This window comes from Macaca mulatta, chromosome 3, assembly GCF_049350105.2.
Source record: "Macaca mulatta isolate MMU2019108-1 chromosome 3, T2T-MMU8v2.0, whole genome shotgun sequence".
Lineage (NCBI taxonomy): Eukaryota > Metazoa > Chordata > Mammalia > Primates > Cercopithecidae > Macaca > Macaca mulatta.
Window position 1 is genome coordinate 7,862,718 of NC_133408.1, and position 214,847 is coordinate 8,077,564.

General features: G+C 43.1%; 3 protein-coding genes and 1 pseudogene across 14 annotated transcripts; 1 reads left to right on the top strand and 3 right to left on the bottom strand.

Moving 5' to 3' along the window:
- Positions 1 to 68,047: 68,047 nt before the first annotated feature.
- Positions 68,048 to 134,588, bottom strand: SH3BGR (SH3 domain binding glutamate rich protein). Of its 5 annotated transcripts, none has more exons than XM_077995753.1 (9): positions 126,460 to 126,612; positions 122,570 to 122,839; positions 116,009 to 116,194; positions 106,342 to 106,422; positions 84,080 to 84,154; positions 82,668 to 82,760; positions 73,419 to 73,448; positions 71,115 to 71,250; positions 68,048 to 68,461 (listed from the first exon to the last, which is right to left on the bottom strand). In XM_077995753.1, the coding sequence occupies exons 2-8, from the start codon at positions 122,618 to 122,620 to the stop codon at positions 71,149 to 71,151; spliced, it is 618 nt and encodes a 205-aa protein (XP_077851879.1). In that variant the 5' UTR covers positions 122,621 to 122,839; positions 126,460 to 126,612; the 3' UTR covers positions 68,048 to 68,461; positions 71,115 to 71,148. The 5 variants fall into 5 exon arrangements, with proteins under 5 accessions (XP_077851879.1, XP_077851880.1, XP_014988357.3 ...); XM_077995754.1 differs by lacking the exon at positions 126,460 to 126,612 and adding an exon at positions 125,791 to 126,227; XM_015132871.3 differs by lacking the exons at positions 122,570 to 122,839; positions 126,460 to 126,612 and adding an exon at positions 134,427 to 134,588.
- Positions 94,152 to 103,705, bottom strand: LOC106997236 (myosin light polypeptide 6 pseudogene; annotated as a pseudogene).
- LCA5L (lebercilin LCA5 like) lies at positions 134,522 to 178,664 on the top strand. 7 transcript variants are annotated; one of them, NM_001194409.2, is given in 10 exon segments: positions 134,586 to 134,869; positions 145,091 to 145,243; positions 152,739 to 152,818; positions 153,469 to 153,800; positions 159,856 to 160,370; positions 162,540 to 162,677; positions 171,606 to 171,690; positions 173,047 to 173,150; positions 173,323 to 173,440; positions 177,708 to 178,664. In NM_001194409.2, coding segments are annotated over 7 exon segments (2,013 nt in total). In that variant the 5' UTR covers positions 134,586 to 134,869; positions 145,091 to 145,243; positions 152,739 to 152,818; positions 153,469 to 153,478; the 3' UTR covers positions 178,439 to 178,664.
- A 7,958-nt stretch (positions 178,665 to 186,622) lies between these two features.
- Positions 186,623 to 203,899, bottom strand: GET1 (guided entry of tail-anchored proteins factor 1). Of its 2 annotated transcripts, none has more exons than XM_015132874.3 (5): positions 203,745 to 203,899; positions 193,991 to 194,156; positions 192,397 to 192,464; positions 190,950 to 191,064; positions 186,623 to 187,661 (listed from the first exon to the last, which is right to left on the bottom strand). In XM_015132874.3, exons 1-5 carry the CDS (start codon positions 203,844 to 203,846, stop codon positions 187,588 to 187,590), a joined length of 525 nt encoding a protein of 174 aa, XP_014988360.1. In that variant the 5' UTR covers positions 203,847 to 203,899; the 3' UTR covers positions 186,623 to 187,587. The 2 variants fall into 2 exon arrangements, with proteins under 2 accessions (XP_014988360.1, XP_077851881.1); XM_077995755.1 differs by having other exon boundaries at positions 190,950 to 191,076.
- Between the last annotated feature and the right edge of the window lie 10,948 nt (positions 203,900 to 214,847).

Below are 214,847 nucleotides of genomic sequence, written 5' to 3' on the forward strand. Positions count from 1 at the left end.
CAGAGTTTTTAAAGACAATTTGGCCGGTAGGGGCTTGGGAAGTGGGGAGTGCTGATTGGTCAGGCTGGAGATGGAATCATAGGGGGCTGAAGTTAGGTTTTCTGAATGTCTTCTGTTCCTGGGTGTGATGGCAGAACTGGTTGGGCCAGATTACTGGTCTGGGTGGTGTCAGCTGACCCATCAAGTGCAGGGTCTGCAAAATATCCTCAAGCACTGAGCTTAGGTTTCACAATAGTGATGAGATCCCCAGGAGCAATTTGGTGAGGTGCAAACTCTTGGAGCCAGAGGCTGAATAACCCTTAATTATAATTTCTAATCTTGTAGCTAATTTGTTAGTCCTGCAAAGGCAGACTGGTTCCCAGGCAAAAAGGGAAAGGGCTGTTATCAATTTTGTTTTAGAGTCAAACGACGAACTGAATTCCGTCCCAAAGTTAGTTCAGCCTATACCCAGGAATGAACAAGGACAGCTTAAGGGTTAGAAGCAAGGTAGAGTCAGTTAGGTCTGATCCCTTTCACTGTCATGATTTCCTCAGTTATAATTTTGCAAAGGCAGTTTCAAAACGCCCCCATGTTCCAGTCACCTCCCACCAGGACCCATCTCCAACGCTGGGGATTACAACTGAACATGAGATTGGGGTGGGGACACAAATCCAAGCCACATCAGATAGAGGATTTGTCATCTTTTAGGAAGGCAGCGGAAGTGGAGACATGCCCTTCTGACAGTGGAGTCACAGCCATGCAGAAAGCACCTCTTACGGTGCAAATGCACTGGGGTTTTTGTGGGTCTTGGGTGAAAAGCCAAGTTCAGGGATTCCCATGTATTTAGTAAGAAGACTGCTTGCTTTTTTCTTTTTCTTTACCTAAAAAAAGAGGTCCTGGATCCCTTCACATAATAACATCTGCTGCCTGAGAAGATAAACACTGACAAAAGGCCACCTAGATTTTAAATGCATTTGCACCTTCTATTTCACAAGGATCTTTCCACATCTTTGCACAGAGATTCTTTATCCAGGATACTCCCACGGTTGAAGGCACACTGGGATTCCAGAGCCCCTTTTCAGAGCTCTCTGCTCCTCAGGGGTTTGGAAATTCTAGTAAAGTGGAGAACTATCCTGGACTCTGAGTCAGACAGTTGACTTTGAAGTTATGTTCTGGCTCACAAAAGCTCTATGATTGTGAGCAGGTTATGTAAACTCTCTGAGCCTTAGTTTCTTTATCTGTAAACAGGGAATAATACTAATTCCCTTACAGGTTTACTGTGAAGATTGACTCCAGTAACATATGCAAAACACCAGGCACAGAGTAGGTGCTCAATGAAAGTTAGCGTCCTTCCTCTCAACATGAAGGTCACATGTAAATTCACACCCAAAAATAAAAACCCAGGAAAAGAAAATCAATACAACTCTGAAAACTTATATCAAAACAAGTATCAGATAAATCAACTTTCCTCTATTCCTACTTTTCCTTAGATTTGTTTGGAAATTATTTTCCCTTTCTATCTGTTGGGGCAACTAAGTTCCTCTTCAAAGACTCAACTTTCTGGTCGTAAGTTGTAGAAGTTGTAAATCAATCCTAGCCCCCTTCTTCTTCAAATGCAAATCGCGCGTTTCCCCTTTTTGGAAAAAGTTTAAGTCTTAGCCAATCGAGATTAGCTTAGATTGTGCGGTCCAACCCCAGCCAATAGGAGAAGGACACAGAAACAGGAACTGCATTAGGATTAAAAACTCCTTTCCTCCTTTGTTCAGTGTGCTTTTGCAATTGTAACAGGCGCAAGCAGCACCCTTCTGCAGAAGTAAAGTTACCTTGCTGAGAAATGTTCTAAGTGCGGGTTTCTTTTGCCTACACTGAGCACTCGTTTCCTACATATCCCTTTGCTAGTAACCTTTAAAATTAGACTAGGCATATGTGACTTACAAAGTCCAAAGTTAGTCCAATCTCTCTCATCCTCCTGCGCAATGCAAAAACATCACAATGTGGACTCCAGTCACCCTTCCCCAGGTTACATGGCATTGTCCTGCATTGCATCTTACCTCATTTATAGCCCAAAACTAGTCTTCATTATTTTTATTTTATATAATCTGTGCTTTTGTTTTTTAGTAGTCTTTTTCATTGAAAGTTTGCTACTTTCCATTTATGTTGCATTCACTCTTCAATGATTGCTACCTGGCTCTAGAATTCTAGATTGATAGTAATTTCTGTCAGATATTTGAAAATGCTCTTGTTTGGCATAATAGTTATTAAACACAGGCTCCATCCTCAGAATCCCTGGGATCCCATCCTGACTTTGCCAGTTAGGAACTATCTGACCTTAGCAAATGACTCAGTCTCTCTGCCTCAGTTTTCTCATTAGAAACATAAGAATAATATCAGCTCACATCTTACAGGGTTACTGCAAAAATTAAATGAGATAATAAATGTAAAACACTTAGAACACAACAATTCCCTAAATAAGGCTGGCTATTATTTTTATTATTATTTTATTGTCTTCTGACTTTTATTGCTTCTGTTGGGAAGTCTGATGGTGTCCAATGTCCTGTGTCTCTTGCATTTAACCTGACTTTGCTCCTGGTTACTTTTAGGTAGGACCTTTGTTTCCAGGGTTTTGTGGTTTCGTTGCTATGTGTCTAGATACTGATTTCTTATTTTTTTTTTAAATTTATGCTGCTTAGGTCTCATTGTGCTTCCTGAATCTAAGGTTTCATTTCCTTCATGGAAATTAGAAAATGCTCAGCCATTATTTCTTTGAATATTGCCTCTATTTCTTCTATTATCTCTCTCTGGAAATTCTATTACACAACTGTTGGGATCTCTCATTCTATCTTCCATTCTACTGACCTTGCCTTTATATTCTCTCCCTCTCTCTCATCTTCTAGATAATTTCTTCATGTCTGATTTTTATTTCATTTATTTGGCTCCTTGCCCCATTTAGGTTTTAATTTCAATAGCTTTCTTCATTTATAGAAGTTCTATTGATTCCTTTGCAATTCTTCTGGTCTTTTTGTGTCTTTTTTCTTTTTTCGTTCTTTCTAATGTCCTTAATTATTTTAAAATAAGTATTTCATAGTGTGTAACAAGTATTCTTTCACCTGAGGATCTTGAAGGTCCTGTCCTGTGCTGATGTGCCTACTGACATTCCTGCATGGCGAGTTGATTTTGTCATTTCTAATTGTGAGCTCATCTCAGTGGAGCTCTCTCTGTAATTATGGATAAAATAACTAGATTATGGTCTAATTTAAGAGTGTGGCCCCACAAGCTGTTTGTTTCTGCTAGACACCCAGGGAAATTATCAGCCTAGACCACCTTGGTTCGTTGCTCAGTTGGATGGGTTGGTGGCTGTCAGACTCTGTAGGTAGAGCAAATGCAAGCCCCACCCCTACCTGAGGGCAGGTGAACAGATTCCTTTGTTTCCACCCAAAGTCTGAGCCACAGCAGACATGCTTCCTTGTCACCTGCCCTGGTGAGGAGATGATTCTTCTAATCTGCCCTTTTATAGAAGATGCAACAGTCTGTAGGTCCTGACCTCATATAAATGTTCTCAGTTCCAGGTTTCTACCATAAGTTGGCCCAACATAATGCTCCTTTCCCAGCATGGGTATTAAAATCTAAACCCCTTGGTTAGGAAGATGAGCCAATCTCCCAAGGCAGTAGCAGCATCATTCCTCTCTGACTGCTCTGCTTCTTAGGTTCTGCTCTGTTGTGGCCTAAATGTGTCCCTCACTTTCTTACAAGTGGAACCTTGAATTTAGAAGAATCTTGGTTGTATTTTATCCATTATTTCTAGTTGTTTTGTTTTGTTTTCTATGACAAAACTATTGTTTTGCTATAAAAAACAACAGTTTTGGGGTATGTGGATTACATCATTGATAAAAATAGAAGTCCTAATCTGTGTATTTTTTAAGTTTTTAAAATGTAACGTTAAATTCAAAAAGAATACCAAAGAACTCTTTAGAACCCTAAGCTACTTTTTTAAACCATAGAGTTTGAATACCTTTAATACAATGACATTATTCTTATTATGACGTCTAAGCTAATCATGGAAGCAAGGGAATGTTCAGATTTAAATTTCCTCTTACTGAAGCTCAAGGAAAGCTCAAAAACCTTCCTGAGTCAGCATCCTTTTCTCAAAAGCTTAACTGCCTGCACCAACACCTTACCAAGGCCAGTGAGTAAGAGAGGAAATACGCCCATGTGTTTCCCTTCTAGGACTGCCAACCTGCCAAACTGTTACTCTCTTCCATTTGTGGGCTAATTAAGCAGCATGATTTCATTCTATTAAATATAACAATGCTAAATTTATAATATATATATGTGTGTGTGTGTATTCAGAATACTTGATAACACTTCATATACTGCCAATTTTCTAATGCCTATATTCACACTTAAAATCGATTTTTCCTATTTCTTTTTTTCCAGTTAACTCTTTGCTAGGAACATAGAAATACATTTATTTCTAAGTCAAATTTTTCCCTAATCAGGCCTTAGGATTCTCCTTCTTCTATTCTGACCCTCTTTAAATCTGGACTTCATTGAAATCATTCTATCAGAATGTGAGCTCCCAGAGGGCAGGGACTTGTCTTCTTCAGCCCTAGAACCTTTGCCATATAGTTTGTGCTCAGCAAATATATGTTGAATAAATGAAAGAACCTTTGAGCTTTTCTAAACTAACTTCCCTCCCAAAGCTGGAATTCTTTTTGATAGAATCCCCACAACCCAAACTTTGCCTAAATATTTCTAATGACACAGAGCTTTCCACAGCAGGAGGAAGCCTGTTCCACTCATGGCTATACCTGGTTATTTGCTTGGTTTGGGTTTTTTCACTTGAATCACTCTACACCTACACCTGTTCTATGTGGGTCCCAGTTTATTCTTCCCTGGTAATGTTCCACTATGGTGTGAATGTTTAGGTCCCTCCCCCAAAGTTCATGTGTTGAAATCCTAACTGCCAGTGTGATGGTATTAGGAGGTGGGACCATTGGGAGGTCATTAGGGTCATGGGGAGGGAGCTCTCATGAATGAGATTAGTGTCCTTATTAAAGAGGTCCCAGAAAGCTGCCTTGCTCCTTCCACAATGTGAGGACACAGGGGAGAAGGTGCCCTTTATGAACAGGAAGCAAGCCTACACCAGACACCAGGGCTGCTGGCGCCTTGATCTTGGATTTCTCAGCCTGTAGAACTGTGAGAAATAAATGTCTATTGTGTACAAGCCATCCCGGTTATGGTATTCTGTTCTTGTTATAGCAGCCCAAATGGACTATGACATGCTCCCCAGGATTATACCTGATTCTTCATGGTAGCCTGTAAAAACACAACTCCCTTATCTTATAATAGATTCTTAGAGCGGGGCACGATCTTAGGTTTCATCCTAGAAATTGGGATCTTTTAAGAATTTCCTCCACAGATTTGGATACAGTTGGTTCATGGGCCAGCACTAATGCATCACTATATTCTGGCAACAAGTTCACCCCAAATTTCTCTCCTCCTCAGTTAAATGTTTCTCATTCCTGTAACCAGTCCTGGGCTTGGTTTAATCTGGGCATCCCTTCAGAAAATACGTCACCCCCATAAATGGATACACACTCTAAGTGCTGTCAGCCCACCACAGGCAACGAAGGAAATGATGTGACACAGTTTTTTCTATGAATGTGGCCTGAGCATTTCCATTGCCTTATGTTTTGTCCCATTTTTAACTTATTGTCAGTTAAGTCTCCAGTTCTTTCTCAAAAGCGTGGCACACGCAGTCAGGGAAAGAAAACTCATTGCAGAAATTTGCATTTACTCTTTTTAAATTTTAAAACGATTTTTGGTCAATGTTTCAATATTTAGATCAATTGAAAGTAATACTACATTCCAAGCAATTGACAGAGATGAATGACCCAAAATAAACCTAGACCTTGACTCAATACCAAATATCTTAGCTGCTTGATTCAGGGCCTGGAAAAGAGAATTTGGAAGAAGCAACTGAATGGACATAAGAGAGATCTTCCAATCACATGCCAATGCCCCAGGGAGACAATTCACCATGAAAAGGGCACTAAACAAGCACGTGGGCAGAATGACCTGGCCAGTTACTGTAGCCAGCCTCTGTCACCAGCCACACTAGCAGGCTCCTGAACGAAGAAGCCGTAATGGCAAGGGTGAAGGTTACGCACGAGTCCAAAAGCATGGGCTCCTATTCACCAGCTGATCTCACTACTGCTACGACCCAATGTCCAATTTGCAAGCGACAGAGACTACCTCTGAGCCTCCAAGACACCATCATCCCTGGAGAAGACTAGCAAGACATGTCTTTGCAAGTTAATTACATCAGACCCCTTTCTGATGCAGCAGTGCCTCTCAATGGGAACCAACACATTTTCTGGGTATGGTTTTGCCTTTCTTTCCTAGAAAGCTCAGCCAGCAGCACAATCTGATAAAATTTTTAAAACTATATGTATATATACACGCACACATACTTTTTTATCCACCAACTAAACAGCCTATATAACATTGCACTGGGTCAAGAGACCCACTTTACAAGAAAAGAAGTGTAGCAGTGTATACCAGAGCATGCAATCCCTTAGTCCTATCATATAATACAACACATGGAAGCTGCTAATTTAGTGAAGGCTTGGAATCACCTTTTGAAGACGCAACTGAGGCAGCAGCTTGGAGGCGATAACCTGCAAAGATGAACCACCATCCTCCAGGAGGCAGCCTAAACACTTCAAGAAGGACCTCATATGGTGGTTTGTCTCCGATAAATGGTCACAAGAACAAAAGGGGGCGACGGAGTGGCCCTGCTCCCCATTACTCTCAGTGATCTGCTTGGGAAATTTGTGCTTCTCGTGCCCACACTCCAGGTGCTGTGGATATAAGGTCCTAGTTGACAGAGAGGGAATGCTTCTTCCAGGGCACACAGTAAGAGTCCTATTGTGGTTCTGGCCCACTCTCTTTAAGCTTCTTGTGCCAAGAGACCAACCAGACAGAAAAGTATTTCCCTCCCAGCAGGGGCCATTGACCCTGCTCATTGGGGTGGGTAAGGCTACTGTCATGAGTGGCGGTAGGAAAGATCACACTGGTACCCAGGTGATCCACTGCGTGTCTTTTATTACACCCCTGCCCAATCTTGACAACAAATGTCCAAGTGTAGTTCTATGTCAACATGGTAGCCAGGTGTTCAGACTCCTTAGGATGAGGGTGCAGGTCACCCCCATGAGGTCAGCCACTTAGACCAGAAGTGCTACTCAGCCAAGAGCAGGGGAATACATAATGTGTAAGGGTGGAAGGAGAAGATGAGTAACCGCTGTGGCTTTGAGATGAGCTTCAGCAATAAAGACTACAGGACTACAGGGCTCTCCTGAGTTTCCCCAGGAAAGGAGATCAGCCAGAATGCTGGTGCAGCTGTTTAATGAAGCATGATTATGCGCTGCTACATCATCTGTTAGAAAAAAGGGGAAAAAGACACTAACTTGCAGCATTTGCCAATTACCGTGGTGTAAAAATTTCCTCCATAACCTATTTCAAGCTACCGAAGGCTTAACAACTGTCCTGCAAAATTCCTGAAAAGTCTAACAATCTGCTGTCACAATCTGTTACAAGCTGGTTTCAGCACACCTTTGAAAGCACATTGCTCTGTGAAGGGAGTAGATCTGAGTTGATCTGGAGTAGATGCTCCAGGAATGTGAGATAGTAGATGCTGTCGCATACTTCCCAGGTCTGCCACCCTACCCTTTTCAGCACTGAGTCATCTAGGAATTGCCCTTGGCAAAGGAAGCTGCCTTTCCTAAGGTTTTGCTGGGACCACCTGCATCTGATGAGGGGGGCGGCGGGGGACAAAGGCTCAGCCCTCTTGCCTCAGTGGGACAGCTTTCAAGGGCCATCCTAACTCCAGGGCTCCCAGCAGGATCCACTGATGACCTGCGTTCAACCAAGGGCAACTCAATCACAGTTCACCGTCCCCCTCCACCCAATCATATTCCTCTCACCCCTCAAAAGAAAATATTCTTCAATATGTCCCCAGCATGCAAATCTCAGAGGCTCAGAATCTGGTTCCCAGACCTACAAAAATTCAGAAGACACATTTTTGGCAAGAATCATCAAAATAGTGAAGAAGAGAAAGACCAAGAGAGTGAGAGAGAAAATATATAAATAAATATAATATAAAATAAAAAGGGGACATAACTATAGGCAAAATGAGATTTGAAATAGTGTAAGAACACCCATATCGTAATAAATCTGGGGACCTAGGTTAGAAAGGATCTATTTCTAGGAAAATTGGCTGTTTACTCTGCTGATAGTTTATTTTGCTTTACAGAAGCTCCTTAGTATAATCAAGTCCCACATGTCTATTTTCAATTTGTTGCAATTGCTTTTGAAGACACTTGGGGTACAGTAGGGAGCTGTGCCTGCCCAGGATGGGGAAGGTTCACTTGGGGTGCAGTAGGGGAGAAAGATACTCAAATACCAAAACTGGTACCAGGAGAAAAAGACTAAAATAGAGAGTAAATGTTAAAGAAACTGAAGTAGTGGTCAAAGATCTCTGCTACCAAAAGACCTTCGTTCGCTGATAATTTCCTTTGTTAGGTCTCCCAAACATTCAAGAAACCATTAATTCCGAAGTTATCTTAATCTAAAATGTTCACAAAATATTAAAAAGAGCAAAATAAATCGGACACACTCACTTTAAGAGACCAATGTAATCTTAATTCTAAAACCAGAAAACGACAATGCAAATTACACACACACACGCGCACGCACACACACACACACACATACACATACACATACACATATCTATATTTGCAAACTCATTTTGTTCTTTATTTTACTAAGTCATTTGTTCAGCAAAAATTCTAAATAAAACATTAGCTAGCTAAATCTAACTGTATGTATTTTTTTAAAAATTCAGTGTGACCAAATAGAGTTTATTCTAGGAAAGCAAAGAAAAATCTACAACATTCATAGACAAAAAGTATGTACTATCCCATGACCATTTCGATCAGGAATGAAAAAGTATTTGACAGGTTTCAGTGTATATTTTATGATTAAAAAGGTCTCTGCAATAAAAATCAGTTTCTTAAACTTCATAAAGCTTATATACCAAAATCTTACAGCAAATGTCAAGGGAGAGATGCTAGAAGCACTTTAAACTTAGGATAAGACAAGCATGTCCGTGATACCACTTCTGCTCATTCTAATAAGGAAGGAAACAGCAACCAGAGATGTAAGAATTGGGAAGGAAGCGACAAATCTGTCATTTTCTGTACCTTCTAAGAAATACAAACAGAATCAGGGGACAAAGCTCTTGAACTAGTGAGTGGGTTCAGAAAGAGTGCCAGAAATGAGCTTACCCAGGCTGGACTCAGTGGCTCACATCTGCAATCCAAGCACTTGGGGAGGCCAAGGCAGGAGAATTGCTTATGCCCAGGGGTTTGAGACCAGCCTGGAAAACATGATGAAACCCTGTCTCTACTAAAAATACAAAGAGTTGGCCAGGTATGGTGGCGTGCATCTGTGATCCCAGCTACACAGGAGACTGAGGTAGGAGGGTCACCTAAGCCTGGGAGATCGAGGCTGCAGCGAGCCATGATCACGCCACTGCACTCCAGCCTGGACAACAAAGCGAGACCGTCTCAACAACAACAACAACAACAACAACAACAACAAAGAAATCAGTTTACCCTGCAAAAATGCAATGACATTGCAACTAGAACACGTTGTCGAAAATAAGATGCCGCTAAAGAAGAACTAAAACTCTAACTATCAAGATATTAATATAGCCAAGAATTTACAGACTCTCTGTGGAAAAAAAAAAAAAAAAGTTAAAACTCTGTACAGGACACATTCGCTCACGCAACAAAAATGGTTGCTTGGTGCTATGCGCTGTACTGGAGTCTAAAGGTAGAGCAAAATAACAAACCAATACCTGCTCTCATGAAGTTCAAATGCTAGTGGGAGAGAGAAAATAAAAAGTAAATATAAGAAATAAATTATATAAGGTAGTATAAGAATGTAGTATAAGGTCATAGCTTACTGCAGCCTCGACCTCCCAGGCTCAGGTGATCCTCCTACCTCAGTCTCCTGTATAGCTGGGACCACAGATGCATGCCACCATGCCCAGCTAATTTTTTGTATTTTTAGTAGAGACAGGGTTTCACCATGTTGTCCAGGCTGGTCTTGAACCCCTGGGCATAAGCAATTCTCCTGCCTTGGCCTCCCCAAGTGCTTGGACTACAGACATGAGCCACTGAGTCCGGCCTGGGTAAGCTCGTTTCTGGCACTCTTTCTGAACCCACTCACTAGTTCAAGAGTTTTGTCCCTTGATTCTGTCTGTATTTCTTAAAAGGTACAGAAAATGACAGATTTGTCATTTCCTTCCCAATTCCTACATCTCTGATTGCTTTTTCCTTCCTTATTAGAATAAGCAGAAGTTTAAATGCTAGTGGAAGGGAGAAAATAAAAAGTCAATATAAGAAATACATTCTGTAGGGTAGCATAAGAATGTAAGTTTCCTGGGTGCAATAGAATGGGTTTAGGGATGCTGGAGAGGGGATCTCAGATTGAAGGGGGTTGCCCAAGTAGGCCTTGTAGAGAGGTTGATAATTGAGCAAAGACTTGAATAAGAAACAGAGTGAGGCATGGCGATACATCGGGGAAGAGTGTTCTAGGCAGAGGAAGCAGCCAGTGCAAGAGGTCCGGGGTGCAAATGTGCCTGACATATTCAAGGACCAAAGTGAAGGCCTGTGTGGGTGGAGCAGGGTGAATGAGCAGGAGCTGTAGGAGACGTGTTCCAGGGCCACTGGAAAAAGGAATGACGCATTCTGACTGACATTTAAAAAAATCATTCCGGCCCAGGCACAGTGGCTCACACTTGTAATCCCAGCACTTTGGGAGGCCAAGGTGGGCAGATCACTTGAGGCCAGGAGTTCGAGACCAGTCTGGCCAACATGGTGAACCCCTATCTCTACTAAAAATACAAAAATTAGCTGGGCACAGTGGCACAAGCCTGTAATCCCACCTACTTGGGAGGCTGAGGCACGAGAATCGCTTGAACCAGGGAGGCAGAGGTTGCAGTGAGCCAAAATCGCACCATTGCACTCCAGCCTGGGCAAAAAAGGGATACTCCACCTAAAAAAAAAAAAAAAAAAAAAAAAATTCATTCCAGATAGAGTGTAAGGGAAGATGGGAAAGCAATGAGAAGATACTGAAAATATCTAGGAAAAGCAGAGAGGCTGGGACCACAGAAGCAGCAGGGAAGACAGGAAGAGGTAGTCAGATTCGGAAGTATTTTGGAGGGCCACTCAACAGCATTTCCTCATTGATTCGCTATGAGGTGTGAGAAAAAGAGAGGCGTCCGGGGGACTTTCAGTGTTTTTGGCCTGAGCAGTTACAGGAGTAGAGCCGCCACTGAAGTGGAGAGAGCAGGTTGGAGGGAGACCACAGGTTCCCTCCTGGACACGTTCGGTTTGTGTACCAGCCATCCCAGCAGAGAGGTCAGGCCGCAAGCTGGATCAAGGCGTCCAGAGTCCAGGCGGGAAAAGAAGTGGAGATGCAAATGTGTGAGTCATGTGCGTGTAATTTGTATCCACAGCCATGAGCTTGGAAGAGAGGGAGCAGGTGTAGACAGAGAAGAGAAGAGGTCCCAGGACAGGGACCCAGGCAGGAGAGCAAAGGAGAAAAAAAAAAAGCAGAAAGCAGCTGGAGAGGCAGGAGGGAAACCTGGAGCGGGAGACCACGGAAGGCCGGGAAGCAGGCGGAGGAAGGAGAGTGAGCCGCGCCAGGCGCTGCTGATGGCTCCGGGAAGCCGAAGGCTGAAGTTCCATGGCTGCCGCTTGGTGAAGGGGAGCTTATCGATGACAGTGACAAGAGCAGTTTGGGGAGAGGGGTGAGAAAACCCGACTACAATAATTTCAAACTAGAATATCACCTTTGCAACATTTCCATAAATCTAAGATTATTCTGAAACAAACATTTTCCTTAATAAAATAGAACAAGAGGAGAGGAACTAGGAACAGGAAGTAGGGACAATTCTCAGAGCTTTTCTGTAAAAGGGAGCAGAGAAATAGGCAATAGCTAAGGAGGAGAGTGGGATCAACAGAAGATTTTTTTTTAAGGTGGAAGAAATAAAAACATGTTTGTGCACTTATGAGCCAGGAAAGAGATAGAAATGATGATGTAGGAGAGGGAGGGGAGGCTTAGACAGCAGCACACCTTTCAACAGGCAATGGGGGACAGGTCCTAGACGCAAGCAGGAGAACTTCCCCACTCTAGGAGCTTGGGCAGTTCATCTCTATGGCAGCAGAAGGGAACGTGGAGGATATAAATGCAGACACAGGTGGGTGGATAGGTGCAGTGGGAGTTTGGAAACGTTCTCTTTCATGTCTTTAGTGAAGAAGGAAGCAAGATCACCAGCTGAGAGGGGAAGAAGGAGAGGATGGTGGGAAGCTGAGAAGAAGGGAACCTCTTGGCATCTTCACCTAGGAGAGTGGAAAAAGCCAGTGCGTCGGGAATACACAGCACTGCAGGCTTGCAGGGGAGTGCGGGTGCCCACTTGATGATGTCGGTCATTCGTGTAAGTGGGACCAGTGGGTGCGGTTGTGTTTTTCTCTAGCCCCATTCTGTTAAATCGGCATGAACGAGGAGTGCACATGGCAAATTGCAGTAGGCAAATTGCAGTGCATCAGCACCACGACCTGAGCAAGCAAGAGCAATAAAATAACATGTGCAATGAAGCGAGCAGCAACAGGGAGCTGGAAACGTGGCAGCAAGTGACTATCGTGTGTGACCAGGACATTCAACTAAGTGAGCAGGAATGAGGACAGGCTGCAGGGCCCACAGGGAAAGGACAGGGGAAAGGGGTCCATGAGTTGTGTGCAGGTTGCTGAAGGGTCCGTGGATTGGCAGAGTTCAGGCAGTAGACAGAGCAGAGTGGCAAGGCCAGGAGGTGGTGGACAGGGAGTGGAGATGTCCAGCTAGGATTACAGAGACATTATACTAACCGGTAATGACAAAGCCCAGGGCAATGCTAGAAAGTTCCAATAGAACTATCTGTGATGATGAAAGTGTCCAATATCTGCATTGGCCAACACGGCAGCTGCTAGCCACAGACACCTGAAATGTGGCTAATGCAACTAAGAAATCAAATGTTGGCCGGGCGCGGTGGCTCACGCCTGTAATCCCAGCACTTTGGGAGGCCGAGGCGGGCGGATCACAAGGTCAGGAGATCGAGACCACGGTGAAACCCCGTCTCTACTAAAAATACAAAAAGTTAGCCGGGCGCGGTTGTGGGCGCCTGTAGTCCCAGCTACTCGGGAGGCTGAGGCAGGAGAATGGCGTGAACCCGGGAGGCGGAGCTTGCAGTGAGCCGAGATCGCGCCACTGCACTCCAGCCTGGGCGACAGAGCGAGACTCCGTCTCAAAAAAAAAAAAAAATTGTGACTAATTTAAATGTATATAGCCACTAGTGGTTAGCGGCTACCATATTGGACAGCACAGGTCTAAGGTATAATAAACCGTAAGAGTGAGGCACTTGGGTTGCAGGCAGGAGAGGAGTGTGTATAGGACAAAATCATTGGGAGAGAGAGATTCAGGGAACTGGAAAGTTCCTTGTTGGAAGAATCAACCACATGGACTAAAATCATGCAGAACTAAGGCTGGATGGTGATGCAGAGAGTGACAGGGAACCAGGAGCCCCAATCACTGAGAAGTGAGCAGTCAGCAGATGGCTGCAGCCAGGGGGAGAGAGGGATGCGATCTGATGAGATGAGACAAAGCTGAGGCATTTAGAGAGGTCCAGAAGGGATGAGAAGAAGCAGGAGGGACCCCTGCCCCACCTCCAGGTCCAGCAGAGTGTATTCTAGAAGGAACAGTGGAAAGGCCCAAGGGTTTGGGCAGGAATGAGAAATGCAGTGAATATTGCGGATACTCAGACACTGTGGGGATCCGGAAGGAGCCGATGAGGAACCACCTAGAATTCCAGGGCATCCGTGGTGACTGACACGCATGTAAGTGAGAGGCACGCAGAGGCAAGCTGTGGTGGACACAGGGCTAGTGCGTGTGTTAACACTGGTTGCTGGGACCCGGGAGGGGATCTGGATTCCCTCAAACCCGTGCCAAGGGAGGCCTTCCCCACAGCTGCCACACCTCTCTCCAGAGCCTCACTAAAATCCTTCTTGGTGGAGGGTAGGAGACCGGGAGAGGTGCATTCCCTGCTAGGCATAGGAACACTTTACTTCAAGCACACAGGGTACATTCTAGATCCTTGTTAATAGGTGCAAAGATGTCATGAATCCACGAAAGATGCCACTGAGATGGGTGAAAACCAGAATAAAGATGTCATTCTCCCTGCATTAAGATATAAATGCAATCCAGTTGCAATAAAATTACAGGCGAGTGTTTTGAGAAATTCAGTAAACTTATTTTAATTTTACCATGGAAGAAGAAAGGTCTATGAAGAGCTAGGTTAGACCGAGTGTGGTGGCTCATGCCTGTAACCCCAGCACTTTGGGAGGCCGAGGCAGGCAGATCACCTGAGATCAGGAGTTCAAGGCCAACCTGGCCAACATGGTGAAACACCGTCTCGACTAAAAATATAAAAGTCAGCCCGATATGGTGGCGTGTGCCTATAATCCCAGCTACTCAGGAGGCTGAGCCAGGAGAATCACTTGAACTCAGGAGGTGGAGGCTGCAGTGAGCTGAGATCATACCACTGCACTCCAGCCTGGGCAACAGAGCAAGATCCTGTCTCAAAAAAAAAAAAAAAAAAAAAAAACTAGGTCAACTTTTAAAAAGCCAAGAGCCAAGTGAGACTGGGCACGGGTGGTTCACGTCTGTAATCCCAGCACTTTGGGAGGCCCAGCCTGATGGATGACTTGAGCCCAGGAGTTAGAGACCAGCCTGGACAACATGGCGAAACCCTGTCTCAAAAAAAAAAAAAAAAATATATATATACACACACACACACACACACACACACACACACGTATACAAAAATTGGCTGGGCGTGGTGGTGCACACCTGTGGTCCCAGCTACTTGGGAGGCTGAGGTGAGAAAGATCCCTTGAGCTCCGGAGATCGAAGCTGCAGTGAGCCGTGATCGCACCACTGTGCTCCAGTCTTGGACACAGAGCAAGGCCCTGTCTCAAAAAGAAAAAGAAAAAAAAAAAAAAAAAGCAAAGTAAAGTAAAGCAGGCTTGTTCTGCTAGGCATTAAAACACATCTCAAAGTGATGGTAATGAAAAGACAGCATGCAAGCTGCACAAAGTAGAAACTATATCCAGGAGACAGAATAGAGAGTACCGAGTGAAACCTGTGTCCGAAAAGGATTTAATGTATAGTAAAGGGAAACAAAACTCAATAAGGAAAAGAGGACAATGGTTAGTAGATAGTGCTGGAGACACCATGACTGTATCAATCAAAACATGACTGAATCTCTACCTAACACAGAAAAATCATCGTGCGCTGCAGATGAATGCAACACCTGCCTGAGGAAGGTAAAAGGGTGAGGATAACAGAAAGACATATAAGAGAATATCTTTATGATTTGCAGATAGGGTAGGACTTCTTAAAACTTCCAATGTACAGAAATATTAATAAATTTGATTGTACGAAAATGAAGGAGTTTTGTTCCAAATGGTCACCCCAGAGACAAAAATAAATACAGGACAGACAGGGAGAAGATTTTGCAACAAATAAAATCTACCAGACAAAAAACAGAAATGTAGAACCAAAAAATGCCACAAACCAACAAGAAAACCCCAGCAGCTCTAATAGTCAAATGAGTACCAGCAGTTTACTGAAATGCAGCCAAATGAAAGGCCGCCTGCACTGGGGGAGATGATGGCCGTCATCAATAGGTAGAGAAATGCAAATTAATACCCTGGAAAATCACTTTCCACTTATTAGCCTGGCACAAACTCAGCAGCTGATGCCAAGCGCTGGCAGAGATGGAAGGACACTGGAACTGTGCCCACTGGTGGGAGGGGAGGCTGGGCACAGTCGGGCCCAGCTCACCAATTAGGCCTCAGCACCCCAGGGCCTGGCATTTCTGATTCCAGGCATAGAAATGTCCACATGGCCCCTTGTGGAGACGTGTTTGAGAATACTTGTCACAGCTTTATTTGGAGGACAGAGAGCTGGAAGCACTCGGCATCCACCACTGGAAGAAACGAGGGCGAAATGATTTCCTCCGGCAGAACCGCCAAGTACCTGGCCGCTAAGAGAAGTGATGGCTTACAGAAAATAAGAGACAGAGAGATTTACAACAATAATTTTGTGAGTGTTTTTTAAATGACTACAAAACAATGATATCTGTTTTGTAGGAACACATAACAAAATGATATCCATTAAACCCAAGGGGAGGGGAAGGGGGACAGTGCAGAGCCCAGGTCAAAGAGACGGACTGCCCAGGCTTGGCCCTGACACCACACACAGCTCAGCAAGCTCCTCCAGCTGGAGGCCACGGTGGAATCCATCTCAACACTTGTAAGTGGGGAACAAACAGTGAGTGTGCATAAAGCCCTTAGAACAGCATCTGGTCTGAAAGCGACACTGGAAGGGTTGGGTCATTGTTGTTGCTGTTATAAAAGGAAATTAAAGAACCAAACAAGTGAGAGTCCTTGCATGAAGCCACACTGAAAATGTGCCAAGAAGCGAGCACTGTGAACAGCTCAGCCCTCTGAACCTGATGTCCAAGCAGGAATGAGAGAGAGCTGGAGAGGGAGGGAGGAGGGAGAGAGGGAGGAACGGAGGAGGAAGGAGGGAGAGGGGAAAGAGGGAGAAGAGAGAGAGAAGAAAGGAGGGAGAGGGAAGGAGAGAGGGAGGCAGAGAAAGAGGGAGAGAGAAGAAGGGAAGAGAAAAAGGAGGGAGGGAAAGGGGAAGGTAAAGAGGGAGAGGGAGGAAGTGGAGAGGGAGGAGGAGGTCTTAAATGGGGGTGGAGAAGAGGATACCACTCTGAAGGTCTCCTGCAGCTTCAGGAACTAATACTTTAGTCTTGATTGCTGCTCTCCAGGAAGCGTCACAATGGGTCACATGCCCTGGCAACAGGCAATTTTGATTATTCACCAGACAGTAGCCCAGCAGTTGTCTCTTATTGGAAGAGCTCAGGGCGATCTGTCTCGGGATGTGGCAGTGTCTGCAGACCTACCTAAAACTGCCACAGAGTATGGTATTTTCCACAACATCCTCTTATCCTTTGCCAAAGTTGGCAAATACCGTAAGTTCCTCAGTGGAAGCTTGGTGGGTATTGCTAGAAGCTGTGCCAATGTGCAGTCATGGCAGGTGGTGCTGAGCCACGGGTTCCTTGTCTTGCAAGAGCAGTGCCACCTACAGAAGAGAATGTTCCACAATCTGACACTCAAATGACAAAGAGCCGGAGGCAGTATCTTTCCAGGTTCCTCCCCAAGATTCCCCCAGCATCTGCACCTTGTTTTCCGCCCTAGGAAGCTTGCTTTCTTGGGGTCTGGGTTGGCCACACTCATATCCCTAGGGATCCAGAGGATCCCTTGCTCTATGATTTCAAAATTAACTCAGCAAAGGGGAGCCCCAGCAGGGGACTGGGAGGCAGAACAGTAAAATCTCTGCCTTATTCCCTTGACCATCTCCTGCAGGGTGGCTGTGGTCACTGCCCCACTGAGGCACCTTCTCTAGAGACTGTCTCCTTCCCTGTCTCTTTGCTCACTTCCTCCCTCCCCTCCCTTTGGTTTTAGGGATGGTAACAGCTGTTCCACCACCCTCCCTTTCCCTATTACCACACAACCCTGGTGGTTTCCCTACACCTTTGTACCTGGTGCCTTTATTAAGCCTTTCTTGGGTTTCCCTAATTTGAGTGTGCTTTTCCTGCCTGCTGGGACACTGATTCTGGTGCCCTGTCATTATTATAAGATCCAATTACATCTGCTTCTATTCCTGGGCCCTGATACAGGCTTATTTCATGCCATCTTTTTAAAGAGCCACTTATATCCCCAGTCATGTTCATTATATATGCTGTGCTGAAGTCTGTTCTCAGTTCTTAAGATTTTCAAAGTCATCCTTGACTTTCCAAGTACTGCACCCAACACTCCAAAGGCATTTCGTAATTTAATTCACACAACACCAATAATAGATGACGTTGCCACTATCATTTTATAGATGAAGACTTTGAGACTTTTGGCTAAAATCTCACAGCCAATTAAGGATCTGCTTATCTTTGGGAAGTTACCAAGAATCTTTGATCAAGATCTTTATTGATTTTGCATCATCATTTTGGGGGACGTTCTGTTGGTGGTAAGTTTCTTCTCAAAGTGGCTCAAAGAGTTTGTAGCACTATTTCAAATAGCACTAATTCTCAATGATGGGGACTCTGCACTGGCTGCTGGCCGCTCTCAGATTGTCAGAGTATTGAAAATGAGTCAACATCTACTTAAAGGTTTTTTTTCTTTCTTTCTTTCTTTTTTTTTTTTTTGAGACAGAGTCTCACTCTGTTACCCAGGCTGGAGTGCAGTGGTGCAATCTCCGCTCACTGCAAGCTCCGCCTCCCAGGTTCATGCCATTCTCCTGCCTCAGCCTCCAGAGTAGCTGAGACTACAGGCACCCACCACCATGCCCAGCTAATTTTTTGTATTTTTAGTAGAGACGGGATTTCACCATGTTACCCAGGATGATCTTGATCTCCTGACCTCGGGATCCGCCAGCCTTGGCCTCCCAAAGTGCTGGGATTGCAGGCATGAGCCATCACGCCCGGCCAACATCTACTTAAAGTTTTAAGATCATTTACCTTAGCCAAGAGGGGCAAGAAAAGAGAGCCGGAGACAGAGTGAACTTTGTAGTGATTGAGTAATGTCTCCCCAAAATTCAAGTCCACCTGGAATCAGAACGTGACCTTACTGGGGAAACAAGGTCGCTGCAGATGTAATTAAGTTAAAGATCTTGAGATGAGATGTCCAAGTTTTAGGGTGGGCTGGTGGACACCAACCCTATGGCTGGTGTCCTTGTAAGAGGAGATGAGGAGACACAAAGACCAGAGGAGAAGGCCGTGTGGGACTGGAGGCACAGGCTAGAGTGAGGCTGCCACAAGCTGAGGAGTAACTGGGGTCACAGAAGCTGGAAGAGGCCAGGGAGGATCCTCCCTAGAACCTTCAGTGAGTTGCAGCTCTGCCAATACCTCAGTGGCAGATTTCTGCCCTCCAGAATTGTGAGAGAACACATTTTCGCTGTTTTAAGTCACCAAGTTTATGGTAGTTTGTTACCTAGGAAACTAATACAGTTGGATTAAACAACCTGGCGACAGGAACCTTATTTGAACCATCATAGAAACACTTTATCACCTAAAGCAAACAATCAATCCAAAAGAATAATACAAGATAAAGAAAACATCGGCGATTATCTAGCAAATGCATACGGTGTGTTAAATTATTACTTCTAAAGACTGGGGAAAAAATGAGAGGAGAAAGGGGATTTTTATTGTTTCTGCCATTTAGATTTTTTTTTTTACCATGAACAAATACTACATTTATAACTTTTTAAAAAGATGATGCTGACATTAAAGGGGTTTGGGGTGGGGAGGCCTTATCTGGTAGGTCAGGGGGCATTTGATGCAAACATGCAGGTGTTGTTCCTTAAGTCCCTGTTGATTGATATCCCAATATAGTCCATGCCCCACTTTGGGGTCTTCACCCCTTCAACAAAGCTTTTAACCTTGTTTGGCTTGTTGTCACATGTGTCTCCAGTTAACTGGTGTTTTCTGAGTGTGGTGTGACTTGCTTCTGCCCTGTAGCTTTTGTTGCTGCATGACTGAGAGAGAGAGAGAGAGAGAGTCAGAGACAGAGAGAAGGGCAGGAAAAGAGAGACAGAGCAGAATGAATTGGCAGACGCCATTCTAGCCCCAGCCAGCTTTGTACAGGTACCACGGTCCTATCACTAGGACCTCTGAAGTCATCAGGAACCTAATGACCCTCAGTACAGCTGGTTGCTTTCCCCAAGCATGTTGCCCAGGGCGATTCTTCAATTGATGTGGCCTTTAGGATGGGGGACAGGATGCCTACAGCCTAGAATCTCACAGCTCTACCCATGCCAGCCCATAGGGAACTCATGTAATTCAGAGCTACAGGCAGGAGTGGGCGATGGAGGGGCAGCACTTGCCTTAAGGCAATTAGAGGCTCCCAAATCCCACTAGGAACCACTTATGCTCAGTTTGAACTGAAGACTTTCTAGGCACCATAAGCTGTGCAAGACACTTTGGGTGTCTCTTCGTAGAATCCTCATATCACCCCCTTGGGTTCAGTACTAATATTCTCCACAGCTCTCTTGATGACACCAAGTGTATTAGTCCATTTTCACACTGCTATAAAGAAACACCTAAGATTAGGGAAATGATAAAGGAGGTTTTATTGGCTCACTATTCTGCAGCATACAGGAAACACGGCTGCATCTGCTCAGCTTCTTGGGAGGCCTCAGAAAACTTACAATCATGGTGGAAGGCAAGGGGGAAGAAGGCACTTCTTATATGGCCTGAGCAGGAGGAAGAGAGAGCAAGGGGGCAGGTGCCACACACTTTAAAACAACCAGATCTCATAAGAACTGAATCCCGAAAACAGCACTACGGGGACGGTGCTAAACCATTCATGAGTGACTGCCCCTATGATCCAATCACCTCCCACCAGGCCCCACCTTCAACACTGGGGATTACAATTTGACATGAGATTTGGGCAGGGCCACAGACTCAAACCATACCACCAAGTCTTGCTCAAGGTAATGCAGCCATTAAGCAGAAGAGCTGGGAGGTGAACCCTGCCCTTTCTCCTGTGCACTGGAGCCTGAGGCATGAAACCACACAAGGCCCTGGCCAGTCTCACCCTTGTGACTTCAGGTAACAAAAGACAAGCCATCCACTAGAAGATGCAGTGAGACCTTCAACCGTTTTCATTCTTAACTTGGGGAACCTCAGGGTGCCCTGCTGGCAAAGAATCCCAGAGGCTTCAGGGCCCAGGTGGGGAAGAAATTCTTTGCCTGTGGCTGATTCACCTTGCCTATCCCTTTTCCCTTCCCAGACCCCCAGCAGGCAGCTGCTAAGGAACACTACTCACCTCCAGCAAGGACTGCCAGAGTACAGCACCTCCACATGCATTCCTAATCCTCAGCTGTAGGAAAAAGCATAAGTGTCCATCCCCAGAGTAGGAGATTCTATACGAAGCCGGATGGCTGGCCAATCCCACCCACAGTGAGTCCTATGGTGACCATTATGATAATAGGAGTTAAGAAGAAATCACTTAGGCAGATAGCAAGGGTATCTGCCTTGGTAAGGTTTTTCTTTTTAATGAAAAGCAGCCCTGAATTACTTTCCTTTCTAACGAAGAGCATCCTGTAAAATCAAGCTGCAGACATAGATACCTGCATTGTGCCAATCATGTTCAAGATGGCGGCTCCATCTTCCCTTCTCTTTGTCAGCCACATGTAATGTAAGGAGCAGACAAGATGGCACCAATCACCTGGAAAGCTCATTTGCATAACATGAGGGTGGGGCAACCAGCCATCCCCGCATGCTGTGTAAACATCGTACGTGATGGAACCAATCTCTGAGCCCTATATTAATCAGACACCGCCTCCTCAAACTGGACCATAAAACCTGGTGCATTCACCAACAGCCAGTCCTTTCTGCTTGGAGACCCCTTTTTCTATGGAGAGAGCTGTTTCTCTTTCTCTTCTCTTCTGTCTGTTAAACCTTGGCTCCTAAACTCCTCGTGTGTGTCTATGTCCTAAATTTTCCTGGCACACGACAACGAACCCCAGGGTATATACCCCAGACAACGTAGCCGCTTCAGCTACAGTCCAGAAGTTAAAACTAACATCTTGAGTAACTTCAAACCCAAGTCAAGAGTTAGGCTAACTCTCACTGTACACTTCCATAGACACATTCTATACTGTAGTAATACTTTCCAAAACATAGGCACACGGCCTGATTAGCTTAGCCATAGTTGAGCCATCAAGGGTAGACCTAGGAATATAAAACAGGGTTGAACCCTGACTGGTCACAGTGCTAAGTACACTGCATACATTTTCTCATCCAATTCTCACAACATTCTAAGGTACTATTTTTATCCCAATTTTAGAACTGAAGAGTCACCCAAAAAGAGGTTGAATCCTTCAACCAGAATTACTGTATTAGTCCATTTTCACGCTGCTGATTAACACATACCAAGACCGAGCAATTTACTAAAGAAAGAGGTTTAATGGACTCACAGTTCCACGTGGCTGGGGACGCCTCACAAACATGGTGGAAGGCAAAAGGCACATCTTACATGGCAGCAGCAAGAGAAAATGAGAGAGAAGCGAAAGCGGGAACCCCTTATAAAACCATCAGCTCTCATGAGACTTATTCACTACCACGAGAACATTATGGGGCAAACCACCCCCATGATTCAATTATCTCCCACCGGGTCCCTCCCACAACACGTGGGAATTATGGGAGCACAATTTAAAATGAGATTTGGGTGGGGACACACAGCCAAACCATATCAATTACATATCTGGAAAATAAGAAAACCAAGATCTAACTGAAAAGCCTAGAATTCTACCACTGTCACCTCCAATGCAGATGTTGTTGTAAATCAAAATGAACTGGAATTCAGGCACATTTTCACTGTCACTAAAATTTCCAAATCAAACACTCCTCTTTTTCTAGAATTCAAAATTATACCTTTTTTCAGGTTAAATACTTCTAGTCCCATTTTATTAATTTGGAGTATATTTTCTCTTGAATTTATAACACACTGATTATTTTTCAGTTGGCAATAAATACCCTTCCTGATATGACCACAGTAGACAACTTTAGAAATCATGCCTTACGAACGACAAGCCAGTTTAAATCCCACTTCATTCCTGAGTGGGAAATCCCACTAAGCCAGCAACTAATGGAAGTATAATATTCTAATAGTTGGGTTATTTTAAAACAAACTCTGTAGAAAGGATGGCTTTCATAATCCCTTTTAGATGCTCGAGACAGCTTTGGTACCGTCACAGAATGAGAAAAGTTTAAAGACCATGTTCAAATGATTTACACGACGAGCATTGAATGTGTTTCCGCAGGAGCATGTCAAATGAAGCAACGGTACGGTTTTGGAGAGCAGGCCTGAATTGCGTTCATCAGGTTTGCTAGCGCATTGCATTCATCTGTTCATAAAATAATTAACGCGTGAAGGGTAAGACTCACATTTTTCCCTCTCGGGTCTTCCGGCTGAAGGCTTGTCTTAGCCACCATCACAACCAGCAGCTTTCCTGTGCCCAGCCAAACACAGAAAAGGCTTTGTTGTAGGAATTAGCCTCCCAGCCTGAGGGCCTTGGGCTCTCAGAGCCCCTTCATTGATGGCAATGCTGTTGCCATAGTTACCAGGCTCACCCTCCACAGTTTGCCTCTTCACCTCACCACAAAAGCTTTGGAAGAAAATAAAACTTAAAGTTGAGCTGTAGGCTAATACATGAGCCAATACTGTTACTTGTTAATGTTAAATATTTAAAAAATCATTTTGGAGGAGAAAAAAATAGAAAACAGGTCTTTGGAAGGCCATCTGTAATTTCTCAACTATTTGGATTTTTAACAGCTCACCAGAGAAAATAGGTGCTTTCCAAGCTTACAGACATTGCTTTAAAATGGACTTTTTTCTTTGTTTAGAGCCACACTGTTTGTGTTGGTTTTATTCTTGGATTAAAACCATTGTGACAGTCAGACATCAGAGAATAATTCATCTCAGTCCCAGTATTTCAGAGCCTCCCAACCATCACGCATAGAGCATGGCTTCGGGAAATGGAATTTTTGCTTTTCCATAAATGTCTTTACAATGTGTCTATTTCATGTCTTGATGGGACTTCTCACCAGGAAATTTTATGACAAGTTACTTCAATAAGAAAAATTAAAATCTGGCCAGGTGTAGTGGCTCATGCCTGTAATCCCAACACTTCGGGAGGCTAAGGTGGGAGGATCATTTGAGCTCAGGAGTTTGAGACCAGCCTGGGCAAAAGGATGAAATTCTGTCTCTACAAAAAAAAAATATATATATATATATGTGTGTGTGTGTGTGTGTGTGTGTGTGTGTGTGTGTGTGTGTGTGTGTATAAAAGTTAGCCAGGCATGCTGACACACACCTGAGGTCTCAGCTACTCAGGAGGCTGGGATGGGAGGATCACTTGAGCCCAGAAGGTTGAGGCTGCAGTGTGCCATGACTGCATCATTGCACCCCAGCCTGGGCAACAGAGTGAGATCCTGCCTCAAAAAGAAAAGAAAAAGAAAGAGGCCAGGCGCGGTGGCTCATACCTGTAATCCCAGCACTTTGGGAGGCCGAGGCAGGTGGATCACGAGGTCAGGAGATCGAGACCATCCTGGCTAACATGGTGAAACCCCGTCTCTAATAAAAAATACAAAAAAAAAAAAAAATTAGCCAGGCGTGGTGACAGGTGCCAGTAGTCCCAGCTACTCGGTAGGCTGAGGCAGGAGAATGGCGTGAACCCAGGAGGAGGAGCTTGCAGTGAGCCAAGATCTCGCCACTGCACTCCAGCCTAGGTGACAGAGCAAGACTCCGTCTCAAAACAAAAAAAAAGAAAAATCCTTTTCAAGCAGGTTTTAGTGATATAATGAAGTAAAAATAATAGTTTCAAATTAAAAGCCTTAATTTATGTTTTATGGACATAAAACCTCAGGTGTGTGCCAGCATGCCTGGCTAACTTATACACACACACACACACACACACACACACATATATATAATGTGTGTGTGTGTATATATATAATTTTTTTTTTTTTTTTGTAGAGACAGAGTTTCACCCTTTTGCCCACGCTGGTCTCAATTCTTTTCCAGCAATCAGAATTACTCTAGATGAAGCACATCTTGGGCCCTCGGGGCAAGCAAAGGTCTTGGGCACTAGTGGCATCACTTAAGCAGCTTCATGAGAAGTGGCTTCCAAGAATCTGCAGAGCCTGGCCGCCTGCACCGGCAGTGCTGAGTACAACGCTGGCAGTAAGAATGACCAGCTCCGTGTGGGAACCAGAACGTTGCCTGCAATTTTAGAAGTAAGGCCGACTCAATCCACATACATATGAAGTGATACCAGAGCACTTATTATTGACCTTGGAATTTTGCAAAACCCACAAGGCCTGAGGACAGCTAACCCATGCCCGGGGAGAAAACCATGTGCTTTCTTCTGCATGATTCACTTACAGATAAGTAGACCTCAAGGAGTTAAGAGCACTGGCTTGAAGTCAGGAAACTCTGGGGTCAATGTCAGCCCTTTGCTAACTGTGAGTACTTAGGTGGGCCACAAGTGTTTCCAGGTGTTCATTTCCTCGTGGTAAAATGGGGATGATATTACTAATACCGATTGTATGACTTAATGAGCTATTGCAGGTCAAGTGCTTGGCACAACAGTGGGACAGAATAGACACGCCCTACATGGTGGTTATAATGATGATGAGAAGAGAGAAGGCGGTGGAGGAGAAGGAAGAAGGGACGGAGGAAGAGGAAGAGGAAGGAGGAAGAGAGGAGGAGGGGGCGAAGAATGACTAGGAGGAAGGAGGAGGAGGAGGAAATGGAGGGAGGAAGGCAGGAGGAGAAGAATCAGGAGCCCTGAGCAGAAGGAAGAGGAGGAGGGGAAGAGGAAGACCAGCAGCAGAGTATTCACAATATTTATAATTGCCTGCTGTGTACAGTGATAGAGAAAATGACTCCAGGGCTGTGGATATGGAGTGACCTGGGTTCTAATACTGACTCCAACATCCAGACATTCATGACCTCTGAAAGATCTCCATGAGTGCCAGAATTTACCACTTGGCCTTCTCTTCAGACCAAATTTACATTTTCTATTATAATTTCAATAAAGGAAAGAATCCACACCAACCACCTCCCACTTAAACAGGAATATTATGTAGGAGACCAAACTAAACTGTAGTTTGAGGTGGCTTTAGAAACTCTGTCTCACCTTCCCACCTTTTCTTCTTTTCTCTACAGAAAAAGTCATTCAGTCTAGAGTCCATTCTCCAGAGCATAGCTCAGAAGAGGGCCTCTGAGGCTGCATTGAGGTTCAGAATTTCTCAGGGCCACTTAACCATCCTCCTTATAATTGATGGCCCCTCCAAGTGTCACCAAGCAACAGAACGCAATAAAATCAAGCACTGGCTGCACTTCAAGCTGCAGGAAATATTTCAGGTCATCAGCTGCCATTCCCAACATTTGTTGACTGCAGCACTGGGCCTGGGAGACAGAGAGTAAAGATTACCAAAGAAACAAGGCTTAGGGAAACAATGCTGCCCTGGTATTTTTAATCTTTTGCTGAGACTATTCCCCAAAATATTTCCAACTAGGAACCAAGGTTATTTTCCTGACTGCATAAGCGGGTAGCTGTGCCATTTTAGGAATTTGAAAAGGCAGGTCCAAACGTGTGTGTGTGTGTGTGTGTCTGTGTGAGTGTGTAAGCTAAGCATTTGAAGTACAATTTACAGATTGCTAGAGACCAACTCTCACTATTCATGCAGATCATATAGTTTATTCAATAGATACCCCTTGACCCGAATAATAAAATATTTCATGCATTCACAGCCTCCAGCATGACAATCTGCAGAGATCTAAAGTTATAGAGGAATAACATCTGGGTGTTGGCCAAAATTGGCATATAGTAGAGATCTATAGTTTTGGAGTAATAACATCTGGGTGTTGGCAAGGCACTTGTAGTGTAGTTTAATCATTTTATAGTATGTTTTAAACAAATAACATTTAATTCCTTGCGACACTATTTTCACCATAGGCACAAGTCATATTAGTATCTTTAAGTTTCTATTCCATATCTTCATGGACCCAAGTTTCTTACAGACTTGGCTTGTCCTTTCTTGCTATATTCACTGCTTTTCAGATCCAACTCCTCAATGCTTAGACATTCCAAGAGTTTGGAACATCTTCATAAATGGTCTCCTGCCCATTCCAGGGTTACCCATTTCCTAGAGATAGTGAAACCATCCCAATAGTCCCATAGACTGTTCTTTTGGATAAACATAGAAATTGACCTTTCTGGATCTTAAAACTTGAAACTTGTATTTGTTTTATCTGAGTTCTTTTCTTATGAAAGGACTTTCAGCCCTCTCAAAAAAAGTATCAAAGAACTAAAACTCACCGGATCACCGCTCCAGATACCGGACCTCTCATTCATCATGATTACTTCCTTGCCCCTCCCTAGTTCACGTTTTCTTACACGTTATTACATTTCTTCCCTGCCACATAAACCCCTGGTTTTAGTCAGTCAGGGAGATGGAATTGAGACTAAGCTCCCATCTCCTGGCTGCAGCACCGTATTAAAGCCTTTTTCCTTGGAAACAATCATCTTCTTGGTCATCGCTTTCCGTGTGATGAGCAGCAGGACCCAGACCAAACCCCTGGTGTTTCGGTAACAGTAGCAAACAGCTTGCCTGAGAGCAAGCTTTTCAAACGTAAACTAACCAATTCATAACCCATTCCCACAACCGCCTCCTTTTCTGGACTCTCAGACTCCCCTCCTGCCCTGTATCATCCATTTATTCCCATAGATACCCCCTCCCTCTGCCAGATGACCAACTCTGGTGCTTCCCCAGGTGGTCCCCATGGTGTGACATGGTCCTTTCTGTTGGGACCTGCAAATAACAAACTATCTTTTCAATGGCAGTCACCATCTGATCTGTTGGCCTTAGTGGACCTCAAATTTTCTGTTAATATACTGCAGGAAAGCAAATTTTTCTTGAGGGAAGCAAAGAGTAAAGGGCCAAACATTTGTTTCTGGGCCTACACAATTGTGAGCAAAGTGATCCCAGAAAAGAGCCTTCAGTTATTCACTGACAGAGTCTTACATCTTACAAAGTCATAATCTGTGCTAAAATTTTCCATCCAAATCTAGTTTCACTGAGTTGTTTTTCCTATATTAATCTCATATGAAAGTGTCTCTGTTTTTATGTAAAACCCAAAACCATAAAAGCCCTAGAAGAAAACCGAGGCAACCCCATTCAGGACATAGGCATGGGCAGAGACTTCTCGACTAAAACACCAAAAACAATTGCAACGAAAGCCAAAATTGACAAATAGAATCTAATCAAACTAAAGAGCTTCTGCACAGCAAAAGAAACTATCATCAGAGTGAACAGGCAACCTAGAGAATGGGAGAAAAGTTTTGTAAGCTACACATCGGACAAAGGTCTAATATCTAGGATCTATAAGGAACTTAAACAAATTTACAAGAAAAAAAAAAACCTTATCAAAAAGTGGGCAAAGGATATGAACAGGCACTTCTCAAAAGAAGACATTTATGTGGCCAACAATCGTATGAAAAAAGGTCATCATCACTGGTCATTAGAGAAATGCAAATCAAAACCACAATGAGATACCATATCACACCAGTTAGAATAGCGATTATTAAAAAGTCAGCAAACAACACATGCTGGCAAGGCTGTGGAGAAACAGGAACACTTTTACACTATGGATGGGAGTGTAAATTAGTTCAACCATTGTGGAAGACACTGTGGCAATTCCTCAAGGATCTGGAACCAGAAATACCACTTGACTCAGCAATCTCATTACTGGGTATACACCTAAAGGATTATAAATCATTCTGCTATAAAGACACAGCCACACATATCTTTATTGCAACACTATTTACAAGAGCAAAGACTTGGAACCAACCCAAATGCTCATCAATGATAGACTGGATAAAGAAAATTTGACACATATACACCATGGAATACTATGCAGCCATAAAAAAGAATAAGTTCATGTCCTTTGCAGGGACATGTATGAAGCTGAAAGCCATCATTCTCAGCAAACTGACACAGGCACAGAAATCCAAACATCACATGTTCTCACTTGCAAGTGGGAGCTGAACAATGAAAACACATGGACACAGAGAGGGGAACATCACACACTGGGGCCTGTCAGGTGGTAGGGGGCAAGGGGAGGGAGAGCATTAGGACAAATACCTAATGCATGCGGGGCTTAAAACCCAGATGACATGTTGATGGGTGCAGCAAATCACCATGGCACGTGTATACCTAGGTAAAAACCTGCACTTTCTGCACATGTATCCCAGAACTTAAAATAAAATTTTAAAAAAAAGAAAGTGTCTCTGCTTTTCTTTTCTTTTCCTTACCTGAGCGATTATCTTTTTATCTTTTTCAAATGACATCCTTGCACTAGCTTCAGTGTATATATCATCATATTTATTCAGTCAGTTATTCAACAGAGATTTATTGATTTACTGTATGCACTGTTCTAGGGCAAAGGAACACAACAGTGAACAACACAGGGAAAAATGTCTGATCACACAGAGTTTGTGAGTACAGTGAGGCGCACAGCAAACTATATAATATTATGTTAGGTAGGAATAACAAGGAAATAAAGCAGGAATGAAGAATAATGAGCTCCAGAAGGACAGGGAGTTCAAATTTTTCCATAATAGCTTTGTTGAGATATATTTCAGATACCGTAAAATTTGTCCTTTTAAACTGTTCAAGCCAGTGTGTATAAATATACATATATATGTGTACATATACATATATACACATAATAATGTATATTATATACATTACACATATATGTAATGGGTGTGTATGGGTGTATATATACGTGTATATATACCCATTAGCAGTCACTCCTCATTGCCCCCTCTCCCCAGCCCCTGGCTACTAATAATTTCCTTTATATCTTTATTGATTTGCCTATTCTGGACATTTCATATAAATGGAATTATACAACATGTGGCCTTTTATGTCTGTCCTTTTTCAGTTAGCGTAATGTTTTCACGATCCATCCATGTTGTAGCATGTATTGGTACTTTGGTACTTTATTCTTTTTGTGGCTGAATCATATTCCATTTTATGTACGAACTTTTATTTATCCATTCATCTAATGAGCATTTATGCTGTTTATGCCTTTTGGCTGTTATGAATAAAGCTGCCATGAACATTCGGCATGAGCTTTTGTGAGGACAGGTTTGCATTTTTCTTGGGCATATGCGTACAAGGGTATTATTGAGTCACGGGGTAACTCCATGTGTTTTTTGTTTGTTTTCTTGTTTCATGGTTGTTTTTAGAGAAACGGTCTCCCTGTGTCACCTGGACCAGAGAACAGTGATGCAGTCACAGCTCACTGTGTCCATGTTTACCTTTTTGAGGAAGAGTTTCATTTTAAATCAAGCAGTCAGGGGAGGCCTTGTTGATCAGATGACATTGAGCAGACCCCTGAAGGAGATGATCTAAATAAAACCTATGTGTGGAGGGAGGGAGAGCATGCCAGGCAGAGAACAGCAAGATCCAGAGGCAAGAGTGTACCCAGGTTGTCTGAGGAACAGCAAAGTGGCTAGAGTAGCAGGAAAAAGGAAGACGCCACATGTCCGCCCACAATGCTAACCTAAATGTGATTTGGAAACACCACATTTAAATGGCAATCTGTTAGCATGTTTTTTGAGCAAATGGAGCTACATATTCCAGCCTCCTGAACTTAACTTTTTAACTCAATTTATTCATAACAATTTTAATAACTGATTGATTCTGATTTCATCCAGGATTTCAGTTGCATCCAGGATTCTGCCCTCTCCAGACATGTTTTATTAAGGAAGAAACATAATAGAAGTGCACAATGATTGTATAACAAAGACTAAATTGTAGAGGTGATTTTTGTGTTCAGGGTAGCACCGTACATTGCTGCCCCTGCCCGATAGAGGAAGGTAAACTGCTTCTGCTATTCTGTGCATGTATACTCAGATTAAGAAATGCCCATCATTAAGTTCTGTTACTGCCCATTTGTCAGCTCTAACAAAGTATTCAGAAAAAGCTACACAATCACAGGCACCAACAGGCCAAAACAGTGGTGTTTCCACAGTCTCTGGATCACCTAAAAGGGAGCAAACAGGCTTGGCTATTTGCATCTCCTGGAAGTCTTGATTGCTGTGGCTAACTCCTTCATTTTTCCAGTATGGCCTCAGGTTTACAGTTTAAGAAGGCAATGAGAATTATAAACAAACACAGTGTGTGAACTGCTAAGGGAAGCTAACTGGGTACAGAAGGGAGTTGGAAGAGGTCAGGGAAGGCTTCACCACAGAACTGATATCTCAGCTACAACATGAAGGATGGGGGATTTCTGGTTTTGAAGATGAGTAAGAGTATTCCAGGAGAGTGCACAGCAGGGACAACGGCTCAGAAGCAAGACAGAACATGGGACATTTTAAAACAAAAAAGCCATTACCTATGACAGCAGCATAGAGTATAGTACAGAAATGGAGAGAGATAAGCAGTGGTGGAAAGCAGGGTCTCAGCGGGTAGAGCCTTCTTGGCTGATGTGGTTTGGCTCTGTGTCCCCACCACAATGTCATGTTGAATTGTGATCCTGAGTGTTGGAGTGGGGCATGGAGGGAGGTGATTGGATCATGGGGTGGTTTGCAGTGGTTTAGTACCATCCCCTTAGTAGTGTCTCCTAACAGAATTCTCACGAGATCTGGTTGTTTACAAGTGTGTAGCACCTTCCCCGAACCTTGCTTTCTCCTGCTCCACTATGGGAAGACCGTGCTTGCTTCCCCTTCACCTCCCACCATGATTGTAAATTTCCTGAGGCTTCCCAGCATGCTTCCTGTACAGCCTGCAGAACTGTGAGTCAGTTAAACCTCTTTTCTTTATAAATTACCCAGTCTCGGGTACTTCTTTAGAACAGCGTGAGAATGAACTAATATATTAGCCATATAAAGGAGTCTGTGTTTTATGCTGGAAGCCCTAGGCAGGAGACAAAAGTATTTCAAGCAATGGAGTGGCATGATAAGGTTGATGTGTCTGATGGCAGTGGAGTGAACATGGGCAAGACTGGAGAAACAGCACCAGATAAAATTCCCAGTTCTCTCCACAACATGGGATGGAGCATTCAGCCTCACCTAAGTGTGACCATTGAGTGCCATAATATCCATATTGGAGTCCCAGCTCCGCCACCAACTCTATTTAATATGAAAAACACACATTCATCGAGACAACAAATATACTACAGTGAGCCAAACACGACACTCAAAGTCAGACCAGTCCAAATTTAGCCCTGTAATTATTTCAAAATGAATTCATATTTTTAAAATTTCTTAACATTTTCTTGGCCTCATTAAATCATTCCTTTTTTATTTAAAAACTATCTCAATCTAATGAATACAATTATGCCACTTGCCCCATGAGGAAAGCAACTATAACAAATACATGTATATGCATATGTTCTATGTCACTATCATCTGAATGCTTGTGTTTCAACCCCAAAATAGGCTGAAACCTATACTCAATGTAGGATATTTGGAGGTGAGGCCTTTGGGAGATAATTAGGTCATGAGGGTGAAGCCCTCATGAATGGGATTAGTGCCCTTATAAAAGACCCCAGAGAGCTCCCTCACCCCTCCCACCCCTAACATGAGGACACAGTTAGAAGACAGCCATCTATGAACTAAGAAAAGGGCTGTGGAACTGTTGCACAGCCTGGTTCAGTGGTGTTTCCTTTTTGCAGGAAGCTGGAATTCAATGTGAAACTAAGATCCTTAATTTTGGGGGATCTAGGTGTTCTGCCTTCCAGCGGCACCTGCTTTTCACATACGTAAGCATTATTCCCTGCAAATTACAAATGTTTTGTTGGCACTATTTGTTAGTGGGCTTCACCCTAAGCTCAGTGGTCTAGTTGGAAAATGGAGATTAAATTAGAAGCTACCTATCCAAGTGAAATTGGTCTCTTTATAAAATCCTAGAGCAAATTCCCATGATTTTGTGTTACATTGGCATCCATTTCTAATCTCCCTCTAAAACACCCAAACTCCTTTTTAAACGTTCAGATTCTTGCTCTGTGCTTTGAGGTGCAAATATGCAACCATTTTATCTAAAACTTGGTAAAGCCTTTGGCCATAACTTGTTCCATTTACAGAGGCACAATTTAATCCAACTGTCCTTCTAAACTAGTGTCCTTCTAAACTAGACTAGTAAAACTTTACTAGTAAAACCTTTATACTAAAGTTTTACTAGTTTAGTAAAACTTTACTTGTCTAGTAAAACTCACTAGTTTAGAAGGACAGTTGGATTAAATTGTGCCTCTGTAAATGGCAATAAATGTGCCTCTGTAAACGGCACTTTGTAAATAGACACTAAAATTTCATGGCTAAAATTTTAAAATCTAAGCTATAAAATCTTGATTTATGTTTCTCTGTATTTTTATGCATACATAAATTCATGTCATATTATCTACATGGTACCAAATGGATTTATAAATAAATGAGTAAAGATAATTTTTACATAAATTAAGTAAAGAAACCCAACTTTGGTATGTTAAAATCACACGAGAAACATTGGCAAATAAGAAATGATTTTCAGTTAACATTCTTTGAGTTGTATTTGTATGGATATGTTATTCAAATGTGTTCCAACATTGTATGAGATTCCTAAACTCTGACAGATCTTAGTGTATGCAGTAAATTGCTTTATTCTGATGCTAAAAGCTTTTTGCAAATCCTAAAGTGTTGTGTCTTCACGGAAATTTATGGAGAGGACCCAGGACGCTGACAAATACTCTTGAATCCAGGTTTCTGATAACTTTGTAGAGCACACCACTGGACTAGGTAAAAACCTTCAGAACTCTAATTTTAAAACTGATGAGTTCATGAAGATTGCTAACCCAACATCAAGCAGAACAAGAATTATTACATGGGACTGAACTGATAGAGGACTGAAATGATTTTTTATGACTTTCTGTTTGAAACTGTATTAGTTTGTTTTCACACTGCTGATAAAGACATACCCGAGACTGGGAAGAAAAAGAGGTTTAATTGGACTTAAATTCCACATGGCTGGGGAGACCTCAGAATCATGGCAGGAGATGAAAGGCAGTCTTACATGGCAGTGCAAGAGAAAATGAGGAAGAAGTAAAAGCGGAAACCCCTAATGAACCCATCAGATCTCATGAGACTTATTCACTATCAGGAGAATAGCACGAGAAAGACTAGCCCCCATGATTCAATTACCTCCCCCTGGGTCCCTCCCACAACAGGTGGGAATTCTGGGAGCTACAATTCAAGCTGAGATTTGAATGGGGACATAGCCAAGCCGTATCAGAAACATTGTTGATTCTTTTTATAGTTTGCTTTCCAGAGTCAAGAAAACTTTTTTGGAGCTATTTGTGGTTTACAGCAATTTGGTAAAGTATACTTTTGTAAGCAAAATTGAAATATTTTCTGTCTACTTGAATTCTCTGAAATTTCAAAACTATTCATTAGTATTCTCATTTTATGGCAATATGCTTTTTTGTATAAGTTTTATAAGAATCTCTTTTCTTTTTGTAACAGGAAACATTGGAAACACTGGTTATTTTATCAAGGCTTTGACAGAATGTCATATTTTCTTTTTTCTTTTTTTTTTTTGAGATGGAGTCTGGCTCTGTCGCCCAGGCTGGAGTGCAGTGGCACCATCTTGGCTCACTGCAAGCTCCGCCTCCCGAGTTCAGCCATTCTCCTGCCTCAGCCTCCCCAGTAGCTGGGACTACAGGTGCCCGCCACCACGCCTGGATAATTTTTTGTATTTTCAGTAGAGACGGGGTTTCACCGTGTTAGCCAGGATGGTCTCCATCTCCTGACCTCGTGATCCGCCTGCCTCAGCCTCCCAAAGTGCTGGGTTTATAGGCGTGAGCCACCGCATCTGGCCAGAATATCATATTTTCAAAGGTGACCAGATTGCTTTGAGGGATTGAGGTCGACTTTATAAGCCAATAACCTTGGAAAAAGACTGGCCTGGTACCTTGTCTACACAGTTCCCTTACAGTGTTTCTGACCTTGTGGTAAGTAAAGAATGTCACTTTCTGACAGGCCTAGGAGCCTCAAGATATTTGGAGGACCTTAAGAAGACAGCAATCACCCAATTCATACAGGTGTTACAGCACAATCAGAGGGTGAATCCTTGGTTTGGCTTCCTACCCTCAAAAGACTTTTGAAAGTCTAATCTGAGATTCCTCATGAAAATGGTCCAGCAAAGCAAATTTCCAAAGAGCTTATACGCCAATCACTCTTCTTACTGCACTTCATGCAAATAATTAGGCCAAGGATAATAAGACTAAAACTTATTTTGCAAATAAATTGGTCCTACTATGATTTATTTTTGGTGGAAATGGGGGATTAGAGAGAGAAAAATTATGCTTCAGAGAAAGCTATAGTATACCTGTTATTAGATTTTAGCCCTGACCATTGGGGTGGTTTTTTGTTTTGTTTTGTTTTTTGAGATGAAGATTCACTCTCTTACCTGGGCTGGAGTGCAGTGGTGCAGTCTCAACCCACTGCAACTTCCACCTCCTGGGTTCAAGCGATTCTCCTGTCTCAACCTCCTGAATAGCCGGGATTACAGGCTTCTGCAACCACGCCCAGCTAATTTTTGTATTTTTTGTAGAGACAGTTTCACCATGTTGCCCAGGCTGGTCTGGAACTCCTGACCTCAGGTGATTCACCCACCTCAGCCTCCAAAGTGCTGGGATTACAGGCATAAGCCACCATGCCTGGCCTATTTTCCTACAATTCGGACTGAATCCTGAATTCTTTCCTTACAACAAGTCTCCAAACTAACATTTCCTTCCAAGTTTTTCTCCCATTTTACTGACTTGGAATCACTAGAAATTAAAACTGCACTTTTTTTAAAGTCCTGCAAGCTGAAACTAGACAATTTGATGTAAATTTTGGGATAAAGCACTACAACAACTTAATAGACAAACAGCCTTCATGCCTGTTGATGGATAGATTACTCAGAAAGTTCACTGGAATGCCTGAAGCAAACTGCAAACCAGGAAAACTGTCAGATTCTCACTGTCTGTTCTTACTTTATCTGCAGGAGCTTTGAGCCCAGCATCTACAATTCTTTTCAACTGGCTGCTCTCTGGACTCGAAAAACTGAGTTTATAGTTTGCTCTAACCATTAATCTTTGTTTTTCTTTTCTTTTATTTCTATAAAAATGCCTCCAATTTTTTTTTTTTTTTTTGAGATGGAGTCTTGCTCTGTTGCCCAGGCTGGAGTGCAATGGCACTATCTCAGCTCACTGCAACCTCCACCTCCCCGGTTCAAGTGATTCTCCTGCCTCAGCCTCCCCAGTAGCTGGGATTACAGGGACGCACCACCATGCCTGGCTAATTTTGTATTCTTAGCAGAGACGGGGCTTCACCATGTTGGCCAGGCTGGTCTCAAACTCCTGACCTCAGGTGATCTGCCCGCCTCAGCCTCCCAAAGTGCTGGGATTACAGGCGTTAGCCACCGCGCCCAGCCAGAAATGCCTCTTATTAAATATGTGATTGCTCAAATCATATAGAGGCCTGACTTTAGTGGAAGCCTGAAATGAGATCCATTTTTGTGACTGAGATCCTAGCTCAATAACTTATAAGACAATCCACCAATCCAATTTCTGGACTGTGAAGCTCCTTGGGTAAGTTTCAGACCAGGGAATGTTGGGACACAGAAAATGATACTCAAAACAAAGACTTTGGAAGCAAAAGTTTTCCTCTGACCTTCTCCTGCCCTCGTGTTATCCATCTCATTTTTCCCTGAGGCTAGGCATAAAAACCAGAACCCGTTTTCCACAAAGCCAACCATAAACCAAAAAATATTGCTCTAACTTTTCCTCCACTTTTTTGTGTAAAAACTAGCCATAAAGAAATTATCAAGGCTGGGCATGGTGACTCATGCCTATAATCCCAACACTTTAGGAGGCTGAGGCAGACAGATCACTTGAACTTAGGAGTTTGAAACCAGACTGGGCAATATGGTGAAACCCCATCTCCATTTTTATTTAAAAAAAATTTTTAAAGAAATGACCAGACCTACCTTGTTTGATTGTATGTCATAAGGCTGCTGTTCCAGAGAGGGTCCTTCCCATACTCAGAAGGAAAAGATGTTGCTCAGAGAAGCCAAGAAGAATCTAGACAGACAGGCCTTGCTGGACATCCCCTCTCAGCCTATCAGCATTAGGTCTTACCCCTTTTGTCCAATCATATCTCTACACAGCTGTCCATACTTTGTTGAACCTAAGCACAAAAATGGACAGTTTCCCTCTTGGTTCTTCATTCTGAAGTCTCCTGTGTCACATAAAACTATGATCGAATGTATGTGTGTGCCTTTTCTATCAGTCAGTGTCTTGTCATGATTTTCAGGGAAACTTCAGAGGATGAAGAGGAAGTTATTTCTCTTGGCCTCGACAATCCACAAAGGAAGTACTTCTATATGAAAATAATCACAATCTTTTAGCAAACTATATCCACCCTCTCTAAACATTTTTCTTTGGATCAATGTGTGATTAAAGGAGGAACCAAGTGGCTCAACGAACTGCCATAGTGAGGAGTGTGCATTTAATCTGGGGATTCCTGAAGCTCCTTTTCCTGCTCAATGTTTCCATCTCCTTTGTATTATTATTTTCCTCACATACACATGCACAAATATCTGTTCACAGTATGTGCATATTTGCACACACTGCAAAGTCTATCTTTTCATCTTTACACCCTGGCAGTTTTAGAGTAAAGGTTGTTACTGCTTTTGTCCTTAAGCCGTGTATGTTCTTTCAATTAAAAAAATACGATCTTGGCCAGGCACAGTGGCTCACACCTGTAATCCCAGCACTTTGGGAGGCCAAGGTGGGCAAATCAGCTGAGGGCAGGTGTGTGAGACAGCCTGGCCAACATGATGAAACCCTGTCTCTACCAAAAAATAAAAATAAAAATTAGCCAGATGTGGTGGCAGGTGCCTGTAGTACCAGCTACTGGGGAGGTTGAGGTGGGAGGATCACTTGAACCCAAGAAGCAGAGGTTGCAGTGGACTGAGATGGCACCACTGCACTATAGCCTGGACAACAGAGCAAGACTCTGTCTCCAAAAAAAAAAAAAAAGATAAGAAAAGAAAAAGAAAAAATACAATCTTATGGAGAAAAAAAAAAGCTGTACAAATAAGAATCACTACACTTGTCATTAAAGATTTTAAATCAAGGGTTTAAGCCCTAATATGGTTTGGCTGTGTCCCCACCCAAATCTCAACTTGAATTGTATCTCCCAGAATTCCCATACATTGTGGGAGGGACCCAGAGGGAGGTAGTTGAATCGTTGGGGCTGGTCTTTCACATGCTATTTTCATGTTCGTGAGTAAGTCTCACGAGATCTGATAAGTTTATCAGGGGTTTCTGCTTTTGCTTCTTCCTCATTTTTCTTTTGCCACCACCATGTAAGAAGTGCCTTTCGTCTCCCACCATTATTCTGAGGCCTCCCCAGCCATGTGGAACTTTAAGTCCAATTAAACCTCTTTTTGTTCCCAGTTTCAGGTATGTCGTTATCAGCAGTGTTAAAATGAACTAATGCAGTAAATTGGTACCAGGAGTGGGGTGTTGCTGAACAGATACTTGAAATTGTGGAAGCAACTTTGGAACTGGGTAACAGTCAGAGATTGAAACAGTTTGGAGGGCTCAGAAGAAGACAGGAACATTTGGGAAAGTTTGGAACTTCCTAGAGACTTGTTGAATGGCTTTGCCCCAAATGCTGATAGTGATATGGACAATAAGGTGGTCTCCAGGCTGTGGTGGTCTTAGATGGAGATGAGGAACTTGTTGGGAACTGGAGTAACGGTGACTCTTATGTTTTAGCAAACAGACTGGCATGATTTTGCCCCTGCCCTAGAGATTTGTGGAACTTTAAACTTGAGAAAGATGATTGAGGGTATCTGGTGGAAGAAATTTCTAAGCAGCAAAGCATTCAAGAGGTGATTTGGGTACTGTTAAAGGCATTCAGTTTTATAAGGGAAGCAGAGCATAAAAGTTTAGAAAATTTGCAGTCTGATGATGCAATTGAAAAGAAAAATCCATTTTTTGAGGAAAAAGCTGGCTTCGGAAATTTGCATAAACAGCAAGGAGTCTAATATTAATCCCCAAGACCATGGGGAAAATGTCTCCAGGCCATGTCAGAGACCTTCACGACAGTCCCTCCCATCATAGGCCCAGAGGCCCAGGGGGAAAAAGCAGTTTTGTGGGCTGGGCCCAGGGTCCCCGTGCTGTGTGCAGCCTAGGGATTTGGTGCCCTGTGTCCCAGCTGCTCCAGCTGTGGCTGAAAGGGGCCAATGTACAGCTCAGGCTGTGGCTTCAGAGGGTGAAAGCCCCAAGCCTTGGTAACTTCCACATGATGTTGAGCCTGCAGGTGCACAGAAGTCAAGAATTGAGGTTTGGGAACCTCCACCTAGATTTCAGAAGATGCATGGAAACACCTGGATGCTCAGGCAAATTTTGCTGTGGGTGCAGGGCCCTCATGGAGAACGTCTGCTAGAGCAGTGCAGAAGAGAAATGTGGGATCAGAGCCTCCAGACAGAGTCCCTACTGAGGCACTGCCCAGTGGAGCTGTAAGAAGAGGGCCACTGTCCTCCAGACCCTAGAATGGTAGATCCACTGGCAGCTTGCAGCATTCACCTGGAAAAGCCACAGATACCCAATGGCAGCCCATGAAAGCAACCAGGAGTGAGGTTATACCCTGCAAAGCCACAGGGGCAGAGCTGCCCAAGACCATAGGAACACACCTTTTGCATCAGCGTGACCTGGATGTGAGACCTGGAGTCAAAGGAGGTCATTTTGGAGCTTTAAAATTTGACTGCCCAGCTGGATTTCAGACTTGCATGGGCCCTGTAACCCTGTTGTTTTGCTCAATTTCTCCCATTTGGAATTGCTGTATTTACCCAACGCCTGTATCCCCATCATATCTAGGAAGTAACTAGCTTGCTTTTGAATTTACAAGCTCATAGGCAGAAGGGACTTGTCTTGCCTCAGATGAAACTTTGGACTACAAACTTTCGGGTTAATGCTGAAATGAGTTAAGACTTTGGGGGACTGTTGGGAAGGCATGATTGGTTTTGAAATGTGAGAACATGAGATTTGGAGGGGCCATGGTCTTCCCGAATGATATGGTTTGGCTGTGTCCCCACCCAAATCTCACCTTCAATTGTATCTCCCAGAATTCCCACGTGTTGTGGGAGTAACCAAGGGGGAGGTAATTGAATCATGGGGGCTGGACTTTCTTGTGCTATTCTTGTGAAAGTGAATAAGTCTCACAAAATCTGATGAGTTTATCAGGGGTTTCCATTTTTGCTTCTTCCTCATTTTTCTCTTGCCACCGCCATGTAAGAAGTGTCTTTCACCTCCCACCATGATTCTGAGGCCTTATGGCCTCTACAGTCATGTGGAACTGTAAGTCCAATTAAACCTCTTTTGGTTCCCAGTTTGGGAACAAAGGTCTTGTCCCCAAGATGCTTGCTGTTTCTTCTGCCCAGAAAAGCTGCATTTCTTTCTGTTCAACTAATTTTATATGCAAGGTACATAGTAGCCATCTCCATCCTTCCTACTGTATAGGCAAAGGAAGTGGAGACCCTAGGTTCAAAACTCAAGCCTCGCCGGGCACAGTGGTTCGAGCCTGTAATCCCAGCACTTTGGGAGGCTGAGACGGGTGAATCACAAAGTCAGGAGATGGAGACCATCCTGGCTAACATGGTGAAACCCCGTCTCTACTAAAAAATACAAAAAACTAGCCGGGCGAGGTGGTGGGCGCCTGTAGTCCCAGCTACTCGAGAGGCTGAGGCAGGAGAATGGCATAAACCTGGGAGGTGAAGCTTGCAGTCAGCTGAGATCTGGCAACTGCACTCTAGCCTGGGCGACAGAGCGAGACTCCGTCTCAAAAAAAAAAACAAAAAAAAACCTCAAGCCTTAAGTTTGTTTCTTCACCTTTACAAGTTGTTTTTTCTGTTATTTAAAATAAACCACTCCTTTGGGAAAGAAGTTCTCATTCAAAAAAAGAAGACAGGCATGGAGCTGAAATCAACTCATGCAAAATAAAGTCACTTTAAAGCAAAAGAAGAAGCTCTTTTGGAATTAACAGCTACAGCTTCCAATATCTGAAGAAAGTAACACTCAGCATTGAATGCATCTATAAAAATCCCCCTGAAATGTGTAACACAGCCTGCATGCAGGGAGCACTTGGAGCAAGGTCTTCACTCCCATCGTCTCTGTGATCTTGTTGCAGTAGGTAGTCGGGCAGACATGAGCAGGGCAGGAGAGGGCCCTGCCACACCAGGAATGCCAGGCAACCATGAGTTTATGGCCAGGCTGTTGTTAAGCACTAAAATAATGATTGGTCACAGCTGGCTCTAGGGAAAGGCAGTCTCCCAATAGAAAGAAAAAACCTGAAACTGGTGATCAGCAGCTTCTGGAGAAGATCTCAGGAGTTGGATGAGTGGGCTCAAGCATGCACACTAGGAGGCAAAATGGCGGAGTTAAGTGGTACATGATCTTCCTCTAGGAACACTTGGCTGGTAAGGGAAGAATGCCTCAAGTGAGCATGCATACAACTCCAGTAAACACTGCACATGCAGCCCCTCCCAAATGCTGGCAGGTCACAGCATAGGCGGATAGCCCACCCCAAGAGAAGAACCAGGAAACAGGAGAAGCAAGACCCCAGAAGCAAGCCAGTGTGTGAAACCCCAAGTCAAAAGTCAAACAGTGCTCTTGTCTCTCCCACTTGGCCCTCTTCCAAGGATACCTCACTTCCTTTCATTCTTCCCCTAAAAATTTTTCATAAACTTTCACTCCTACTCTAAGACTTGCCTTGGTCTCTTCCCTCTGCCTTATGCCCTTCTGTCAAATTCTTTCTTCTAAGGAAGTAAGAATTGAGTTTGCTGCAGACCCGTAGGATTCACTGCTGCTAACAATCTCTAATAATTATGAAGTTGATATTATCATATCCATTTTACAGATGAGAAAACTGAGGCATTACGGAAGTTGTATGATTTGCCATCACTTGTCAAAGATCACCATGCTAGGAAGTAACAGAGCCAGAAATCAAAATTGAAGCTTGTCAGACCCTAAAATCCATGCTCATAATTGCTACACTATAATGTTTGCCAGTGCTTTGGCATGACCAATGTAGGAGACCACAATCTGTCCCCCCAAAATATGCCTTTTGGGCATAAGGATTATTTTGAGAAACTGCTGACACAGAAGAAGCTCTGAGAACACAGAGGCAGTTACCCTTTTGTAAAGGAAATTTATTTCTGTAAAGGAGCCCTGCATTTATGAGGGTTCCTCCCTCTCTGTACCAGAAAGATAAGGATGACTCAAATCTGCATAACAAACCTTACCCTTTTTGACTGCTTTTCCTGGTTACCTCCCCACACCTGCCAGCAACACCCTTCTTTCTTTGTGACAGCTGAAGACGGTATTAAATATTTAAGCCTGAATTCAAAGCCTCCTCTCTGAGACTGACTCATCTCTCTGGGTATCTATCACATACACCTGAGGCATGCATGTTAATAAACTTCCGTTTGTCTTTCTCTTTTTAATCTGTCTTGTTACAGGAGTCCATCCCAACTAATAACTGCAAAGACCAGAGAGAAACTAAAACTTTCCTCCTCTACACCACAGAAACTCGGAAATAGGCTTTAACCAAATTGTTTGTGCTTAAAGTATATGAAGGAATCAGAAAGATCAGAATCAAAACAAAAAAAAATAGTGTTTGTCATACAATGGTCTCCTTATACATGAGGGATATGTTCCAAAATACCCAGTGGATACTTGAAACCTTGGATAGTACTGAATCCTGTATATTCTGTTTTCTCCTATCCATACATACCTATGATAAAGCTTAATTTATAAGTTAGGCACAAGAGATTAGCAACAATTACTCATAATAAAATAAAGCAATTATAACAATATACCGCAATAAAAGTTATGTGAATGCACTCTCTCTCTCTCTCTCTCAAAATATCTTTTTTTTTTTTTTTAAGAGAGACAGGGTCTTGCTGTGTTGCCCAGGCTGGAGTGCAGTCCTGCAATCATAGTTCACTGAAGCTTTGACTTCCTGAGCTCCAGTGATCATCCCACCTCAGTTTTCCGAGTAGCTGGGAGTACAAGAATGCATCATCACAACCAGCTAATTTTTTTAAATTTCTTTTTTGTAGAGAAGTCTCACTATGTTGCCCTGCTGGTCTCAAACTTCTGTACTCAAGCAATCCTCCCACCTCAGCCTCCCAATGTGCTGGGATTGCAGGCATGAGCCATTGTGCCCGCCCTCAAAATATCTTACTGCGCTACACTCACCCATTTTCAAACCTCCATTTATTGCAGGTAACAGAAACCGTGGAAAGTGAAACCACAAATAAGGGGGAACTACTCTAATGAAGAGTGAGATAAGAATAATGAAAAGTGAGAGTGAAGCTGCCTTTGCAAAATGATGACTGAGACAGTGAACGAGATCTAACTTAACCGACTCCGTCTTGCTTCTAACCTCCAAGCTGTCCTTGTTCATTCCCGGGCATAGGCTGAACTAACTTTGGGAGAAACTTAGTTTACAGTTTACAGTTTAAACAAAGATGGTAACAGCCCTTTCCCAAAGCGGACCTCCTTCTTGCCTGGGGACTAGATCGCCTTTGTAGGACCAACATTAGCCACAAAATTAGAAATTACGGTTTAGGAGTCATGCAGCTGGAGGCTCCAAGATTCTGACCCTCCCTAAACTGCTCTAAGATCAGCGCTTGAGAGATTTTGCAGACCCTGCACTTGATGGATCAACTGGCTCCACCCAGATCAATAAACTGGCTCACCTCATCCTGTGGCTCCCACTCAGGAACTGACTCAGTGCAAGAAGACAGCTCCGACTCTCTATGACTTCATCCCTTACCAATCAGCATTCCTGGTTCACTGGCTTCCCCCCCACCACCAAGTTATCCTTAAAAATTCTGCTGCCCGAATGCTCGGGGAGACTGATTTGAGTAATAATAAAGCTCTGGTCTCCCGCGCAGCCGGCTCTGTGTGAATTATCCTTTCTCTATTGCAATTCCCCTGTCTTGATGAATCGGCTGTCTAGGCAGCGGGCAAGGTGAACCCCTTGGGTGGTTACAAATTAAGAATGTCATTGGCCTGATGCCTGTACGTTTCTGTTTTGAAAATAACTTTTAGACAAGAGGTCAATAGCCAACTATTTAATAATTTGGTGTCATGGGACCAAGCAGTGAGAATGGACGGTGGCCAGGGCATTGGCACAGGGTCCAGAGGCCCTCTGTAGAGATGGGTGCCAACCCTTTCATTGCTGGAGCATAAGATGTTGGAGAGGACAGAGCTCCAGGGGAGGAAACAGGGCAGCTTGCTGTTTACCTACAGACACAAAAGCATTTCAATATTGTGGGAATCACTGTGGACAAACCACAGCATCCCAGCTGTGCGTCGACCCCATTTCCAGTCCACCCTGCCATATCTATGGTGTTGGGTGCCACACAGCACTCTGTTCGCAACTCTCTTCTACAGGCCTCCCCACCTGGAGGAGATGAATTGATAGGAATTTGTAAAGAATGCTGAACCCCTCAAAAGTTCCTTTTCAACAAGAGTCCCACCGCTCAAGAAAAGGCCTCCAGAAAAGCCCATAGATTTTGTGGAAGTGTTGCTTATTGTGATCAACAACACATCAAAAGCTAGATAATTCGTCTCAATTTCCACAGGTGACAATTCATTAGTGGTTTACCAGCAAAAGGTTGATAACATGGAAAATTCAGGTGAATCTTTAAAAATTCAGCTGATAATGCTCTTTTTTTTTCTTTTTTTTTTTTTGAGACCCAGTCTCGCTCTGTTGCCCAGCCTGAAGTGCAGTGAGGTGATCTTGGCTCACTGCAACCTCTGTCTCTTGGATTCAAGCGATTGTCCCGCCTCAGCCTCCTGAGTAGCTGGGATTACAGGCGTCCACCACCATGCCCAGCTGAACGCTCTTACTTTTAATAGCAAACGATACGACAGAATGGACAGTGTCCCAGAGTTAAAGACTTGACTCCTGAACTTCCTTGTAGCAGGACCTGACCTACCTCCATGGCCAGAAAGGCTCTGCTGAGCCCACAGAGGCTCTCAGGAGAATTTAAGGACTCTCCCACGTGTTAAACCAACTTATCTGCTTGAACAGGCAGCCAAAAATACTACTAAGAAATAAACTTGGCCTTTGGAGTCCAACAGAGGGTTTAAATCCTAGCTCTATAACTTATTAGCTGTGTGCTCCTAGGCAGGCTACTCAACTTTTCCAAGCCTCTAACTCTCCAGTTAGAAATAAAATTCGGGGCTGGGCATGGTGACTCATGCCTGTAATTCCAGCACTTTGAGATGCTAAGGCAGGAAGATTGCTTGACTCCAGGAGTTTGAGAACAGCCTGGTCTCAAACACAGTAAGACCCCCATCTCTGTAAAAAAACATTAGCCAGGCATGGTGGTGCACACCTGTAGTCCCAGTTACTTGGGAGGCTGAGGTGGAAGGATTGCTTGAGCCCAAGAGGCTGACGCTGCTGTGAACCATGATCATGCCACTGCACTTCAGCCTGCCCAACACAGTGAGACGCTATCCCAAAGAAAAAACGGAGAGAAAGAAAGTTCTGTAAAAATAACACGTTGTATGGTTGTTGAAAAAACTAAATATGACAATATATGAAAAATCCTTTAAAAAGTAGCTGGCAATTAGTAAACATTTACTAAATATTCCTTCCCTTTCCTTACCAAGAAATTCATTTAGCACTTGGCTTAATGCAGTGCGCTCTGGATCACAAAAATGAAAGGGACGTGGATTCTATTTTCAGAAACCTATCATCTCAATTTCTACTTGGCATTTACTGAGGAGAAATAAAAACATTCATACTCAGAAAGACTTATCCACAAATGTCTGTGGCAGCTTTATTCAGAATACCCCAAAACTGCCAATGACTCAAATGTCTAGTGTGAGTAAACAAACTGGCAATGCCACACTCAGCAAGAAGGAACAAACTTATGTATATAAAAAATACAAATAAAAAACTAAAATTTAAATTTAAAAATTAAATAAATTCATTACATTCATTAAAAATAAATAAAATTAAAATAACAAAAAATTTAAAATGTAAAAAATTTTTTTTAAACTTAAAAATAAATAACATAAAAATAAATTTAAAAGAAGGAACAAACTACTGATATTAATGACAATACAGGTGAGTCTCAAACACATGTGGAGGGAGAGAACCCAGGCACAAAAAGAGGAAATAGCTGTTGTACTCATTTCTATGCAGTTCCAGGAAAGGAAAATCTAATCCATAATGTCAGAAAACAGCAGCGGTTGCCTGGGCTCATGTGGAAGGGAGGGATTAGCTGCACAGGAGAAGAGAGTTTTACAACGTGAGAGGAATGATCTGTGTCTTGACAGGGGCGTTGGTTATACACACTTCTCAGAACTCATCAAACCGTACACTCAAAAGGGGTGCATATCGCTGGATGAATTAAACCTCAATAAAATTTATTTCCTAAAAATCCTACAATCTAGCACAGGGCTTTCAACCTGAGCTCTGAATTTAGTCCCCTTGGGGTTCAAGGTCTCTGTAACTACAGTCAGAGCAGCTCTCTTTCCCTCTGATTTTTTATGCTAGGGACCCATTGGAACAGAATCCTACGGCTTTAAAAAATTAAAAACTAGACCGGGTGCGGTGGTTCATGCCTGTAATCCCAGCACTTTGGGAGGCTGAGGCGGGCAGATCACCTGAGGTCAGAAGTTCGAAACCAGCCTGGCCAACATGGTGAAACGCCATCTCTACTAAAAATAAAAAATTAGCCGGACGTGGTGTCACACGCCTGTAGTCCCAGCTACTTGGGAGACTGAGGCAGGAGAACTGCTTGAACCCGGGAGGTGAAGGTTGCAGTGAGCCAAGATCAGGCCACTGCACTCCAGCCTGGGCGACAGAGTGAGACTGTCTCATTAAAAAAAAAAAAAAAAAAAAAAAATTAAAAACTACTGGACTGAAGAAGAGCGCTGACTTACATGAAAATGATTTGTATCACGAGAAAGGTTAGTTAAAATGCTCTGAGAGGTCAAGTATGGAGTAGTAAATACTTTCGGATGGAAATAGTGAGTAAAGCTTAATGACAGACATGACCTCAAGCTGGGTCTTAACCTACAGGTAAGATTCAGGCATGTGGACATAGTTGGACGAATAAGCAAAGACTTGGATAGCATGGATAAGAACATGCTATGTGTACATGAAGTTCTGATGATTGTATAGAAAAATAATGGCAAAATACATTACAATGATATTAATGGCTATTTCTGGGCACAGAGATTATAAATGATTTTATGTTTATTTTTTACTTGTCTATATCTTCTTTTAAAAAATGTGAACGTATGTTGCTTTTGTAACAAGTAAAAAGTTTTTAAGACAGTGCCAAGGCACAATGGTTGAAAGGCTGAAAGATTGGATATTGGCATCAAGAGGAAAATCGTTTTGGAATCAAGATGAGTTACATCTTTGACTTTTTTTTTTTTTTTTTTTTTTTTGGAGACAGAGTCTTGCTCTGTCACCCAGGCTAGAGTGCAGTGGCGCAATCTCAGTTCACTGCAGCCTCTGCCTCCCGGGTTCAAGTGATTCCCCTGCCTCAACCCCCCAAGTAGCTAGGATTACAGGCACGCGCCACCACAACCAGCTAACTGTTGTATTTTAGTAGAGATGAGTACCTGCAGGACATCCACGTGGAGACATCCTACAGGTGCTTTGAATTCTGGGTGTAGTCAGTACATTTTGGGGTACTTTCTCAGCCTGTGCCCTGAAAACTACCCCCAGCACTCGCACACAAATGGGTCTTCTCAGCCTTGTTTGGTCTTTATGATCATATCTCCAGAACCCTCTTCGTCTTGCAAAACTAAAACTCTATACACATTAAACGATAATGACCACTTGCAACAACCATTCCACTCGCTGTCTCCATTTGATGACTCATACAACATACTGTATGATTCCACTTACCATACAGCACTCATCCTGTTGTAACTGGCTAATTTCATTGAGCATGTTCTCAAGGTTCATTCATATTGTAGCATGTGACAGCATTTCCCTTCTTTTGAATGCTTGAATAAGCGTCCGTTGTATGGGCATTCCACATTGTGTTCATCCATTCATCCGTAGACGGACATCTGCGTTGGTTTCACCTTTTGGCTATTGTGAATAACGTTGCTAAGAACACGGGCGTACAAAAACCTCTTCAGGACCCTGCTTTCCATTCTTTTGGGCATATACCCAGAAGTGGAATTGCTGGATCCTATGATAATTCTATTTTTATTTTTTTGAGGAATCTCCTCACCACTCCCCATAGCAGCTGCACCATTTAACATTCTCAGTACCAGTTCTCCACTTCCTCACCAACATTTGTTATGTTCTGGGATTTTTATAGTAGCCATTCTAAATGATGTGCAGAGGTAAGCATCCTTTTTGAAAGGTGGCTTGAGGGAGGCCCCAACCTTTGCAACCAATAACCTAGCTAACACAGGACTCGAGAATCATCCGGACTTATAGAAAACCATAAACATGAAAGAAATTGCCAAAGAAGAAAGAATCATTAAGAAGAATAAAGAGTTATGGACTGGTCCTGCAGAGATTTTCCTATTTCAATGGTGAAAAGTGAACGGAAAGGCAGAGATGGAGGGAGAGGTAGGAAAGGAAAGAATCACAGAAACCAAGCATGTCAGTGTCCCGGGACGTCCTAACAAAGCACCACAGATGGATGGCTGAAGACAAAAGAAATTTACTCTCTGACAGTTTTAGAGGCCAGAAGACTGAAACCAAAGGAGTCAGCAGGGCCACGCCCCCTCCGAGGCTCTGCTGAGAATCCTCCTTGCCTCTTTCTGGCTTCTGCTGGCGGCTGCCAATCCTTCCCGCCCCGTGTTTTGCAGCCTCATTCCTCTGATCTCAGACCGTATCGTCACAGGACGTTCTTCACATGGCGTTTCCTCTCATTAGAAGGTCACCAGTCGTTGGTGAGGGCCAACCCCACTCCAATGTCAGCTCATCTTTTTTTTTTTTTTTCTTTTTGAGACGGAGTCTCGTTCCGTCGTGCAGGGTGGGATGCAATGGCGCAACCTTGGCTCACTGCAACCTCCGACTCCCAGGTTCCAGCGATTCTCCTGCCTCAGCCTCCTGAGTAGCTGGGATTACAGGTGTGTACCACCAGACCCGGTTAATTTTTGTATTTTTAGTAGAAAATACGAACTTTCACCATGTTGGTCAGGCTGGTCTCAAACTCCTGACATCGTGATCTGCCCACCTCGGCCTTCCAAAGTGCTGGGATTAGAGGCGTGAGCCACAATGCCCGGCCCTGTCAGCTCATCTTAACTTGATTATGTCTGCAAAGACTGAGCATGGGCCACAATCCACGGAGACACGAAGGAGAATGTGTGGCACCTGCAGTCCTTTAAAATCGTTCATTAGATCTTCCATGTCTAAGTTTTCACACAGAACCACAGTAACACCAAACTATTCACCAGTTTGGCCAAATCCTTCATGAAGGAGGGTTTCTGTGAAAACTCTTTCCTAATTACAGGCATTAAATCCTCATGCTATAAAAACAGATGATTTCAGCCAGGCATGGTGGCTCACACCTATACTCCTAGCACTTCAGGAGGCGAGCAGATTACTAGAGCTCAGGAGTTCGAGACCACCCTGAGTAACATAGTGAGACCTCATCTCATTTATTTTTAAAATTTTTAAAAAGGGCTTGACACAGTGGCTCACATCTGTAATTCCAGCACTTTGGGAGGCTGAGGTGGGCAGATCACATGAGGCCAGGAGTTTGAGACCAGCCTGGCCAACATGGTGAAACCCTGTCTCTACTAAAAATACAAAAATTAGCTGGGCGTGGTGGCACATGCCTGTAATCCCAACTACTCAGGAGGCTGAGGCAGGAGAATCGCTTGAACCTGGGAGGCTGAGGTTGCAGTGAGCCAAAATCACACCACTGCACTCCAACCTGGGCAACAGAGCAAGACCCTGTCTCCAAAAAAAAATTAATTAAATTGAATTTTTTAAAACAAGATTATTTCAACGGACTATCGCTTTATCTCCACAAAGCAATTCTGTGTGGATGGCAAGTTTCCTAGTGACAGTGGTAAAGAATGTTATCAGTACACTAAAAACCAGCAGTTTCCAGATCCTACATAGACTGAATCAGAGAACGCTCTGCAGATGAACAGTGAAGGAAGAAAACAGGAAAAGAAAACAACAACAAATAAGAGAATACTCAATCAGCAAACGCATGCACGCGTCACTGGCATCTCATCACAGTCTCTCCTTTCCGCTAGGGTCATACAAATCCGGACGCCAGATGCTCATTTTCTCCCCATGAGATACCACCCTTGGAGAAAGACAGTGAGTGGCCAACTCTCTGGCCCTGTTGTCCCTGCCTCCCAGAGACACAGAGCCTCCTGGAAGCTGGAGCTGGCCCCTCTAAGCCTTCAGTCTCTCCACCTCCTCCAGGGAGTCAGCACTCCTGAAGCTCAGTAGACACTCAACACACTTCTTCCATTCTTATCAGGCGGTAGGGGCTGCTCTCCTGGCCAGGGGAAGCCAGTTTCTGTTGTGAACTTTCAATCACTTTGAAAGCACTTCTGAGCCTCTTTTCTGAGTCGGCCACACTTGGGGTCCTCTCTATGAAAAACAACAAAGTGAATATGAAGGGTAGTTTTGTCCCCGCTTCTTTTAAGGACTTGGACTCCAAGGGGTTGGCCTGAGACTCAAGACTGGAGGTTCCATTGGTGACAACCCTAAGTGAGGTCTGAGTGCTCAGAAGCCTGGAGAGCCCACCTGGCACTGTCCCCTTCCCCTACCAAGAGAGGGCTTTCAGTCCAGCCACACTTCCTCCTGCCATAAAGGCACCAGTGGACACCATGAGGCCATCAGCCAGTGCTGAGCTGGAGAGCGACTCTTGCCTGGGGGCCTCTGGGCTGCAGACACTCACCTCAGGGAGGCTGGTTCTGCCTCAGGGCACTGGCAGGAGAAATGCGACCACCATTCAATGCCCAGGATCCTCACAGCCCTCACCTGCGGAGGGGTTTCTATTGCATCCACTTCACCCAAAGACCCCTCTAGCTTGCTGGCACTCTGCTCTTGCCCTCTGGTGAACACCATAGCCCGTAAAGTCTGTGCCAAGAGCCCCCGGTTTTTGTTAGTCAGGGACAGTGGGAGCACTGTGTCCCTCTCTCCACCACTATCAACCTTCCAAGGGGCCACTTCACTCAGTTTCACAGAACTGAAAGTGCTGGTACGTTTCTGACTTTCCTGGGACACCTTGGCTCAGCCAGAGAGGATAGGGGCACTGGTTTTGTGTCACTTGATCTTGAAGGCATCATTCTCTTTGCAGGACATGGGCTCATTACCTCCATTGCCAACCTCCTGGTGTCTCTCCTCTGCTCTCAAGCTTCCATCTGCTGCCCGGAGGATGCATGGCTGCCGCCTCCACCTGAGAGGGGCCCGGGCACAGAGGCCAGGCACGCAGGCGGCCAGGCTCCAGCTCCTCACCTCAGCTCTCAGACTTATGTCCACCTCTTCCCAACTAAACCCAGGTCCTCCGGCACCCACATTCTTGGCTGTTGCTCAACCCTCATTTCCAGGCTGTTTGCACAGAAGGCTGAATTCTCCAGTCTGGGGTCAGCACAGTTTTCATGCTGCTGTTCCGCCTCACCTTCCTCATTGCCGCAGCTGCTGCTACTGCTGCTTTCTTTGTCTTCCTTGTCTTCTTGAAGCTCCTTGGTAAAACTTACTCATTAACTTAATAAGTCCAGGCACAATGGCTGACTAGTGTCAGCAGAAACCACCCAAATCGTTGTTTGCTGCTGCACAGATGTGCGGGTGCCTTCTTTACCACCTCCCACTTGGGCCCAGGGTGGACTCCATGCCCATAGACACCCACACAGGGCTGACTTCCGCCTGCTTTTGTCATCGGTGCCTGATTTATGGACAAGGAAGTCCTTGGAAAAGCACTGTTGCCAGCTGAGCTGAGGGACCTGTGACCTTTCAGGTTGCAGGCACTTCACCTCTGTTTGTGGTCACCAGAAGGGAATGCCGTGTGCACCGGAGCTTCGGAGGCAGCAGGGTCCGAACATTTTGGAGTCAGGAACACACTAGACCCTCCCAACTTTGCACCAGGAAGGAGCTGTGAGTTTTGGGGTTCTTTGGGGAAACTGGTTTGTGTTTGCTGATCTCTGTACTGGTGTCCTGGGCAAGAGCCAGAAGGGTGGAGTTCGCTGTGCTTTGTAAGGTAAACGAATCCAAGGTCATTGGTTTCTTTGTCTTCTTCTGATCCCCCCCCCCCCAGATCTTGTTTCCGGAGCTCCATTCTCCCACCCACGCTTCCAGTGAGAGCCTGCAGCCCCAGGGCGGTGGAGGACATGCTCGGCAGACTCTGTGGTTGCAGAGCTGTGCTCTTATCAGACCGACTCATGTTTAAGTCATTGCTATCCGTACCTATATCCGGCATCTGTGATTCTGATTTCACTGGGATAGAAACCAAACAAAATACAGTCTTGTTCATTTACTTCTTTGAACTTTTCTTGGTCCGAATCCCAGTTTCAAACTTTTTGAGTTTGGTTTGAGTTTCATGGGCACCCTCGCCCTGTGGGTTTGGGGAAGAAACTTGGCTTTCTGCGTGTCTGTGCGGGCTGCCCCTCACGTCAGGCTGCTGTCCTCTCATGACACAGCTGTCTCTTTGGTCAGGGAAGTCACCATTTTCTCTATTTCTGGGAAGCTGGCCCCATGGCCACCAGGGGCTAGGATCAGCCGAGGCTGGGCCTCTCTTGTTCCCTGACATGGTATCGGGCTCTGTGAATTCCAAATGGCACCATCAGCATGTTTCCATGAGCTGGCTTTTGGGCAGTGACAGGACTGTAGTTATAAGATTCATCACCAAACTTTGTGTCCTCACAGAAACCCTGGGGTCGAGCTGGTTTGATACGTCGCATCCTTGGGTCATCAAAGGGAATGTACTGAATGAAGCTGTTGTGGGCCGTGGCAGATTGGAGGTGTGGAGGGAGCCCTGGGGTAAGACGGCGTTTGCAGTGCCCAGTTCCAAAGGGACCACAAGGAAGCCGACCACCAGTCCGGCCTTCTCAGTTGGAGGCTGCTGCTGACCGTGAATGCCACATTCGAGTGAGCACTGTGTCTTCCAACACAGGGGTTTGGGGTGTGCTGGGGGGTGACCTGTATGATGGTGGAGGTACCTACTGGAGGCTCCAATCCAAAGTTGGACACGCAGAGCTCATGCCTGGGGACATATGGATCCACTGCTGGCTGTCCTGGTCGTCACCACTTTCTACTCCCTGTGGGATTGGTGGTGCAAGCCATCAGATGGGGGCTTGAGGGGTCTCCCAAACTTAGGCTGGGGAAAAGAGGCCAAGGAGCCACCCTGAGAAGGGTGTGAATTTCAACTTTGGTGCATAATTGGGAGAATATTGTGGCATTTTAGGTAAATGTCTGTCATTTAATGGAACGGAAATTTCTGTGCAACTCAGGCTCTGGTCGGAGGGCTACGGGGGGTGGGAGAGGGGCGAGTTCTAGGCAATAATTGGGATTTCTCTTTGTTTTGAGAATTCGACACATTCTCCTTGAATGAACAGTAACACATTTTGAAATAATTTCTCCCTATCACCATCAGACACCTGCCACCTGAATTTCCCTGGCGGGTTGCAAAAATCAAGGCAGATGTTCAGCCACTTGGCAGGACCCAACATTCTCAACTCTTCTTCCCAAGTTACCTTCTTATTTATCCATTTATTTGAGACCGAGTCTCTCTCTGTTGCCCAGGCTGGAGTGTAGTGGCATGATTTCAGCTCAAACCCCTGCCTTCTGAGTTCAAGCGAGCCTCCTGCCTCAGTCTCCCAAGTAGCTGGGATTACAGGCTCCGACCACCACACCCAACTAATTTTTGTATTTTTAGTAGAGATGGGGTTTCACCATGTTGGCCAGGCTGGTCTCGAACTCCTGACCTCAAGTGATCCACCCCCTCAGCCTCCCAAAATGCTGGGATTACAGGAGTGAGCCACTGCACCCGGCCCCAAGTTGTCTTCTTCATCACATCCTCTGTCCTTCCTCTGACTTCCTGCAGACCCTGCCTCATGTGGACAGGCGGACTGTTGGCTTGGGTCATTCCTCCAGGTCTTCTCGGACCCTCGGACCCAGCAGGCTGCTGACTTCCCACGCTCCTCTTCTCCAGTTGGCTTGGTCATTAACAGTCTGGAGTTGGTTGATTATGAAGCATTACCTTAGAGGTTCTAGAAGCAGAAGTGCTCTGGGGATCCCCATGGCCTCTCGCTGTGGTGCAGCAGCTTTCAGAGTCACTCCCACGTCCTTTCCTGGCAGATGTCTCATGATGTGCAAAGGCCGTGGGGCCATCCTCATACCTATTCAGCAGGCCACAGACCACTCGCATCCTTCTCTTTGCTGGCTGGCACCCCTCGGGGTTATCCCTGCATGGTGCTGGGAGGTCTCTCAACAGTTTGTACCCATGAGCGATGAGGAGGTCTTCGGCACTGTACATGGTGCCCAGCCTCACTGAAGCTCCACCACTGGAATATTGGCAGAGGCAGGACCCAGCTCCCCTGGGCTGCTGGTGTTAGCAAATGCATGGACTTCAGCATCCCTCAAGGCAGCAGGCTGGGGGAGCTTTGAAAAAGACCCTAGTTCATGGGGCCTACCCAGAATCTGACTGAAGAGCCACAAACTGACCGAAGAGCCCTTGAGCCTTAAGTGAACATTGGCGGAAGCCTGGCAGTCCTCCTCGTGGGCCTGTGGCAGTAGCGGCCATGGGACTGAGGCTCCTCTGCCTGTTGAAAGGGGAGGGAAGAATGGGAGAGACTGTGTCTAATGATTTGAGTGCCAGCTTGGCCACAGTACAATAGAATACCAGGTAGACTTCTAGTGCAATTGGCATACTGAAGAATTCATCAGAGTTTTTTAATAGCAGAACTGATCAAGCAGAAGAAGGAATTAGTGAGCTTGAAGACAGGCTATTTGCAAATACATAGTCAGGTTTTTTTCCAAGATGGCAGATCAGAGGCAGTATTAGTGTGTCTCTCATATTTGGAAGGAAAGAATAGTGTGTAGAGATTCACAATGAATTTTTTTTTCCAAGAACCAAAGCAGGAACTTAACAAGAAAACCGAAAGAATCCACAGATCCTTTGAAAGAAGTGGCAGGCGGCAGCCTACTCCATGAGACCAGTGAAAAACTGTTAAGTCCCCAGAGTGTGAGGAGGGGAGAGGCTGCCTCCAGAGCACACATACCCACCAGGGAATCTGAAAATCCAGGCCATGGGAGAAGGTCTTAACTCTATCCAGAGCTGGAACAGATTCAGGGAGTGACATGAAATATAAAAGTGGGAGCAGCAGCAGGAAGTGCCTTGCAGACATTCCCAGTCTCCAGCATGAACTGGGGGAAGCCATTCCTGATTATGTCTCACAGGGGCCCTCAGAGAAATCAGCCAACGAACTCAGGGAGGAGTCACAACTTAAAAGAAGCTTTCAACTGAATTAAGAAGTTTTCAACTGAATTTTATAATATAATCTCAAGTGGGGACAAACTCCCTTGACCAGAACCTAGGGAGGGGTGAATGGGAAGTGCTCTACAGACACTACCCTCAGGAGCTGCCCACAGCCTTGTGGGCAGATGGGGAACAGCATGACCCAAAAGCCAAGATTGCTATCTGCGCAGGGAAGCTGATGGCCTGGGGCAGTTCTAAGTTCTGTGCACAGACTGCCCGGATCTAAATCCAGCACTGTCAGCAGAGTACTGCAGGAGTGAGATCAGCCTTCCCAACTGCATGGGAGCTACGAGAGACTTACTGCTACCTACTTTTTTCCCCACTCCCTTTGCAAACTCTCCTGTGCAGCAGAGGTAGTTATACTCCCCTCCGGAACATTACCCAAGCAGCATGAAAAGAATTTCCCCAACCCTCGCAGGAGCTGCCACTAGCCCTGCTCAAGGAGAGTCAGAGTGCAGACCTGCCTAACCCTGCCCCAACCTGGTTGTACCCCTCCACCCACCCTAGTAGCTTTACACAAAGGACATAAATTCTGGGGAGCTTTATAGCCCCATCCATTGCCTGAGAAACCGGAATACTTCCCCGGGGCAACTTAGGGCAAGCTCAAACCCCACTGTTACTACCACAGCTAGTGCTCCTTTGCAATCACCACCTCCTGGACGGAGGCCAACCAACACAGTCCATTGTAGCACTGCTAAGTAGAATAACACTGTGCCCAGGAAGGAGAAAACAGTCATGTGACCTCAGCTATCACCACTGCATACAACACCCTGGCTAACCAGAAGTCCTGAGTCTATCCACATGACAAGTTCACTACAATTATAACCAGCATTCAAGAAAGCCAACACACTAAGCCTATTTACAACCAAGGAATCTCACAGAGCCCATGTTACTCCCCCACCACCTCCATCAGAGCTGGTGCTGGGATCTACAGATGGGAGACTTGAAGACAGGTCACATTACTGGATCCCTTGTAGACATTTCCTAACACCAGCCTGGAATCTGGTAGCCCCACTGGGTGGCTAGACCCAGGAGAGCAATGACAATCACTAGAGTATGGCTCTCAGGAATTCCCATTCTTAGGGAAGGGGAGGAATACAACATCAAGAGGAAGAACACCCGGTGGGACGAAAGAATCTAAACAGCAGGTCTTAAGTCCCAGATCTATCCAATAATGGGAAGTTTCTTACAGCAGAGATACCATTGCATTACTAGGGACAGTAGGAAAAGTCTGCCCCAGTAGGCAGGCAGCCTGTCTGTACATGAAGGGGTTTGGAAAAGGGGTTCTTGTTCTTCTCTGGTACACCATTGCAGACACAGCTGCGACCTCTCTCATGGGTATACAGCATGGATGCACCTATGGTCAGCCTTCTGGTACAATTCAGGGTGACTGCTCCCACAGGAGGAGCACTCCTCAGATTTAGGCTTGCACGGGAGGCAGCCCTCTCTACTTGGAACATCAACATTCCTACAGATGAAAAGAAGTGCTTGTCTGATCCGAAGAGCCAGAACACTGGGATAGGAATGAAACTGGGAGGTAAATAGTTTTCCTGCTGGCCTGGCAGGGGAGCTGAGGTAGCTCCCACGCTTTACCCTGATAAAACCTTAGCACATCTAATTGAGAGCTCCCCCAGACACCTTCATCAAGGCTGGAACCTGCGCCCACCATTGGGTATTACAGCTACCTACCTGTTTTAGCTACAACTGGTGCCTACCCAAGGATACCTGCCCTACTAGCCTGAAGCCTAAATCATCAGCTCAGTAAATAAAATGCTGGGGGAAAATCAAATAAATTTTAAAAATGTTCACAGTGGAAGAATGAGATAAGCTTCAAGAGATCCTTGCCATTCCAACCATGCAGGAGATACACACCAAGTACATAAATACTACAACCAACATCTGGGAAAGCCAGCACAAAAAGACTCTCTATAACTAAAGAACTCATACAGAGTCTTCCCCCCTAAAATCACCAAGAATCAAATTAGGCTATAATAAACTATAAACATTAAAGTCAGATCCTTAAGGGAAAAAAAAATAAAGAAAAAAATACAGTCAAATAAAAAATAAATTCAAGAACAATTTGAAAAAATAGTCTACCCAAATGAGAAGGAATCAGAGAATTAATTCTGATAATATGACAGAACAAGTTTCAATAACACCCCAAAAGATCACACCCCAGAAGATCACACTAACTCCCCAGCAATGGATTCAAACCAATCTAAAACATTTGAAATAGCAGACACAGAATTCAGAAGACTGATTATTAAGCTACCCAAGGAGATACCAGAGAAAGGTGAAAAACAAAATAAAGACTTTTTTAAAATTCAGGATATAAATGAAAAATTTTCCAGAGAGATGGGTATCATAAAGAAAAACCAATTAGAACGCCTGGAAATTAAAGACACACTTAGGGAAATACAAATTGCAGTGAAAAGTTTTAAGAATAGACTAGAACAAGTAGAAGAAAGAATTTCAGAGCTTGAAGACACGGCTTTTGAATTAACCCAATTAGAATCAAAATAAATGAACAAAATCTCCAAGAAATATAGGGTTATGTAAAATGGCCATACCTAAGTATAATTGGTGATTCTGAGGGAGAAGAAAAGTCTAAAAGTTTTGGAAACTTATTTGAGGGAATAATTAAGGAAAATTTCCCTGGCCTTGCTAGAGATCTAGAGATCCAAATAGAAAAAGCTCAAAGAACTCCTGGTAAATCCATTGCAAAAAGATCATCACCAAGGCACATGATCATCAGGCTATCTAAAGTCAGTATAAAGGAATGAATTCTAAGAGCTGTGAGATAAAAGCATCAGGTAACCTATAAAGAAAAACCTGTCAGACTAACAGCAGATATCTCAGCAGAAACCTTTCAAGCCAGAAGGGACTCAGGTCCTATCTTCCGCCTCCTTAAACGAAGTAATTTTCTGCCAATAATTTTGTATCCAGCAAAACTAAGCTCCATAAATGAAGGACAGATAGTCTTTTTCAGACAAATAATGAGGGCATCTGCCACTACCAAACCAGCACTACAAGAAATGTTAAAAGGAGTTCTAAATCTTGAAACAAAAGCTTGATACACACCAAAACAGAACCTTCTTAAAGCATAAATCTCACATGACCTACAAAATAATAATACAGTGAAATAAAACTAAGTATCTAGGTAACAACTAATATGATGAATAGAACAGGATCTCACATCTCAATATTAACATTGAATGTAAATGGCCTAACTGCTCCATTTAAAAGATACAGAATGGAAGAATGGATAAAAAAAAAGTAAACACCAATCAAATATCTGCTGTCTTCAAGAGACTCACCTAACACATAAGGACTCACATAACTCAAAGTAAAGGGGTGGAAAAAGATATTCCACACAAATGGAAACAAAAAGCAGGCAGGAGTACCTTTTCTTATACCAGACAAAATAGACTTTAAAGCAATAACAGGAAGAAGAAGAAGAAGAAAGAAGAAGAAGAAGAAGGAGGAGGAGGAGGAGAAGGAGAAGGAGAAGAAGGAGAAATTATAAAAGGATTAATCCAACAAGAAGATATTACAATCCTAATTTTACATGTACCTAACACTAAAGCTCCCAGATTTATAAAACAGTTACTACTAGGCCTGAAAAATAAGATAGACAGCTACATAATAACATCGGGGGACTTCAATACTCCACTGACAGCACTAGACAGATTATCAAGACAGAAAGGCAACAAAGAAACAATGGACTTAAACTATACCTTAGAATAAATTAAGCTAACAGGTATTCACAAAGCGTTCTTCCCAAAAACTGCAGAATATACATTTTCTCCTCAGCACACAGAACATTCTCCAACACAGACCATATGATAGGCCATAAAACTGTCTCAATAAAATTAAGAAAATCCAAATCATATCAAGTATCTTCTCAGACCACAGTAGAATAAAACTGGACATCAACTCCAAAAGGAATACTCAAAACTGTACAAATATGTGGAAATTAAATAATCTGCTCTTGAATACTTTGCAGGTTAGCAATGAAATCAAGATGGAAATGTAAAAATTCTTTGAAATGAATGATAATAGTGACACAATTGATCAAAACTTCTGGGATACAGCAAAATCAGTGCTATGAGGAAAGTTCATAGCATTAAATGCCTACATCAAAAAAGTCTGAAAGAGCACCAGCTGACAATCTAATGTCACACCTCTAGGAACTAGATAAACAAGAACAAACTAAACTTAAACCCACCAGAAGAAAATAAATAACAAAGATCAGAGTAGAACTAAATGAAAGTAAAACAAAAAAATACAAACAAATAAAACAAAAAGCTGGTTCTTTGAAAAGATAAAATTGATAGACCATTAGCAAGATCAACCTAGAAAAGAAAAGAGAAGGTCCAAATAAGCTCAATTAGAAATGAAACTGGGATATTACAACTGATGCCACAGAAATACAAAAGATCACTTAAGGTTACTATGAAAAACCTTTACAAGCATAAACTAGAAAATCTAGAGGAAATTGATAAATTCCTGGAAACAAATAACCCTCCTAGATTAGATCAGGAAGAAACAGAAATCCTGAACAGACCAATAACAAGCAGCGAGATTAAATCAGTAATTTTTAAAAACTGCCAACAACAACAAAGTCCAGGACCAGAAGGATTCACCGCTGAATTCTACCAGATATTCAAAGAAGAATTGGTACCAATCCTCCTGAAACTATTCCAAAAGATAGAAAAAAGGGAATCCTCCCTAAATCATTCTATGAACCCAGTATCACCCTAATGCCAAAATCAGGAAAGGATGTAACAAATAAAGAAAACTATAGACCAATATCCCTGATGAACATAGATACAAAAATCCTCAACAAAATACTAGCCAACAAAATCCAACAGTACAACAGAAACATAATACATCATGATCAACTAGGTTTCAGCCGAGGGATGCAGGGATGGTTTAACATACTTAAGTCAATAAATGTGATACACCAGATAAACAGAATTAAAAACAGAAACCACATGACCATCTCTACAGAGGAAGAAAAAGCATTTAATAAAATCCAGTATCCCTTTCTGATAAAAAAAAAAAAAAAAAAAAAAAAAAAACCCTCAATAAAATAGGAACAGAGGGACTTACCTCAAAGTAATACAAGCCATATATGACAAACCCACAGCCAACATTATACTGAATGAGGAAAAGCTGAAAACATTTTCTCTGAGTACTAGAATAAGACAAGGATGCCCATTTTCATCACTTCTATTTAACACAGTACTGGAAGTCTTAGAGCAATCAGACAAGAGAAAGAAATAAAGGGCATCCAAATAGGAAAGAGGAAGTCAAATTGTCACTGTTCACTGATGATATGATCATATACCTTGAAAACCCTAAAGACTCATCCAAAAGCTCCTAGATCTGATCAACAAATTCAGTAAAGTCTCAGGTTACAAAATTAATGTACATAAATCAGTAGCACTGCTAAACACCAATGACCAAGCTGATAATCAAATCAAGAACTCAATCCCCTTTACAACAGCTGCAAAAAAAAAAAAAAAAAAAAAGTCCTAGGAATATACTTAACCATGGAGATGAAATATCTCTACAAGGAAAACTGCAAAACACTGCTGAAAGCAAGCACAGATAACACAAACAAATGAAAATACATCCCATGCTCACTGATGGGAAAAAAATCAATATTGTGAAAATGACCATATTGCCCAAAGCAATCCATAGATTCAATGCAATTCCCAACAAAACACCATCATCATTCTTCAGAGAACTAGAAAAAGGCAATCCTAAAATGTATATGGAACCAAAAAGGAGACCACATAGCCAAAGCAATATTAAGCAAAAAGAACACAGCTGGAGGCATCACGTTACCTGACTTTAAATTATTCTACAAGGCTATAGTTAACAAAACACACGGTACTGGTATAAAAATAGGCACATAGATCAATAGAATAGAATAGGAAACCCAGAAATAAAGCCAAATACTTACAGCCAACTGATCTTTGACAAAACATACAAAAACATAAATCGGGGAAAGGATATGCTATTCAATAAATGGTGCTGGTATGCCAATGCAGAAGAATGAAACTGGATCCTCGTCTTTCACATGATACAAAAATCAACTCCAGGTGGATTAATGACTTAAATCTAAGACCTGACACCATGAAAATTCTAGAAGAAAAATTCTTGGCTTAAGCCAAGAATTCATGACTGAGATCACAAAAGTAAATGTAACAAAAATAAAAATAAATAAATGGGACTTAACTAAAAAGCTTCTACACCACAAAAGAAATAATCCACAGAGTAAACAGACAACCCACAGAGTGGGAGAAAATATTTGCAAACTAAGCATCTGACAAAGGACTAGTATCTAGAATCTATAAGGAACTCAAACAAATCAGCAAGAAAAAAATAATCCCAACAAAAAGTGGGAAAGGACATGAATAGACATTTCTCAAAAGAGGACAAACAGCCAACAAACAAACAAAAAAAAAGCTCAACATCATGAATGCAGGGAAATGCGAGTTAAAACCACAACGAGATAATACATTACTCCTGCCAGAATGGCCATAATTAAAAAGTCAAAAAACAATAGATGTTGGCATAGATACGGTGAAAAGGGAACACTTTTACACCGCTGGTAGGAATGTAAAATAGTGCAACCATTATGGAAAACTGAATGGAAATTCTTAAAAGAATCTCCAGACTACATACCTAGAACTGCCATTTGACCCAGCAATCCCACTACTGGGTATCTACCCAAAGGAAAAGAAGTCATTGTACGAAGTGGATACATGCCCATGCATGTTTAGAGCAGCACAATTCACAACTGCAAAGATATAGAACTAACCTAAGTGCCCATCAACCAACAAATGGATAAAGAAAATGTGCCATATCTACAACCATGAATACTACTTATCCATAAAAAGGAACGAAATAATGTCATTTGCAGCAAACTTGGATGGAGCTGGAGGCCATTATTCTAAGTGAAGTAATTCAGGCATCAAAAACCAAATATCATGTGTCCTCACTTATAAGTGAGAGCTAAGCTGTGGGGACACAAAGGCATAACAATGATACAATGAAATTTAAGGGATTGGGGGGATGTTTGGGAGGCGGTTGAGGGAAAAAAGCCTACATATTGGGTACAGTATACACTGCTTGGGTGACAGGTGCATTAGAATCTCAGAAATCACCACTAACCAATTTATCTATGTAACCAAAAACTACCTGTACCCCAAAAATTATTGAAACAAAAAGTGCATCAAAAATAAGAAAATACACAGAGAAGAAAAAAGAATAAAAAACAATGAAGCAATCTTATAGGATCTAGAAAGTAGCCTAAAGGGGTAAATCTAAGAGTTATTAGCCTTCAAGAGGAGGCAGAGAAAAAGGTAGGGATAGAAAGTTTATTCAAAGGGAAGATAACAGAGTTTGCCATACCTAGAGAAAGATACCAATATCCAAGTAGAAGACAGTCATAGAACACCAAACATTTAACCCAAAGAAGACTACCTCAAGGTATTTATAGTCAAATTCCCAAAGGTCAAGGATAAAGAAAAGATCCTAAAAGCAGCAAGATAAAAGAAAACAAATAATATACAATGGACCTCCAACAGACTTTTCAGTGGAAACCTTACAGGCCAGGAGAAAGTGGCATGGCATATTTAAAGTGCTGAAGGGAAAATCCTTACCCTAGAATAGTATATCCAGTGGAAATATCCTCAAACATGAAGGAGAAATAAAGACTTTCCCAAAGAAACAAAATGCATGCTTGTACCAAAATATCTCATATAACCCATAAACATATACACCTATGTACCCCAAAAAATTTTAATTTAAAATTAAAATTAACTTTTTAAAAAGCAGGGACTACAGAGAAACCTGACCTGCTACAAAACAAACTAAAATTCATGTCATGGGATTAAGATGCACTCATTAATAATATCATCCTCAACTAAGAGGCAGAAGGAGTTGTTCTCTCAGCTAAAAATACCACGTGGGGCTGGTTGCAATTCTGGCACATCACTGCGCGGCAGTTGATAGCTCAGAATTAAATGAGTTCTTGGTGTGTCCTTCAGCATTAGCGGACAAGATATACCCAAGGACAACCAGGCTGGAAAAGGCAGGTGGCAGTTTTAGCTTTTTCTCTCTGCAACCTGAAACTTCGGATCTGAGGCCAGTGACCAATTTCTAGAACCCTGTGGGTTGACAGTGACCCAGTTCCCTCTGTAACTGGCGCTGGTGGTGGCAGCCACACCTAGCCACCCAAAGAACTGGAAGATGAAGGTAATGGAATTGACTTCTGATGGTGCAACTAAGAAAACAAAACAGGTGGATCATAAGTGAGAAGTGCAAGGCACCTTGCTCCAGGGCCCGAACGGCATGGAATCTGAAGACAGAATGCGGGGACCAAAGCCGGGCACAGGAGATGCTCCAGGGCCAAGGCGCACACTGTCCACGGCCAGCCAGGCACCGTAGGGGAACCATACGGTGGTCCAGGATCGAGAGGAAAGGGCTTGTTGAGAAGGCTGTTCGTGGCTTTGGAGTGGGAGAAACATACATCTCAGCTCCGGCTCAGCCATTGCCAAAGTACTGAATTGAACGTCCCTGTGCCTCAGTTTCCTCCTTGCCAGATAAAGATGGTATCCACCTCATCGGGTTACTATAGCAACACATGAAGCCTTTAACACAGAACCCGGCTCATAGCAGGGACTCCGTCAGTGTTAGTGAATAAAAGTAATAGGAAAGCCCTCACCCTGATTGTAATCCTAGGCTGTGAGCTTGATTCATGGAAGTCGACCTGGGAGGAGGTTTCTCTCACCTCCCCTGACAAGATCCGGGTGCTAAATCTACAGAATGCTGGACTGGAACCAGGACCCCCACCAGTTAAGCCCCCACCCCATGCCCCCTCTATGCTACTCACACCTGCCCACCTGAGTCCCTCCCCAACTGGAATCTTCCACACCTGAGTACATTTCCGCATCTTTGAACAATCTCCTGACTTCTGGTTTGGAAAACAGCCAGATGCACTGATACATTTTAAGGATTTCCCAACTCTGTTTTTCTACTTCCAAGAAAGTCCTTCGAAAACAAAGCAGTGAAAAAGCCAAGTAACCTAGACAACTGTGAAAGGAATGCCTTTGTTAGGATCGTGAATATGTTTCCAAATATTTGGACATATGTTCTATACAGACTAAAAGTCTTGTGACAGAAAAGGATAATCAGCCCCTTCAATAATCAGGGTTCTGTTTTTACTTCTTTGATAAAATAAACCCCCCCAGAGGCTAAAAGAAGATCCCGTATCTTTATCAAAATTGTCAATATGCAATCAGTTGTTGACTAAATTTAGGCTCCTTTTGTATAATGCAAGGATGTGCATTCGAACAATAAATGCACATTTCGCCCAAAATAAAGTTACCTTGGATATAAGCTTTATAAATGATACACTAATTAATTTACCAATTAATTATAAGTAGGGTTTTTGTCTGTTTTCCTCCATCTGGTTGACAAATACCTCTTCCCACCTTCTGATGTCAACTAGCAGTACCCTGACTCCGGCTCACAGCCAGGGGACCTCGGGGGGCAGCGACGCCATAGCAAGAAGCTTGTCTTTCATCGCCACCTAATGGCCATTTTCTGTTATTACAAAGTACCAGACCACTTCACACCTACTTGCTGTGCTTGCACAGGTGTAACAGTTAAGTGAGGTGGGGGGAGGTTTTGTTTTGTTTTGTTGTTTCTTTTTGAGAAAGGGTCTTGCTCTGTCACTCAGGCTGGAGTGCAGTGGCGTGATCAATGGGCTGGGCTGGAGTGCTGGGCTCAAGCAATCCTCCCACTTTGGCCTCCCGAGTAGCTGGAACTACAGGCACATGCCACCATGCCTGGCTAATTTTTGTATTTTTTGTAGAGATGGGGTCTTGCTATGTTGCCCAGGTTGGTCTTGAACTCCTGGGCTCAAGCAATCCACCCACCTCGACCTTCCAAAGTGCTGCAATTACAGGCATGAGTCACCGCACCCGGCCCAGGTAAACACGTTTTGAAAGAAAACATTTCTAGGTTGGGCACGGTAGCTCATGCCTGTGATCCCAGTACTTTGGGAGGCTGCGGTGGACAGATCGCCTGAGGTCAGGATTTCAAGACCAGCCTGGCCAACACGGTGAAACCCCGTCTCTATTAAAAATACAAAAATTGGCCGGGAATGGTGGCAGGCGCCTGCAGTTCTAGCTACTCAGGAGGCCGAGGCAGGAGAATGGCATGAACCCGGGAGGCGGAGCTTGCAATGAGCCAAGATTGCACCATTGGATTCCAACCTGGGTGACAGAGCAAGACTCCGTCTCAAATAAATAAATAAATAATAAAAATTAGTCAAGCAAGGTAGTGCATGCCTATAGTCCCAGATACTCCGGCGGCTGAGGCAGGAAAATCACTTGAACCTGGGAGACGGAGGTTGCAGTGAGAGCACCACTGCACTCCATCCAGGCGACAGAGACACTGTCTCAAAAACAAACAAACAAAAATTGTAAATATTTCCAAAGAATCTTTGCAGGAAATACAGTTCATTCTCTTCCTATACCTTTCACATTTCATTGAGAAAACTAAGAACTCAAAAACAACCACAAACCAAAGGAAGATTTCCATCCAAAGAAACGAGAGGGAGCCCACAAGGGGAGAGTGAGGAAGGGAGAGTGTATTGTTCAGTGACTGGAAAAAATACTCAAATTTTTGTGTAGTTGCCTAATTTAAAAAAAAAGAAAAAAAGAAACAATTCCTTTGCATGTTCAGACCTCCTTTATACTATTAAACCAAGCCTTTGAACTTCAATTCACTTCAGATCAACATGCAATTATTCCATTTCTCTGGTCTCTTTTGGTTTTTTTCCAAAATGATTTTTCCTTATTCACTTGGGGTTTCCTTTTGAGTTACTCTTTTTTACAGATTCACAATACTGCTTAGTTTCTAGAAGCTTCCTATATTGAAAAGCATTCAGATTTTTTCATATTTTGATACCACACAGTCCATATTTGGAATTCTCCTCACTGTGCCACTGGATTGCTAACCATGGAAGGTTGAAGGGACAGCTGAAGCCAAAACTAGAAGAGGACTGATACCATCCATAGGGTACTATTGATCTAAGTGATTTTTGCATTTCAGTGATACTTTAAAGAAAATCAAACGGGAGCAAATACAAATACCCTTCTAAAATGTTAATGATTTTGACTACAGGAAAACAATATAAGAAAAAAATAATTCAATTTAAATAAGTGGTCTGGGTTTTTATCTTTGGTTATTGTCAGCATAGGTATTTATTTTCATTTTTTAAATATGAGAAATAGCAAGGTGGGCAGATCTCTTGAGGACAGGAGTTCCAGACCAGCCTGGTGAATATGGTGAAACCCTGTCTCTACTAAAAATACAAAAATTAGCTGGGCGTGGTAGCATGTGCCTATAATTACAGCTACTCAGGAGGCTGAGGCAGGAGAATTGCTTGAACCTGTGAGGCGGAGGTTGCAGTGAGCCGAGATCCTGCCACTGTACTCCAGACTGGGCAGCAAAACAGACTCCATTTCAAAAAAAACAAAAAAGAGAGAGGAGGAAAATTGGCACCTAGCTAAATCTATCTCCCTCCTACTCTGAAGTCAGCCCTGAGCAAGAAGGTGGTTAAGGTCTACTTGTATAGGGGGTTGTTGTAAAAATTATGCAAACTTTTTAGATAGGATAATTTAATGCAATGAAATTAAAAATAGAAATAAATTTTCAATTATATGAATTTCCATTTTACTGTGGTCTTTTACCTTAAGCAAAGGGAGAAATGTTTTTAACGCAGACTACTTCAATGATTGGAAACAAAATAACCTAATTCTATTCAAAATGCCTTTTGTTACTAGGGTAACAAGAAAAGAGCCGTTTCCCAGAGTTCATGAAAGCCAGGAGACTTCTGCAACTGCAGAATACACTCTGAAATAACACCAACAGACTCTGCTACAAAATTAGGAGGCAGACTCCAAAGGGGAAAGTTTATGGCCACTCCAAGTTGAACTGCCGTAATTAACATGAAATAGGAAAACAGTACAGCAAGGAGAGGAGCCCCTCTGACAATACGGGAGCAGTGTTTGCTACAAACACACAAGGAATCGCACATAGGCAGGGAGGTAGCAGGGTGAATATCAACAAAATCTTACAAGGAAGAAAAAATATCTACAGTAAACTAAGGCAGGGCAGGTGAGCAGAAATGCTATCAAACTTACCTGGTGTACAAGTCATTGGAGCTGGATCAGCTGTAGGTGAACACACACTCCTGGCCATCAGGAAGCAAAATTACAGGACCCGGCTCCACAGCCATGGCTACAAATCAATCAACAGCAGGAGACACAGAAGCAGCCACTCCCTTCAGCTCAGAAATGTGTAAAGGGTACTGGGTTGCAAATTTCTGTCCTTACCATTATCCCTCCTTACCATCATCCCCACACAAGTGGATGATAGAGTTACAGTTAGATAACGCTTCAAAGATGATGTGCACAGCGTGTAATAAAAAAAAAAAAATACGACATAATGAGACAATCAGTGCAATTTGAAAACACGGACCAAATAATCACTGCAATAAAAGACATCGATCCCAACGCAGACAGAAAAGTGCTGCTGAAGATTTAGACTTGGCAACACACAGACAGAGTTCAGGCATATGCAAGCAGGGACTATAAATAATGAAATGATGCTCCCTGGGACAAGATATTTTTCTATTAATCTTTATTTATATGATGGTTCTCTGGAAAGCATTTCATTTTCAAACCTATTTCTGAGATAAGTAGCATAAGGCGCATCTGAAGAAATACTATCGCTGTATCACAGAGAACTTCCATGCCTTGAAATTTTTTTCAGAGTATTATTAATAAGATGGTCTAGCTATGCAGAGCAAAAAAGAAAAAAAATCTTCAAAAGCTAAGACTGTTAGGCACATGAAGGTATGCATAAACTGTCTTCACATTTAATTTCGTATGATTCGGGAGATACATCCATGTACATCTAACCAGGACAGGCAGCACAAGTCCTCAGTGAACCCCGGGTGTGCCAGCTTCAAGCCAAAGTATTCCGTTGAGTTTGGTTTGTGGAGAGACATTTGAAATGTTGCTTCATAGCTTCCATTTTCTAAAAGAAAAGGCAAATATTAGGGAAAGACTGTTAGAGAAAGACACAGAATGTTTACCACAATCTTCATCACTTAACACACAATAAAGGAAAGTGTTGCCTTTTATTCTATAAACCACTAGTCATCATTTGCTCCCCACTGAAAGGAAATTCCTCTCACAGAAAACCAAGCTAGAGTTATATCCTTTCTCTGCACAAACATATATCAAACACCATAAGGAAGTCAACATCTCCAATTTTAATTTCCCACTGTGTTTTCACGGAAAATAGGTTGAACTGACAGGTTGGTCCTAGAGGGGGAGCTCTAAATGGTTCATGGCTACACCAGAGGAAGGTATTAAGTGGCCACCTTTTGGGAGGTAGAAACCAGTCTCATATTGGACATTATTTGCCCTGGGACTCAAACATCAATTTAGATTCTAGGTCAGATGTGGTGGCTCACGCCTGTAATTCCAACACTTTGGGAGGCCAAGGTGGGCAGATCACTTGAGCCTAAGAGTTCGAGACCAGCCTGGGCAACATGGCGAAATCCCATCTCTACAAAAAATACAAAAATTAGCCAGGCACAGTGGTGCGTGCCTGTAATCCTAGCTACTCAAGAGGCTGAGGTGGGAGGATCACCTGAGACCAGGGAGGTCAAAGCTGCAGTGAGCCATGATCTTACCACTGCACTCCAGCCTGAGTGACAGAGTGTGACCCTGTCCAAAAAAAAACCGATTGACTCCAACTCCAACTATGGGAAATGAGAATTCTTTCATAGTTCCATTCATTGCCTTGTTCTGTCTAAAATAGTCTTTTCAAATAAAATGCATGGATAATCTATGAGTTATGGATGGGTTTGTTTTTGGAAGCCAAATAGTTTGCAGAATACCTGACTGCATCATCATGTCGCATTTTAAAGGTTATTGACTCCCTTCGGGAGTCCGTGGCTGGGATTTAGGGTGCTGCCTGGTTTACTCCTTCACTGTCAGGCATTTTGACCTCACAACAGACTATTAGGGACTGGATTCCAAACTAGAACCCATCAGAGAAACAGGCAGAATGTGCTAGCCACAACTGTAACTTGCCTTTTTTCCTTTCTTTTTTGGAAATGGCCTATAAAGAAGCCATCTGTCTACATTAAAGATTCTCTCTCGGCTGTGCCATTTCACATCCAATATTTCTTTATAATTATCACATTAAAACTGCACAATTTTTAAAGAACTTTCCAAGTTGAGTGAACAGACATGGATTTAAACAGGACCAACGAGTCTGTTACTGTGAGTTTTGCTTTGTTTTGTTTTGTTTCTGGTATGATAATAAATATCATATTTTCATTTTCTACCATTCTTCAGGTAGAATATCTTAAGCTTGCCAGTTTTCTTTTTTTAAAAATGAGTCCCAACCCACTCCTTGGAAATGGAATTGCAACCAAGTGGCAAGCAGAGGGCCTTAAAGTAGAAGTCTGTGGGTCCAAAGCATGAAAGAAACTCCCTGGAGAGACATCAAATCGTGGGCTAGATTCACTTTCTCATTCAAGCAAATGAATGACAAAACCTTTATGGTCCAATAACAAACTGTGATGGCCACTCTCACTAGCTCCAAGATGCTCTAAAAATAGATTAAGTGTTTTTTATATTAGCTTTTTATTTATAAGTCTATTAAGCAGGGACATCCCTACTATTCAAATTGAACCCCCAGATTAACTAGACACAGAACACTGATTGGTGTGTTTACAAACCTTGAGCTAGGCACAGTGCTGATTGGTGCATTTACAATCCTCTAGCTGGACATAAAAGTTCTCCAAGTCTTCCCCAGATTAACTAGACACAGAGCTCTGATGGGTGTGTTCACAAACCTTGAGCTAGACATAGGGTGCTGAACGGTGTATTTACAATCCTTTAGCTAGACATAAAGGTTCTCCAAGTCCCCCACCCGACTCAGGAGCCCAGCTGACTTCACCTAGTGGATCCCACACCAGGGGCCAAAGGCGGAGCTGCCTGCCAGTCCCACGCTGTGCACTGCAGTCCTCAGCCCTTGGGCAGCTGATGGGACCCGGCGCCACGGAGTGGGGGGCAGCGCTCGTCCCGGAGGCTTGGGCTGCACAGGAGCCCATGGCGGGGGCGGGGGCGGGGGCGGGGGCGGGGGCGGGGGCGGGGGCGGGGGCGGGGGCGGGGGCAGCTCGGGCATGGCTGGCTGCAGGTCCCGAGCCCTGCCCTGTGGGGAGGAAGCTAAGGACCCGCGAGAATTCCAGCACAGTGCCGGCTGGCACGGGTGCTAAACCCCCCACTGCCCGGGGCAGCGGTGCCGGCTGGCCACTCCGAGTGCGGGGGCCCGCCAAGCCCACGCCCACCCGGAACTCGCGCTGGTCCGCGAGCGCCGCGTGCAGCCCAGGTTCCCACCCGCCCTTGCCTCTCCCTCCACACCTCCAGGCAAGCAAAAGGGAGCCGGCTCTGGCCTCGGCCAGCCCAGAGAGGGGCTCCCACAGTGCAGTGGCAGGCTGAAGGGCTCCTAAAGCGCTGCCAGAGTGTACTCCGAGGCCGAGGCCAAGGCAGCGCCGAGAGTGAGGGCTGCTAGCACGTTGTCACTTCTCACTATTACTAAGCAAAATGTGCTGCAGATAGCATACAATACAGTAACTAGCAGCTTTTCCACCCCAGAATCCTGTAGCTACCTGGAGAGGTGGAAGAAATGAAGCATGAAAAGGCCTAGGAATCTTCCTCTTCTCCAGGCTCCTCTTCTCCTTCTGCAGCTTCCTCCTCCTCCTCCTCGGCTTCCCCTTCCGCACCCTCCGTAGTTGTTAACTCCGTCTTATTTTCACAAAAATTACGTTAGTATTAAGGAGCGTAAGGGCCAAGGATACAGTGAGAAAAAAACTGTAAAAGGCTGGACTAGAGGTCAGAGCCTCCCACACCCCACCACACAACACACAAATACACATACCACACATGCCACACAAACACATGCCACACACATACCCCATACACATACCACCCAAACACACACCACAGAAACACACATGACACAGCACACACACCCCCACACACACCACCCACACATCCACACACACCACATACATACCACACACGCACACACCAGACCACACACACCACACACATCACATACCACACACAAATACACGTATATGTCACACATACACCACACATACATCCCCTCCACACCACACATATACACCAAACCACACACATCACACACATACCACACACCAAACACACCACACACCATATATACACCACACACAAATACACATATATCACACATACACCACACCACACATACATACACACACACAAAAAAAAATCCTTCTAAACACAGACTCCTCAATTTGGAATGGTGCTTTAGAATGATACGCTAATTCTAACAGGTTTTATAATCTCTCTTAAGCGTACAGTCTCCACTCATATTAACAAACCATTCTCAGCAAATAACCTTTACTAATTCAGAAGGTGTATATATATAGTTAGAAGAATAAAATACAAAAAGAATCAGCAAATCGAATTTTGTCAGAAAGGATAAGCTGTTAAATGCACAAGTTGGTTATATTTTCTTGTAACAAGCTAATTTCTTCAAGCAAAATTTATCAGCAACCTACATATATAATCTGGAATTTCTTCCAAATTAACAGCATGTTTTTTATCTTATTTTTAAAAATCTATTTTGAAGCTGGCCTAGCAAGAGAGAAACAAAAGAAATAATTATTGGAAAGATATAAATAATGAGAAATCATGGTGTAGAATATACTAGAAACAATCTTTGGGTCTAAGAAGAGGGGTTGGTTTGATATATTAACATTTAAAATAATGAAGCAGATTTATACTTAATACCTCCCCAAATACAGGCACATTCCATGAAAAAAAGGAGACTACAAGAGTATTCATCAAAAATTGATGGGGTGTGTGTGTGTGTGTGTGTGTGTGTAGCTAGAGTGGTTATGTGTGGGTAATGAGGGTTAAAAGCTATGTTCATTTTCCTCTTCTATCTGCATTTTTTAAATTTTCTATAAAGATCATGAATTTTGTCATTTCAAAAGTTAACAAAAGTTACTTTGGGGGCCTTTCTTTTGACATTTGGGACTCTCTTTAATGTTGATGACCTTGTGCTGAAATATCTAGACAATACATGTAACTTAGTAAATTATTCTCCCTACCCTTGTGTTCACAATTTTAAATTAATTCTCTAGCATTTTAAAGTGATTAATCCAGGCCCAGTGCGGTGACTCACGCCTGTAATTCCAGCACTTTGGGAGGCCGAGGCAGGTGGATCACTTGGGGTCAGGAGTTCAAGACCAGCCTGGCCAACATGGTGAAACCCCATCTCTACTAAAAATACAAAAATTAGCCAGGTGTGGTGGCACGTGCCTGTAATTCCACCTACTCAGAAGGCTGAGACAGGTGAATCACTTGAACCCAGGAGGCGGAGGTAGGAGTGAGCTGAGATCACACCACTGTACTCCAGCCTGGACGACAGAGTGAGACCCTGTCTCAAAAAAACAAAAACAAACAAAACACAACAACAAGAAAACAAAGTGATTAATGCAAAGATGTTCAAAAACATCAACATAAGTAGGAATCCCTCCCTCAATGAAAACACCACTAACCACCATGCAGGATTCCTAAACCCAGTGCATTCAACAGCGTGGAAAAGGACAAGGAGCAGGCATCTCCAGCCAGTGCCCTGGCCTGGCCTGACATCAGTGAGAAACCACAGAAGATACCTTCACCCAAGGGGGCTCAGAACAGGGTCAAGAGCCGAGCCCTGTTTCTCTCTCCACCTTCCTCAGACAAACTGATCTCCAACTTACTTTCCTTCTCAGCAGGTTAAAGGAGGATTTTCTGGGTGTGTGGGTTGCATCACTCTCTTATGTCATTAAGAACGTGCCTAAAGCTGCAATCCTCCCACCTAAAAGATGTTTTTATTAAGCAGATTAAGCACAGCTGTTGAAGATGGTCAACTGTACCTCTTCTGTGGCTGTCTCTCCTTCTTCTTCCTTATATCCATAAATCAAAATTAAAGAAAAAAACATAATTCAAGTAAGCTTAAAGTCAAATCTGAAAATCAAGCAAACTATAATAAAAAACAAGCTAATCAAAATGAACAACATATTAGTTTATCCATAAAATAAGTAAATAGCAAAGATATGATAGCTGGGTGATCCCTACTTCTTTCATACCTTATATTTCAAGCTCTTAAAATAATTGTGAGATTAAAGACAGTTTCCCATCACTTGAACTCTTGAGAAAATGTAATTAATTATTAATGCTGCTTAGTAATACATTTAATTCTATTTCTAAAGCATACCAAAGATTTATAGCGCTATCTAGCGAAATTCAGACCATATGCAAGTAATTTAAAAATTTGAACAAAAATGTCTTTTCTGACTTTATGCCCTTATAACTATGTCTTTATTTCAGTTTTGAACAAATTAATAAAAGTAGGTCAAAAACTTTTCCTCTATGAGAACAAAATGATAACATTTCCGAATCACATAGTATTTTAAATACTGATTTCTGGGTAAAGAAAGAAACTTGCAAGGTAAGAGTGGGTGGGGTCACCTAAGGCTCCAATAGTCTCTATTGTGCAAAGCAACAGCCCACTGGAATTTCTGTTTCCCCCAGACCAAAGCAAGAGAACCAGGTTACGGTTCCTAAAAATGCCTCTAAGAAGAAAACAAAAGCTTTTCCATCCCTTCCCAGAATGGTCCCATAAACCTCCCTGGAGCCAGAGTGCCACAATTGCTTTAATTAAAGAGAGAGATGAGGTTCTTAAGAGCAGTCCCTAAAAATTCCTAATGCCTTTCAACTCAGGCAGTGAGCTCAGGGAATCATCGACAGGGGGCACTGAAAGAGATCTTGCAGTCACATACATTCTCTACCCAGCACCATGTTTATACAGATGAGGACACTGAGGCCGCACAGGGAAGTCATTTGCCAAAGTCAAAGGTCACAGGACAAGGAGTCAACACAATCAGGACTCACTACAAGTCTACTGATTCCTAATGAAGTGTCCTTCTTACACTACCAGGCAGCTTCTCAAGATTAATAATGGAAAAATCAAAATCACAGAAGGTGGCAGAGTGCAATAGCTCATGCCTGTAATCCCAGCTCTTCGGAAGGCCGAGATGGGAGGATAACTTGAAGCCAGGAGTTCAAGACCAGCCTGGGCAACATAGCAAGACCCTCCTCACCCCATCTCTATAAAACATGTTAAAAATTAGCCAGGCATCCAGAGGCAGAGGCGGGAGGATCACTTGAGCCCAGGAGTTTGAGGCTGCTGTGAGCTATGATTGTGCCACTGCACTCCAGCCTGGGTGACAAAATAAGACCCTGTTCATAAAATAAAATTTTTAAAATCACAGAAGGTAGGCCAGGCACAGTGGCTCGTGCCTGTAATCCCAGCACTTTGGGAAGCCGAGGCAGGCGGATCACCTGAGATCTGGAGTTTGAGACCAGCCTGACCAACATGGAGAAACCCCATCTCTACTAAAAATACAAAATTAGCTGGGCATGGTGGCACATGCCTATAATCTCAGCTACTCGCGAGGCTGAGGCAGGAGAATCGCCTGAACCCAGGAGGCAGAGGTTGGGGTGAGTCAAGATTGCACCACTGCACTCTAGCCTGAGCAACAAGAGCAAAACTCTGTCTAAAATAAATAAATAAATATCACAGAAGGCAAGTTATAGAGGATCTAACACACTCCCACATCTCCTGGCCCAACCTCATGTTTTTAGCCATATCCAGAATAATACCTTCATAGTTCTGAGACGGGCACTGAACCTGAAAGCCTGACAGTGCCGGCCAGGTCTGTCAGTCCAAGAGGACTTTTTCAGCACTGGGAATCTTCAAACTAACCTTTACGTTAAACGCCACTGGTGACACCCCAAGTTTTGGTGCTCAAATAATGTGCAGAAGAGTCTGGCAGTTGCTGCAAAATCCAGGTGTTGCTTTCACAGTGGTGTGTTGATTGTGCCTCTTTAATCCTGCCTAATCCTGCCCATGTCCCGCCCCTCCTCTGCCATGACTGCCATCTTTGCTCAGTGGGTTGCTGAAGGAAGATCCTAAAGAGTGATTATCACCTCCTCTTTTCTTTCTCATCTCCAATCTGTGCTCCAGACTGCAGCCAGAGAGATCGTTCCAAAAAGCACCCAACCTTACTGTGCTACCCTCATCTTTAGAAACTTCCATCTCCTCAAGATACTCTACCCTCCTGATATGGTTTGGCTGTGTCTCCACCTAAATCTCACCTTGAATTGCAATAATCCCCACGTGTCAAGGGTGGGGCCAGGTAGAGGTAACTGAATCATGGCGGCGGTTCCCCCATACTGTTCTTGTGGTAGTAAGTCTCACAAGACCTGACGGTTTTGTAAATGGGAGTTCCCCTGCACAAGCCCTCTTGTTTGCCACCATGTAAGACATGGCTTTGTTTCTCCTTAGCCTTCTGCCATGATTGTGAGGCCTCCCCAGCCATGTGGAACTGTGAGTCCATTAAACCTCTTTCCTTTATAAATTACCCAGTCTTGGGTATTTCTTTATTAGCAGCATGAGAACAGACTAATACATCTCCTTAGAAGAGTGAAAAGGCTGTTTGGCTCTGCGTACCCCTCTGGCCTCATCCCTTACCACTCTACTTCAGCCATCCTGAGTCACATGCAATTTTCTCACATTGGCCACACCTTCCAGGATATGCTCAAAACATTTCCAAGGAGACTTTCCTAACCCACAAGGTTGAGTTAAGGACCTTCTCACTTGTTCCCATAATCATCATTTACTTACCTGTCTCCCTCACTAGTCTACGTGTTTGGGGGCATACCCTGTGTCTTATTCATTTTTGGATCTCTGGGAACTGTCTGGCCCCTCCAGGCCACTGTCTGGAACCAACAGGCAAGCTCAATAAATATATGTTAGGGATTGGATAGAGGAACACATGAAATCTATTAGTAACTCTTTAGATCTCAAAGAACTTTAATTTTCTTCTTCACATAGGATCAGAATAAAATTCATTATATGTACCATAGAAGTATTGATTACGTAGAGTTTTACATTCTTCTGAATCCAATTATTTTTATTAATTATATTCAGCTGAAACAAATGAATTAACCAGATACACACTATTAAAAATAAGGTCAACCCGAGTTAATGGGTGCAGCACACCAACATGGCACATGTATACAGATGTAACAGACCTGCACGTTGTACACATGTACCATAGAACTTAAAGTATAATAAAAAATATATAAATAAAATAAGGTCAACCATAGAGCTGGCCTGGAGGGCAGTAAGAAGTCTTACAGGAATGTAAGTCTCAACTTTTATAGTTAGCTAGCAACAACCATGGAGGAACCTAGCACTCTTTTTTTTTTTTTTTTTTTGAGATGAAGTTTTGCTCTCATTGACCAGAATGGAGTACAGTGGCACGATCTCAGCTCACTGCAACCTCTGCCTCCTGGGTTCAAGCGACTCTCCTGCCTCAGCCTCCCGAGTAGCTGGGATTACAGGTACCCGCCACCAAGCCTGGCTAATTTTTTGTATTTTTAGTAGAGACAGGGTTTCACCGTGTTGGCCACGCTGGTTTCAAACTCCTGACCTTCAGCTGATTCACCCGCTTCGGCCTCCAAAAGTGGTGAGAATACAGGTGTGAGATACCAGATCTGGCCCCTAGCATTCTTTATCAATATTTGAATTGACCTTAATATCTTAAAAGATATGTTAAGCAGGGAAAGTGACTGCTCAGAGAATGCATAAAAATACTTAGCCTCAAAAGGATAAGTAAGCTTGGAAGAACTTTGGATATTATCATCACAAGCTCCCCCAGAACATAAGCTCTGTGGGAGCGGTGACTCTGTCATTTTCATTGCTCCCTCCACAGTCCCTGGAATCCTGCCTGGCATGTGGCAGCACTCAATCTGTCCATAAGGTGTTGAATGGCTGCATTTATGTAATGCTACTCCAGCTCAGCTTCAAATCCCCCACAGAATGAGGTGGGATATATTAGTTTTAAAAATAATGGCTGGGTGTGGTGGCATATGCCTGTAAACCCAACACTTTAGGAGGCCAAGGAAGGAGGATCACTTGAGGCCAGGAGTTTGACACCAGCCTGGTCAACAGAGCAAGACCCCATCTCTACAAAAAATGTAAAAATTAGCTGGGTGGGGTGGCCTGTGCCTATAGTCCCAGCTACTCGGGAGGCTGACATGGAAGAATCACTCGAGCCCAGTATGATTATGCCACTGCACTCCAGCCTGGGTGACAGAATGAGACTTTGTCTCTAAAAAAATAAATAAATAAAAATAATAATAAGCTTCCAACCTTGGTTTACAGAATTATAAAATACTGGAATTAGGCAGATCCTTAAAAGTCATCTTTGTAAAACTGAATTGACTTTCATGGTTGGCAAGTAATTATATGCACAAAAGCATTTTTTAAGATAATTATAATCACCCAGTCAATTAAGCCAGGATCTCACATAATCATCATTTGAGGAAGCACACACCTTAAAGTAATTTCACCTTGTTTTTCAGAGAAAGCCAGAAGAGAGAAACCTCACAAGTGGGAAGTCTTAGAACCTTCCACAGCAGATATTTTTGTTGGAAACTTGGCCAGAAAAGCAGACTGCAGAGGTGGCGAGTGGCCAGAACTAAGGACAGGTGTCAGTGGTGGTGAGTGCCAGGCAACGTTCAGTGGGAACAGGTGGCAGGCGTGGGAGATAGTGAAGGGCTAGCCCAGCGTGTCCTACAAGGGAAGCCAGCCTCAGAGCGGCTGGAAATGAGAGGACAGAGGGAGAGTCCTCTCGAGCTTCAGGCACCCCAGGAACCCAGCCTGAGACCCGTGACTCCTCCCACAAACCTACATCAATGTTTGTCCCCTGAAACTTTTCTCAAGACTGCTATTGGAGGATGCCAAGAGGGGTGGTTACAGACCATAATCATATTGTCTGTCAAGCAAGGGCCTCATGACTTTCAGATCGGATGACGGGACTGACAAAGCACACCATTTTAAATAATTGTACGTTGATCAAAAAAAGAAACTAAACCTGCACAAGGTACAATGTTTCCAGCATTTTCTAAAGCTCTCGTGATGTCCCAGTCTGCAATTTGTTTCTTACAGAATGCCCAGAAGCTGAGCTGACCTTCTGTTTTCCTCCTTTACTCCTGAGGCGATGGTTCCTTAGCCCCTCACCCTCCCTGGGTCATCAGGCCAGGCCCCATGAGTTCCCCTATTTCTTCAAGTTACACTAAGATCTTCCTAGGCATGAAGTCATGGTCTTTTCAGTGTTCACCCTTCTGACCTCCCAAGTCCTCCTGCCTCAAGCCATTATCAAGGAGAGAATTTACATCTTGGCATCTTGCATTTAAGAACCCTGGAGGTTGAGGAGGTGGTCAGGGGAAGTCCACATTATTAAAGAAGATAATAGTTTTTGTTTACATTTCTGTTGTTTTTTTAAATCAATGTCAAACATTAGGTAAATATTCCTCTCCATTAAATGGAATTGTATGAGTGCCTACAAGTGTGTGTCGAGTGTGCATGTTTCATAGCAGAGATCAGATGAGCCTGTCCCTGACTTAGCCACTTGCCTCGTTTATCACTCAGCTGAACATTGCCAGGTTCCGGAGAAAGGTTTTTTGCTTGTTCTGTGTTTTTACTGCACACATTACAATTGTTTTCAACACATAAATGAAGGCAGGTTTTTAAAAAAAAAAAGGTAAAAACTTGATATGGTTTGTCATCTAGTTAACAGAAATGCACCAATGCATCGCATTTCTGGTTTCATTATTGTATTAAGGCTAGATAAGATGTCACCATTTGGGGAAGTTGGGTGAAGGGCACACAAGACTCTATTATTTTTGAAACTTCCTGTGAGTCTATAGTTTTATCAGAATAAAATGTTTAAAACTATTTCTATTCCTTCTCCTAATAAGCATGGCTGAAAGCCAGGATATGAATTGTGACTTGCTCTTTCTGCTCCACAAAGCTGAGGGGGTGGAGGGGTCAGAGTAAGAGTTATTTTCTCTTTCCACACACCACCTATTTGTTCTGGCTTTCCACCCCCAAGGAAGAAAGTACAGGCCCTGGTTTTCACAACCCTAGGCTAATGGGGTGATAAAGCTAGGCGGTACCTGAAGACAAAACAAAACAAAAAAGAGCTTGGAATTGGCAAGATGGAGGTGGCCAGACTGAGGAGGAAAAAAGGATTTTCCAGGAGGGGTACTGCCCAGGCCCTGCTCGCACACAGAAACAGAGCCGGGGACCACTGGCACATTTAAGTAACACAAGGCACTCTGCACAGGCAGCAGCGTCCGTGGTCAGAAGGCCAGCCACTGTGAAAAGCTAGTCTGTGTCCAGCCAGAGCAGAGGGTCTGGCCCGTGCCAAGGGACAGACAGCAGAAACACCACCATAGACAAATATCCAGCACCCAATCCCTGCCCGGTCACCATTAACGACCCCGGGATGGCTGTGAGACCCTCAGGAGGACAAAAACACCCCACCCAGCTGGAAGCTCCTGCCAGCCATGAGGTGGGCACACGGAGCTGACAGAGGACTGTAAGGAAATAAAGGAAGCTGATATTCCTTGCCCGGGAGTCTTAGGAACCAAGTGTGGGCCCACGAATATTCTAAACTTTATATCCACTGCAGCGTGTTGGTTAAGGAGGGAAGCCCAGGGAAGCGCCTCTGTTTTATCCACAGTGAGCCAAGAGGAGCAAAAAGAAATCGCCTCAAGATGGTTTCAACAGAGCTAGGCATTTTAAAGCCTTGGATTTACCAGAGGTGTCATACCTACATGAAACTACTAGGATATGTCTCATACTTTCAATGTTCAAAACACACACAGCTCTCCCTTGTCTTTCCGATTCCCTATCAGCCTGTCTATGACTGGGGTGCCCTGGGAGGAGAGATGCCCTTACAAAAAGACCGTGATGTCCTCCCATCTCAGCTTTTTTTTTTTTTTTTCTTTTTGAGACAGGGTCTGACTCTATTGCCCAGACTGGAGTACAGTGGCACGATCTCAGCTCACTACAACTGCTGCCTCCCGGGTTCAAGTGATCCTCCCATCACAGCTTCCCAAATAGCTAAGATTACAGGCATGCGCCATCACACCAGGCTAATTTTTGTATTTTTAGTAGAGACGGGGTTTTACCATGTTGGCCAGGCTGGTCTCAGACTCTTGACCTCAAGTGATCTGCCCACCTCTGCCTTCCAAAGTGCAGGGATTATAGGCGTGAGCCACGTGCCTGGCCCCATCGCAGCTTTTAACAACAAACCAAAGACCGTCAAAACAAGCCAGCAAGTTCTTGAAGCACAACATGCAAAGCATTCTAAATATCTAAGCGGTGTTTGTCTCCTTCTTAAATTTTAAAGTTCAGCCTATTTTCATATATACTCATAAGGGTTAATCATGTTTTTACAACATTTCTCATCTGTTTACTGACAATCACAGAGGGTTTTTCTAATTTAATTAAATTAAAGTAAATCAAAGAGCATGTGTTGGTTTTCAAACCGGAAAAAGTCAGAACCTGTCTTTCTGTAGGATAAATAGTATTAAAGAGTTGAAAAGCGAATTTGATAATATGATGTTAGCAATATATTCATCTAAAATAAAAATATTTTTCACTTGCGGTCATTTCTTCACCATGGCCCACACAAAAATAACAAAAAAAATGTTTTTTTTAATTCCTATCAGGATTCACAAGGTTATAACTGACTTTGTCAAAGGCTCACAATTTTAAAAAGTAGTAGCAAAGAGAACGTAAAAGCTGGGTGATTCATCACTTCATAGAACTAACCCAGCCCAGTGGCTGACAAGCTGAAGCAATGCCCACCCTGGCTGCAGGGGGCAGGATCTGATTATAAACATGCTACCTCCCTGCTGGTCTCACGGGAGAAAGGGGCTGGGGTGTAATGCTTTTCATCCTTGTCTCTATGTCTTAAAAGAAGCAAACTCAACTTCAAAGTATTCATCAATATGACTGTAAGGGTGCATTAGGCAACTCATGAAAAGTTCAAATTGTGAAACAGATTTTTTTTTTAATTACAAGATAATGAAATTGTCACTATATTTAATTTTTAAAGTATTGTTTCTGAATTACATAGGCTGACATGAAACACCATCTAACTTCTAGGTCAAGATTGAAGATTTTGTCTTTCTTTAAAACAAAAACTTCAGAGTTGTAATATCAACTTTTGAAATAGCAGTCTACTTCAAATATAAGTCTAAATATCGGGAATTTCCTTCCCTAGCCCCTCCGATTTTAAATTCTTTAAGGTAAAGACAAATCGATGCCCAGCCCCACACCCCTTTTTCCATAGTGTGGGTGTGGGTTTCAGCCCCTTTCTAGCCACATTTTATCTGGTGAATGAGGGTCTAGCTCTCATAAAAGCTCCCACACCTCTCCCAGAATAAATAAATTAGCAAACCATCAGGGTTTGAAAATAGTCTTTGCTACAACTGATCCAGTGGAGAAGGCCTCTGAGATTCTCCTCCAAAGAGGCCCAGACCAATGCCTGCACCCCATTCCCAGCCCCACCAGGCTCCTTCCTTGGCACCTGGCTTCCCAGCATGTTTTCAGAACTCCTTGAAGAAGTAGCCCTTCCCATCCCCCATTATCTCAGCTTGGCACTCACAGAAGCACAGTGTTCCCCAACATTGCCCACTCCTTATCCTGCTGCTCCTGCATGGGAACCCCTTTAGAATTAATCATGTGACTTCACCAGGATCTGCTATTTCCCTGATTGAACTTAACTGAGTGTCAGTTTCCCTCCCCAAGGAGTCCTTTTGATCCTCAAGTTCCTGTTGTCTTCCCCCAGATATACTGAACCCCCTTAGCTCTGTTTCCCCACTGGGCAGGGCTCCTGGGTGGGTGTAAGCTAGGAGTCTGTCATTAATCACGACTAAGCAGAAAGGGCCCTTGTTTATAAAGAGCATGCACCTAACCCAGCCATAACAACACCACAACAAATTCTCCAAGCCTTGTCTAACCAGCTCCCTCCAGGCCCAGGTTCAGGCTCCTTCGTCTTCCCTTTAGCCCTCTCTGCACCAGGACCCCAGTGCTTAACACATCAGTAGAAATTACCTGCTTCCTCCCCAGCTAAACTCACAGCTACTCACTCTCTTTCTGATTGCTTTGCCCAGAGTCAAGTTGTACAAGCCCTATAAAAGTCTCTATTGAACAGCAGAGAATCCAGTCAAACTGATGTGAAAAAGTGAACACTCACATTCTTCTCCTGGGCTTCAGGGAGGTTGCCCGCATCTTCATTGCCCTCTTTTTGTGCCTCAGTTTCTCCACCTTCTTCAGCCTTCTCTGATCCCTGGTCATAAAGGAAACCCAGGATATGAGCTCCAAAAAACAAACAACAACAACAAAAAAAAAAAACCAGGCCACATATGCTGTGGCTTTCTTATTTAGACACACAGTATATAAATGAAGCAAACATAGACTGCCCACTCATTAGGTCACTTAGCAACCAGAGCATAGGATCTCCAAACCCCAAAATGCCGACTGGGATAAGTCAAAGATACAACCTATGTGCGTTGCAGGGTAACAAACTGCCTAAGTGAGGAGTTTCAATTCACCCACTTCAGGCTGATGAGGAGAGATTCAAAGAATTCTATCTTCACACAGTGTTTTCTATTGCTTGTATGGAGGGAGGCTTATAATTTTATAGATTAAAAATTAAGAAGATAGATAAGGTAGAAAGATAAAGTAGACAGGTAAACATACATAGATGGATAAATGGATGGATGCATGGACAGATGGATGGATGGATGGATGGATGGATGGATGGATGGATGGATGGATGGATGGATAATGTACAGAGACAGATAGATAAACAGACAGACGGAGGAATGGATGTATGGACAAACATGGGTAGGTAGGCAGGCAGGCATACAGACACAGATAGATAGATAGATAGATAGATAGATAGATAGATAGATAGATAGATAGATAGATAGATATAAAAATAGATAGATAGATAGAAATAAAAATAGATAGATAGATAGATAGATAGATAGATAGATAGATAGATAGATAGATAGATAGATAGATGGATGGATGGATGGATGGATGGATGGATGGATGATAATATGGTTAGGCTTTGTATCCTCCCTCAAATCTCATCTTGAATTATAATCCCCATAATGGTAATAATCCCCACATGTCAAGAGAGAGACCAGATGGAAGTAATTGAATCATGGGGCGGTTTCCCCCATGCTGTCCTCGTGATCGTGAGTGAGTTCTCACGAGATCTGATGGTTTCATAAGGGGTTCTTCCCTCTTTGTTCAGCACTTCTCCTTCCTGCTGCCTTGTGAAGAAGGTGCCTTGCTTCCCCTTCACCTTCCTCCATGATGGTAAGTTTCCTGAGGCTTCCCCAGCCATGCTGATCTGTGAGTCAATTAAACCTCTTTCCTTTATAAACTACCCAGTCTTGGGCAGTTCTTTATGGCAGTATGAAAACAGACTAATATGGATGGATAGATACAGACAATAGATGATTGATTAGATAGATGGATAGATAATAGACTGATGGGTGGATGGATAGAGAGAGAGAGAGAGAGATATTAGGATGAAGTAGACATTCTGAGGAAGCTAGCATGGGGATGATGGCTCGAGACACCAGCGCTTACCTCTGTGGTGCTCGGTGCCTCTCCCACTACGTCGCCATTGGGAAGGGACGATGCATCCTCGGGTGATTTTGTCACCTGCATTATGTAAAGTGAGAGTGTTTGAGAATTTTCTTAAGGACAACAGCTTGCATTTCAATGTCTTAACTATTCAAACTATATTTGTCTTCATCCTTAATCTTATCTTCACTAAGTAGGTAGGGCAGTCATTACCACCCACACTTCAGAGACAGGAAAATAAAGGCAGAAAATGTCACACTGTGGGTTAGGGGAAGGACTAAGTCTACACCTCCTCCCTGATGCTCCTTCAACTTACAAAATGGGTTCCAGCCTTTTAAAATATCAGGTTGTTTTTATTACAGAGGCACTGCAAGTTCGTGGGTGCAAATTAAGCCACACACACACCCTCCAATCCCACCCTCCTGTGATAATCAGTATTAAAAATGTGATAGGGTACCACTGCATCCTAATACATAAGGCTATTTTAGGGGGGAATTGATTGTCATTTTTCTTTTATTTTTGTGATTTTGAAACAGAAATGGGAACACAGTTTGCATGACTTCATTTTTAGCTCAATGTACCATGGACATTTGTCCAACTTAATTCATATGATCGATCCTATTGAATCATTATTTTTAACATATGCTTCATATTAAATATATAATAATTTATGCATACATTCTCCAGTCAATGGGTGTTCTGAATGTTTGTATGTTTCTTCCACTACAAATAACACTATACTAAACTGAATAAAATGGTGAGGTTATTCTTACTAGTTTTCAAAAAGGTGGCAGCAATTCATATCCCCACAGTGATACATAAATGTCTCCTTCTCCTTTATCCTCATAACCAGCGAAGATGATTGTTATCTCTAATGTTTACCAATATGTTGAGGAGAAAATAGAATTTCATTTTTTGTTTCATTTATACATTTATCATTATTGGAAATAAGGGCATATTTTTAATAAATTTTTAGCTATTTCTATTTCCTCTTCAAATAATTATCTTTATATGTTTTGCCCATTTTATTTGATTTTTTCTTTCTGTAGACATTGCAGTGAATGCATTGCTCATTTTTACTTCAGTTGTTTGTTCTTTACTATCAATTTTTAGAGTATCTTTCTATATTAAAAATTTTAACCCTTTGTCATGTTACAAATGTTTTTCTCCAGTCTATAGTTTTTACAGATTTTGTTGTATTTTTTTTTAGTTTTTAGTCTTTTTATGGGCAAATTTATCTAACTTTTATTCTCTAAAATATCCTTCTATTACTTTATATTGTTATTAATATCTAGAGCTTTAATCCATCTGGAATTTAATTTAGTATATGATGTAAAGTCAATGTCTACATTTGTTTTCTGCCAGATAGATGGGAAATTTTGCCTATATTATATATAAACCATCATTTCCCATTAAATCCAGATTATATATTTGTCATTTATTATAATATATACATAAATTTATGTTTCTACACTATCCTACATATAAATACTGATACAATGAAAATAAAAATTAAAATATTTTATATACACGTATATAAATAAAAATATATTTCTCAGATATACATATAAATATATACTGCTTTTATCATTGTAGCTTATAGGACATATTTTAATATTTGGAAAGTCAAGTTGTTACACAAAGTCTGTTTCAAAATTTTCTTGGCTCCTCTCAGACAATTATTATTCCAAAGACATTTTAAGATAATGTTTCTTTAGTTCCAAAAATTAAAAAATAGGATTTTGCTTGAAATAGCACTAAACATTTATTAATTTGGAAAATGTTCATTCCTTGTTGTTAAGTCATTCTATCCAGGGACATTGAAGGTTTATTTCTTCAGTATTTGTTAGTGTCCTTCAGAATAAAATTAAATTATGTTCTTCACAGAGGACCTGTATGTCTCTTGATAAATTTGTTCCTAAACATTTTACAGATTTTTATCACTACCATGAATGGGATATTTTTCCTTCTTACATTTTAACTTACTACTTATAATTATTAATGTAAACAAAACCTACAAATTTTTGTATATTCTTCTTTCATCAAGAAACTTAATAAACCATCTTACCAATTCTAATACATTTCACTAGAGTTTTAAAGATTTTTAGGCATGTGACTATATCATATGCAAATAAATATAATTTTTTTTTTCTTTGAGACGGAGTCTCGCTCTGTCACCCAGGCTGGAGTGCAGTGGCCGGACCTCAGCTCACTGCAAGCTCCGCCTCCTGGGTTTACGCCATTCTCCTGCCTCAGCCTCCCGAGTAGCTGGGACTACAGGTGCCCGCCACCTCGCCCGGCTAGTTTTTTGTATTTTTTAGTAGAGACGGGGTTTCACCATGTTAGCCAGGATGGTCTCGATCTCCTGACCTCGTGATCTGCCCGTCTCGGCCTCCCAAAGTGCTGGGATTACAGGCTTGAGCCACCGCGCCTGGCCAAGATAATTTTTAAATTTTATCTATGTCTTGTATACATAAGACTTATTACATTATTACAATAACTACAGCTCCTAAAACAATGTTAAGTAATATGGTGATAACAGGTATGCCTATCTTGCTTCTCATTTTAATAGAAATGCTTCAGTATTGCATGGTTCATTATATTTATAATTACCTCTGATAAATGTATTTTATATTTTAAGTTGTTTCCTTCTACTTATATTTTAATCGATTCTTAACTAGAAATATCTGATAAATTATATCAAATATCTTCTTGGCACTTATAGGTGCAATCATATGGTTTTTCTCCATTAATCACTTCATGTAATGAATTATGGCAACTGAATACATTCTGTTTGATGATGAATTATCTTTAATTCACTTCCGAATATATTTTGCTAGTATTTTATTTAGACTTTTGAGAAGGGGCATGGTGGCTTACATCTGTAATCCCAACACTTTGGAGGCCTAGGTGGGAGGATCACTTGAGGCCAAGAGTTCAAGACCAACCAGGACAACATAGCAAGATCCTTTCTCTACAAAAAAAAATTTATTAGCAAGGCATGGTGATGTATGCCCATAGTACCAGCTACTTAGGAGGCTAAGACAAGAGGATTGCTTGAGCCCAGGAGTCTGAGGTTGCAGTGAGCCATGATTATGCCACTGCACTCCCAACTGGGTGACAGAGCAAGATCCTTACTCAAAAAAAAAAAAAAAAAACAACCAGAGACTTTTACCCTCTGATTCACAACTGAGATTGATCTTAGTACAACTGAAAGTATCCTAAGTAATAGGATAGCTGCTACTAGAAACATAGAGTTTGCTGTTTGGGTCCAACAAAGTAAATGCCTGCTGAAACAAACACAATAGACAATGTTTTTCAGGAAAATGTAAAAATACAGAATCTCCACAACACAAGACTCACTATGTTCAAGATACCATCCAAAATACTTAACATACAAGGAACCAGGAAAATGTTACTCATTCTCAGGAGAAAAAACAACCAGTGAAGACCAACACAGAAAAGACGTGGATGCTGGAATTTGCAGACAAGGCTTTTAAAGCAGCTATTAAAACTATGCTTAAAGATGTAAAGGCAAACATGCTTGTAATGAATGAAACAACTGACATTCTCAATAGAAAAATAGAAATTATAAAAATCAAACAAGTGTAACATTTCAGAATTGAAAAATACAATATATGAAATAAAGAATTTACTAGACTGGATGTAGAATGAAAATGACAAAGACAAAAATAAGTGAACTTAAATCAGTAGAAATTATCCAATATGAAGATCAAAGAAAAACAAGACTGAAAAATATTTTAAGCCTTAGGGAAATGTGGAATAACAACAAAAGATTTAACATATATGTAGAGTGCCAGAAGGGGAAATGAAAACAAATGGAGCAGAAATAATATTTGAAAATATAATGGTTGAAAATTTTCTATATTTGGTAAATGATACAGATTCAAGACTCTCAGAAAACCCCAATAATAATAAGTACACCAAAGAAATCATAGGTAGGCATATCATAATCAAATGGCTGAAGACCAAAGATAAAATGAAAATCTTAAAAGCACCCAGAGAAAAATGATACACTACCTATAGGAAACAAGATTTCAAATTATTTTCATGTCTCATCAGAAACTATGGAGATCAGAAGACAGAAGGGAAAAAAACAGATCCAAGGTGTTGAAAGGAAAAAAAAAAAAAACCTGTCAACTAAGAATTTTATATCCAGTGAAATATCATTCAAGAATGAAAGCAAAGTAAAGACACTTCGGACAAAAGAAAACTAAAGAACTTATTGCCAGCAGACCTGCACTACGAAACAATGCTAAATGACTAAAGGAAGTTCTTTGGGCTGAAAGAAAATGGCACCAGATGGAAACTTCACTCTTCAAAAGGCATCAGAAATTTAAAAGTCTGGGTAAGCACAAAAGATTACCCCCTACTAAAAAAAAAGAAGAAGAAGGAGACTGTTCAATGGGAACATTACATAGTAGAGTTAATAGTATATGGAAACGTGATACACAGGATAGTATAGCATAAAGTATGGGAAACAGTCAATGGATGCATATGATGGCAATATTTCTGCATATTACCTGAAAGTGTTATAACATTAAGTCTAAGTAGACTGTGAGATATTAAGAATATATATAAGCCGGGCGCGGTGGCTCAAGCCTGTAATCCCAGCACTTTGGGAAGCCGAGACGGGCGGATCACGAGGTCAGGAGATCGAGACCATCCTGGCTAACACGGTGAAACCCCGTCTCTACTAAAAAATACAAAAAACTAGCCGGGCGAGGTGGCGGGCGCCTGTAGTCCCAGCTACTTGGGAGGCTGAGGCAGGAGAATGGCGTAAACCCGGGAGGTGGAGCTTGCAGTGAGCAGAGATCCGGCCACTGCACTCCAGCCTGGGCGACAGAGCGAGACTCCGTCTCAAAAAAAAAAAAAAAAAAAAAAAAAGAATATATATTAAACACCTAGAAAACCCTAAAGACTTCTCCAAAAAGCTCTTAGAACTAATAAAAGAATTCAGCAAAGTTCCCAGATATGAAATTAATGTACACAAATCAGTAGCTCTCCTATACACCAACAGTGACCAAGTGAGAATCAAATCAAGATCTCAACTACTTTTACAATAGCTGCAAAAAAATAAAATACTTAGGAATATACCTAACCAAGGAGGTGAAAGACCTCTACAAGGAAAATTACAAAACTGCTGAAAGAAATCATTGATGACACAAACAAATGGAAATACATCCCATGCTCACAAATGGGTAGAATCAATATTATGAAAATGACCATACTGCCAAATGCAAGCTATAAATTCAATGCAGTTCCCATCAAAATACCACCATCATTCTTCACAGAGCTAGAAAAAACAATCCTAAAGTTCACATAGAACCATAAAAGAGCCCACATAGCCAAAGCAAGACTAAGCAAAAAGAACAAATGTGGAGGCATCATGTTACCTGATTTCAAACTACAGTATAAGGCCACAGTCACCAAAACAGCATGGTACTGGTATAAAAATAGGCACACAGACCAATGAAACAGAATAGAGAACCCAGAAATAAACCCAAATACTTACAGCCAATTATCTTTGGCAAAGCAAACAAAAACATAAAGTGAGGAAAGGACACCCTATTCAACAAATGGTGCTGGGATAACTGGCAGGCCACATGTAGGAGAATGAAACTGGATCCTCATCTCTCACTTTATACAAATATCAACTCAAGATGAATCATAGACTTAAATCTAAGACCTGAAACTATAAAAATTCTAGAAGATAACATCAGAAAAACCCTTGTAGACATTGACTTAGGCAAGGATTTCATGACCAAGAACCCAAAAGCAAATGCAATAAAAACAAAGATAAATAGCTGGGACTTAATTAAACTAAAGAGCTTTTGCACAGCAAAAGGAACAGTCAGCATAGTAAACAGACAACCCACAGAATGGGAGAAAACATTAACAATCTATACATCTGACAAAGGACCAATATCCAGTATCTACAATGAACTCAAACAAATTACCAAGAAAAAAAAATCCCATCAATAAGTGGGCTAAGGACATGAATAGACAATTCTCAAAAGAAGATGTACAAATGGCCAACAAGCATATGCAAAAATGCTCAACATCACTAATGATCAGGGAACACCTCCACCCCTATTTAGACCTGCAGGTGCTGCCCCATGACCCCAACCAAAGCCCATGCAAACCAAAACCACAATGTGATACCACCTTACTCCTGCAAGAATGGCCATAATCAAAAATCCAAAAATAATAGATGTTGGTGTAGATGCAGTGAACAGGGAACACTTCTACACTGCTGGTGGGAATGTAAACTAGTACAGCCACTTTGGAAAACAGTATGGCTATTTCTTAAAGAACTAAAAGTAGAACTACCATTTGATCCAGAAATGTCACTGCTGGGTACCTACCCAGAGGAAAAGAAGTCATTATACAAAAAAGATATTTGTGCACACATTTATAGCAGCACAATGAGCAATTGCCAAAATATGGAAGCAACCCAAATGCCCACCAATGAGTGGATAAAGAAACTGTGGTATACATACATACATATATATATATGTATAGTTTCCATTGTTTGTGTGTGTGTGTGTATCATATATATATAAAAAGGAATGAATTAATGGCATTCGCAGCAACCTGGATGGAATTGAAGACTATTATTCTAAGTGAAGTAACTCAGAAATGGAAAATCAAACATTGTATGTTCTCACTCATAAGTGGGAGCTAAACTATGAGGACACAAAGGCATAAGAGTGACATAATGGACTTGGGGGACTCAGAGGCAAAGGGTGGGAAGGGGGTGAGGAATAAAAGACTACAAATAGGGTACAGTGTACACTGCTTGGGTGACGGGTGCACCAAAATCTCACAAATTAGTGGGACTAAAGAACTTACTTGTGTAACCAAATACCACCTGTCCCCCAAAAACCTATGGAAATAAAAATTTTTTTTAATATTTACATATTATAGTGACTAGAGCAACCACTACCAAATAATGCCAAGAGGCACAGTTAAAAATACAATAGATAAGTTAAAAAGGAAGTCTAAAATATATTCATATACCCAAAAGAAAGCAAAAAAGTATAAAACAGAGGAATGAAAATGGGAGACCAGCTCCAGTCTGTGCCTCCAAGATGACAAATAAAAGAAGGAACAAAGGTCATACCAAAAAGGGCCACGGCCACGTGTAGCCTATTTGCTGCATGAACTATACCTGATGTGTGCCCAAGAACAAGGCCATTAAGAAATTGTCATTTGAAACATAGTAGAGGCCACAGCAGTCAGGGGCACTTCTAGGCAAGCTTCTTCAACGCCTGTGTGCTTCCCAAGCTGGATATGAAACTACATTACTTTGTGAGTTGTGCAGTTTATAATATTAAAACAAAGTAGTGAGGAATCAGTCTCGTGAAGCTTGCAAGGACCGAACACCTCCACCCCTATTTAGACCTGCGGGTGCTGCCCCATGACCCTGACCAAAGCCCATGTAAGGAGCTGAGGCCTTAAAGACTGAAGAAAAACTATTCTCTGGAGAAAAATAAAGTGGAAATTGTAATTTTAAATAATAAAAATTGAAACGGGGCTGGACGTGGTGGCTCATGCCTGTAATCCCAACATTTTGGGAGGACGAGGTGGGTGGATCACTTGAGGTCAGGAGTTCGAGACCAGTCTGGCCAACACGGTGAAACCTCGTCTCTACTAAAAATACAAAAACAGCCTCATGTGGTGGCACCCGCCTGTAGTCCCAACTATTTGGGAGGCTGAGATAGGAGAATCGCTTGAACTCGGGAGACGGAGGTTGCAGTGAGCAAAGATTGCTCCGTCTCTAAAAATAAAAATAAAAAATAAAATAAATATGGAGACCAATAGAAAAAACAATGAAATAGTAAATATAAACACAATTATGTGAATGATTAATTGTTAATGAACTAAATACTCCAATTTATAACAGAGATTATCAAGATGAATTAAAATGCTCAAGACCAGCTGGGTGCAGTGGCTCATGCCTATAATTCCAGCACTCTCGGAGGCCAAAGAGGGAGGATCACTAGAGCCCAGGAGTTTGAGACCAGCCTGGGCAACCAGTGGGACCCTCTCTCTATAAAAAACTTAAAAATCAGCTGAGGATAGCAGTGCATGCCTGTAGTCCCAGCTACTCAGATGGCTGAGGCAGGGGGATCACTTGAGCCTGGGAGGGAAGTCGAGCTGCAGTGAGCTATGATCATGCACCGCACTCCAGACAGTGTGAGACTGTCTCAAAAAAAAAAAAAAAAAAAAAAATGCACAAAACCCAATCAGATCCTGTTTCCAAAAGACATTATAGAAGCAAAGACATAGGAAGTTGAAAGGAAATTGATGGAAAAAATATCCCAGGCAAACCATAAGCAAAAGAAATCTAGAGTAGTTTTATTGTCATATAATACAGATATAAAGACAAAGGGTATTATCAGAAATTGTAAAAGACAGCTGATAATTACAAAAGAGTCAATCCATCAGGAAGCTATAACAATCATAAATACGAATGTGCCTAATAACATAAGAGTTTTAAAATACAAGAAGAATAAATTGATAGGATTAAAGGGAGGAACAGAAAATGCACAATCATAGTCAGAGATATTTTCAACTGTAGAACAGCTGTGCAAAAATCCAAACTGATAGTCTCTTTTCTTCTAGGAAATTTTAGCCTTTTCAAATTTATTAGAACAACTGATATAGTTAGTTCAATTGCTTCTGCTATATTAATTCATGACAGCCTGTCTTCTCTCTTACGCTTTTTTCCTTTCCTTACTCTTGCTGGCTAAAGTTTCTCTTCATTCTGTTTTCCTCAGCTCTGCCCCCAGCCTCGTTAACATAAATGTTCTGAAATGCTTCTCTATTTCACTACTGTTTAGTTTCCTATTCATGATAGTCATCATTAAACATAATTCTCTATTAACATTCACAATTACACAATACATGGGTTCCCATCAAGATGGTTCACCTGCAACTGAGACGCGCCCTTTGGAACACTTAGACTTATTTCCCTTCTTTTCGCCATATCCCTCATCCATGAACACTATCCTTGTAATGGATATTTTCACATATCTCCTTTCTCACCTAGCCCCATCCACAGTGATGAACTCACTAGTGATACCAGAACTCCCAGATTTTTCCAGGATAGTTTACAATTCTTGATTTCACTATTAGTCAATGTTTTCCTTTACAGAAGTGGCTCTCGACATTGATAAAACATTAAGTTCACCTGGGAGTTCCCTGCCTGAAGCTTCTGTCTTAATTGATCTCAAATGTATCCCTGCCATACTATTTTTGATGGCAAAAACTGCAATTACTTTTGCACCAACCTAATAGCTTTAACGGCTCCCCCAGAGACTTCTAATGTGCAGCCAGGTGGAGGCTGACTGCCAATATCTAAACCTCTCTCTGTCCTTCTGGAGTAAGAACAGCTCCCTCGGACCTCCTGTGCCTCCCCACCCAACTCAGTGCTCACTGCCCTGCCCTGTTGACCACTGTGTTGACCGCTGTGTTGACCGCTGTGTTGACCGCTGTGTTGACCACTGCCAGGTTTAAGGGCAGGATGGAAGTGGGCTCTGCCTTTCAAGCTTCAAGCCCATGCCCAGGCCCTTCCTGTAACTGGAACACACCACTGGGGCTGTGCAGGGCCCATAGAGCCACTCCCATCTCTGACAGGCATTTGGACCTTGATTTCCTTCTTCAAACCAAACGTTTTTGCTTTCTAACCTTTCAGGGATTCTCCCATAGTTTCTGATCCTCAGGCAGCACACTTTCTGGTTTTCCTGCAGTCATAAGATAAGGGGGTGGGGAAGCTCTGCAGCAGCATCTCCAACTGGAAGACACTGTGGCATCTCCTGAATGATTAGCTCTCTTTTATCTGGTCTTTCTTTGTTTCTGGAACTCCTTTCGTGCACATATCGGGTCTCCAGCATCTGACTTGCAGACTTCTGCCTTTCACTCACAATTTCTATTTCTTTGTGTTTTATTTTATGTTTGATGCCTTCTTCCCTCTGGTCTTCTTGAATGGAGGCCTGAACAGTGTTCACTCTCTCTGTTGCTCATCTTGTAGTTTTTGTTTGTTTGTTTGAGGGTTTTGGGTTGGGGGGAACAGAGAACAAGTTTATTGGTGAATGCTCATGGCAACCATCATCCAAGAGAGACAAGATGGGGAGGGTGCTGTGACCAGAAAGCCTTCGGGGCTAGATATGCAGTGTCACACAGGGCAAAGGACAGGGCTCAGGGGATGCTGGGAATGTGCCCAGCCACTCAGCATCACACAGACGAGCTCTTCAGAGTTGACAACCATTGCTGTCTTCATGCCCAGCCGCCAGCATCTCTACTTCTTCCTCTGTCATCTTCCCACCCAGTGTGACAAGGACTTGCCAGATTTCAGCACCCATGATGGTGCCATTCCTTTCCTTGTCAAACACCCAAAGGCCTTCCACATAATCTTAAGACTAGACACCCTAGTCCTTGTTCCTGGCCACAGTCTGAAGCATGAGCAGGAAGTGCCCAAAGTCTAGCACCTTCACGTTCATCTCATCACTCCTGAGGTTCCCCCAGGAACTGGAACACCTCGGCATGGGTGGGGCTCTGGCCCAAGACCCTTGTCATGTCCCCACACTGGCTGTAAGGACCTTGCCATCACCCGTTCAGTCAAACAGCTGGAAGGCATTCTTGAACTCTGCAGTCTGGTTCTCTATGAAGTTACATATCAGACTACTCAGCTCTGCTCAGCTACAGGCCAGAATGTGTCACCTTCCATGAAGAATGACTGCTCAGAGGCCTGTTGTAAAGGATTATATGCTAGAAACTTTGGGGTACAGGTTCTGATGGTATTGCTTAAAGAACTGAGGCCATACCAGTGGGCTTAGTCAAAATTTCCAGAACTTTAGTTGAGAAGCAGATGGGTTCATGAGACTACTAGCCCAAGATCCAGCGGAATGAGGATTAATTATATGGGACTAAATGAATTGGTGAGGTATGATACCCTTTCCTGCAGTAAGGATCCATCTTGTAGTTTCAAATTAGAAAATTCCAGAACATCTTTTGAATGAATTTTGTGCTCCAAATTCATATCTTTTATGCTTCTCAACAAATGTTCCCCCAAATCTCCTTCCGCTTCTTCCTTTTGTGCTCCTTCAAGTGAAGTCGTCTGTCACCTGTCCAGTTTGGCCTTCCTCCTTCAGGTCACTGGGAAATGCCACACTTACTTAAATATTTTGCCATTACTCAAAATTGCTTTCAATAGGAACTCACTAGTGATACCGGAAAATGAGTCTCAAAACTTTTTATCACAAGTCACTTTTGGCCAAAAGTTACAGGATCCAGATATATTATCCCTGCCTTATTCATTAGACTGAAATGTGTTCTACAAGAAAATCCATCTTCCAATAGAAGATGTTACCATGACTCCAATAGAGGGATTTGAAACCTCTTTTGAGCCATGTTGGTCTGGCTGTTGGAATGTTAGAACTTCCTAATGTGGTTCTCATGAGGACAGCCCTCGCTGGGATGTATAAGCTTTGGCACTGAGGAGTTACATGCCAACAGCAATCTGTAAAGGTAACACTTTAACACTGCTATGACAGCCAGGCATGATGGCTCACACCTGTAATCCCAGCATTTTGGGAGGTTGGGGTGGGAGGATTGCTTGAGCCCAGAAGTTCAAGTCCAGTGTGGGCAACATGGTGAAACTCTGTCTTTACAAAAAATACAAAAATTAGCCAGGCATGGTGGTGCATATCTGCGGTCCCAGTTACCAGTGAAGTTGTGGTGGGAGGATCGCTTGGGTCCAAGAGGTCAAGGCTGCAGTGAGCCATGATCAGGCCACTGCACTCCAGCCTGGGAGACACAGCAAGACCCTGCCTCAAAAAACAGAAACAAAAAAATATTGTTATGGCTGTGTATATCTCTGTCAATTAAGGGGAAATCTAATTGCCTATATAACTGGATATCTTTCATTGGTGTAATAATATTCCCCTGAATAAATTAATATACTAAAAGACATTGATTGCTGGACGTGGTGGTTCACATCTGTAATCCTAGCACTTTGGGAAGCCAAGGCAGGCAGATTCTCCGAGGTCAGGAGTTCAAGACCAGCCTGGCCAACATGCTGAAACCCCATCTCTACTAAAAAAATACAAAAATTGGCTGGGCGTGGTGGTGCACGCCTGTAATCCCAGCTACTTTGGAGGCTGAGGCAGGAAAGTGCTTGAACCTGGGAGGCAGAAGTTGCAGTGAGCCAAGATTGTGCCACTGCACTCCAGCCTGGGCAAGAGAGCAAGACTCCATCTCAAAAATAAAAAATAAAAATAAAAAGACATTGATTATACTGTTGTTTTGCCTGGTATCAGACAACAGGGGCTTAAGTTATGAACCATAACTTCAGTTGTTTTAAATGTTAACTTGATCCTTCTTTAATCTGAATCAAGCATGTTTTACAACAGTGTTTCTCAATTGGGAATTCCCGTCACCTACTCATAAAGTTTTATTAATAAATAGATGTTAGGACCTACTCCAGACCTACTACATCTCGTTTCTTGATATTCTTATCACATGCTTGGTATATTCAGAGTATATTATGTCTCTGAATAATTACATCAAGATTTTTGCTATGCCCATTTATTGTTGTAAATTAGATATAATGTTTTTTGTATTCTTTGAAATAGGCCTAATGATTATGTTTGTAAGTAATTTGGGGGGTTGAATTTATAGTTTTGTTTTGCATGTCACAGAAAACAACAAATTTTCTCATCCAATATAGTATTCTTGTTATGACTTTCTAGTCTTTCACTTTTGAAAATTATAAGCAACGAACAAATGACACCCATTTTAAGTTTTTTGTCATCTACAGATATTTTTGTTAGCATGTTTTGCTTTGATACTTCCCTGAAGTTATTTGTAATGAGCTACAAGCAAAAATGCTTCATCTTTCATGAAGAATGACTGCTCGGAGCCCCGCAGTAAAGGGTTATATGTTAAATACATTTGGGTTCACGTTTCTGATGGCATTGTGTAAAGAACTTTGAGACCATATCCAAAGACTTAGTCAAATTTTCCAGAACTTGTGTTGAGAAGCAGATGGGTTCATTAGATGACTAACCCAAGATCCACAAGATCCAGTGGAATAGGAATTAGTTACATAGGATTAAATGAATTGGTGAGGGATGATAGTAGTTTTTGTCTAGAATACTGTTGATATTATTTTAATGTCTTATTTTCCTTATATATGAGGAAGCCCTTTTTGCTTTCTCTGAAGTTTTTCATACATGATAATAATGTTGTAGATTCTGCTTTTGTAAACTGAAATGAATCACTTGTAAATGACCTCTTATTCTGCCTGCCTGACCCCTCCGGAGTTCAAAAATTCTTATTGAATCAGAATACATACATAGTTTTTGGCAATACAGTTATTTGCATAACTTCAATAAAAATCTGTCTTCCTTCTTGCCAGGGCATAATTGAAAACATTGGTTATGTAACCTAGGTCCTGCCTGCCATGTCCTATTAAGAATGATGTTCATTTAATCAGATACGACCACATGCTTTTAAAGAACTAAGGTTGACTTTATGGAACCAATGCTTACTTACAAAGCCCTCTTGGGAAAACTGGCCTAGTCCTTGGCCTCGAACAGCCTGCCTAAGACAAGAAAAATATTCTGAAAGCAATGATGCTGCATATGATGATATGTTTTATGAGCATGCATTTTCTACATAACTGTTAAGAGTACCTATTTTTAGCTTGAGTGAGATTAATTTTCCTTGCTGACACCTTTCCACAATCTTGTTTACTACAACATGACACTGTGATAAGTAATGTTTCCATAAATCAGATGTCTGTCTTTTCAAATGATAGTGGAAGTACTCTGTCCCTATGCACAGTATAAACAGCTATAAACCCACGCAATACGGACAGCACCAAAGGCTCTAGCACAAACTGTGCTGCTAATTAGTGGGGTGTCTTTCTACAAGTCACTTAAGCTCCTTGGGCTTCATGTTGCTCCTCTCAGAAGAGAAGCATCTGGACTGGACAGCCTCTTAGGTATCTCTAGGCCAGGTTTCATAATCCCATGGCCATCCCTTTCTTCCACATGAGAGTTTTATATAACATGACAGTACCTGAGCACAAATCAGGGTAGGATCTAAAAACTGAGATTAGATATTAAAATAAAAATGAGATAAGATAAAACACAGCAGAGGCTGAAATAGATTTATATGTATTAGGATAAATATACCTCAAAATATGTTTTTTTAAAAAAAAATAAATAAAAAGCAAGTTACAACAAACAAACCTGTCCCATTTACATTCAATTTGAAGAATAGTGCTGAATATCTCTGGAGTGTTTCATTGACTTTGGTACCCCAGTTAATTATCGCCTCGAATTTCAGAGGTGAACACCTACTATGAGTTATGGGCTCTGATGATGTAAATATGAAAGATATGGTCCCAGGCTCTGCATCTTATCTCTAGTAATCTATATGTTGCTGTCTGAGTCAGAGGCTTTGTGAAATGTAAATCACTCCACATTGACCTTTTCCCATCATTCTCATTGCCAAGAAAAAAGTCCAGACACAGAAGGCCCTTTACAATATCATTCCTACTAACTTTTCTTGCCTCAGCTCTTATCTTTACCCACTTCCATACCCTGGGTTCTATTGAAACCTCTGAATCTATCCAAAGTATGACTTCACTGAACGAAACATACTCTCATAAATTTCACTGCCTTAGTATATACATCCATTTTCCCATAGTGTCTTGACTATCTTTTTCCACTTACTGAGCTCCTACTAAATCTTCCAATACCAAGTGAGATATCAACTCTTTTCAGAGACTTAATCTAAGGCCTGAGATTGGTGGACCATCTCCATATTCACATAGACAGTTATTATATCTACTTATAGAATGCTTACATCTAACTATTCCTCTAGACCATAAAGTCCCTTCAATCAACCAGCCCAGTGTCTGGCCCAGTATGTGCTCAAATAAATTCTCTTGAAAGAATAAATTATAAAATAAATACCCCTAAGAGGTAGGTGGTCATATTTCTCTCTTCATTTTATAGCTGGGAAAACATTAAAAATTCAGGGTCAGCAGGTAAAAAGCATATAAGGTTTTCTAACTGAATCATATGCTCTTTTCCACTGGGGTTCCTCTTCATTTCATGCTGAATGAGAGAGATTATGGATAGAAAGAAATACCAGAGGCCGGGCGCGGTGGCTCAAGCCTGTAATCCCAGCACTTTGGGAGGCCGAGACGGGCGGATCACGAGGTCAGGAGATCGAGACCATCCTGGCTAACACGGTGAAACCCCGTCTCTATTAAGAAATACAAAAAAAGTAGCCGGGCGAGGTGGCGGGCGCCTGTAGTCCCAGCTACTCGGGAGGCTGAGGCCGGAGAATGGCGTGAACCCGAGAGGCGGAGCTTGCAGTGAGCTGAGATCCGGCCACTGCACTCCAGCCTGGGTGACAGCGAGACTCCGTCTCAAAAAAAAAAAAAAAAAAAAAAAAAAAGAAATACCAGGACTACAAAAGCCTCAATGAGAAGAGAGGTGAACTCTGAGACTTCTCAGGAGAAATGTAAGAGAAGAGGTCTAGGAAGTGGGCTGCCCCTAGACATGAATGGCAAGTCATTATCTCAGAGAGAGAAAAATGGCAATATCTATGTTGATCGACTTCCAAATGTTTATTTTATTTTATTTTTGTTGCTGAAAATATGAGATTGATCCCGGACACTTTGCACACTGGCAAATAAGTTCATCTGCCCTAACTTTTCCACATAATTTTCTAAAGTCTGTTTTTTTTCCCCTGTAAAACTTAAAGTAGCTTTAGACAGAGTAACTTTGGATAAGCCCATTTGCCATTTGTATGTCCTTCTGCCTTGAAACAAGTTTTATTTGAGTTGTGTTCTTCTCCATTTAGAGCAATCCTCCTCAAGTTTTGACTAGGACATTTTGACTAATAAGAGCTTTCAACTAATAAGAGCACAGGCAATACAACATTGCCATATGCTTAGCTCCAAATATTGCTCCAGGCCGGGCGCAATGGCTCATGCCTGTAATCCCAGCACTTTGGGAGGCCAAGGTGGGAAGATCACCTAAGGTCAGGAGTTCCAAGACCAGCCTGGCCAACATGGTGAAACCTTGTCTCTACTAAAAATACAAAAATTAGCCCGGTGTGGTGGTGGGCACCTGTAACCCCAGCTACTCCGGAGGCTGAGGCACAAGAATTGCTTGAACCCGGGAGGCGGAGGTTGCAGTGAGCCAAGATTGTGCCACTGCATTCCAGCCTGGGCAACAGAGCGAGACTCTGTCTCAAAAAAAAACAAAAAAATTGCTCCAGCTCTTCCTTATGAAAATTTTAAAGACACAGAAAAGTTTTTAAAGATGAACTACACAGATTGAACACTTGCTAACATTTTTCATGTGTCTTGTGAAACTGCACCCTTAAATATTCTAGTATTGTCTTCTAAAAGCAAGGGCCATTGTCTTACATGACTCCAGTATTTTTATCACATCTAAGGAAACTAACAAGAACTCCCTGATGTCATGTAATATCCAATTTCTTTCCAAATTTCCCAAGTTGCCTGCAGTAAATATTTTATAATTACTTTCTTTAGACTTGAATCTCTTAAAAAGTATTAATTGCATCTGATTCTCATATTTCTTCAGTCTATTTTAGTCTAGAACAATTCCACTTCTTTTTATTTATTTATCTTTCATGACACTGAATGTTTTAGGAGTCTGGGTCAGTTATCTTGAAGACTGTTCCAAATTTTTGTTTTGTCTGATTCTTTATTTGTGATATTATTTAACTTGTTCCTCTTCCTCTGTGTTTTTTATAAACTAGAACTTGGAGCTGGAGACCGGTTGGGATGCAGGTGAAAGGCTTTAGCAAGAACACTTGACTGGTAAGACTATGGACTTCATGTTTGCAACAGGCAGCATATGACATCAGTGAGTCCCATTAGTAGTGACAGTGGTTTGGCTACTTTGTTACGGTTGTGACCAATAGATCTCTTTATTATAAAGATCAGTTTCCCCCTTGAATTTAGCAAATAATGTTTGGCGGGGCCAATACTTTAGCACAAGAAATTTATCTGATTCCCCCAAGAAATAAATTCACCTAATGCCTTTTACCCAGTTTTATTATCCATTCATTAGCTATGCTGTAATCAATTATTACATTGGCTTTGGCAAATGGGTTATTTTTCTAATTCTATCATTTATTTGATATTTGACCTACAAAAAAAAAGTTTACTCTCAACAACCAGGGATGAATTATAGATTCTTGTTTAAAAGGCAGAAAAAAAAAGTTTAGATCTTCTCTTTTAATTATTAATTTTAGAGTAAAATATTGGGGTGATAGTTACCTCCATATGTGACAAATGAGTTTTTTTAATTTTAACAGATTTAAGGGTAGATAGATTTTCTATAAATGTAGCCCTAAACACAAGGGAGTGAAGAGGATATTGGGTTAATAATCAGAAAATGTTGAAATCAAATTCTAGTTCTACAGATGATGAGCCTTGTGACCTGGAGCAATCTACTTGAACTTTTCAGCCTCTTTATTCACTTATCCATATATTTTCTTTGACATCTATTAAATGCTATTATATGAGTTACTTTTTTTAACGGCTGGAATTCCACTGGGAGCCTCACAGTATCTGTTAAGTTGCTAGCCCTCTAGGAGTTTGTTCCTTTTTGTTTGTTTTTGAGAACAGGGTCTCACTATGTTGCCCAGGCAGGTCACAAACACCTGGGCTCAAACTATCCTCCTGCCTCTGCCTTCCTAAGTACTAGGATTACAGGCATGAACCACAATGCCTGGCCTAAGAGTTTGTTCTTGTTGCTTCTGCTACTACTATTGTTGTTTAAAAATATTAATAAAATGCCCATGGTGTATTTGAAAAAAGCAAATTTCATAAAATATAACAATTAGGCATTGAAAATACACCACAAAAAGATGTCTTGCTTGTCGAAAGAGAGAGAGATACCAAATTCATGAATGCGGGGCAGAATCAGGAATGGGGAAAGGAATAAAGTGGCCTTACAATTTCCCTGCACTATTTGAGTTTCTTAACTAAAGCAAATATGATATCACATTCATTCTGGAGAAGCATATACATGAATATTATGTATTGTCTCCAGTGTAGTGGTTGTTAAATAGAAGTAAGCATAAGGGACTTTTTGCAAATGTAGATCCCTGGGCCTCTCCCCTGGTGATTTAGGGTCAGTAAGTCTAGAGTAAAACTCAGGCATCTGAATTTTTTTAAATTGTCGAGAGATTCTGATGCAAAGCAGCAACTGTAGAAGTATTGGAAATCGATTAAACAAAAGATACACAAATGGTCATCACAGCATTATTCATGATAGCCAAAACGTGGAAACAACCCAAGTAACCATCCACTGATGAACGGATTCATAAAATGTGGTCCATCCATTCATGCCATGGATAGTAGTCTGCCCTAACAAAGAAAGAAGTGCTGACACCTGGTACAACACAGACAAGCCTTGACAACATGATGCCAAATGAAAGAAGTCAGTCACAAAGGACCCTGTAGTGTATGGTTCTATTGGCATTAAATGCTCAGACGAGGCAAGTATATAGAGAACGAAAGCATTTTAGTGTTTTCCTAGGGGAGAAACTTTGCAACATAGCAAGACACTCTCTCTAAAAAATAAATAAATGAATAAAAATTTTTTTAAATGTATGGCACATCAACTTGATGGAATGTTATACAAAATATTTAGATGACATTATGATACCATAATAGCATAAACATGTTTATGACACAATAATAAGTAAAAATTTTAAACATAGGAATAATAAAATCAATTATGATACATCAGTGTGATAGAGTATCAGACAAAAGTTTTAAATGATCATCATGAAGGCTATAGCCACATGAAAAAAGAAATATTCTAATGCTATAAAAAAAAGAATAAAAAGATATCACAAAGGGAAGAAATAAGGAAAACATGATTCCTGGAATTTGTGGTGAACAGACAGAAAATACATTTTTCTACTACCCTCTCCCCCTTCTGTTTATTGGGACTCTTGGTGAAGACAGTAACTCTGTCAAGAATTTGACCTACAAAAGGTTAAAGAAAAAGTCATTTCAAAGCTTTGCCACATTATTATTGACCAAGGATAGAAAATTCCCTTTTGTTTAGATAACCCCCTAGTGGGCCTTTGTAAAAACTAGACTCTCCCCTCCTACCACCCACAGGTCTGGGGTCTGGAAGAAGGGGATTGAGAAGCCGTAGGAATATGGGAGATGTCTACTGAAAGAGAACTTGGATTAAGAAGAGAGATTGAGCTTGGGTAAAGAAGAGAGATGGGGGAACTTTCCAGAACATAGGGAGAAGAGAGGAAGCTAGGGAATCGGCAGCATGCAGGGACTCAAGGAACTCTGCCCCAATTTCCAGTAGTGGGGAGGAGTAGGACACTGTTTAAAACAATGATGTCTGCCATGTTCTCTTTCACTCTGTGGGAAAATTCCCCCAAAATAATTGTCTATGCATAGTCCCTCGTTCTCACTACCAGCCCTACGTAGACCACTCTGTCTAGACCACATGCTTCTGCCTCCACCTTTCCTCAGAAACTACTTCTGTCATAGCCTCTAATGACCTCCATGTCGTCAAAGCCAGTGGTCACCTTTATGGCCTCACCTGACGCAATCTCTCAGCCACATTTTCACAACTTACATCACCCTCTTCTGTAAAGAGCGGAGCTCCTCCTGGGCATCCATGACACCACATGCTCCTGGTCTCCTCCTGCCTTCCCCACTCTCCATCTTAGCCTCCTCAACTGGTTTCTCATCTTCCAGGTAACTTTAAACTTGAAGCACCACCTCCGCCCCCACTCTGGTCTTCCTGTCAACTCTCTCATTACTTTGTTTCATCCACTTTTCACAACTTCAGCTCCATCTACACACTCACAGATTCCACGTGTGTGTCTCCAACCAGATTTTGCAGAGACACAGATCAGCATACAATTGCCTACCTCACTTCTTCACTCAGCTGTCTCAAACTTAATTTCTCTTGTCAATATGGTCCTCTCTCAGAGCAGATTTTTACACCCACTGGTTAGAAGTCATCATGCAATCCATCCCTATCCACATTCAATCCATCAGCAAGTCTTAGCAAGTCTCATGAATTAAACATGCACGCAGGTCAAATTCACAGTTCCTGCTTTATTAGCATAATTCTCTATTTAATTATACATAATCAAAGATGAGACATCACTGGAAGAAAAAAACCTGATAAAACCTACCTTGTTCTTGAATCGAGATCTTACCTGTTCCATTTTTTTTTTTTTTTTAGTTGGGTCTTATTTTTTTTATTTTATTTTATTTTTTTTATTAATTTATTTATTATTATTATACTTTAAGTTGTAGGGTACATGTGCATAACGTGCAGGTTTGTTACATATGTATACTTGTGCCATGTTGGTGTGCTGCACCCATCAACTCATCATTTACATCAGGTATAACTCCCAGTGCAATCCCTCCCCCCTCCCCCCTCCCCATGATAGGCCCCGGTGTGTGATGTTCCCCTTCCTGAGTCCAAGTGATCTCATTGTTCAGTTCCCACCTGTGAGTGAGAACATGCGGTGTTTGGTTTTCTGTTCTTGTGATAGTTTGCTAAGAATGATGGTTTCCAGCTGCATCCATGTCCCTACAAAGGACACAAACTCATCCTTTTTGATGGCTGCATAGTATTCCATGGTGTATATGTGCCACATTTTCTTAATCCAATCTGTCACTGATGGACATTTGGGTTGAATCCAAGTCTTTGCTATTGTGAATAGTGCTGCAATAAACATACGTGTGCATGTGTCTTTATAGCAGCATAATTTATAATCCTTTGGGTATATACCCAGTAATGGGATGGCTGGGTCATATGGTACATCTAGTTCTACATCCTTGAGGAATCGCCATACTGTTTTCCATAATGGTTGAACTAGTTTACAATCCCACCAACAGTGTAAAAGTGTTCCTATTTCTCCACATCCTCTCCAGCACCTGTTGTTTCCTGACTTTTTAATGATCGCCATTCTAACTGGTGTGAGATGGTATCTCATTGTGGTTTTGATTTGCATTTCTCTGATGGCCAGTGATGATGAGCATTTTTTCATGTGTCTGTTGGCTGTATGAAAGAACAAAGCTGGAGGCATCACGCTACCTGACTTCAAACTATACTACAAGGCTACAGTAACCAAAACAGCATGGTACTGGTACCAAAACAGAGATATAGACCAATGGAACAGAACAGAGTCCTCAGAAATAATACCACACATCTACAGCCATCTGATCTTTGACAAACCTGAGAGAAACAAGAAATGGGGAAAGGATTCCCTATTTAATAAATGGTGCTGGGAAAATTGGCTAGCCATAAGTAGAAAGCTGAAACTGGATCCTTTCCTTACTCCTTATACGAAAATTAATTCAAGATGGATTAGAGACTTAAATGTTAGACCTAATACCATAAAAATCCTAGAGGAAAACCTAGGTAGTACCATTCAGGACATAGGCATGGGCAAAGACTTCATGTCTAAAACACCAAAAGCAACGGCAGCAAAAGCCAAAATTGACAAATGGGATCTCATTAAACTAAAGAGCTTCTGCACAGCAAAAGAAACTACCATCAGAGTGAACAGGCAACCTACAGAATGGGAGAAAATTTTTGCAATCTACTCATCTGACAAAGGGCTAATATCCAGAACCTACAAAGAACTCAAACAAATTTACAAGAAAAAAACAAACAACCCCATCAAAAAGTGGGCAAAGGATATGAACAGACATTTCTCAAAAGAAGACCTGTTCCATTTTTATGAGACCAAAATGCAGTTTGGTTCATTTAAATAGAAATAATATAAGGGCATATATCATTATGAAATTAACTCATATAAAGCTATATGAGAAATCAATTCAAAACAAAATAATTGTATAAACACAACCTGGGAGCTCAAATGTTTACATATTTAATGAATGCACTTAAGTTTATTCAAAGTAATGATATTGCCTAACTTAGGTATTATAAAATTTACCATAACAAGGTGAAAACATAGCATAAATATGAAAAGCATAATTTTGGAACTTTTTTAGTAAAAACTGCATTCTCTCTATGCATAGGACTTCATCAGAATAAGAAGTGTATTAAAATTATGTTAATTTAAAAATCATCATTTATTAAACAGTCTTGGATGCAGATTTCTACCTTCATTTAGTATTACCTGTTTTGAACCCAATAGAGTTTGTTCAAACTTACCTTTGAGTCTGGAGGAGGAGCCAAACCAAGGAAGGAATAAATAATATTCTCTTCTTTTGCAGAGAAGAAAGAGTCAAAATCCTTGAAGCAAAGAAAAAGAAAGTTTAAAACTACTGCACACTTGTGAGCCAGTTTATTTATGGAAACTGATCTTTTTATTTATTAGTTCTTAAGTGGGAAGCTCACACAAAAAGTCATCCCAGTTTGCTTTGTCAAAGATGACTAACCTCTAGAGTTAAGAAATCTAAGCATGAACTTTACATTTGTTTTTGTACACTTTCATTGTGCCTGTATACCACAGCAAGAGCGCACACACACACACACACACACACACACACACACACCCCTACCCATGTCCGGGAATTGCTGACAGGACCCAAATATACACAGTAAATGGCTTTTCCAAGTTTCACACCACCACCTGGTTTACTTATAATCTGGCCCTAAGCATTTGGTCCCTGATCAGCTGAGACTGAGATGATACAGGCTGTCTACACTGTGATTAAAGTATCCCTAAGGGCCCAGATGCATCTCAGGCCCTCCCAACATGAACAGGCACAAGACCATCGGAGGCATAGAGGGCGACTGTTTTGGCAAAATGGAAACAACTGGAGTGATCAGAAACTTGGTAGTGGATTGAAATCTGATGCTCAATGAAGCTCCCACCCCATCCAGATCCTACCAGGGCCAGTCCTTCACCAGGCAGGTCCAGCCCTATACCACCTTCCCAGTAACATAGCTGTCAATAGCTTAGAAGAGAGTTTCAGTCTTTATAATAAAAACATAAACAACATTCCCCCAGGCTACTTTACTACTGCCAATCTTTGTCATCAAGGCCTTGATGCAATTTCAACAGTGTTGCAAAAAGGCTCACAAAGTCACAGGCGTTTGTCTCATTTAACAGGGCAACACACAAAACAACTTAGTTGTTCTTTGCCTACCCTACTCTTAGTGTATGTTAAAAAGCTTAAAACCAGCCAGGCGTGGTGGCTCATGCCTCTAATCTCAGCACTTCGGGAGGCCAAGATGGGAGGATCCCTTGAACCCACGAGTTCAAGACTAGCCTGGGCAACATGGTGAGCCCCTGTGGGCATGGTGGCACACACCTGTGGTCCCAGCTACTTGGGAGGCTGAGGTGGGAGGATCACTTGAGCCTGGCAGATCAAGGCTGCAGTGGGCTGTGATTGTGCCATTACACTCTAGCCTGGGAAACAGAGCAATGCCCTGTCTCACAAAAAAAAAAAGAAGTTTAAAACTAAATACAGGTCACAGCTATTGAGAAAAAAAGTATTATGTATTCCTGTGTGTTACTCTTTTTTTTTTTTTTTTTTTTGAGAGAGAGAGAGAGAGAAAGTCTCGCTCTGTCTCCCAGGCTGGAGTGCAGTGGCACAATCTCTGCTCACGGCAACCTCCGCCTTCCAGGTTCAAGCAATTCTCCTGCATCAGCCTCCTGACTACCTGGGATTACAGACACGCGCCACCATGCCCAGCTAATTTTTGTATTTTTAGTAGAGACAGGGTTTCACTATGTTGGTCAGGCTGGTCTCAAACTCCTGACCCCAGATGATCCACCCACCTCGGCCTCCTAAAGTGCTGGGACTACAGGTATGAGCCACTTATTCAAAGTGTTACTCTTATTCAAAGCTTTATTGTTTTCCTATCCATTGCCTCAAGTCTCTCAGTGATTAATTTTATTCTTTTATACTGAATACATGTTTGGAAGCTGCCTCAAATCTTGGTTGAAAGGAATATAACAACATGAGTAAGTGCAGGAACTTTGGTATCAGAAATTCTGATTGATTCCCAGAGTACACGCTTACCAATCATTGTTAAAAGATTACATGAGATACTGCGTTAATAGTAGTAGTAGTATTAAGTTGGTGAAATGTAATAAAGTAAATCTATGCTATTTCCCAAAAATGCCATATATAAAGTTCTGAAAGCTTCTTTAGTTAGCCAACTCTAGATTTCAAGGCAAGAAAGATTTTCTTATAGTTGAGTGAATTAGTCTTTTGCTTCAATTTAAGACCAAATACCTTCTTCAGAATTTCAGAAGGCTGAAGAACAATTCATCATTATCTTTCACTTGATGCTACCAAATATATGTAGAAAATAATGAACATAAAACAGGTTTTCAACTCCCAGTTCTGCTGGGATTATTATGGCAGATTAGAGGCCCTGAAAAGCTGTCTCAAAAAAAATTTTTTTAGGCCGGGCGCGGTGGCTCAAGCCTGTAATCCCAGCACTTTGGGAGGCCGAGGCGGGTGGATCACGAGGTCAGGAGATCGAGACTATCCTGGCTAACATGGTGAAACCCCGTCTCTACTAAAAATACAAAAAACTAGCCGGGCGTGGTGGCGGGCGCCTGTAGTCTCAGCTACTTCGGAGGCCGAGGCGGGAGAATGGCGTGAACCCGGGAGGCGGAGCTTGCAGTGAGCCGAGATCACGCCACTGCACTCCAGCCTGGGAGACACAGCGAGACTCCGTCTCAAAAAAAAAAAAAAAAAATTTTTTTAACCCAATTAAGAAAAAACTAAAAGTATAAATACACTGCTGAGCTGGCAGAAAAGACTCCGGCCAGTGAGAGCGTGAATCCTGAGAGTAAGCACGCACCAAAGCCACCATGCGTGCTGAGAGTTTCTGACACACACACGACACCTTTATCATCACTTTGACACTGAAGAGGAAAAAGGAGGAAGGAGATAAAGCCCAGAGCCTCGTCAAGGTGGGGAGTTTCATAAGCACACACACCAGAACTCCAGAGGGTTCTGCCTTCAAAGTAAATGTGAATGAGAAATAACCCTGCCAGGCAGAACGGAATAGAAGGAAACTTCCCTGATTCAACTTTGCTTCTGGGTGGAGGGGAAAATATTCTCCTCTGAGAATTTATAACCACAAGTAGAATTCACAAGAGGTTGCAGTTCAAATTCCCATGCCATGTGTGATCCTAAAAAATCTTAAAAGGAAATCTGAGTTTAAGATGTGTCTAAGTTTGATGCAGAAATAAACTCCAGGCCTCAAAGAGTATCCACTGCTGTGATTTGAATGTATCCACCAGAAAGCATGTGTTGGAAACTTAATCCCCAGTGCAACAGTGTTGGGAGGTGGGGCCTACGGGGAGCTGTTGAGGCCATAAGGGGGCCATCCTCATGAACCGATTGAAGACATTTATAAAAAGGCTTGAAGCTCGGAGTTGTATCTCTCCCTTTCTCTTGCTACTGTGATGCCTTCAGCCATGTTTGACGCAGCCAGAAAGCCCTCATCAAATGCTGTCCCTCGATCTTGGACTTTCCACCTCCAGAGCCATGAGCCAAATAAACTTCTATTGTTTATAAACTACCCAGTCTGTGGTATTCTGTTATAGCAGCACAAACAGACTAAGATAGCCACAAACAAAGTTTTTAAAAATGAGCAGTTTGAAGTCAAAAGTTATAATATAAATAAGGGAATAAAAAGAAAATATGAGTGAGAGCAAGAAGAAATAACAGAAGGTGGAATTAAAAATCAGAATCAGATATGGGAATTATCAGGCAAAGAATACAAAACAGCTATATTTAATATATTTAGTGAAATAAAAGAAAAACTTGAAGACAGAATAAATACCTAGAGAGAACAATCAAGCAAATTTAGAAAGGAACCAAAAAGAACTCCCGAAAATAAAAAGACATAATAGTGGAATTGTAAAACCCAATATGCGGATTAAACAAAAACACCTGAAGAGTAAATTAGCTAACTGGAAGATGCAATCCAATCATCCAGGCTGGGTGTGGTGGCCCATGCCTATAATCCCAGCACTGTAAGAGGCAGAGAAGGGAAGATTGTTAGAGCCCAGGAGTTCAAGACCAGCCTGGGCAACATGGTGAGACTCTGTCTCTATTTAAATAAATAAATAAATAAACAAACAAACAAATAATCTAGAGAGGAAAAAAGAGATGAAAAATGTGGAGGAAATATTATTGTATGAAAACAGTATGAGAAGTTCTAACAAATGTCTTATAGGAGCTCTTGGAGAAGCAAATAGAGATAATACGGGAAAACCTAAACTCAAGCATATAATTGCTAAACATTTTCTTTTTTTAATTTTTTGAGACAGGTCTCACTATGCTGCCCAAGCTGGTCTTGAACACCTGGGCTCAAGCAATCCTCCCACCTCGGCCTCCCAAAGTGCTAGGATTATAGGCATGCATCATCTCGCCTGGCCAGTTACTAACAATTTTCTAGACTTATTGAAAGATAACAACCCTTAGTCTCAGGAAGCCCAGTAAATAATTCTAAACTAGATAAATAAAAATAACTCTAAACCTAGACACATCGTAGAGAAATATTATTAAAAGCAACCAGAAAGAGAGGAAGAAGAAAAGAAGAAAGGATGGACAGAAGAAGAAAGGTAGGAAAAGAAAAAGGAAAAAAGAAAGTTTCCCAATAAAAGAATAGTGATGAGACTGACAGCTGACTTCTCAATAGCAACATAGAGGCCAGGTGAAAGTAAAATAATAATTTCAATGTGTTTAGAAAAAAATAATAATCAGCCCAGAATTCCAGGCTCAGTAAAACTATTTTTTCAAGCATGAAGGTGAAAGAAAGACAGTCATCTGGAAAATATTTTTTTGTTTGTTTGTTTTTGAGACGGAGTCTTGCACTGTCGCCCAGGCTGGAGTGCAGTGGCGCGAGCTCGGCTCACTGCAAGCTCCGCCTCCCGGGTTCCCGCCATTCTCCTGCCCCAGCCTCCCAAGTAGCTGGGACTACAGGCGCCGCCACCACACCTGGCTAATTTTTTGTATTTTTAGTAGAGACAGGGTTTCACCGTGTTAGCCAGGATGGTCTCGATGTCCTGACCTTGTGATCCGCCCACTTCGGCCTTCCAAAGTGCTGGGATTACAAGCGTGAGCCACCGCGCCCGGCGAAAATATCATTTTTTAAACAAACAAAACCTTAGAGAAGTTACCGCCAAGAGACCTTCACTTAAAGAAACTTATAGGATGTATTCAGGAAGAAGAAAATAATTCCAGATGGAATATCTGAGATTCAAGAAGATAAAATTAATAGTAAATATGTGGGTAAATCTAAATCTGAACAAACATTGACTGTACAACCAACAAAGAGAAATGCCTAATTTGTGGAGCAGGATGAGAGGCCAACTGAAATACTGAAAAACCAAACACGTGTAAACAGAGAGGGTGATTAGGATTACAGCGTCTAACGGCCCTTTTAATGTTTGGGAGAGACCGAGTGCGGTGGTTCACATCTGTAACCCCAGCACTTTGGGAGGCCAAGGTGGGCAGATCATCCGAGTTCAGGAGTTCAAGACCAGCCTGGCCAACATGATGAAACCCCATCTCTACCAAAAATACAAAAAAATTAGCAGGACACGGTGATGCGTGCCTGTAATCCCAGCTACTCGGGAGGCTGAGGCAGGAGAATTGCTTGAACCTGGGAGGTGGAGTCTGCAGTGAGCCAAGACTGCACCACTGCACTCCAGCCTGGGTGACAGAGTGAGAATCTGTCTTTAAAAAAAAAAAAAAAAGTTTGGGACAAAAGTAAGGATACTGATTATCTTTAAGTATGTATGTTAAAATAGCTAAGTTAACCACTAAAGGGATAGATTATTTGAATTGAGTAAAGGGCAAAATAAAATTAGAAAAAAGAGACTTTAGTAAGTAAAATTACATCAAGAAAGGATTTTAAAAAATTGCAAAACTGAGAAAAATTAAAAGCATATAACAAAGTAGAAGAAACTCCAAATATACTCATAATTTCAATGCGTGGGTCAAAAAAGAAAGGTATAAATGTTTTAACATTTATACTTAACGATAAAGAAAATACTAAAGGCCGGGCGTGGTGGCTCACGCCTGTAATCCCTGCACTTTGGGAGGCCAAGGCCAGCAGATCACCTGAGGTCAGGAGTTCAAGACCAACCTGGCCAACATGATGACAGCCTGTCTCTACTAAAAATACAAAAAATTAACCGGGCATGGTGGCACCTGTAATCCCAGCTACGCAGGAGGCCTGAGACAGAAGAATCACTTGAACTCGGGAGGCAGAGGTTGCAGTGAACTGAGATCAGGCCACTGTACTCCAGCCTGGGCAACAAGAGCAAAACTCCATCTCAAAATATAATAATAAATAAATAAAGTAAAAACAAAACAAAACAAAAAAAACAAAAGATATCAAAATATATGGAATGAACTGACAGTACTCAGGGAGAAATGTCTAGCCTTAAATATTTACATTAGAGAAGAAAAAAAGGTTAAAAGTGAGCTAAGCATCTAACTGAACATTAACATAAGGGGAGAAAAAAAACAAAGTGTATAGAAGCAAAAAATGATAAAGGCAAGAGCAGAAATTTTAAAAATAAGAGAAAATTTAGCTATAAAGATATAAATATAGAGAGATCAGAAAGAATCAAAGCCGAAAGACCAAAAACAAACAAAAACTATGAGCAACATAAATTAAAAAAAAAAAAATCAGAGAAGACACAATAGAAACATTAGGAATGAAGAGAGGACATAACTACCTGTTTTAAACAGGTCTTAAGAATACCTTATTTAAAACTTTGGGGGATGTTGATAATGGGGGAGGCTCTGCATGTGTGGGAACAGGGGGTATATAGGAAATTTCTGTACCTGCCTCTTAATTTTGAAAAAAAATGTTATACTAGACTTTAAAACTTAAAAACAAGCTCAAGGCTGCCATGGACCATGAAGGCAACACTGCACTCCAGCCTGGGCAACAGACAAAGACCCTGATTCTAAAAACCAAACAAACAAACTAGCCATCTTAGAATTTATGGAAACAGAATTATGAAAACCAACTTATGAAAAAGTAGAAATCTTAAATAGTCCATTCATTAAGGAAACTGAAATATTTCCCGCAGAGAAGAGCCCAAGCCTAGCGAGCTTCCCAGATGAATGAGAGGCTCTCCAGAAGAAAATTCTATTTCTTTGGGAATAGGGGATTGCAATGGGAACACATGTGTCATAGTAAACTATGTGCATATTCAGGGAGGTAAAAGAAGACACAGGTTTTTAAATGAAAAATAACGTCTGGACACAGTGACTCACACCAGTAATCCCAACACGTTGGGGGGTCAAGGCAGGAGGACTGCTTGAGCCCAGGAATTCAAGACCAGCCTCAGCAACATAGGGAGATGCCATCTCTACAAAAAATACAAAATTTAGCTAGGTGTGGTGCCACACACCTATAGTCCCAGCTATTCAGGAGGCTGAGACAGGAGGATTGATCAAGTCCAGGAGGTTGAGGCTGCAGAGAGCCATGATCGTGCCACTGCATTCCAGCCTGAGTGACAGAGCAAGACCCTTTCCTTCCAATGACTATCACTGGTGCAGAGGGCGAGGAATGTGATCAGGGAGAAGCACACAGAGAGCTTCCATATTTCTGGTAATGGTATCCTGTCCTTCTTAAACTGGATGGTGCATACAGTGGTCGCTCATTGTATCATTCCTGTTTAAATTATGTATTTCTTATCACATACAGCATATTTCAAAATAAATTTTAGGAACATAACATAGTTTGTTCAGTAACATCGATATATTGAGAAGCCCTCTCCCCACCCTAATTAGGTTTGCATCCTGTGTTTCCTTACAGCCCTGAGTGCCCGGAGACACTCGTTCCTCTGCTAAACGGGCACCTCTGTACTGAACGATCCGGGTCCTCTTTGGTTGTGTTCAGTCAGGCCCAGGCTATCTTGGTCCCAGGCAGGCACTCTGGCCCTTACCTGGGCTAAAATGCACAGATGCCAACTTGTCATCAACAGATGCGTCTGCTCTTTCCAGTTCACATTCCTCTGTCAGGCGGGGAGCCTGGCCTCAACTGTGCCTGGCTTCCAGTGTGGCGTCTCCTTTCTCAGCCTAACAGTTGTCTACCCTGGCTCTCAGGATAATATATTCATTTGCTCTGCGTAGAGTAGCAGAAGTTCAAACTGGCAGAGGCAGGAAGGCACTGAGGACTACCCTTGACGCCCAATCCCCTCACTGCCCACTGAAATCTACTGCTTTTCTCTGGGGTCTCCTTCTACCTGCTGCCATCATCAGGCATGGCACAGGGTTGACCAAGAATCTTCAGAAGCCAGGGAGACCACTTAAATAATAGTTATATACATTCTAATCAAGTAGAAAGGACACTGACTATCTAGACTAATGTTATTTTAAGCCTGCATATCCTTCAGAACTTTTGAGTCTCCTTTTAAAATCTGAGCACACAATAAAAATAATGATTTTTACTTACTTTCTGGAAACAAAGCCCTGTTCTTCATGAATGTACTTTTGTAAGTGTGTCCACAGACCACAGAAAAGCAAATTAAGCAAAGCTGCTCGTAAGATAAACTACAAATACCTCTCTGAAGGTAGAAATGAAAAGAATAGGCCAGACGCGGTGGCTCACGCCTGGAATGCCAATACTTTGGGAGGCTGAGGAGGGCGGATCATGAGGTCAGGAGATCGAGATCATCCTGGCTAACGCGGTGAAACCCCGTCTCTACTAAAAATACAAAAAATAAGCCGGGCATAGTGGCGGACGCCTGTAGTCCCAGCTACTTGGGAGGCTGAGGCAGGAGAATGGCATGAACCCAGGAGGTGGAGCTTGTAGTGAGCCAGGATCACGCCACTGCACTCCAGCTTGGGTGACAGAGCAAGACTCTGTCTCAGAAAAAAAAAAAAAGAAAAGAAAAGAAAAAATTTCTTTCCAACAACTTGATTTATTAAGTACGATCTATAAACTCCGGGAAAAAAAAGAAGTGATCTTATGGTGAAATGAACTATCAAATGTATAAAACAAAATTGTTGTTATAACCATAATGCCCAGAACAGTTTTCAAACTAATTAAAGTTACACAAATTCATCTTGTATCTATAGTAAGACTTTATTTCTACAAGTCAATTTTATAAAAGTGAAAACTTGCTGGGCACAGTGGCTCACACCTGTAGTCCCAGCACTTTGGGAGGCCAAGGCAGGAGGATCACTTGAGGCCAGGAGTTCCAGAGCAGCCTGGGCAATATAGGGAGACCATCTCTACAAAAAACTTAAAAATTAGCTGGGTGGGGTACTGCACTCCTGCAGTCCCAGCTACTCAGGAGGCTGAGGCGAGAGGATCGCTTGAGCCCAGGAGAAAGAGGCTACAGTAAGCCATGATTGCACCACTACACTCCAGCCTGGTCGACAGAGAAAACTTACCATGTTCCTGTGCAGATACACGTGTGTGCACACTGCAACGCTGAACAGAATTCCTAGCTAAATGTATAATATTTTTGAACACGTGACCTCAATTCTTCAAAATAAAAGAAAGAACCTGAAATAATCCCCAAAACTTCTGAATCATCATGATATTGTTTCTGTCCTTTTCTAAATCTTAAATATTGATTATTCATAATGGATTTACCATCCAGCTATTGGATGGTAGAAACAGATCATGACCTGACAGTTGTGAACAATTTCAAATGCTGACTCAAAATTAATCTGGTTTAGAAAATTTCTTTTTTTTTTTTTTTTTTTGAGACAGAGTCTCGCTCTGTCGCCCAGGCTGGAGTGCAGTGGCCGGATCTCAGCTCACTGCAAGCTCCGCCTCCCAGGTTTACGCCATTCTCCTGCCTCAGCCTGAAAATGTCTAATAAACACACACACAGCAGGATTTTTTAATAGAAGCACGTACTCACCCCACAGTACTGCTCCTCATTGAAGATCTGGGGAGGCAAAGGAATCCCATTTTGAGGTTTTTTCTCTCCAGGAACATTCTCTCTCATCCACCTCCTATTGTCTTCATCTCCAGCAATATCTAATTCCTTAAAGTCGATTTTATTCGCTTCCAAAAAACCCACTACTTCTTGCTGTTTCTTCCTAATCTGGTCAAGAGTAGAGAAATATTATTAGGCTGTTTATGAAAAATATTTTGTTTACATGTACAAAAATTAAATCCTTCCTCTAGTTACACTATACAACACAAATAACTCTAAGTATTCAAACAAGGAAAATAATAGAATCACACCTCTTTGTTATAAAGGGTCAACAAAATGACTATTTAATTTCTGAAATTTTAGTATCATCAATGTTTAAATTATTATATAATCAGGCTGGGTGCGATGGCTCACACCTGTAATCCCAGCACTTTGGGAGGCCAAGGCAGGTGGATCGCCTGAGGTCAGAGGTTCAACACCAGCTTGGCCAACATGGTGAAACCTCGTCTCTACTAAAAATACAAAAATTAGTCAAGCATGGTGGCACACGCCTGTAATCCCAGCTACTTGAGAGGCTAAGGCAGGAGAATCACTTGAGCCCGGGAGGTGGAGGTTGCAGTGAGTTGAGATCATGCCACTGCAATCCAGCCTGGGTGACAGAGCAAGATTCTGTCTCAAAAAATATATTAATTAATTAATTAATTATTGTGTAATCAACTGTTAAAACTAAATTTGGGCTTTAGAAGACTCCATAGGAGTCCTAGGTAATGAACTGCAACCTAGCTTAGTACGTAAACAAACTGAAAACCTAACTAGAAATTAGCCTTTGTAACCAGAGCTGAGTTTCAGTTAATGACAGCAGACAAGCTTTAGCCAATCACAGAAGGTCAACTGTTAAACCACTTTCAAATAAGGCAAACACTGAGTTAGAACCAACCTAGCTATCTGTACCTCACATCCTTTTTCTGAACGTCATCTCCTTTTCTCTGGCAATAAATATAACCTGCACGTGTAGTGGGGCAGAGTTTTGTGAACCATTTTTTGGCCTGGACTGCTGCCAGATTCTGGAATCACAGAAGCCAATTAAGATCTACAAACGGCCGGGCACAGTGGCTCACACCTATAATGCCAGCACTTTGGGAGGCCGAGGCAGACAGATCACCTGAGGTCAGGAGTTCAAGACCAGCCTGACCAACATGCAAATACCCCATCTCTACTAAAAATACAAAATTAGCCAGGCGTGGTGGCACATGCCTTGTAATCCCAGTTACTACAGGGAGCCTGAGGCAGGAGAATCGCTTGAACCCAGGAGGCAGAGGTTGCAGTGAGCCAAGATTGTGCTATTGCGCTCCAGCCTGGGCAACAAGAGCAAAACTGTCGGAAAAAAAAAAAATCTACAAAACTAGATGAGTTGTAATGTTGTCTTTTAACATGACCTAATTGGAGTAGAGACTCTCTCGTATCTTTTTTGCAGTCTTCAAAATACTTTTAATTTTTTGCAAAGCTTTAATGGCCAAAAAGTAAGAAAGAATTAGGAAGACAAGGGATTGGGAAAAGGGAAAGAAGAGAAAAAAGAGGCCAGATAATGTGGCTCATGCCTATAATCCCAGGACTTTGGGAGGCTGAGACAGAAGGATTGCTTGAGCCCAGGAGTTTGAGGTTACAGTGTGCTGATTGTCCCACTGCACTCCAGCTTGGGTGACAAAGCAGGACCCTGTCTCTTAAAAATAAAATAAAAATTTTGTTTAAAAAAGAAGAGAAGCCGGGCGCGGTGGCTCACACCTGTAATCCCAGCACTTTGGGAGGCCGAGGCGGGCGGATCACAAGGTCAGGAGATCGAGACCACGGTGAAACCCCGTCTCTACTAAAAATACAAAAAATTAGCCGGGCGCGGTTGTGGGCGCCTGTAGTCCCAGCTACTCGGGAGGCTGAGGCAGGAGAATGGCGTGAACCCGGGAGGCGGAGCTTGCAGTGAGCCGAGATCGCGCCACTGCACTCCAGCCTGGGCGACAGAGCGAGACTCCGTCTCAAAAAAAAAAAAAAAAAAAAAAAAAAAGAAGAGAAGGCCGGGTGCGGTGGCTCACACCTGTAACCCCAGCACTTTGGGAGGCTGAGGCAGGCAGATCACGAGGTCAGGAGTTCGAGAACAGCCTGACCAACATGGTGAAATCCTGACTCTACTAAAAATACAAAAATTACCTGGGCGTGGTGGTGTGCGCCTGTAACCTCTGCTACTCGGGAGGCTGAGGCAGGAGAATCGCTTGAACCTGGGAGGTAGAGGTTGCAGTAAGCCCTGCACTCCAGCCTGGGAGCCAGAGTGAGACTCTGTCTCAAAAAAAATTTTTTTTTTATTTACTTTTTAAAAAATAAAACAAAAGAATAAAATAAAAAAGATACTTTACTATGAAATTCAAATATCAAGTATACCCACACTAAAATGCATTTCACTCAGTTATGAAAATAAGAGTATTGGCCGGGCGCGGTGGCTCAAGCCTGTAATCCCAGCACTTTGGGAGGCCGAGACGGGCGGATCACGAGGTCAGGAGATCGAGACCATCCTGGCGAACACGGTGAAACCCCGTCTCTACTAAAAAAAAAATACAAAAAACTAGCCGGGCGAGGTGGCGGGCGCCTGTAGTCCCAGCTACACAGGAGGCTGAGGCAGGAGAATGGCGTAAACCCGGGAGGCGGAGCTTGCAGTGAGCTGAGATCCGGCCACTGCGCTCCAGCCCCGGCGACAGAGCAAGACTCCGTCTCAAAAAAAAAAAAAGAAAATAAGAGTATTAGTCACATTGAACTAAAAGTAGCTTTAGAAATATTACAGGAGATTAAAAAGCTCACATAGAGATTACTGGAGGGGAAGGGCACAAGTTGGGGCTAGAAAAAGCTGGAGGATGTTTCTCCCAGCACATAAAAAAGCCACACAGCGAAACAACCCTTTTCTCCCACAGATTCCTCCTTTCCTGCTCACACCTGGCTCCTCTCTGAGAGCAGTGTAGTCACACCTAAGGGAACACGGCTGAATATCCTTTCTCTACCTGTGTAATGTGTAATGACCATATCTGCCAGTAGCCATTTCGTACCAACGTGGCCATCCCTCGAGCTTAGAACTCCTTCCCCATAAACAATTACAAAAGCAATTACAATTTTCTCTCTTCAAAGAATTCACTCCTGGAAATGTGTGATGTCATCTTTTATAAACACTGGCAAATAAGTTACAGCAGACTCTGTGGACCCCATTTTAATAACCACAGGGAGAAACTGACAGGAAGTGTAATCAGGCCAGGTGCGGTGGCTCATAACTGTAATCCCAGCACTTTGGGAGGCTGAAAGCAGAAGAATCGCTTGAGCCCAGGAGGTCAAGACCAGCCTGGGCAAACAAATTTTTGTCGAGAGACCACATCTCTACAAAAAATTTAAAAATTAGACAGGGGTGGTGCATGCCTGTAATCCCAGCTACTCAAGAGGTGGGAAGATCACTTGAGCCTGGGAGGTGGAGGCTGTAATGCTATGATCACACCACTGCACTCCAGCCTTGTTAATAGAACAAGACCCTGTCAGAAAGATAAAGAAAGAAAGAAAGAAAAAGGCCCAGGCGTGGCGGTGCATGCTTGTAATCCCAGCACTTTGGGAGGCTGAGGTGGATGGATCACGAGGTGAAGAGATTGAGACTATCCTGGCCAACATGGTGAAACCCCGTCTCTACTAAAAACACAAAAATTAGCTGGGCATGGTGGCACGTGCCTGTAGTCCAAGCTACTTGGGAGGCTGAGGCAGGAGAATTGCTTGAACCCGGGAGGCGGAGCTTGCAGTGAGCTGAGATCCGGCCACTGCACTCCAGCCTGGCGACAGAGACTTCGTCTCAAAAAAAAAAAAAAAAAAAAAAAAAAAGAAAAAGAAAAAAAGGCCGGGCGCGGTGGCTCAAGCCTGTAATCCCAGCACTTTGGGAGGCCGAGACGGGCGGATCACGAGGTCGGGAGATCGAGACCATCCTGGCTAACATGGTGAAACCCCGTCTCTACTAAAAAATACAAAAAACTAGCCGGGCGAGGTGGCGGGCGCCTGCAGTCCCAGCTACTGGGGAGGCTGAGGCAGGAGAATGGCGGGAACCCGGGAGGCGGAGCTTGCAGTGAGCTGAGATCCGGCCACTGCACTCCAGCCTGGGTGACAGAGCGAGACTCCGTCTCAAAAAAAAAAAAAAAAAAAGAAAAAGAAAAAAAAAGGAGGAAGGAAGGAAGGGAGGGAGGGAGGGAGGGAGGGAAGGAGGAGAAAGAAAGGGTAATCAGACAAATAATCAATCAACAGTTATTTATTGACTCTCTACTTTGCACAATACATTGTGCCAAGTCCTTCATGTGAATAGATTCTTAAACTGCTTGTTTGGGTGAAAAAAAAAAGTACAGAACTAATTGGTGCAATATAGATACAGAATACACTCAGAATAATGAGGCAAAAGTATGGCCATTTATTAAGAGTAAGATTAAAACTTGGCCGGGTGCAGTGGCTCAGGCCTGTAATCCTAGAACTTTGGGAAGCTGAGGTGGGCAGATCATCTGAGGCCAGGAGTTCGAGACCAGCCTGGCCAACATGGTGAAACCCCATCTTTACTAAAAATACAAAAATGAGCCAGGCATGGTGGCGCATGTCTGTAATCCCAGCTACTTGGGAGGCTGAGGCAGGGGGATCACTTGAACCCAGGAGGCAGAGGTTGCAGTGAGCCCAGATCATGCCATTGCACTCCAGCCTGGGTGACAGAGTGAGACTCCGTCTCAAAAAAAAAGAAAAAAAAAATGACAAGATTTAGGCCAGGCACAGTGGCTCATACCTGTAATCCCAGCATTTAGGGAGGCCGAGGTAGGTGGATCACCCAAGGTCAGGAGTTTGAAACCAGCCTGGCCAACATGGCGAAACCCTGTCTCTATTAAAAATACAAAAATTAGCTGGGTGTGGTGGCACTTATCTGTAATCCCAGCTACTCAGGAGGCTGAGGCAGGAGAATCGCTTGGACCCGGGAGGCAGAGGTTGCAGTGAGCCAATATTGCACCACTACACTCCAGCCTGGGTAACAGAGCAAGACCCCATCTCAAATTTAAAAATAAAAATAAAAATAATAAATAATAAATAAATAAAACTTTAAATATTTTCTTTGACATGAAAATATCTAATATCTCAATTTTTTAAAGGCTTCTCATCTCATATAAAAACAACTCATAAAAATGTTTTACAGAGCACAAGGGCCCCTTGTCATTTTCATGTGCCTTGTTTACAAGAAGGACTACACTTTGAGGGTTTTTTTTTTTTTTTTTTTTTTTATACTTTAAGTTCCAGGGTACAAGTGCATAACATGCAGGTTTGTTACATATGTATACTTGTGCCATGTTGGTGTGCTGCACCCATTAACTCGTCAACTTTGAGGGTTTCAAACAAATGCTGTAAAAGGTGCATGCCTGTCCCAAATCTAATATCTGGATGCAAACCCTCTTTGATCTAAACTCAACTCCTTTCTTAGAGATATGTGAACCAAAATATCTATTTTATTCACTTTTGCCAAATTTAATGACTCACGTATAGGGTGTTAGGGTGTTTCTTTGGGGATTTTGTTTCTTGTGTTTTGTTTTGTTTTGTTTGAGACAGGGTCTCCCTCTGTTGCCCAGGCTGGAGCACAGTGGCACGATCTTGGCTCACTGCAGCCTCAACTTCCCCAGGGTCAAGTGATTCTCCCACCTCAGCCTCCTGAATAGCTGGGACTACAGACACACACCACCATGTCTGGCTAATTTTTGGTATTTTTTGGTAGAGATGGAGTTTCACCATGTTGCCCAGGCTGGTCTCAAAATCCTGGGCTCAAGTGATCCACCTGCCTCGGCCTCCTAAAGTGCTGGGATTACAGGCAAGACCCAAGACCCACGTTGCCCAGCTGGGTGTTTCATAATATAAGGAAAGGTAAGACAAATCTGGATACTTAAGCCCTAGAACCAAATCACCTCCAAGACCAAATTATATAACTATATAATATATAATAATCTTATATACAGTAAGATTTATATATGTAACTGTATTATAATCTTACATATAAGATTTATATGTGTAACTATATTATAATAATCTTATATATAAGACTTTTATATATAACTATAATATCTAATAATCATATATAAGATTTTATATATAACTATATAAGATTTTTATATAATTTATATGGTATAATATAACATGCATAATTTATATGATTTATATATAATTTGGTCTTGATGATTTGATTATATACAGTATATATAGTATATCATATGAATTAATATCAAGTAGTTTTTAACTTTTTAAAATTTTATATTTACTATGTTAATTTTTAAAACAAAATTGACATAAAGTCAATATATATTATAAAAGTTTATATAAATAAGTATACAAATCACATATAAACATATAAATGGTAAACACACATTTAATTTAATTAACACTTACCATCAATATAAAAAAGATAATGGAACTAAAAACATTAGATCAGTAAATTAAAGGCTCTGTTCACCACAATACAACACTTACTGAATCTGTAAGACTCAGGACAACAAAGGTATTGCAGTTTGGGGCAAGCATGGACAAATAAATACAGATAGACAGAAAGGTGCGGAATGACGGAATTTCTCTTAAACTTCTGGCAAATGGACTCCGGTAATTCCCCAGGATCACGCCTATGAGAACCAAAGGAGGCGGCGAGTGCTCCAAACCAAGGTGCCCTCCTTCAACAGCTGTACTGTGGATGCCTGGCCTCCGCGCCTCCGCATGGAAACTGCTCCAAATTCCACAGCTTCACGGCTGAATTTTCAACATTACAAAATCCCATCAGACCTGATGACAGGTTGTTGGACTAAATCATCATTTTAATTAACCACATTCTCTACACATATTTTCCAACCTGTCCATAACTATTCATGCCATTTTATAAAGCACTTATTCCCTTAGATCTTTTCAGAGATCACTTTGCTGTTTCAAAGAGTAGAGATGCCTTCATTTTAGGCAGTTTTACTTTTAATTAACTCTTCAGAAGGCAACTCCTTTATTCGGTTGAAACCCCTGTCTGCTTTTTCTCCAAAGCCTTCTAAGATACCCTCTTGGGAGCCTGAATTGGCCTGGGAAGCAGCTGGCCCAGGTCCAAGCCACCTCACCAGCATTATTTCCATTCTACCAACCATGCCTCAGGGCATGGGAAAAAAGCTCTATTTTATCCCGCAAGTTTGGAATAGATGAAAAACATTTCCAAAAGTCTTGCCTTATGTTTCTTCTATTAGAAAGGCAAAAAGAGATGGAGACAATGGGAGGGGAAGACGATGTTACAATTAAGCCTCACGAGACAGGCAGTTGCATCCAGGTCCACTGCGGGACTGTTGGACACATGGCATTGTGTTAAGTGCTGTTTCTCAGTCCTCATCCCCAAAAAGAGAAAAAGAAGAAGAAAAATGAAATCTGTTTGCCCTCTGTGATCCCCCAAACACCAGTCATTTAAACAGGGCCCTATGCGTTGCTCATCAGGTTACTCGGGGCACTTGAGCTCTGCCTGGGCTGGGAGCCTGCAGAAAAGGGTCTTAGGATCCCGGCCAGAGAAGGGAAGAGGGGAGTGAACACATGAGCTAACCTGGCCGGCCCTGTCGTCTTGCTGTACCCCTGTGTCCTGGCTCTAGCATGGGGCCTCTCTCCTCCAAAGTCCTCCCCCTTTCGGGGTCCCTGATCAAGGAGCTCCTCTGGGCCTGCAAAGCGCAGCTCCTCACAGCACCTGCTGAGCTGACTCCCAAGGACACAGCATCAGCTCTTGGAAGAGTCCTTCCCTTTACGGCCCAGAGGGAGGGGTATGCACAGCACCACATCAGTTCCCATCACGGACACACTCCTACTCTTCACCTTTCCCCCTTTGCCCCTTGTCCACCCTCCAGGGTGCCATGGCCCATGCTGGCCCCCCAGGCTGCACTGTCTGTCCTGGGTAGGATCTGGGGGTACTTGGGGTGTATGTCATCGTTTGGAGCCTTTGGGACCTCAGCGAACACTCAGAGAGCTCCATTTTCCTATCCTGTTACACTTACTTATAAGAAAGTACTGTTCTCTGTCCTAAAGTCACCCAGACACTGTTAGCTACCAGACTGTATCGGAGTGATCTGACAGCAGCACCTCTTCATGCCACTCACTTGGCATCTCTCGTTTATTGTCTTGTACAGTTAGGAGACTTTCCAACTGAGATCACTGTACTGTAGTATAAAGCACACTGGATTTGAGTCAGAGACGACCTGTGTTTCCATCCTAGCTTGGAAGGCTGCTTTCTGAGCAAGGGCTCTGATCTCCAATTTCTTCATCTGCAAACTGGATGTAACAGTGCGTTCCTCGTGGGGTTTTGGTGGGAACGGAAGATGATGATGCATGGAAAAGCATTCTGTATCTCAGGCTGAAAACCTACATTGTCAGGCACCATACAGCACACCACCATCCCAGTGCACTGTCACTCCGGCCATCCAGATCGGTATCTGGATGGCTATTTTATAACAGTGCTGAGGCTCCAATAAATGAATGAATTTTCCAGGAATGACATTCAGACTGATCTAATTCAAGAGTCATATTTTTCCCACGATATTTACACTGTCAATCAAGACGGAGAAAGGACTGAGAAGCCCAAGAGCCACCATGAGGGTCTGTCCTTAAAGATCAGTTCCAGGGGCTGTGCATCTTGGAGACAGCAGGGACTGTCCTGTCTCCCTTTGTCCCCCCTGCCACACTGTGGCCTTCTGGAAGAAAGGAGGGTCCTGGGAGAAGTCCCGCGCCCTCTCCTGCTCACCAGCGTCTCTTTACCCAAATCTGCCCAGAACGTGGTCAAATGTGCGACAGCTCTTTAGAGTCAACTATTAAAATTGAGATGTAATACACAGCTGCATGTATTTAATTCCTCAAAAGGAGATTACAATTTCTTTCTCATTTATTTCATTCAACCAACAGAAGTCAGAATGCCCTTACTGATGAGGTGTCAGGCAAGAATCCATTTTTCAAATGTACAGGCTGAAGAAATAAGTAGGAAAGGCTTGGCAGACTGACTGCCACACAGTAGCATGGGCACAAGAAGCCACTCTGGGGTTTTCCTGCCAAGAAGCTTTTGAGTGAAATTTCTCTACCCATGAAAAATCATTAGCACTGACACCGTGGGGACAATCAATTCTCATTCTTATGGCTAAGGCAGAAATTCTCCCACGAATGTGCTTCTGGAAAATTCTTCTCACACATACTGATCACAGACCCCGATCTACTAAATAATATTAGCTAATAATTACAGTAACTAATAATTATAACTGAAATCCTAATTAATATTAACAGTAACTAATAATAAAAGTAACAATTATAGTAGCAACTAATATTAACTAATAGTAGCTAGTAAGTATAAATAACATTCACTAATCATTAGAACATTTCCTGAGTGCTGATAAACACTTGACACCATGCAGGGCACCGAAGCACGTCATTTCACCAGTCCTCATGACAACACTATGAGGTAGGCACTATTCTTATCCTCATTTTACAGACAAGGAAATTGAGGCTTAACAAGGTGAAATAACTTTCCCAAGGTCACACAGTTACACACGGCACTGAAACATTTGCTTAGGGAACCAAAATTAACTTGGCTTTTCCAAGACCCTGGGATGAACGTTGCGTCTCCAGGTCATCCGAAGCTAACTAAAATATGGGCCCAAACTTCAAGAACACAGGACATCAAATAAACCTAAAAAATCCACTACCTTATTGATTGTCTTCTGAAGAATATGTAGGCCAGGCCCACAGACTACATAGAGGACTGGCAGCCAAGAGGGAACGCTTTCAGCAATGAGCATCAACAACATATTGAAAGCCCACCAAAGCCATTTTCCTCCCAAAAAATATTTTTTTATCCAAATAGCCAAAAAATGTACTTCTTCTAGATCAACTGAAAGTTTCAGCAGTCATCAATAGCCACAAGCGATTTTGCAGAGTTTCACATTTGGAGTGGGTCCTCATCTGTTTCGGTTAACTTGTTCTAGAGATCACTAAAACAATCACTGATCGGTTGTGCTTCGCAGAAGGCACAGCCAAGATATTTTCTCGTTTTCTTCTCATCCTCTCCGGAAACCTCTTGAACTTTTGGGGCTGGGAGTGGTGGCACTCAGCGGCTGCCTTTGGGGCTGTCACCCCAGCTAATGGCTTACTCTGGGTACCATCTCTGGCAGAGTGGCTGCTGAAATCCGAGCAGAAACCCGAGATCCTCCAGAAACTAGATATAAAAGGAAACAGCCGCCTTGCTGGTCTCTAACTCTTGGGTTTAATAAAACTGTTTTTTCTCTCCACAGCCTAACTGCTGCTAAAATGCTGGCCGAAATATCAGTCCCAGACAGACAGACACTATGTGTTCAACCCTAAAATCAAAGTCTTACCCCTTTCCAAAGAGAAAAGTGTCACTTCATCACCCCTATTTCTTATGGCAGGTCTAGCCTGCACAGAATGAAGGCCAGAATTGAAGAGGTGGATGGTCTCAAGAAAATTAGACAAAGCGCTGTTACGGAGGTCAGCGTTTAGCTCTTATTTTGGGGCCGTCTGAATGCCTGGAGTGTTTATAACTGTGGCCTGAGAGACGTTTGCTCTGGTCACTGTGACATCACTTTCCTCAAACAATATATTACACATGCTCACTTTACACTTTCAGTATGGTTACATCATTACATGGCATATACAAGTGATTACACCCCGGAGTCATTTTAGCAATCTGGTTCATCATCCGCTCCAAACAGTGTTACACAAAGTGTCGTTTATTTGCAATTTTAAATTAGTTTAAGCCCTGCAGAATGAATGGCAGAAACACACACAAAAAAGTCCCTGATTCTATGATATTCACAAGGCAACACAACACAAATCACATGTTAAAAACTCTAGCGTCAAGCACGCCTCCTTCCTCGAATCCCTTTTCACACCCAACCATCCAGATTACACCCTTTCCATGCTTTTTCTACACTATGAAATCAAATGCAGAAAGCAAAGGGCGCACATACTTATTGCAGAGCCACAGCTGACTACACGCGAAAAAGAAACTGAAGGCCAACGTTGGCCATACTTCCAACCCTGAGTTATTCAGAAAAGAGTATAGGAAGAAAGAGTCCACCAGACACCTACCGCTATGGACCCAGAAGATGTAGCAACAAACACTTTGATAACCATTTCGACAGTTGGAAAGAGGACTCCCCCCAACACACCCCTGTTAGGGAATGCGCTGCTAGACAAATCCTGACAGTGACACGGGCGAGCAAGTGCCAGGTCGGGGCTGGCGGCAGCCCAGGGCTCCACTGAGCTCCGGCCCTCCCGCTCCAACTTAAGAGGCTCTGTCTCTCCAAGGAGCAGCAGCGGCATCTTGGGCTCCCCCCCCCATTGGCCCAGGAATATTTTGGGATCTGTCAGGAAAATATTTGATTGGTTGATAAAAGCAGCCACTGGACCATTTCCCTATCACTTTAAATGCCCGACAACAGTCCCTAAAAGGCCAGGCTGTGCTGTGCACCAATCGGAGACCTGTGCAGAGATGCCTTGGGGCAAAGGGAGGTGGGGCCCCGTTAAGAGAACAGCAGGAGGCGAAAGAAGTGAGGGAGGAGCTCTTGGGAACTGGAAAAGCCCAGAAAACACCACCTCAGTCTAGGAGGAGGCTGGGTTTACAGGGCTTTTGGCAAACAAATAAACTGGAAGGGTCAGAATAGCCACAGAGGCCTTTAAGTCAAAAGCAACTTCTTTGTTTTCTTTTTTCCTGGCAGGTTAAAAAAAAATTTTTTTAAGCAAACTGTCATACAATAGAAATTCCTTTAGGAGTGGCGTGTTTCCAGTGTGCTCTCTTTCCCATCTGTTTCTCCTAAAGAACAGAAACTGACCAGCCATGGGCCATCTAAAGTTTCACTGACATCCAGGGAGGCAGGGAAACAGCTACTGGCTTGTCAATACTCACGACTGCAACAAGCCAATTGTCTCATTATTTTATTTACTTGTCACTGACTTGAAGTTTATTAACTGTTTTAAAGTCCTTGGGAAAAAAATCTAAATAATCTGTTTATAATAGGCTGTTTGTTTATATAGGTACTTTGTGTTTATACATATATATATAAACACACACACATATGTATTATATAAACACACACACTATATATATTATATTTTTATATATATGTGTGTGTGTGTTTAGACATTTTAATAGGAACTCGAATTGTGTTAAAAGTTAAAGAAGGGTCAGGGGCAGTGTCTCACACCTGTAATCCCAACACCTTGGGAGGTCAAGGCAGGAGGATTGCATGAACCCAGAAGTTCAAGACCAGTCTGGGTAACATAGTGAAGTGCAACTTTACCAACAACAACAACAACAAAAAGAAACCCAGCCAGGCGTGTTGGCAGGCGCCTGTATCTGTATTTCCAGAGACTTGGAAGGCTGAGGTGGAAGGATCGCTGAGCCCTTTAGCCAGGAGTTTGAGGCTGCAGTGAGCTACCATCGCACCCACTGCATTCGTCTGGGTGACAGAACAAGATCTCATCTCTAAAACAAAACCAAATCAAACAAACAAATTAAAGGAAAACAAAATCTAGCAAAGAAGCCCAAATGCTAGCTACCCAAATTCTTCTGGTAGGTTTCAAAATCAAGATCAAGGGCATTAGGGATAAAGGGTTAGTTTTTCAAGAAGCACTTGGGGGATATTTAGCTCTCTTAGCTGAGTCTCTTACTGTCTCTCTCTCTGTCTGTTCTCCGGCTCCCTTTTTAAAATCCCCTGCTGCTCATCATGGATTGGGTGGCACCGACGTTCTGAGCAGAGAGGAATCTCCCAGGCTTCTGTACTCCCTCTTCACCTGAGTCCCAGAGCCCCAGAGGTATGTTTCCCCCGGCGTCAGGTAGGTGACTGCAATGAGAAAAGACATTCCAGTCCCCGGAATATCCCAGTTCCCAGAATATAACTTAAATGCCTCTCCATCACAATGAATGATTGAGGTGACCACCAAAATTTAACTTTTGGCTTCAACATGCAAAGTTAGCCGCTCCAAAAATAAAGTCCTTAATGAAGATGATTAATGGTTCCCCAAATTTAAGTCAGTAGAATTATAAATTTTATTTTAAAGCACACCAAGGATTACAGATCAGTTTTTCTTTTCTGCATTTTCAAAATTTCTACAGTATGTATTATTTTTTCATACAATTATATATTTTCACACCTTAAAGTCTGCCACATAAGCATGCCATATTTCTCCAAATATTCTTGAAGAAAGTGGGGGCATATTTTCTAATGATTTTGTAAGTTAGTAACATAAACCATAGCTAGATTATCATATGCTCTAGAGAATATGCATCTCTTGATCATATCAGGTGAAAACTGCCCTCAATAATGACACCTCCTCCATCTGCAAACCCTGGGGAGAAATTAATTTCCTACTGAAATAACAGCTAACAATTTGTAGGTGTCGTCCACATGCCAGATCTGCTCTAGGTGCTTTGCATAAACCACTCCCTTAACCTGTACAAGAACCCTAAAACTGTGTTCCATTATTATGCCCACTCACCATGAGGACACAGAACTAGAGATGATGGAAACAGGAAATGGCATATCCAAGACTTGAGCCCCACCCATTTCTCTCCACACCATAAGAGAAGCTCCTGAGATGCTACCCTCAAATTCCTGGTGCTCCCTTTTCACTATGAATTTAAGTTTATTCTTTTCAAAATGACCATAAACATGTACAAATTAAAAACCTGAAAACTCCAGCTGAAAGATTCCAATTTATTTTTACACTAATGACACAAATGAGCTTCACCATAATTAACAGGAATACCGAACATTCCCAATGCATCTTAAAATAAAGCTCAAGGAACCCCTGACTTACAAAATCCACTTCAGAAAGAAGCTATATAATTTAGTGAAGATGCAGGCAGCCAACCATTCAACATCTCCAGTGCTTGCTGTTTGCGTCTGTTCACAAAACCGGGAGATCCACCGAGGAAGGAAAGGAGACTTTATTTTTAGAGGGAAATACAACCTGCAGATTGGGGAATGCAGCTTACAGGAAAAAACAAAAATGCATACGCTGCAGAAGGGAGGAAGGAGCTGGATAGTGTCTTACAGAGTCAGCCTTACATACATACTGAGCAAGGTTGCTGAGGATCTACTAATATTTATGAGGAAATTCAGGCATCTGTACAGTGAATCAATGTGTATGTATCATACATTCCATGCTCACTTTGGGGTGGAGTTCTAGCATTAAAATGAGATGGAATTTGGCTCTTTACATCAACGGGTGAACTATAGGGCACAAAGACATTTTACGTGCAATTTCTATAAGCTGGCGGAAACTGGCTTGAGGTCTGCAGCTGTTTATCAATAAAGAATGTTTATAGGCCGGGCGCGGTGGCTCAAGCCTGTAATCCCAGCACTTTGGGAGGCCGAGACGGGCGGATCACGAGGTCAGGAGATCGAGACCATGCTGGTTAACACGGTGAAACCCCGTCTCTACTAAAAAATACAAAAAATTAGCCGGGTGAGGTGGCGGGCGCCTGTAGTCCCAGCTACTCAGGAGGCTGAGGCAGGAGAATGGCGTGAACCCGGGAGGCGGAGCTTGCCGTGAGCTGAGATTCGGCCACTGCACTCCAGCCTGGGTGACAGCGCGAGACTCCGTCTCAAAAAAAAAAAAAAAAAAAAAGAATGTTTATAAGACCAGTCCTTTGTCCAACTGGAGTTGTAGTAGGACCGCAAGGCATCGGCAGGGGTGTGTAGTGAGGGAGGGAATGTTTCCATTGGCTGGCATTAGGCAGTCTATCGGGGTCAGTTGGAAATTTTCCAGCTGAAGTTGTGTTGGCTGGTTTGTACTTACTTAATAGCAGTTAATAATGCAAAAATACGTAACTAACCCCTCATCCTTCTGGCTGTGACAGTCTGGGGTTTTTTTTGTTTGCTTGTTTTTCGTTTTTTGTTTTTGAGATGGAGTCTCACACTGTCACCAGGCTTGAGTGCAGTGGCTTGATCTCGGCTCACTGCAACCTCCACTTCCCAGATTCAAGTGATTCTCCTGCCTCAGCCTCCCGAGTAGGACATTCTGTTTCTGGTGCATCTCGTTTTAGGAACCAGGAGTTCATTTTGTCCATCTGTTGGAGTATATTTTAACAAGTCAAATAACATCACTTTTTGGGGTTTGTTTTTTTTTTTTTGAGACGGAATCTCGCTCTGTCGCCCAGGCTGGGGTGCAGTGGCCGGATCTCAGCTCACTGCAAGCTCCACCTCCTGGGTTTACGCCATTCTCCTGCCTCAGCCTCCCGAGTAGCTGGGACTACAGGCGCCCGCCACCTTGCCTAGCTATTTTTTTTGTATTTTTTAGTAGAGACGGGGTTTCACCGTATTAGCCAGGATGGTCTCAATCTCCTGACCTCATGATCCGCCCGTCTCGGCCTCCCAGAGTGCTGGGATTACAGGCTTGAGCCACCGCGCCCGGCCGTAACATCACTTTTTGATTTGACTAATTTTGATTTAAAGACATGAGGTACTGGCTACAAACTTCATAGGGACCCCCAGATGATCTCATGATAAATGACACCAGACGATATGTTTTCATTTACATAACTTTACAGACAACTTAAAATGACAAATAAAGACATGTGTTTATTATGTAGAATGATGGGAATGATCACCACAATAACTGTAGTGGGTTGAATACTGTTCCCCAAAATTCATGTTCACCCAAACCTCAGCATGTAAACTTATTTGGAAATAGGGTCTTTACAGATGTAATCATTTGGGGGGCCTTGTGAGTAAATCATCCCGGATTTAGGGTAGGCCCTAAGTCCAATGACTGGCTGTCCTTCTAAGAAGAGAAAGGGAGACACAGCAGAAAACCCTGTGAAGATGGAAGTAGAAACTGGAGTGGTGCTGCCACAAGTCAAGGAATAGCAGGAGCCCCCAGAAGCTGGAAGAGTCCAAGAATTCTCCCTGAGAGCCTTCAGAGGAAACATGGACTTTCAGATAATTTGGTTTCATACTTGTGACCTTCAGAAATGTGAGACAATGAAGTTCTACTGTTCTAAGCCCCTAAGTTCATGGTAATCTGTTACAGCATCCCTAGGAACCTAATACAGACAAATAAAGGCTATGCTTATTATGTGGCACGATGGAGATGGCCACCAGAATAGCAAAAGGCCATGGCTCTTCTCCTTCCATTGTATACACAGAAAAGAACAACCCCCTTCAAAAGCAAAAGCAAAGGCTGGGCACGATGGCTTATGCCTGAAATCCCAACACTTTGGGAGGCCGAGGTGGGCAGATCACTTAAGGTCAGGAGTTCAAGGCCAGCCTGGACAACATCGCAAAACCCCATCTCTACCAAAAATACAAAAAGAATTAGCCAGGTGTTGTGACTCACACCTGTAATCCCAGCTACTCAGGAGGCTGATGCAGGAGAATCACCTGAACCCAGGAAATGGGAAACAGAGGTTGTGGTGAGCTGAGATGGCAGCACTGCACTCCCGCCTGGGCAACAGAGTGATATGTCTCAAAAAAAAAAACAAAGACTATTCAATTGTAACAGAAAGATTCAAGGGCAGATTTGCAGAGTGACCTTATCAAGTCTACATACTGAGAAAAGCTGGTAGAAAAGAGGAGGAACCCATTCTAAGGAACCTCTACCTTTCAGTTCCTCCAGTCTTGAGCTCCAGGGTTAGATGTTCCCTCAACGGCAAACCTCTGCTCTTGTTACTGTCATGGGACCACCACCAGCCACCAAGCATCAATCAGCCCATCTTTCCATAATGTCAAGTCTAGGGTTTGTCTAATGTTTGCCTACCTGGAGATGTTGCCCCAACCACCACCACCAGCAAAAACAACCGGCACCCATCTTATACAGATAATTTCTTACCGAAGGAGTTCTAGAAATGCACGGCCCACCAAAACTCAGGGTAGGTCATGCATTTCTAGAGGAAGAAATGGCGATATGGAGAGAAAGCTTGTCCTAACCCACTTCTACCAAAGCAGGATTAAAGTCAATTTGAAAAAAAACACCCGTTTCTCCTTTTATATAAAAACCAAATGCAGAAACTATAAAAAGAAATCTAATAAGCTTGACTCTACACAAATACCAAAAGGCACTGTAAACAAAATTAAAGGTAACTGACAAACTGAGGAAGTATTTGCAACGTATATCGCAACCTAAGTTTTCAAGCATCAAAAGTTCTTACAAAACCAATTTTTACAAAGATGAATGCCAAGTTTTAAAATGAACAAAAGACAGGAAAACTCAAATCACACAATAAGGACAAATGGCACGAAAAATATGGGAAAAAGTCTATTCTTCCTACTAACAAGGAAGTGAATACAATCAAAGATGCCAATTTTTGACAATAAAATGGGCAAAAAAAAAACTGTAAGAAAAAAGAGAATTTCCAATGCGGGCCAAGGATTGGAACGTTTGCTGGAAGGCAGTTTCCCTCTACCTTTAGAAAGCCTCAAAGTGGCCGGGCGCGGTGGCTCAAGCCTGTAATCCCAGCACTTTGGGAGGCCGAGATGGGCGGATCACGAGGTCAGGAGATCGAGACCATCCTGGCTAACACGGTGAAACCTTGTCTCTACTAAAAATACAAAAAACTAGCCGGGCGAAGTGGCGGCGCCTGTAGTCCCAGCTACTCGGGAGGCTGAGGCAGGAGAATGGCGTAAACCCGGGAGGCGGAGCTTGCAGTGAGCTGAGATCCGGCCACTGCACTCCAGCCCGGGCGACAGAGCCAGACCCTGCAACCTCACATGTAGGAATTTATCCTAAGGAAACAGTCAGGGGTGACGTCAAAGATTCATCTGCAAGGATATTCAACATGGCTTTGATACAGGAAAAAAAGTAAATAAATAAAAGGAAACAATGTAAGTCTTCCTAAATGATGCCAAATTCCTATGCTGTCATTAAAAAGCACCTACAACTCCATCATCTAGGTGATTTTGACTTTTGCTTTGGACATTTTGCCTGGACATTTCTAAATTCTCTATGCCAAATAATGCATTGTTTTGTCATCAGATTTTGTTTTACAAAAACAAACCAAAACAAAAAAACCATCTTTATGACACGGGGTTAATAGGGAAACTGTGCTTCCCAGGCATTGACCAGGCGTCTACACCTGCTGCCTAGCAGCCTACCAGTAGGCGTCTACACCCGCCTACTGACTCAAGCCACCTAAGGCTGGCCGAGCCTTAAGAGGGCGCCAGAGCGCCAGAACACGTGAAGCACGACAAGCTCCCTCGCTCCCGGTGCGGCCACGGGGGCAGGCAGGGCGCCGAACAGGGACGGCAGGAGGCTTGTTTACAGACGTCTACACAAGCAACTCACTTTCCCGAACCGAAGAAAAACGCGAGGCCACACTGACCTCCAGGCCAAACACGCCCCTCCCGGCCGCGGCGTCCGCTTCCCGAGTGCGCATGCGCGCGCCCAGCACCCTCAGGCCTGCGCGTCCCAGCAGGCCTCGCGCACGGGTTTCCATGGCGACGGGCCGCCACTGCGGCCTTGCTGCAGTCGCGGGAACCGCGCGGAACAGGTAATGACCCAACTGCCGCCATCGTCCGCCGCAGCCGGTTGCCCTGTTACTGCCCCAACGCTGGTCCCGTCCGGACGCGCCTGCTACGCTCTTTCTGGGCTTCCGGTATCGCCGGTCACTGCGTCCTCGCCCCTGCCTGCCTCGCTGGCGCCTGGCCGTTTCCTCCTCGCAGCGCAGTCTGGCAAGGAACAGCTACTCCGGCTCGGCAGTGGCCAGGCGCCCCGGCGACACACGTACTCTCAGGCCCGCTGGGCAGGGGGGACGCCTGGGCCGAGGTGACCGAGCGCGCCCGGGGCCGCGCCTGGGTCCGGCAAGGGGGCAGAGGCCGATCTCACCGCCGCCCCACCGAGGGACTTACGGGTTTTTCTATCTGAATCTTCTATCTGACCTCCGATTTTGCCTTTGCTTACTTGCTGTTTTGCTTGGGATTCGTTTTTCTTTAAAACCTTAGCGCTGGCATCTCCCTATGTCGCAGGAATCTAAATCTTTTGAAATGTCTTCTCTGTGTATGTCCCCCACTCGCCCAGTCTCGGGACTCTTTATCCACACCCTTTCCTCAGCGTGTTAACATCTCGTTGCCACACTGAAGCCAACGGTTAAGTTTTTTAAGAGCCCAGTTTTTTTCACGGCTGAATGTGAGCTTGAGCCTTTTTGCGTCTCCTCTCAATCCCTAGATGAACTCATCCAGTCTCCTGTACTCAGAGCCTATCTGAATGCCAGTGAGCCCCAAGTGTGCATTCCCAGCCCTCGCCCCTCCCCTGAACACCAGACCCCTGCATTCAGCTGCCTGCCACATCCCTACTTGGATGTCTACAGCATCTCAAACGCAGCTTATCCAAAATAGCTCTCAATAACTCCCCAAGCCAAGCCTGTCCTCCCACAATCTTAATCCGCCATAGTTGCTGGGAATTCCATTCTCCAGTTGCCCGAGCCTTGTATCCTGCTTGAGTCCTGTTTTTCTCTTCCTCACCTTCAGTCTGTCAGCACTGCCTTCAAAATGCACCCGAATAGATTCACAATTCTACCATTTCTCTCAACCCCCACTGTCACCACCTTGGTCCAGGCCCCCATCATCTGGTGCCTGGATTACTTTACTTGCTTCCTAATTGGTTTCCCTGAGTCTGCCCCTCCCCCACTTGAGCATGACAGCCTTAATGCTATTTCCCGTTCTCTGTTATTTCGTATGAATAAGTTTTTTAAAGGATTATGTAAATTACAATTTCCTTATATAAATTACAATTTCCGTAGATAAAAGTGCAATATTTTCAGTATGTATTTTGCACATTGCAACTTCTAAACCGGGTAAACAAGTCTACATAAGCATCATGCTAACAAGCTGACAGTGTAAAGATGCGCCTTAGCTGTGTTAGGTATATATATGACAGTGCCCCTGGAACAGAACTATGGCCAGAGCTTTACCAGGGACTGTCCTGAAGAACAAAAGAATCCAGAGCCGGGCCGGGCGCGGTAATCAAGCCTGTAATCCCAGCACTTTGGGAGGCCGAGACGGGCGGATCATGAGGTCAGGAGATCGAGACCATCCTGGCTAATACGGTGAAACCCCGTCTCTACTAAAAAAATACAAAAAACTAGCCGGGCGAAGTGGCGGGTGCCTGTAGTCCCAGCTACTCGGGAGGCTGAGGCAGGAGAATGGCGTGAACCCAAGAGGAGGAGCTTGCAGTGAGCTGAGATCCGGCCACTGCACTCCAGCCTGGGTGACAGAGCAAGACTCCGTCTCAAAAAAAAAAAAGAATCCAGAGGCTTCTTCCCAGTGCAAAGACAGGAATCATGTAGGAGTTTAAGCTCTTCCTTTTTTTATTTTTTAGAGAAGCACCAAAAGAGGCAAACTGAGATGCAGACAAATGATCATCCGTATGCTGATCATTTTGATAGTAAGTACCTGGGTGCTGATACGGCGATCAATGTGACAGGTCCCTGCCCTCAAGGAGCTAAGGTCCCTACATACCTGTACCCTTGCCAATCTCTCTCTCTTTTTTTTTCATTTTTTTGAGATATTGTCTCACTCTGTTGGCCAGGCTGGAGTGCAGTGGCATCATCTTGGCTCACTGCAACCTCCATCTCCCGGGCTCAAGCAATTCTCCTGCCTCGGCCTCCTGAATAGCTGGGATTACAGGTGTGCACCACCACACCCAGCTAATTTTTGTATTTTTAGTAGAGATGGGGTTTCACCATGTTGGCCAAGCTGGTCTCAAACTCCTGACCTCAGGTAATCCGCCCGCCTCGGCCTTCCAAAGTGCTGGGATTACAGGCATGAGCCACCACGCCTGGCCCTACCCTTGCCACTCTCTTAAACCCTATCTTTTCTCTTTTGCCGTCAGGTAAAACCCCAATTAACCAAAGTAACAGAGTAGGATTGCCACAGTTAGCTGAGGGTCTATAGGAGATTGCATTTCATAAATGACCACTTTACTCAGATTTGATCTCCCACCACACCCTTGTGCTGTCACTTCATAGAGAAACTTGAAGCTGTCACATGGGAATCCCCTCATTCTTCAGCTGCCAAAACTGCAAGCCTTACTTATATCTGTTCCTACCTTCCTTCCTCCTCCTAACCAAAGCCACTCCCTCTCTGTGCTTTGGATCCCATCCCTTTCCACTCGCCAAAAACTCTACACTGTCAGGTATGCATTCCCTCTCCCGTATGATCACCTATTCCATCTCAGCTGGCTCTGCCATGGTTTTGAAGCATGTTGAAGTTTCCCATCACAAAAGAGAAAAAAAAGAATCTCCTATGACCCCACATTCCCCTTCAGTTTCCAGTTATTGTCCAATCCCTTATCCCTTTCGACAGGCAAACTTTAAAGAACTGCCTTATTCGATACCTCTATTATTTGTCTCTCACTCCTCAGCCAGCCTGGCTTCCCCTTCATCTCTGCTAAAACAAAAACCGGGAATGAGACATTTCCAGGCCTCGTCTTGCTCAGTCTCTCAGCAGCATTTGAAACTGCTGCCCCCATTTCACTCTACAAACACGGTCTGCCCTTGGCTTCTGTGACCACCCCTGTCTCTCCTGCTTTTCCTGCTGCCATTCTGGCTCACCCTCCTCTCCCAGGCTCCTTAATATTGGAGATCCTCAAAGCTCGGCCTCTGTTCCCATTTTGTTCTCCATTGCGCCCCCTCATCTAGCACAGGGCACAGATTCACACGCACAGCTTTAAGTTCCAGCTGTGTGCTCTTGACTCCCACCTTTCTCCAACTTGACCTTTTCTCAGCTAGACTCGTACATTCAGCTAGCTGCGTGACAGTGTTTCTTAATATCACTCAGTCTCCTCCAATTCAACATGCACAAGACCAAACAACCCCACTTCCCAACCCCAACTGGGACCTCTTCCATTGTACCCAGGATTCCTCCTTGACCGTTACCGCACCCCAACACCCAGTGAATCCTTAAGCCCAGGTGAGGTTGTCTCCTGGGCATCTTTCACATCTCTTCTTTGTCGTGGATGCCTAAGTCCAAACTACCACCTTCATTCAGCCTGCTGCAGTCCTGTACCAGCTGGTCTCCCCACCTCTCTGGCTTTTCTCGATTCTTCACCACCCTGCAGCCAGAGTAACCTCTTCAGAAGGCAGAGCTGATTATGCCATCCCTCCCCACCTCCCTCTTTTGCTTACCGCCAGCTTCCCATTGCCCTTGGATTAATGATCCACATCATAGGCACGCCTTCCCAAGGACCTGCAGCTGCTCACCCCCGCCTGCTTCTCAAGACTCATCTGAAACGGCTGGCCCTCCTCACTGGGCTTCAGCCACATGGGCCTCCTCCACCCACCAGGCCTTGGCATTCTTTTCTCTCTGTCTGCATTGTTTTTCCTTCCTCCCTCTCATCCTCTCTTGCCTAGTTAGTTCCCACTGACCCTTCCTATCTCAACTCAGACATCACTTCTACAGGGATAACTTCCCCGATCACTGTCAGGATCAGTTTCACCTTCACAGAGTTGTATCTCCTTCCTTGAAGACACTCGGGACAGTCACTATTATGATTAGTTCATTACAGAAAGTCCCACAAAAACAGAAACATTTGCTGTTTGTGTTCATCACTGTATCTCCACACCCCACATAGTGCCTGACACATAGTAAGCACGCAAATGGGTGCTGAAAGAATGAATGAAATGAACATTCTAATGTGTAAGAGATACTAAGTGCCGTGTGTTTTAGAACAATTCTATTAAAATAGAATGAAACTCCTAGTAAAAAATAATCAGGCAAACACTGAAAATTAAAAAGAATGTTGTGGCAGGGTAGCTAAAAACGGGTACTTGGGTAAGATTTGTAGCCCTTTACTCAGTGTGGTACATTGCATTTGCCACCACTTGGTGGAAGTAGAGAGGCATGGGTTCTTACCCTGAAGGTGACTGGGATGTCAGTCTGCTAGTGAATTCAAACATTTGTTCTAAAATACATAAAGTTGTTAAATTACCAAAACCTGCATAGCATAGCTAGTCTGTAACCATCCAGACTTTGAACGTGGCACATTTTCATGTTATCAAATAAACTTGAAATTTCTGATATATATAGGTATATTTCATTTATGAAATTTAGTGCTAGATGTCACTGAGAAATCAGCCAATTTCTTGCCTGAGACATTTGAGGCCTACTAGCTAGTTGTATTGGCAGAACTGGGAACATACCTTTTTTCTTCCAGAGTATACTGCCTCTCAATCAGTGTTTTGTTCGTCTGTTTTTTCGGTTTTGAAACTGGGTCCCACTCTGTCCCTCAGGCTGGAATGTGGTTGTGCGATCACAGCTCACTCCATCACTGCAGCCTTGACTTCCTGGGCTCAGCCTCCTGAGTAGCTGAGACTGTCACACTGGCTAATTCTTTTTTTAGGAATGGGGTCTCACCATGTTGCCCAGGCTGGTCTCAAACTCCTGGGCCCAAGTGATCCACCTGCCTCAGCCTCCCAAAGTGCTGGGATTACAGGTGTGAGCCACCACACCAGGCCAATCAGTGTTAAGAATCATAACCTCCCTTTGTCAATGTTTAGAGTGACTTGCATAATTTCTGAAGCAAAAAATTGGGACACATAATCGTAAAAGATAAAGTGTTTGAAATAATGTTCTTGAAAACCATAAGATATTGATTATCCTAGCTATATAATACCACATTTATAAGCCTAGGGAAGAGCTTTTCTATTCATTTAATATTTTTGTCAAAGAGTTTAGAGTTCAGGCTTTTCATTCAGTAAGAAGACCTGAACTTGGGTCTGGCTGATGTTTTTTCTATCCAGACAGGCTGTGCTTGTGGCAGGAAGGCCACAGAAATGGTGCTGTCATCTTCACAAGTGCCCATGGTCACTAGTGAATGTCACCTGTCCCACCCTGGTGACATGAACCTTGATTACCTGTTCAAGCACGGATCTGCCAGGTTTCTCCACAGCCACCTGTTTTCCCTTGCATTCGATTCGTACTTTGGAAAGAGATACTCTGACATGGTAAATCCCATTTTGTTTTGTGTTTTTAAGACCGGGTCTCACTCTTGTCCAGGCTAGAGTGCAGTGCTGGCATGATCGCAACTCACTGCAGCCTCAACCTCCCAAGTAGCTGAGACCATGGGTGTGCGCCACCATACCCAGCTAATTTGGCTTTCTTTATAGAGATAGCATCTCCCTATGTTGCCCAGGCTGATGTATCCTCCTTATTGGTATTGATGCTCAAATTCCCCTATCTTTGACTAATGGGAGCTTCTTAAAGCTGGCTCCTGTGCCCTTTTGATACACACCAGCCTTTCTTCTCTTTGCCTGCCTCAGGCTTAGGATCATCCGTTTCTCCAAGGAACCCTGATTCATTATAGCAGAGAATGGTATTTGGTGGAGAATGGTACACAGTGTACTCATTGCTTCTGGGGTGTCATTGATTCTAGGCCCTCTCAGAGAGCAGAGTTAGGGGAAAAATACACACACACACCCCTAGACATACATATGCATATACACATACACATACATTTATAGATACATGTGCACATAGATCTGTAACTGTATATACCTCCTTGTGTGTATATGTGTGTGTGTATTTGAACCTAGCGTTTTGCATTCTAATCCAACATTTCAGGGTTCTTTCCAGCCTTTCCTCTTTCAGACAGTAAGAAATTTGAGCCCATGATTCTAAATATATTATGTCCTCAGTTAACTTGTTAGCTCTAATTAATTTCCTAATTTTGCCAGCTACCTGACGCCTCTTTGTCACTCCTTCCCCTTACAACTACTTGACTCTGCTTTCTCAGCCTTCAGCCATGCTTCCGCCACTGCCTCTACAGGAAAGCCACCTCCTTTTTGAAAAAAAATTTGCATGGAGTGCTTATGAGAGGGTCTGCTGTTTTCTCCAGCTCATTTTTCCAAAGCAAACAATCCCACCAGCTCTCTCAGGTTGGTCATCTTTTTCCTAGATATAGTCCAAGGCAAGGTAAAGCAAGCTGGTTTCTGGAACCATTAAGATATTTCCCCAAAACATTTGAACTCACCAACTCACCATCTTCTCTGACTTCTTGAAATTTGTAACAGTACATTTCATTTGCATGTAATAGCCTGCTTTTAGTCTCATTTTAATTTGTGATGTTTTTCAAAGTATCTGTGTTAGTTCTGTATTGCTGCTACAACAAATTACCCCAAACTCAGTGGCTTAAATTTATTTTCTTACAGCTCTGGAGGTCAGAAGTCTGAAATGAGTCTTAAGGGGCTAAAGTTAGGATGTCAGCAGGACTGATTCCTTCTAGAGGATCCAAGGGAGGATCCATTCCCTTCCCTTTTCTAACTTCTAGAAAAGCCTGTATTCTGTGGTATATGACCCCTTCTTCCATCTTGAAAGCCAGCAGCATAGCATCTTCTCCCTCTGACTCTGCTTCTCTCATAACAGAGCCTTCTCACTCTGACCCCTCCTGTGTCCTTCTTAGACAGGCCCATGTGATTACATTAGGTCCACATGGATAATCTGGGATAATTCAGGATAATCTTCCCACCTCAAGACCTGAAATTGATCACATCTGCAAAGTCCCTTTTGCCATATATAGTAACACACACAGGTTCTGGGGATTAGGACATGGACATCCTTAGGGGACCATTATTCAGACTACCACTGTACCAAAGGAAAGCCTTAAATCTTAAAAATGAGAATTTAACTGTTTTTTATGGAAGGTAATGAGCAACATGTAGACATTGATTGGAAAATGAACATATCTTGGAGAGCTTTACATACCTACACATACAGAGATATGCTTTATTTTTTATATTAGGCATTATCAGTATTATTATTCATCACAGTTATAATAACAATATGTTTTATCTAATTCTTTAATTTTTGCCATTCTGGTAGATGAAAAATGGAATCTAGTTGTTTTCATTTGCATTTCATTATGAGTAAGCTTGAACATCTTTTTATGTAACTCTTGGTTTTCTGTGTTTCTGTAATGTGCTTATTCTGTAATGTGTTCATATCTTTTGCCCATTTTACTAATGGATTATTTTAAGAGGTCTCTGTAAATTAAGGAAATTAGGTCTTTGTCATATGTGTTGAAAATCTTTTTTCCAGTTTGTAAGATGCCTTTGCACTTTATTATTTTTTTAATTATAAGGAAGTTTTTAAATTTTTATGCAGTTATTTTTATCAGTTGTTTCCTTTATGGTTCAGGGCTTTATGTTTTTCCACACTCTGTGTTTTCTTTTAATAATTTTTTAAACATTTATATTTTGAATCCATCTAACCGTCATTTTAGTGTAAGAAATGCAATAAGAATGTGCTTTTGTTTTGATTTCCGGGTAGATTCTGGCCTACCTCTCATCATTTACTGAAGTGCACTTTCTCTACCTTTATCTTACACTAGGGCTACCATATGTATTTGTTTGTGCTTCTGTTTCTGAACTCTTTATTCCAGTATATTGTTCTGTCAAAGCATTAGTATCGGGCTATTTTAGTGACTATAGCTTTATATCTCAGTGTCTGATCAAAGTAGTCCCTTCTCATCATTTTTGTTCATATTTCTTTGTATTCTTTCATATTTATTTCTCTATATGAATTTTGTATCATTTGGTCAAATTTCACAAAATTACTCAGCATTTCACTGAGAATGCATTGATCATGTAGATTAAATTAGGGAGAATTTACAGCTTTATAATGTGTCCTTTTGATATAAGAACAAAATATGTCTTTCACTTAAATATTTTATTTCAGTAGTTTTAAAGTTTCCTTCATATTATTCATAATATACTTAGATGTTTTAAATATTTGGACTGATATAGTAAGTGGGATATTTTTCATCTATTTCCTAAGTCATTTTATTTTGCATATAGAAAAGATTATTTTTAGGGCCAGGCACACCTATAATTCCAGCACTTTGGGAGGCCAAAATGGGCAGATTTCTTGAGCCCAGGAGTTTGAGACTAGGGCCTGGGCAACATGGCAAAATCCCATCTCTACAAAAAATTGGCCAGGCATAGTGGCATGTGCCTATAATCCCAGTACCTGGGAGACTGAGGTGGGAGGATCACCTGAACCCAGGAGGTTGAGGCTGCAGTGAGCTGTGATCGCGCTACTCCAGTCTGGGCGATGGAATGAGACCCTGTCTCAAAAAAAAGATTAATTTTATAGCCATGTTGTAACCCATAGTGTCAATTTAATTCTCTTGATAGTGTTTTATAAGTACATAATCATTTCATTTCCACATAATAACTTGCCTCTTCTTTTCCAATATTTAGACCTAGTACCTCCAGAACAATATTAATGAACAAAGTGACAGTAGGCCTTTCTTATCTTAATTCTTACATCAGTGTAAATTAATGTTTCACCATTAAAGTTTAAAGCTGTTTTTTTTTGTTTGAGATAGGTATTTATCACATTGGGAAAGCTTTCATTTAGAGCTTTTCAGATTGGGTTAGCAGTAATGAGAAGTTTTATCAGGAGTCATGGAATGAAAAGAGGAATTAAAGAAGCACAGAGGCATCCTGAACATTAATTTATGTGATCAATATTTATTGGACACCTAATATTCTCAGGAACTCCTCTAGGCACTGAGGATATAGCAGTAGACAAAGGAGCCAGAATGCATGCCACTGGGAAGCATACAGTTAGTGGGGAAGTATTTTACTTAGCTACAAACAGGCTAAGTAAAATAGGTGTTATAAAATAAATTTTTAAAAGTAAAATAGATAATATGTGCTAAAGAGAAAAAATGAAATGGGGAAGGCAATAGGAAATGAGAGTGGATAAGAAAAGAAGGAAAATTTGCATGTTAAGTAAGTTTTTTTTTCCCAAGAGGCAGGACTGGTTAAGAATATAATTGCCGGCGAGGCTCTGTAGCCCAGATCACGCCTATAATCCCAGCACTTTGGAAGGCCAAGGCAGGTGGTTCACTTGAGTCTTGGAGTTCTAGACCAGCCTGGGCAACATAATAAAATCCCATATCTGCAAAAATACAAAAATTAGTTGGGCATGGTGACACATGCCTGTAGTCCCAGCTACTTGGAAAGCTGAGGCAGGAGGATCACCTGAGCCCAGGAGGTTGAGACTGCAGTGAGCTGAGCTGAGATAACACCACTGCACTCCAGCCTGGATGACAGAGACTCCATCTCAAAAAACATGTATATAATTACCTACCCATAGAATAATTTCGGCCAGAAACACAGATGTAATCATTTGAATTAAATTATCCTTATGAATTAATTATAACTTCACTATGGAATTTTTTTCATTATATGCGTGTAACAAAATAAATATTTACTTTTAAGAATTAGGATTTTCTAGTTGTATTATTAACCAAGAATCTGATAATTCATGAAAGTGTGGAACCAGAATACATTTTAGTATATAATACTAAATCAGTCACTATCTGTGCTTCTAAAGTACAATCCAGTGCTTACAAGTAGTTACCAAGAGGGTCGTCTTTTTGTTATTTTTATTGTTGACAGGAAAGAAACACATAATTCAAAAACTTTAATTATTTACGTTCAACTCTGTACTGGAAAGAAAGAGCAGGCAGGTGAGCCACAAGATCTTTTGTTCTGTCAAAAACTTGAAAAGGCACTGCTGTGTATGGCTCCTTCAAATCTTATTTCAACATCACTGTTTAATAATCACATCCAAGAACTTCCCAATCAATTGCCAACAGGTGATTCACTTTCACAGAGAAAAAGCCGCCTATGGCTGGGTACAGTGGCTCACACCTGTAATCCCAGCACTTTGGGAGGCCAAAGTGGGTGGATCACTTGAGGTCAGGAGTTTGAGACCAACCTGGCCAACATGGTGAAACCCTGTCTGTACCAAAAATACAAAAAAATTAGCCAGGCATGGTGGCAGGCGCCTGTAATCCCAGCTACTCAGGAGGCTGAGGCAGGAGAATTGCTTGAACCTGGGAGGCGGAGGTTGCAGTAAGCTGAGACCACACCAATCTATAACACAAGGGAATATATATATATATATATAAACTGCTTCAAAATCTTATAAATGTTTATTTGTGAGATTGTAACATTTTCCTTTTGTAATATCATTTTAGGTTTTTTAAAATATATTCTTTCTTTAAAAAGAGACCAAAACCTGTCAAAAAATACTACCGTGGAAAGCTCATAAATACTACAGTGTGAAGAACCCTGTGCTTATCTTCAGTTAATCGTCAGACATCTTAGGGAAGTTTGATAAAGAACACCAGGTATGCAGTAATCCCTTTCAAACATTTTAGCGTGTTTTATTTTCCATCTGCCTTGTTGCAAAAGCAGGAGTAAAGACACCTGACTGTTGTATTCAGAATGATTCAGACGTATACCTTGATCTTCAGCATTCTTATTTCTAATTCACTAATTAGATAAGCACAATATCGAAGTTCACTGTTCTTATAAGCAGCCATCCCTTTTACCATAGTGCATTCCAGGAAAATGTAACCTCAACCAGATCAGATTTTTTTCCATTAGAACAGTGTTTATAATTACTCATTGTGTTCCTGAGTCATAACAGCAAAGAAACAACTATAAACTCTACAATGATAGAGACATAATAAAATTATGCTTCATGTGCAGTAAAATAGGCACCATTATACTGTAAACTGTTCAAAATATAAATGCGCCAAACTAAATCTGAACTATACTGTAAATTTGATACAACAAAAACTAGTATAACTATAGTAGGTATTATATAATTACTAACTTTGCCTATTTTAAGATCCTTTAAGGCAAAAGCTTACCTTCTTCATCACCCCAGTCCTTGGAAGACACTAAATAGATGTTCTTTGACTGAACATATTAATTAATTAAGAACATCAGTGGCCAGACATGGTGGGTCATGTCTGTAATCCTAGCACTTTGAGAGGCTGATGTGGGAAGATTGCTTGAGCCCAGGAGTTCAAGACCAGCCTGGGCAACATAGTTGCCTAGCTACTTGCCAGGCCAAGGTGGGAGGACTGCTTGAGCCTGGGAGGTCAAGCCTGCAGTAAGCTGTGATCACCCCATTGCACTTCAGTCTAGGCAACAGAGCAAGACCCTGTCTCAAAAGAAAGAACATTAGGTGGTTGGTTTAAGGCCTGGATTTTTCAAAAATGCACCACATAATCAGAAATTTGTATGTGGAAACTACATTTTGTACTGATAACAGTAGAGAAATGTAGTGTATGTATATTAATATGAAGATTTCTGAAACAGTTTAATCAACTTAAAAGTTATAGGCCTGATACTAGTCATCAGTCAGTTTTTAACAGGTCAGTGAGAAAACTGATATTTAACAGACTATGATCCCACTTAACCTGTATTCAGGGCACATTCATTGCCGACTATTGTAACAGCCAAGAATCAAACTTGGTTTTACTTTTGTTTACACTGCTGATCGTATCTCTCAGACTCCATTTCATGAAAAAGAATAGAACTCACGCAGTGCCAGGTGAACCCAAACATACCTGTATTCAGGTCATATAGGTAGAAACTTTAGGATGATTGTGGAATCCTGGGAATTCCAGAATGCTAGAAATATCCAGTCTCTTTGGCAGGTATAGTTGATGTACAAGCAATTCTTTTGGAAATTTACCTGCCCTGCCAGGGCAGAATTGCTTGAGCCCAGAAGTTCAAGACGAGCCTGGGCAATGTGGCGAAACTCCATCTCTACAAAAAATACAAAACTTAGCCGGCATGGTAGTGAACACCTGTAGTCCCAGCTACTCCAGAGGCTGAGGTGGGAGGATCACCTGAGCCCAAGAAGTTGAGGCTGCCGTGAGCTGTGATCACACCACTACACTGCACTCTAGCCTGGGCAACAGAGTGAAACCCTGCCTCAAAAAGAAAAAAACAAAAAAAAAACATATCTCTCTCTATATATTTTATATATATGATGTGTATATATACACATATATATACATGTGTATAAACACATGTATATATGTGTGTATCTGTATATATATGAAATACTTAGGCATAAATCTAACAAAAGTTGTAAAAAAGTTCTGCACTGAAAACAGCAGAGCACTGCTGAAATTAAAGAAGACCTAATAAATGGGAGGCATACCTTATTCCTGGGTTAGAATTCTCCATTTTGACAAAGTGTCAGTTCTCCCTAAATTTATATGTAGATTCAACACAGTTCCAGTCTCAATCCTATTAGGCTTTTTTTTTTTTTTAAGGAATTGACAAACTAACTCTAAAATTTACAGAGAAATTCAAAGGAACTAAAATAGCCAAAACAACTTTGGAATGAAACAACAGAGATGGCAAACTAATACTACCTGATTTCAAGATTAGTTATAAAGCTACAGTAACCCTGTAATGGCAGCACTTTGGGAGGCCAAGGTGGGCAGATTGCTTGAGCTGAGGAGTTCAGGACTAGCCTGGGCAACATGGTGAAACTCTGTCTCTGCAGAAAAAAAAAAAAAAAAAAAAAAAAGCTGGGTGTGGTGGCACGAACCTGTAGTCCAGCTATGCGGGAGGCTGAGTTGGAGGTTGCAGTGAGCCAAGATCATGCCACTGCACTCCAGCCTGGGCAACAGAAGGAGACCCTGTCTCAAAAAAAAAAAAAAAAAAAAGCTACAGTAACCAAAACAATGTGATATTGGTCTAAAGATAGAGAAACAGGTCACTAGAACAGTATAGAGAGCACAGAAATAGATCAGCATATGGATATCTGGGTTTTTACAGAGATGCAAAGGCAACTGAGTGGGAAAAGGAGAGCCTTTCCAACAAAGGGTGCTGGAGCAACTGGATGTCCAAATACCAAAAAATGAATTTTGACCCATAATGAGTAACTCAAAATGGATTATAGACTTAAAGTAAAACTTCTAGAAGAAAGCAAGGAGGATATCTTTGTGACCTCAGGTCATGCAAAAATTTCTTAGATATAACACCAAAAGGATCATACTTTTTTTTTTTGAAACAGTTTCTCCTTACCCAGGCTTGAGTGCAATGGCGCGATCTCAGCTCACTGCAATGTCCACCTCCCGGGTTCAAGCAATTCTCCTGCCTCAGCCTCCCGAGTAGCTGGGATTACAGGCACCCGCCACCACGCCCAGCTAATTTTCGTATTTTTTAGTAGAGACGGAGTTTCACATGTTGGCCAGGCTGGTCACGAACTCCTGACCTCAGGCAATCCGCCCGCCTTCGCCTCCCAAAGTGCTGGGATTACAGGCATGAGCCACCGCGCCCAGCCAGGATCATTCTTAAAAGAACAAATTGATAATTGGACTTCAAAATTTTTAAAAAACATTTTTAAGAGAATGACAAATCACAGATGAGGAGAAAATGTTTGCAAAGCATGTATCTGATAAAGGACTTATATCCAGAATATTCACAGCAGTTTTACTTTTAATAGCCCAAAACTGGAAATAGCTGAAATGTCTGTGAACAGATGAATAAACAAATTATGGTTTATACATGCAATTGGAAACTACTCAGCAACTTAAAAAAAACAAACGAACTATCGATATTGATGCACGTAGTAACATGGATGAATCTCATAATAATGCTAAGTGAAAGAAGCAAACCAAATAAAAATACATACTGGATTATTCCATTTATATAAAACTCTACCAAATGCAAAATAGTTGATAGTGACAAAAAAACAGTGTTTGCCTGGGTTGGGAGTGAGGCGCAGGGAAGGATGAGAGGAATTACAATGGGATGCTGGGAGACTTTGGGAGATTATGTGGATGTGTTCACTGTCTTGATTGTGGTGATAGTTTCATGGAGATACACATTTCTAATCTTATCAAATGGTACTCTTATTAATTTTCTTTGAAACCTCAGTAAAAGAGCGTTAAAAATAAAGAATTGTAGGCCGGGCACGGTGGCCTGTAATCCCAGCACTTTGGGAGGCCAAGGCGGGCGGATCATGAGGTCAGGAGATCAAGACCATCCTGGCTAACGCAGTGAAACCCAGTCTCTACTAAAAATACCAAAAAAAAAATCAGGCGTGGTGGCAGGCGCCTGTAGTCCCAGCTACTTGGGAAGCTGAGGCAGGAGAATCGCTTGAACCGCGAGGTGGAGGTTGCAGTGAACCAAGATCGTGCCACTGCACTCCAGCCTGGGCGACAGAGCGAGACTCCATCTCAAAAAAAAAATTGTATCCCAAAGGCTTAGGAATCAGTTGTGTTAAATATATATGCTCAGTAAGCCAAATAAATTGACATATTTGATACATTTTTTTAATCTTCATTTTAAAATGTTAGTGAATCAGGTACAAAATTCATATACATGTTGATATCAGCTGATCCCAGTTTTTCTTATGACCTCTTTTTGTCAAAGACTATGCCATTAATATTAAGAACAATTGTCTATTTGTTGTAGCAAAAAGCATACTGAGTTTACCTAAAAGCTGATTTTAGTGACACTGACATTAATAAGCAGTGATAAACACTGGGTCAGTCAATCCATACACTGATCTTACCAAGTTGTAAATACATTCTTTCAAAGGAATATAGCATCTAAATATACTCTACAAAGCATTTATGACAACTTTTAAATTTAGTAAGCTCCCAAAAATTCAGTGTCTTAGGATATGGATTGAAATTATGATTTTTGATTTTCAGATATTTTTGCCTGTTTAATTATAAGACAAATCGGTGAACATAGCAATTAATCTGAAGTTGCTTATAGCTTTTTTTACATGAGACAGATTAGGTTATAGTAGTGATCAGTAGTAGAATTGATCGCTACCTCATACTGTGTGTTTTAGATATTTGACAAAAGCAAGTTGACAGTACATCCACTAGAAAATTCATGGCACGCCGGGCGTGCTGGCTCACGCCTGTAATCCCAGCACTTTGGGAGGCCGAGGCAGGCGGAGCACAAGGTCAAGAAATCAAGACCATCCTGGCCAACATGGTAAAACCCTGTCTCTATTAAAAATACAAAAATTAGCTGGGTGTGGTGGTGCGCACCTGTAGTCCCAGCTACTTGGGAGGCTGAGGCTGGAGAATCGCTTGAACCGGGGAGGCAGAGGTTGCAGTGAACCAAGATCATGCCACTGCACTCCAGCCTGTCGTCAGAGCGAGATTCCATCTCAAAAAATAAAATAAAATAAATAAAATTGGTAGCAGTCATTTTCTACTCATCCATTCCACCAAAATAATAATAATAATAATTGTGTTTGTAGTAAGACTACCCTTTACCCATCCTGAGGAAACTAGATCCCTAACGTTAGGCTAGGCAAAGTATGGAGCAGGAAAGATTGTGGATAATTTTGCTAATAAGGGATCTTCTCACTAAAATATTGAAAGATTTTTGATTTTTCAAGCATTTTTAAGAAGCTACAATTACTCCTAGCTATAAAGATCCTGCAAAATACAGAAGTCCGCTGGAGCCACTAGATAATGGAACGACTCAGCATCCACAGAGGCTTATGACTCGCACATCCATGTGGGGAGGGCGGTAACGCCTTCCAATCCACCACCTTTCTCACAGCTAAGTCTAGAAAGCCCTCATTAGGGGACATTTTAACCTGGTAGAATTGTTTTAGGAGCGAAGTTGTTTATAGTCTTGTTTATTCTTATGTGACTCTACAGGATTTCCATTTAAGAAAATTTTTTTTTTTTTTACCTGTTACATCAATTTTTATTACACTAAGAGACTAAGATGGCTAGTCTTCTGCTTTATCAACGTGGGATAATCTAAGCTCACTTTAGTCTTCTGTGAGAGGCTTGCATTTTTTAAAGAAAAAAGGACAAGTCAGGAGAGGGACAATTGCAAATGTCGTTTTTCAGGGATTTTCATTGGTTTACAGAAATAACAGTGATTGGCGATTAGATTGCTGTTTGAACCACAGGGTATGAGCTGTGGTGTCCAGCATATGGCATTGTTAGGTTAATTTATAGCTATTGGTGGTGTCAGTCAGAGCCCAGGGAGCAAGCAGCTTAGAAATGATTACTTAACTCAGCTGGGGGGATAGGGGGACATGACTGCTGTCTCATTCCAATGCCTCTTTGGGCCTGATCATTTAAAGGGGGTTGCGGCCAGGCGCGGTGGCTCAAGCCTGTAATCCCAGCACTTTGGGAGGCCGAGACGGGTGGATCACGAGGTCAGGAGATCGAGACCATCCTGGCTAACACGGTGAAACCCCGTCTCTACTAAAAAAATACAAAAAACTAGCCGGGCGAGGTGGTGGGTGCCTGTAGTCCCAGCTACTCGGGAGGCTGAGGCAGGAGAATGGCGTGAACCCGGAAGGCGGAGCTTGCAGTGAGCTGAGATCCGGCCACTGCACTCCAGCCTGGGCAACAGAGCGAGACTCCGTCTCAAAAAAAATAAAAATAAAAAAAAATAAAAAATAAATAAAAAAATAAAGGGGGTTGCATTCCTCAGATAAGCTTCTTTTCTTTCTCAACCCTAGGGGATTGGTGGTGTCACTCACATTTTACAGATGGACAAGAGCACTTAAGTGACAGGCAGACCCAAGTTCAAACCCAAACCTGTCTGCCTTCAAATTGTCCATCACCTTCTACTCCGTCACACTCCCTCCCACGATTGTAGCTTGACAATTTGTGAATGTAACATGAAAAACACTCTTGAATTAAGCCTTTTTTCAAAATTGCCTGCATAAGACCACTTGTTGAAGGAGTGTTCTAAAGGAAGAAGGAGGGAATTTTTATAGAGCTTTAGCAGGAGAAGTCAGCTGAAGTCTAGCTTGAGTCAGAAACAACTGGCCAAAAACAAAAAACAAAAAAAACAAATTATTCTTGCCAATTAGCAACCATTGTTTGAGCCATTTGGATTTATCAAGATAGGTGAGGAAGAAATTAGGGACTGAGGTCATGAGCCAGAGGGCAGGGAGGAACAGCTCCTGGGGACAAGGAGAGGCAAGGCTGTGAGAGCTACACTGGAGCATTTGTAGTCCTTCAGGATCCCCTACACCAACATCTGGGATTCTTCTTTCTTTTTTTGAGACAGAGTTGGCCCTGTCACCCAGGCTGGAATGCAGTGGCGCAATCACAGCTCACTGCAACCTCTGCCTCCTGGACTCAAGCAATCCAACCTCAGCCTCCCAAGTAGCTGGGACTACAGGTGTGCACCACCATGCCCCGCTAATTTTTGTATTTGTTTTGTAGAGACAGGGTTTCGCCATGTTGCCCAGGCTGGTCCTGAACTTCTGAGTTCAAGCTATCCACCTGCCTCAGCCTCCCAAAGTGCTGGTATTTCAGATGTGAGCCACAATACCAGGCCTGGATTCTTCTTAATCTAGATGTAAAGGTTCACAAAGAAGGATCTGCTTCTGCCCACCACTACACAGCAGAATGTGGAAAGAGAAATTCTTTGCCTTAGGATTGTGTAATGCTCCCACCAATGTGTTATTGCAGTCATGATGCTTAATGAAAAAAGCACTGCCCCTGGAGCTGGAAAACATGGACAGTCTCTGAACTTTTAACCTGTCTGAACCTATTCCCTCTAGGTGGCTGAAATGAGGTGATGTGAAGCAGTTTGTACAAAGTAAGAGCACTAGTTAGATATTAAGTATAATGCTAATATTAATTATTACTAAGATCATTTGGACTAAGATTTCTTGTAGTGGGGAGATTGTGGACTGCCTGATATATTTCATCAGAAGAGAAGGCTAGAGTTAAGCAGATGCATCAGAAAGCCAAAACACTTCAGAAAAAACCCTCTCAGTAGAGAAAGTGATATTAGATTCCTGTTGCAAAAGATCTAATGCCAGCTAAATTCTCTTTTGCTTTCTTGATAAAACAAGAGAATTGAGAATTAAATGGAAAGGTAATCCTTTTAAAGACCTCAGAAGATGGATCTGTTTGTTTCAATCTGCTTTTGAGGTAGGCTGCTATAAAAGAGATGCTTGTGGTGTTACTGTGCCTTAGTGTAGTAGCATAATAAAGAAATGCAGAACCATCTGCTTTGTAACTAATGTTAATTTTATTAAGGGTATAAATTTGGGGTCTTTCTTGTATTTGACTTTCTATTCCTTCCATTTTAAATTCTCACTTTAGACAACGAAAAGGGCTTATTGAAAGTATTCAAAGTTTGTGTCCATGGCTGAGCATGGTGGCTCATGCCTGTATCCCACCACTTTGTGAGACTGAGGTGGGAGGATCACTTGAGCCCAGGAGTTCAAGCCCAGCCTGGGCAACATAGTGAGACTCCCATTTCTACCAAAAAATAGTAAGTTAGCCAGGCGTGATGGCACACACTTGTAGTCGCAGCTACTCCAGAGGCTGAGCTGAGAGGATCGCTTGAGCCCAGGAGGTCAAGGCTGCGGAAAGTCATGGTCACGCCACTGCACTCCAACCTAGGCAACAGAGTGAGACCCTGTCTTTAAAAAGGAAAAAAAAATATATATATATATATATATGTGTGTGTGTGTGTGTATAGATATATATATATAAAAAAAAGCATAGGTTCATTTTAATGTCAATAAATATGAATTCAAAAATAATTTTATTAGGTTTTACTTTTCTTTTATTAGGTTGTTTGCTATGTCTTTGGCTGATCTAACAAAAACCAATGTAGATGAGCAGTTCTCCAGCGTGGCATTAGAAAACAATAGGAGATCTGCAGAATGCAAGAGAAGCCCAGGCACAGGCGATTTTTCACGGAACAGTAGCGCTTCCGCTAAGAGTGTTGATTATAGCAGGTCTCAGTGCTCCTGTGGAAGTTTAAGTTCTCAGTATGATTATTCAGAAGACTTTCTCTGTGATTGTTCAGAAAAGGCCATTAATAGAAATTATTTAAAGCAGCCTGTGGTTAAAGAAAAGGAGAAGAAAAAGTACAATGTTTCTAAAATCTCCCAATCTAAAGGTAAGGAGTAAGATTTCCCAAGCAAGACCAAATTTCTGATCATAATGATGTTATTTTCCTGCACTAGTGTTTGAAGTGGTTCATACTCAGTTTTATTGTTTTCCCATATTGTAAATGTGTATTATAGGTGAACTTTTCTAGAAGAAATTAGGAAATAGAGAAATTAAGAATAATTATAAAATAACAGAGAGGCTTCAAATGTAAAGCCTAGCCCCTGCATAGCTTACCCTACTGGAGCCTACTAGTGAGGTTAGTTCCGTTTTTAGTTAACAGGTGGCCTTGTTACAGAGTACCACAATACTTGGATTTCACTGGCTTCTTGCCTTTCATCTCAGCTGAAGAATCAGTGTTTGAATCGCCAGTGAAATGTAAATACCTGTCTCAACACCCCAAGAGGATGGTCTCCAAGTCCGGTGAGGCATATTGGCAAAGACCATCTTTTGAAATGGAGATGGTTCAAAAGGCTGTTAATAATGTCATTTCTTTGCAGATTTTACCAATTCTATCAGGTCCCAGCTGTCCAAATTGGAATTCGCTTGTGCTATCTTTGATCTCCTTTCTTCTTCCTTCCCTGCCCAGACTGTAATTCCTTCCTCTCATTTTAGGCAATCTTGAGCTCATAAGTATTCCTCATATAGAAATAGCTGGAGCTCTTGTCCACATTGACAATCAGAGCACTTCAGTCAACAGGTGGACGATAAAGGGCCTGCTGTTTGGGGGGCACATCTGCCACTGTCATGTCCACACTGCATCTTGCGTCCCCAGCCTGCTGTTACCAGCTGTGTCCAGGACCCTCTGTGCCACTTCTGGAACCCCCAGAATCTTCAGTTCCCCTGCTATAGGGCAGGGATTCTTTATCTAAGACACATGGCTGTGAACCCCATGAAATTCTATGCATTTTTTTGTGTCTATGTGTGTTCGTAAACTTTTCTAGAAGGGCCTGTGCCTTTCACCAGAGTCTCAAAAGGTTAAATGTTACTTTTCTAGAGAGGTGGGGGTCCTACCTCCACTGGCAAGGCCCAAGGCAGGAAATGAAAAGTCCGCTCCTCCTCTCATGCCTGGACTCCATCAAAAATGACATCATGGTTAGATCCGACAAATACAGAATTCCTTATCCACATTTGAAATTTACAAGTCTCCAAAAACCCAACATCTTTCATATCCTTGGCATCAAAGTTGATTTGGCAACAAAAACCTTATTTGAACTAACATGAAGCAGATCTTTACTTAGTTCACTTAGTGTGAAGAGTCATTATATTTCACTGCAAAAGTATAGTTTCATTAAAGGGTGGTGTTCCGGATCCCATGAGAGAAATGTGGAAAATACCATATATGCACTCACCTTTAAAACCCCCCAAATTCTGCAACATACCAGTTCCAAGGGTTTACAATAAGAGATCTTGAATCTATGTACTACATTTTATATTGATCATAAGCTTTTGTGGGATCATGCAAGAGGGCAGTTAGCATTTATAAAACTTTCTACAAGAGAGAAACTGCATTTTGAGTTCTAAGTACCCTATAATTTAGCTTTTTAAAGCTGATTCCTCATTTATTTATTCAACAAATGCTTATTGAGTTCTTTGTGCAAGATGCCTGTTTATAAATTGAGAACAACCTAAATTAATTCAGTTACTTCACAGGAGACCAGAATCCTAAATTCCATTATCTAGAAGAGTAAAAGGTTTGCTCTTACTTGGGTGTCCTTTTGTATATTAATACTCTGAAATTCTTTTAAATAAATCTTGCATGCATCTTTAACTCAGATTTTTATGTCCCAGGAAACCCTTGCCCAGCATATGATGAACGTAAAATACTAATTGCAACCTCAAGCTTTGTCACAGAACAATAAAGTATTTCCTCGTCTTTTTCTTTTATTCCCCAGTTCATGTTTTGCCAGTGTTTGCAGCAGCAAGTAATTTCTTCCACCCTGGTGTCATATAATTCTAACCCAAAGCGAAAGTCTTAATGTTTTAGCCAGAACAGCCCCTTCTCAAGCAAATGTTCAATTAAAAGTAGCTCTCTGACCCTAAGGGGAGGTAATGCTGAATGAGGAACCACCAACAGAGATTCAGAATTCACCAAAGAACAGTAACATCAGAGATTATTTTCAATTCCCATCTTAGAAAATTGATGAAAGCAAATTTTATGGCAGAAAGACATTTCATGGAGAAAATTACGAGTATGAAATGAGGACTTCAATTTAATAGAATTTTTGCTTTGGTCAAACATTGGAAATTTACTTAACTCATTGTAAATAGCAAGCAATATAGTCATGCAATTTGCTTTTCAAAGATTATCCTTCTTTTCTAGAAAATGTCTTTTCAGAACTCTTTCAGTTACGTATCCTGTTAAAATTGCTTCCTTGACAGATTTTCTTTGTCAATACAATGCCAAAAACATGTCATGGTCATTCAAGACATTAGTATGCAAAAAAAAAAGTTAATTTACCACATCCAAATGCTTGGAACACCTTCTGCCCTGTTGTCCTTGGTCAGGTATAGGTGGACAACCTAAGGCAGCGCTGAAGACACACCTTCTCTAGCAGGCTAACCATGGAAACTACCGACAACAGCAAGGGGAAAGGCTCCTCCTGTGAACCTCTTCTTCACCCTGGTTCGTGGAGAAAATGAGTTCATCTTTGTTAGGGTAAAATACAGTGCGGACCCCCCAGTCCGTATGTCAGAAGCAGAGCTGGAGTGAAGGTGTGGAGGAGCACAGGGATAGAAATGGGACAATGAGACCAAAGGGGACAATGACAGGAGAGGGAACTAGGATGAGGCCAGGCAGAAGAGGAGGAGGAAACAGCATGGACTAAGGAGGACAAGAGAGCTTCTACAGTAAGGGTTTGAGGAGGAGGGCGGCCTGGGGAGACAGGCTGGGAAGGAAGACAGGCCTGTTTGTGGGTGAAGTGAGCATGGGGACATTCTTAGAACTGTTCAGAAGAGCATACGTCATTATACATAATGTGCAGATGCCGTTTTGGCAACTATGGACTTAAATTTATGTTTGTGGTGAATTAAGTTAACTTGAGTGAATGTTTTATTTTAATTCAGTGGTTTAAAACTTAGTTGTCTTAAGAATAGTCATTCAGCTAAATCTTCTATTATTTGTGAAATGGGATTGAAATTATAAATTATACCATTCTTATGTGTGGGTTAGGATAATGAGATATAAAATCGTTAAGGAATACACCCTATTCCAATTTTCCATAGCCTTTATAGTTACACAAGTATGTGTGATGGATACAGTATGAATTTGTTACATACCCCTCAAATGCAAGTGGTATACTTACCTTTCTGAAGCCAACAAACCTGGCTTGTCCTCCCCACCCACTCACTAGGGTAGACAGGAAATTCAATCTCAGACACGTTTGGGGAATGAGGGAATATGAGGGGGCAGGGATGTGGAAAGGGCCTTACACAAATAATATTGGGGGAGGAGCCTCTGCCTTTCATTTTTACCGCTTACCTGTTCCTTGTCCAAGCCACGTGATCTTTAAAAGGCCAGCCCCTCCCCTTTCCATAGCATCCATGCCCTCTGTGCACTTCTTGACTCCTGGGGCCTTGGCCAGAGCTCCTGGGGCCATGGCGTTTAGTCCCTCGGCACCCTCTAATGCCTCTGCCCTCCCATCACTTGAGCATGGCATAAGGGGAATATAAGCCTCCAGTGCCCGTGGATCCCATCATCCATCCTTCTCATCTCAGTGAAATCCCTATCTCCTCCAGGGTCAGAGCACCTAAGAGCTGGAAGACATTACAAGTTGGGGGTCAGGTTCAGTCATGCTGGCCATAGTGTAGAACATGTCAGTCTTTGCCCACCCCTATTTTAAACCAGCCTGATCCATATGGCCTGGGTCTAGAGCTTCCCTAGTCAGTGCCCAGAGTATTAAAGTGTATGGCCTCAACAAAACCACAGACACCTCTTCACAGGCCTTCTAGTAGATGTCCTAGAGGCTGGCCTGCTCTGCTTCCCACTTAGTGTGCTCAGAAGCCTATTCTAAAATACTCAATATTCAGCCATAGCCCCTACTAAACTGTGGGAAAATAAATACACTTGAAGGCATAATTGCAAAGATAGGCCACCAGTTACTGATGTGATACTGTGTTGTATAATCTTACGAGTTCTTTCATAGTTATGATTCAAATGCTTCATCTCCAGAGCATGCTTTGGCTCTCTTAGTTCATTGTTTCTATCACAGGTAGAATTGCCTGTTCCCACCCAACACAGACAGTGGGCTCTGTCTCACCACTTCCTAGCTGTGTGCTCATTGACAAGGGACATCCCCAAGCTTCAGTGTGTTTATCTTTAAAATGGGATAATAGTACAGTGATTTACACATGCATTTAACATACTCAAATTCAATTATGTAAGCTTGGTGCTAAGTGTGATGTTTTTTAGAGACTTTTGCTTAAGACAGACCCCTGGGCCGGGCGCGGTGGCTCACACCTGTAATCCCAGCACTTTGGGAGGCCGAGGCGGGCAGATCACGAGGTCAGGAGATCGAGACCATCCTGGCTAACATAGTGAAACCCCGTCTCTACTAAAAATACAAAAAAAATTAGCCCTGCGCAGTGGCGGGCGCCTGTAGTCCCAGCTACTCGGGAGGCTGAGGCAGGAGAATGGTGTGAACCTGGGAGGTGGAGCTTGCAGTGAGCCGAGATCGTGCCACTGCACTCCAGCCTGGGTGACAGAGCGAGACTCCGTCTCAAAAAAAAAAAGGTAGACTCCTGAACACATGCCAATTACTTCATTTGGTGCCCAGCCAAAGTAACAGGAAAAATTGACTGTGTTGGATTTATTCAGAGATGGAAAATCAGTATCTGTACAAATAGATAGACTCTTATATAATTTGATGACCTTTTGAGGGTCATTTTGAATATATAAGTTCTTTACATTGGGCTCTCATGTTACACTCTAATTACCCTTAACATGTTGTTGAAAGGATTACATCAGATAATCTACAGAAAGCATTTAGTTTAATGCCTGACATATGATAAGCACTTAGTCAGCTATTATCATGGGGTTGGTTGGTTGGTTGGTTGGTTGGTTGGTTGGTTTTTGAGACAGAGTCTCACTTTGTCACCCAGGCTGGAATGCAGTGGTGCAATCATAGCGCACAGCAACCTCGAACTCCTGAGCTCAAGGGATCCTCCCACCAAGGCTTCCTGAGGAGCTAGGACTATAGGCATGTGCCACCAAGTTAGGCTACTTTTTAAAATTTTGTAGAGGCCAGGCACAGTGGCTCATGCCTGTAATCCCAGCACTTTGGGAGGCCGAGGAGGGTGGATCACTTGAGGGTCAGGAGTTCGAGATCAGCCTGGCCAACATGGTGAAACTCCATCTCTACTAAAAATACAAAAATTACCTGGGCGTGGTGGCAGATGCCTGTAATACCAGCTACTAGAGAGGCTGAGGCAGGAGAATTGCTTGAACTCCGGATGCAGAGGTTGCAGTGAGCCAAGGTTGCACCACTTCACTCCAGCCTGGGCAACAGAGGGAGACTCCGTCCCAAAAAAAAATAAAAATAAACATAAAAAATTGTGTTTTTTTTAGAGACGGGATCTGACTCTGTTGATCAGGCTGGTCTCAAACTCCTGTCCTCAAGCAGTCCTCCTACTGCAGCCTCCCGAAGTGCAGAGATTACAGACATGAGCCTCTGCACCTGGCCTATTATCACAGTTTTTAGTCTAGCTGTTATAAATAGAAATCTAAGTACAGATTTTAGAGTCAAAGAAGACCTGGTTTTCAATCCATTCTGTGTCACTTTGTAGCTATGTAACCTTGGACAAATGATGTAAAATCTCCAGCTATAAAATATATTACAACTGACCTTGAATAATTGTATTAAATGAGATATTTATATGTAAACCACCTAGCCTAAAGCATGGATATTGATTAAATATTAGTCTTTTTCCCCTTCTAATTACACTTATGCTTGTGTGTATGTGTGTGGTGTGTGTGCAGGGGGGCGTGGGAGGGCGATTATGCATATGTGCATATTTGCATATCTGTATATATTACTAGTAATAAACTGGATTATCTGCTTACACAGGCCAGAAGGAAATCTCAGTTGAAAAAAAGCACACCTGGAATGCATCACTCTTTAATTCTCAAATCCATATGATTGCCCAAAGAAGAGATGCTATGGCTCATCGAATACTCTCAGCAAGGCTTCATAAAATTAAAGGACTAAAAAATGAATTAGCTGATATGCATCATAAATTGGAAGCCATCCTTACAGAAAACCAATTTTTGAAACAACTTCAGCTTAGGCATTTGAAAGCTATAGGAAAATATGAGAATTCACAAAATAATCTACCTCAAATTATGGCTAAACATCAGAATGAAGTAAAAAATTTAAGGCAACTACTTAGGAAATCCCAGGAAAAGGAAAGAACGGTATCTAGGAAACTTAGAGAAACTGACAGCCAGTTACTGAAGACTAAAGATACCCTGCAGGCACTGCAGAAGCTTTCTGAAGACAAAAACCTTGCAGAAAGGGAAGAACTCACTCATAAATTATCTATTATCACAACAAAAATGGAGGCAAATGACAAAAAAATACAGGTCTGTATTTCAGGAGCCCAGACAGTTTAAGATTTCGAAGTGAATAGAGAGAGGGTGTGAATTAATCATGGATGCGCCCCCTCTGTAACAAAGTGTTACTAACTGCTTCCCTTGTCATGCTACACTAAATAATTATTGTCTAATAGAGGGCAGGGTTTGAAGGAAAAACAGAAGCAGCTCAAACTAGAAATGTTCATCTGTTGCAGTGCACAAGAGTTCACTCTGTGGCTGGGCTGGTTTATGTGGAAATGACCATTGCACAAGAGTTCACTCTGTGGCTGGGCTGGTTTATCTGGACACAACCATTCTCTAAGAGAGTACAGCTACAGTGCTAAGGGACTTTTTCCCTGTGCTTTAAAGATTGCATTGTGTTACGTGAACCTCTTTGAAGTCAACCCTCTACCTTAATCTGTTGATTAAAAGGCTACTTCCCTAAAAACCTACTCAGTGCATCCATTCAGTACCTTTTGCATTCTCCCTCACCATTTTGGCCAGGCATTACCACACAAACATTTGTAGTTATTTTCAAAATAGCAATTTTTCCCAGATAATGTTCCTGGTAGTAGGGAAGGAAAAGGAATTAAAATAATTAAAGAGATGACTGGATTAATTTTCCTCAATGGTACATGGTTGTCAAAAGCCTGGGGATTACATTATAAGAGATGACTTGGGAGAAGGAATTGATACCATATTAAGAATTCTCCTGCATGTCTTAACATTAGATAGTTTGAGTCTGTTTGGACATAAACATAAATGGAATTAATTTAGGGTTTAATTATTTAATATTTGATGCTGAAACACAAGTATTTTCTATGATCTTGAAGTAAGTAAATATCTGGTTCATTTCCTCCACATTTTTATCTCAATTATTTCTTCCGTTGTTAAAATTCTCTATTTTCCAAAAAATTTTTTTCACATGAAATTGATATGTGATCTACAGAAAATAATGAGCAACCTCATTTTTCACTCTTGTATACCAAAGTGATATTATTTGGCCTTTTAGGTAATATTGTATTCATCTTAGCGTATGTCTGTCATGCAAAAGCAAATCTATTTTTATATATATATATCTAAATAGTTCATGTTTTTATATCCGTACATAAAACCAAAACAAATTCCATAACTATTTTCTTTGATACAAAAAGCACTTATCAAGTATGAGAAATTTCTGTTTGGTTGTAGGCATTTAGTGGAGGAAAACTGTTTTGTGAACCAAAACGTGACTTCTGTAACATGAATGTTTTAGGGAGTGGTATTTTTAGTGATTCTTTCCCCCTTTTAGCTTTCCATGTCTTCCACTTTTCCTGTCTGGGAAAGTACTGCTGTTATAATGGAGGAGGTCCTACTTTATGTTAAAACAAAAACAAATGGTCCTTTTGGTAAGCCTTCTGTCAAGTCCGGGTCTAACAGTTCTCAATAAAATAGTTCTCATTCCCAAGAGCAGATGAATATGTTTTGGATGGCTATTGAGTTAAATCAGTCATTTCATTGCCGTATAGTCCATCAGTGTGGATGGATATGGTGGTTTAGGTCCCTTTTATAACATTCAGTTTCTGTTGTCTGGGAATGACCATCCATGATGTCTACTGATTTCCAGGATCTGGTCAGAATTGTTAAATCGGGTGGGTCACAGTGGCCTCATGCCTGTAATCCCAGCACTCTGGGAGGCCAAGGCGGGCAGATCACTTGAGGCCAGGAGTTCAAGACCAGCCTGGCCAACATAGCAAAACCCCGTCTCTACTAAAAATATGAAAATTATCTGGGTGTGGTGGCGTGCACCTGTAAACCCAGCTACCCGGGAGGCTGAGGCAAGAGAATCACTTGAACCCAGGAGGCGGAGGTTGCAGTGAGCTGAGATCGCACCACTACATTCCAGCCTGGGCAACAGAGTGAGACTCCAACTCAAAAACAAAAAAGAATTTTTAAATCAAATTTTAGAGTATGTAAAAAACAGGCTCAAAACGTGTGATATTTGTTCTCTAGAGCTGGGATCTGGGATTTGGGGGCTTTCGGTTATACTTCATTCTAATATATGTCCCCTATATAAGCCATTCACTAAAATTGTATTGAAAATGTGCACTTTTTATAAATGTAGTTAGTTCCATGATAATTGAAGTTGTTAATATACTAACTTGGTTGCAGAATAGTTAAAATATATACTGTTTTCAGAGCTTGGAAAAACAACTGAGGTTGAACAGCAGAGCCTTTAGTCGGCAGCTGGCTATTGAGACTCGGAAGACTTTAGCAGCTCAAACAGCTACCAAGACTCTGCAGGTGGAAGTAAAACACCTTCAACAAAAACTTAAGGTATTTCTTTTAAAACAAAATGTAAGAATGAAATTCTGTTTCCCGAAATATATGAACTATTTATGCCCATTATATATTTAAGTGATTTTTTATTTTATATCTATATATACAAAAGTCCCCTCTCCCCTTTGCAGGGGGCCTGGGCCCCCATCCACAGTTCTGTTTATCTTTCTTTTTTTTTTTTTTTTTTTTTTTGAGATAGAGTCTTGCTCTGTCGCCCAGGCTGGAGTGCAGTGGCATGATCTCGGCTCACTGCAGCCTCTGCCTCCCAGGTTCAAGTGATTCTCTTATCAACCTCCTGAGTAGCTGGGACTACAGGCATGCGACACCACGCTTGGCTAATTTTTGTAATTTTTAGTAGAGATGGGCTTTTGCTATGTTGGCCAGGCTGGTCTTGAACTCCTGGGCTCAAGTGATCCACCTGCCTTGGCCTCCCATAGTGCTGGGGTTACAGGTGTGAGCCACTGCACCTGGCCTAAATTATGTAACTTCATTAATATCTTTCTCAGATATTTTCCCTACAATTATATGAACAGAGGATCTGCAATTATTAGAATGAGTTACAGCTTGGTGAATGTGTACTGTGATTAGAAAAATATAGTCTATTCATTAACAAGGCTTCTTGTTACCATTCTTATTTCATCACGTTAATATAGCATTTGTTAACATTTTAATGTAACTCAAAATTAATGTTTAAAAATATGTAATATTTAAGATATATTTTAATGACTCATAAATTTATCTTAGTTTTACTTACAAATGTGTTTGAAAAACTGTCTTTTAAAAATATGTATACTGCTTTAAAAATAAGAATTTTTAAAAATATTTTATCAGGCTTTTTGCTATCTTTCTGCCTTCAAGATTGGTAAAATGTCCAACAATTTAGATAAGATGCTTAAGAAACACTCAGTTTCAAGCCTCAACTAATAAATCTTAAGTTTGATTCTTTAAGACAAGGATCTTTAACTTTTTTTATTTTTAAGGAAGGCAAAAAAGAGCTCCTTTAGGCCTCTTTTACAAGGGCACTAATCTCATTCACTAGGATTCTGCCCTTGTGACCTAATCACCTCCCAAAAGACCCAGGTCATAAAAGTATCACTGTGGGGGCTAGGATATTAACATAAGAAATTTAGCACCATATCAATAATTTCCCTTTTTTTTTTTTTTTGAGACAGGGTCTTGCTGTGTTGCCCAGACTAGAATGCGGTGGCACCATCTTGGCTCACTGCAGCCTCGAACTCCTGGGCTAAAGCAATCTTCCCACCTCAGCCTCCCAAGTAGCTAGGATCACAGGTACATGCCACCATACCCAGCTAATTTTTAAAATTTTTGTAGAGATGGGGTCTCACTGTGTTGTCCAGGCTGGTCTCAAACTCCTGGGCTCAAGCAGTCCTCCTGCCTTGGCCTCCCAAAGTGTTACTATTACAGGTGTGAGCCACTACACCCAGCCTGATCTTTAACTATTTTATGACAAGTAGGCAATTTAGATTCCCCAGGAACCTTGAGATCACTCAGAGACAGGAGAAGAATACTGGGGGGTGAGGAGTTTGGACGGAGCTGGACGAGTTGGATAATTCATCTGATGAATTATGTTGGTATCATTGAGAACTGGGATTTGGAGGATGGAAGAAAGAAAATTATCCCTTTGTAAAGAAGAAAAAAGAGTTATTTTCCTTTTTTCTATGGAGTTCCAGGAAACTTGAAAAAGAATACACAGAACATAGGCATGGCTATTGCAGCTAGCTGAGAAATCTAACAGAAGAGACTTCAAGATCCCCTGGTCACAGCAAACACACACCCATATGGAGACACAATTGGGGAATTTTAAAATAAATTTTGTGCTTCCTCATGCAGACATATGAATATGAATAATATGCAGCCATTAAAAAAACCATTTCTTGCCAGGCGCAGTGGCTCACACCTGTAATCCCAGCACTTTGGGAGGCTGAGGCAGGCAGATCACCTGTGGTTGGGAATTCGAGACCAGCCTGACCAATATGGCGAAACCCCAGCTCTACTAAAAATATAAAAATTAGCTTGGCATGGTGATGTGTGCCTGTAATCCCATTACTCGGGAGGCTGAGGCAGGAGAATTGCTTGAACCTGGGAGGCGGAGGCTGCAGTGAGCCGAGATTGTGCCACTGCACTCCACCCTGGGTGACAGAGTAAGACTCCATCTCAAAAAAATAAAAAATAAAAATAATCATTTTTAACAGAGAAATGCTTAATACTTAAAGAAATGCTTAATGAAAAGATAGAAAATTCTATATACAGTAAGATCCAAATTTATTTTTAAAAAGAAAATTAAATGTACCTCCACACAATGGATATCTATATATCTGTAAATAGCAATGAAGAATCTTGATGCACTACTATGGAATAATCTCTAGGATACATTGGTAAGTGAAGAAAGGGAGGCAGACGAAACTGTAATATCCTTGATATGGTTTGGCTGTGTCCCCACCCAAATCTCACCTTGAATTGTAGCTCCCAGAATTCCCACATGTCATGGGAGGGATGGGTAGGAGGTAATTAGATCATAGGGGCAGGTCTTTCCCGTGCTGTTCTGGTGATAGTGAATCAGTCTCACGAGATCTGATGGTTTTATAAAAAGAAGCTCCCCCACCAGGCGGTGGCTTACACCTGTAATCCCAGCACCGTGGGAGGCCGAGACGGGCGGATCACAAGGTCAGGAGATCGAGACCATCTGGCAAACACAGCGAAACCCTGTCTCTACTAAAAAATACAAAAAATTAGCTGGGCATGGCGGCAGGCACCTGTAGTCCCAGCTACTTGGAAGGCTGAGGCAGGAGAATGGTGTGAACCCGGGAGGCGGAGCTTGCAGTGAGCAGAGATCGCACCACCGCACTCCAGCCTGGGCGGCAGAGCGAGACTCTGTCTTAAAAAATATATAAAAAATAAATAAATAAAAAGAAGCTCCCCTGCACAAGTCCTCTGTTGCCCACTGCCATGTAAGAAGTCCCTTTGCTCTTCCTTTGTCTTCAACCATGATTGTGAGGCCTCCCCAGCCATATGGAACTGTGAGTCCATTAAACCTCTGTCCTTTATAAATTACCTAGTCTCAGTTATGTCTTTATCAGCAGCCTGAAAACGGACTAATACAATCCTACTTAAGATAAAGGAAGCAACAGAAATATATCCACTTATTTGCCTACATTTAAAAAAGAAACCAATAATAGGATAACAGCAGAAAAAAAGAGAATAGAGTAGAAGGGACAGCTCTAGAACCTAGATTTCTTTGTGGAACCATGTAAATCTTTCCGTAAGTATGAAGCAGAATTAAATGTAAAAAAAAATTAAAAAGCAGCTGGGCACGGTGGCTCATGCCTGTAATCCCAGCACTTTGGGAGGCCGAGGTGGGCGGATCACCTGAGGTCAGGAGTTCAAGATCAACCTGGCCAACATGGTGAAACCCCATCTCTACAAAAATACAAAAATAAAAAAATTAGCCAGGTGTGATGGCGCATTCCTGTAATCCCAGCTACTCGGGAAGCTGGGGCAGGAGAAACGCTTGAACCCGGGAGGCGGAGGTTGCAGTGAGCTGAGATCATGCCATTGCACTCCAGCCTGGGTGACAGAGCGAGACTCTCTCAAAAATAAATAAAATAAAATTAAATTAAATTAAATTAAAATATAAAATAAATAATAAAATAAATAAAATAAAATAAATAAAATAAAATATCCCTAAATATCCAAAGTAAAATGCAGATGAACCCAAATGTGTATACAGTTAGCCCTTTGTAACCGCAGGATGCAGAACCTGTGGACAGGGAACGCTGACTATATCCTATTGGTGGCACAAAGCCACAGAAGGAAGTCATTCCAAGTGACTCAAAACACATAATGTCATTGCATATGGCCAGTGAGATACACTGTAAGGACACAAATAACTTTACAAAAAATCTGACACTGTTTAGTAATGATATTGTTGGTAATGATGGTGACGTTGTTGTTTTGAGAATGTTGTGTATATCTTATGGGATACAGCTCCTGATAGATTATGGTGGTGTCATTGAGAACTGGGATTTGGGGGATGGACAAAAAAAAAGTACAGAAGAGAGAGTCAAATAAAAATCCTATAGTCCTGATTTTGATCTGAAGTGAAAGTATGCAATATTCTCAGAGTAACCAGGAGCAATGAATACCCCCAGCACCCAGGTTATGGTCTGTAAGTTCCATATCCCACTAAAACAAACCAAGGCTCCCTAAAAAATTCTAGCTCTGGTACAGGAAATACATTAGATGGGCCTGGAACGTATTGTCATACAAAAGCAAGGAAGCTATGAAGGACCATTAGGGTAGTATCAAAAGGACTCAGGCCCATCTAGAATAGGTTCCTACTGGCCAAAGATGGGGAAATTTGAGGATCAATGAAGATAACTGCCCAGGTTAAAACTTATCAAATGAACCCATAGTTCATAATGAGACTTAAAAAACTAAACGCCTCAGTGATGAGTCACTTGTGGAGGATGCTAGGGAACAGCATGCTATTTTGAAGACTGGTCAGTAGAGGACAAGAAGCAAACATTTTTACCTTTCCTGTATGAACGACTCCTCAGAGTAACCAAATCATTTGTGAGGGGATAAGATCCTGCTTATAAAAGCATTCCACTCAATAATGAAGAAGGAATGACAGGATTAGAATATCACTATTTTGGAAACTCCTAATGAATTAATGGCTCTAATCAATGATCATCAATGGCTCCTAGTATCACAAAAGAGATACGCGCTTCCTGACAGAGGTACACACCACCACCTACTCATGCCAAAGAACCGAACCTAAACCTGGTTACACACTGGGCTCTACCTACCAATTGAAAAGCAGAGGGGAGAACATGCTCAGGATGGGATGCAGTCAGCAGTGTGAGAATGTGGGAAACTGCATTACAGATACCCCCATTTCTACGATTAAGTAGCAAAGCAGAAAAAATAAGAGGTGAGAGTGAGAACCTATAGATTAAAAGACAGTAAGAGATATATTAATCAGTCACAGTGTTTTGAACCTTGTTTAGATTCTAATTCAAACCTTTTAAAAATGATAGAAAATGGGGAAAATGTTAAACAAACTGGATATTTGGTTATGTGAAGGAATTATTAATTGGGGGAAGTGGAATGAAGACACTGCAGTTAGGTTTTAAAAGGGATACCCTTGTTTGCTACAGATACTGAAATAAGTTATTAGAGGGCTAGATTTGCTTCAAATAAGCCAGGGCTGGGGAGTGGGGCCAGAGAGAGTGGGAAACAGATATGAGCTGTTCATTAGTGAAGCCGGGGCATGGGCTCATGGAGGTTGACTGTACTATTCTACTTTATATATATATATATATATATTTTTAATTTGTATACTAAAGTTTCAAAGGGAAAAATGTTTTTGAGATTACATATTTTGTGCATTTTTAAAAGAGTAGAAATGGCTAGATCAAGAAGGTGGCCCGAACACATGCTTTTTGTCCCTCCCTGCCAAAGCCCCATAGAAATGAAAGAAAATGTATTTTTAAAATAACGCTCCAAGCCAGGCATGGTGGCTTACACCATTTTTTGTGAAGTTGAGGCAGAAGGATCTTTTGAGCCCAAGAAGTCAAGACCAGCCAAGGCAACAGAACAAAGCCTGTCTCTACAAAAAAATTTAGAAATTATCTGGGCATGGTGGCACACACCTGTAATCCCAGCTACTCCAGAGGCTGAGGCAGGAGGATCTCTTGAGCCCAGGAGTTGGAGGCTTTAGTGATGGCACCACTGCACTCCAGCCTGGGCAACGGAGAGAGACTCTTGTCTCTAAAAATAAATAAAATAATCCAGAATCCCAGAAAGGATACCAAAACTACCAGATCTAACAAAGAATTTCTGGAAGATAAAAAAGGGGTTTTTCTTTTTTTAGATTAATGAAACCAAACATAGACAATCACAAACTAAAATATGCACAGATACACACACACACACACACACACACACACACAGAGAGAGAGAGAGAGAGAGACAGAGAGAGAGAGAACCGGACAGATGCAATACTGCCTTTTATGACCTAGCCTTGGCAGTCACACAGCATCACTTCTGCAGTGACAAGGTGGTCCTAGGCAGTTCAAGCAGTGAACTCCACCTCTGGGGAGGGTGTCACAAGGTCCTTGAAGAGCATATGGGACTAGAAATCTTGTCGTGGGAATTCTAGGAAAATACAGTCTGCCACATTAACGAAAGTCATTGTTTGAGCTTGGAAGAGTCTGGTCCCAAAGGTCAAAAGTTCCGTTTCCTTATTTTGAAACTCATTTTCAAAGTCATCCCACACCGAGGTCTAGGCCCACTTCTGGAGTATGAGCCGAAGTAAGAAGAGGGATATCAGCCTTCCACAGCTCCCACATGAGGTACTGCCACCCGTCTTATACCCAGGCTACAGTCACACTCCTGCATTAAGACAGTGCTTTCTATCTAAGTTCTGCAAGCCATCAACGCTGACCTTAATATGATTCCACACCATGACCCAACTTCCCCTTTAACTCTTACTTGATACCCTTGCGCTTGCAGGGAGTCTCTGCGCTGAGTATTCCACGAGCATTCCATGAACATTCCCAGCCACGGGCTGTCTTCTTGTTTGCCTTGACTGATTGAACCCAACTACACGAGTCTCCCGGGTTGTGTTCCAGCCTGCTGTGTTAGACTTCTGGCCCAGCTCTGTCGTGGTGCCCAACCTGAAGCTCTGCTCCAAGCCTCAAGGAGGACTATCCTCCAGGTTGCTTCCATTTGACCCCCGCCGCCCCTGTGGCAGCCCCTTGTTCTGTTCTTGCTCTGCCTCATTCCTGCTCTCTGTTGCTGACCTCCAAGTGTCCAGACCAAATCAAAAGGTAGAACTGAATTTTTCAGGTAACCAAAATTTGTCCCTGTAAATATGAAAATGTTTCTTAACCAGTATGGATGAAAAACCATTCTAAAATGTTTTACACAGTATCCTTCATCTGAAAGCTATTATCCAGAATATACCTGATCAACTTTTCATGGTGATTAACTGTCAGCATTTACTGTTCTTTTGGCTAAGTGTTACCACAATAAGAAAAGAGAGATGAACTGTTAATATTTTTGCCTCCAGAAACTTAAATTCTAGAAAAGATTAATATTCTCGTGTTTTATCCCTTTGTGTACCTCTGATAATAAACTAATTTTATGATTCAAATGAGTAGAAAACCTACACTGTACAATTCAGGTACAAAAATATGTCATGTTCTTTATTTTCTGTAACTGAGCCATACTTCCTTCTGAGCCCCGGTCCCACAAATTAGGGATGAGGGTGGCAGTTGGACAAGGAGAAATGGATACAAGCTCATCACAGTCTCTTCTAACTCCAGTCTTATGCTAGGTTGTCTCGTAGACTTGCAGACTTTTTCCTCATCCCTGTCTTCTGTCTCAGTGGAGATGGCATCCTGGGCATGAGAGAAAACATATGTGTGCTCTTGGTGGAGCGGAAAAGAGGCCTGTGGTCTGTGTTCTGCCCTCTGGCCCCTCTCTACACCTGCTTCTCCTGATGAGTGACTGGTCTTAAATTCCCAGGACCCTGTCTGATGTGTACTGAATGTGGCTGCTAAAACTCCTGGCCTCTTCTCCGTCTGGTCAAATAAATCCTGGTGATCTTCCCTTGCTGACTGTTGATGCAAATGCTCTGAGATGCATCCTCCATCTGATCTCTGGCTAGATTCTCTATCGCAAAGCCTGTGCTATGGGAGCACCTGGACCTGTAACCTTAAGGACTCCAGAGCAGGTGCAGCTCCCTCCACAGGTCCCACTGGTTGCACAGGGAAGGGAAGCACAGTCTCTGACCTGGAGACAGTATTTAGCCCTTTCTGACTTACCACTTGAGCAATACCACGTTACTTTAGCTCCATGATGAATGGGGCAGGGAGGCGCTTTTTACGGGGCTTGCAATTTTCCTGGACCACACTGAGGCCTCTTGCACTGAGACTTTCCCAAACTGCAGAGATGTTACTTACCCCCTGAATATCCCTTGGCCCATAGATTTGACCCTAAGGAGCACAAGGAGACGAGCGCGCGCGCTCTCTCTCTCTCTCCCCCCCTCCCCCCCCGCCCCGCCCACCTCTGTGTGTGTGTGTGTGCATATGTGTGCACATGCACATCTGTCACACTCTGACATCCCTGGCTTCCTTCCTCCTTACTTCATATATGCCCACCTCTCTTAACCATGGTTGTTACTAAAATTCAATGGTCGTGAGTCCAAAGCCTTTCTTGCCTCCTGGTGTACATATGAGAAGGAGCATTTGATATTTAATAAAAACCCTTTTTTTTGTTCCTCAACAAGTTAAGGTTTCAAAACATCTGTTTTGCCAAGACTCAAAAAAGTCAATATTGAAATTTAAAATGGAACAATGATACCCTTGTTCTAGGCTTTCCCCCACTGCCCTTGTCTAGATGTAGCCCTGTCTCATGGAACTTTCTATTAGATGGCGGAAATGTTCACCTGTGCTGTCCAATACTGTAGTCACTAGTCACACGCAGCTGCTGACCACTTATTGGAAATACAAATAGTGTGGCTGACGACCTAAATTTTAATTTAATTTCATTTAAATGAAATCCACAACATATAGCTAGTGGCTACTGTAGGGCACAGTACAGAAGAATATTTCATAAACTTCAAGGCCCACAGGACAGAAGGAAAACAGTGGACAAGCTTACCTGCAAGGCTTTTCAAAAATACTGTCCCAATTACAATAATTTGTCACTTTGTTTAAAAAGCTAGTACTTTTTGATGTCAGGAATGGTATAGGATGATACGGCCTATTTCTGTTTCTTCTAAGATCTATAGATTGTATTCAGAGGATACTGAGCTCATTTAAATTGTTTTTAAAAGAAATCAGGGTTGACAAAAGCAAACATTTACAGAAAAATTGGTTTTGTGGTTCTTTTTAGGAAAAGGATCGTGAGCTTGAAATTAAAAACATCTATAGTCATCGAATACTTAAAAATTTACACGACACAGAGGACTATCCAAAAGGTATGTTTTAATTACTTTTGCTCAAAATCTATTTTTAAGTTTCTAGTCAGATTGTCCTAATTTATGTAGCCAAAATAATGGATATTTTCAAAAATCACTTCATTAGGCATTAAAATACATTTTGTGATTCTAGAAGAATAATGAGACTGAGATGATGAGATGGCTAGAAAGGAAGAGAAATGCTTTCCTGTTCTCCCACCCTCAGCACAGCCCTTTATGTCCTTTCTTCAGGTGGAGCAAGAGGATAACTTCAGCCTGAAGCAAAATGTCTGCCAAAAAGGGAACTTTCTAAGTGTATCTGTTAGCCAGTGTATGGCTTTTCAAAATGAACTTTATTGGGGTATACTTTACCTCAATAAAATGCATCCATTTTAAGTGTGTACGCAGCTCAGTGGGTTTTGACAGATGCTTATACCGATGGAGCCACCACCCTAATCAAGATATGGAATATTTCCACCTCCCCAGGAAGCTTCCTCGTGTCCCTGCAGTCAGTAGTCCCCTACCTCACCCAGCAACCACTGACTTTCCTTTGGTCACAATAGCTTAGTTTGTCTGTTCTAGAACTTCGCGTAAGTAGACTCCCACAGCATGAACTCTTTTGTATCTGGCTTCTTTTGTTCAGCATCATGTTTTTGAGATTCGTCTCTACTGATGCCACTATCATTAGTGTATACCTCTCATTGGTGAAGAGTCTTCTTTCCTTCAAGACCACATGCACTTCCCCCCAAGATCTCCCAGCAACAGATTCGACTCAGACGTAGCATAGGAATACTCAGCCCTGTTTTATTAGAAGAAGTAGCTACATGTTTACTTCCAGATGCAACAACCTCAAATTTCCTTGCCTGCCTTTGTTTGCTTCTGGCTTATAATCTAGAATAATAGAGACGATGAATCAACCAAGGGGGTGTTTAAAAGATATAATTTCCTTCACTTTTCAGGGCAAGTGCAGTCTAGACTTAGCGGTCATGTGCTTTAGCACAGACAGTCTAACCACTGATAATCAAGAGCTCTGCCACAGGATGGCTCGGTGGCCTGGCCTCTCACAATTACACGTCTACCTTGTTGAATCCCATCCACAAAGGACAGCCTTGTCCTCCAACAGCAACACTGTCTTATCCTAACACCTACTTGTTTTGTACTCTAACACTGTGGGGCCCAAAGTAAGACAAAGCAAGGACCCTGAAGGGAAAAACAGGAAATTTAGCAAATGCTATATATATATAGAATATTTAGAAAATACTTAGTATACTTAGTCTACTTTATTATTACATTGCATTAATGTTATTTTATATGTAAAATCAATATTGCATCCAAATGTAAAATATGTTTCTTACATATAATCTACCTGTTCTATAGTTTCTTCAACAAAATCAGTCCAAGCAGACAGAAAAAGTTTGCCATTCACAAGTATGAGACACCAGGGAACCCAAAAATCAGATGTTCCACCTTTGACAACTAAGGTACAGCAAACTTGGAATCTTGCAGTGTCTAATTAAACATGTCTTAACAAAAATAAATTAGGCTACAGTCACTTGTTCTATGTGAAAAGTATTTGTAATCGTTAGACTAAAATGCAATTTAAAGTTATCTAGACCCCCCAAAATGTGTTTTTGCTGCTTTTCTAAATCATAGGGTAAAAAGGCAACAGGAAACATGGATCGTAAAGAAAAATCAACTGAAATAAATCGTGAAATTCCTCACTGTGTCAATAAACTACCAAAGCAAGAGGATTCTAAGACAAAATATGAAGGTAATTTTAACAACTTTTTAAAGTCTGTCTTATTGGATTTTTTCTTTTTTTTTTTTTTTTTTTTTTTTGAGACAGAGTCTCGCTGTGTCGCCCAGGCTGGAGTGCAGTGGCCGGATCTCAGCTCACTGCAAGCTCCGCCTCCCGGGTTTTTTTTACGCCATTCTCCTGCCTCAGCCTCCCGAGTAGCCGGGACTACAGGCGCCCGCCACCTCGCCCGGCTAGTTTTTCGTATCTTTTAGTAGAGACGGGGTTTCACCATGCTAGCCAGGATGGTCTCGAACTCCTGACCTCGTGATCCGCCCGTCTCGGACTCCCAAAGTGCTGGGATTACAGGCTTGAGCCACCGCGCCCGGCCTATTGGATTTTTTTTGTTGTGAATTACTTATATGTGTATATAAAGCACATGTAAAACAGCTGGGCATGGTGGCTTAGGCCTGTAATCCCAGCACTTTGGGAAGCTGAGGTGGGCGGATCACCTGAGGTCAAGAGTTTGAGACCAGCCTGGCCAACATGGTGAAACCCTGTCTCTACTAAAAATGCAAAAATTAACTGGACATGGTGGTGTGCACCTGTAATCCCAACTACTCAGGAGGCTGAGGCAGGAAAATCACTTGGACCCAGGAGGCAGAGGTTGCAGTGAGCTGAGATCATGCCACTGCACTCCAACCTGGGCAACAGAGTGAGACTCCATCTCAAAAAAAAAAAAAAAAACCACATCATAAAACAGTTTCCAGAATTATAATAAAAGGAACACCTGTGTACCCAGTACCCTGCTTAAGAAACAGTACATGAGTGCTCCTTGGAACACCCATGGGCCCTTCACAATCGTATCCCCTCACCCTGCCCACCAGAAACAACCACCATCTTGGGTTTTAGGCCAGTCATTCCCTTGCTTTCCTTCACAGCTCCCTGTCTATATATAGCTATATTCGTCTGCTTGGGCTGCCATAAGAAAATACCATAGACTGCTGGCTTAAACAACATTTATTTATTTTCTCATGGTTCTGGAGGCTGGGAAGTCCAAGATCAAGGTTCTAGCCTTTTGGCTTCTGGTTGAGGCTCTCTTCCTGGCTTTAGATGCCTCACTTCTCACTATGTCTTCATGTGGCCTTTCCTCAGTGCTTGCACAAGGAGGGTCAGGGAGAAAGCACCAGTGCTCCACTGTTTCTTTTCATAAGGACACTAATTCCATCATGAAGGCCCCAACCTTGTGATCTCATTTAACCTTAATTACTTCCTTAAAGACCCTGTCTCCAAATATAGCCATACTGGGGAGTTAGGGCTTCAACATATGAAATTTGGGAGGGAGGAACACAAACATTCATTTCATAATAGTATCCTTAAATAATATATTCAGCTTTGGAAAACCGAGTAGCAAATTATTCAAATCCAGCTGAGCAAAGGGCAATATTGCCACTTTTGAATAAAGACTTCCAGGAAAAGGACTCCGGCTTCAGCTCCCCTGGATGTACAAGGGCCCAGTCAGTGGGTGAGGTCATGAATCATCCTGGGATCTGGCAGGGCTTTTCTGGGCAGGCCCCAGAGAGCTAGGGCCGAGAGAACGGGCTGCTCAAAATTTCTTATTCTAAGATCACCAAAGCTTACCTCCGGCTCTTGGGAGTAGGTGGAAACAAACTGCTTCTGTGGGGTGCAAGGAGAGTCCTCAGCTGGCCCAGGCTGCAGGGCTTGATAGAGAGTACACCACTTCATCAGCGATGGGCAAGACAGGCCAAGGCCCCGGCTCACCTGGTGTTTGGTACCTGGAGGTCTAATGGAGCGGGGATCCCAGTCTGTCTCCTCATCTCTGGTGTGCAGCTAGCATCCTGGGATTGCCCTTCACCATTTCCTGCAGCTTCCTGTCACTCCCCTTCTCTACTAGATCTTCTCTTTCCTAAGCCAAGCCCTCCTCTTTCATGGTAAATTACATCATGTTTTAAGGAGCACAACCGGCCGGGCGCGGTGGCTCAAGCCTGTAATCCCAGCACTTTGGGAGGCCGAGACGGGCGGATCACGAGGTCAGGAGATCGAGACCATCCTGGCTAACACGGTGAAACCCCGTCTCCACTAAAAATACAAAAAAATTAGCCGGGCGTGGTGGCGGCGCCTGTAGTCCCAGCTACTCAGGAGTCTGAGGCAGGAGAATGGCGGGAACCCGGGAGGCGGAGCTTGCAGTGAGCCGAGATCGCGCCACTGCACTCCAGCCTGGGCGACAGAGCGAGACTCCGCCTCAAAAAAAAAAAAAAAAAAAGGAGCACAACCTTCACAAGCTTCTTGTAAATGGGTGTGGGTAAGGTAAATTTGTATACCTCTCATCTGGAAGTGTCATTATTCTGCCCTTACACTTGATTCATAATTGCCTAGATAGGAAACTCTAAGTTGGGGGTCATTTTCCTTTGGAATTTTGAAGATGTGGCTCATTGTTTCATGTTACTCACCACTCACGGGAGATCTGGGTGCAGTCCCGCAAGGCTGGGCAAGAGCAACTTCTGAGGAAAGAACATGCATGATGAATGAGTCCCAGAGTTTACTCAGGGCTGCAAATCAGACGTGTTCCCGTAGGCAGCATGGAGAGCCCTTGTTGAACACATTGGGCATTCAGAAGAGGACCAAGAAGGGCCTCACCTTAGTTGTGAGGCCAAATAATGTTTAAATAACACAGTAGTTTGACAGAACTCACCCATAAAGCCACTCTGTCTGTTGCAGTTTGGTGGAAACTGATCATCAGTTGCAATTGCACTGTGGTCACTGGTGTGTGTTTTGTTTTTTGTTTTTTGTTTTTTTTTTTGAGACGGAGTCTCGCTCTGTCGCCCAGGCTGGAGTGCAGTGGCGCAATCTCGGCTCACTGCAAGCTCCGCCTCCCGGGTTCACGCCATTCTCCTGCCTCAGCCTCCCGAGTAGCTGGGACTACAGGCGCCCACAACCGCGCCCGGCTAATTTTTTGTATTTTTAGTAGAGACGGGGTTTCACCGTGGTCTCGATCTCCTGACCTTGTGATCCGCCCGCCTCGGCCTCCCAAAGTGCTGGGATTACAGGCGTGAGCCACCGCGCCTGGCCTGGTCACTGGTGTGTTTTAAGTTTTCCGCTTATTTTTCAGTCCATTGTCCTAATTCATATTGTCCTAGAAAGTGTATCCATTCATTTGACAAATACTTTGTGTGCATACACTATGTGTCAGACACTGTTCTAGGCATTAGGGAGACAGCAGGAAGCAAATGCAAAACCCTGCCCTCATGTGCTTATATTCTAGTATGGGAACACCTTTCCCCACCGGTTCACATGGATCCAGCTCATCGTCTATAATAGCTGCCTGGAATTCCACAGACTGCACATGCCATACCTTATTTAACCATGATTCCTTCGGCAGATGTTTGGGAGGTTTTAGTGTTACTAAACCAAGCTGCAGTGAACATCGTTGCACTTATCTTTGTCTATTTTTTGTAGGTTTGTTCTAAGAAGAAGTTGTTGGGTCTAAGAGTATATTCACTTAAAATGTTGACTGATACTGCCAAATTGCCATCCAAAAACGCTGTGCCAATAACACACCCACCAGTGGGGACCAAACATTCCCGTTGCCCCATCTTCTCAACAGCTCTAGAAATTATTTGCCGATTGGATGGATGAAAAATGTTCTCATTGGTTTGTTTTGTTTTGTTTTGTTTTGTAACAGCTCTGTTCTGTTGTCCAAGCTGGCATGCAGTGGCACAATCACGGCTCACTGCAGTCTTGTCCTCCTGGGTTGAAGTGATCCTCCCACCTTAGCCTCCTGAGTAGCCAGGACTACCGGCATGCACCACCACACCCAGCTAATTTTTGTATTTTTTGTAGAGATGGGGTTTCGCTATGTTGCCCAGGCTGGTCTCAGACTCTTGGGCTCAAGCAATCCTCCTGCTTCAGCCTCCCAAAGTGCTGGAATTACAGGTGTGAGCCACTGCACTCAGCCATCACTGTTTTAACTGGCACTACATCCAGTTAGTAATGTTGAACGTCTATTAATAACCTTATTGGCAAATTTTATTTCTTCCTCAATGAATGTCATTTTTCTTTTGGTTTCATAATTCCCATTTGCTTGGGAAATTCTAAGAAACTATAACATAACACATTTGTTAATATCACCCTTCTCTGTAACCTATTGTCTATGCATCTATTTTCTTACCTTTTCTGTCAATGTGCTTGTGAGGTGGTGCAAATAAGTGTCCTAGACATGCCATCCTGAAATAGAGATCCATTCATTTTAAACAGCACTAAATTGCCTATTTTTCTAATACAGATTTATCAAGGGAAGAGAAACATTTGGAAGTGCAAGTACTGCTGGAGAATACTGGAAGACAAAAAGACAAAAAAGAAGACCAAGAAAAGAAAACCATTTTTGTGAAAGAAGAGCAAGAATTACCACCAAAAATAATTGAAGTTATTCATCCTGAAAGAGAAAGCACTCAAGAAGATGTTCTAGTAAGAGAAAAGTTTAAAAGAAGCATGCAGAGAAATGGCATGGATGACACACCTGACAAATGCACTGCTCCCTACACGAAAGGCCCCCTCAGACAAAGAAGGCATTACTCATTCACAGAAGCAACTGAAAATCTGCATCATGGGCTTCCTGCTTCAGGTGGGCCAGCCAATGCTGGCAACACGAAGTACAGTCATAGTACAAGCAAGCATCTCAGTAACAGAGAGGAAATGGAGCTAGAGCATTCTGACAGTGGGTATGAGCCCTCATTTGGCAAGTCTTCCAGAATAAAAGTGAAGGATACAACTTTCAGAGATAAGAAAAGCAGTCTCATGGAAGAACTCTTTGGATCAGGCTACGTGTTGAAAACTGACCAATCAAGTCCTGGTGTTGCAAAAGGCTCAGAGGAGCCTTTGCAAAGTAAGGAGTCACATCCCCTGCCTCCCAGTCAGGCCTCCGCCAGCAATGCTTTCGGAGACTCTAAAGTAACTGTGGTAAATTCTATTAAGCCATCGTCACCTACAGAAGGAAAAAGAAAAATAATTATTTAAATATAATCAATATCCTAATGCATTCTGGTTTGATATAATGCTACTTATGTGCCTTGCATCTTATTTTTGAAATGTGTGAGAGAGGGAGTGTATGTGTGTGTGTCTTTTAGTACTTAATTGACTTTCAATAATTAAATTTTTGTTTTATTGCTAATCTAGTAAAAAATCTATTTTATATTAGCCAATGATAACACTTCAAATTTACATCTTTACAACTGAAACATCCATTATCTTCTGGGAGACTGGTTTACTATATGGTTTTAGTATTCTGTGGGACTCCACAGCTAGTAACTCTAAGTTAGTCACTCAAAACATATGCATCTCATACACAACAAAATTTATCAGCAATAGAGTTGAATTGTAACTTAAAAACATGGAAGCAGGCCAGATGCAGTGGTTCACGTCTGTAATGCCAGCATTTTGGGAGGCCAAGGTGGGAGGATGACTTGAGTCCAGGAGTTTAAGACCAGCCTGGGCAACATGACACAACCCCGTCTCTACAAAAATTAAAAGAATTAGCCAGGTGTGGTGGTGTGTGCCTGTAGTCCCAGGTACTTGGGAGGCTGAGGTCAAAGAATCACTTGAGCCCAGGTCAAGGCTTCAGTGAGATATGATCGTGCCACTGCACTCTAGCTTGGGCAATCAGAGTGAGGCTGTGTCTCAAAAAATAAAAACAAAATGTAGCAGCAGCTTTGAAAGGGAACAATATGATCAAAAGACTCTTTTTACTAAAACAAAAAAACATTGGCTGGGTGCCGTGGCTCACACCAGTAATCCCAACACTTTGGGAGGCCGAGGTAGGTGGATCACCTGAGGTCAGGAGTTTGAGACCAGCCTGGCCAACATGGTGAAACCCTGTCTCTACTAAAAACACAAAAAATTAGCCGGGTGTGGTAGCACGTGCCTGTAATGGCAGCTTCCCAGGCGGCTGAGGCAGGAGAATCACTGGAACCCGAGAGGCAGAGGCTGTAGTGAGCCAAAATAACACCCACCACTGCACCCTAGCCTGGGTGACAGAGCAAGACTCTACCTCAAAGAAAAAAAAAAATACAGATATGTATCTGTGTGTATGATGTATATGTATATATATGTGTGTGTGTATATATATGTGTGTGTGTATATATATATAGTGATTACCAAGCTTAGTTTTATGGAATTTTTTTTTTTTTTTTTTTGAGACAGAGTCTTGCTGTGTCACCCAGGCTGGAGTGTAGTGATAACAATCTTGGCTCACTGCAACCTCCACCCCCCGGGGTTCAAGTGATTCTCGTGTCTCAGCCTCCTGAGTGGCTGGGATTACAGGCGTGCGCCACCACACCCAGCTAATTTTTGTATTTTTATTAGAGACTAAAAATGGTTTTGCCAGGTTAGCCAGGCTGGTCTTGAACTCCTGACCTCAGGTGATCCACCTACCTCAGCCTCCCAAAGTGCTGGGAATGACAGGTGTGAGCCACCATGCCCAGCCATGACAATCATTTTTTAGTTTCTCTTATTCAGCTAACCTGGGTATCCAATGTCCTGCCTTTGTGGGTGATGCTTTCCTTGTGTACACCTGAGATCCAGTATCATTTATTGAGATTTGTTGCATACCTCTACATTGACCATTTTTCTGTTAATCTTGTTCTAAAAACCGTAAGAGTGCCATGGCCCTGCTGGTGTTTATTCAAGATAGCTGCTCAGTCCTAACTAACACATTTACTAAACTTAGGATATTTTAAATTAGGACTATAAAAAGGAGGCTATACTCCCAGCCCCATTTTATTTAGCTTACCTTCATTTAGTTATAAGGGGGAGTTGTTTATAATCTAGACCATACTATTTCCTTTCCAATGATGTTTATGGGTTGGTGTGTAATATTAACTGCAATGGCAGCTACCTAGGAGGTTGAGGCAGGAGAATCACTTGAACCTGGGAGGTGGAGGTTGCAGTGAGCCAGGATCATGCCACTGCACTCCAGCCTGGGTAACAGAGCAAGACCCTGTCTCAAAAGATATAAAAATAAATATATAGCCAGGCGCGGTAGCTCACACCTGTAATCCCAGCACTTTGGGAGGCTGAGGCAGGCAGATCACCTGAGGTCGGGAGTTCAAGACCAGCCTGACCAACATGGTGAAACCCTGTCTCTACTAAAAATACAAAAATTAGCCATGCGTGGTGGCCAGCACCTGTAGTCCCAGCTACATGGGAGGCTGAGGCAGGAGAATTGCTTGAACCTGGGAGATGAAGGTTGCAGTGAGCCGAGATCGCATCACTGCACTCCAGCCTGGGCAACATTGTGAGACTCCATCTCAAAAAATAATAATAATAAAAATAAGAATAAAAATAATAGACCAGGCGCAGTGGCTCACGCCTGTAATCCCAGCACTTCAGGAGGCCGAGGCGGGTGGATCATGAGGTCAGATCAAGACCATCCTGGCGAACACGGTGAAACCCGTCTCTACTAAAAAATAACAAAAAGTTAGCTGGGCGTGGTGGCAGGCACCTGTAGTCCCAGCTACTCGGGAGGCTGAGGCAGGAGAATGGTGTGAACCCGGTAGGCAGAGTTTGAAGTGAGCCTAGATCACTACAATTGGCATATGCTTTGATCTTTTATAAAAAGCAGGGTGCAATAAGATACAAAAGAAGAGGACAGAAGGGGTAAGGGGAGGGAGGGAGAGCTCTCACAGGCTCCTAAGGGGAAATACGCAAATGCAGTGAGATGACATAGTGGCCTAAATTCTGGAGGAATGTATTAAAAGGACTCCTGGAAATGGTATGCTGAGTAACATGACAATGTCTACTCCAGCTTCATAGCAGATAGAGGATTTTCCAAGGGATCTTTTCGTATGCCCACCCACAATAAAAGCACAAATAATATTATATCATAGAAATATTATGATTTAATATAATATTAAATCATAGCTATAATTAGAAGTGTAGAGAACTAATTTAATAAAAACAATCTAAGCCTGTTGTTGTCTAGTCATCTTAATTGTATGCATAAAAAAGTTAGAGGGTCACAGATTAACATGCTAACTTTTTATCTCTGAGGTATGAGATTGGGGCCAATTTTTAATTTATTTTTAGTGTTTTCTACTTTGGCTTTCTTTTGCATGTTTGCTATAATGAACATAACTGTACGATCATGGAAAAAAAGATTTTTAAAAACAAATCTATTTCCTGAGCTCTGAGAGAGAAGGTACTGCAACACTCTTGCCGGAACAAAAGCTAAAAATGCCGTACTAACGATAGAAAACGTTTCTAAATCGGCTGGTCAGCTGGTAAACACTCAACGAAATTAGGCACCCGAGGAGATAAGTAAGCAAAGCACTAAAGTAAGCTTCTGCCTAAAGGGCATTTGCCGAAATTAGAGAACTGAGCATCACAGACTCCTCCTGAGGACAAAACCCAGGCAGCCCAAGTTAGGGGGTCCCTTTTCCATACAATGCTGGGACCTCCCTGGGGTCTTCAGCTCAGTGAACTAAAAAATTGTAAGTAAAGAACTCAGATTCTTTACAGGTGGCTCAAGCCTGTAATCCCAACACTTTGGGAGGCTGAGGCAGGCAGATCACTTGAGGCCAGGAGTTCGAGACCAACCTGGCCAACATAGTGAAACCCCGTCTCTTACTAAAAATACAAGTATGAGCCAGGCGTGGTGCTGCATGCCTGTAATCCCAGCTACTCAGGAGGCTGAGGCAGGAAAATCGCTTAAACCCAGGAGGCGGGGGTTGCTGTGAGCCGAGATCACGCCACTGCACTCCAGCCTGGGCAACAGAGCAAGATTCCATCTCAAATTAATTAAAAGAAAAGCTAGCACGAAAGACACGCAACTCTTCTTTCACTTGAACGTTTAGAAGCCACCATTATTATTGAAATTAGGGGCCAATGTTGCCCTACTTTCAACATTTTTGTGTCTTAAGGAATAGGGAGCCCTGGGGAGCGGGGAGAGACGGGAATGGCCAAGTCAGTGGAGCAGTCAGAACCCACACATTTATACATTAAATCTGCTGCCTCGTACGGGTGTAATTGTTGATGCCCCAAAACAATTACCATAGTAACATCAAAGATCACTGGTCACAGACCACCATAACATATAATAATAAAAAATATGAAATGTCGTGAGAACCCCCAAAACGTGACACAGAGACACAAAGTGGGCACATGCTGTGGATAAACGGTGCTGACAGACTTGGTCGATGCAGGGTGGCCACAAACCCTCAATTTGTGAAAAAGAGTGTCTACGGAGCACAGTAAAGCGAAGCACAAAACAGCCATGTCTGTGTGCTGAAGAGCATACGAAACCAAACAACATATTTTTACAGATTCAAATATGTGATACGACCATGTCGAATAGGAAATGATAAAATTCAGAGCAATGGTGTTACCTTTGCTCAGTTGGGATCGCAAAGGTTCTTCTAAAACTTGGGTGAAAGATACAAAGATTTGTATTTTCATTCTTTAAAATTTACATATTTTAAATATTTTATACCTCTCAATATTTAATAAAAACTATTTTTTAAAAAGATTCAGGAACAATGGCTGGGCACAGTGGCTCACACCTATAATCACAGCACTCTGGGAAGCTGAGGCAGAAGATCACTTGAGGCCAGGAGTTTGAAACCAGCCTGGACAACATAGCAAGACCCCAACTCTACAAAAATTTAAAAATGAGCCCACAGTTGTGGTACACACCTGTTGTCCCAGCTACACAGCAGGCTGAGGCAGGAGGATCACTTGAGTCCAGGAGTTCGAGACCAGCCTGGGTAACACAGTCAGACCCTGCTCTCTATAAAAATAAAAAAAGAGAAACAGCCAGGCATGGTGACGCATGCCTGTAATCCCAGCTATTCAGGAGGCTAAGGCTGGAGGATCGCTTGAGCCCAGAAGCACGAGGTTGTAATGAGCTATGATCACGCCACTGCACTCCAGCCTGGGTGACAGAATGAGACCCTGTCTCTTTAAAAAAAAAAAATACAGGAAAAGAATTTGGCCAATATAAAGGAATGACTGCCCTACCCTTTAGAGTCCAATATACTTACCCACAATATTGGCCAAAACTACACAATATTCATGCAATTTAAGACTGAATTCACTGGTAAGAGTCAGCACTCTGAGTGTCGACAGATTTATACACATTAGATCCCAAAGACGCATGCAGGAAAGCCAACCCACACAAGAACCCTGGGCCCAGACACAGAATGAGCTGCCTGGCCTGGGATTCCAGTGGTGTTCAAACCAATCACGTGTGGCTTTGAATCTGTGACATCACCAAAGTGCTCTATACTGCAGGCCTTATAAGACAGCAGCACTTAGAAAATTCTCCTGACAGTTGTTAATTGCTAACATTTCAACTGCAAAGAAAACAGACTCCATACATGGCTCTAGTGGAAAACCATTATGTGATTCTGAGTTAAATACTCCTGGGTACTGACTGAAGGCATGCTGGAGGAGTACAGAAAAGCTCACGGATAATCCCAGGCCCTAAAGGCGCTTGCAGCATCACTGAAATAACCTTTTATCACACACACGAAAAAGGATCTACAACATTAGAAACAAAACCACAACAGCAGATAACCACCAATCAGTCACACAGCTACTACTTTAAATGCTCACATGATGGATAGGAAAGAAAAATCACTACCATAAGGGGGTCAGAGAAAGCTTTATTAAGTCTAAAGCTCTGGTTCCAGGGGGGCCGTCAGCACATACGTACACACACACACACACACACACACACACACACACACACACACACACACACACTCTCTCTCTCTCTCTCTCTCTCTCTCTCTCTCTCTCTCCCACAAACCACTGTGTAAGAAAAACTATGGAAGGTCAGAGAGCCCGCCAGGTCAGGGGAAAGTAAACCAGTTTGCCTAACATTCCAGCCCCTATGGCGGCAACAGGAGCACATAAAACCTGTAAAAAATGATTATGGGCTGGGCGTGGTGGCTAATGTCTGTAATCCCAGCACTTGAGCCCAAGAGTTTGAGACCAGCATGGGGAACATAATGAGACCCTGTCTCTATTTCAAAAAAAAAAAAAAAAATTATGGATTTATATATTAAAAAATTTCTCTGATTTACCATAAATTTATGACCAAAAAAAATTATTATGAAGACAGCTTTAGATTTTTTTTTTTTTTTTGAGACAGAGTCTCGCTCTGTCACCCAGGCTGGAGTGCAATGGTGTGATCTTGGCTCACTGCAACCTCCACCTCCTGGGTTCAAGCGATTCTCCTGCCTCAGCCTCCTGAGTAGCTGGGATTACAGGCGTGCGCCACCTCGCCTGGCTAATTTTTGTATTTTTAGTAGAGACGGGGTTTCACCGTGTTAGTCAGGCTGGTCTTGAACTCCTGACCTCGTGATCCGCCCACCTCAGCTTCCCAAAGTGCTGGGATTACAGGTGTGAGGCACCACGCCCAGTGCTTTAGACGTATTTTAAATCAAAGAGATACCTGTTTTCACATAAAATTATAAAATAGATCCAGTATTTTTAAAATAAAAACAAAATCCTGCTGGGCACCGTGGCTCAGGCCTGTAATCCCAGCTTTGGGGGGTTATGGCAGGTGAATCACCTGAGGTCAGGAGTTAGAGACCAGCCTGGCCAACATGGTGAAACCCTGTCTCTATTAAACATACAAAAAATAGTCAGGCGTCATGGTGCAAGCCTATAGTCCCAGCTACACAGGAGGCTGAGGCAGAAGAATCACTTGAACCCAGGAGGCGGAGGTTGCAGTGAGCCAAGATCGCACCACTGCATTCTGGCCTGGGCAACAGAGCAAAACCCCATCTCAAAAAATAAATAAAAATAAATTTAAAACAAAATAAAACCTATCATTAGCTTTCAACATTATACACACATATCTAGAAAAAAGCAAAAGCACAGATGTTAACGCCAGCCACCCTAGTGCTATGGAGTCCCAGGTTTTTCTTCCTTGCTGCTTTTCTGTACTTCCCAAGTTAGATTTTTTTTAAAAAGCAGTAAATAGGTACTACTTTTGTCTTTTTGGGTGTTACTTTTATAACTTTAAAACATTTATCTTAAAAGCACATATATTAATATTCATAAATGCATGGAATATCACTGGCAGTGTCGTAAGAAACTGGTAACAGAGGAAAACTTTGGGAAATTGGGTGACAAGAGTCATAAGATGCACATTTACTGCAGCCCTTTCTCTATCTTCTGAATTCAGCACCATGTTCATCATCTGTTGAAACAAATTGTAGGCAGGACGCGGAGGCTCACACCTGTAATCCCAGCACTTTGGGAGGCCGAGGCGGGTGGATCACCGGAGGTCAGGAGTTCGAGACCAACCTGGCCAACATGGTGAAATCCTGTCTCTACTAAAAATACAAAATTAACTGAGTGTGGTGGCGCACACCTGTAATCCCAGCTACTCGGGAGGCTGAGGCAGGGAATCACTTGAACCCAGGAGGCAGGGTTAGTGAGCTGAGATCGCACCACTGCACTCCAGCCTGGGAGACAAAAAAAAGTGTGTAATTTCTAAAAAGACACAATAAAGTGAAACATAAAGGACATTTACCTCCCCTATTTCATCATCACAAACTATTCACGTATGGGGAAAGTTAACAGCTGTGAACTAGAAATTTTTACCTCCAGCCTCAGTGAGATTTGTCAAAATTCTTCTAACAACTGAATGAGACTGACCTTAAGAGATAAGGGTCTCATCAGGGGCACTGTATGCGAACGAGTGATCCCCACAGTTCCCTGGGCACGCTCTACATGGCCAGCGCACTGCTGACTGTTCGCCATCATTTCTGCCTGCAGCTCACTGAAACACGAGTTAGGCACGTGCCCCCTTGGTGCTACATTTGGTTTGAGGGGCTAGTCCCTGCAGCTTCCGTGTGCTGCTCTCATCTCCTCCTCAGTTGGCTTCTCATTCTTTGTGGGAAAAATGTATCCCGTGTGGTGATGGACACTGGAAGCTGGTGTCCAGGTCCTCCTCGAGGCTGCGGCTGTGTTCCCTGCTCTCTGTCCTTTCTTAAAGCTAAGTAGACTTGGTGCTGGGTAAGCCTGCAGTGCATGTGTGTTTGAGCAAGTGGAACCCAAAAACCGCTCTGGTGGTCTTCAGCCTGACAATAAACGAAAGGACCACAGCACTTTGTCTTTTCATAGTCCAATCAGCTAAAAGAATGACAAGCTACTTATTAGATTAGGAAACAAAAGAATACAAATACGAACTTGCAGAAACGAGTGGGAGAATTCAGCTTTACTGTGATAGGGTTACTCACTTAACAGCCGCTTGTCAGTTGCGGGTGGCTCACAGCAAACAAGCAGCTGTAAGGCAGGAAGTTACACAAGCACTTGCAAAGATTTTAATTAGAAAAAAGTGTTTGAAGAAACATTTAGCAGAATTAGATTTTGTGGGCCACACAGGTTATTGGTTCCGGTTAATTTAATCAGGCCTTATAAGGTTTGTTTTCTGTGTTCCATTCTAAAGAGCATAAATATTAAATGCTTATAAAATACACTTCATTCAAAATGCCTTAAATACAAAACACAATTTGAGCACAAAACAATGCATTATGGTCTTGTGGATACATTTACAAAACACTGTAATGAAAAATTAACAGCCTCAAGTAAGTAGATAATACTACACAATGCTTCCTCAACAAATGACATTTTAAACCAAGGAAGAAAAAGCCCCAGTAATGCCAATTAGTGTTGTTCTTTTAGTTGTATTGAATGTGATTAAAGAAGAACTTTTTGAATTCTTAGTAGTGGTATTAAAATTAAGTTACTTTCTAAACTGGATTAAAAACAGCACTAAGTCTTCAAAGAACTTAAAGTTGTTAGAAAATTTTGACTTTCCAGCTGGCAATATGACCAAAATACACAAGAGGGCAAATCACAAGTGACGGCACGGAGATGTCCCTAAACATTTCACATTTCGTACAGATCTAGGACGGTGTTCACTGTACACACGTGTCATAAACTGGACTTTCTTGACTCAATGACAGGTGTAGAAAATCATGATTCTTACAAGAATCTCTCATAAAGTCCAAGAACAAACATATTCAACAAAAAAAAAAAATCGAAACTGTGCACATGTGTTTCTTAAAAAACAAAACAGTGTAAATCAGATTTTTAACCTAATAAGAGAAAATCCATTTTTAAAAGTTTCATAGCTGTATCCATCTTCCTATTCAGCTGAATGGATGAAGCACAATAGCCACAACTTTGTTACAGACTAAAATCCAACAGGTAATTCCAACACCACCTGAAAACAAAGAAATTCACCATGAGAGAGCGCCCCAGCAGTGCTGCCCACATCTGTCTCTGGTGTCCTTAACTCACAGCAAAGACAGTATTTCCACTCTTTTTGAGCAGTGCTAGGCTGAGGCGAAGTTTATGTTTCATAGGTTCAAATTTGTCACTTTCTTTTTTTTTTTTTTTTTTTTTTTTTTTTGAGACAGAGTCTTGCTCTCTCCCTCAGGCTGGAGTGCAATGGTGCGATCTCAGCTCACTGCACCTCTGCCTCCCGGGCTCAAGTGATTCTCCTGCCTCAGCCTCCCGAGTAGCTGGGATTACAGGTGTGCGCCACCACACTCGGTTAATTTTGTGTTTTTAGTAGAGACAGGGTTTCACCATGTGGGTCAGGCTGGTCTCAAACTCCTGACCTCAGACGATCCGCCCGCCTCCCAAAGTGCTGGGATTACAGGCATGAGCCACCGTGCCGAGCCCGAATTTGTCACTTTCTACAGAGTCACAGGGCTGCATTCTTTACTAAGCAGGAATCGCAGTGAACAGTGGACCCTGGGCTGAACTTCCCTTTCCTGCCAGAGAGATGTGCGTTACTACTTATGATATTAATAGATTCCAAAACCAAACCTGTAAGATTAACTTTTCCTTTCTCAGAAAGCATTATAAACAAAGCAATGTCTACCTATGCCTTTCTTGCCCCACCAATAATGGAGAGGCACACATATCCCCCTGTCCAGGAGGACAGGCGGCAAGAGTAGCCCATGGCCCTGCTGGAGGCATGGAAGGGTGGCTGGATGCTTCTCTGGCCCGCAGCGCAGAGCTCCTGGCCTAGGCCCAGCTGTGTCAAACAAAGGAGAGGGGAAGGAAAGGGTGGAGAACGGGACAGGAGTGGTAGCTAAATTGGGAGTCTTTGAAACAGACATTCCCAGCCAGGCACAGTGGCTCACGCCTGTAATCCCAGCACTTTGGGAGGATAAGGTGGGTGAATCACCTGAGGTCAGGAGTTCAAGACCAGCGTGGCCAACATGGTGAAACCTTGTCTCTACTAAAACTACAAAAATTAGTCAGGCGTGGTGGTGGGCACCTGTAATCCCAGCTACCGGGGAGGCTGAGGCAGGAGAACCACTTGAAACCTGGGAGGCGGAGGTTGCAGTGAGCCGAGATCACGCCACTGCACTCCAGCCTGGGCAACAGAGTGAGACTCTGTCTTAAAAAAAAAAAAAAAAAGAAATAGTCATTCCTTTTGATACAGTATTCACCTCTAGCATAACCACAAATCACAACCAAAGACCAGCAAGGATGTGTGCTGCAGCATTATCTTTAACAGCAAAAAATCAGGACCCAAATAAATATCCTTCCTCAGGAAAATTTGCAGATGACATATCTAAATGAAGAACAGCTACTGCAAATTCCTTAATGAAGAAATGTGCCGGGCAAGGTGACTCACACCTATAATCCCCGCACTCTGAGAAGCTGAGCAGGGAGGATTGCTTGATGCCAGGAGTTTGGGACCAACCTAAGCAACAAAGCAAGACCCCATCTCTATAAAAAACTTTTTTTTTAATTAGCTGGGCATGGTGGTGTGCAACTGTGACCCTAACTACTCAGGAGACTAAGGTGGGAGGATCACTTGAGCCAAGGAGTTCGAGGCTGTAGTGAGCTAGGAGGGTGCCACTGCCAACCTGGGCAACACAGCAAGACCCTGCCTCAAAAAAAAAAAAAGAAAAGAAATTTACTGATATGGTGCTATGGTCTGCATGTTTGTATCCCCCTAAAATTCATCTGTTAATATGTTACCCCCCACAGTGATGGCATTAAGAGTTGGGGCCTTCTGGGAGGTGATGAAGTCACAAAGGCAGAGTCCTTGTGAACGGGATCAGTGCACTTACAAAAGAGGCCTAAGGGAGCTCGTCCTTCCACCATGCAAGGGCACAGTGAGAAGACATTATCCATGAACAGGAAAATGGGCCATCATCAGACATCAAATCTGCCGGCACCTCGATCTTGGACTCCCCAGCCTCCGGGACAGGGAGAAATACATTTCCGTTGTTTATGAGCTACCCAGTTTGTAGTATTTCACTTAGCCCTAAAAAACTAAGACGTGGGAATAGGCTTACACTATAAAGTAAAAAGGAGGTACAAAATGTTATGTGCCAGGTGACCTTAACTATATCAAAATAAATGGGAAAAAAAAGACAAAGAAAAATATATCACAGCATTAAAAGCTAATAGGAATCTTATTTTTTATTTATTTTATTTTATTTTATTTTGTTTTGAGACAGAGTCTCACTCTGTCACCCAGGTTGGGGTACAGTGGCATGATCTCAGCTCACTGCAACCTCCCCCTCTCGGATTCAAGTGATTCACACACCTCAGCCTCCCAAGTAGCTGGGATTATAGGCACGCACCACCACGCCCAGCTAATTTTTTGTATTTTAGTAGAGACAGGGTTTCACCATGTTGCCCAGGCTGGTCTCAAACTCCTGGCTCAGGCAATCCGCCCACCTTGGCCTCCCAAAGTGCTAGGATTACAGGTGTAAGCCAGTGAACCCAGCTGGGGTTTGTAATTAATCACTATATTTCTAATCATTCTATAGTGACATGTACTACTTTTAATATCCAAAAAAATTATCTTCAAAAATAAAAGAACATGGTTGGGCACAGTGGTTCATGCCTGTAATCTCAGTACTTTGGGAGGCCGAAGCGTGAGGATCACTTAAGGTCAGGAGTTTGAGACCAGCCTGGCCAACATGGTGAAACCTTGTTTCTACTAAAAAATATGAAAATTAGCTGGGCATGGTGGTGCACGCCTGTAATTTCAGCTAGATGGGAGGCTGAGACATAAGAATTGCTTGAACCTGGGAGGCAGAGGTAGCAGCGAGCCAAGATCGCACCACTGTACTCCAGCCTGGGTGACGGAGTAAGACTCTGTCTCAAAAAATAAAAAATAAAAGAATAGCCAAGAGCATCAAGTGCTACAGAGAGGCCAACCACAATGGGGACTGAAAAGAGACAGAACTGTGGACCTACAGCTAGTGTTTCAATGGGGTATCAGACTTGACGCACTGGGCATGGGTCCCGGAAACAGACCTAGGACTGAATTCTAGCTTTGCTCCTTAACATTTTGGTGACACTAGACAAATGAAGTAACTTTTCTAGACCTCAGTTTCTTCATGGCAAGCCTCACAAAACCTGCTCACTAAATGGACAGTGAGGAGGATGTCAGGCTAACTTAATCTTCTACCACACACCTCTACACAAGCCTATCCACACTCTTCCACTATATCTTCCAGAAAATTCTTACCTGCTACTCTAGTAGGAAAGGCTACCAGGCGGTCTAGAGGGGTTATCCATTTACTCGGCACAACAGCCACAGGGACAGAATAATACTTCCAAATGAGTGAGATCATCAGCGCAGCCTGGAAAGACACCTGTGGTGAGTGGCACAGCCTGCCGGTCACACGACCCACCGCACAGAAGGGAGAACAGGGAAATGCAAAAACAAACCCAGGAAAACTCCAGACTGAGCACCTCAAGCCTAGAACCCAGTCCCCACAGACAACAGATGAGCACACACGGCCACTAATGTCCCCTGGTGAAACCCTGAATTAGAAAGTCTAATTAAAGACGAGCTCAGCAGCATGTCCGGAACACTGCCAACAAGCAGGCGAGCCTTCCTCTGTGAACTGGCATTTCCCTGTTTTAGGATAAATACAATCTACACATAATTTGAATTAGCTGATCAACTAACCAAAGTCTCCCATAACACGGGTGTGCTTTTCTCACTGAGTATCTGCTTTGGGTAGCCAGACTGTACACTAAACACACCTTATTAGTGATGAAAGCCATCCTTGAAAAAACAGGGAATTCTCCCAAGTGCACCAGTGTTAGCAAGGCACACTGAGGTGAGCCCTGTGTAAGTTTCAATGGTGGGGGATGCTTTATTTCCCTCCATCCCCCTGCAGCATTCCTTCGACTGTCATCTGTCCCCTTCCTGGCTTGAATAGGCCACTCAGAAGAGGAGACATGAAAGACGGTTGCTGGCCTAACTCCTTTATCTGCAGGAAATTTACCTCTTAGCAAATGGCAGTGCCTCAGGATCAATTTCCTTAAATCTACCCACCCCAAACTAAGCTTTTTGCAGGGTGAGCTTGAATGCTTTGCCTTGGTACTAGATCACACAGTACTGCAACTCGGATATTTACGGCAGCTGCTAAAGGTGTCTGGGTAGCACAACTGTACTCTCGGGGCAGAGCAGAGCCCAGCAACAGCTCCAGGAGAGGCTCCGTGGGTTAAGCCCCAGGCAGGAAGGCTAGAGGCCAATTTCAGTGAGAAAAGCTGGTTCTCTACCTGGAGGGTGGAGAGTGCCCATGAAGTATACCAGGTAACAAGTAAGAGCCAAATTACTGAAGATCTCAGAAAAAACCAACGTCATCTATAAGCTTCTCACTTCATCCCACCTGGCCGTTCAAACCACAAGGGGATGAAGGCGTGGTGGAAGCTCTCCGAGAACTTCCTTCACAGTTCATCTCCCAAAAAGTCCCAAACTGTAACAACTCTCCTCAAGAGAAAGGCTTCCTTTTAGTCTGACTTACAGACCGAGAGTGTTTACAGCTCCGTGTGGGCAGGGCCACACAACACGATAGCTGAAGGTGGAACAGCCCAAACTCCCAGCCCTGGATCTGCAGGCAACGCTCTGGAGTTCAGGGCCACCAACTCCAATGACCCGGCTGGCACTCTAGCACACTTACCTGCAATACGTAGAAAGCGACACTTATCACCCATTTTATCTTGGCTAATTGAGCTGTCCGAGCTTTCACTGAAAGGAAAAACAGGATAAACAATTATGTCAGTCCTAAAAAATTAACAACATATTCAAATACACAGAAATGTTATTTTCCCGTATAATACACTTTCTGATTATAAATGGAACAATCACTCAACATATTCAACATAATTAGAAAATGTAAAATAGAATTTTTAAGTCACCCACCATCTCATTATGCCATTATTTAAAATAGAATCCTATTCAGATTGAGATTTAAATAGCTTTAATTTTGAAAACTCTTTTTTTTGAAAACTCTTTTTATTTTTTTTTTTGTTTTGAGACAGAGTCTCGCTCTGTCGCCCAGGCTGAAGTGCAGTGGCCAGATCTCAGCTCACTGCAAAATCCGTCTCCCGGGTTTATGCCATTCTCTCGCCTCAGCCTCCCGAGTAGCTGGGATTACAGGCGCCCGCCACCTCGCCCGGCTAGTTTTTTGTATTTTTAGTAGAGATGGGGTTTCACCGTGTTAGACAGGATGGTCTCAATCTCCTGACCTCGTGATCCGCCCGTCTCGGCCTCCCAAAGTGCTGGGATTACAGGCGTGAGCCACCGCACCCGGCCTTTGAAAACTCTTAAAATGACTCATGAAATCAAAGATGCTTCGTATAATAGAATTACCACTTACCAACAGGACTAAATTTTCCTCCCTATTTCCCAGTCTGCACAGTACACGAACCCCTGGTGGGAATCCAGCTTGTCCTGGGCCTGGACAGGCCCCTTTGTCTGTTCTCCTAGCCACAGAGACAGCTCTCTGACTGTGCACACACTGTGCACAGGTTCCTCAGCACACGGGCTGCCCTGAGAAAGCGCTCGTCATCACAGGAGACCGTACCCGGGAGGTGACACTCGGAAGAGGACACTGCTGGGCATTTTTCTAGAGAGTGGAACAAAAGCCTCTGACAATCCACTGTGAAACTTTTTTTCTGGGCTTCTCTCAGAAAAGTGATGAATTTAAAAATGAAAACCTACAATGAAGAGTTGGCTCTGGCCGGGCGCGGTGGCTCAAGCCTGTAATCCCAGCACTCTGGGAGGCCGAGACGGGCGGATCACAAGGTCAGGAGATCGAGACCATCCTGGCTAACACGGTGAAACCCCGTCTCTACTAAAAATACAAGAAAATTAGCCGGGCGAGGTGGCGGGCGCCTGTAGTCCCAGCTACTCGGGAGGCTGAGGCAGGAGAATGGCGTGAACCCGGGAGGCGGAGCTTGCAGTGAGCCGAGATCGCGCTACTGCACTCCAGCCTGGGGCACAGAGCGAGACTCCGTCTCAAAAAAAAAAAAAAGAGTTGGCTCTGAGGAAAATCTGAGAGGATTCTTAGATGTTTCTGTGATTAGAAAGCAAAGGTTCACCAACAAATAAGAAGAAAGTAATTATTACTGAGTTTCCTCCAGATAACTTAAAAGTTTCCATCAATATTCAAAACATCCAAGAAGCAAAGCATGTATTCTACTAATCTTTACATACAGACTTCTCTATAAATCAGCTCTCACGAAGCCTTCAGGCTGCAAGGGACGCAGTACCGTGGGTTTTGAGCTTATCCGTCATCTTGTTGATCTTTCTTTCCAGCCTGGCGTATCTGGCAAACTCGTCCATCATATTGACCGTGGAGAGCTCCTGCTTCATGTCCTGGATCTCCGCTCTCATCTGTGACTCCTGCTCCGCGTCCTTCTGCAGCACCCTGGACATCTGGCAGGGCGGACAGCGGGGATCAGCATCTTCCAACACGGGCCACAGGAGGATCCCCCCATCTCCCCCTACTTTCTGTCTATGCCCTGACCACTCTGTGACCCAGCCAGTTGTGTGTTTCCCTGCAGGCTTGAACCCAAACTGGGGCCGTGAACTTTCTCAGGACTAATAAAGAGTGAAGGCTGTTGCTGGAGAACACTGGAAGATTCATCCTGCTGAGAAACACCTACAAACTAGCCCCGCCATGACAAAGTCCTCAAACTCCCACATACACTTCAAACCCCAGCCCCCCGGTGGCAGACAGCCCTAGGTAAATGTCCCTTTCTCTAACTGGCTGTCCCAGGACTGCCGCAGCTCTTGTAAGTTCCCTTCGTGAATGCTGTGGACTCATCACCCTGGCGTTTAGTGCTTCTTTCTTTGCAATCCAAGCTGGCCCCATCTCCAGGCAGTCTGGAGCAGCCCCTTGAGGGAACTCCCCTGCCACTGCCTTTGAGGCGACTCCAGCATGGGTTTGACCAGGCAGAACCAGTAAACCCTGCTCCAACATCCTACTCCTGCCTCTGCCAACTGGCCAAGCTGCCTCTACCTACACAGCCAGCTTCTGCTGCCTTTTTCAGCTCTCTATAACTACCACCAAAAAAAAAAAAAAAACCTCATATTCAAATTGCTATTCAAACTATATTTTTCCTTTTGCGGAGATGCCCATGAATTGCTCCAATACAAATTTTTGTCTCTTTCACTATAACTAAAATTGCAATTATGAAATGAAAACCAGTTTCATCACCAGAGCTGTTATTCCAGCGACAGGGAACGTGGGTCCTCTCCCCTGCCTGAAGAATTCAGTCCTAGATTAGACGGGGCAGAGCAAGGTGCAGGTGCAGGGCAACAGCGGTGAGGCGGGGCCAGGGCAGAGTGTCAGTGCCCAAGTTCAGTGCAGAGGGCCTTCCCACAGAATGGCACCCTGGCAAGAGGCATCAGGGCCAGGCATGGTGATACAGGGGTCCCCAAGAAAGGGCAGCCTGACACAGGAGTCAGGGTCTGTAGGGTGAGGGGGACAGACATACAAGACAAGAAGGAAACCTGCCCGTGTCAGAGCCCAGGTGGGGCGAGGCATGCATTCACATGGGTATCAGTTGGTGGTGGACACCAGAGATTAATTACAAAAGGGTGATCACAGAAATAAACATATTGAGGATAACGTAAGCCAGTCTTCTCACTTTCAGCAAAGACACAGAAAAATGGCTCAGCCTGGCGTGGTGGCTCAGCCTGCAACCCTAACACTCTGGAGGACGGGGTGGAAGGATCTCTTGTGTACAGGAGTTCAAGGCTGCAGTGAGCTCAGATCATGCCATTGGACTCCAGCCTGAACAACAGAGTGAGACCTTGTCTCAAAAAAAAAAAGAGAGAGAAAAAAGAAAAAAGGCCGGGTGCAGTAGCTCATGCCTATAATCCCAGTACTTTGGGAGGCCAAGGCAAGTGAATCGCTTGAGCCCAGGAGTTAGAGACCAGTCTTGGCAACACGGTGAAACTCTTGTCTCTACAAAAAATATGAAAAATTAGCCAGTTTCATAACCTGGTGAAGGAAGGTAGGGAGGGAGGGAGGAAGGGAGGAAGGGAGGGAGGGAGGAAGGGAGGAAGGAAGGAAGGCAGGAAGGCAGGCAGGCGTCTCCAAGAGAAGCAGAATGAATCTTGTGGTGTTGGCTTAGAATTGGAGATCTGTGGTTTCCACACACCGGCAGAGAAATACAGACATAAACAAAGAGGCACCCTCCCCAGGTTGGCCTGGCTGGTCCCTGTGAGCAGAGGGGCCCCGCATGACCTGGGGGCCCGCCTGCGTCGCCCCCTGCTGGCCCCGGTTCCCAGCACCAGCCCCAGTAGTCTACTCTCCAGGGAACGGCCCCGGGCCACGGCACCGGGAGGGGAGGAGTGGCTGGAGCGCAAGGGAGGAGTCGGCAGTGGCCGCCAGGTGGCGCCCGCAGATCTGCCGGGAAGGCCTAGTCCGGGGACTGCGCGGGTGCCCCAAGACCAGATCCCTTACAGGCGCCTTGGCCACCTGCCCCAAGGGATCAGCGAACATCCCCAAATCCCAGTCCCACACCAGCGGATGAGATACAATGAGAACACAGCACTGCCTCTCAGATATCCCTGCCAAGTATCAGACATGCCAGTGGACGTCCATTCTGTGAAATCACTGGCCTCTGATTCTCACAAATGACAGCCATGAAAGTCAAGGGAAAACCGGGAAACTCCTCCAGACAGAAGGAGGCTAGAGGCTGGGAAATACAACGCATGATTCCGAACTGGGTCCTTTCCCTGTTAAGGACGTTACCGCAACACCTGGGGAACCTGAATGGGGCCTGAGCATCAGATCGTGGTAAAGTACTTGATGCCTGCATTAGATCTCGGCTCACTACAACCTCAACTTCCTGGGCTCAAGCCATACTCCCACCTGAGCCTCCTGAGTATCTGCGACCACAGTCGTGCACCACCGCGCTTGGCTAATTTATTTTTAGTTTTAGTAGACACGCGGTTTCACTATGTTGCCAGTGAACTCCTGAGTTCAAGCAATCCGTCCGCCTCGGCCTCCCAAAGTGCTGGGGTTAAAGGCATGAGCCACTGCGCCCGGCCCCCAAGAATCTATTGAACACCAAAGTACCTGGGAATGAGGGGTTCAGACTGACAACTCCAAATGGTTCAGGAAACAGAATCAGCTCTCGGTATTGACTGTATGCGTAACTTTTCTGCACATTTGTGTTTGTTTCGAAATTTTTAAAACAGACTAATAAAGATGAAATGTTATAGTGTATCTAAAGTGTGCCTGACACACAGTAAGCACACAATAAATGAGATTCCCTCTCCCCCTCCCAGCTCACAGGTCTCCTCTGCCTGCCACACAGTAGAGACAACTCTCCAGTTAGAGCTGGGAAGCCGAGTCCGGCCAGTCACCTGAGAGGGAGTACACAAAACAATTAACTCAGGAATGGGAGGTGAGTGAAGGCAGAAGAGTGAACTGGAGGAAAACTGAAGGCAGCTTTGTAAGGTTAACAAAAACAACTGGTGCTTGAAAAAAAATTACATCTATTACATGTATAAGCACAATAAAAACTGTCTGAGCCAGGCGTGGTGGTTAACCCTGTAATCCCAGCACCTTGGGAGACTGAGGCAGGAAGATCGTTTGAGCCCAGGAGTTCGACACCAGGCGGGGCAACATGGCAAGACCCAATCTCTACAAAAAAAAATTAAAAATTAGCCAGGCGTGGTGGCGCAGCTGTGGGTGCCTGTGCCCCCAGTTACTTGGGAGGCTGAGGCGGGGAGGGAGGGATCGCTGGAGCCCGAAAGGTTGAGGCTGCTGTGAGTTATGATGGCACCACCACACTACAGCCTGGGCAACAGAGTGAGACCGTCTCTAAAATAAAAATGTTTTAAAGCATAAATTTGCAAATATGCATCAATGTTAATCCAAGACCCACATATAAGTGTTAAAATGTTCTAGAATTATGCAGTATAAGATTTAATAAGATATGAATCTAAATGTAATAATGCAAATATTAATTTTTAGAACAAAAGTAAATAACTGATGGCATGACAACGTGCACAGCCCGTGCTCGCGCCTGCCAGCAGTAGAGCAGGCAAACCCAGGAACCACCAACTCAGGTCACCCTGAGTCCCTGAACACAGAGGACAGAGTCCTCCAACTCAGGAAGCTCCAGACCCTGAACAGCCCCAGATGCCACTCTCGGCCAGGACCCGCCGGCCAGGGCGGAGAAACCAGCAGCTCTCCAGGCCGCCAGCCCCAGTCCTTGGCTGCGGCCCCCACGAGAGTCCCACTGGAGGCCCTGCCCGCACATGCGCACTTCACCAGCGCGCTTCTGCCTCATAGGACTCTGGGGCAGGTCCTGTGAAGCGCAGCGTCGTCCCCCTAAACTAATACTTGAGGACCATCTCCAAGCCTGGTCCACAGCAGGGACTCACTAAGCAACGGCTGAGGAAAAGGGTGTGGGGGCGCGAGGGGGGGCGGTGCTCTAAGAAGATGACCACAGAGGCAAACCCTGCAACATTCTCCTCTGGCTTCAGTCCCCTAGAGGGAAAAGGAGGTGGCCACTCTTTACAGCAGAAACTGAAAGATAATTTAGAAAATGTTGAATCTGAAAGGGCAATCGGCCGGTGAGCCCAGAAGGCAACCCGCGCAGCGTCCTTCATCTGCAAAGCTAGGGTTGCAAGGAAGGGCCTCCTGGCGCCTGCGCAGTGCGTGTGGCTCCTGTGGCCCCTCAGCCCACACCAGTCCTGGGGCGCCTGCGCAGTGCGTGCGGCTCGCAGGGACCCTGAGCCAGTGCCGGTCCTGGGACGCCTGCGCAGTGCATGCGGTTTGCATAGACTGAGCCTGCGCCACTCCTGGAGCACCTGCGCAGTGCGTGCGGTTTGCATGGACTCTTGAGCCCGTGCCAGTACTGGGGGACCTGCGCAGTGCGTGCGGCTTGCATGGACTCTGACCCTGCGCCACTCCTGGGACGCCTGCACAGTCGTGTCGTTCGCATAGACCCACAGCCCGCGCCAGTCCTGGGGTACCTACACAGTGCACCTCCCCTGCACCTGCAGAGCTGCAGAGCCGGCGCTCATCAAAGGCGTCTTTGTTGCCCTCCTAAAGCTGAATAAAGTCCCGGACCACCTACTGAATGAACTATGCGTCCGTGACCAGCTTGAAGAGGAGGTAGAGATCCCCGGGAAAATTCCAACCACGCCAACGCCAGAGACTTGGTGTCCTTACCAGGCATCCCACCCCCACCGCAGCGGGCAGCTGAGATCGCCTCCCAGGACCTTACTAGTCTTAACTGGCCCAAGGACTTCTGATACTTCAGACCTCCTAAGGCCTCACGTGGGGCAGGGAGCTGGGGGCGCGGCGGGGGGAGGGGGGGAACCAATGCAGCCTAGACTGAGTGATGAGATCAGGGCGCTGCCTCCCCAACTTCTGCTTCAGAAACATCCCAAGGGAGGTTATGATTTAAGTACCTGAGCGTGGCCCCATCCCAGAGGGCACTGTTTTCCCAATTCGACTTTCTGCTGCTTGTCATGAGTTTTCCCACTTGAATCCTCAAATCAGAGGCTGTGATGAAGTAGCCTCTGATGATGGTGAAGGAGCAGCATTTGACCCTACTCAAGACCAGCGCGTTCCTTACAGCTTCTCACAGACCGTCACCACAAACCCAGTGACCAGGCCAAACATCTCTATTACCAATTACAGGGTGGGTGTACACTGCTGGGATAATAATTATGTTATCCTTCTGAACCTGGCTAACAACAAATGTTACAATCAAAGGGAAATGGGTTTAAGAAAGCTAACTGGGTTGAGGTTAGAGAGGCCATAAGGTTGTTGTAGGAGGCAGCACAAGAGTGGACACAGGTCCTGAGTCACAGAGCAAGACCCGGCCTCTAAAAACAATTTTTTTTATTTCAGAGGGAGGGGGGTGGGAGGGAGACAATCAGGAAAATTAATTAATGAGTACTAGGCTTAATAACTGGGTGATGAAATAATCTCTACAACAAACTCCCATGACACAAGTTTACCTATATAACAAACCTGCACACATATCCCTGAACTTAAAAGTTAAAAAAAAAAAAAAAAATTGTCGGCCAGGTGTGGTGGCTCACGGCTGTAATCCCAGCACTTTGAGAGGCTGAGGCAGGTGGATGACCTGAGGTCAGGATTCAAGATCAGCCTGGCCAACATAGTGAAACCCCCTCTCTGCTAAAAAAAACAAACAAACAAAAAAAAAAAAACCACACACTAAAATTAGCTGGGCGTGGTGGCGCATGCATGTAATCCCAGCTACTTGGGAGGCTAAGGCAGGAGAATCGCTTGAACCCACAAGGCAGAGGTTGCAGTGAGCCGAGACAGCGCCATTGCACTCCGGCTTGGGCAACAGAGCGAAACTCTTGTCTCAAAAAAAAAAAAAAAATTGTCTAATAACAACAAAAGGAACTAACTCAACAACAAAAAACAACTGAATTTTAAAAGGGGGCAAAAGATTTGACTAGACATGTCTCCAAAGATAAACAGACGGCCATAAGCATCTGAAAAGATACTCAACATCACTAATTATTAGGAAAATGCAAATCAAAACTAAATGAGATACCACCTTCTGTCCATTAGGATAATTAGTATTTAAAAAAAAAAAGGCTGGGTGTGGTGGCTCAGGCCTGTAACACCAGCACTTTGGGAGACCGACCAAGGTGGGTGGATCACCTGAGGTCAGGAGTTCGAGGCCGGCCTGGCCAACATGGCAAAACCCCGTCTCTACTAAAAATACAAAAATTAGCCCGGCATGGTGGCATGCACCTGTAATCCCAGCTACTTGGAAGGCTGAGACAGAAGAATTGCTTGAACCCAGGAGGTGGAGGTGAGCCAAGATTGAGCCACTGCACTCCAGCCTGGGTGACAGAGAGAGACTCCCTCTCAAAAAAATAAAAATAAGCTGGGGGCGGTGGCTCAGGCCTGTAATCCCAGCACTTTGGGAGGCCAAGGCCGGTGGATCACTGGAGGTCAGGAGTTCAAGACCAGCCTGGCCAACATGGTGAAACCTCATCTCTACTAAAAATACAAAAATTAACCAGGCATGGTGGCGGGCACCTGTAATCCCAGCTACTTGGGAAGCTGAGGCAGGAGAATCTCTTGAACCCGAGGGGCAGAGGTTGCACTGAGCCGAGATTGCACCATTGCACTCCAGCCTGGGTGACAAGAGCAAGACTCCATCTCAAAAAAATAAATAAAATAAAAATAATAAATAAAAATAATAAATAAGAAAACAAAATACGTGTTGAAGGATGTGGAGCAACTGGAACCCTTCTGCATTGCTGGTGGGAATGTCGAATGGTGTGGCTGCTATGGAAAACAGCATGGTGGTTTCTCAAAAACATTCAACATAGAATTACCATAGATCCAGGAATTCCACTTCTGGGTATATGTCCAGAAAAACTGAAAGCAGAGACTCAAAGAGGTATCTGTAAACATTTTAGCATTATCTACAACAGTCAAAAGGTAGAAACAACGCAAGTGTCCATAGACAGATGGATGAATAAACAAAATGTGGCCTATACATATAATGGGATACTATTCAGCCTTAAAAGGGAAGGAAATCCCGACTCATGCTACAACATGGATGAACCTTAAGGATATTATGCTGAGTGAAAAGCAGCCAGTCACAAAAGGATAAATACTGTCTGATTCCACTTATATGACATAGGTCCCAAGAGCAGTCAAATTCACAGAGACAGAAAGTACAATGGAGGTTGCCAGGGAGAGGCAGGAATGGAGAGTTGTTTAATGGGTGCGAGAGTTTCAGTCAGAGGAGATAAAAAGGTTGTGATATGGGGCCGGGCATGGTGGCACATGCCTGTAATACTAGCACTTTGGGAGGCCAAGGAGGGCAGATGACTTGAGGTCAGGAGTTTGAGACTAGCCTGGGCAACATAGTGAGACCCCATCTCTACTAAAAATACAAAAATTAGCCAGGCATGGTGGCAGGTGCCTGTAATCACAGCTACTTGGGAGGCTGAGGCAGGAGAATCGCTTGAACCTGGAAGGCGGAGGCTGCAGTGAGCCAAGATCAGGCCACTACACTCCAGCATAGGCAACAGATTGAGACTCTGTTCCAAAAAAGAAAAAAGAAAAAGTTCTGGGAGCGGGGCCAGGTGCAGTGGTTCACACCTGTAATCCCAGCACTTTGGGAGGCAAAGTTGGGCGGATGGCTTGAGGTCTGGAGTTTGAGACCAGCCTGGCCAACATGGCAAAGCTCTGTCTCTACAAAAAATACAAAAAAATAGCTGGGCATGGTGGTGCATGCCTGTGGTCCCAGCTACTTGGGAGGCTGAGGTGGGAGGATCCCTTGAACCTGAGAGGCAGAGGTTGCAATGAGCTGAGATTGTGCCACTGCACAGAGCCAGACCCTGTCTTTAAAAAATAATAATAAAGTTCTGGGATAACGGTTGCACAAAAATGTGAATGTACTTAATGCCACTGAACTGTACACCTAAAAATGATAAAGATGATAAATTCATATTATGTAGATTTTACAATTAAGAAGATGAGGCCGGGCGCGGTGGCTCACGCCTGTAATCCCAGCACTTTGGGAGGCCGAGACGGGCGGATCACGAGGTCAGGAGATCGAGACCATCCTGGCTAATACGGTGAAACCCCGTCTCTACTAAAAAATACAAAAAACTAGCCGGGCGAGGTGGCGGGCGCCTGTAGTCCCAGCTACTCGGGAGGCTGAGGCAGGAGAATGGCGTAAACCCGGGAGGCGGAGCTTGCAGTGAGCTGAGATCCGGCCACTGCAGTCCAGCTCGGGCGACAGAGCAAGACTCCTTCTCAAAAAAAAAAAGAAAAAGAAAAAGAAGATGAGCATGGGCCAGCTCATCAGGAGTCTTTTATGCAATGCTAAGGACCTGAGACATCATCTTAAAAAGACTGGATAGCATCAGGAAAGATTCTGAAGGAGACTCAGGGGTTAAAAGAGAATTTCCTGTATCTCCAGGACAATGCAGACAGTAGGACAACGGAGAGAGTAAGAATAGTTTTGCACAAAACAGGCACTCAATGAATACTGGTGGAATAAAATATACTCCACTATTACCAATTTATCTTAGGAGAGAAAAGCAAGAACTGTTTTCCAAGACAATGCTACAACGCATGCGCACAATCTTTGAGGTCTCCGTCTGTGCCCAACAGCTCCTCATTCCTGCTGTGGGCATACAGAGGGCGCTCATTCCCGGGGACAGTTCCCAAAGTACCCCCACCTCCCATGACCACACCCCACCACGCCCTGTTCAATTTGCCACCAAATCCCTATCCCTATCCCTGCTCCAACAGGCAATCAAATCTCCACCTCCAGTCACTAGCGGGATGACTTAGCGCCACTACTAAATTCTCTGAGCCAGACTCCTCCGGGAGGTAAAGGAGGATGGGATAATAACTCGTCTCTCCCAGCAGCCGTGACAGGGAGGTAATGTACTCACTACCTGGCAGAAAGAGTGCTCCCCAAGCTGGTTGCTCCCTTGGATATTGAAGGCATCACGCTGTACTGAGATTCTCTCTGCACCTGTCTCCCACCCTACCCATCCCAAGAATGTGGGCTCCTGGACGCTAGGATCCATCTCTCCGGGACCTGGAACAGCGGACTTCGCCCGCCAGGCCTCTGGGAAAACCCTGGGTGAGGGCTGCTCAAATGCCTCTAGGGACCAGGATTAACGGAAACGGGTGAGGCTGGCAGCGGGGCACCAGGAACTCCCAATGTGAGGTTCGCCGCCGCCACCCACAGCTAGAAGATTCCTGTCCCGTGAAAGCGTGGCCCAGGGTTGCCGGATGTTTCTCCCCCCACCCCCCTAGAACCCAGAAAGTCTGATTCTGGGGTAAAGCGGCGCACCTTTTAGACGCTACCAACTATCTCAAAAAAGCTTACAGACCAACCAAGACGCTACTACGGGCTGAATCTGGGCTTCAGTCGCCCAGTTGAGACCCCTGTACCTACTCCCAGACCCGCCAGGGGACTGGGGCGGCATCCCCACCGGCCCTTGGGAGGCCAGGCAGCCACTTACGAAGGATGAGAAGGACGGGAGGAGGATCCTAAGAACATTGCACCCAAACACGAAGCTGAGCACCAGCAACCACGCCCAGTGGTCGGCCGCGGCTGAGCTCATCCCGGATACTCCTGGCTGTACTGGGTTCGCTACGGCAGCTCCATGGGGACCACGCCAGCAGAGGCGACTGCGCCTGCGCGGGTGAAGCCCAGCGCGCCTGCGCACTGCGTCGCCCTCGCAGGAGGCGGGGCCGTTTTTACCACCCGCTCCAGTTGGAGCGGTTGACATGTTCCAGGTTCCTCCTGGGCCTTCGGGGATTCCGTAGCCTTCTCGCACCCGCCCCCACCCCTACTCAACCAGTTTTCCTGGCGTCCGTGTTTCTTTTTTTCCTTCTTTTTAAAATTGAAAACCTTCTCATAGTACCAAATTCTGGTTTCAAGTGCTAACGACTCCCTGCTTTTGTCATAATTAGTACTTTCTTTAACTTTTAATTCTAGATAAGTTTAAGATAAACTCTTCCATAAATAAAAAACTACCGTAAGTATAGTAGCAGGTAGCTGTCGTGTTCCAAGCAGGTATGCGGAAAATGCCTTACGTTTTCGTTCCAGAACTAAACACTGTAGTAAGTCTAACCAATTTACACAATTGCATACCTGTAAAAATAAGTTTATTAGAATGCACTGTTCACAATCATTAGTAGTAGCTAATAAAGTAACCTGAATCTAGGTGAGGATCAGGTTTTGCCGCAAAAGAATCCCAAATCAAATGTATGCATCAGTGGGCAGAGCGTGGTGGCTCACGCCAGTAATCCCAGCATTTTGGGAGCCCGAGGCGGGCGGGTCACGAGGTCGAGAGATCGAAACCAGCTTGGCCAACATGGTGAAACCCCGTCTCTATGATACAAAAATTAGTTGGGCGTGGTGGCGCGCGCCTGTAGTCCCAGCTACTCAGGAGGCTGAGGCAGGAGAATCGCTTGAACCCGGCAGGCGGAGGTTGCAGTGAGCCAAGATCGTGCCACTAGTACTCCAGCTCCAGCGACAGAGTGGGACTCCGTCTCAAGAAAAAAAAAAAAAAAGTATACATAGTGGATAAAGCAAGACATGTTCAGCTGTCTCTTCTGCCATGCTGCCATGGCTGGTTTCTGAGGACTAATTCCTAATCAAAATGATGCAAGATTGCGGGTACACTGGCTCATGCCTGTAATCCCAGCACTTTGGGAGATCCAAGCAAGGTGGATCACGGGCCCAGGAGTTTGAAACCAGTCTAGGTAACATAGTGCGACCCCATCTTTACAGTAGAATATAAATATTAGCCGGGCATTGTGGCACGTGCCTGTGGCCCCAGCTATTAGGGAGGCTGAGATGAGAGGATCGCCTGAGCCCAGGAGGTCGAGGCTGCAGTGAGCTGTGATCACACCACTGTGCTCCAGCCTGGGCGACAGAGTACAACTCTGGCTCATTATTATGAACCAATTAAAATAATTTTGCAGCTGGGTGCAGTGACTCAAGCCTGTAATCCCAGCACTTTGGGAGGCCGAGGCGGGTGGATCACCTAAGGTCAGGAGTTCGACACCAGCCTGACCAACAAGGCAAAACCCTGTCTCTACTAAAAATACAAAAATTAGCTGGATGTGGTGGCGGGCGCCTGTAGTCCCAGCTACTCAGGAGGCCGAGGCAGGAGAATCGCTTTAACCTGGGAGGCGGAGGTTGGCTGAGATCATGCCGCTGCACTCCAGCCTGGGCGACAAGAGTGAAACTCTGTCTTTAAAAAAAAAAAAAAAAAAAAAAAATTATGCAAGAGGCTGTGGTTCTACAAATTTCTTTTTCTTTTTCTTTTTCTTTTTTTTTTGAGACGGAGTCTCGCTCTGTCGCCCAGGCTGGAGTGCAGTGGCCGGATCTCAGCTCATTGCAAGCTCCGCCTCCTGGGTTTACGCCATTCTCCTGCCTCAGCCTCCTGAGTAGCCGGGACTACGGGCGACTGCCACCTCGCCCGGCTAGTTTTTTGTATTTTTTTTAGTAGAGACGGGGTTTCACCGTGTTAGCCAGGATGGTCTCGATCTCCTGACCTCGTGATCAGCCTGTCTCGGCCTCCCAAAGTGCTGGGATTACAGGCTTGAGCCACCGCGCACAGCCAGTTCTACAAATTTCTGTTCAAGAAAACATGTGATCCAGCCTGGGCGACAGAGCAAGACTCCGTCTCAAAAAAAAAGAAAAAGAAAACATGTGAAACAAGGCTATTCTGTAGGAGTAGAGTGAATCCTTTCCCTGAAAGGACTTCTTGGTTAGTAAGTGACTTCTGAACAAAACAAAGAGCAGGAGCCTGGCTCTCCTCCATGGCCTTCCCTTCCACCTGGATGGACCACGCAGCATGGCAGCCGGGCTCCTGGCTTCTCTGTCACTGGAGATTGAGATGGATTTAGGAGGAGAAACTGCCTCTTGAAAAGTGATGACAGGCCAAGCACAGTGGTTCACGCCTGTAATCCCAGCATTTTGGGAGGCCAAGGTGGGTAGATCACCTGAGGTCAGGAGTTCAAAACCAGCCTGACCAACTTGGTGAAAGCCCACCTCTCCTAAAAATACAAAAATTAGTTGGGCGTGGTGGCGCATGGCGCATGCCTGTAATCCCAGCTACTCAAGAGGCTGAGGCAAGACAATCGCTTGAACCCAGGAGGTGGAGGTTGCAGGGAGCCAAGGTGGCACCATTGCACTCCAGCCTGGTGACAGAGTGAGACTCCATCTCAAAAAAAGAAAAGAAGAAGACTAATAACTAAAAATAGGTGTTGTTCCACTGTGAGCTGCAGACAGCAGGTGTATGCAAACCTAGCCCCAAAGGCCAAAGGAGCTAAGAGGCTGAAGAAAGAAGTTGACAAAACTAAGTTTCTCAAAAATAAATATTTAATAGAGAAACAAACAGAAGTAGCTCATACCTCAGGCAGCCATAGTAGGTTTCTGAGCCTGCACTTCAGAATGTATTGTGTTGTTTTGTGTGTTGTGTTTTGTTTTGTTTAGAGACTGAATCTCACTCTGTCACTGTGTCACCCAGACTGGAATGCAGTGGCATGATCATAGCTCACTGCAGCCTCCAACTCCTGGGCTCAAGTGATCCTCCTGCCTTAGCCTCCCAAGTAGCTGGGACTACAAGTGCAGGCCACCACACCCAGCTAAGGGGTGTGTGTGTGTGTGTGTGTGCATTAATCAATTTTTACACTGCTCTAAAGAACTACCTGAGACTGGGTAATTTATAACGGAAAGAGGTTTAATTGACTCACAGTTCTACATGGCTGGGGAGGTCTCAGGAAACTTACAATCATGGCAGAAGGCCAAGGAGAAGCAAACATCTTCTTCACGAGGTGGCAAGGTGGGGGCAGGTACCACCACCATCACAAAAGATCTCACAAGATCTCTCTCAGATCTCGTGAGAACTCCCTTGCTATCGTGAGAACAGCATGGAGGAAACCGCCCTCATGATCCAATCACCTCCCACCAGGTCCCTCCCTCAATAAGTGGGGATCACAGTTCGAGACGATATTTGGATGGGCACACAGAGCCAAACCTTATCAATATGTGTGTGTAGATGGGGTCTCACTATGTTGTGCAGGCTGGTCTCGAACTCCTGAGCTCAAGCAGTCCTCCTGCCTCATCCCCACAAGTAGCAGGGATTACAGGTGCACACTATCACGCCTGGATAATTTATTTTTATTTTTGCTTTTTGTAGAGTTGGATTCTCATTATGTCATCCAGGCTAGTCTCTAACTTCTGGCCTAAAGCAGTCCTCCCACCTCAGCCTCCCAAAGTGATGGGACTGCAGGTGTATGCCACCATGCCTGGCCAGAAGGTATTCTTTATACACAAGCTTTCAGGGCAAAATATGTGCTAACAATGAATGAAGAATTGGTGTCTGTTGGAATATTGCATTTTAGTATACCTGAATTGTTAAGCCTTTGTGTGTGTATATAGCTAATCTGAAGAAAAATAGAATGTAATAGGAACTATCTTGCTGTGTTTAGTTTTTGGTTGTTGCTGTTTGCTAGAGACAGGGTCTCGATTTGTCACTCAGGCTGTAGTGCAGTAGCATGACTGTAGTTCACTGCAGCCTCAAACTCCTAGATTCATGCAATCCTCCCACCTCAGCCTCCCAAGTAGCTAGGACTATAGGTGTGCAGCACCACACCTGGCTAATTTTAATGAGTTTTTTAAAAAGTGTTTATAAAAGATAATATTTAAGGTGATGGATATCTCAAAAAAACAGCTTTAATCTTTAACACCATATGAATCTATCAAATGATCAAATGGATCCCCAAAATGTGTACATCTATTATGTATCAATAAAAAATATTTCAGGCCAGGTGGGGTGGCTCAGGCCTGCAACCCAAGCACTCTGGGAGGGCAAGGCAGGAGGACTGCTTGAGGCCAGAAGCTGGAGACCACCCTGGGCAACACAGCAAGACCCCCATCTCTACAATATAAAAGAATAAAATAAAAAGAGTCCAAGAAATAAGTTAAATTATATATGTGGAAGGGTTCCCTGAAAGAACAAGAATTTACATCTTTAAATAAAGTAAAATGTTAAAAAATGGAAGTGTAGGCTGGGTGCGGTGGCTCATGCCTGTAATCCCAGCACTTTGGGAGGCCAAGGCTGGCGGATCACGAGGTCAGGAGTTCGAGACCAGACTGGCCAACATGGTGAAACCCCGTCTCTACTAAAAATACAAAACTTAGCCGGGCGTGGTGGTGGGCGCCTGTAATCCCAGCTGCTTGGGAGGCTGAGACAGAAGAATTGCTTGAAACCAGAAGGCAGAGGTTGAAGTGAGCCAAGATTGCGCCACTGCACTCCAGCCTGGTCAACAAGAGTGAAACTCTGTCTCAAGAAAAAAAAAAAAAAAAAAAAAAAGGAAGTTTAAAAACAAGCATTTCTGCAACATTTTAAAATACAAATATTAAATTATCCTAAATGGCAGCACTATTTATATTGCTAGATGGTGGTGTGCAACATTGAATTATATGCTTTCAAATGACTAATTGTATCTTCTATGAATTTCACCTCAATTTGAAAAATATTGCTAAAACTAGATAACCTTTATTTATTTTTTATTTTTTGAGATGAAATCTTGCTTTGTTGCCCAGGCTGGAGTGCAGTGGCACAATCTTGGCTCACTGCAACTTTCGCTTCCCAGGTTCAAGTAATTCTCCGGCCTCAACCTCCCAAGTAGCTAGGATTACAGGCATGCACCACCACGCCTGGCTAATTTTTGTATGTTTAGTAGAGACAGGTTTCACTGTGTTGGTCAGGCTGGTCTCAAACTCCTGACCTCAGGTGATCTGCCTGTCTCAGCCTCCCAAAGTGCTGAGATTACAGGGATGAGCCACTGCGCCCAACCCAGATAACCTTAATATTTTATTTATTTATTTTATTTTATTTTTTTAATGGAATCTCTCTCTGTTGCCCAGGCTGGAATGCAGCGGCCTAATCTCAGCTCACTGTAACCTCCACCTCCCAGGTTCAAGCAATTCCCCTGCTCCAGCCTCCCGAGTAGCTGTGATTACAGGTGTGCACCACCATACCCATTAATTTTCGTATTTTTAGTAGAGATAGGGTTTCGCCATGTTGGCCAGGCTGGTCTCAAACTCCTGACCTCAAGTCATCCACCCACCTCAGCCTCCCAAACTGTTGGGATTACAGGCATGAGCCACCACACCTGGCCCCAGATAACCTTTAAAATGTTTTTATTTTAGTCCTTATTTTACACCAAGCCCTTCTCATAGGTAAAGTTCAATAAGTTAAAATTTAATCTTCTTATTGTTATTAGTACAGCCAACTTTATTTAGATCATAAATTTTCACAGGCTTAGTACTATGCCCAGAAATTTATCTCTAAATAAACTTTCATTTGCATTTTAAATTTGTTTTTATTTTATGTCACGTCACCTCTGTTTTAAAAATAATTAAAATATTAAAAGTTTTTATTTTAAAATAGTTTCAAACTTGTAGAAAAGTTGTGGCCAGGCACAGTGGCTCCACCCTGTAATCCCAGCACCTTGGAGGGGTAAGCCAGGAGAATCACTTGAGTGCAGGAGTTCGAGATCAGGCTGAGCACCAGAGAGACAGCGACCCTGTCTCTAAAAAATATTCTTTTTTCTTAATTAGCCAGGCATGGTGGTGCACGCATGTAGTCCCAGCTACTTGGGAGGCTGAGCTCAAGGCTACAGTGAGTTGTGATTGCACCACTGCACTCCAGCCTGGGTGACAGAGCAAGACTCTGTTCCAAAATGGAAAGAAAGAAAGAAAAGTTGCAAAAAATAAAAATGGTGTCAAGAACATTCAACGTAAGCAGAGCTGGTGGTTCACACCTATAATCCCAGCTCTTGGGAAGCTAAGGTGAGAGGATCGCTAGAGGCCAGGAGTTCAAGACCAGCCTAGGCAACATAGAGAGACCTTGTCTCAAAAAAAAAAAAAAAAATCCATATCCTTAACTTAGATTAACCTAGTTCACTTTTTTTTTTTTTTTTTTTTTTTGAGACAGAGTCTCGCTCTGTCACCCAGGCTGGAGTGCTGTGGCCGGATCTCAGCTCACTGCAAGCTCCGCCTCCCGGGTTCACGCCATTCTCCTGCCTCAGCCTCCTGAGTAGCTGGGACTACAGGCGCCCGCCACCTCACCCGGCTAGTTTTTTTGTATTTTTTAGTAGAGACAGGGTTTCACCGTGTTAGCCAGGATGGTCTCGATCTCCTGACCTCGTGATCCGCCCGTCTCGGCCTCCCAAAGTGCTGGGATTACAGGCTTGAGCCACCGCGCCCGGCCTAACCTAGTTCACTTGACTTCATTTGCTTCTTCATGTTCTTTCTCTCCCTCTGTTAAGCAGAATACTATACACCAGTTTCAATCACTGAGAAAGAAACATCATGCACTGATTACCAGTCCCAAGGGAGGACCCTAAACACCTCGTTAGTTTCTGCTAAGATTCCTGCATTTGCTAGGAGATTTTGCACAAATTTATCTGCCCGCCTGAGCATAAGTCCAGGGAGATAGAACACTTGCACAAGTCAGGCAAAGCAACTTTATTATACCCGGAAAGGCAGCAAAAGCCAACAGAAGCCTAGGATCCATGGTCAGCTGGTCCCCAAGCCTCAAGAAAGGTGCATAGGACAGAGGAAGTCTCATCTGCACGAGCTCCACTTCACACTGCAGCTGAGGGACTCAGAGAGCACTCCACCGCTCCACTCTGGGTTTTATACTCTGGCCAGGACTTGACTTAACTGATCACAAGTGTTGCAGGACATCCGTTCTCGGAGGAACGCGGAGAGAGCCTGGCTTGTTCCTCCTTATCTCAGGATGTTGCAATCTTGGTACATTCTGCCTGGCGAATTGCAAGCAAGAAGGGGGAGAGCTGGGTTGACCAACGTTCTTTGGGGACTGTCCCTCTCTCCCTCTCTCATTCTTTTCTCTCTCTTTCTCACTCTCTCTGATTCTCTCTGTGTGTGTGTGTGTGTGTGTGTGTGTGTGTGTGACTAAGAATGTGCTCTGACATTTTTTTTTTGGAGACAGGGTCTTGCTCTGTCACCCAGGCTGGAGTACAGTGGCACAATCTTAGCTCACTACAACCTCCGTCCCCCCGGTTCAAGCGATTCTCCTGCCTCAGCCTCCAAGTAGCTGGGGTTACAGGCATGCACCACCACTCCTGCTGTTAGAGACGGGGTTACACCATCTTGGTAAGGCTGGTCTCAAACTCCTGACCTCAGGTGATCCACCCACCTCAGCCTCCCAAAGTGCTGGGATTACTTACAGGTGTGAGCCACTTCGCCTGGCCTCTTACATAATTTATCAACTTCCATAATGTTAACATTAATACAATACTTTAATCTGCTATTTGTGTTCCAATTTTGTCAATTGACTGCATAATTTCCTTTCTCCCCCAGTATAAGATCTAGGGTTGGCAGGGCATGGTGGCTCATGCCTGTAATCCCAGAACTTTGGGAGTTCAAGGCGGGTGGATCATCTGAGGTCAGGAGTTCAGGACCAGCCTGGCCAACATGGTGAAACCCCATCTCTATGAAAAATACAAAAATGAGCTGGGCATGGTAGTGGACACCTGTAATCCCAGCTACTTGGGAGGCTGAGGCAGGAGACTCGCTTGAACCCAGGAGGCAGAGTTTGCAGTGAGCCAATATTAAGCCATTGCACTCCAGCCTAGGCAACAAGAGCGAAACTCCGTCTCAAAAAAACAAAAAGATCCAGGGTCAGGTATTTTATTTAAATTACATGTCTCCTTGGCCTCCTTTAATCTGAAACATTTCCATATATTTTCTTTGTTTTTTATTATGTTGACATTTTTGAAGATACAATTCCCCTGCCTCTAAAAAAAAAAAAAAACTTTATGAGCCAGAGCAGTGGATGTGCCTGCAGTCCCAGTACTTGAGAGGCGGCAGTGAGAGAATTACTAAAGCTGAGGAGTTGGTGACCAGCCTGGACAACATAGTGAGACTCCACCCCTAAAAAAAAAAAAAAAAAGTATTTCAAGAAACCGTTTTGAAAAGGAGTATAGCATTGTTATAGACGGAGTCTCACTCCGTTGCCACGGTGGAGTGCAGTGGTGCAATCTCGGCTCACTGCAACCCCTGCCTCCCAGATTCAAGCGATTCTCCTGCCTCAGACTCTCGAGTGGATGGAACTACAGGTGCACACCACCATGCCCAGATAATTTTTGTATTTTTGTATTTTTAGTAGAGACAGGGTTTCACCATGTTGGCCAAGATGGTCTTGATCTCTTGACCTCGTGATCCACCTGCCTCAGCCTCTAAGTGCTGGGATTACAGGCGGGAGCCACCGTGCCAGGCCAATTATACCATTTTACATTCCTTCTGTCAGTGACTAACAGCGTACAATAGTTCCAGTTCCGGCCGGGTGCGGAACTGAAACCGCGTGTCTACTAAAAAGACAAAAAATTAGCTGGGCGTGGTGGCGGGCGCCTGCAGTCCCAGCTACTTGGGAGGCTGAGGCAGGAGAATGGCATGAATCCGGGAGGCAGCGGTTGCAGTCAGCTGCAATCACACTACTGCACTCCAGCCTGGGCAACAGAGCGAGACTCCGTCTCAAAAAAAAAAAAATGTATTTCAAGAAACTGCTAACCTGTTTTGCTAACCTGTTTTGCAAAGTAGTGTAGCATAGTTATGCCTTTTTTTTTTTTTTTTTTTTTGAGACAGAGTCTCACTCTGTCACCAGCGTGGAGTGCAGAGGCATGATCTCGGCTCACTGAAACCTCTGCCTCCCAGGTTCAAGCGATTCTCCTGCCTCAGCCTCCCAAGTAACTGGGACTACAGGACCACCACGCCCAGATAATTTTTGTATTTTTAGTAGAGATGGGTTTCACCATGTTGGCCAGGATGGTCTCAATCTCCTGACCTCGTGATCCACCCACCTCAGCCTCAAAGTGCTAGGATTACAGGCAGGAACCACCACACCTGGCCAGTTATACCATTTTATATTCCTTCCAGCAATGACTAACAGTATACAAGAGTTCCAGTTCCGGCCGGGTGCAGTGGCTCACGCCTGTAATCCCAGCACTTTGGGAGGCCAAGGCAGGCAGATCACCTGAGGTCAGGAGTTCAAGAGCAGCCTGGCCAACATGGTGAAACCCCATTTCTACTAAAAATACAAAAATTAGCCGGGCAGGTTGGTGGGCACCTGTAATCTCAGCTACCTGGGGAGACTGAAGTGAGAGAATCGCTTGAACCCGGGAGGCAGAGGTTGCAGTGAGCCGAGATCACGCCACTGCACTCCAGCCTGGGAGAACGAGACTCTGTCTCAAAAACAAATGAACAAACAAACAAAAACACAGGAATTCCAGTTCCGCCACATCCTCACCAATACTTGGTAGTGTCAGTGTTTTCAATCTAGCCGTTCTAATAAGGGGTGGTGGTATCTCATTACAGTTTTCTGCTATATTTGCATTTCCCTAATGACTACTAATATTGAACACATTTTCATATGCTTGTCATTCTTACATCTTTGATGAACTATCTGTTCAGATCTTTCTTGCCCCTTTCTTTACTGAGTTGTTTATTATCTATTATAATCTTGAGTTTATTCTGTGTACAAATCCTTTATCTGTAATATGTTTTGCAAACATTTTATCCCAGTCTGTGACTTGTCTTTTCATTCTCCTAAAACTGTCCTTTGAAAAGCGGAAGGTTGGCCGGGCGCGGTGGCTCAAGCCTGTAATCCCAGCACTTTGGGAGGCCGAGACGGGCGGATCACGAGGTCAGGAGATCGAGACCATCCTGGCTAACACGGTGAAACCCCGTCTCTACTAAAAAATACAAAAAACTAGCCGGGCGAGGTGGCGGGCGCCTGTAGTCCCAGCTACTCAGGAGGCTGAGGCAGGAGAATGGCGCAAACCCGGGAGGTGGAGCTTGCAGTGAGCTGAGATCCGGCCACTGCACTCCAGCCCGGGCTACAGAGCGAGACTCCGTCTCAAAAAAAAAAAAAAAAAAAAAAAAAAAAAAAAAAAAAAAAAAAAAAAAAAAAAGAAAAGCGGAAGGTTGTTTTGTTTTGTTGTGTTTTTGAGACGGGGTCTTGCTCTGTCACCCTAGTTACAGTGCAGCAGCTCAATCACAACTCACTGCGACCTCTGCCTCCTAGGCTCAAGCAATCCTTCCACCTCTGCCTCCTAAGTAGCTGGGACTAGAGGTGCATGACACTACACTCAGCTGATTTTTAAATTTTTTTTTTTTTTTTTTGAGACGGAGTCTCGCTCTGTCGCCCAGGCTGGAGTGCAGTGGCGCGATCTTGGCTCACTGCAAGCTCCGCCTCCCGGGTTCACGCCATTCTCCTGCCTCAGCCTCCCGAGTAGCTGGGACTACAGGCGCCCACAACCGCGCCCGGCTAATTTTCTGTATTTTTAGTAGAGATGGGGTTTCACCGTGGTCTCGATCTCCTGACCTTGTGATCCGCCCGCCTCGGCCTCCCAAAGTGCTGGGATTACAGGCGTGAGCCACCGCGCCCGGCCTGATTTTTAAATTTTTTGTAGAGACAAAGTCTCATTATGTTTCCCAGGCTAGTCAGAGACAGAAGATTTTAAGCTATGGTAAAAGAAAGTGGATCAGTGGCTACCTGGGGCTTCAGGAGTTA

Excerpts from the sequence above, each read along its gene's own strand:
- LCA5L (XM_077995187.1), top strand. The coding sequence starts at position 153,479 with ATGTCTTTGGCTGATCTAACAAAAACCAATGTAGATGAGCAGTTCTCC. Across the intron at positions 160,371-162,539 it reads CAAATGACAAAAAAATACAG|AGCTTGGAAAAACAACTGAG; the intron begins GTCTGTATTTCA and ends TACTGTTTTCAG. Across the intron at positions 173,441-177,707 it reads TTCTAAGACAAAATATGAAG|ATTTATCAAGGGAAGAGAAA; the intron begins GTAATTTTAACA and ends TTTCTAATACAG.
- GET1 (XM_077995755.1), bottom strand. The coding sequence starts at position 203,846 with ATGAGCTCAGCCGCGGCCGACCACTGGGCGTGGTTGCTGGTGCTCAGC. Across the intron at positions 192,465-193,990 it reads GGATAAGCTCAAAACCCACG|TGAAAGCTCGGACAGCTCAA; the intron begins GTACTGCGTCCC and ends TTTTCCTTTCAG. Across the intron at positions 191,077-192,396 it reads TCGCTTTCTACGTATTGCAG|GTGTCTTTCCAGGCTGCGCT; the intron begins GTAAGTGTGCTA and ends CACTCACCACAG.
- SH3BGR (XM_015132870.3), bottom strand. The coding sequence starts at position 127,426 with ATGCCGCTGCTGCTCCTTGGAGAGACAGAGCCTCTTAAGTTGGAGCGG. Across the intron at positions 116,195-127,192 it reads CATCTTCTGGGTCCATAGCG|ATTAGGAAGAAACAGCAAGA; the intron begins GTAGGTGTCTGG and ends ACTCTTGACCAG. Across the intron at positions 73,449-82,667 it reads CTGAAGCCCAGGAGAAGAAT|GAAGAAGAAGGAGAGACAGC; the intron begins GTGAGTGTTCAC and ends TATGGATATAAG.